Source organism: Solea solea, chromosome 2, assembly GCF_958295425.1.
Source record: "Solea solea chromosome 2, fSolSol10.1, whole genome shotgun sequence".
Taxonomy (NCBI): domain Eukaryota; kingdom Metazoa; phylum Chordata; class Actinopteri; order Pleuronectiformes; family Soleidae; genus Solea; species Solea solea.
Window position 1 is genome coordinate 16,152,254 of NC_081135.1, and position 236,269 is coordinate 16,388,522.

The following is a 236,269-nucleotide window of genomic DNA, read 5'->3' on the forward strand; positions in this document are numbered from 1 at the left end:
ACAGCCGCTATATCAGTTTAGATTTATCTTATAATGTAGTGGGATGTGTGTGTGTGCGTGATGCATGTCCAGGTATTACTAATGTTGTGGGGACCTAAACCTGTTTACACAGTCACATTATGGGGACTTGTCTTCCTTGTGGAGACAAAAATCAAGTCCCCATAATGTAAATGACTACATTTTAAGGTGAAGATATGTTTTAAGGTTAGGTTGAGGTTAGGGTTAGGGTAAGGTTAGGGTCAGGGTTAGGATTAGGCCAGCAGTAATTGTGGTTAAGGTTAGAGTAAGTCTCCAGGAAATGAATGTAAGTCAATGCAATGTCCCCTCAAGTCATGAATGTCTAACATGTGTGTGCATGTGTGTGTGTGTGTCTGTGTGTGTGCGTGCGCATATCAGTGTATATGTGCAGGGATTGTCGGAGGAGTGTGGACCCCACCCAGGGGAGGGAGCAGGTGACGATAAGACCATGGACAGAGGCCGAGTCATCCCACACCCAGGCAGATCACAGCACCCAGAGCCGACTATAGGGCCCCAGGGCGGGGCCAGCCCACCACCGGTGGAAGCACCTTCGGGGAGGTGCGTCATGATGGGCCGCAGCTATGCCACCAAAAACGAAAATTCACAGTCACCCACCTGCCCTAAGAAATATAATCAATTAATAGTGCCCAGGTCAAAGTCAGCCAATTGTTTTTTTTTATGGAAGCAGACAACCTCTCCATAGAGATGTGATCTAGAATTCTGTATTGGCTTAAACTTTTTCTTGTTTATCAAATTCAGGAGGATAGTTTTCTTGGTGATGCTTAGGCTAGTGATTAGTATATCTATATTTATTTGATTTAAATCTCCCAGTACGCATAGTGCGGGGGAAGGGTGCATCCGAGACATGCTGAAAGGTCCTCACATGCCCTACACCAGAATGTATACACAGGTGTGCATAGCCATATAGCATGCATGTAGCTATCTGCTGTGTTTTTGATTGTGAGAACCCCATTCTGAAGATCCTTTGTCCTGTGTACTATGTTCTGTGTAAGAATTTGTATTTTATTAGTTGTAGGTCTGGATTTTTTTAATCATTTTGAATGTATTAGATGATATGTGTAACCAATCTGTCTCCCAGTTTGTGGTTGGCAAAGAGATTGAACAATAATTTTCTGTTAATAGTGCATGAGTTTTAGACACCATTTTTGTCATGATCCCCCCTCACAGTTCTCATCACCTACCAGCCACTCCCTTCTCATCAGCTCAGCTCCACTCACCTGTACGTGTGCTGCATTTGGGTCCTCTGCCGACCCGTTACGATTTTAGGAGACATAAGTTTTAGAAATTGTTTGATCATTGGAGGTGAATGAATGAATATAGTTTTATTTCGGTTACAATATACATGCTTAAATTATGTGCAATCAATTGACAAATATTACCATACATACCTTCACTCAACATTTTCTCACAACAAAATTTTTAAGCAAACTCTGTAACCGAAAAAGGAATAGGCTGAAGCCAAGGCTTATTTTTGCCTATCCTGTGCAATCCATAAAATAACCCAAAATATCAGTTATACAAATCAGAAGAAAAAAAACAAAAAAACATACCAAAATGTATTATAAATTCTTTCTTCTTAATCATTTCACATTTCAGTCATTTTACATTGTAATCCTTGAGTATTTTACCTTTCAATGTTTTTTGAAACTCAGTGTTCTACACAATTTCAGTTCATCACTAAGTCCATTCCATAATTTAACTCCCAAAAATGAAACACAACTATATTTAACATTATTTCTCACTTTACATATTTCAAAGACACACAACCCTCTTAAATTATAGTTTTTTTCTCTCAGTTTTAAAAAAATGTTGAATACTGGTGGGAAGACTTTTATTCTTTGCTCGAAATAAAATTTCTAATGTTTTTATATGTACAATGTCTAAGAATTTTAAGATGCCAGACTTTATAAATAATTTATTAGTGGTTTCACGATAGGAAGCTTTGTTAATTATTCTGATAACTCTTTTCTGGAGTTTAATTATAGGGTCTATGTATGTCCTGCATGTCTTTCCCCAAACCTCAAAACAATATGACATATATGGCATTATAAGTGAAAAGCATACTATATGCAGACATTTATTGTTTAACAAATCCCCTACTTTATAAATAATACCAATAGATTTAGCTCATTTCTTTTTGATGTATTCTATATGTGGATTCCAACTTAATTTATGATCTAAAATGACTCCCAAGAATTTAGTCTCATATACTCTTTCAATTTTTACTCCATTCAGAAATAATTTAATTTCACAATTAACCCTAACACCACCAAACACCATACATTTTGTTTTGTTTTCATTTAAGGATAACTTATTAATATCAAACCATTCTTTTAACATAATCAACTCCTTTTCTACTGTTGTCAACAATTCTTTAATGTCTAGTCCTGAACAAAATGAAGTTGTATCATCCGCAAATGTAATGAATTTCAACTTATTAAATACTGTACAAATATCATTCAAATAAAGTATGAATAACTTAGGTCCCTATACTGAACCCTGTGGTAAACCACAAGTTACTTTTCCAAAATGTGACACTGTATTATTAATTTGTACATACTGAAACCTATTATTTAAATAACTTATTATCCAATTTAGTGTAACACCTCTTATTCCATAACACTCCAATTTCTGCAGTAGTATTAATAATCCACTAACTATTTTCACATCAGTTACGTTTGTAAAAATATTATCAATCAATGTTGCAGCATCTTTGGTTATTCTGCTAGGTTTTACAATTAACGGATGTAAACTCAAACTAAACATAATATTTACAAAGTCCTCGGTTTTCATATGATCATTAGATTTCAGCAAATCAATGTTGAAGTCACCACAAACCAGAATAGTCTTATCATTATGTTTTTCATATAATTCAGAAATATTCTCATTAAATTGATCAATATATGATCCCGGTGTTCTATAAATGCAACTAAGTAATATATTTTTAGATCTGTCAACCTCAATTTCAATAGCTATACATTCCATCATATTGTCAGTAACAATGGTCATATCCCCAATAACTTTGCATTTAAAGGCAGTCATCACAAACAGGGCAACACCCCCTCCCCTTTAATTACCCCTATTAATACATTTCATAACCCTCTAATCCATCCTGTAGATTTATTTCATCACTCAACCAAGTCTCTGAAATTGCTATTATACTAAACTTTTGTTGAAGCTGTTGAAGGTAATCCTTAATTTTGGAGAAGTTACTGTAGAGACTCCTACTATTAAAATGAATCACTGAAAACCCCTCCATCTTCATACTGGAATTAAACTCATCTTCAGAATAATAATCACAGTTCATGTCAATGTACTGGTAAAAGTGTATCTCTGGATCAGTGTCATTTTCCAACTCATAAAGCTTGTGATCTTCAAAATCATGTCACTCACAAACAGTATTTCACCATATATCTGTTTTCGAGGACACAAAATAAATGTTAAACATTTCCCCACTATGCCACCTCTTTACCTTGTAATTCAACAATACATTTGTATCGTTCCAGCTCATTAATGTCTCTGATGGCCATAACTTTAGCCTGTTCTGCCATTTAGTCATATCATTATTCTGCAGTTCCTTGTCCAAGTGTCCTGAATCTGCTTTTCCCTTTTCAATATTCTAGCTTGTCTTGCAATTTCACCATTTCTCTTTGTCAGATGCTCATTCACATATACCCCTGTGTCCTTCAAATGTTTAGCCTGCTTTAGCACCTAATTTTTGTATTTTCTACTCACAAATCGAATGATGACGTTGGGCCTGTTGGGCCTGTTGGGCCTTGTGTCCCGTCGTTGGGACAAGCAGCTATATTCTGACTGTCTATAGGAATGTCTTTGTTGTTTAAGAGGTTGATGACTTGCTGCTCAAGTGTGTGTAATTCACCTCTTGGTGCATCCTCACCCTCCTTGTCCCCTGCTGTAATCTGTGCGTAGGTACGGTGGGTTGTCTCAAGTCCAGTTATCACAAGGTCTTCCATCCTTGCGGACTACTGTCTTTTTCTTTGATCACTTCAGTTGTTTCACTTCTTCAATTAATTCCAGTAGTCCCATCTGTTGCTTTGCCACCTTACTTAGCTCCTCTGTCATGAAATTCAAGGATTTTTTAACTTCCTCCATTTCTTCTCCCAGTTTCTTTATAGCCATGTCTTTAGCTGATAAAAACAGTACTTAGGAAGGCAGAACAGATCCAGGTAAACCAATGTTGCTAGTATGTTAACAACACTGCGGCCTGCCACCAAACACTGCCTTCCACTAAAATATCCAAAAACCTCAAGAATGGCATGAAATAATCATACCAATTGAAAGGTCTCTTTCTTGCAGAACTGAGAATACAACTCAAACATGTGGATTTCAAGTTATTTTCCTGATTGTTGATGGATTGGATGCAGCATGCAGCAGCTCCTCCATGCAGCACCAGCCACCAACTTAGCAGGATACTACATACTGCTCTTTGTAGGGTTTTTAAGTAAATGTTTGTTTATTCCAGAGGAATTTAGTAGTGGCAGAGTCTAATGATTTAAACAAAATTGAAGGTTGTGTGGGGATCATTGAAAAAGGTAATAGATTTTTGCTAAAATCATTGTTATGGTGGCAACTCTTCCCATAATTGATATAGGTAAAGAATTCCATCGCAGGAGGTCATCCCCTATTGATTTAAGTAGTGGAGTATAGTTTAATTGTCCTAGATCTGACAGCCTGGAGGACAAATTTATACGCAGATATCTAATGTTTCCTGATTTCAGGAAGGGACTGAATCAGTGATGAAGTGAGCACAGGTCTCAGTGCATCACAGCTCCACAGTGCACACCGTCATCAGTGTTGCAATGTCTGGGACTGAACATAGTGATAAAGTGCAGCATGCCAGTCTCCACCAATGAATCCACACAGCAGCTCATAAGTTTGAAAACAAATGCTAATGAGCAACGAATAAATAACTAAAACTTGCTTTGTAATTATTTAAGAATATATTTTATATATATTTATAAATGAAAATTCTTATTTTAAACCCTTCATTTATTCACATTTCTCAAAGTGTTCACATCGTACAGTTCAATGACATAAGCACTGTTCACGAGATGCCACATGACTGCACTTTGGTGTGCTTGTGCACAGCTTTGACTCTGGGAAATTAGATTTTTCTAGGCTTTTTATGGCCTTTAGGAAGGTTTTACAATTATGAAACTCCATGAATTCAAAATAGAATATAAAGAACTATAGAAGCCTATGTCCATGTCCCGATGTATCCTGTGGACACTTTTACAAGCGTCTCTTTTACATGTGTAGTGCATGTAACAATGCAATGAAACATGTATATTGGCGATATAAAGAGAGGCAGCAATGGGCATGCGCCACCTGCCTGCTTCAGTCAGTGTGTGTGTGTGGCACAGAGTGGAGGCACAGTTCATCTCTGCCTCACCTCACAGTTGTCCCATGTATTTGAACATGAAATGTGTAAATTCAGTGATTTTGACCATAGAAATGTTTAAATCATACAACAAACTAATTTACACAACAGTCAAGCAAACAATTGATTTTCTTTTAATCATTGTTAGTATTTTACGTTTGAGCCTCCCCTGACCACACGTTACTGCTGTAACCCCTCAAAAACAGAAAAAGTAGTACATGGAAAATGAGTTTGGTACATAGTGGTATACAGTCTGAAATATATGAAGGAACATTCAGAGGAAGAAGCCGAAAGAAAAAGTTTGACTCTGAGAATGACCTTAAACCAGAGATAAATGAAATTAAAAATCCAAAAAAGCCATTTTAAAAGAGTAAGGGCAGTGAGAACTAGTTTTTATGTCAATTGAATAATGAAGAATGCCATTTAATGAAAATTGCATGCCCAATTTTTACTGTTGCCTTTGAGTCAAAACTTGACAAGTTTGTGCAATTGTGTTAGTGTGATAAGTCGTCCGATGGGTTCACAAGGCAAGGTAGTGGCCAGCACTTTTGCCTCACAGTAGTCACCATTTTGAATCCCTATTCACTCTTGCATCCTCCCACAGTCAAAGAAAAAAATGCAGGTTAATTGGATAATGTAAATCATGTGTTTCAAACTCAAACGACCCAGATGGCCAGTGAGCATCTAGTCTGGTCAGGAAGGGACCGGTCAAAAGAAACTATTCAGTTGGGGTGTGCGCTGTGAGCATAAAATGATGTCATGATATTCCTTTACGATATCAAAATAATAATGAAATTTCTGACGATATTTCACAGTTTCTTTTGATGTAAAATTATGTAAATTTCACAAAAAAAACATTCTCTAAATATCAGTATCAATAACAGACACTAAATCAGTATAACTCGAAGTGGCGGGCCAGTCATGGGGCTGTGAGATTGAAACTTCAACTGGTTCAACTGGTGAACTGTCCAGTATGTGCCCTGCATTTCACCCTCTGTCAGCTGGGATTGGCTCCTCTTCCCCTGTGACCCTCATGTGGAGCATAAAGCAGTAGACAATGAGTAATAGTCTGGGGAAGTTGGAGACCTGCTAATCTTTTGCCATTTTTTAGACTAAAACTGACTGACTAGTTTCCTACAATGTTGTTTGTGGTTGGGACACACAGGAATATACAGTACCTAGTTTGTATAATTAGTTGTTTGGGGGTTATGTCATGGCCCTCCACCCTCTCTTCCTGTGATAAACATTAAGTGAGATAAACAATCACACATTCACAAGGGGGAGAGTCAGACGGCTTGAGGAGCTACCGTGAACAAGTTTGCGGATACACAACAAAACATACAGTGATGAGGTGATGTCTCTGTTGAAGTTAATTCACGACAGCCGAGACGCGTTGAGTCGACAGCTTCACAATCTGTCTGCGTCTGTCAATATGCTGATGACCTGGCACACACACTACAGCAGGAGCAACAGAGGGATCTGGAGAAGAGGTTTGTGTGTGTGTGTGCACTGATGTTAACTGGGCATGTGTGATATGTGTGCTGCTTCTCTGTGACTGCCTCTTAAATCTCTGTGACAGGATGACAGGACATGGTTTGCTATCACAGCAGGATACTCCCTCTATTGTAATATAGTAAAAAAAACTCTGCAGTTACGTATTCACATGACTTTGACTTAGCCAGATAGTCACTCTGTGATATCTGAGAATGAAGTTGTCAGTTATCTAGTTTAAACTTAAGTTTAAAAGAGTTAAGGATATAACTGGGATGATATCCCTAAGTTATATCATCTACCAAAGGACCAATTCCTTTACCCAGATTCATCAAAAATGTATGTAAATCACTCATTGTGTGTTAAGTTTTTTTTAAAAAAAAAGGGTTTCTGCATGATTTTAAGCCCCAAAATATAAAAACCACAAACCATTAAAGGTCACATCTACATGACATTACATTACATGCCATTTAGCAGATGCTTTTATCCAAAGCAACTTACAATAAGTGCATTTCAACATTTGGGTACAAAGAAGAGCTAGAAGTAAGAAAGTGCTTCAAGTATGCCAAACTATAAAGTGCTACTCATAAGTGCGATGTACAAGGAAGTGCATTTTTTTAATTTTTTGACGTCTTTGTTGGAATGCAGCTGCTAAGACGCCCCCTTCAGAGGAAACTGCTGCCGTCCATGCATGACTTCTATGGACTTTAAGGCTGAACTACCCACTGGTCTTCGAGGTGAGATGGCAGGCATTTTTAAGACGGAATTAGAGTCGGCAATGACAAATAACTTTACTCAGATTAAGTCCGAACTGCAGAGTGTGAAGACGGAGCTACAAGCTAGCATGTCGGCTATCTGGTCGGAGGTGGATGTGCTAAAGGTAACTGTGAATCTCGACAAGACTGAGTTTCTTTTTCTCCCAGGAAAGGGCTCTCCCACCACAGACCTAACCATCACACTCGACAACTCTGTGGTAACTCCGTCTCATACCGCAAGGAACCTGGGTGTGACACTTGATGAGCATCTCTCCCTCACTGCCAACATTGCTGCAACAGCTCGATCTTGCAGATACATGTTGCACAACATCAGAAGGATACGGCCTCTTCTAACCCAGAAGGCAGCACAGGTTCTGGTCCAGGCTCTTGTCATCTCACGCTTGGATTACTGCAACTCCCTCCTGGCTGGTCTCCCTGCGTGTGCCATACGACCCCTGCAACTCATCCAGAATGCAGCAGCTCGACTGGTCTTCAACTTACCAAAATTCTCCCACACTACACCGCTCCTCCGCTCCCTTCACTGGCTTCCTGTAGCTGCTCGCATCCGCTTCAAGACTCTAGTGCTTGCGTTCCATGCTACAAACGGATCCGGTCCAGCCTATATCCAGGACATGATCAAAACCTACACCCCAGCCCGCCCACTTCGCTCTGCATTGGCAAACCGGCTCGCTGCCCCCTCACTGAGAGGATCGCAGAGGCATTTACAGAACTCGAGACTGTTCACTGTCCTCGCTCCCAAATGGTGGAACGAGCTCCCCATCGACATCCGGACAGCGGAAAGCCTCCACATCTTCCGCCGCCGACTAAAAACACATTTCTTCCGACTCTACCTCGACTAAGACGATGATGACGACGACAGAAAAAAAATAAAAAATAAAAAAAAATAAAATACATCGCACTTACGACTAGCACTTCATAGTTTGATTTACTTGAAGCTCTTACTTACTTCTAGCTCTTATTTGTACCCAAATGTTTAAATGCACTTATTGTAAGTCGCTTTGGATAAAAGCGTCTGCTAAATGACATGTAATGTAATGTAATGTAATGAATGACATGGAGCGCTCGCTGTCAACATGTACTGACGATGTGGTTTCACACAATAGTACTGTGGACAAACTTTCGGCCCAATTTCTTACTCTTGACAGTAGATGTGAGGATCTGGAGGCGAGGTCTCGCTGTAACAACATCAGGATAATTGGACTACCCGAGGAGCATGGCACGATCGATGCGACCATAGTTTCCACCTTGCTGAAAGACGCTCTTGGCTTAGGGAAAGAGCCAGTTGTGGACCGTGCGCATCGATCCCTACAGCCTAAGCCGAAACCCGATGAACGCCCTCGTCCCATGATAGCACATTTACACTATTTTGCAGACTGTGTTGATATCCTACAACATGCCAGAACCAACCAGCTGATCGAGGTGAAGGATTCAACAATCTCCATTTTCTCACGGATTTCACTCCACGGACGGCCAAAGCCCGCGCATCCTTCAATGACATCCGACAGCAGCTCAGGGACTTTCCTGACATAAGGTTTGGGCTGCTACACCCAGCGTGTCTTCGGCTCACCAGAGGGGATGTCTATGTAATAGTTTTGAATATTAGACCATTACTGCAGATATGTTCTGTTATTGTTGTTATAAATGGCACTTACTTTTCTAATAAGCATTTAAATACACTTATGTGTGCAGGTTTCTTAGATGGTTCTGAGTTTTGTGTTAATATTTCAGCCCTGTCTTTAGCTATACATTTTTATTTTCTTAATGTTTGCAGGATCTCCAGTGATGTTGGAGCGAGGTGAGTATTACAGTTTGTTCCAAACCAAAAGAATAGACTCGAGGCTATTCTTTTGGTTCATGACTTCTTGTGGAGTTAGCACTGGTATCCTATCTTTGGGGATGGATAGTGGAAGGTGCGAAGATTCTTACAAAGGCCCTGGCTCGCCGACTTGAAAAGGTTCTTCCATCAAGGAGCAGGAGCAGACTGGCTTTATAAAGGGGTGACAGCTCTATTGTAATGTTAGTTCTTTGTTAAATGCAATCCACTCGAAAGAAACAACAGCTATACCTGAAGTAGTGATATCGGTTGATGCCGAAAAGGCGTTTGATCGAGTAGAATGGAATTATCTATTTGCAGTCTTAGCTAAATTTGGATTTGGTGAGCGTTTTATATCATGGTTACACCTTCTTTATACACTCCCCTGTGCCAGTATTACTACTAATAACATTCAATCCGGATATTTCTTTTTAAATAGAAGTTGTAGACAGGGCTGCCCCCTGTCTCCTCTTTAGTTTGCACTTGGAATAGAGCCCTTGTCTATGTACTAGAGGACCTCTCATACAGAGTTGAAACTGTCGTTATATGCCGATGACCTGTTGCTTTATGACGCAAATCTACAAAAAAGTGAAACAATGGCGGAGCCTGCCCCACCATTGTTTCACTTTTTCGTAGATTTGGCCGGTTCTCAGGGTATAAGGTTAACTTCGCCAAGAGTGAATGTTATCCTGTCAATAAACTAGCGATGCAGCTCTACCAGTCGGACATTCCTTTCAAATTGAGCCCTTCGGGATTTAGATATCTTGGGGTTAACATTTAGATATCTTGGGGTTAACATCTCGTTCAGGAGGAAGTGCAGGCAGGCGTGGAGGAAGAACGGGCTAGCAGGATGGTGGAAATGGGGCAACAAGGAGCAAGGACTAAATGGGAGAATGCTCTGCAACGAAAGGTCACCTGGTCCAACATCTGGAAAGCATTAGGTTTTTAGTCCAACCTCTGCGTCTGGGGTAATACAGAAACAACATCCTCTTCCCAGTGTCCAGGACGGGGATCCCTGGAACACCTCCTCAGTAGCTGCCCAAAAGCCGTTTGAGATGGGTGTTATCGCTGGCGCCACGACAAGGTGCTTAGGGCAGTTGCTGACGGCATAGCCACAGCTATGAGCCGGAGAGAAGCCCATTACAGCAAAGTCTGTCCTCACCTCCACCACTGACTGGAAACTGGAAGTGGATCTTGTCAAACAGCTGAAGTTCCCAGCCAGGATAACATCCAAACAAAAAACGGAGTTTGCTGTCAGCATCAAAAAACGTAAAAAACTAAAAAAAACAAACTCAAATAACGCCCCAATTTTTTTTTTGCAAATTCCTTTTTCGTTTCTTAATGATCAATATAATGACGGACAGACCAGAGGTGGAATTGAAGTGTAAAAAATTCAAAATAAAAGTTCTCTTTATACACTGGTATGAATTACATTTATTTTTGCTAAGTGAAACTATAAACAGCTGGTTGTTTGGGAGAAGGAGATGTAGATTATGTCTATAATTATTGTGTGTGTGAATTTGAGTGTGTGAATGCATATTGTGGAGAACTTTTACCCTGCCTTAAAGGCGACATTGAATGCTCGTACCGCACATATATGTTAGTTATGGAGGTCTACTAACATAGATTAAAACTTGTTTTCATGGTTAAAATCCTCCTAATCGCTGCAAACGAGCCGATCGAAATATCTCCTCACTGACGCTCTCGTCAGCCGCGCTGTTTCAGACCAAAATCACACCCCCAGAATGTGGACTGTGTTGTGATTGGCCAGCCAACGAGAGCTTTCCCACTGTCCTGTGATTGGCCAGGTACCTGGAAGTGACGTAATTAGCACGTCAGCTCTCAGATACACAGCTCCCCCTCTGGCACGATATGCTCAGCAGCTACAACGAGAGTAGTTCTTCTTCTTCTGCGGTTGAATGTACGCAGCCGGATGTGCCCGCACCAGGAGGAGCTACGGTGGTGAGAGGAGTGGTGAGGTTTCCTGATGACATCATCAGCTAACGGAAGTGCCTTTCCGCTTTGCAGAGCCCAGGAAAACAATAAAACCCTATTTTCTCTGCAGTGGCTGAACTGTTTGTTCTGAAACGTTAGGGTTTCCTAAACGAGGTAATGACGCAGATACACACACAAAAGCAGTGTTAATTGGAGCTTCAGGTCTATGTCGCCTTTAATAAAGAGCATCTAACGTCACCAGCAAAGGTCCCCATCACCCACAGTCAAGACCAACACGGCTTCAAAATTCCAATAATAGTATAATCATTTGAAAATGAGAACCTATAATTAAGTTCAGTGTGATGTTTAGCCACAAGGTGGTGCAGTTGTTAGCTACATGAAGTAAACTTATCTGGTGTAATAAAGCCTTATTGAAATCCTACTTTGATATGCAGCTGTAGGTCAAAGGTTGTTTAGAAATAAAAAAAACTAGAAGAAACAATCTGCTGACATGGATTGAAGTGACAGGTAAGGGATTGATTAAAGATCAAACATGATGATCGATGATTGGAGCTGTGAGGGAGAGATGGTGAAGAGAGAGAGAGAAAGAGAGAGAAAGGAGCCCTGGGAATAGCAGGAAGGGAGAGGAAGGCAGCTGTCCGTAGGTTGGTGGAGGCAGCAGAAAGAACGTCTAGCTGGCTTTGGAATAGGAGGGAGGAGTTGAGCTGGGGGCCAGGAGGGGATGGGCAGTGACTGGCCACCACTGCCGTCCCGCCAACTGGTTCAGGGTCGATATGCCCCTTGAAAGTTGGACGCCACCTGATGACATCTTCTCCTGGCTGAAAGCTACAGTCATGCAGACGTGAATGAGATAGACCGCATGATTGTAGATGTATTTAAAAGTATCATCTCTAAAGGCTTTTTTATTATTATTGTGAAGGAATTTTTAAATCTGCACCGCATTTGAATTGTCATGTGTTTTATCTGATGCATACAAAATTTTGGTGTTAAATTAAATATTTAGCATGTGTGGGAGGTTTTGTAAATATGTGTGGCATATTTCCACAGCATGAGGGAGGGACTGTTGAGAGGTGTGGTATAATCACCTGAAACTTTGACAGAGGTGTGTGTGTGTTATTTTGTTTGTGTATGGTGCATGCACGCACCGGAGAGAGATAAGGATCAAGGAACATTCTGAAACAAACAAGTAGAGTGAGATGAGGCAGGCAGAATGCTTCTCTCTGCCTGTGAAGATGAAGACATTGAGGGAGAAAGAGGAAAGGCACAGGATGAAGAAACACACCGGAAAACAGAGATGTTGGGGAGAGAAGTTTGTCTCCATCTCACTGGAGGAGATGAGGAGCTTCTACAGATACACCCTGTGCTGTCAGCAGCTACATAGTGAGTTTTGAGTGTGTGCCTTGTTGACGTGTGTGGAAGGGCTGATGTTGAGGTTAATTTTAAGGCTAAACTTTAATAATTGCTTCTCATGAAGTTAAAAGAACTACTCGCAGCTGCAGAGACCACACGGACAGGGAATTACTTCGACAAACATAAACAATTCATGTTTCTTTTAACCAAACTTCTTTGCTGTCATGTCTCATCTCAGGAAGAAGTAAACATTGACTACAACTGTATGTGGCCAAATTGAGAGACTTGAATCACAAATGAATTTAATTAATCTAATCACAAATCATAATTGTTGGTTTTATTGCCCTAGGAATTAATGTTCTCAGTGAGGTACAGTATGTATTATCTTATTATGCTTACATTTGATTTAAAAATATTGTCTTGAAAGGTTTTTTCTTGGAGTTTGTGATGAGCCTGAGTAACGTGCACCGATTAATTTCCTGCTGTAAAGGTGCAAAGAACAACACAGTGCCTCTGATAAATGTTTGCTGTGGCCCTTTACAGGACAATATCATAAGGATAGAGCAATACAGTATATTGCTACATCCTTATTTACTCAAGGCGGTTCAATAAAATGTGGAATAATTACTGAGGAACTGTGTGTGCATGTGTGTACACTTGTATTTGTCACGTCTTCTGACCTTGTCAGGACCAGTAGTCCACATGGAGACCAAAACCCGGTTTAAATTTGAGTTGTGGTAAGGTTAAGGTTAGGTTAGGGTAAGGCACCTGTGTGTGTTCCAGAGAAAGAAGGAGAGTTGGGTGTATATTTTTACACCACTGATCTCTCTCACTCACACACACACACATATAACTGCATGTGAGATGTGAGCAGCATTTGATGAGTTTAAGATGAGGTGTCTCTTCCTGTGGGGTTTTGGACTGAATTTAGATACGATGTGTGTATTTATAGTACAATCTGTTCTAGTAATGCTTTGACACGTTTGACAGGTTGTTGTTGGTTTGATTTTTTTGCTATATCAACTCATATTTGTATCCCCCATGGCTGGACTGGGACCAAAAAATGGTCCGCGTCCCCCCTGGGTTTTTTGGCCATGACAGCCACACACACATTAGGGTGATCACCTCCAAACCAGCAAGGGCAAGGTTGTGTACAAAACTCTATAGGCTACTATTAGTATGCATGTTTTAAGTCTGACTGAATAAAATTAATCCTGTAATAATTTCCTATGTTGAGCATTTGCAAACGTTTAGCCTACAGTTTCCCTATTTAGTGAAGATCTACACACATCCCAAAACATTTTCACTGTTAATAACATGTGCTATCATCAATTCTGTGTCATTCCAGTGTCTTTCTGATTAGTGTGTGTACCTGCCTGTTTGCACAAAGAAATTGGATAGGTTTGCTTGTTGTATACTCGACCAATCATGACTGACTTCAGATCTCAAAGTTGAGCATGTTCTGAAGCCGACCACTCATTGATTTGTTGTGGATAACTTATTTAAGTTTTCTCCTCTCCTCTGCGACAATTGAATCAATGTAAAGCAATTTAAAAAGCAAGACAAACGCTCCAATGCAATGCATTCAACCCCCATACAAAGAGGTGATTCATGATTGTCACACCTTCAGTTCGGCCAACTTCAAGTCAAACTTTATTAGACACACTGATGTTTGAGGGCTTGATTAGGATGTTTTTTTTCATTGAGGACTAGCTGTCATTGTGGTCACCTTAATGTGTTAAACCATCTTGTAGGGTAATAAAAAGCTAAAATAAAATTCTGTTACAAGCATTTTAATACAGTCATTTTGAAATGGCTTTCAAATATGTAAGTATACGGGTTTGGGGATGTAATATGAAAATGAGAAGAAGAAGGAGTCAGTGCAGTTTAGTACTTCACCTAACGGAGTGGGAGTGATATATTGTTTTTAGTGACTCTGTGTGTCTGTCTGAACTAGTGGCCACTAGATGTGTGAATGGGGTGAAGTCTGCCATCTCTGATTGCCTTGTTTACACAAAAGTATGTTTTTTTCCACACACATTAATCATTAGAAAGTGGACAAAGCAACAGTTACAAATGTAGTTTTATTAATTACCTGAAACTATAATGTGTCATTTTTTTTTGGCATACGGCACTTTGTCAAAAAACAATACCCTTTTATCGCCAGGGCCCATAGGCGTCAGATACACCGGGGATATGTCCCCAGTACTATTTATGATCAACAATTTTGTCCCCACCACTTGTAAAAAGTTTCCTCTGGCTTCGCCCTGCCCAGGCATAGTTCACTATCATTCAGGTCCTATTGCACCTCATGTTCCACCTCCCCAAGTCTGTGGTACGAGACATGGTGATTAGAAGGTGACCGGGATCCCCCCTCGGCTGACGCGCACCTTCCCTCACTTTCATTGTGCCCTCTGACTCGCGGGCGCGTTAGACTCCTTGGTCCGTGTTTCAAGATGGGTCGGGTGGATTGGCGACATCACTGCAGACCCCTGGCGCCCGTTTCACAGTTGCGTCGGGGTACACATGTCTGTGGCCCCGGGAAGCGGCGAGCAAGTTGACACCGGAATAATATGGGGCGGTAAAAAAGTCAGGCACCAAAATTTTCGTTCTTATTCGGTCTTGTTACTACCGTTTACGTCAGAACCGGTGCCCTATTGGCACCGCGTTTCAATACCCAACCTTACTGCTCATACATATCGGTGCAAGCATTCAGTCTAAAATGTGAGTGCTCAGGCACTGTTGCAGCCCTGAAGCTCAGAGAGACAGGAAATGAACCATTATTTATAGACCTGCTGCCTTTTCCTGTCCCACAGCCAAAGTGCTCTATCTGTTAAATCGGACATAAGATAAACTGGGGCTGCTGGCTGCCGCTGCTTCTCTGCTGAACTGCTTTTCATTGAGTTTTAGACGCACTGCCCTCTCAGCCATATTAACAGTTGACTAACCCAATCCGCGGGCCCTTCACCCAAATGTATATGCCTGGTTTTAGTTGAAAATTCAACGTCTTTTGAGCAGTCGTCTTACATGTTCACCACTGGAAACCTGCCCGAAGTTTACCTGGTGCAATCTGTGTCTAATCTACCTGGTGCTAGCTGCAGTCAGTGTGTTATTGATTCCCTGTTGTCGCCCCTCAGGTCGGGTCGACGGATGTTGCGTATTTTGTGCAGTTTTGGACTGCAACAATACGTGGATCGTCTCACACAGGGCATATATCTTATCTGCTGCACTGGTGTAACCCCTTTTAATTGTACATCGTTTGATATTCCCTTTTCTGATCATAAACTTGATCCATTTGATGTTAATTTACCACTATACAAAACTAACATGGCCTATAGAAGAACATCAGCAATGAATTACCTCCCCACTACAATTTTAGACTAACCCCCTGGACTCACTGGCACCATTTAAAAGCTAAACTGTCACCTTCACTCACTCTGCCCCCTGGTACACACCTGAACTACATCAGCTCAAATCTGAAGCCTGCCATCTAGAGCGTCCCTCAAGGAAAACTGGACTCACTATTCATGAAGACATTTACCATAATCACACACTGCAATATAAAACAGCCATTTCTAATAATAAAAATGCCACTCTCATCCGTTCTGTGTAAGAAATACTCGCACTGACAATAAACAATATTTTACAGCTCCCTGACACCTTTCCTCCTCATATGTACTCTATTACCCTATGCAATAGAATTCTGACCTTTTTTTTACCTCTAAAATAGTAATACAAATCCACCTGCAACTACCTCCTCCATGCAAAAGAGGAGATTATAAATATTGCCCACCGCTTTCTCCACCTTCTTCATCTTCATTAACCAGTTTCAATCTCCCATCCATCAGTGAAATATCCTCCACCATCCCTTAAAACTGTAATTATTACAACAGTACACAAAAAGTCTGGCTCAGACCCTAATAATCTAAATAACTTCAGGCCAATCTCTAACCTCCCATTACTGTCCAGAATTCGAGAAAAAATAATTGCTCTCCAGGTCCACAATTATCTCACTGACAATAACCTCTATGAACAATTTCAGTCTGGCGTTGTCTACGTCACAGCACAGAAACAGCCCTGGTAAAAATCACAATAATCTTCTGATGGCAGCTGACTCTGGGTTACTGACCACACCCATACTCCTTGACTTAACTGCAGATTTTGACACAACCTCCCACCACATCCTCCTTAACCGTCTAGCCAGTGTGCGAACTATAGCACGGGTTTTGGGGGGGGGGCCAGGAGGGATGCTTGCACGTGCCTCACAGTGAGGACTTAGTCAAAACACATCCATTATTACAAGCCTGTAAGTCTACTTGCCTTATGTCAGCACATATAGCCACATATCGCATTCAACCTCTACACATGCATCAAATCTGAATCAAGTCAATACAAACAATACTTTGCCAATATTTTAGAGACCCGCCCAAAATCTCACAAATCATGTTTCCAGGGGAGCTCATGTCTCATTAAGGGGGGCCGAGACCCCCCTGGCTCCCCCGTAGTTCGTACCATGCGTCTAGCTTCTATTGGTATAAACAACATTGCTCTGTCCTGGTTTTCATCATACCTTTCCGTTTACACTCAGTTTCTACAGACAAAGACTTTCCAATCCCAACCCTCCCCTGTCAGCAGTGGTGTGCCCCAGGGCTTTGTACTGAGGCCCTTGCTTTTTATCATTTACCTTCTTCCTCTTGGCAATATCTTCAGAAAATATGGCATTAATTTCTAGTGGTACGCAGATGACACCTAGCTCTACCTCTCCTCTAAGCCCACTACAACTCTTCCCATCTCCTCTGTCCTTGACTGCTTGCAAGAAATTAAAAAAAAATTTTTCCCACAACTCAAAAGTTCAAAACATTTGTAAAATAATTATGTAGAGGAACGTGAAAAAGACACTGTCTTCTGTTTCTCTGCTGCTGCTGAGCCGCCACTTCTTCTCACTCAGAAAAGACAGTTTCCTTACTGTTGTGCCAAGCGGTAAACAGCGCCCCTATAAACTACTTGTGGTCAAAAATATATTACAGCTGTAGTGTTAAGCATTACCATAGAGAATGCATTGTAATAGTTAAGGAAGTTAAGGACTACTATCCGCAGTGCTTGTGCGGGACCCGGTTGGAACAAGGGCCTTTTCTGCATGGAGTTGGCATGTTTGCAGAGTATCAGTGTGGAGGACTCATCTAACGGCAGTATGCCAGTAACACACAACCCCTTATTAGTTATGGCTAGAATAACAAGCAGATCATTGGCTTGAACACAGCTGTAATCTTATAACATACTCTTAACATTGGTGTGATGGTGAAAGTTTTATTTGGTCACTTTTGGAATGTTTTGCTCTTGGATTTGCAAAATCGCTACAGCCGAGCATATTCAAGTTTTCCACTCTGGAGGGTGGTTTCAGATTTTTGTGTTTTTAAGCCCCAAAAACACCGTCACCGTCTAAACGAAAGGCGTCCTCGTGTGAACAGGGCCTGATGTTCACATCACAGACACTGAGTGAATTCTGGCTGGATGTAGAGAGGCAGTATCCACTCTTAGGACAGAGGGCTATGGGCATTCTTCTTCCTTTTGCCACATCGTATCTTTGTGAGATTGGCTTCTCTGCTGTTGCTGCACTGAAGACAATTGTACAGGTCCCAGCTAAATATTGAGAAGGAGCTGAGAGTTGCAGTATCATGCTTCAAACCTCGCTTTGAAAAGCTGTGCAGTGCAAAACATGCTCATTCTAGCCATTAATGCTGACCTTCTCATTTTGATTTTTGAAACAATCAGCACAAATTGTTTTATTCATTTTATATATTGTGCTCCTGAGTTAATGTTGCTGATCAATTAAAATGCATTTATTTATTTTATTTTATTTTATTTTTCAGAATCAAATGGTTCAATTTAGTTGGTCAAAAAATGTTTATAGTTTGAATGATTTATAGATTCATTTCATTGGAAGGATTTTTTATAATTATTTCAGGCTAAATTATGCACTTTAAATCTTTACTGTTACGGACCAAAAAACAATGTTCATAAAGTTATTCTTTGTTGTAAGTTGATCAATATTTTCTTTTCTTTAATGTTAATAAGCATTCAATGTTATGCAGAGGTGTACTTGTAACAATTGTATTTATAGCTGCGGGGGATAAGAGGGGCATAACAGAAAATAATTGATAAGCACTGCTTTACAACAAGATGAAAGTCTCCATGATTGATCCTCAGTATGGTTTTGAAGGCTAACGTTAAACTTCCAAGTGCAACACACGAAGAAGACAATAACTTCCGGTTCACACAAATCGGACAAATTAAATATCAAAATCAAAAAATCCGTTATTTCATTTCCTATTTTTGATCCGAGCAATAAATTGAAAGTACAAAAATGACCCATTATTTGTTTTTTGGTATCAGATTCATAAACAAATAAGGAAAAGGAAACAAACCGTTTTTTCATTTTTCGATTTTGGAAATCTCAATTGAGTATGAAAAGAATGAATGATACACAGATTGAGCAGTTTGGATTTGTGTTTCATTTTTGGATTGTAACACCATTCCAATTGTAGCACAAGTTTTTTTAATTGAAAAGGAATTACAAAGTATCCAATTTAGTTACTTGAATAATAAAAAAAAAATCAGCAGAGTAACCAATTATGAAAAATAATTGTTAGTTTTAGCTGTATTATATTATAATATTTAATATTTATAAAAATACAAAACATAGGAATGTATTGTGGAAAATAAGATTATATCATCTATTAGTTGATCTCTCTTAATGTGGTAATGAGCAGGTGGCAGTGGGAATTGTTTGGTTGTTTCAGTTCAAGGGCCTCCATGTTTCGTCTGTGAAAACAGTGAAATGTGAAACTGGAGGAGGAACGTTGAAACTCCACCTCCTGAATGGGGTTGGGGGGGGGGGGGGCTGTTTGCTGTGCTGTGCTCTGAGCACAATGACAGCTTGACTAAGTAGTTGAAGTCCCTCGCTGTGGCAGAATGGACTGGCTGAACTTGTATCGAGATGTGCTCTGACAGAATATGTGGCTGTTTGTGAGTGTGTTGTGTTGTAAATGTGTGTGTGTGTGTGTGTGTACACTTGAACCCAAGACACAATGGCTGTAAATCGAGTGTCTCAACTTTGCCATGATATCACTAGGCTATGGTTGCAGCTGAAGATGATGACAGGTACAGTCTCTCTCTCTCTCTCTCTCTCTCTCTCTGTGTGTGTGTGTGTATGTGTGTTAATCATTCACAGTCAAAACTATGTGAACCCTGCTGATGCTCTCCAGTGTGTGTTTTGTGCACATCATGTGATTCAGTCTAGTTAGATCATTTTAGTGTTGTCCACTTTGTTCTTCACATCCTGCAGCACAAAGGTGTGATAACATATAAACATAGTAGGTTAATAGGGTAGAGTTGGTGTGTTGAGTCTAAAATGTGATTATGTCATCAACCTGTGCTGCCACCATCTAACCATCTTGATAAAGAGCTTTCTGCTGAGTTAAGACAGCCATGCAAAAACAGTGCACCTGACCACACCACAAGACCAACGCAATCATAGTTCCATAGTTACCCATAGTTCCTTACATAACCATGGAAACTCCCAGTCACTAACATATCACTTTAGTTAAGTTAAAATCATTTATAAAAGACTGGTAAGCTACTAAATCAATGGTTCAAGTGAGTGAACATGACACGGCTTTGTGACGGCGCACAAAGATACTTTTTAAAGACATTTCTCTCAATCAGTTATGTAATCCAATCTAAAGTGAACTGTTCCGGACGTCCTGCCTGTTTATTCAAGAAAGTCCAGTCCACTCTGACAGTGCACGGTGACCGCATGCTAATTACATTTGTAGAGTGTGTTTTCTCCTGTCAGCTGCAGGCAACATTAGGACAAAGCCCTTTTAGCATTTGAATGTCAACATCTCCTCCCCTTTATCTTCACACTAAGTTCTGTTAATTGGTTTTAACTATTTTGTTGAGGGGGGTTGCACTCTGCTATGCACGACCGTCAAACCTGTGAACAACAGTGTGGATACAAATTTATAGAGATCTTCTGTTGTATTCTGTGTTTGCTTCTTTCAGGAGGGTGTGCAATACCAACCTTTGAGTGTGACTCATTTAAATCAGTTTAAATGGGTGGGATGAACCTAATCACTTTATCCTCCGGAGGCTGAAAGTGTCAATACAGCAACAAAATACATACCTACATTTTCATTCTTTTTTTGCTTGTGTTAACACAGACAGCTCACGGGTACATCTCACATTGCTGTATGGCTCAGAGGATATAAGCTGAAATATGTTTCTTGCTTTTATCACATAATTGTTTGCATCCGAATGCATTCCAAAATGAATAATGCATTAAACCTAAAATCCATTAAAAAAGTTGTTTTTTTAATTGGGGTATGTGCTTCAGTTTATTTCAGCATGTTGAAGAAGCTTTGAAAAGTGTGATGAGTTTCTGCTGAGGAGTGCTGACCTTTTAATTTTGACCTCCTCAACTTCAACCTTCAACTACAACAGTTAGTGATCAGTTAGAAACAGATATCTGTGAAAGCCTCACAGCACTGGAATTGTAGCAGTTGTGATCTACATGCATGAATTAGTGTTTGACGATAATTTGTTTGTCTAATAGGACAAAATCCACTAAACTAAATACAATTGTATCATTTTATTATGTTTTTTGCCTTTCGGAACAAAAAAGATAACTGGATCACAGACACATTTGGCCCCAAATTGGCCCCTTAAACAGCATTGGTCATTGTCTGTGTGTGTGATTGAGCACCAATAGTAAGAGCTGGTAGTGGCCATTTTGCAATCTATTCACTTTTAAAAGTGCACCTATAGGTGGGGGTTCCAATTTTTTTTTTACTGTCTTATCAACTGTCTCCTTCGCCCCCCTCTTCCACTGTGTTCTCTTCACTCTCCGCTCTGGCCTACTGTCTCGTCTCCCTGTCTCAACAACCTCCTCTTCACCCAGTTCCTGAAAAGTCTGTTAAAACAACAGGGAACCCGACTGTGTGTCTTTATGTTCTTGCTTTGTTAAGTGTAAACATCTTGAGCTGACTACATTAGCTCTTAGTGCTGGGGACACATGGAGATTCCCTCACTGAGTGAGTGAGTGAGTGGCTGACTGATTCGTTCAGTGTCTGCAGTGAGTGAATGAATCACTTCTGCTCCGCCTGCTGCCGCTGGCCACTGTCTCACTCGAGTTGTAGCAGAGCTCAGCTGAACTGTGAGGGGAACGCATCGTTTCAGTAAGTGATTCAATTCAGTTGGTTCACCCAAAAGATTAGTTCTTTTGAACAAACACTATCGTGCACATTTGTGCAACGGAAACTTATTTTCAGACCCGACAACAAGACATACTATTTTCTGATTGGTTGTTAGGTTGCTAATTTAAAACAGCTGAATACGTGAGACTTGAGAGCTCTCCCCTCTGTCACGCACAAAGGGACAAACAGCAAATATGTAAAAAAACAAAAGAAAAAAGAAAGAAAGCTTAATTTTATATATCAGCTCCTCTAAATTTTCTCTCATGTTTAACTTTTGCATAGCTGCTCCTCTTAATACCCACCATCTTGCACTTAAGTGTGAGTGACCTTGTCATTACTCATGAGTGACCTGTGGCACCAGTCTGTGTCAGGAGTTTTCTAACTAGCGTCATCTATTATCAAATCTATACTCAAAACCTCTTTGTCAAGCGTAAACAAATCTGTGCTATATCAAGTATGTAGATCACTGAAAGAGCAGGTGGCGGTGACACAAAGAGAGGGAGAAGCCAAAAAAATGAGTTGTTTAAGAAATGGCAGTTAATAAAGTCTGAATTTGGTCATGATGTTTTGCACAAAAAAAATTTAAAAAGTAGGTTCCAAAGAGTATTTTTTCCCATCATTGCAAGTTTCTTTTAGGGCATGTAAAAACAGTTCTTCTGCATTCTTTACTTACTTACACTGTCATTTTCCTTTTCCCATTACTGCTCCCTCTGTCTCAGTTTTCATGCTCTTTGTTCTGTGTCGACTATAGCCAGAGGCAGCTAAAAGGCCCGCAATTATATCTTCTCCTTTGACTTTTTTTTCTTCTTCTAATGGTGGAAAAGAGAGGAAGGAAGATTACAAGTACATGTTTTGGAGTGTGGAGAGTTGGTGAGTGCTGCAAATTGTCCAACAGCTTGTTGTGTGTCACTTGATGAATCATTCATCAAGTCGGTTACCTGTGATCATCCCTGTTGCTGGCCATGATGAGCTGTAGCTTCTCTTTTTTCCATAAATCTGATTCTGCATGAGAATATTGCACAATCTGTAGGTGAGAAACAAGACTTGGTGCCTAGAAGCCTTCTGGTTTAAAAGTTTAACGATTATGTCTAACATCCGATGTAACCAAAGTCACCTCATAATTTCGACTTACTTTGAGGATATTTTTATAATCTACGCTAAGTTTTACCTCTTTTTCCTTTTCTGGCGGAAATGGGCTTCCATACAATTCACCTTTTTTTAGGCAAGTCTAAAAACAGCGCTTTGTGACGCACAGGAGCCATAGTTACTGTACCTCAACTCCTGCTCACACACTTTAACTGCTGTCTTCCGCTCACTTGAGTCACTGCACGTGCTCCTACAATACTGCCTTTTCTTGCTAGCTAACTGAGATGTTGTTGTCACACAAATGTGTCTTACCTGAATGTAAAAACACACAGAAAAGGAAGAAGGAGAGAGAGGATTGGAGGACTGCTGCTGCTGCTAAACTAGCTCTGTTTAAGTGTTGTTGTAATATGTTGACTGCCTTTACATGCTCTCATGTCACACCTCTGATTCCTCATGCCAAAAAAAAATTAATCAGTTTATGTATCTGATCTTGGCTAATAATAATATACAAGACAGTGGTGAGACCAGCGATGATGTATGGTCTAGAGACAGTGGCACTGAGGAAAAGACAGGAAGCAGAGCTGGAGGTAGCAGAGATGAAGATGTTGAGGTTCTCTTTGGGAGTGACGAAGATGGATAGGATCAGGAATGAGTCAATCAGAGGAACAGCACATGTTAGATGTTTTGGAGATAAGGTCAGAGAGGCCAGAATGAGATGGTTTGGTCATGTACAGAGGAGGGATAGTGAGTATATTGGTAGAAGGATGCTGGGGTTGGAACTGCCAGGCAGGAGGTCTAGAGGAAGACCAAAGAGAAGGTTTATGGATGTAGTGAAAGAGGACATGAAGTTAGTTGGTGTGAGAGAGGGGGATACAGAGAACAGGGTGAGATGGAGGAGGTTGATACGCTGTGGCGACCCCTGAAGGGAGCAGCCGGAAGGAAAAGAAGATGTATCTGATCTTGGCGTTAAGCCCGACAAGTGATACTCTGTCCCCATGGTCCATACATAAACCTATGATGTTGTTCTTTTTTTTAATAGATATTTGATTTAAAATCTTTTAAAGGTTACATAACATTTCCATTGCAGTCTTGTCAGTTGGTCAATTTGCCTCATCGAGTTTTTTAGGACTGAGCTGGTCTGTTTGTCAAATGTTGTGTCACCGTCTATTTTTACTTCAAGATTGGTAACAGTAGATCTCACAGAAGGAGCCAAGAACTCAGTGGATGTGGTGTCAGAGAGCCACTTGGACAGAGCAATACAACTTCACTTTTTTTAACTTTGAAACATCGATGTTTAGCACAATCCATGCCTATATAATATATATATATATAATAATACATTTTATTATTAATAATAATAATAATAATAATAATAATAATAATAATAATAATAATAATAATAATAACATAATAAAACATTTTACCAGTAAGTGGATAGTGTGTGAATTTAACATTGACCCCATGTGAGAGGAGATACTGCTGTTGTTGAATTGGTCTGTTTCTGTGTGTCAAAGGTCATTGCACCTCTTGTCTCCAACCATGTCGTGTGTGTGTGTGTGCGTGTGTGTGTGTGTGTGTGTGTGTGTGTGTTTTTAACATCAGACAGTCCTCCAGCTGCCTTTGGCTTTGAACTTTGAGCAGCAGCCACCAGCGACGGCAGCTATTAACTAGCAGAGAACAGCTGGCTGCCAGCTTTGAACTATATAATGAATTGCAATGAAAACACACAGAGGAGGAGAAGGAGGAGGTGTGTGTGTGTATGTCTTTTTGAGACTAACACATATAAAACAGTCTCAAAATTGTCTGAAAACAGTGAGAAATGTTTCATATATCTTCGTGCAGCAACAGAAGCCCCCAAATGCTTTTCCTAAAACAAAAATGAATCAAAACATGTATTTATTCTAAACAATAAGCATAACCAGGTTTGTAAAAAAAAATAATTACAGATTAATTTCTCGTCAAGCAACTGATCATCATTATGCCAAAATAGCAAATAAAATGTCCCAGTGTTTCTTTCAAAAAAGCTTACACCCCCAGCAACAAACATTGCCGTCTCGGTCGACATTGGTACTTTTATCTTTGAGTGTGAAGAAGGCAAACTATTGTGACTTAAATACAAATATAAACTGACGAGAGCAAGATTGTGCATAATGTAGCAACTCATATACAATCATTTCTCTAACACCTAAAATCATTATAATAAATAAAAAAAACATTTCCAAGATAATTACCACTTAATTATGTACATGTCACTGCTTTATGTTTGAGTCTGGAAATAATGGTAATAATTACACTTAGTTACACTAGTTTTACACTAGTTATTGACGAAAAGTAGAAATCCTTGTAACCTGCATGATGACAGAAAAACACAGTTGAATAATTGAATTGAAACTTATTTTTCAATGTTACAAAACCATTGATGGATCATAATCAGAATGTTTGTTTGTATCATGCATCATCTGACCCCTTCACGAAAACACAGCCACAGTATCAACTAGCACCAGGCCAACACATTAAATATGTAGGCATGTGTAAAGAAACCCTGTAACTCACCCCCTTCCTCTCCTCATTCTCTCTAAATGTTCACCTCCTCTCTAAATCCAAACACACAAACAATATTTCAGGAGTGTGACGTTGCCTAATGTCCTCTCATACTGTGTACTGTATTTAAATCCTTGCATCAGATGCCATATTAATAATATAAGGATGTCTGATTTGAAAGTTAGTCAAAATAAATCCAGACAAATGTTGTCTTCAGTAGTTGAACTGAACCAAATCTAAAAAAAAAAAAGAGCTGAATTTTTAGGTTAAATTGAATACTGAATGGGTTGTATGCATCATTTAGCCCCTCAGCTAAGACCTTGGAAAAAAGAATGAATGAACTGCGTAAGGGGGTAGAGCGAGGCAGCGGACATTCTTTCTAGGCCCCCCATAATCACTGTTTGTGTTTTGCTGCAATGCCCTACTTCCACACTTGTGAGTGTGTGTGTGTGTGTGTGTGAGAGAGCCTCAGTTTGATTTCATTCACTCCACAGAGGACAAAGCAGAGAGTTTTAAGAGTTTCAGTGAAGACGCCTGAATGTCTAATAAGTCTCCATTGTTAAATTTTCCCATGTGTGAATGGAACAAAACATGTAAAATAAAAGAATAGATTGTTCAGAACATTTTATGTCTTTGATAAAAAGGTTAATTGCTTCTCTCAATAAATTTTAATAAAAATCCAGTTTCTCCCATAAAAAGATTTATGTGATTGACTTCAAAATAACATCAGGTGTTACAGATATGGCTGTGCATTAGTTACTATACATTTATGCATGGTACTGTAGATATTGTGATTTGGGTCACAATAGTTTGTCATCTTTAAAAGGTGGGCAATCACTGCATTATATTATATAAGTATACAACCCCAACTTGTTCTTCATGTCTTAATTCAACTCTGGAGGACTATAAATAATGGATCAAATACATTTTTTGTACTTTCATAACAATAATAATAATAAAAACAAAGACTTGACTGCATATAAAAATCAGCTATGTAAGATTTTTATAATGTGTGCACAACTGAACAGGCTTTTGTCCCAAAATCTGTTAGCGATTTGTTGGCCAGTCAATGAACGTGTTAAAATCCTCTTTGACCGATCATATCCCAAATAGTTACTTTCCCTGGTAACGAGTTACTTTTATTATAGAGTAATTCAGTTACTAACTCAGTTACTTTTTGGAACAAGTAGTGAGTAACGACTAATTACTTTTTTAAAGTAACATTCCCAACACTGTTCCTGAGTCACCACTCTGACATCCTAATGTAATCCTATGATATCTGGAGCCATGCCCACTGACTTACTGGCATTATTATCATCCATATGTGCAGCTGTGTGTTTGTGCCAGTCTGTGTTGTAAAAACCTCCTGCCTGACCACAGGTGCCTCTGTGAGTGCCTCCTCTTCCTAAAAACATCCTGTAGACAACTGCAGACCATCTTACTGTCTCAGTACCAAGTGTAGACTACTCATGAGACGAGTCTGTATCATGTGGTATGAGTCACTGCCCAGCAAATTGTACAAGTTCACCTGCTTTGACATAAAGTTTCTTGTAAATTGTATACATTTTGAATTTATTGAATGTGGAGTGGTACATTTATATATATGTATATGTATATATATATATATATATATATATATATATATATATATATATATATATATATATGTATATGCATATGCATATGTATATATATATGTACATGTACATATATATAAATGTACCACATATACACCCTGTATATCCTCTGGTGGAGGATAAAGCGGTAGATGGATGGATGGGTATTACAGTTTTTCCACAGTTTGGTATGCATCAAGGTTTTTGGGCCACGGTAACGGTACGTTTTCGATATATAAAACTACTCAGTCTAGCAAAGGCAATATTGCATTGTAAAAAATAATTAAAAGCACATATATTATCAACCCACAAACTTTATTTAAACAATCAGATCAAAGCACCTAAAGCCCTGGAGCCACAGCTCTCCACTACAGCTTTCACAATAGAGTCTTTGAACACTGCCCATTCAGGTTCAATGTCCCCAGCCTCCACAGGAATACAGGAAAAGCTCCACCGAAGGTGAGAGTTGAAGGCCTATTGGACAGGGGAATCCTCCGGATGTTCCCAGTTCCGCACTACACGTTTGGGTTTACCAGGTCTATCCAGAGTCCACCCCCATCCTCTGACCCAACTCACCACCAGATGGTGATCAGTTGACAGCTCTGCCCCTCTCTTCACCAGAACATGTGGCCTCAGATCCGATGAAACAATCACAAAATCGATCATCGACCTTCGGCCAAGGACACTCTGGTACCAAGTACACTTATGAGAGTTCTTATGTTCGAACATGGTGTTTGTTATGGATAGTCCATGACTTGCACAGAAATCCAACAACAAACGACCACTCTGATTTAGATCAGGTAGGCCATTCCTCCCAATCACGCCTAGGCAACGACGGTTTCCTCATCGTTCCTCATCGTTCCTCACGTGTGTGTTGAAATCTCGCAGCAGAACTATGGAGTCCCCCGACGGAGCCCCTTGCAGGACTCCATCTAGGGCCTCCAAGAAGGCCGGATACTCCAAGCTGCTGTTCGGTGCATAGGCACAAACAGCAGTCAGGGCTTTTCCCCCCGCAACCCTAAGGTGCAGGGAGGCGACCCTCTCGTCCACCGGGGTAAACTCCAACACAGCGGCGCTCAGCCGGGGGCTCGTGAGTATCCCCACATCCGACCGGCGCCTTACACCCTGGGCAACTCCGGAGAAGAAAAACTTCCAACCCCTATCCAGGAATGTGGTTCCAGAGCCAAGGCTGTGCGTGGAGGTAAGCCCCACCAGATCTAACTGGTAGGGCTCCATCTCCCGCACAAGCTCCGGCTCTTTCCCCCACAGCGAGGTGATGTTCCACGTCCCCAGAGCCAGCTTCTGCCGCCCAGGTCCAGTACGTTGAGACCCACGACCTTCACTGCCACCCATATGGCAGCACAACCGACCCCAGTCGGTCTCCCTGCAGGTGGTGGGTCCACAGGAGGACGATGAAGAGGCCACGAGACTTGTTCGGGCTGTGCCCGGCCAGGCCCCGTGGTAGCCCCGTCCACCAGGCGTTCGCTCACGGGCCCTCCGTCTGGGCCTGGCTCCAGGCGGGGGCCCCGGGCTTCCTCCGGGCAGGGTCACTCTCTTCCTCTGTCGTTGTTCCATGGGGTCTTTGAACCATTCTTTGTCAGGCCCCTCCCCTGAGACCAATTTGCCTTGGGAGACACTACCAGGAGCACTAGGCTCCAGACAACACAGCTCTCAGAATCACAGGGACACTCAAACCTCTCCACCACGATAAGGTGATGGTTCCCGGAGAGGATAACGTTTAGTATTATCCAATAAAAATGAACAAAATTTTAACCCACTCACACAAACTACTTAACATTACTCTGTTGTAAGATTTTTTTGGGTGGAATGTATGGGCTGAAATATGTGCCACCAGAAACTGTATTTGAATCATTTATATTTGAATTTGAATTGCTAAATTTTAATTTGTATTGTTTAATTTTAATCATTGCATTGGAAAAATTCTCTATATTTTCACATTCAGTTCTCACAATTCAATTTCAAATTACTGTGACAGACATCCGGGTACTAGTAAAGGAAGATCAATTAAGCACATACACAGGTCTCCTCTTCGGCCAATCAGCACCAACGTTTTTTGAGCACGTAACCTAGTGGTCATTTGTTTCCACCATGGATATAACTGGATAGAGCACCACCCCTTTGGCTCCGTTCATTCCTATAGAGTTGCTCACTCAGTACATATGCCAAAAAACTTTCTGTCGTCTGGGTTTATTTTCAGGTTGTGAGGCCCAGAGTATTTGTAAATAAATGGCAAAACCAATGATAGTGAATACAGTTTGCTGAAAAGTATAATGACGTAATTTAAGGTTAAAATTATCAATTTAATGGTTTATTTAATTGACCATGGCAACCATGTTGTAAAATACACAATTTTGCTGTCACAGAACTCTGGGATCTTATATATTATTGTCCAAGAAAATAATGAAAACATTAATTATTTTTATGATGACTAAAAAAAACTATTCCATTTAATGTGATTTTTGGTCTCATTGTTATGCTTTGAATTTTGGTTTAAATTTCAAAGTTCAAATTTGTAACTGTTTTTGTATAGGTGGTTTACAAATAAAGTTAACTTATTGTTATAATTACTGAAAGTAAAAAACCTGCGCTCTCCCGCCCTCTTTCTGCGACGGCACTCTGGCCAGTCAGTGGCCGGCAGTCTGAGCAATCATTGCAGGTACTATGCTAGTGGAAACGTTACTTAAACCGTCTCCTCTCCTCAATGAATCCACACAGCAGCTTGTTAATACATCAATAATAAGTTTGAAAATAAATGCTTATGAGCAACGAATAAATAACTAAACCCTGCTTTGTCGTAATAAAAAAAAAAAGAAACGAAAACCCCCTCATTGCCTTCATTTATACACATTTCTCATGAAGTTTTCACATCGTACGGTTCCCTGACAGTAGCACCGTTCACAAGATGCCACATGACCGCGCTTTGCTGTGCTCGTACACACCTGTGAAGTCACTCTGGGAAATAGGATTTTTCTGGGCTTTTTATGGTCTTTAGGAAGGTTTACAAATATGAAACTCCATGAATTAAAAATATAGAATATAAAGATCTATAAAAGCCTATGTCCATGTCTAGAGGTGTCCTGTGGACACTTTTCTTTGTCTCTTTTACTATTGTGGTCAATGGGAAAATTGCTTTTTGGGCCCCATGAGTATTTTTTGTTGCAGTACCACGATTGCCACCATGACAAAATTGTCTTCAAGGTAGAGGGGACGGTGCTCTATCCAGTTCTTATAATACAACAAATGACCACTATGTTTTATGCTCAGAAACGTAGGTGCTGAATGGCCGAAGAGGAGACCTGTGTATCTGTGCTCGATTGCTCTTCCTTTACTCGCACCCGGATGTCTGTCACAATAAATTGAAATTGAATTTTGAGAACTGAATATGAAAATATATATAATTTTTCCAATGCAATGATTACAATTAAACAATACGAATTCTAATCATGTGATTCCAATTCAGTTTTTTAATGCAACTATTCATTTACATTTAAATATAAATGATTAAAATTCAGTTTCTGGTGGCACATATTTCAGCCCATAGGAATGCCCCTTTCTGAAATGTGACCAGTTTGTTTTGGTTTGCAATGAGATGGTAATTGAAGCCTTTCACTGCCAGACCTGCCATCCCACTTGGAAATCCTCCCCACTCTTGGCTCACACCAGCCTTTGTCTAAATGCACACACACACACGCTCATCGTACTATGAAATTAGATGCAATCCTGCCGGTGCAACATTTGCCATACAAAATGATAAAAACTATAATGAAGAAACTACCGACATATGTATAATTAAAGGCGACATTGAATGCTTGTATCATACATATATGTTAGTTATGGAGGTCTACTTACATATATTAACTTGTTTTCATGGTTATAAACCTACTATTCACTGCAAACGAGCCGATCAAAATATCTCCTCACTGACGCTCTCGTCAGCCGCGCTGTTTCAGACCAAAATCACACCCCCAGAATGTGGACTGTGTTGTGATTGGCCAGCCAACGAGAGCTTTCCCACTGTCCTGTGATTGGCCAGGTACCTGGAAGTGACGTAATAGATAGGCCAGCTCTCAGATACACAGCTCCCCCTCTGTGCCAGAGGGTGGATGCTCTGCATCTCAGCAGCTACAACGAGAGTAGTTCTTCTTCTTCTTCTGCGGTTGAATGTACGCAACCGGATGTGCCTGGACTAGTGCCCGCACCAGGAGGCGCTACGGTGGTGAGAGGAGTGGTGAGGATTTCTGATGAAGACATCAGATTAAGGAAGTGCCGATCCACTTCGCAGAGCCCAGGAAAACAATAAAACCCTATTTTCTCAGCAGTGGCTGAACTGTTGTTCTGAAACTTTAGGGTTTCATAAACGCGGCAATGATGCAGATACACACACAAACGCAACGTTAATTGGAGCTTCCGGTCTATGTCGCCTTTAAATAAAGCTGAAACAATAAGCATTAGAAAAGAAAATGTTCTAAAAGGACAAATACACACACATAATGCAGCTACAGCTTCAGTTGCACGTTCCCTTAGGACCTGCAGCCTCTTGTACAGTGATGGCACTTAAGGTAAGCAGTGAGGACATAGTGGGCCGGATAAAACTGTTCTGCAGGCCGAATCTGGCCCCAGGGCCTTATGTTGCCCATGTGTGTTGTTTGTTGTTGTTCTTCTTCTTCTTTTCCTTTCGGCTGCTCCCTTTAGGGGTCACCACAGCGAATCAACCTCCTCCATCTCACCCTGTTCTCTGTATCCCCCTCTCTCACACCAACTAACTTCATGTCCTCTTTCACTACATCCATAAACCTTCTCTTTGGTCTTCCTCTGGACCTCCTGCCTGGCAGTTCCAACCCCAGCATCCTTCTACCAATATACTCACTATCCCTCCTCTGTACATGACCAAACCATCTCATTCTGGCCTCTCTGACCTTACCTCCAAAACATCTAAGATGTGCTGTTCCTCTGATTGACTCATTCCTGATCCTATCCATCTTCGTCACTCCCAAAGAGAACCTCAACATCTTCATCTCTGCTACCTCCAGCTCTGCTTCCTGTCTTTTCCTCAGTGCCACTGTCTCTAGACCAGGGGTCACCAACCTTTTTGAGACCGAGAGCTACCTGAAGGGTAGAGAATAATATGGAGGGCAACCATATTAAGATTTTATGCAATTTACCATTGAAATGATGAATATTATGCATTTAATTGCATACACATTAAATCCAGTGCTTACTCCTAATGATTATCACAGTTTTTATAAATAATATCAGGACATTTTACTCAGTGATCATTTGGATACATGCAAGTGAGGTGAAGTGAAATGAGCCCACGGGCACCTCGCTGGCTGCTCGCGGGCTACCAAGTGCCCGCGGGCACCACGTTGGTGACCACTGCTCTAGACCATATAGCATCGCTGGTCTCACCACTGTCTTGTATATCTTTCCTTTCATTCTGGCTGATACTCTTTTATCACACATTACCCCTGACACTTTTCTACACCCATTCCAACCAGCTTGAACATGTTTCTTCCCCTCTTTTCCACAATCTCCACTGCTCTGGACTGTTGACCCTAAATACTTAAAATCCTCCACCTTCTTTATCTCCACTCCCTGTAGCCTCATGGTTCCACTTGGGTTCCTCTCATTCACACACATATATTCTGTCTTGCTGCGACTAACCTTCATTCCTCTCCTTTCTAGAGCATATCTCCACCTCTCAAGCTTTTCCTCCACCTAGTCTCTGCTCTCACCACAGATCACAATGTCATCTGCAAACATCATAGTCCATGGAGATTCCTGTCTAACCTCATCTGTCAGTCTGTCCATCACCACCGCAAACAAGAAGGGACTCAGAGCCGAACCCTGATGTAGTCCCACCTCCACCTTGAACTTCTCTGTCACACCTACAGCACACCTCACCGCTGTCTCACAGTTGGCATACATGTCCTGCACCAGTCTAACATACTTCTCTGCCACTCCAGACTTCCTCATACAGTACCATAGTTCCTCTCTCGGCACCCTGTCATAGGCTTTTTCCAGATCTACAAAGGCACAATGCAGCTCCCTCTGACCTTCTCCATGTGTGTTGTTTGTTGATTGTAAACATTGGGCTTTTTTCCAACATACTGCAAAGTTATATGCATATGAAAAAGATCATATTTATGGTGACAGGTGAAAATGTGAGGCTGATCCAGATAACAATTAAGAGTTTAGTGTTGGTCATGTATGTGCTTGAAAAAGTTTTCACTCTGTTTTTTACAAAGTTTTACAAAGGGAGTGACTGATACAAGAGCAAGTCAGCAATTGTACAGTCTTTTTTTTTGAATGAGATGAATCAGCTGGATCAGCTGAAGACATAAACTAAGCCTCTGAATCACAAAAAAAACATCTTGTCCCCTCAGCTTTGGGTTCACAAGTGCTATCGGCTGCTCTTTATATAAAACAAGTTCCTCCTGTATGTATTGAGACTGACATTAACAAATCTGGCTTTAATCTGTCTCTCTCCAGATGGCATTGTGCAGAGGGAGGATGGCCCCCTTTTTGCAGCAGAAATCGGCTCTGAACTCCAGAAACAGTTTGCCGTTCTGCCAGGTTGGTTTTGTCTCTCACTCTCTCCTTCACTCTATGGCTGTGCACCAGTTGGCCAGGTTAAATATACATCCGCCATAATTTCAGTTGAAACTTATTAACTGCAAAAACACTGTTGACTTATTTGTCACTGTGTCACTTTATTAAAAGGAAAATCTTTGTAATAGCCAGTTAAATACTTACCTAAAGTGGTGAGGCTCGGGGTGAATTAGTGACCTCAGAGGGATGCTGGTTTGTTTCCAAATAGACAGCATTATGTAGATTAAACTGGAGAATTATGATGTTGGTGCAAAAACACATTCAGAAGAACTTAAGTGGTTTATTTCAGGACTAAGAAAATTGGTTATTTGCGCAATTCAATATAGAATGAATTGCACAAATACATCATCCATTTTATGACTTTAGTTTGACCTTTATCTCCAGGGTTCATACTGACAAGATGGTTCAGAGAGGACTCAGATGCAGAGGCCTTTTAATGGTCTTTATTGGCACTCGTTAACAAAACACAAGACAGATCCTCTTTACTGAGGGAAAACAAAAACGAGGCTATGAAAAACTATAGCAAATGGAGAACGCAACGCTCTTCAAAAGAAACGTTGCGGAACTAGGGACGAGAAACAAAAAATCACTCCGAAGAGGAGTCAGACTATGGTTATCACCTAAAACTCAAATTTCTCCAAACAGAGGAAAACAAAGCTCTAAGCACTTCAAAACGAAAACTAACTCAAAAGCACAATCCTATTGATTGGCGATCTTTAACTAACTAAGAACAAGGTCAAAAACAAAACGCAATCTAAATGATTGGATCTAATCAATCTAACTAATAACAGGTAAGTCACAATCCTAGTGATTGGAGTTCCTAAAAAGGCTGTGAAAATTTACAAACAGAAATCTCCCCCAAGGAGGAAAACAAAAGGGGCTATAAATCTTAACTAAGGTATCAGCTGAAAAGCTATGATAAGAAAACTTACAAAAGGAAGCGTCGCTCACTAAGAGGATCGAAAACTTGTGGAATCTGTGGCTGTGACGAGGAGCTCTGGTGATCAGGCATGGACGAAAACACACTGGCACAGAAACAAGGAAACAGAGCGTTTTTGGCCAAATTGTCAGCAGGTGTGTGTAATCAGGACCGGCAGGCCGGCGGAGGAGGGGGCGGGGCAAACTGCCAGAGTGACACATACAGGTGCTTGTAAATCTTGAAAATGCTAGAATTTAATGTTGTGTTTTCAAGATTTGAAAAATGCTTGAAATGCATTGACTTTGTTTCCTACGGTGTCCCAAAGGTTAAAACACAACATTTCACAAACATGTGTTTTCTGTAATGTCGTTGTGTTTTCTGAAATGTTGTGTTTTCTGAAATGTTGTTGTTTTTTCTGAAATGTTGTTGTGCTTTCTGAAAGGTTGTTGTGTTTTCTGTAATGTTGTTGTGCTTTCTGTAATGTCGTTGTGTTTTCTGAAATGTTGCTGTGTTTTCTGAAATGTTGTGTTTTCTGTAACGTCGTTGTGTTTTCTGAAATGTTGTTGTGTTTTCTGTAATGTTGGTGTTTTTTCTGAAATGTTGTTGTGCTTTCTGAAATGTTGCTGTGTTTTCTGTAATGTTGTTGTGCTTTCTGAAATGTTGCTGTGTTTTCAGTAATGTTGCTGTGTTTTCAGTAATATTGTTGTGTTTTCTGTAATGTTGTTGTGCTTTCTGAAATGTTGCTGTGTTTTCTGAAATGTTGTGTTTTCAGTAATGTTGCTGTATTTTCAGTAATATTGCTGTGTTTTCTATAATGTTGTGTTTTCTGAAATGTTGCTGTGTTTTCTGTTATGTTGTTGTGTTTTCTGTTATGTTGTTGTGTTTTCTGAAATGTTGTTGTGTTTTATGTTATGTTGTTGTGTTTTCTGTTATGTTGTTGTGTTTTCTGAAATGTTGTTGTGTTTTCTGTTATGTTGTTGTGTTTTCTGTTATGTTTTTGTGTTTTCTGTAATGTTGTGTTTTCTCAAATTTTGTTGTGTTTTCTGAAATGTTGTTGTATTTTCTGTTATGTTGTGTTTTCATTAATGTTGTTGTGTTTTCTGTTATGTTGTTGTGTTTTCTGAAAGGTTGTTGTGTTTTCAGTAATATTGTTGTGTTTTCTGTAATGTTTTTGTGTTTTCTGTAATGTTGTTGTGTTTTCTGTAATGTTGTGTTTTCTGAAATGTCGCTGTGTTTTCTGTAATGTTGTTGTGTTTTCTTTAATGTCGTGTTTTCTGAAATGTTGTTTTTTTCTGTAATGTTGTGTTTTCTGTAATGTCGATGTGTTTTCTGAAATGTTGTGTTTTGACCTTCAAGGCCACTGTAGTTTTCTTTTTGTGTTTCCTTTGCAACAAATAACTATTGGATAGATACTAAAATAATTTGGAGAGTTTAAATCTCAAAACTGCTCTACCTGGACCTTGCTAGCTTTTGTGACTGTGACTATTATAAATCTAATGTCATCTCTTTTAAAATGACTAAGAATTTGAAATCATTATTTTGAGTACCTACATATTTGTGTCATAAATATGTAATTTAGGACTGCAGTAAGATGATAGAAAAGTGAGACATTTTACCTTTTAAGCGGTTGAAAGGTGCTTTGACCTTGACCTTGGAAAAGGTGTATGGACCCTGTATCTCAGTTTAAGTTTTTTTAAATTAATTTGACCTCTTTCCTCTCAAAATTAATCTGCTGAAATCGTGAGATCTCTGTTCTTTGCATTTCCCTCTGATTTGTCAAACTACAACAGCAGAAACTTAAAGTACATGCAAACATCAAATTGTCATCCAGATTCTAGATTCTTGGCCTCTTGTATTTTCATCATATTTCATCAATTTCTTATTTGACTAAATGTCAAACTAAATGTTTGATTAGCTCATTTGTCCTCAACAACTCTGAGTTATATGAATTAATGTATGTGCTTCCTTTTTTGTTCCTTTATACTGATCCCCGTCCTGAGTTACACAAAGAGGGTCTTTGTGTTCTCTCAGCAGAAACATAATGCTTTTTAAAGGTGAAATGATGATCTAGTTCATTAGTATGTGTAAACGCGAAGGCGTAGAGCAATAAAAAAGAGAACTCTGCCACTCACAGTCAGGATTAGCCAAGTTTCTGTTTCCTCTGTTACTGATGACAGGTTGTCACGGATAGGACACACACACACACACACACACACACACACACACACACACGCACACACACACACACACCTACACACACATAAACCACATTTCACATAGAAATGCACACAAAGCTCAATGAAACAAACTAATGCACAGAGAAGTGCACACACACACAGTTGGGGACCCGAGTTGGGTTACCATGACGAAAATGGCCACCCAGTCACGGCATGTGAATAATTTATCAATGTTATAAGCTGTTTTGCAACTCGATCCATACTGTTAAAGAGAGTGGGCCAAGTGTGTGCGTGTGCGTGTGCGTATAAATAAGTAAGTAATATTACAGCTACAAATATACTTTAATATAAGTCACATAGGTAGTAGTCAAGTCAAGTAGTCAAGTAGTTTTATTAGTCAAATGTACTATATGTACAACATACAGCACAGATGAAATTGCAGTCCTCTCAGACCCACGGTGCATGACCAATGCATTTTTGTATTCTGCTGTTATATAAAATAAGGAAATCACAACCTGGATGTCATATTGACCTTGTCACCCTTCCTAATTTACCTCTCCAGGTGGGCGTGGACTGAATGGCTGCCCCGTCATTGTCTTCCCAGAATTCCCAGGGTTCAGCGAGCTGGAGGAGGAGGAGCTCCACAATGTCCTTACCTACCTCACCAGCATCCCCAGGTTAGCGTTACACGTGGAACTTCTATGACATCAGAATGTAAACAATGTGAAAGTAAAAAGCAATACCATGTGGATCCAGCAGGTGTCAGCACAGTACCAATGTGAATCCACAGGGAAAGCCCCAGAAACGACAAAGAGAAAGATAAGGTGAAGGAAATTATGTATTGAGATTATTATTTATCCCTGTGATGGACTGGCAAACTGTGCAGGGTGTGACCCCGCATAACGTCCTATGTCAGCTGACATTGGCACAGTTCCCCCTGCGACCCCCTGTGGAGGATAAAGTGGTAGAAAATGGATGGATTATTATAGATTTTTTCCAGAGGCTCTATAATCAGGACAGAATATTCTTTTATTTTTAATATTTATCAAAAAGAAATACCATGAAGACCATTGTCCTGAGAGATATCCCTCCCTCCTCTCCTCCCTCTCCTTTACCTTTAATGCTGCACTCCTGTGGTGCTCACATACTGTCACCGGACATGTTTTTGGTTTTTTTTAAAGGTAAGAGAAACTGTACATATGCAACTGTTTGTCAGTCCGTCTTTGTATGTATTTTTCTGTGCCTCATCACCTTTCACATCATCCCTCTCTCCAATACCAACCCGACCTCCCTCCATCCCTCCCTCTGAATCCCCCCTCCTTACGCCCCACAAGCAATTTTCACCCGGCTGCCAGGCAGCTGCACTCTGAGCTCTGATTGGTTGTGGAGGGATCAGCAAGATGCAGAGCTTGGCCTTAATTGGCTGTGTGAGAAGCTGGTGGTGGAGAATCAGAGAGAGAGAAAGACAAGGGGGAGGGAGCTGCTCTTCAAGGATGGGAACGCTCTACCCTCTCCATCTGCAAGCTGCAAACAGATGATTGTGGATACAGGACCGGAGGACTGACATCATGGGAATAAAGGAAGATTGGATTATTTTTGGATGATTACAATGGAATATTGAAATTTGTTTTTATCCCATTTTGTCCTGGAAAAGCACAGATTTCCAATTCAGCCATTTTATGTGCTTGAATATTTTTTTCCTTCGGAACGAGGATTTGCCGCCACAGCATCCACTGGGTAGCGCAGTGTGTCCATTTGCTTCTATGTGAGTGTGATGATGAAAACTGTCTTAGGTGGACCACATCAACAGCTGTTATCTTGCTCATGTTTCAGGACCTTCTCTAGCATAAACACTGACCTTGTCAGGACCGTGGAGACCAAAACCTGGTCCTAATGAGGAAGAAACTCTTTGCTGAAGAACTGGTTACATTTAGGGCTAAGATGTGAATTGAGGTGGTTAGAGTTAGGCAGGAACTGGTTGTGGTAAAGGTTAGGAATAACGCTTTGGTTAGGCTGTCCAAATGAATCAATGTGAGTCTTAAAAAGGAGCTGTGTGTGTGTGTTGTGCATCAGTCTTCATCCTTTTTACTCGTGTGTTTAGGTGACAGGGTGCATGCCATTTCATGGCATTGCTGCATTCTCTCTCTCTCTCTCTCTCTCTTTCTCTCTCTCTCACACGCACACACACACACACACACATTAGCTTAATGAAGCTGCTGCTACATATGGCACTGCCTGTGGAATGAATGACAGGATTTTGACATGCTCACATACAACACACACACAAACACAGAGCCAAGGTTGCCATGGTAATCTCAAGGGTCTCTCATTATCATCAGTGATGACAAATGATGACTACACCACATTCACACACACTCACACACATATGTAGAGGGAGAGTAAGAGAGAGAGAGAGAAAGAGAGAGAGACTGGTTTCCCTGGTGATAACAGTGTGTCTCTCTCCTCTGCAGTGTTGCAGCATCAAGAGTGGGTTTTATCCTGGTCATCGACAGACGACTGGACCGATGGGCCTCTGTCAGGGCTACCCTGCTCCGAATCGCAGTAAGAGAAGTACATCTGATACGTAAAAATAGCTATTTTGTTGACTTTATGTCTGTTAATGCTAATTTAAATGTGGGTGTACATGCTGCTGTCTGTAGTCTACGTGGTGTGTGTGTGTGTGTGTGTGCATGTGTGTGTGTGTGTCTGCTAGGGCTTGTTTTATTTGAAAATAATATCTATATCAATCAATAAAAATGTCTGATTTTTTCTTATTGGGGAAGTGAAAAGGTAGCTTCGCTTGTAACTGGAGAGTTGTCAGTTTGAGTCCCCACCAGGTCAAGGGCTGTAAGATACACAATCCCCACAGCTCATAGTTTATTGGACACTCTTTATCAATGTTCCTGAGCTGACCATTTGCATCAGGTGCGTTGTAGCAGGGCAGCATCTAACACATGCAGGGCAGTGGCCCCTGGTGACCAGGATTAGGAAACACTGCTCTAAACTGACCCCAGCCACAGGGGGCACATCCACTGTACTGCTTGTGCCGGACCCAAGCCCAGAGGGTTGTGTTAGGAAGTGTATCTGGTATAAAATCTCTGTCAAATCAAATATGCGCATCATCCACTGTGGCAACCCCTAGAGAGTGAGAAGCCATTAATACAGTGTGGTTTAAAATGGTAAATCCCCAGGTTAGGCTGGCATTTCAACTGAGGACAGGACCTTTACCTGCAGACGGGGTGTGGACTGTGTCGAGGTTCGGGGCACATGTGTAAAAAAATGTCCACACCAATGAAAAAGACGCATGTAGGGCAGTGACGGAGATAACGTTTGGAACAGACAGACGGATGTATAAATGAGTATAAATGGGCCTTAAGCCTTGCATTAGTAAGTGTTGTTTACGCTAACGGCAACACTTTCACAAACACAACACAAACGAGAGACATCACCCCAGTGTGACTGTTGACAGCATAAGGAAGAGAGGTAGACAGGTTAGTCTCTTTTTTAATGAAAAGAAAACCTATTCTTTTAAGATTAGGCAAAGAGTTGCAATCTCTTCCCTCTTGTTGTTAAAAAATACAATGAAATACAATGATGTGCCTAATAAAGCTGTAAAGCTATGTATTCAAAATAAAACTGAAACCGTGATACGTAGCAAACCGTTGATTTTGTACCCTTGTACCCGTGCTGTAGTGTCGCTTTGATGTGTCATGTGCACATGAGTTGAGCCAACACAAGCATCAAATTATAGTATGAAAGGAGCGTTCAAAGAACATCTATCTGTCTGTTATTTAAAAAACTCTTCAACGAGTAGTTTAAAAGGACTTGGTGACTTCAGTGTTGCTAAACGAGCTGCTTGTGCATGCCTAATGACAGTTGTACCAATAATCAGAGGATATGCAAGGCAATGTGGCATGCACGTGATGCTGAGTTAGGTGAGGCCAAAGATGCAGGCATTGCATATAACTATGAAATTGTAGCCTTTGCTGTGTGTGTTAGACAGACACAATAAAAGAAATGACACCAAAATGTGTTGAATTGTAAAATATTAAACAAATTTTAAATTCCCGCCCTTCATTCTTTCTTTTTTTCTGGCTTCTCCCTCTCTCGGGGTTGCCACAGCGGATGATTTGCATATTTGGTTTGGCAGTTGTGTTTTTTTTGCTTATTTTTATGCCAGATACCCTTCCTGACAACCCCCTAGCACTCTGAGTACACTGGATATGGCCTCCCCCATGGCTGGGGTCAATCAATTGCAACCATGGGAAGCAATGGGGACTGGGCACCTTGCTCAGGGGCACCCCAGCCCTTGACCTGTTGGGACTAAATATAATAAAATAATAATTAATAAAGATGATAGATCATGTAGAAGAATGAGAACCGAGAGAGGCAGAGCAGTAGAAAAGCTGAGGATTTACATTAGACTGGTTTAAGGATCACTGAACTCGGGGTTGCTCAGTATGATTAAAGCAGAAATAGAAACCATGCTTTCTGTATCAATGAGTGAGATTTCCAGAAACTTGCTTTGTAGTGTGGAGAGACAAGCAGCAGTCAAACGTGTGAAACGTGTTCCTGACAGCAACATCTAATTTAGTATTTAAGCTGACGGTTATTTTCGTTGATCATTTATCTCTTAAAATATCCTGTTAATGCACCTACTTTACTCCATTTCCCCCTGAAAAGTGACAAAAAGCATTGTCACCCTTTAGTCCATTTGTGAATCACCATCAACCACCTCTGTCAACATCTGGACTTCATCATATCTGCTGTTGAGATGCTCAGCCTATATTATGCTACATGCAGATTTATGCTAATATATGGTAATTGGTCACTGATTACAAAGAAGCTTAATGGTTTCCCTATGGTGTTTCGAAGAATGAGTGTCTACCGTGGCAGTAATTGAACTAGTGAAAACATCTGCCCAACCAGATTAATCTGTGTATCATTTGTTCTTTCCATATTCAATTGAAAATCTAAAATAGAAAAATAAAGAAAAGGTTTGATTCATTATTTGTTTTACAAACCTTTTTTTGCTAAATGTATTAAATTTACTTTTAAAAGAAAAAGAAAAACAACAAACAACAGGTAATGTGCGCGACACAACAGACAACAATGGCAGACATCCAGCAGCTCGGTTTGTGGCTGTTTGTCTCAACAAGACGACAAGCTTTGTATGAGTATAGACTGCAGGCTGTTGTGGGTGGAGCCAGTATTTTACTCTGGTACCCCAAGGGAAGGGTGCTGAAAAAAAGAACAGTGGGGGCAGGTTATTTTGGTACTATTCCTAATGGACACCCAATAAATATATACAACACTGTACCAAAATGAACTGTTGCACTTGATGGAAGCATCGCTATACATAGTACAAACTACAATGACAGCAATACATTTTGTTCCAGTTGAAGAATCCTGAGTCGGCATCAGCGTATGTATCCAAAAGAGAGCATAGCGTCATGGCTGTCATGTCACATACTGTAGACAATTAGGTCAGTAAAGCCTCTGTGGTCTTCCCTTCTCCCCCACCCGCCCCCCCCCCCCCCCCCCAAAAAAAAAAAAACTTCCCAGATCTTCTTAAAAGTAGAATATTTACCCTAGAGAATTTGACAATGTGGCTAACCAGGCTTGTAAACTTAGTCTGCTAACAGATTTCCAGGAACTGGCTATGTTGTGTTGTGCTTGTAACAAGCAGTAGACAAGTAATGACTAATTTACAGCCATATCTATATCACTTAATACAATTATGAATTGGTAAATTATTAGATGGGTCACAAATCTCCTGTGACCCATCTGTGGGTACCAACCCAGTCTTTGAGAACCACTGTTTTTATTAACAAGCATAAAATTAAGTTCTAATTCATTTGCCAAACAATTTACCAATTCCAAATTATATGACTGAAAATAGGTCACAACATTATGCACACATTTTCTCTTTCTCGCCATTTATATTGTGATTTGTGTCACAATATTTTGCCATGTAAAAAGTGGGTGGCCATTTTTGGAAGTTTGGGAAACACTGCATTAGAGTTACCTCATGTTACCTTTCAATTTGCAAAGTATACAGCAGAAGCCCTAAAGGAGAGAGGTGTTCAGCAGGAGGGAGGAGTAGAGATCCTGCAGAGCAACTTCTGCTAACATGCTGCTAAACTCTACTTTGACTACCTCTGGTTTATGCTGTGCAACATAGTATAGCACTTTGTTATCATTGCTTTTACACGTTTATCTTTCATTGTTGTCGATGTGGATCAAAGGAGCAATAGTAAGGAAAAGTCTGGTAATAGTGGGCAGGTTTGGACAAAGCCAGGCTAAGCTGAGCGAAGCTAGCTGGTTACTTGGGTTTCATATTTTTAAGAGAGTGTTTGGTATCCATCCATCATCTTCTACCGCTTTATCTTCCACATGAGGGTCGAGGGGGGTGCTGTGCCAATCTCAGCTGACATTGGCCGATAGGCGGGGTACATCCTGGGCAGCTCATTAGTCATCACAGGGCCACATATAGAGACAAACAACCATTCACTTTCACTGTCACACCTATGGTAAACTGCACACTTATGTGTCCAGTTTACCTAATCCCCAATATTGCATGTTTTTGGACTGTGGGAGGAAGCCGGAGAACCCAGAGAACCCCCCCCCCCCCCCCCACACACACACACGGGGAGAACATGCAAACTCCCTGCAAACTCCCTGCAGAAATACCCTGTGTTTGGTATGACTTTTTTTAAAATGAAAAATGGTTGGTTGGTTCACAAAGAAAAAAGGAAAATACTGTTATCAGTAAATCCCACTGTCCATCTATATCTATGTTATGAATGTGGACTAGAAAATGGCCAATCAATCATTCGTATTTGAGAACATTAAATATCCACATCACGTTTGGCCAATTTGATGTGAGCACAAAATCAAAAGTACAATAGTTACCTGGACAGAAGTTATATGCAGTAGAAGGTTTTAAAACACTAATGCATACACAGAAATCTTCAGGGAAAATTCAGCAAATTTGGGACCCAAAATAAATCTCCCAGCCGTGACCCAACTGTGGGTCTCGACCCAGACTTTCATCTCTTTACAGTTGGTAGGGGGGAGCATGTGTATAAGAAGATCAGTGAAAAATTCCAGCAGACTCTGGAAAAACAGCCCCCTTATTCCAAGGCAGAGAGTGTGAATTATAAGATAACCTAAAGCAATTCAAGCCGGTGGTGAGTTGTGTCCCTTCTGGTGGAGGTCCTTGTATCCTCCTTGCTTTGTCCATCAACCAAGGATGTGCGGTCTTACTGGTTGTTCTTCTTCCTGTGAGATCTCCCAGGCTGTTCAAGGTCGACTGCTGCCATTTGCTCATTACCCACCTAAAAGCAGAAGCGTGGACTGTATTGTCATGTAAATCTGTAAATCAGTGTATACAGCAGACACACTGATGCTCTCACACTGCCATGTCTGTTTTCTCATAGGCTGCATTGCACTGTAGTAGTAAATAAAATGAGGTCAAACTTTGACCTCTAGTTGGTGGTCACCATGAAATAAGCAACAATGATTGTGATTCTTGTGAACTGGTGCAATGATTACACTAAACCCCTAAACATGTCTACACTGGTTTATTAGCAGTCTTCATATGTCTCCTCCAAAATATCACTGTTGATCCATTAAAATACCAGAATTTAATTAGAGTAATACAATTTTTGTGATTTAGGGTAATACATATGCAGCCATTCAAGCATTCTACAGCAACATGGCTGCAGGGTGAAGACACATAAGGATACAAAAAAAGAAAAAATTAAATAATTATAACAGACCATCAGTTAAAAAAGCACTCAAAACAAGTCTTTTTCTTATAATTGGAGCATGTTTCATGTCTAAAAGCAAAAGCAGTGTGATACAAAGAAAAGGGGGTTTGGCCATGTGGAGGGAGGTGGTTTAATGTAGTGTCTGTCCAACTCCCAAGAGCACAGTGTGCATGTCATTAGAGGACATGACTGAAGAATTTTCTCTCTCTGCTTCCTCATCAAAAGCAGTGTGTGTGTGTGTAGGTGAGTGTGTGCGTGCGTGTGTGTGTGTCAGGGGGATACACTCTGCAGCATGTGTGTATTGTCATGTTAATGCAGAGGTACAAATAAGTCAAGACCTCTCAGGGTTTATTGAATTAAATGGATTCAAATTACAAGAATATATTTTTTACAGTTTTTCTTCATTAAAGTCTTAATGGTGGAAGAATCTTCTCAACTATGTATATAATACTTTATGCATTATATTATTATTGTATGTTGTATTTAATGCTGTTGATCTTGCTGTTGCTCTTGATAAATTGCAATTATACATCATGCATATTTACTTATTAATTATCTATTAATGCAATCCTCTATTGTTGAGTAACAAGCATCAAATATGTGCAAATAGGCGTGTTGTGTCATGTTATTTAAAATGTACAAGGAACCACGACTCGCATCTGAATAGCACAATAGTTGCACATGTACCTTTGTATCTCCCCCGTGTGTATGTGTGAGTTTGTGTGTGTGTGCGTGTGCGTGTGTGTGACACAAAGACTTTTAGCTCTGTTTTGCTTTCATTAAGTATATATACTATAGGTTATTTACACACACACATGCACACATTAGTCCCTTACCCTGACCTTCACCATAACCAGTCAATGTATAGCTCTAAACACACTATAAATCTTAGCCCTTAACGTAACCACTTCTGCATCATTAGGATCAGGGTTTTGGTCTCCATGAGGACTACTGGACTGTATTTATGTCAGAAAGGGTTTTAAAGAGGTAACAAATACAAGCACACACACACACACGCAAGAGTTCCATCATGCAGTGTCTCGTTCACTGTTTCCATGACAACAACATGTAGGCAATCCATGACAGGAGAAAAGCTGGGAACCTGCGCGTGTGTGTGTGTGCGTGCGTGCGTGCGTGTGTGTATGTATTTGGTACATTTTCAGGACTTTTTGACCAAACCCTGCAGAAAGAAGACAGAACCTCTGAACGACTGGTCAAGTTTAGAACTAACAGTTGAATTGTGGTTAATGTTAGGGTTGGACATTAACTGGTTATGGATAGGGTTTGAGGTAATATTGTTAAGGCTGCCCAAATTAATGGAAGTCAATGCAGCGTTCTAAAAAGAATACCTGCAAGAACCTGTGTGTATGTTTGTACTTATATCTTTGTGAGGACCAGTCACACTCGGAGCTAAAGACCTTACAGAGTGAGAACATTTATGCTTTTTTTGAAGATTTAGACGTTTAAATTGTGATGTTAAAAGGACTGCATCATGTCAATGATTGCCCGCACTAAGATAAAAGCACAAAATTGTGTGTATGGTGTAGGTCCCTTATTTTCTTAATGAGATGTTCTGACAGATTGTAATTAATATTGGCTTTGAGATGGTAGAGGGTGTTTGCAATGACACTGCAGAACATTTCATGACCTTCTCACACTCTAGAATGTTTGTCTGTGGCCCTGTGTGTATGTGCTCATGTTGATTTATGATGCTTAATAGGATGGCGCAATTTACCCACACTTTTAGAGGCAGCAATAACCAGTACAGGCTTTTAGCTGAGTGGCCTCCTGGGATGTTGTCTGTCTGTGTAAAGGCAATTGTTATGCTTATAGCCCGTTATTGTGGAGGTGGAGGAACAGAAACTATTTCAAAAGTCATGGGACTAATACAATCACCTTGCAGTCTGGGTGAAAGTGTGACAGAGGAACAACTGTGATGAACCGTGGGAGATTTAGTGGACATTACCCCGTGGGAAAATCTCTTCATGGATGTTCAGGGCTGTAGCTTCACTGTCAGTAGCTTTAATATTAAACCAAGACTTTCTCCTAATTGAATAAAAAAATAACTCCATCCATGTAACCCATTCTGTGACTCTATTATAGGATATTTCAATGATATTTTTAAGACAGTCCTTAAGATAAGGTGGGACATTTACATTGTCACTGTAGTAAACAGTAGTAAATGTAAAGATAAATCTTTAGTTCTAGATACTGATATTGCACCCTACCCGCTCATTGCTATTTTTGGAGTCCCCCTGATTTATCCTGAGTTCACTTTCTCTCTTTTACCCTTTGTTGTTTATTTGTGTATTGAAATTATGTCCTAATAAAAAAAGATAAAGATAATAAATAATAAACATACATTTCCAAAAAAGTACAATATAGAAAGATATTAACAATACGAATATAAAAAAAGAATGTACATTACAGACAGTTTCCATAATATATACAGTATGGGTTTGATAAAGTATTTACGTGTTGTCTAACAGCTGCAGGGAGGAATGACCTGCGATAACACTCCTTCAGACATTTTGGATGTTTCGGTGTGTTACTGAAGGAGCTGCACAGTGCTGTGAGGGTGTCCTGTAGGGGGTGGGAGAGATTGTCCATCAGAGATGATAGCTTGGCAGTCATTCTCCTCTGTTCTACCACCTCCACTGGGCCAAGGACATGGACCTGGCTTTTTTAATCAGTCTGTCCAGCCTCTTCCTGTCCACAGCTGCAGCTTGCATGTGGCATAGCCTGTTTGGTAGACTAATGACCCTTTTCCACTATGGTCCCAGTACAAAAATAGTACCTCCTCAACGTGGGCGGAGTTATCACTGCACGGCTGCATGAAACTGCCGTGACTTCATTTTACATGCAACACACACAAACAAGTGACTTGTGACTTTTAAAGCAATTGTTTTCAGTGTAACTGAATAATTGGAATCAGTACTTCCAATTAGGTCCAATTTCAGTTCTGCTGGTAGCTTGTTCCACTTGTGTGCAGCATAACAGCTGAAAGCTGCTTCACCATTTGAACTCTGGGCTTCACTATCTGACCTGAGTCAGTAGATCTCAGAGCCCTACTGGGTTTATATTCTACTAACATTGTCATTCATGTATTCTGGACCTAAACCATTCAGTGATTTGTAGACTAGTAGCAAATCTATTCTATAGCTGACTGGTAGCCAGTGTAAAGACTTTAGAACTGGAGTAATGTGCTCTGATCTCTTTGTTCTGGTTAAAACTTGAGCTACAGCGCTCTGAATGTGCTGGAGCTGTTTAATGCTTTTTTGTGGGAGTCCAGTCAAAAGACCGTTGCAGTAGTCAAGTCGCTTGAGATGAAAGCATGAATCAACTTCTCCTGGTCTGTTTGAGACATAAAACCCTTCACTCTGGATATGTTCTTAAGCTGAAGGTTAAATCTGAGTCTATCACCATGCCAAGGTTTCGGACTTGGTCCCTAGTTTTTAGAGAGACTGACTCAAGATGTTTACAATAGTCTTATTTTTGTCATAATTTCCAAGCAAGATTTGAGTTTGGTATCTCAAAAATTGCAATCGGAATAAAAATTGCAATTTATATTTAGTGTTGTTGAGTATGGACCCTTGAAGGGTAAAAAATGGGACTTTAGCATTAAGCAAGTTGATGTATAAATCATGACAGTGACTGCATTTTCATGAATAGCAATACAATCAACTCATGTAATCATCAAAATAGAATAAGGTCAATAGTCAGTTTATTGGTGTCAATGAGAATGTAGTCACCAACATATTAGGAATTATTACTATAACACACATCTCAAGACACTAACTGTCTTTGTTTGACCTCTGACCTCTGTGTGAGTTTGTTGGCAAAAATGTTTACAATATTACGTTAATGTACATACAAAAGCAAATATATGAGTGTGAAATGGCAGACTATTTCCACAACTGATGACGACCTCTCGTGCTTTTCTCTCAGGGCTCATTTCCAGGGAACTTGCAATTGGTTCTGGTTTTGCGCCCCACCACTTTGTTCCAGCGGACTCTGTCAGACTTCTTGTTCAAGTTCAACAAGGATGAGTTCAAAATGAAGGTGTCTGTTGATCAGTTTGCATGTGTCCGTCCTTAATCTGGCCGTATATATAAAGCATGTATTTCTGTCACTCACTGAATGAATCATCAAAGTGAATGTTATTCCCTGTAGAACTCCTGAACAGCTCATGCTAAAAACAAAGTAGAATCATCTTTTCATTTCAGTAAAATATATGATTTTTATTCTGTATGTAGTAAAAGGCGTTTCCTTTGTTCTCTGCTTGTTGCTCTGTTGCATATACCTTATATACAATATGTCTCTGTGTTTTTTTTTAATCAGGTTGTGATGCTGAGTTCGGTGACTGAGCTCCATGCTTATATCAACCCAGGACAACTGACCACAGAGTTGGGAGGAACAAGGGAATATTGCCATGACAGCTGGATCTCACACCGCACTGTATATACACCAATCACACATTTACACATTTTATCCTCTCTTTATCTATGTTTGTGTGTTTCTCTGGAGAGTGAACTTCCTCTCTTCTACTGTATTTTCCTTTGCAGGCAATCGAGGCCTTTGCCCTCATGGTGAAGACCACGGCTCAGACTCTGCAGGCGTTTGGCACCGAGCTCGCTGAAACAGAATTACCCAATGATGCTGAGGCCACTACCAACCTGCTGCACACACATACACTGAAGAAGGACAAAATGAAGGTCAGATGGGCTTTTCTGTTGCTTCTTATCTGCAAATGTCATGAGCTTTAGTGTTTAAAGTAAAACAATGTTTGAATTTGTCACCCCACAGAAAAATGTGTTACCAAATTTGAATGATTAAAAAGTTGATGTGTTAGGTTTCATTACATGTAACACTCAGCAACATTCTCTGCTCTGATATGCAGAGGGTGTGTCCACTGGAGTGGCTGCTGCACACTCTCACTCTGGTCTACATGCATTTGTGGGGACCTAAGTTTGCTAATGTCACTGTTCGTCAATGTTTGAACAGAATATAAATGTATAAAAAATGGTATTACACTTCCTGTTCAACAAAAATGTAGAGAAGCAATGTTAACCATGCTTTAGCCCTACTTACAGCAAGTATGTGAGTCTGTGTATGCTGGAGTTCTGTCCTCTCCTCCTAAGGCAATTTCACACACACATTCTGGTTTACTCACTCGTGTGAGTGGGGACCAGAGTCTGCAAACGTCACTGTTCATCAGTGTTTGCATAGAATATTCATTTTAATTGCAGTTTACCATTAGACTGTACACAAACACAGAGCTGGTTTAGCTACAGTCTTGCTCTCTGTCTCCCTCTTTCTCTATCAGTGGTACTGCAGCCTCACAGCACGAGCCTGCTCTTCTTTCTATTCTTCTTCTCTACTTCATTTTCTCATCTTTAGAAATGTCTGTCTAAGCTTGTATGTGTGTTTCTGCTTCGAGGGAAGACATGTTTCAGGACAGAGGCATCCCAGCTTGCTTGTAAAGCAAAGGCAGCAGTGTAGGAGCAGGTGCAGTTACTCACAAAGGAAAGGGTAAACTGTGGGTAAACTACTAAACTTCCTGTGCATCATCAAGCCATACTTTAGACAAACTTAAAATCCTGAACAGAAGACTGGAGAGACTGTTTGTATACCTTTCTCCACAGATGCCATTCTTTTCAGCCACTATTTTATGTCTATTTTAAATAATACTATATGTGTGAAGAGGAGAAACTCTACATTTGCAGGGTCATTACCACTATGATTTGTTTGAATTGCAGGAGGACCTACAGGTGGCACTGTCCCAAGGCAGACGACTGTTGGACTGCATCAATGAACCCCTCCAAACAGACGCTGAATACAGTATGACCCATGATGAGCTGGAGAATGTGGCTACAGTACAGAGGTAGATTAAGGGAATAAGGGATATGCCACAAATTAAATTTTGACTGAATGAATAGAGCTCCGGATGTCACGTGATTGATGTCACTCCTGAAAAATGAACGGCACCATTACCAGTTTCAAGCTTTAAGTGTTCACCGTGCACTTTAAATCCGCAGAGATCAAGCAATATATCACAGAAACAGACAGACTGATTATATCTGATCCGTACAATATTTTTTTACAAGTATGGAAACAGCCACAGCAAACATTATTTCAGACCTGCAGCATTACATCTTCAACTTCATCCTCAACTTCAGCAAAGTGCAAAATGCAACAATCCTTCCAAGTTATGCTTTCCCTAAGTTTACACTGAACTGCCAATTGAGAAGCTGTGAATCTGGATGCAAACATCACCGTTGTAATTAACAACACTAGGATCACTATACAAGAGGACTTCATTGTCTGTGGGTTCTCATCACTCCCTCTTCTACGATCATTTTGAATGTGCCCTCCTCAGGATGTTTTAATGATTCAGTAAAACCTCGTTTGTGTGATGTCACCTACCGGACGTCTATACATCCTCATCTACTCTATCACTCCATCGTTCCTCCTCTTTTCCTCTCAGACTCCTTGGTCAGCTGGACGAAACAGAGACAGCATTTGATGATTTCTGGGAGCGTCATAGAAGTAAGCTGGAACAGTGTTTGCAGCTGCGCCTTTTTGAACAGCACTTCCGTGAAGTGAGTACATGGGCAGTTTTGAGCAGCCACTCAGGCGCACCCACAGCTGAGCTACATGGTTAACAGCGTGTGTGTCCCCAGGTGCGCACCGAGCTTGATGTGACATCAGAGAGGCTGTCGGGTTTCTCAGAGGTCAGCGTAAACCCTGCCCATGCTGAACATGTCCTGCGAGAGCTCAGCAGCCATGAGGACAAGGCTTTTGTAAGTATACAATGCTGATTCATCCTGCCGCTCACATGGTTCAGGAAACACACACTTTCATCTTCCACTGTTAAAGTTGAAAATGTCTTGACCTGGTCTTCCACTCATTGTGGAAAGACGCAAAGAACCACACTTCATACAGTAGAGGTGGAGTAAAAAAAAAAAAAACAGTTTCACATATGATTTACGAAATGACATCTTTGATGTGTTTCATTAGGACATCCTGGACCATGCCCTGTCCCTGGCCTGTGACGGAGATAGGCTGATAGAGAACTCTCACTATGCTGAGGACTCCATCAGGCCAAAGTGCAGTGAGCTAAGGGGAGTGTGTGAAGAGATCAGCTCCACACTGAGGAGAAAGAAAAAACTGCTACTCAAAGCAATGGAGCTTCACCACGCTCTGGAGAAGGTAAGAGTGATAACAGAATATAATGCTGTGAGCTTTACTGTGACACAATTCCTCCATGTCATGAGAAATATTCATAGCGTGTGTCGGTATTCAATTTCTAACTAAGGCATCACAGTGGTGTGAGGAGGGCATCTTCCTGTTGGCCAGCCAGCCTGTAGATCGCTGCCAGTCTCAGGATGGAGCGGAAGCAGCTCTGCAGGAACTAGAAAGATACCTGGACACAGCAGCATTACACACCCTCACTGACCATGGCGCCATCTGTTGCCAGTACGAGGCAGTTCTCACCACACAGCTCAGGGTCAGTAGCAAGAGGCTTTAACAATCATGTTTCCTCCAGACAAAAGTTATCTTGGAATTAATCTGTGCTCTGTTTGGTCTCCATCAGGACCAGGTAGAAAGAGTTTTCCATAAGCAAACCTCTGTCCAGGAGATGTTCGAGAAGAGACGCATCAGCTTGAAGAAACTCGCCGCCAAACAGACTAGGCCAGTCCAGCCAGTCGCACCAAGACCTGAAGTGAAGTCTCCACATTCCTCTCCCAGTAAACCTCGATTCATGGATAATGATACAATGTCATAATTCTTGCTTAGTGATGTAAAGGGATGAAAACATTATTTTCTCTGGTCCATCAGATCTACAGAGAAAAGAGAGGAGAAACTCTGCAGATAATGCAATCTGCAAAAAGGTGAATGCATGATCAAAGTATTTGCTCACTGAATCGCTCACTCACACATTTGATTAGATGAACATGTGTGGTGATAAATACTGTATGTGTGTTCCCAGGTGGAGTCTTCGATACATAACGTTGGCACCAGACACACCTCTCTGTCAGGAGAAGAAGAAAACCTGGCAGTGCTTAGGCGGTAAGTGGCCAAAGGTCATCCTGAGAGTATTTAATGGTATTAAACTCAGCTTAGTTTTATATTTCTGTGTGTGTACTCCAGTCATGTGATGAATGAACTGCTGGAGACAGAGAGGGCATATGTGGAGGAGCTACTGTGTGTGCTGGAGGTGAGTGCCAATCAACAGCTAATCAATAACAAAATGAAAGTGTCTCTTTTCCACATTAGCCTCTCTCTGAATGTGATACTAAAGGTGTTGATGTGTTGATACTATGTGCACAATATGACATTGCAGGGCTATGCAGCAGAGATGGATAACCCTGCCATGGCTCACCTCATCCCCAGTACCTTACTCAGCAAGAAAGATGTCCTCTTTGGCAACATGTCTGAAATCTACCAATTTCATAAAAGGTTTGTTATATGTAACAAATACATATATATATATAAATATATGTGTATATATACATATATATAAATATATGTATGTATGTACTGTATATATATATACATAAACATATATATCTATATAGATATAGATATATATGAATAGAATAAAATAAGAGATTATTATAAAAACGAGAAAGAAATGAGAGACAATTGTAAAAGACATGAGAAAGTGAAACATTTATTTATACAACAAACCACTAAAACTGACAGACAGGGTTAAATTACATTAAAAACTGCTCTTTACTGCAGCTGTAGATTAAAAGCTTAGTGGTCACTTTGTGGAGTTAAGAATACCTGCACTTGGAATGAGGGAGTTTTTGTTGTATATACTGTATTTAGTTGCCAGAGGAGCTCTATAGCACTATACTCTATAGCACCTCCCACAGCTCAAAGGCTCCAACTGACTGTTTAGGATGCAGGAGCTATCCCTCAGGATACTCCTCACTTTTTTTCCATGTTCTTTCAGTAGAAAGTATTTACAAAGATTTTGGGGGTTTACCAATTATTTTGTTTGCTGTTGACACCATTTTAGAAAGCTTGATTTTATTCTTGCAGCTGATGTGGTCTTACTGGACAGGAAAGACTTTGTACACCTGTTCTAAAATGTCTTTTCCTACACCAAGCCCCCTGAGTTTTTTAGAAGATGTAGGCACCGAGAACATTTCTTAAGGATCATTTCTGTGTTATCAGTGAAGTTCAACTGGCAATCCAAGACTGTACCAACATTTTTAAAATGTTCTACACTTTCTACAAGTTGGCCATCAACCATGCCCATTTTTTTTTAGCTCCTGCTTACATAATATGGTATGGTACATAATATCAGCTCCTCAGTCTCATTTATTTGTAGCGACTGGTCTGGCGCCATGATTCTATGCCTTTAATTTGTGCAAAGTAGGCTGCATCATCTTGGTTATGTATAGCAATGGCTTACCTCAAATTTGAATTCATGTTCTAAGCATTTACCTTTGTCTCTAGGACTTTCCTGAAGGAACTGGAAGCGTACACTGACTGCCCTGAACTGGTGGGGCGCTGCTTTTTAGAACGTGTAAGTTCCTCTTCCATATATCTTTTAGTTTTCACAATTTTTAACAAACAGGCTTTGCCTTACAAACCCTGCAGAAATCGGAATAAAAAGTGTGTGCTGTCTCTGTGTAGATGAAGGACCTGCAGATCTATGAGGCGTACTGCCAGAACAAACCTCGCTCTGAGAGCCTGTGGAGACAGTGCTCCGATTGTGCCTTCTTCCAGGTCAGCCTCTCACCTTTTGACACTTTGCATGGCTCACAGGAACAATAAACCCTGTGTTATCTCAACTGATTTGTGTGTTGTGAATCAGGAGTGTCAGAAGAAGCTGGAACATAAACTTGGTTTGGACTCCTACCTCCTTAAACCTGTCCAGAGAATCACCAAGTACCAGCTACTACTGAAGGTGAGACGTCTTTGTATGTGTAAGAGTGTGAATCTGCGTGAGTGGGAAGACAGGGTTTACTTGTTCTACTTCCTCTCTGTCTTTGCAGGAGTTGTTGAAGTACAGTAAAGGCTGTGACAGCTGTCATGACCTTCAAGAAGCTCTCTCCTCGATTCTGGGGATCCTGAAAGCTGTAAATGACTCCATGCACCTCATCGCCATCACAGGATATGAGGTTGGACTGATAATGCTACTTAACTTATTCTGAGGAAGTAGAATAGGCAGTTTTGTATGATTGTATTTACCCTTCATGGTGCAAGTGACCCAATTCAGATTTTGTATGGCACAAAATTAAATTTGACCCATGAAAGTGTACGCAGATGTCACCAGATCGGTTTCAGGCGTCATTCATATGTGGAAATAAATCACATATGAATCAGATCTGTGAATTTGAGTTTGCCATCTAAGTGGACAGATATTATTTTATTACCTGTCAATGTGACTTGCGATTCCTTAAAAATACAAATTTTATTTTTAATGTGGGCTCAGGCCAGTGCACTCATGCTGAGGTTTCATGCTGTTTTAAGCCTTTCAGGTGAGGATTTCTAAACTTCATAAAACCACCACTTTCACTTTCACTGCCTGCTAACTATATTCAAGTCAGAAGCCATGTCCACTCTACATGGTTTCTCCCTGTTAAAGCAGAACTTTGCAGGTCTGGTTGCTTTGTGCCTTTTTCTCTACGGAGAGAAAAGCCATGTTTACTCGTGTCGTTTCCTTGTCCATGAATCCTCCAACAGTTTTCTCTGCTTCTTTTTCACTGTCTCTGCCATGAAGAACATCTAAAATAATGTTAATGCTGCCTTGATCTTATTGCCAGTACCTGGCTATAGGGTGTGTGTGTGTGTGTGTGTGTGTAGTGCAGTGAAGCAATCCGTGTTTCTCATGAGACCTGAGACTTTGTGAGACCTCTTGACCTCCAGCAGCAGCATCTGATCTTACAAGGCTGGTTTTCAAGGGGAGTGGAGACAATGCCCAATCTCCCAGGAACAAGCCATTTAACAATCACTATATGACACAAGCTTTTCAGTTTGGGTATAAATCCTGCATAGTTCTGCTTTAACCAGTGTAAATATGGGTCACTTTTGAAAGACAATGTAAGATAATCACCCTCAAAAACCCTTGTACAGGAAAAAAAAAGGCAATTAATAAAGGTAGCTGGCTGTGAATGAGATGCTTTACCATTAGGGGTGTAATAAAAACTAAATTAACAAGGCAATCAGAGATAACAGACCTCACCCCATTCATGCAAATAGCCTCTGTCGGCCAATATGTGTAACAGACTCTGTGGTGTGATGGTATAGTATCTGACTCTAGATCAGAAGGTTATGTGTTCAACTCCACATCACGGACAAAATTCTAAAGAAATTATTCAAATTATTATTAGGCCTCTGTTGCTCATATTTCAAGCAAGCGCTTGCTATTTAGTCTGTGTTTTACTGTCGTGTTAACATGATTTGGCTGAAACACTTGCAGTGATAAGTTTGATTTGTTTGATAAAATAATATAAAAATAAAAATAAAATAAATATTCTCTCTAAACAAAGAATTGTATTACATCAACTCATATTAATATCACATATGTTTAATCAAAATGCACAGAATTGTAAATCAGAGGGTGATATGTGAAGCTATGGAGTAAATGGTGTCTTGAAATTCTTTTGTTCAGGGTAACCTGTCAGAGCTTGGTCGTCTGCTGATGCAAGGATCCTTCAGCGTGTGGACCGAGCACAAAAAGGGTCATGCCAAGGTCAAGGACCTGGCCCGGTTCAAGCCCATGCAGAGACACCTTTTTCTGCATGAAAAGGCGTTGCTCTTCTGTAAAAAGAGAGAGGAGAATGGCGAGGGCTACGAGAAAGCTCCGTCTTACAGCTTTAAACACTCCCTCAGTGTAAGCTCAGATGAGAGGGCTCAATAATTGTCCAAAATCCTCTGCAGTTAATGATACTTGACATCTCTCCTCCTGCTTTTCTACTCTCAGATGAGTGCAGTGGGTATAACGGAGAATGCTAAAGGAGACAACAAGAAGTTTGAAATCTGGTGTAACTCCAGAGAAGAAGTTTTCATAGTCCAGGTGAAATTTCTCACACATAAGTTGCACACGTCTCCACTATATGAATGGAAATTAAATCAGAACTTTCCAGAGTTTCCTTAAAAATGTATCCCTGCTCTGTTTTCTGTTTGTGGTTTATATTTTGTTGTTATTTATGTAATCTAGGCTCCTAATCCAGAGATTAAAACAGCATGGGTGAACGAGATCCGCAAAGTTCTGACGCAGCAGCTCAAAGCCTACAGAGGTACACACACTCTTGTACAGCATTGTTAATCAGTGTTGGGGGTAAGTGATGGTAATATAGTAATATATCCTGTTACTAATAAATGTTTTTGTCATTTTACTTTCCCAATGTAACACGTAAAAAGATGTGAATTTACAGTAACATGTTCTGCATGGAGTTTGCATGTTCTCCCTGTGTGTGCAAGGTCAACTGAACACATTAAAAATTGGTATGACCAAGGGTATTTTCACCCTGTGTCAGCTGGGCTTGTTCTCCCCAAGAGTTAGGGTATCATTTCATGAATGAATGAAAAGTGCTCTATACTGTAAAAAAAGTCAAATTGAGTCTGAAGGTCAATCTGTTTTCTTTTACCGTTACAAACTGCAGTAAACTGTTGTGTGTTCTAGATGCCAGTCAACAGAAGAGCTTAGACTCCCCGAGTCCCTCCAGCAACATCACCTCCAACTCACTCAGGTTAGTTCAACACACAGAAGACAAACAAACAAACAAACAAACACACCCTTATTCATTGATTCATTTTCATGTTTCTTTTTATTTCTAGTCCTTTTCGTAGCAGCGGTCAGAAGAACCAGAAGAAACAAGACGAGAAGAAGGTGGAGCCAGGCCTAACCTTAGACGCAAACACCTCATCCTCACCAAAACACAAAGGTGAATGTTTTCATTAATGCTGAATTGTCTTGCAGGGAAAGACACAATCTAAGGCTGAAATGCTCACTGTAAACTAATCTGACTCCTTCTTTCACATCAACGTCCACATGTGCTGTTTCTTTATCTCTTTCTTCTATCAATTCTCTCATTACAACACTTTCCTTGCCCTTCTGCCTGCTTCCCTTTTTGAACCATCACTTTCAGAGGAACAAGTGACCAGTCCGACCACTGACAGATCCTCAGTGGCTAAAAAGCGTTTTACTTTGCAGGGCTTCAGCAATCTCAAGAGTCCAAAAGGTAAAACAGTAGCAACACATAAAGATTTTACAATAGCAACACAGGGCATAACGAAAAGTTTTATTTGTCTTGTTAACTGATAAAACCAGATTACAAAGAAGCGTACTGCATTCATCTGAAAGAAGGGAACAAATTAGTTTTTCTGAATGAATTATGTACATTTCCCTCCAAAAAAAGATAGTTTTTCCTTGCATTTCAGCTCAGTTTTTCCTAATTGACTAGATTAATCGAAACAAATTGTTTTCTTGAGAGGTCTTTTTAATAAAAGCAAACAATTCCTTCTTTTTTAGTTGAGCCCAGTTTTGCTTTGATTTGGGTTTAAGACACAGGTTTAAGACTTTTGGACATATTACAACCCTTTTTTTTAGGGTAAATATGTTTTTGTCAAATGTTGGTGTATTTCTGTAAGCATTTGTGGCTATTATATACAATAAGTTTCCTTACCTTAGTGTGGTGTTGGCAAATAGAAAGCCAATCAAAGCATTTAAAGATTCCCCAAAATAAACAGGGTTCCCATGGGTCCTTGAAATCCCTAAAGTTTGTGAAAAGAATTCAAGGCCCTTGAAAGTTTTTAAGAAGAAGTTACATTGAGTTGTTGTTACTAGCAGTGTTGTGGGCACTGTTGACGAGTGATTCCATGCAGAACAATGAGTGAGTAATGCTAAGCACGGAAGAGTAAAATACACGATGCCTGGAAATGCAAATTCCAAGACCTCTGGCTCACCAAAGAAAATGACAAAGACTGGCTTGCCCAAGATCCCAAGGACAATCACTTGGCCAGAGTTGCTGCAAATCAATAAAATTGGACACCATGTGCAAAGAGGCTCCCATCTTAAGCTGTGTCAGCACATTCGGTCCTTGATTATGAGGGAATTGATCCTGGAAAATTCCTGAAAAGTCCTTGAATTTGGTGGCAACCAAGGTGTGGGAACCCTGAATCAAGCAAAAACATATTTAACTACCTACAAACCATAGAACAACCAGTAGATTGATGTGTGAAATTAATTTGTGACACTACACTGCATAAGAGGTGAGCTATGAACCATAAAAGCCAATACAAGTTCACCAAATTATTCAGAAGTATGTCTACAAAATAAGACCTGCAGTAAATTTGCCATTAGATGTCTGTTATTTATTTATTAGTTATACTAATCCCCAGTTATACTGCTGTTTGTTTTGACAACTTTAACTCTAAAGATACTCATTGTGGAAGGTTGAATATCCAGTGTTAGAACTAAGCGAGTAACTTGCAGTGTCTCAAACTTAAAACTAAGTAAAACTGAATAAAACAAATCATGTTCACTCCATTAAATAAAACTCTTCAGAAGTAATAATAATTCTAATAATCAAATTCTAGTTTTTTTCTAGGTGGATAAGATGAACCTTCTAATTTGTATTGATTAAAGTGAAGTATTTCAGTAACCACCACACAAGATAAAGTGCATCAAATTCAATTATTTTATTTAAATCAATTAAGAACAAGTGTTTTCCTTACATCCAGTGTTTGCGTGACATTTATATTTTAGGGATGAACCAATATGATAGTCATACATATCATTCAAAATCACTGGATCAGTTATTGGACAGATAAAAATGTAAAATCCGATACAATCCAAAAATCCACTATAATGCATGCGTCACTATGAAACTATGGCACTATAAAAATGTAAGCAACAGCATTTTAGCTGAGTCATGTTGTGGGCTGTTTATTCTTATATTTGTTACACAGTTGGAGAATTAAGTCTTTGAAATAGCTTGAAATGAGACAAATGTGTTGTTAACATTGAGTCAGATACATACTCAAGTTTGTGATATCGGTAGCGGACACAAAAAAGTGGTATCGTACCATCCCTAATTTAAAAATTCTGGTTCTTTTCATGCTAAAAGGATGTCAACATCTCCTCAAGTTATTTATGCACTGGCACTGCTCTGGTTTAGTTCTCTGAGCTCACGCTCTTCCTCACCTTTCTCCTCCTCTTCCTCTTCACGTTTCTCTGCCCGTGTGGCCAGGCTCCGCCTTGTGCCCTGAACATGGCTCCAAACAGCACTTGGTCAAGAGTGATCCCACACCATTTGGGTTCAAAGGTATATTTCTGTCCTATTGTAGGAGATTTCTAGATGTCTACTCATAGAGGACCGTTATTCATCATCCCAACCATCATCGCAGTATCATTGTGAGATTGTTCTCCATCTTGTGTATTTTATTGTCTAATATACATCGGAGCTCTTCTTTAACCCATTGTCTTAAAGTCACCATCAGAGTGTAGAAAGAAAAATCTGCAAGTCAAATCAGTAGGTTGAAGGATAATCACTCAGAGATCACAGACCTCTGCCGAGGCTTAGACACTTTGTAACCTGCATTTTACACAACAGCACCAGAGGTTTTTAGATTTTAATCCATTGGATCCAGAAGACTTTCTGGATCTGTAAGGAACATAACCTGCTTGTAGCTATTACCGTCTTACATAAGTTTGACAGCCTTCTGTTAAGAGCCTGATTTGTTAAGATTGCTGAGATATACACATCTGAACTTGTTAAATGGGACTCAACCACGATAGATTGAATGTGTCGCCAATCCCTTTTTCTCTCAGAACACAATAGAACACATTTTATATTTCTAGCTTCATCCACAGGTCATAACATTGAACAGAAAGGTTGATGTACTTTGCTGATCCCATCTCTGTTGTGGAAGAAAAACCCTTCACCTCCTGATTAAAAATATTTTTCCCCAACTAACTAACTGGCTAACTAAGCCATTTCACCGATGACCTGCTGGCTCTTTTGTCAGTCTAAGCAGAGTCAAATGGATGAGTACGTCTGGTCTGTTACCGAGCAGGCGGCAAAGTACAGAGCCATTCTGATGGTCAGCCAGTTTGGCTGTTTACTGTGGTTGGTGGTCATGATTGTTTTTTTTTTATAATATATGCATCAAACACATCCACAATCCAGGTCATTTAGACTTGTATTGAGGCTTATTATTACATCAAAATAGAGGGTGATATTATATTTTAAATCATTGGAAAATATGATTTACGCCTCAGATTAAGACTAAAATACCTTTTTTATGAGGTCAACTTGATATTTTTCTCTTCTAACCATGGGTGTTGGGTTTATGGTTAGTTTAAGGTCAGAGCTCCCCCCACAGTTTCGGACTTCATATTTTTATGTCACCACCGTTCCATCCATTGTCTAACACTTTATCCTCACTGTTCAGTTCTTGAACATCTAAAATAACACTAGTACTGTGTTGATCTTTTATTATAGTGGTACTTGGTTGGGGGTATGCGTGTGTGTAGTGTTGGGAAGCGATTCATGTTTCTTGTGAGAACCAAGACTTTGCAAGACCTCCTGATTCTGAGGACTGATCTTCCACTAACAGACAGTTAGCCTGCCCCCAATTTCCCCTTTAGCATTTAATCGTAATGGTTACAGTTAGGGTAAGGGACTAGGGAATGCATGGTCGAAAGGAAAGGAATTAGGCTTGTAACTGGAGGGTCGCTCGTTCAAATCCCAAGATGGGTCAAATGCTGGGATGCCCCTGAGCAAGGCATCCATTGCCGCATTGCTCCCAGGTGCAGAAAGGTTCTGCCCACTGATTCTGCATCTGGCTTGTGTGTGTTCACTACTGGTGTGTAAAAAGGCTGGATTAAATGCAGAGGTCAAATTCACTATCACTAATTGACGTGTGTACAAAAATGAACAAATTCTAGTTCATATGTCTATGAACATCCTCAGTAAGAATGTGATACTATGTGAGAGAGTGTCCTTCCAAGTGGTATTCTGTTTTCTCCTTACAAACATGTTATTTTTTCATGAATGAAAATAATAACATTTTAGTTTCCATGAACATCCTGTAATAGCAGTCATTTTGTTTGCTCTACAACTTTTCCATTATCTAGTGTTGTGCAGATTTACCTTCATGCTTCCTCATGTCACTCACTCTGTTTGTTTGTTTTTTTCCCTCTGTGACGCGAATCCCACCTCTCTTTAACTCCACCAACCATGACAGGATGGAGCAAGGTGTCTCTCTCTGTTGATGCCTCAGAGGAGAATGATGGCTACTCCAGCGGCGAGGATCCCATGAACTCTGACCCTGAGGATGAAGTAGGAAAGAAGCTGGTGAGCATGAACAATCACTTTATTTTGACAGTCCATTGTTGACTCTCTACTACTAGGTGTTCAGTATCATGTCAACAGATAATCAGGTGACAGTTCTTTATTATCATCTGTTCTCAACTGTTTTTCACTTTAGTTTGATGATCCTGACACACAATTACAGATGAAAGTGTAGTTTCCGTTCTAGTCCATATCTGTCAACAGATCAATCAACTAATCTGTGATTTAATGTTTACTTGACAATAAACAAATTGTCAACAGATAATTAACTAAGAATTGATCATACTTGGTACCACTTCTGTAAAGGGTTCTAAGTCATCCAGGTCACAGTCATCTTCTGTGGTTAGCTGTAACGACTGGACTAACCACAGAAGACATGTGTTGACATGATCCTGTTAACTTTCAAGTGACACACAAATCAGAAGTAGATCTGACTCAATCTACAGAGAGCTAGTTACATGATGGTTAATAACACTGAACAAATAGTATTCATATGCAACAGGCACCTTTGTATAGGGTTAGAATCTGTAGAGCACAACCTCTCTTGACAGTTAGTTTATTGTATGTCACTTGTAGTTGAATACTGATTATCTGTTGACATGATACTGAAAACCCGTTGGTTACTAACAACTAACAATGAAAAACCAAAATAAAGTGTTATTTCAAAAGGTATAAACAAGACATGGTTTATGATTCACTAACTGACCTGGGTGACCTTTGATTTCTGTTAGGCGCTGGGAAAGTACACTGTGGTAGTAGACTGTGAGAAGGCGGGACCTCAGGAGCTGTGTGTCAAGAGTGGAGATGTGGTCCAGCTAATTAGAAAAGGAGAAGATGGGCAGTGGTAAACATCTACTTTTCTTTTTTATTCCAGAAAATAAGTATCATATTAACATATACCATGATAACAGCCAATTTGATTCCTGCTTTCAAATTGGAGCTACAGTATATAACGAATATTGAGAGCTAATATCTTTGTTTGTGTGTTAGGTTTGTGAGGAATCTTCGCAGCAGTAAGGAGGGTTGGGTTGCAGCGTCAAACCTCCTCAGCCTCATCTCAGGGTCCAAGTCAACACAGTCACTCAGCAGCTCAGGTAGTCAGGTTGTTTTTCATATGTTCTTCCTCTTGAGTCACTGCCAGCATCACTCCTGACTCTGACTGTCTGTATTGTTGTTTGTGTGTTTGTCCTCTAGATGGCAGCGTTTCTGGGAATCTTAGCACATCTTCCAGCTGCAGTGAGACCTACACCAGCTTTTCTGACATCAAACCCTGACCTGAGAGCAGCACTCGCTCTGTCCCTCAACACAGAATCAATTGCAGGTGGAGTCACAGAACCTGAAGCTGACAGGAGGACACACATACACCACTGCTCACAACCAAAAAGCAGAACATCATTGTGTCTGCAGATGTTAAAAAGGGTTATGAAAAGCCATATTATACTCTCATTTACACTCAAAAACAAGAATAGAATTGATCATTCCAGGGACAGAAGATTCAAATAATAAGTTCCTGAATGTGCAATCACCTCCTGTCAGGTTTTTAAACACCACACCCACCTATGTGATTATGTAGCATTGAAACGAATTCAAATATCTGCACTAAACATGAGGTGTCAAGATTATCAACAAGGAATTGTGTACACTGTGAAAACTGGCAGCTGGCTGCAACACACAAAAAGAAAAAAAAAACTTTCCTACTATCATTGAGCAGCGCAAAGGTTCAGGGCATGTAGTTAGAAGTATTTTTTTCTCTCTTTTTTATGTTTAATCACACCAATTGTTAAAGGTCCAGTGTGTAAGAATTACTGACATCCAACAAGAGGACCCCTCTGCTCACTCCACTTTTTTTCAAGCACATCAAGGAACTACGGTGGCCCTCACATACCAGTAAAGATGTCATTCTTCTTTGCTTGCATTGTAAGCTCCAGCTTTAAAATGCGAAATGTACACACTGGCTCACTTTGGATGTTGGGCTTCAGTTGAAACAGGGTTTGGCAAAATGTTGGCCTCCATAGAGCAAGGACAACATTTTATATAAAGCACACACAAAAGGCTTATTCTAAGGTTACAAATTTAAATGTTTATAAACATGTGCGTCCATTTACCATTAAACTCACTTAAATGTTACACACTGGCCCTTTAAATTCCTGAGGCCTGTGGTGTCAAAGCAGTGGGCTTTTGTTAAAGGTACAGTGTGTAAAATATATCAAATCAATAACTATCATCTCACTCTTCTCTTCCAAGTGTGTTGTTGAACCTATGTAGCCTTCACTTAGCATCAAGAGTGAAAAGAAGTTTAGTTTGTCCATTCTGGCCTACTTTAAAAACACGGAGATACAAAACCGCAGCCTCCATTGAGCTGACCTGCCTTCTGATTAGGGGTGTCACAATCTCGATAAAACGAGTATTGATTGAAATGACGTCACAATCACGATCTTTGCTCGAAAGCAAAGGGTGGAATCAAGGATTTAACCACGCCCCCAGTGTGTCTGGCCAGAGGGGAAAAACACAGTGTTGTGGTTGTAGCCATTGAAACACAACTTCACGTTATCTCATCCCACTAACCCGAAGCGGCTGCCAACTACTAGCAACCACAGCAAAAACACATCAAGCTAAACCCCCCCCCCCCCCCATCACTGTTGTGGAAATATTTTGTGTATCCCGTGAGCCCTTACATCGACAGTGCAAACGTTGTCAACCAGTAAACGCATGTTATGCTCATGTAGCAAAGCACATCTCTGCATGCATCATAAGGACGTAGACGTAACTATGAAAACAACTCTGTTAACAAAGGCAACTCTTCCGTCCTCATTTGAAGAAAAAATCCAAAAAAATTAAACTCAAAGCCATAACTAGGGCCATAGGTGTGTTTGTAGCATCAGACATGCAACCTTATTCAGCAGTGGAAAACCCTTAATTCCAGCATTTAATTAGCGTACAAAATACTAAGCAGGTCGCATCTTACTAGAAAAGGCGTTACCTTTCATGTATGATAGAAAGTTATTGCAGGACTGAGCAGTGGAGATTTAGTGGCCTTAACAACAGATTGCTGGACCTTCAGAGCAATACAGACCTACATGACTCCCCCTTTTTACAGTTAGTTTCCAGTTGACGTTCATATTTTTAATAAATTTGTCAATAAGGCCTTAGTGATTTACTAACAAATGCTTGACATTATATCACTCATGATACCATGTAATTAATCAAGATGGAATTATTAATAATTCATTGAGTTATCATGACATAAAACCAATGATCCTAGACAAAACTAGACAAGTCTAAAAATGGCTGCAGCATATAGCATCTGCACTAAAAGAGAAAAAATGGATCGAGAATTAAATTGAATCCTGAGATTTGGAGAATTGTGACACCCTTACTGCTGTTATAGATATATTTATGTAAAAGGCTCATTTTAGAATATTAAAAAACAACAGTTCATACAAACACTTGACTGCACACTTACAAAAAAATAAGTTTAATTTAATTTGAAATTCAATTTTTGACAAATGAAAATAATTTCACCCAAATTTTACACACTGGACACTTAAATGATGTATTCATGCAATTTTTTTTTAACGAGTGCTTCCCCTAACTCTTTTTTCGTGGTAATTTACTACAAAAAACAGGAACCAACACCACCACCTAGTGGTAAACTGTTTTGCACTTCTCCTGCTACACTTGCAAATCAGCTCCAAAGTGAGCAGCAGCTTGAAACAACTTATTTCTTGATGTAACTTGTCTCTGAACTACTCTGGATTTATTTCTCAGGAAGCCCAAGACGTTGTGTGGGAAAGCAGGTGTGACTGCATACCTGCTGATGTCGACTAAACCTCTTTGTTTGTGTTTGTGTTTGCATTCTTGCATTTTTATGTAGCTTGGTGCAAGGTGTATGTCACAAACCTCCCAGAAAGGCTGTTAAACCAAGACATATATTACATGTGGTCATTATTATTACTTGTGGTTACCAGTGGTTTAAAGCTCCAACCCAAGATTGACAAAACCTGGCCAGACCAGTCCAGTAGACACAACAATACATTTATATTCCGTTTTCGTGACTTGGCTGTTCAGCTCACCTACCTGGACTCTGCACTGCACCAACAAAAGCAGGCTTTGTCCTTATCCTCAGCTCCCAGCCCCGCTGAGGCATGTGACAGTAGCCACTCTCCTCCCTCTCTCTACAAGCAGGGCTGACCAAGATCGAGACCTGCTCAACATGTTTGTTCCACCATTCCAAGAGCAATATGTGCTTACTCAACACCGTACTGTAGCTGAGTAATCGTCATGGTAGAGCCAATTAAAACGTTAGACAAAAGTCTAACTTTGGGTGTGAATTACACACCAGTGTGGCCCTGATTGACCATGTTGGGCCTTGTAGTGGAAATGAGAATATTGGTGATAGGTTGATAGCGCTCTGTTGCCAACCTGCACCTTTTATCACATAATTTGTGCTGTTCTGAAAACTTAATTACATCCTTGTTTTTAATCATTGAAGCACGATCATGTTGCACCAAAAGCAGCTACACTCACCCACCACTAGGACTGCTGTATTTGTCAAAGCCATGCTGAACACGATTGTGGAATTGTTTAATCCCACTCTAGCTACGATTGGTGCTCATAATTGTTTTTGTCATTTTGAAATGCATGTCCACTCTAGGAAATGATCATTCAGTGTCAAACTGTGAGGTAATACACTGTGGCTGTTTTTATGTGCTCATGTAAGTCGTGAATTTTACACTTGTACAGATGTGTCCTCCCTTTACTTCACATTGTTTTCCTAAGGAGCATGTATACCATGGTGAGGATCATGTCTTTGTCTGTAAAGCATTGCTTTTCTTGGCATGTAATTCCTCAGTTCACGTCAGAGCTTTGAATCGGGCAGGTATTTTTTTTATTAGGCACTGTTGTATATTACAAGAGTATTTATTTTCTGCCTTCTTATGAAAGCTGACACGGGCACTAAACATGTCAGTGTTGTAATTTGTGATCACACAATAAAATGAATGCATTATTTGTATTTGTATTTGTGTGTGGACAGTGGAGAGATCAGAGGGGTTATATATATTTTCTTCATTTTTATGCAGCATATTGCAGCACAACCACTGCCCTTATTTCCTATTGTATATCTACTGAATATGGTGTTGATACTGACATTATAATGAGACATATCCGTGTATATTTGTAAATATGTAATTCTTAATTGTATGTAAATTGAAAAGCAACTTTAATAAAGTCTGACATGGTTTCCTCTATTAAATATTTTATTTTTACAGTAAAAAAATATGTTTATATTTATTTAATATTGAATTTTATTTGTGAACCTTTTTATTTATTGACATGGATAATACATTGGAAATGTTATTAATAACGTATTTCGATCCGGAAGTTTAATTTCATCCATGTGATGTACGTCCTCCAATGGGCTTCGACTGTCATGATTTAGCCTGGGCTTCGTTCCCATTCGCTTGTTTTGCAACCTTCAATATGTCATTTCTTTGTTAGTTCTCCTCTCAGTAAAATACAAACGTTATAGTGTATATTTACTGATATTTATTAATGTTAGTGTGGTGAATTATGTCACATTAATGCCTGTTTGTCCGTGAAAGTTGAGATACGGTGGTGCCAAGGATTCAATGTGAGAAGATGTGAACAAGACCCGGCAGAGACTAGAGAGCTACAGTTATGTCAAGCTAGCAGGCTAGAGCTGGAATACTACCGGAAATGTCACGCATTGCTCTTTAAAGACAATGTGTGTCTGTTTGTCAGCGCAACAGTGCGCAAATGAATAGTGTGTATGCAGGTGCAAAGAAAAAATATTCTGACACTTAATCGCCCTTCACTTCATTCCCTAGTTTATTTAAACGTGTGAGAGTCATTGTAGCTTGTATTTTGAAATTTTTAACCGGAAGCTTGTTCGTCGGCTGGAGAGCAACCGTGTGGAATTCTGCACTGCCTTCTCAACAGATTCCCTGCCTTTTAAATTGAACCGCACATACTCTACGGGACTTTCAGCTGTGAATACAGAGGCCTGTGCCGGAGTGCCGACTGTGCTGTGAAGCGGGACAGAAGCGGCGAAGACATTCGACATTCGAGCAAACGTGTTGCCTCTGTAAGTATCATTTCTCGCCCATTCTGCCGAAGAGCAGTAGCGTCCACTTCACTTATTGTTGATGTCCCTGCCCTTGACAGAGAGTGTACCTCTAGTATGGACTGAGGCTTTTAAATGTTGTTCTGAAACATGGAAGCTCAGTTAAGTCGTATTGTCGTGTTTTACTGTAGCGATGCACACCAGGGATTATCTGTGGGAATCTGTCAATCGAAAAGGGAATTCAGCCTTAGGCGGGAGAGGTGTGGCCTTTAAAATCACATTCTGAACTGTTTTGTGCGGCCTTATATGTTATTTACTGCCTGTTTACCGTACGATCTGTTATTCCTCTGCACACGGTCCTTCATTTTGTCTTTGGTGCTTCACCTGCAGCATAAACACACCGTCTCTCTCTCAGTCTCTCTCTCTCAGTCTCTCTCTGTTACGTTACTTTAGACGACCATCGCCAGACATCGTTACATCAACCCAAATAAACCAGTTACAATTATTTGCTTTGTAGTTATAATTTTTCCTTGAGTGTTCGAAATGTGGTTTGCGACAACTATAAGGCAAATCAAAAGACAATTAATTGGTAACAATTAGGGACGAGTTGATGCAATATTTAGTATCTGTAACCGTACAATTTAAAACCTCTACATGTCACGTGAACGGTGACATGGCTGTGATATTGAAATCGGACTTAAATACAATCAAGCTACCCATCTACTCTTAATGCTAACCTTTGTCAATAAAATAAGAAACTTTTTTCTTTCTGTCCGACTATGTGACCCAAACTTAATTTTTTTATGTTCCATGGAAAGTGCAATAGGCATCAAAATAAATAATTATTTCTAAATAATGATTTGCAGTTTATTAAATGTAATAAATGCGTTAAATGCTCCTTATTATTTTACATTGCACACGTTTATTTTGTGGGTTTATGGTTGTTGCCCCTGCTATGTCAGCTCCAACTCCTCTTTTACCAGATCCCAACAAAGTAAATGAGGGACAAGGAGAATTTCTATATGGGACAATGTGGGACGCCCCAGTGCAGAGATGTAGTGCAAACTGTTGATAGAATTTCTTTAACTTGAAAGATAAACACAGGATTTACTGTATGTATTGTGTATGAATGGTGCTTTATTAAAGCTATGGCTTATAACATATAGAACCAGTCCAGTGTTATTTTCCCCCACACTTTTGTTTGTTCACAAGTATAACTTAAAATAAATGAATAACATTAATTATATGTAACTATGGCTGCAGCTTTTTGCAGCTTTTTTTGCTATTTCTTCCATAGTCTCTTCCATCTCTATGCATTTCCTCCAATTGAAAGGGCATAAAAAACTCTGAAAATATCCTTCACCCAGTTGTGTTTTTTACAACAATTAGATGTATACGGCAGCCCGTGGCCAAGTGGAAAGGGAACTTGGCTTGTAACTGGAGGGTCACAGGTTCAAATCCCCACCCGCCCTTGCTCAGGGGTACCTTGCTGGGGTACCCCTGAACAAGGTACCCAACCCCCATTGCTCCCCCGGCGCTACTCAGTGTGGCAGCCCACTGCTCCTAATTCTAGGATGGGTCAATTGCAGAGGAATAATTTCCCTAAGGGGATTAATAAAATTTAAATTCTAAAAAAATTAAGTCTAGTGCCGATGAAAATGCAAGGGTTGCAAATGCTGTGCTGTCCCACACAAAATGGGACACACTACCCACGACCCTCATGTCTAGGATAACGCAGTAGAAAATGTAGAATGGAATGTTGCCGCTTCTTTATAGAAGACCTTGACAAGAAACTAATGGCTTTTCTACTATTGGCCCGGCCCGGCGGAGTCATCACTGCACGGCTGTAAAGCAGTTTTTGTGTTACTGAATCAAATCACTAGAATCAGTTAATAAAAAATATTTGTTCAGTACTTCCTCCATGACCAGAGCACAGACTCCGTCTGACACAGTCACTGGACTGAAATACAGCGGCAGGGTTTGTGATGCCGCCCGCGATCAGCAGTGCTATCCCTAAATACACCAGACTCCTCTGTTAAATATTGAGAGAGACATTTCCCTGATAATTGTTGGAGATCAACCCACGTTTTTACGATTGTTAAGTAGTTTTAACTGATCTACAGTTCGGCATTGTTTCGGCTTGATTTCTGTGTCAGACGTTTCTTCCTGTGACGGCACTCTGACCAATCAGTGGCCGGCAGTCTGCGAAGTCACACAGTACCTGCTTGGCGCACTTGGAACCTCGCCAGAGCAGGTACTAAGAATAGTACCCGTTACCAGGTACTGGAAATGCAACTTGACCGTGTCGGGTCTCTATTTCTATGATTGATTGTATACATTGTAATGTATTGCGCCATGCTGGAACTGTGTAGTGGAGAAGCGCCATACGGTCCACGTACAGGCCTGATCTACTGAGTCATTAATAATTGCAGTTACACACACTCAATTGCGCCACTCCCTCTCTCTCACTCAACCACGAGCAGATACGCATGCACACACACTCTCAATTGTGCCGCTCCCTCTCTCACTCGCTCAAAAAGAGCACACACACTCATACACTCAACTGTGCCTCTCCCTTGTTGGAGCACTCCTTCATGTTCATGCATAAAAAAATAATACTTAAAACTGCGAAACTGTTGAAATTTAAAAATAATATTTTTAGTTATACGGCCCAGCACTATGGAACACTTTTTTCAAAACAACAAAGAAAAAGATTGTATATGTGAAATGTTTCAGTGTGGATAATCCTTACCATCGAAGTGAGTCCGTATCGTATGTGCCAGTAAAAGCGTGAATTCTATGTGTTACCAAGGCTTTCAGAGGTTGTGTGCTATATTTGACAGGTATATATATGCATATGCATATACAATATGCATTTATTTTAAGTTGACCAAAAGTAATTTGACAACTTCCCATACTTCTCACTGCAGTTGCGAAGCACTCCCTCAATTTAGCTTCCTAGTGCCTTGCTTTGTTCTATTTAGAAGCTCTAACAATCAAATATGCAGCTTAAGGTGATAGCTGTGCCTGTGGATGTACAACAAGTGATGGCAAAGCCAAAAGCATTTAAGCCATCATTGACGTCATTATCAATCTCAGGGTTGGACTTGATGAGCTGATGATTGGCTTTTGAGGTAGGGATGGCACGATACCGCTTTTTCATTTAGAGTCTTATATAGCAAACTCGAGTATCTACCAAAATGATACTAGACCAATACAGTCATTGTGGAACTGTGTAACAAATATCCCATAAAGAAGAAGTTAACTGCCTACAACATGACAGTAAAATTATTTTATTGTTTTGATTTAAATGTTTACAGTCTGTTCAATTATATTTATATTATTTAAATGATTTTTGGATTGTGTCTAATTTTTCACTTGAATGGTTTCCCTGGACTTGAAAAGTGCTTTGGTTGCATCGATACATTACACATTATTACAAATAGGGATTTACTTATACTCACAGAGCAAATGAGTTAGTGTTTGAGGGTTAAATATCCTCCAGACTCCTCCTTAAAAATCTTATAATTCCAGTTTAATGTGTTACACGGCATCATAATTGGCTGCCTCTGCATTTCAGCTAATCAGGAAGAGGTGTTGTCAAACAAGAGGCAGCTGCCATTTCTTTCTTTCCTTCTTTCAAAGGGAGGTAAATTCACCACATTAAAACTTATCTGCTGCACATGTCTTCATGAATGTCGTTATCAGCCCTGTGTTAATGTACAGTTGTGAGTTTATGACGCCTGCTTTTACCATGAGGCAAGCCATGGAATGCTACGAGTGCTGGTTGAATGACATGTAGGTGTGACACATCATTGTCTTGCTATGTTCACTCTCAGGCTCCTGATGTGGATTGCCATCAGGACAGGCTAGAATGTTGATTTATTATCACATCCAGCCACCACCATGCAACTGTTCACATTACTGTTATTTGATGCTGCATAAAGCCTTTGTGTTATTTGATAGGGGCTGTGGGCCTGACCTATAAATAATTTGTCATTTATGAATGAAAGTAATGGTCTATATTTATATATTATATAGTGCTAGTCTTTGATGAACAGCCATTTTAAAATCATTATGCTCCAACATTGTTACAATTATTCTGCTTCCAAAATCAATGTGACACACTGACTATGCAAAAATACCTCATACACACCTACTTCAAAAAACCTGTGGCTGTGGAAATATTAGCTGTATGATTTCACCAGAAACAGGAAAGCTTGTGCAGGTTTGAAACTATTTACTGTTCACTTGTTTATCCTTTGATATATGTTGACCACACTGTGAGGTTTTAGAGTCATGCTGGAAAGCTGCAAAGGCCCCTTTACACCTGCCATAAAATGCATTTTCTATGATCGTATTGCAATCGCATAGTGTCTGACCTTGTTGTTATGGCAACGCATAGAGGGGGAGGTGACATAAGGGGTGGATGACCGTGATGGGATAGCTACATGGGATATCCTCTGAGAATATTTTTATTTTTTTTATTTTATTTTTTTATAACTTTTATTTATCAAATGCAAGTCCTATACATAAAGTGCATGAATGGATACAGCATATTTTTTCTTTTTTGAACTTAAACATAAATGAACAACCCCCCCCCCCCCCACACACACACACACACACCCATGGTCTTCTTAAACAATTAAAGTATATCATGAAAAGAATTACATACATGTGAAATAGGTAAAATAAAAAATAAACAAATACATAAAATAAAATAAACAAATACATAAAATAAAATAAACACAAATAAATAAAAATACATATACACATACCAGAGGTTGCGCTAGACTTTTTCGTTGTCTGTCATTTTGACATAAAAATCCCGTCATAATCCATTTTTACCGGTCACTTCAAATGATAATAATGACATATTCAATTGCATTGTTCATATTGCAGTGGAATATGAACAGTTAACCTGTGGCCTAAACGCACAGTCTCACACCTTCCTCCTGGTCCACATGGACTCAAATCGCGTGCCTGCTTGCGCGTAGTTGCGCGTGGTAGGAACCCCCGCAACATGCGCTCCTTCTGCACCAGTGGATCAGCTGCACCGGTCACAGACGCGCTCCAAAGCCTCCTGTCCATAGCTCTTTAACACGCTGTCAGCACTACAAGGATAGCGAGATGCATTGAGTACGGTGTCCAGGTCAGAAATTATGCTTAGATTCTCCGATGGGAATCTTTATTTTGTCGCACCACATTTTTCTATCCTCCCTCCTCAGCCAGGAGAACTCCCGCTCCAACTGAACTCGCCTAACCTCCTTACTGCCGCTTCCTCGCTCCGCTGAGGCCAAGGGCTGAGTTTGTCCTTCATCTGCATCTGCATCTATCCCTCTTTTTTCACCTCTTTTATCAACATAGTTATTGGGCTTTTTAAAGAAACTTCTGACACTCAACTGCCGTGACATTTTTCTTCTTTTTCTACTTTCATCTTACTGTAATATGCTCTTCACCACCAAGTGGTCAGGGGTGTGAATTGCAATCTGTCAAAATGACGGATGGCCCTCAGATTTTTCCGTCACCGTTTTAAAAAAACGGTCAATGACGGTTAACGCGACCCCTGACACATACAAACATTTACATACATATATAATAAAACAGTAGTAATTCAAGAATAAAATAAGAGTGTAAGATGCTAGTGCTGAAAATTAAATGTGCAAAGTATCAACGGCTGCCTACTCCTCAGTTAACAAAACAAGTTTGTTATGTTGAAGTGAGTGCGAACAAATCATGGGGGAACCCGCCGCAGGTAGACCGGAACAGAGGAAAGAGTACATATACACCCACACAGTGGGACATTACAAAGAAACCTAGAAGCAGGTAGCCCATCTAAATAATCCATCGGGAGAAGCGATATTGGCTGATAAGATGCACAGTTCAATGGGTCTTTACCCTTTTTATAAATCAGGGAGATGAAAGCTTGCATAAGAGTGGGTGGCAGGGTACCATGTTGAAATGAGTGGTTAAACATTCCGAGTAGAAGAGGAGCTAACTGATCTGAGAATTTTTTCGGTCCTGGGGATTTACCACTGTTCATTGATTGTATCGCCTCTTTGATTTCTGAGAGAGCGAGAGTGGCGTCAAGTCTTAGATTATCTTCGGTGATACTTTAGGTAATTCCAATTTTTCAAAGAAATTATTTAGTTGGTTTTTATCTGCGAGAGACTCAGAGGTATACAGCTGGGAAAAGAATGATCTAAAAGTGTTATTAATTATGTCCGGGTCAGAGGTTATTGAGCCTGAGTCGTCTGTTATCTGAGTAATTTGATTCGATGCTGTTCTTGCCTTCAGCTGATGAGCCAAGAGGCATCCAGCTTTGTCACCATGTTCGTACACCAACCCCCTAGAACGAAGGAGAAGCTGTTCAGCTTCAGAAGTGAGAAGAAGATCAAGTTCCATTTGGAGCCTTATTCTTTCTTTATATAAATCCGGTGTGTTTGTGGACGAGAGTGAACTATCTAAATCTGCAATGGCATCTTCCAGCTCCTTCTGCCGAGATCTGCGCAATTTATTTGCATGAGACGTGAAAGAGATAATTCTACCCCTTATGTAGGCTTTGAGAGTATCCCATAGTATGGACGGGGAGGTTTTTATCATTTTTCTTAGTTTCACAGAAAAAAGTGATCGCTTCAGAAATCTGTTTGCAAAAGTTAGTATCTGCCAGCAAGAGAGGATCCAGCCTCCAATATCTGTTTCCTTTGGCTTCATACTAAAGTGAAAATCTAAGATTACTGTGGCATGATCCGACACTGTTATGGGTAAATACCGGGTTGAGACAATAAGTTTTTTATCTATCAAGAAGTAGTCTATGCGCGAGAATGAACGATGTGCATGGGAGAAAAAAGAATATTGTCTTGCGGAACGGTATGAAAATCGCAATGGGTCCACCAATCAAAATTGATCCATAAATGTGGAAAGAGCCTGGGACATTTTCATGGGCATGGTTGACCGTAGGCTAGACCTGTCCAGTGCAGGGTCGATCACACAGTTCATGTCTCCCCCCATTATCAGAAGGTGAGAATCTAAATCTGGAATAGTAGACAATAATGAGCTCACAAAGTTATGGTCGTCCCAATTGGGAGCATAGACAGATGCCAGGATCACCTGTTTTTCATGAAACGTACCGGTAACAATGACATAGTGACTGTTTGAGTCTGTCATTACTTTATCTATGGTGAAATGAACATTTTTCCGAATTATTATGGCTGTGCCCCTTGTTTTTACATTGAATTGAGAGTGGAAAATTTGGCCAATCCAAGGTCTATTTCATTTTCTATGGTCAGAGTTACATAAATGTGTCTCCTGAAGAAACATTATGTCCGCATTCAGATTTTTGATGTGTGTCATAACTTTTGTACGTTTTGATTGCAGTGTTTAGCCCACCAGTGTTTAGTGATATAATCCTCACATCCCGTCCACCCACAGCATCCCCCCTGGTTACATTAGCCATAGTTCAGCATCCAACAGTGAGATTGTCAGGTCAGTCTCAAGTAGTAGGCAGCGAAAAGTGAGTGGAATCCTCTGTACAGAAACAACACAATGCAAAATAAATACACACATAGCACAGAACTCAAAACAAACAGAATCAGGTGAAGACATCCTTCCCCATCCCCTCTTCCCAGTCCCATTTACCAAAACTAAACCCAAATGAACATACTTCCCTTTCCGCGTTGTCCTTTCTCCTTTCCTTTATTGTCCCAGCACCCGAAGCTTTAAAAAGTCAGTTGGGACCCCTATAGTAATGAACATGAACCTTGTACATACTTCCCATAACGCTCATGTTGTAGTATGAGTATAAATCGTTCAACCTGAATATTAAAAGTGATTCAGATGAGACAAAGTGATTAAATAAAAATTGATAAGATAAAAAAAAAAGTAAATGCAGAGTAAAAATAAAATACAGGGTATTGACCATCTAGAATTAAACATTGAGTGCAGAATAACTGTAGAGTTAAACCCTTTTCCATCATAATAATAGTTTCAACCATGCATAAGTTTGACAATCTGTTAACTTAAATAAAATGAAACAAGACCAAATAATACAAGCTGTTATGTCCTCTAATTAACGTCAACTTCAAAATTAGAATCAGATTTAAATGGAGTCTAACACAAGCTCCTGAACTACGTGCTGTCGCCCGCAGGAGAGGTGTCCGCTTCACCCTTCTTAGACGCTTTTGTCGCTTTAGACATGCCTCTAGAGTATACAAGGTTCCAATGTTAGGTCTCCAACCGTCAGTTGGTTGGGGTCTTGAGAAAAAAGTAAGTTTTCAAAGTTATCGCTGCGGGAGCTTGAGACAGCGTTGCTTTCACATGCTTACCCAAACCGGAAGCCCTGCCGTCCCCTCTGAGAATATTGTTGATATGCTTATTCATTTGTCCCCTGGGGCCTCATTTATAAAACCCTGCGTAGGTATACCTGAAAAGTTGGAGTACGTATGAAATACAGAAAGTGCTTATGCAAATAAATATTCTTCGAAGTTATAAAACCATGTGCATGCAGGTCCCACGCCAGTTTCTCTTTATAAATCACAATCAACACACCAGGAAGTGACCAGAAAATCACAGAGAGAAGAAATTGAGGCACAAAAATGTTTTTATACACTGCCATCATCACCAATATCAGAAAAATGACAGAATGTGGCAAATGCTGTAAATGCAGAAGGTCAATGTTGCTGCTCCCCAACAGTTAACACTTAAGTCCCGCTCCTCTGAGCACTCATGGTTTAGAGGAAAATAGTGAGTAGGTTAGATATTCACCGTTTATATAGGTATCCATTTGTCTGATCCTCTATCAGAGACAAATCAACTATTTTGCATCATTGCGCATTGTGATGAAAATGTCTTTCTTATTCCCTCGAAACTGATCTATCCCACATAATCTGTCTTCCTGTTGAATTTATTATCACTGAGAAAGTGTCTCATACCACAAAGTACTTAATAATTACTTCATTTATTTCAAAATTTCAAATAATCTTGCAATAATAGATTTATATTTATTTGAATGTGGGAATGAAGGTGTGCATATCTGAGAGTATATCAGTCAAGCAGGTTTATTTGTTCAAAAGTATGTCTTGTGTAACAAATAATCATGTTGTGAGCAGTAATATTTTACACATTGATATTTTAAACAGTTTCTACTCCCTCCCGTGCGTACGCATGGGTCAAAGCTTCCGTAAAAGACCAAATGTTTCCCGTAAAGTTATTTTTTTATAAATCCCAAACTTTGTGTAGAAAGTGGTGTACACCTTCTTTTGTGCGTCCGGAAGCTTTATCAATGATATGGCCCCTGATATACAGCATGATAGTGGTCTGCATCAGTCCCACAGAGTCTCCAGCAGGTGTTGCCACTGCCTTGATGGCATTTCTGTGCAGGAGTTATTAAGAATCTCACTTTGCTCTTCTAGCAGAATTTTCTCTATGTATTTGAGCTTGTGGTCATGCATTGAAAGCGATTGATTCTTTCCCAGCATTCAACTGAAAGTTTCCCTCTTTTTCCCCTCTCCTTTTTTACATATTCTGTACCATCTTGTTTAGAGAGAAGAATACCATTAAAGTATTCTTTATCCAAAGCCGGAGTCCTCTGGAGGGTTTCAAAACTCTGAAATACCCGAGTAGTAGGTGGTTTTCCCTTTTGAAATCCATTATTGGTACTGTGATGGGAATTATGTACCTCATGTAATACATGAAGAGAATTGTTCAATGCAACCGTTTGATGTGACTTGTGACCAGTGACCCTTTGCATTACTTTAGGAACTGTTTGATGTGACTTGTGACAGAACATATAGTCACAAAACCACGTAATCGACCTGTGTCGATTACTGATCTAAGACCAAAAGAATTTGTTTAAATTTGTTACAATATTGAGTCATGGGATTACCCATGTCTCAACAGGAGGGATGGTATCCACAATAGACTACATGGATTTTAAAACCACTAAAAAACATTTTTAAAACCAGATCCAGCACTCACAGGAGGGCCAATAAATCCAGGAGATTGGGTGTTGGTGAATGGGTCAGCTTCATGCTGGGAAGGGCCCTATCAAGTCTAGTGTCTACACCCACAGCAGGACGCATAGTTGAAAGAAAGACATGGATCACACACTGCAAAAGAGCACAAATGCCTGTCAGATAAGTAGAAGCATTCACCATGCCGGAATTAAAACTGGGTTTAATAACTGTTTCATGTTTGACCACAATTGCATTCCTTATTTTAAATATAGTGACATAAGGCCAGGTACATGATAAAATGAAGAATAGATTAATAGGAAAACAATCTAGGTGGGACACTAGGAGAGGTGCATTGATAATACAGGTGCTATTGTCACAATTAAGTGAGATTAAGTTTAGTTTCCGGGGCAGCCTCGAGCTGTGGCCGTCACAGGGGGCCTTGTGAGATCCAAACCTTGGAAAATAAAGTTTTGGGGGGTTGAAAAAGACTGCCTCGTTTGGTATCAAGAGCGAGAATCCTCCCTGTGTCCTGAGGGAAACGAGGGATGCTTAAAACGTGTGAATACTCAAGGAGTATTATGAAGAGAAATGTACCAGCAGGATGGTTTGATCACTCCTGGCTTGGTGGGTAACTGTTAATAAAAATGTGGATTGGACAAAAATGTGTATTATAATCAACAGAGAATTTTGAATTTAACTAAGGAAGCAATTGGAGGCATACATCAAGAGTTAGATAAGACTAGTTTAATGGCATGGCAGAATAGGATGGCTTTAGACATGATGTTGGCTGAAAAAAGAGGAGTACTGTATAATGTAGAATGTTTGGAGATATGTGTTGTACATTTATTCCTAATAATACAGCACTTGGTGGCAGCATCACTAAGGCACTGGATGTATTAACCACCCTATCTGTAGAGTTAGCTGAAAATTCTGGTTGAAAATTCAGCTGAATGATCCTCTGATTGGATGGCTTCAAGACATTTTCTGAAAATGGGCAGGTTCTACAAAAACGATGATGTTAGCTGTGATGATTGCTATTCTAATCACTTGTGGATGTTGTTGTATTTCCTGTTTGAGAGGACTGTTACAGAGACTCATTGACACCGCTTTGACCAAAACAACTATGCTGTATGAAAAGTCCCCACCACCAATGACCACCGAAAGGACTATGAGAATGCAGCACCAGAAAATGTTACATCTGATTTGTCAAATGATGATCTATATGGTAACTTGTGTGATGAAGATAAGAACACCATGGTTTAAGGGATAATTGCTGTTTACTCTATTGATTATGATGGTACTACAGCAAATGTAGCTGAAGTTGTAGTGTTCTGAATTGGTCCCAGTTGAATTTGTTGTGGGGTAACAATACAATGAAAATGCTTTTAGATGTATGTTTTTGTGCCTTGTCAAATGGAGTACCTGCGTGTGGTTGCCAGGGCGGCGGGACCGTGAGAGTGTTTCCCTATCTAGAAGGAAAATGGATAATTAGAATGTTTTGAACTGCCCGATAGGGTTTTCGCTCTCACACTCCACAAAATTTGTTATAATTATGCTGGAAATCAGCATAAACAGGAGGGATATGTGATGGGAATTATGTACTACATGAAGAGAAATGTCCAATGCAACCTGTGACCATTGACCCTTTGTATTGTTAATGTAACTGTTCGATGTGACACTTTGTATTGTTAATGTAACTGTTTCGATGTGACTTGTGACCAGTGACCCTTTGCATTAAGAATTAAATTTTATTAATCCCCTTAGGGCAGTGGTCCCCAACCACCGGGCCGCGGACCGGTACCGGTCCGTGGATTAATTGGTACTGGGCCACACAAGAAATTATTAATAATTTCCGTTTTATTTATTATCCAAGTATGAGCAAGCTTTTATTTTTGAAAAACCTTTTATTTTGAAAAATGACCGGATTCTCTCGGTTACATCTGTGCGCCAAAATTTAACCCACAAGCTAGCAAAATGAGTAAGAAACAGACGTCTTTGGAAAGTATTTTGCGAAGGGGAAAAGGCCCAGTGGAGAGACAGAAGAAGAGCCTACGACTTCCAAGAAAAAGAAAGCTTTTAACAGACAATACCAGGAGAGCTACTTGAAATATTGATTTATTGCGGCAGGTGATTCCCACATACCAAGCCCGCTCTGCATAATATGCGGCGACCGGCTTGCTAATGAGGCAATGAAGCCTTCAAAATTGCTTCACCATTCCCATTGATTTGGCGTTATGGTGAGTTAAAATTTTCATGCACTTTATATTCGTTTTTGTGGCGTATCGGTATCTTATTTTGCAGGCATGTTTAAACGTTACCATAGCAACTAGAGTTAGAGAGCGTTAGAGCAGTGGTCGAGAAGAGGAGAGCTTGTGAGTCTTAGCGGGCACACAAACATGCAGAAGCGTGATCTGACGCTTCAAACTTTATTTCAGCTGTTTAATAATAAATAATAATAATATATTACAATATAACCAGCCCCCCCCCCCGGTAAAATTGTCAAGCGTTGACCGGTCCTTGGTGATAAAAAGGTTGGGGACCACTGCCTTAGGGAACGCATTTCTCTGCATTTGACCCATCCTAGAATTAGGAGCAGTGGGCTCACTGAGTAGCACCCAGGGAGCATTGGGTACCTTGCTCAGGGGTACCCTTGCCCTTTTTGCCCAGGTGCGGATTTGAACCGGCAACCCTCCGGTTATAAGCCTAGTTCCCTTTCGACTTGGCCCCAGGCTGCCCTTAGGAACTGTTTGATGTGACTTGTGAATAGAGACAATGGGTCTGCGAGTTAGGGCAAGGTGATAGCTGACCCATTGAGACAGATAAATACCATGCGTTTCCTCCAAGCCAGGGAGTCTTCACTTTGTAACTGGCCTGTGTGTTGCTTTGTGAATGCTCCTCTTGTACAAGATTAAACCCTTGTTTGGACACTGAGCTGACTCCGATCTCCTTCCTCTGGGTCTCATTTATTTTAACAGGTACTCTTTTATCCACTTGATGTTTAAATAATAAATGAAGGATTTAAGCAATCTTCACATGTGGAAGAATTGGAAATGTGAGAATCCGTGTCCCATTTGTTTTTTGTTGTTAAATGTAGATCAGCATTGGATGATGATGATGATGATGATGGAGTTTTCTTGTTCATTGTAGTCTTGTCTTCTCCTTTAGTAATTATTGATGCAGCGCCACCTCAGGCGAGGAGGGAAATACGTCAAAAGGTTTGGTTTGTTTCACTAAAGTGCAGTGTGAAAGCAAACTCGGACCGGCTGAATGTTGCAACCCCCAAATGAAACCAGTCCTCAATTGTACCGAGTCTAGCAGACAATTAGGTGTAAAAAAGACCTTTGGAGCCTTTTGCTCCAATTTACACACCACTCAATCCATTTAGCTGGGGTGTTGTCCTTGTCAGGTATACATTTGAGATAAAAGTTGTTTGCGGATATCTGAAGACCTTTTAAAATTAATTTAAAAAATGTGTTTGTGTAAAAAAAAAAATGTTTTTCCTTTAGATTTTCAGGTATTTCCTGGGTCTCAAAGAAACAGTAATTTAAATGTAACTGCTTCATTTATTTCCCCAGCTCTCTGCTCTCTGCTCCCTCCTATAACACCTTGTTGTTATTGTCTTGTTATGGTTACAGAAGAACCATACTTCAGGAAAATCCATGAAGTCTAAAGTTGACACATTTTGACAGCATTGTTGGGTCTATTAGACTTATGTAATTTAGTATCTAATATATTTAGTAACATCTCCTTTACCCTCAGTGTTAAAATTGTGATAAACACTTTTATGTGCTATGTTTTATCCTTTTCTTATGCCGCATTCCAAGTAGTGGATATGGATGGTGTCAGGCTGAAGGGGAGGAGTTAAAATGGCCTTTTTACATTCTCAGATGAGGATTAGTAGTCACAAGTTTTCTGCCTGCTCCTGACCTGGCCTAGTTTGTGAAGCTTCATGGGTTTCTGGGCTAGAAGTTCTCAACACACAAGCATGAACTGCCATCTTCAATCACACCGGTACAGTGACCCACTCATTACACCACTGTCAGAATCGGCAGCCTGATTGACAACTTCAATTTGTAAATCACAGATGACATTCTGAAGCGGATTACAGATCATGCAGACCTACAGACGATATGCTACATCCCAGACCTGCGCGCATCCATTGGGCTGCTGCTGCTGGCTGGATTTAAATGGTCATGCAATGAGTGAATGTGAATGTACACGAACACAGCGGCCGGGCCAATGTTGAGTCACGACCCAATCAGACTAATCAACGTCTGTCTGTGTTTCGATGACAGGCTGTATCGACTGCGGCTTCTGGACAAGTTGGCTGTCTAACCCTAACCCTAAAAAAAGTTTTTGTGCTGTGTTCTTGAACCTGCACAAAAAATAAAAATGCAAAAGTATCAGTGTTGCTGCTAGTTATTGACATACCCCAGGCTAACAAAAATGTTTTAATTTGCATGTAGTATTTTGAAAATAATTCACATTGTTGATTTTATCTAAAAACATGGTGGCATCGATGTCGGTATCGGTAGTTTCACTCTTTGGCTTATCCTTTTCTATAAGATTTTGGGCAAATGGTAGCAACTTTTGAAAGTTTTTTGTAGCAGAAGGATTAAAAAATGTCAAGTCATGAGTCATGCTCACTTTGATTTCAGTGTAGCCTGTAGAAGGACACCCTCCTTTTTTACATCAACTAATGTGTTTTGCTGCTTGTCTGAGTAACAGATTATGTGTCAGTGTCCAGTCCTCACTCACTCTCTGTAATTACCTAAGCCTTGTGTTAATGCAAAGTTTAGATCTTCATTTATTTATAATTACCAGATTTAATTTAATACAAGATTAAAAAAAAAAAACTTATGTAACAATAATACATGGACTAGTGACTTTGATTATCTGTGGTTGTTCGTGTAGACAAGAGAGGACACTGGACTGTGTCTCTGAGGTGATCCTGAATCCTGAAACACATTTTTGTTATTTATCTCTCAGCTACCTTTTGTTGAGTTGTCATACCAACTGCATGATGGTATGCAGTGGTTTGGAAGTCTTTCTTGTCCTTTTAGAAGGTTGAGTGTTGTTGTCTATTTTCTATTCTGATTATATTTCAACTGCAAAATGTCCTAGTCACCACATATCTTGATCATTTGTAGGGATCCTGATAATTTTTGTTCAAGGGAATATTTTTGTCTGATAAATTATGTCTGCATTAGTGTGAGTGCGGAGTTTGGTTTAATTACTTTTCATCTTTTCTACATACATACTAGGGATATGCACCATATTATCGACACTTTGTCAGTATCGGCTGATATTGGCAAACAAGTCAACCTCTCCAGCTTTGACTAATGACTAAAACAGCTCCTAAATGTTAGATGGCTCTGGAGAAAAGAAATGTAGATTTTACCCATTTGGAATAAACACAACATTTTATCCATCTTGTCATTGATTGCTCTTCATTTGTGTGTCTGTATAATTCCCAGGTCCCAAAACAAATTTGTTTCAATCATGCCGCTGTTTGGTAAATCTCACAAGGGTCCGGTGGACATCGTCAAAACTCTGAGGGAAAACCTGGCCATCCTGGTCAAACAGGAAAAGAAGACAGACAAGGTAGAAAGTGTGTCTGTCTGTGTTTGTGTGTGTCTCTGTGTGTGTGTCTGTGTGTGTGTGTGTCTCTGTGTGTCTGTGTGACAGCCCTCTGTGAAATTTGCACACAGAGCAGCCTGGTCCCGTCATCTCCTGACACTTAACTGTCATGACAGTTAACACACACACACACACACACACCAGAGACACAGAGAAAAACCCTCTCTCTGACTCTTAATCTAAAATGTTGGTTTCTGGCTCATATTTGTATTCCTAATCCCCCCTTTATAGATAATTTTTTATAGTAGAGATTTCTTAGTATTTATTTCCATAATAAATTAATTATGTTGTTAAATGAAGCAAAGAAACCTGTAAATATTCACATTTAAGATGCTGAAAAATCAGAAAACGGATCGATTATCAAAATAGTTAATGGTTAATTTGGTAAAAGATTAATATTCCACTTATGATTTCTTTGTTACATCAGAGAACTTGTAGTTATTAAAAAACACTACCAGACACAAATAGACTAGTTGATAATCAAAATGGTTGCCAATTAATTTAGTAACTATTTAATAATTGACTAATTGTTGTTCCTATATAACCCACTCTCGCCCCCATCTTCCCCTCCTGCTCTCTGTCATGCAGGCCTCTGAGGAGGTGTCAAAGTGCTTGGGGTCCATGAAGGAGATTCTGCACGGGAGCAACGATAAAGACCCTAACACAGAGACGGTGGCCCAGCTGGCTCAGGAGCTATACACCAGTGGCCTGCTGATATCACTGGTAGAACACCTGCAGGTCATAGATTTCGAGGTGAGGGCCACTCCCAAAGTCACTCCTCAACTGTAACGTGAAACTGCAACGGCAAGACATATAAGACATATAAGACATATAAGACAATATAGTGATTAGTGATAGTGTGAAGCTCATGATTAATTTCCGATTACTTCGTTCACAATTTGATAAAAATCGTGATTTCCGATTCAAAATAATTTTTTATACAAAATTGATTCAGATCATGGAGCTGCTAATTTGATGGTGTACTCTGCTGTTGTGTGCTAAGAAAAGTTCATCATGAAATCAGAAGTGTTTACAAGATTAGGTAAAAAAAAAAGTAAAACAAGCAAATCCAAGAAAAAAAAAACAATGAACAGACACGAACGTCACAGACGCAGAAGAGGAACAGACACATGCAGCATTTGTTTACTAGAGAAGCGGATGTGAAGCTTTTTTTCTGCTTCTACTTCAGTAGAATTCGACAACATTGCTCATCAATGCTTGATGCATGTGCACTCGCACCACAATCGGATCATTTTATTTTCGCTGAGGGTTGACTCCCCAAGTGTTAACCAGTGTAAATACAGATTTCAGATATCTGTCACTTTTGAAGACAATGTAAGCAAGCAGGGCTGGGCAATATATCAATATTATATCTATATTGTGACATTAGATAAGCTATCGTCTTAGATTTGTATATCATCGTATCGTGATAAGGTATCTGCTATGATTTGAATGATGAAATTTTGTTGTATTGAATGAAGAGATTTTCAATTTTTACTGATTGTTTCTTCAACGTCTTGCCACAGGTTGTCCAGTGACATAATGCACCTTATTTGCAAGGAAGTAATTGTGAAAGTTTGGAAGTTCCAAACCACAAGTTTTTGCCCTTTGACTGGTTTTGAACTAACACGTGGTGGTTTGTTTTTCCAGAGGAATTTTGTGGTGGCAGAGTCTAATGACTTAAACCAGATTGGTGATGGTTGGGTGGGCATCATTGAAAGAGGTACAGTAATTGAATTTGATCTAGTGGCAACTCTTCCCATGTGTAAAGAGGTCATCCTTTTGATTTAAGTAGAGGAGTATAGTTTAACTGGGTTAGATCTGATTGCTTAGAAGACAATTAATACCCAGATATCTGATGTTACCTGACTTGATTGGACTGGATGATGATAATTTGAAGTCAGAATTGATTGGTTGATAATTGATTTTGCCCAGTTTATTGAGTAATCTGAAATTGTTGAGACTTTATCAAGTGTAATCATTTCATAAAGAGAGCTTTGTGAGTTTTAAAGGAAAAGTAATACATCATCAGCATAGATACTTATTTTGTGATGCAGTTTTTGTGATGCTTTTTTAATATTTTTGTTTGCAAGTGGCTCAATGAGTGGCCCACCTTGTCCGGTGCCCCTCTGGAGGGTGAAAATTGGAGAAGTTTGATCATTTGTCCTGATAGAGGAACTGGGTGAACTGCATAAAATGTCGATCGAGGAAATTAATTTTGGATTCTCTGAATGTTATCAAGAAAACTCTTTAAACTTGAACTGCTAACTCTCCTGCCTTTAGCTCAGGGGGACAAAGGTGCTGCTGGTGTGCCTTATTTAGTAAATTTGTGTTTTAAATGTTTTTTAAATGTTGGTTTTAAATGTTTTAAACCAAGCATTTTAAATGCCAAAATGACACATTTGAAATTACTGATGGAGGCAGGGAGGATGAGGATGAGGATGAGGATGAGGATGCATGGATTAATTGTGAAGAGCAGTAAGGCTCAGCAGTGGTCTTATCAGTGTGTGTTTGTGTGTTTCCAGGGAAAAAAGGATGTGTGTCAGATTTTCAACAACATCCTGAGGAGGCAGATTGGAACGAGAAGCCCGACGGTCGAATACTTCTGTTCCCACAAAGAGGTTCTCTTCATACTGCAGAAAGGGTGAGATACTTCACACACGATGTAAGCAGTCATACCGCTTTATAAGATATAAGACACATACTCACATACATTGTTTCTGCTGGAAGGTATGATACGCCACAGGTAGCGTTGAATTGCGGAATCATGCTGAGGGAGTGTATCCGCCATGAGCCGCTCGCCAAGATCGTCCTTCACTCTGAGGAGTTCCACTGTTTCTTCACCTATGTGGAGTTGTCCACCTTCGACATTGCCTCTGACGCCTTTGCCACTTTCAAGGTAACTCTGGGTTCAAATGGACCAAGGTTTTGTGATGTTTGTGATCTCCAAAAAATTGATTCATGTCTTTATTCACTCCAGTCATATTGCTCCCAAGCAGAGATTCTGTAGTCGGGACATTGAACAATTTTTTATTTTTTTTTAAACACTTCCCAGAGTAGGAAAATCTCCAAACGCATGTAGAGAGCGAATACGCTACTTTAGGAAAACAATGATGTCATAGACCAGGGGTGTCCAGATTTGATAATGTGAAGATTTCCGGGGGTCAAACACACAAGGTTACATATAAATCCATTGTTTTTGGATGGACAAAAACATCCAAAAACAGCAGTCCTGTTTTATATAAGTGATCGCAGTAGCATGAAGCCTACACCATGTCAAAAAAAGCCTTATTTTAAAATGTGAGCCTTATTTTATGTTGTTTTTAGATCCTGTACACATAATCATAAGTAAATGCCATGTAAAATGATAATAATGGCGTTTAAATTTTCACTGATGCTGCAGTGTGTTTGATTGTTTTTGTGTTTGAGACTCTTTTTTTTTTTACAGAGACTGATCTTTTTACTATGAGACTTTCTCAGGTTTGAATATGTGCTACACTTAAAACTATTGTTTCTGAGACGAACGTAGGTAATACCTCCTTTCAAATATTTGATCTCAATTTGATCATTGTGAATTTTAATTTAAAGAGGAAGAATTACACTGGATTAAAAACAGCTTTTTGGAAGATTTTTGAAGTTGCAATGATATTCAGTGCATGCTTTAGTGACACTGATTGGCAGAGAGTGGATCTTATCAGGAGTCTGGTTTATTCCTCCTATACACCTGCTTTAGATGTTGAGTTATTTTTGCACCTCTCTTGTAGTTTGTGTTCTTAAAAGCTCTCTTTTTGTCCTTTACCTCCCTGGTAACCCAGGGTTTATTGGTCCTGACAGGGACCACAGTATCACATGTTATCACAGTATCACGCATGTTCAAATAGTGTGTCATACATTGCGCTGCCCCCTCCTATTAAAACAAAAAGTTGTTTGACTTTATTTGCAGGATCTCCTGACAAAACACAAAGTCCTTGTGGCGCAATTCCTTGAACAGAACTACGATGCTGTGAGTATACACACGCATACACCGGCATCAGCCAATGTGTGCTCTTTGGAAGCAGAAACATGATTTGGGCTCTGAGTAACTGTTTATTCCAGAAAGACCCCATGAGAGGAAACATTCATTGATGTATAGTGTTTAAGTATGTAACCAGGTCAGGTGTCAGTCACTACTCCACAAATCGATTCGATTCCGATTGAATTAGGAATATTACAATAGCACTTTTAGTTGGTTATGAAAACATTTTTACAGAATTAATACTGTTAATTATACAAAGGTTCCTCACAACTGGAGAATATTTATTACTGGAGAATATTTATTACTGGAGAATATATTTAACAATATAGAATCCAAAGCAGTTACATTCATGTACTGTTTTTTGACATACACTGCCTGGCCAAAAAAATAGTCGCCACCTAAAAAATAGCCTTTAGCTTTATGAATCGATATCATATTAAATAGCAGATAGATTTTAATCGATTAATTGATTTTTTTGGACCCAGCCTTGGTGTGTATATCTGCGTACACTCAGAGAAGGCCATTCAGAGTTGAGAGTGAGTTGACAAATCTCAGGGCACAGTTATAAACCGTGTTTGGTCCAAGCACCCATATACAACACATCACTTTAAGGCCAGAATTTCTGTGTCTTGAGAGATTTTGATTTTACCAACTATTGTATTTACTAACTATCTAATTACTTTTTCTGAAAATGTAAGAGAAAGTTGTGATACATGGCAGAGGCTGCAATCGAAACTAATATTACTTTATTTTGTACTGGAATTTATGCTGCGGCTAGAGTGAATAATGCTGTTACACTATAAAAAAATGACATTGGCAATAATGTTTTAATATGAATAATTTAACCATTTGTTCAGAGTCGTGCAGCAAAATATAAACAGAAGAACAACATAAAGTAAAATACCCATTATTTTCATATTTTTATACTAGTTTGAATATCCACATCCAAGATGAATTAAAACTTCTTTTTCCCAAATGCTGTTCAACAAGCCACATGCTAATATTTGCTAATAATGTGTGATAAATAATGTAATTGCAGGTGTTTACAGATTATGAGAAGCTTCTTCACTCTGAGAACTACGTCACCAAGAGGCAGTCTCTAAAGGTCTGTCATTATTATCTATTATCTGTCATTATAGTAGTTATTCTTACTAAATAAAATACATGTGTTTGTTGTCTTGCATCTTATTAATAATACTTAAGAAATAAAAACAAACATTTTTAAAATTTTCTTTAAATGTTATTTATTTAAAATCAAATACAAATATTTATTTTATCTTTTGTTTTAGTAGTTATTCCTACAAAATAAAACACATTTTAGTGTTATCTTTCCTTTTAGTAGTTATTACATGTATATAAAAATACATGTTTTTATGTTATTGTTCATTTTATTTGTTATTATTACAAAATAAAATACATTTTGTTATTGTTTTGTTTTATCAGACAAATCCACATTTTTATGTTTGTTTTGATTTTGTAGTGTTAATGTTCACTGATACAGACAAGTACAGAGGCTCATTACATGAACCAGCCGACTGAAATAAGAGCAACTGACTTGAGCTTTTTACTACTTCCTGTGTTAAGCGTTTGTCATAAAGGTAGACTATAAAAAAAATAGCTCACAGTACTTATTCTTATAAAATAAAATGTTATTTTTTGTTCTAATAGTCAAACCACTTGTCTTCATACATTGGCAGTAACAGGAAGTAGTCAGACTTCGCACAAGTGCAGAACTAGTTGGGTTTTCAGTAATCTCATGGAGTGAGACACAGGAGAGTGAGGAAAAGGCCAGTGTACTCCTTCCTCAGGCCAACAGTGTGTCTCCTCTCTTTGGACGGAGATAATGTCACTGTCTTATTATAGTTTTTAATGGTTTTTAAACTATAACAACACAGTACATAGATGTAGCACGGCTTGGCACGACTCAACTCTACATTGTTTGGGTCATTTTCCATTACTATAGTACCGCCTCAACGTGGGCGGAGTCATCATACCACAGCTGTGACCTTGTTTTATCCGTGACACAAACTAGTAACGGGGCCACACGGTGGATGTAGTGGTTAGCACTCTCGCCTTGCAGCGAGAAGACCCGGGTTCGAGCCCCGGTTGGAACAAGGGCCTTTCTGCATGGAGTTTGCATGTTCTCCCCGTGTGTGCGTGGGTTCTCTCCGGGTTCTCCGGCTTCCTCCCACAGTCCAAAAACATGCAATGTGGGGATAGGTGATTTGGACACTCTAAATTGACCGTAGGAGTGAGTGTGAGAGTGAATGGTTGTTTGTCTCTATCTGTGATTGGCCCTGCGATGGACTGGCGAACTGTCCAGGGTGTACCCCGCCTATCGCCCGATGTAGCTGAGATTGGCACAGCACCCCCCGCGACCCTCTGGCAGAGGATAAAGCGGTAGATGATGACTGACTGACAAACTAGTAACGAGCAAAGCAGTCCCTTTTTTGTATGACGTATGGTGTATGTGTATTTTGTTGTGTTGTCATGTAGTTGCTTTTTTTTTTTTTCATTATTTATTTTACATACAAAAAAAGCCCAGCTAGGGACTGGAGTTGCAAATTAGCAATTGCTATTAACTGTTTGTGCTGCACATCAGCTTCATGCCCTGTCTTGAAACTACTGTATGTAAAACGGTATTGTCCCTAATAAATAAATCAATACAGTGATTTGTTTTTGTCTCTTTTTTCTCTCCAGCTTCTCGGGGAGCTGTTGTTGGACAGACATAACTTCAAGGTGATGACGCGCTACATCAGCAAGCCTGAGAATCTCAAGCTGATGATGAATCTGCTCAGAGACAAGAGTGCCAACATCCAGTTTGAGGCCTTTCATGTCTTTAAGGTAAAGGCAGTGACAGTTTGACTTCTAGACAGGTGCAGTTTTATTTATATATGTGTGTATATATGTGTGTGTATATATGTGTGTGTATATATATATATATATATATATATATATATATATGTGTGTGTATATATATGTATATATATATATATGTATGTATGTATGTATGTATATATATATATTTATATATATATGTGTATATATGTATATATGTGTATATATATATATATTTATATATGTGTATATATGTGTATATATGTATATATATATTTATATATACATATATATGTGTATATATGTATATATATATATATATATATATATATTTATATATACATATATGTGTATATATGTATGTATATATATATATATATATATATTTATATATATATATGTGTGTATGTATATATATATATATATATATATATATATATATATTTATATATATATATGTGTGTATGTGTATATATATATATATATATATATATATATATATATATATATATATATATATATATATGTACTCCCATACAATGAACTCATAGTTAAGGGATGTCGATTATTTTCTCGATTAATGACGTAATCTTTTGGTCCACAAAATGTCAGGAATTATTGAAAAATACAATATTTTCATTATCTCTTTGATATGAAGCAAAGAAACCAGAAGATGTTCACATGTAAGTAGCTGAAGGGAAATCTAAGAACTGGTTTTAATGACAAAAAAAGGAATTCAAACCAATTCATCGATTATAAACAGAATAGTGTGTCTTTATTGTCATTGCCACATGTACAATGACATTAAGTACATTCCTTATTAGTGCAAAATATATAGAAGATTAGAGAAGTATATGTTGCTAAATATAAAAATAGATGGTAAACGGTAGAAATAAAACACAGAAAGACAGACATCTACATTCAGTAATATTTTTATATATATATATACATATATACATATTTTTATATATATATATATATATATATATATACATACATATATATATACACATACATATATACTAATATGTTCTTAAGTCACAAGGAGTCAATTATGCTTAAGTAATCCTTAACAGAGTTAAGTTATTATGTACTGCTATTATCCATAATTGAAGTGACACTTAAGGTAAACACTTTACTTAGAAACCTTTAATAGATGTTAACTTAAAGATATTTACTGTTACCTAAAACGTTTACTGCCATCATTTAACAGTCAGTTAACAATTATTACTGCCATTAACCGTAGCTTTATAGACTCTTGAATAATATATGACTTATAACTTCATTTACCTGAATAACATTAATAAATGGTTTGTTAGGCATTACTGTTAACAGCATTAATGTTAGTTCATGTACCTTTATTGTAAATTGTTGCCCAAAATATATTGACTGATGTTCAAAGGCTCAATTTAAAGCCAATATAAGAAATGCGAACAGTTACAAATAATACAACTCTTAAAACGACATATGTTTATTACCACCTGCTGCTCCTCAGGTGTTTGTAGCCAATCCCAACAAGACGCAGCCCATCATCGACATTCTGCTCAAGAACCAGACCAAACTAATCGACTTCCTGAGCAACTTCCAGAAGGACCGAGCCGATGACGAGCAGTTCAACGACGAGAAGACATACCTAATCAAACAGATCAGAGATCTGAAGAAAACGGCCTCGTAGAGAAGACTCCCCCTCCCTCTCTCTACCCAAAACTTTTTATTAATAGGTAGACAGAATATTAACACATTAACAACAATGGCTATTCTATTTTTAAGAAGAAAAAGAACATCCACAAACCATTATTTGTATTTTTTTTCCTTTGTTCCTTTAAAACTTCACCTTTTTTTATATATACATCTTTTATTCAAGATGGGGTTTCTTTCATCTGTTGCGTGCAGTGCCACAACTTCTGCTGTTATTCTTTGAACCAGCTTTTTGCCAAAATGGTCAAACAAACAGACAAAACTGTTTTTGTTAATGTCTTACTGTTAAAAATGCTGCAAAAAAGTTGCTGTAAATTGGAAAGTGTATTTTATTTATTTTTTAAAGCTTAATTTGGGGGAACATCCTAATTGTGAAACACAATCTCTTTCCTTGTGAAGCGATGGCGATGTGCAGTCTCTTTGTTAATCCAATGACGCATCATTTGTTAGAAAAACAATCCTAAATGCCGGTGGATTCCCACTGTTTACGTCTTCCAAAAGGTTTAGCTAATCAGTGATGACGCTGTCTGACAGCAGTATGATCTTATTGATCCTAATTGTGCAGTTGATCTGGACCCAGTCTAACGCTGTTTCTCAAACACCGGGTCAGGACCCAGGGATGGGTCACGTGAGATTTTTTTGCGGGGGTCCCCAAACCAATTTTCAGAATTTTCCCAAAGCTGTAAAAAATCAGTATATCATATATTACAGACAGGTCTGTAAATAAGTCACTTTATTATTGTCATGATTGAATCAAGTCACACACGTTCTTTTAAAAGTGGATCCCTATTAAATTGATTGGGATCGGTCTATCGTACAACAGCTACATGGAAAAAATGCGCTTCATTGAAAGGTGACTTTGATCTGCAATTGGTACATTTAGTTCCAATCCCATTGATCACTAGGCCTCTTTACTAGTGGCTGGTAGCACTTTCTGTATGATAGAAAAAACTAATATAATTCTTTTCGTTTTTTTGGGGGGGGGGGTGATTTTAAGCTCATCAGTTTTTCACACTGCTCAGTGGTATTTTCTTTCACACATATCTATATTTTTTATTTCTTGTCTTTCTTGATATGTACAGTTGTGCTGTTAGCATTTTTGTTTACAGTTGAGATGTTTTGCACATGTGAAGTGAGTGCCATTGCAAGTGTGAATATGAACAGGAGGCACTTTGCTGTGTGGAGGAGCTGGTTGTTGTGGTTGGTTCTGTTTTGTCTTGGTGTTTCAGATCTGATGTCGGTGATAAACAGTTGAGAAATTCTGAGGTGCCTTCCCCCCCCTTCTTTTCTGTGTTTTTGTATTTTCACTTCATCTTTCCGGGGAGAGCGTCATAAATGTTGTGATTAAGCCGTGAACCTCTGAAGTCACTATATTTGAGTTGTGCTGTTAAAAGAAACATTTGAAAACTTTGTTTTGCACCAGATGTGAATTAAAAGCTGTTCGCTTCAACCTTGTCACAAGAGTGAAGCTCAAGTTGATCTGTAAAACTCCAGGTTCATTACAATCAGTGAGGATAACATGCCACTTTCATTTGAGTTTTTCCAAAAGAAGTCAAAATATATTTTTTCTTAATCTGGATTTGATATGCTTTATGTTACTTGTGGCTTCCATGATGGACGTGAGATTCCACTGTCAGCTGTTTCTGAGTACATCAGAGGTTTAAAGGCTAAAGTGGATTTGAGTGTCAAACAATGAAAAGCCTGTGAAGTGCTTTTGATTTTTGTTCTGCATAAATGTTTTATAAAAGCTTTGCTCGCTTTTCTGAGTGAAAAATTAAAACACTACCAGCCATTCTGGATGTTGTGAGAGGATTTACACTATAATGGTTAAATGGTCTGTATTTATATAGGTCTTGATGATCACTCAAAGCTGCTTTACACTACAGTTTTGCCATTCACCCACTTACAGCGCATCTATGTGCAGTGCATTTTCTATCACTCACCTTTCATAGACATTTACACGCTGCCGCACAGCCGCCGGGACCAACGTGGGTCCTTGCCCAAGGATACATGGGCACGCAGACAAGCAGAGCCGGGAATCGAACCCACAACCTAGAGTTGAAAGACGACTCCCTCTACCGTCGCCCCTGATATAACCAAAATATAATGAGAAGCAGATATTAATGGCCAATTTCTGTTGAGCCTTCTTTACAACTCATACAGTATAAAAACATCTGCCAAACACTGATGTTACTGTAACCACATCACAGTGAATAAAAAGAGGAATACACATATCGTGTGTGATCATTTGTCACTTGTTTACACTTTATTCTTCATAATAAACCTCTTATACATTACATTTTTAATTTCACTTATTCTTTAAATAGCAGTGGTTCCAACTGTGTGCCTATGGATCATGCTATATTCTCTACAGCTGACACTCGCTCTGAATTTAGTTTTACTTTCTCCTTTTCAAATGATTTCTCCTTTTCAATTTCAATTTTCAATGAAGTTATAGAACAGCGTGTTTATTAGTACTAGACATTTTAAACAAAAAAATAAATTACCAAGAGTGGACACTAAAAGAAAATAAATCTCTGTCTGTTGCCAGTGATAACGTTCATTCTGATACTTCCTAGTATCAATATCTAGAAACAGAGTTGATGTATTTGAAGCCTTTCTTCAAATCATATATTAAAACAATATCACAGACTACAGTTTGAAAACATTTTCAAACTTCAGTTGAATCTAGTTAAAAGGATCCATCGCAACCTGTGCAAACACACACAATGTACTGATGTCTTTGCATCTAACGCAGTAACAAGTTTCACCACCTTTTAAAAACAATTAAATGACCAATCTCGGCATCACAGTTTCCTATTTTAGTGGCAAATTTTCCTCTTAAATGACGCGACATTCTCACCTCCCACTGAGGTCACTTCGTTGTACACTTTGTTGTACACTTCGTTGTTTACTTTTACCTCTCACTGCCAAACACAGTGAGTTTCATGCCATGGGGGACCCACTTTTTGAAGATGGCAAACTATCATGACCCAAATGCCCAGTACCCAGAGCTAGAATTCCAAACACTGCTACTTTACCATTAATGTTGTATTTGTTTCACAGTTGTACACATAGTACTGTTTTATCCGTAGACATGTTGCTGCCCTAGCCTGGCATCCATAGTTTTTCCATTTTTCAAACTTCTCTCTGTAATGTCATGAACTCGGAGGCGACATCATTCCCAAATCCGATATTTAAAACACATACACATAAATTACATTACATGTCATTTACCAGACGCTTTTACCCAAAGCGACTTACAATGGAATTGAGTACAATCAGCCAGGGGTGGAGTTGAACTTGCAACCATTGCGACTGTTAGAGCCATACCTAATGGAAGGCCACAGTAGGTGGCGCTCTGCACTGGGCAGGAAGGTGTTAAATAAGAGCAAGAGGTAATTACTCGGCAGGTGTGCTGCTGACTGGGGAAGCACAAAGTTTTTTGACCGTCAACGTCGTCGCCGCGTCCGGCTCAGTCCGTTTGTTTAGACAAATAAATGTTGTTGATTGCATACTACGCTGATGTGTGTAATTCATTCATTGGACCCGGAAGACAACGCATCAACTACTACAAGTACCAGTACAGCAGCCCCCTCAAGTGGCTTAGGTTCGTTTTGTTGTTTTTTTATTTTAAGAACAAGTCACTACAGCGACCATGATGTCTTTCACACACAGGGTACCGGTCTTAACCACTCAAATCTTAACAACCGTTTTTGGGCCCAGAAACATATCTCCCACGACCCAACCGTGGGTCCTGACCCAGTGTTTGGAAAAGGACTTTGTGCATAGTCCTCCAATCACACACCACTAACACTAACCCCTATTTTAAGCAGCCTCTGGTCATTAAATAAATGTAGAATTTCAGGGGAAAATTGAACACTACACAATGTGTAGTGTTCAATTTTAGTTTCTGTACAACATTAATAAGAATAGGAAAAGACTACAATCATATTATATCAATTTAACCAGAAATGATCTAGTCTATGGCACGTATTAAAATAAACTATGATCATGTGGGTTTTGGTGATGCTCAGCTGACAGAAGTTGAGTCATGGACTCTATTGATACACAGTCTCTTGTTGGTGTAGCTCGACTGCTCAGTCTGTCGACTGTGCTTCCCAGCACCACCGTCTGGAAAAGCAAACAAAAACATGGTCTTTTACAATACTAGGTCAGCTCAGAGTTTCTGAATGCAGTCAACATGGCCGTTATATTGAAGGCAACTTACTGGCAATATGAGAGGGAGATGAGCTGATTGAAGGGTTCCTCTGCCACTGTGAAGACAGAGAAACATTCATCTTCAGCACAGTGAAAGCTGAGGAAGAGCCTCATCTACTTTGTCCAGCAACAAATCTAAAACCTGCCTAGTCAAACACAAACAATTATACTATATTGTGTATTCTTACACTGACTTTTTTTCTGCAGTACACTCAATATATTTTCAGAAATCAGCATTTAGTAAATACAGAGCCTGGGGGGTAGAAAAAACAAAAATACATAACTTAATAGTGCATGGGAACAGGGTGCATAACTCATGGCTATGTGATACTAATATAAAAAAATATATTAGGATAGATGAACAACCATCTCTGAATAAAATATAACAGTCTACAAGAAATAAGCCTCAAGTGCAAAATGTGCATGACATTGCTGAAGCTGAATGCAGTTAGTGTCAGATAAAATGTTTCCTTGCATAGCCTTATGTCCCACATTGTAAACAAAAACAAAGTGAAAACATTTCAGAATGAATGAAAACACAACCTTTCAAAATAAATACACTTCATACGAACCCAAAAGTCTTATATATGAAATAAATTTACTCAGATGAAAACTAAGCACATTTTCACTACAATTTTAGTTTTTAAACTCTAGTTTTTATTTTTATGTCAGTTTTTGTTATTTTGTTAGTTTTCGTTAACTATAATAACCTTGACAGGAACGAGACACTTAACTCGTTGTAATGAGTTAATGGCACATGGCAACGATATGTAACTTGTGGCCATGAGTTATAGAGCATGAGAATGAGATGCCATCCTTTAATAGCACTTGGTTACAAGATATGTAAATCCCCATGGGTTAATAACACGTGTTATTGTCTTTGTTTGTTATATGTTGGATCTACGTTAGCTCAGTGTCAGTGGCTACACACACATACACACATTTTCACACTGTTCTGAAAATGGAGGCCTGCTTGTGGTTCCCAGAGTCTCTTTTGAGTAGAATGGAAGTTTTAACTGCAGTATTGCAGTTAAAACAGCAATACTGCTCCAAACGAGTACTCACCAGGAAGAAGAAAACCTAAGTCTAAGGACAGATGGTGCCACTTGCTGTACAGACTGTAAAGCCCTTCATTGCAAATTGTGTTTGTGATGTTGGGCTATATGAATAAAAATGAATCATTCATCTCCTGTAGTTTATACTACAACACCTATTTGGAAAAAACTTTTTCATTCCCAAAACAATTTCCCAGAAAGTATGTTTGTTTGGATTTTTCCACACAGGTGATGATATTAACTAATATTCTGGATCAAATAAAGGATGTTAACACATTTTATTATATGTTATACAGAAGCTAAATATCTTGTTTTTACCTCCCAGGCTCTGTAAATGAACGCAAAAAAGTGAATGCACTCACTGTCAACTTGCTGATGTCGTTCAGGCTGCTGAACCTCAGGTAGGAAATGTCTCCCTTATTTTTGTTCCGGTCCTGGTCAGTGGTGTATATGTGCGTGATACCGGCTCCTCTGATCAGTGGTACACATTCATCACATGGACATTTAGTCACAAACAACATGGTGGGCTCTCCTGCTTTGATGTCTCTGGCCCTGAAAGTGTCATGAAGAAGTGTTTTAAATGTTTTGTCTCTGTTCTTCACATCAACATTTTCTTCTGCATACATGGACATGGTCGAACCTGAAGGTGAGGGCGTTCTGCTCCGCATGGACAATGAATCTGTATTTACGTCTATGTCGGTCTTCTTGTTTGGTGTCCATCTGTGGATACTCTGCATACTGTGATCCTACTGGGTAAGCGTTGTACCCACAACCCACTAGGGACAGACTCCCCATTCCAGCACTGCCAGCCTGGGACAAAACGGAGGAGAAACAGCAACATTAGATTGTTCAAACAAATATATAAATCTCATGTACTGAAGCTGCTAAGTTCACTCAACAACGATGGGTTTAGCCCACAGGTCATGAACATGGCATCATAGTCACAACATGAGGGAACTTTTTTTTCGAAATTTAAAGGTGACATATTATGCATAAATCAACTTTTTAACCATTTCAATACTTATATTTGGGACTCTGGAGGCCCTACCAGTCGCCAAAGTGTGGAAAAAGAATACTCCGTCATGTTTTCGTGGTCCCCCTTAGTGTAAGTATAGGTGATAAAACACGCAATGTTGAATTCCCTGCGCTTATGACGGCAGCATGCGCATTTCACCGCGAATGTTACCGCCCCACCAGTAAGTTTACCTCGAGAGCTCCACCTTAGCTCCACCTTAGCTCCACCTTGTCCCTATAAAATGTGAGAGTGCAGGCGAGGGAGGAAGAGCGGTATTATGTCAACGTGGAGGGACAAGTGTGCTGTTGGTGGCTGCACAGTGGAGCACAGTGTTTTACACAAACTTCCAGCCTCAGAGGATTTTATATATGAAGCTAATGTGCCGGATAAAGTCAGCAAACGTGTGTTCGTGTGTTCGCACCAGTTCGCATCAGACTGCGGCCAGCGGTCGCCGTATTTAGTCAGCGACCATATTTCACCGACGTACAAACACACACATTTTTAAGAAAAGGTCAAATAGAGCTCATAACTGACCATTCTGACACGTCCTAATTAAAAATATTTGCTCAGTACGTCCTCCATGACCGGAGCACAGACTCAGTCTGATACAGTCACATCAGCGATCAGCGGTGCTGTCCCTAAGTGTTTTTAACTGATTTACAGTTCGGCAGTGTTCAGCTTGATCCTTGTGTAGGACGTCTCTTCCTGTGACGCCACTCTCACTGTTTTCCGTGCACGCTGCCATGTTGATATTGTCAGAGAACTAGTGGAGGGAGGGGGAGAGGAATGGAGCACAGGGAACAGGAGCTGAGCGAGTGAGCGTTGTAAAAAGGACAAATCAGAAACCCCCTGGAAGAAGTGGGTGTGTGTTTGCCTGTGTCTCATTTGCATATAAAGGGACCATGCACAAAACCGAGCGTTCTGAAAGGGGCGGGTTTAGCAGGGTTATTGAACTGCTATGGTGCTTCATCCTTATGGTATTTTGACCAAAGCATGTCACAGACATGTTCATTAGGACACCAGGGAACTATTTTAACTTGGGGAAATAGGGTATAATATGTCTCCCTTAATTAAAACAATTAAAGATAGACTGATTAGCTTTCGGTGACCAAAGGTTACTGTGAAATGTCTTTATTTAAATAATGACCTTTTCAATATTGCATTAACATATTCACACATATTCAAACGGAATGAACATTCTCACAAAAAGAGAGGTGCATATTAACTCTGATGACTAACTGATGTGTTCATCGCTGAATTCCTGAAACAGATTTACAAAATGCAAAGTGAGGTAATGGGAGAAAAATGTACATCAAATCAATATTTGGTGTGACTATAGAGTACCTTGCCTTTAAGGTACTCTTGCACAAAGTCAGGGATTTTGTAGGATTATAATCAGGACTATTATTAACCAATTATCAAATGGAAGTTGAAACACAGTCATTAACTGAAACAGACACAGCTGTATGTGAGGTTTAAAACTGGGTGAGGAAGAGTCAGTTTTCATGTCACAGGTTACACACCATGATAAGACACAAGGTCGCTCTACTACATCAGCAACAGACTGGGGTTTCATTCAAGATGTGCTTTTCCAGCTCTTTTGAAGAAGCAAAAAAAAAAAAAAACAATGTTGAGGATCATATTCAGCCAAGGAAACTATACTTGGAAAATAAAAGAAATATCATCTTTACTCTGTTGGAGTCATAATGTAGTTGGAGTATACGCACACCAAATATTGATACAGATTTTTCTTCTGTTAGCTCACTCTGCATTAAGAATTATTATTACTATATTGGTAAAAGCATTCTTACTTTACAGCACACATGCCTAAAACCTTTGCACATATAGTCAACTACAAAGAAGGGGAAGAAAGGGGAGCTCACCGTGAGTCCTCTGGCCCAAATAACAGCACCCACACCTACTTTGGGATCCTCTGGAATGAAAATGACAGCTCAAGACATGAACTAGTGACTTTTAAACCTGTTATTCTGGATAATGAAAATAATAAAAAGAATGTCAGGCATGTTACATAACTTGACTAAACAGACACGTCATGAAGGTGTCATCATTTTCCTTAATTGCTTTGAATCCGAACTGAAGCAGGATATACTGTCTGACAGCTTATTGGTTTCTCGAGTACTGACAACTGCGCTACAGAACAACCCACCTGTTCTATAGGCCAGCAGTCGGGCTTGGATGATGCAATGACGAGCCACTTCTTGTGATACTCCTTCACCGTGAGGAGGCAGGAAGGACCTGGAGAGTGATGGCTCAGGTGTCAAACACCGTTCTCTGCATCAAAGAAATAACACAATGGATGGGTGAAAAATGCAAGAATAATTTCAAGTGTAATTAAACTCCCTCTTCTGCAGCTAAACTGTCACAGGAGTTTCCAGGTCATAATCTTCTTCAGTAGTTAGCTGTGGGCGACTGGACTTGCTTGAGTTGAGCTGAATACATTTCACCACTCATCCAAGAGGCTTCTTCAGTTCTGACTAACCAGTGGGAAGAAGCAGGTATTTAACGTCTGAGGCTGATACCGGTCTAGAGAGTTGTTAAGTTGAACAAGGTTTCAAGTCAATCTCGCAAAAAGATACCTCACACTGAAACTCAGTCCCCCCCCAACAAAAAGAGTTTTCTTTTACCTTTTGTTTCCCCTTAGTCAGTCAGTCAGTCAGTTGGAAATACCGTCCAGTACAATAGCTAAGAGGAGTTTATTTCAAGATGATCTAGGGGTTAAACAGAGATAGCATCACGGTGGATGGTTGGCTTTCCGACGGATTAACTACCTCTTACCTTTACCACTTCAACAATAACCGAAAAACAACATATTGTCTCTCTTTCTCTACATCAGTGACTGAATGCCGGACAAATCAGGTCACAGTAGGTGTGTTTATCAGAGGTTCAACTTCAGATTGTTTGACCGAATACCTGAGTTTGGGACAGAGTGGAGAAGTGAGGGGGCATATCACTTATTGTATCATGGAGTGGATAACTATCACTGTGACCCTTGTGTATTTTCTCAAAATCTTTATTTTATATTTTGTATTATCTATTTTTCTGTCTGTCAATTATTTCAGCAGGGTTGTGTTTATGTTGTTTACACTTAGATTTCAGAGTGGATATCCTTGTCATTTTGTGTATAGGCTAGTTAGGTTTGAATAATACAATGTTTGCAATGTACTGTTCTGAAAATAAATAAGGAGTTAAAAAAAGGTCACATCCTTCACATCCTAGATCTAATTTATTGTTCTGGTCTCACCCCCTCCAACCGTGCAACTGATGAATTAGCTAATGCTGATCACCTTCTCCTCTCATTTGATGTCAAACTCACCCTCTCCTTACCTAAGCTTCCTCGGACAATGGGCAGCTGGACAAGGACTGTATTTCACAAAGTCACAAAGTCTCTGTACACACTGATTAACATCACTCTCAGGTTGCCAGACTCTCTCTCCCTACTTAAGTTTAGTTTCACTTAATTCAACTTAATTAAAACAAGTTTCAAACCTGTAGAATCCATGGTGTTGCAGTGGCACTCCAGCAGTCACTGTAGCTAGAACCCCCACCAGCTCCCTCATGTTGTGTCTCAGGTTTGAGAAGTATGGCTCCACACAGTAATTATCAAGACCCATGTGCATCAAGATCTCCTGATGCTGCTGAGGCGCCTCGACAAGGAACTGTCTGGAAAAATCCTTCAGGTGCCTCAGTCGTTCTCTGGAAAACAGAAACAATTTCTTGAACCTATGGTATGTATTTATATAGCACTATTCAAGTCTTGGTGACCACTCAAAGCTGCTTTGAGCAGTTAAATAACGAGATCAGCTCATCTGATGCATGTGGCAGACGTTATTCCCTTAATTGTGTCTTCTACACAAAGAGGTTGAGACGGACTATTGAGTGAAAACAATGAAAAGTGCACTCTTAAGAGTCTGTCAACATGTTTTACTAAGATCTACTCGGATCCCCTGCACTTGTCATAAAGATCATCACTTGGATGTGGGGATAACGCAGCACTTTCGAGAAATGATCCAGGCTGCGTTGGATACGGAGAGCCCGCTTGGAGATGGAGAAGCACACAGTGCAGGAGCGGCGCACAGAAACCGGATAAGGGACATGTACACTCGTTGTCTGATATGTTCGATAAGATCCGTCTAAATATTTTCATAGTTTCTTAATTGATTTATTATTTGAAGCTTGAATATTAATCTATACAATTGCAATGCCTTGACTTTAGTGAGGTAAGTACACACAGTCCCAGCCATAACAACGAAGTTAGATTACACAAAACAATTTAACATATTTGGCATAATAATTTCGTTCTGTGTTTCAGTTTCAGTTTTTGGCCAAGTGTTTCAGCCAACAATTTTCATTTCAGTGCATCCCTCGTGTTAGCTTAGACAAAAACTATGAGGGAAAATGTTTGATTTTCTGACGAAAACAAGACATTGGGGGGGGGGAGTTGACAGACAAGGGGAAGGGAAGACGCAGGAATGAGTGGGAAAATGAGACAGACAGACAGACAGACAGACAGACAGACAGAGAGAGAGAAAGAGAGGCAAGAACAATACCAGAGACAGTACAGGTACAGGTTAACAACACAACAGTAATGACACTGACATTCATTTCAATAACAAGTACAATAGCTACAGTAATTGCCACATGAAGAAAAGGTAACTGAGCCTACAACTGTACCAGTTTGAATGTTTGGTATGACGAAATCTAAGACCATAACATGTCTCATGACACAATATAGACATGATAACCTTGTATGAATGTAATATACAGTACCTGTTAAAGAGTTCCTCTGTGTTCAGGCCTGGCTCATCATCGGCCACTTTATCCATGAAATCACAGTCTCTGGATGTCTCTTCAATAAACTGACCTAGTGCAGGTGCCAGTGGCTGCAGCAGCACACAGATGTGAGGACGACTGTTGGACTTCAACGTCTCGGTTGCAACGGCGTCTAGTACGGCCTCCTCTGTGATGCAAACAAGCTGACTGTGGGAGTGAGTGTGCAAATGGTCTCTGGACGTGGATTTGAGCACGCTGACCTCAGGGTCTCCGGGCCAGAAGGAGATCTGCCTGACTCCAGCTGAAGAAGAGCATGGATCATGGTAAGCAAATTCAGCATTTCTTATCTTCACACATTATTTATGTGATGGCTTAATAACGCACAGGAGTTATAGTTAGTTCAACCATGTTTGAGGAGGGCTTTAACTCTGGTCTTCCATTCACTCGTGGGTTACTGCACATTACTCCTACACTACTGCCTTTTTTGCTAGCTAGCTGAGATTTCTTTGTTCCACAAATGTGTCTTACCTGGATGTAAAAACACACAGAAAAGCTCTGACACTTTATCTAAAAAGATAAGGAAATAAAGTAGAGAAGAGAAGGAGGAGCAGACTTGTGCAGTGACGCTGCAGGAGCTGCTGATAAAGAGGAACAAGCTCTGCTTATGTGCAATATGTTGTTAAACTACCACCAAAACAGTGAAAACGTCACTTCTCTACATGTTACTGGAGAGTTTACATTAATATTCTGTACAAACAGTGATGAACCGTGACGTTGACAAACTCTGAGCCCCACTTAACTGCTCGAGTGTAAACCAGAGTAGTGTATGAATGAGAATGAGCGTGTGCAACGGCTATAGCAACCACGCCCCCACAGTCTCAGAGCAAAGAATAAAGCTGAATTTGACATTTTTAAACACTTGGCAACTTTAATCATTCACATTTGGCAAGGTGGTTACTGGCACCTTTTCCTAAAGTCAGAAGAGATAATTCTATTTTCAGGGACCTTAAATTGGTTATTTTTTGTAGGGACAATTATTGCACCAGAGTTAGCTTGCCGCTAATTTGCACCTGTTGCCCCTCGGCAGGTAGACAAAAGAGTGCAAAATGAAACACATTATATATGCTTATATCTAGAAGCAACAATAAATATTACTTAGCATGAATTAATGTATATATTTGTTATTATATTTCACATTGTGTTTTGTGAAATGTTAATTTTTTGTCCTGAATGTATATTTGTCTTAAGCTTTGTAAAAGCTTCTGAACCATAATGACCGAACCTTCGAAATCAATTCACAAAGAGTAGGTGCAACCAAATGCTGCTTTCAAATCACTGAATACACAAAGTAGGAATGAGCTAATCCAATATCCAGTACCTGTTAATATTAGTCAAAATCAATGAATCATTTTTCAGAAAAGGAGAAAATCAAAAGTACAGGCTGCAAAGCATGAGCTGAGTGAGGGCTGTACATATCTTGCTTTGCTGAAGGAGCATCATGTATTTTAAAGCGCTGGTTAAAGCTAGGTGTTAACAAATCAGCTTAGTTATAAAAAGTGGAAAAGACAATTGGATCAGTATAAGTAGAAATTCAAAGTTGTAATATTGGTATTGAACTAGACACAAAGAAGTGGTTTTGGGACATCCCTAATATAAAGAAGTACTGATAAAATCTCTTTCTTTCCTTCCACTCATCTCTCACCATTGATGATCATCTTAAGGCAGGTGGCACAGGGTCTCCTCGAGAAGTATAGCTGACAGTCAGCCAAGCATGAGCCATGTTGGATAATGGCTGCCTGTCCTGCATGGAGCTCCACTCCTGAAAAGTGGAATCCCACCACCTTACTGTCCTGCACCACCACCAGACCCATCCCACGAACCTGGAAAACAGCACATTCAAAACCATACTGGTAACCGATACTGGTTGTATGTCTTTGAAATAGCTTGAAATGGCTAGCACAAATGTGTTGTTAACAGATTCAGAGCTTAAAAGGTCGAAAATGACTGTAACAGACTGATATCGGTATCAGTTATCGGTATACCGGTTTCATACAGACTTGTAGAATTTCGCTTTTCTGTGCATATTTTTACAAACCTGACTGGTTTCATCCTCTTCCTGTTGTTCCCGAGGGAACAACTCCATCCATAAACTCAGTAAGGTAAACAAATTAACCCGGGATAACCTGGGACCATGGCCTGGAGGAAAGACAATTGAAAAAAGAAAATAAGTGAACAAAGAGTCATATTCTCTATTGTTTGACACCAAAGCGGTAATTACACTCACTGGTATGAGAGAGTACACTGCTGAGTATGTGAGGGAAAAATCAGTGTTGGAACATTGCGCCCGAGTTGAGGCTATTTATTCCAGACATTTCAGAAACAGAGGACAAATCTTTTCTTCCAATCACATTGTTCTGAACTTGAGAAAGCATAGGGCAAACCTATGTCAACGCTGTTCTGTTTCCCACAAAGTTAAAGCACTTCCCTAGTGGGGAAAGTGGTCAGTTCTGGTTTGTTATAGAGAGAGAAACCTTGAAATGTACAAACTATTGTTTAATGCATTGAATTGGAGGAATATGGAAACCTTGGTATTAGAAATTGCATCCAAATCTCAAAATATTAAAATATATATGAAAAATAAATACTAATAATAATGCAGGCCTTGTCTTCTCAGACAGAGAACGCTATTGATTTAAGGAAGGGTCAGCAAGTAAATTTAGCCTTGTGGTAATATTTTTCCAAACAACTGAATACCAGGCCAGGTCATCATATCAGGAAAAACCTGTTTTTTCCTACTAACCTTTTTTCTTCTAATCTAAACTATTCAATATTGTACAAAAATGGCAACGAGATGAAAAGTGTGTTGGCTTGAATTTGCAACAGAATGTTACTAGTTACTACTACTACCACCAGTTAGCATGTTTCTGTAGGTCATTGAATGGAAATGTATGTCAATACTGACATCTTATTGTTACAAATAATAGTAATAATAGTATCTACAGAAAATCATTATACATACATTTGAACTGGAGACAGCTGTGAAGGTTATTATGCAATGTCAAAGTAGCTGCGACATTAGGTTTTATTTATGTGGGCCAAATCGACTTTGTACAACAAAAGACTATATGTCACAGTATAAACTAGTTTCCCCGAATAGCTCACCTTGTATTCTGCTCTCAGTCTGGGTGCTGCTATCTCTCGTCTCTCGACCTGGCTTGGCCGTTTCGGCTCGGTGACCTATCTCACCCCCCTCCATCCACGCTGCCCCTTCAAGTGGAATAATAACTTCCACCCCCGGGCTTAGAAAATTAACAACGACCGACAAGACAACAGAGTTCAAATAATACACGCATCCACTTGTATTTACATTTTCCTGGTTGGGTGTATACAGTGTGAAGCTGTAATGGACAAATCCAACTTCCGTTCAGTGATTTCACAATAAAAGCATTACAGGCGTTGCGAAACAGCAAAGGGAACATGCAATAAAGGTGCTTTGAGTTAAAGTGATATTAATAAAATAAAATTAAAACCAAAACATGGCTGTGTTTTAATTACATGTACGTGTTATTTCTCAATGACTTCAAAATATCATGATATAGCCAGCATTGTGCTGCTTAATGCGAGCACTTTAAACTACATGTCATGTCATTTAGCAGATGCTTTTATCCAAAGCGACTTGCAATGGAATTAAGTACACTCAGCCAGGGGTGGAGTCGAACTTGCGACCATTGCGACCATGATGTCTTTCGCACACATGGTACCGGTATAACCACTAAGCCACTCCACCCCTGGACTATTAAAACTATTAAATAAACTAAAACTATTAAATAAACACCTAACGAAACGAAACTAGAACACAATAAAGTGTAGTTAAATTTAGTAACTTACTGATATTTGTGTTCACTTTGTGGAGTTGTTTAAATGCATTGTACATGGTTCATATGCGAAATATGACCTCTCATTTCAAGGTTATCTATTTATATCCGGCTAATGATCGGTAACTTCACCAAGTACTGGATTATTTGCGCCTCTTGACGTACACGCGAGGGCGGGGCAAAGAGAAGTCTATTTACTAAGAAGTCTGCAGTAACCGAGAGATAGTAGTTACAGGCGGCCATAGTTTTAGGCGGCTTTTCTTAACAGCACCATCAGTTGAACACAGAATACAGCGCTTGAATTCATGTGGTTCCAGCAGTTTATACCAGATGATGTAGCACTGAATGTGAAATTAATTTTATTTTTGACGTTATTTTGAATGCTTGAATTACACAGGAGAGTGTATGCTCTATTCTAAGTGTGTTTAAACCATTTTTTCCATCGTATTAATTAAAAAACAAAACACCATGACACACTTGACGCTAAAACCATCTAACCCCATAATTTAGGCATCATTAATTTAGTGAATTAAGTGTTTATTTTGACCAAACCAGAGCTGATGATTTGTGGAAACAGTGATTTGCCAGCAGGGATATTTTGGAGCCAATATAATTTGTGTTGGTCTGAAATTATATTGTTATTTGAGATGATTTAATTAATGCTTTTTTACAGAGTTTGGTGGCCCTTTCTGTTTAAAACGGGGGAGAAAACAAGGTTACTAATTTACAAATCATGAAATGCTGTGGCAACATCTCTCCCAATGTTTAGAGAACTTTGTTACATTTATGTTCATTTGTTTCAGTTCTGTTCAGTTGTATTGCCATACCCAAGGTCTATTACATGTTTGTTTCTGTGTATGACTGTGAAAAAGACCAAACAAACAGAAAGAAATGTGTTTTTCCTCTCTCTCCAGCTGTTGAAATATCTAGCTGAGATTTTGTAAAAATTGCACATTTCATAGCCTATAATTCCATCTACATTTTACCTGATAATGAACGAATTGTTCTAATTACAAAGATTTCCCCACATGCAACTCTTATATTTATTATTGGTATTTGGCTGGAATAAACCTTTAGAACTAAGTAGTTAGCTAAAGGTGTTAATTAGTAGCAATAACCCTTACTTGTTAATGCACTTCCAGAAATGAACTAAATGTTACTAAATGCAGTAAGAAACTGCAAACCCTTTTGATTTCATATACATTTATTTAATTTATTATTTTTTATAATTTGGGTCATTTTGGAATATATATATATATATATAGTTTTCTTCATCTTGTTTCAATGTTTTTAGTTTATCTAACTGTTTGCATGTTAAAGAAAATGTCTTACTTAAGTTTCTTATATTGTACTGAACATAAGAAATTAAATAAAAGTTAGAAATTGCAGTCTGTGATCATCCAAGTCGTTAGGTGGCGCTGTTAAGGAAACACCTGGCCGCCTGAGACTGCAGCCGCCTGAAACCACTGTCTCCGGATTGCAGAGACGTACTATTGTATTTACTTGTTGAAAAGTATCAATTTGTTTCACCAGGGGGCGACAAACGACTGGCTAACATGTAACCTGTGCTTTTCATATCCTGTAAAACAAGTAGTCACTTAAATACAAAATAAGGAAGGGAACAAATACTGAAGATATTAGATTTTTAAATATCTATATAACATTTAAATAGTTGTCTTCAACATGTTTATTTAAAAAAAGAAAAATTAGGATTATGATCGCTGATTCCCTACACGACACTGCGTGTGTTGAAGAGGCCACAGACTTGAGGAGTAGTTTGTCATATAAGCACTTTTCTTCAGTGAACCAGAAGCCATTATGCCTTACGTTCCAATGACATTTTGCACTTGTCTGCTCCACGCGTTCGGACCGAAATGGGAAAAAAAGCTTTCAGTTTCTCTGCCCCCTCAGCTTTGAATACCCTCCAAACTGAACCTAAATTGCAAGCTTTTATTTCACTGGGAGCTTTCTGCTCCATCTTAAAAGACAGACAACAGAAATCCATTGAACAGTGCCTGTGTTCTTAAATTGTTACTGCGACCACAACTCTTGCACGTTATGTTTGTCTAGTTGTACTCTTGTATTTCCATGTTTGTATTGTAGTTGCTGCCTTCCTGTTTTTTTATTTAACTATGATGTGTGCTGCTGCCTTTCTTGGCCAGGTCACCCCTGTGAAAGAGATCTTGATCTCAATGGGTCTTTTATCTGGTTAAATAAAGGTTAGATAAAATAAAAAATAAATATGATGCAATGAAAATTTCTCTGCTGCTACTTTCTGTATATTTGCAAAGCTTCCGGTGTGCAAAGACCTTTAAGCTTAACTGATGGTTGCAGGTAGCACTTGCTTTACTATGATGTGATGATGCAAGACTTACTCCAATAGCATCAGTGTAGCTCTCACTTGGGTCCCCATAACTCACTATGCTCCAACCTAGATCAGTTTTCTGTGCAAATGGTTGGTCTTCCTCTCTGCATACAACTTCTCTGGGCAATGATTCTAGTGGGAAATTGTACCCAATCAGAAGACCAAATTTGCATTCCTTTAATGGAGCAATGTGTTCAGTGAGATGTTCCAAATGAGGTTGGATTGAGGTTGAGATCAGAACCACCTTAAGCAGAGTCAACTCCAGAAAGGCAGCAGGGCCTGATGGGGTTTCTGGATGCATCCTTAAGGCCTGTGCAGACCAGCTGGCAGGTGTGTTTCACCACCATATTCAACCTCTCGCTGCTACAGTGTGTCATTCCCACATGCCTTAAGGCTGCCACCATCATTTCAGTACCCAAGAAAAACACAGTGAGTTGTTTGAATGACTGCCCAGTTGTTCTCACACCCATTATCACCAAATGTTTTGAGAGATTAATTATCCCGCACATTAAAGCTGCAAACCCTCGGGACTTCGATCAACACCAGTTTGCATATCGGACTAACAGATCAACAGACGATGCAGTTATCACAGCTCTGCACACAGCACTCACTCACATAGACCACAGCAACACGTGTTAGAATGCTGTTTGTGGATTTTAGTTCGGAATTTAACACCATAATCCCACATAAACTGACTGTGAAACTGAGCAACCTGGGGCTGGGCAGCTCTCTCTGGGTACATGGGTACTGGATTTCCTCACAAGCAGGACTCAGGGTCAGGATGGGAACTCAGCCACCCTGACCCTAAGCCCCGGAACACGTCAGGGGTGTATCTTAAGTCCTCTCCTCTACTCTCTCTTCACCCACGACAGCACCATTGTAAAGTTTGCTGAGCTGTCATAGGTCATTTTTCAACACCATTATCTCTCATCTTATTTCATACATTTTTTAATTCATCATTGTTATGTGTGGCTGCTTGCAGCTTCTCTCTTTCCTCTCCACTCACCTGTGTTTCATTCCAGTAACTGCAATCCCTGCACTGTGAGTGGAGAGGGAGAACGCGTCATTGCAGGGAGGGAAGTTTAAAGAAGGAGGAAAGAGAGAATGTGCAGCCAGCTGGAGGACTTTTTGGTTTTCCATCCTCCCGCCATAGATGATTTTGCAACTAAAGAAATGCCTTTGATTTTTCTCCTCAGTTGCCTTTTCACATTTCAGTTGGTTGGAGGATACCGGCAGTTCTGTTATTAAGTTTAGTTTATTTAATCAATTTTTTATTTTTTCGGTCTCCTATTGAGCCATGCTTTATTTATTTTATTAGTCTATTGTGATTACACATGCGCTGCTGAGAGGATGTGTCACAAACCAACTGGTTACTGCAGCTCTTAGACTGATCGCCAGGACTTAAACATCCAAAGCAACTTGTCTTTCAATAAACCTGTGACATTTGAGTAAACTGTGTCCTATTTTCTTGTAAAACACACGTGACTATGTTTTTCTCAGTGGTGTTGGTTGAGAAGGTTTTTGCACCTATGATTTAGTTCCTTGAGGCTTAATTCTTCTATTCTTGGATCTTAAGCTTCGCCTTTTCAAGCTCACTTTGTCTTAATGCTTGTTAGTGGTTATAGGGTTTCAAGCAATACTAGCTTCCATTAACAGAAATGTTGTAAAATAATTTAAGCTCAGAAACTTTCTGTATTCTATTTGGTACTGTGTGGCTTCAAGTCCTATCATACTGTAACAACTTGGCACCACCAAGAGCTTAACCAGTCAGGTAGTTTGGCAGCAAGTCCATACATTTCCTCAACACTGTTTCATGTTGGCTGATATGAACCTACTGAACCAAGCACAAAGTAACCTTCTAAAGCAGTGGTTCTTAACCTGGGTCAGTCAGTCTCATATGATTTGTGATGACACGCCCCGCTTCGCCATCATTGGCTGCAGGTGATCACGCTACATCGCTTGGCCTATCTTTGCCGCAGGGAATTTGGAACCCAGTAGTCGAATTGTGACTATAGTGATGGTACGTCGTATGATTTCTTTCTTAATATTTTAATCCCTTCATACTAACTATGTCGAGCAAAAAAAAAAAGTGGTCGGACGAATATGTACAATATGGATTTACATGTATAACGGAATGTATCTTTGCCAGCAATCCTTTTCGAGGATGGTGGACATAAAAACGAAGAAAAGGAACAGACTTTGTTGCCAAAATGACATGAGAGTGGCACTTGCCAAGGTGACACCGCGCATTTCTGAACTGGTCTCAGTTCAGACCACTTTAGAACCACTGTTCTAAAGCCTCTTTAGCTGCTCCTCCCACATATTTCTGAAGAAAGATCTCTGAGGTTGGGGTCTCAATCAGTGTCTGAAAGAAAGATTTCCAATGATTGAACTTGAGTGAATCCTCACTGAAAATGGCAGGCTCTGGGATGGATGGATGGTGGATGGATTTTGTATCTTCTTTTGGTGGCACTCTTGCTGAGCCATAATGTTCAGTACAGCTTGTGTAGCTGCATACTGTCTAGCTGCGTGTTGTTGTTTTTTCAAATTCATTTGAGCACATAGAATCAGCCTTAGAAAACCTTGAGGCTGAGGGTGAAACACTGGAAATAGAAGAGACAAAGTTGTACCTTGAATTTGAGTTTAAGCATTATCTATATAAATCTCAGTGACTGATCATAAGGTGGGCTGTCAATGTGCCTATATTCATAAAATGCAGTATTCAGATCAGATAGTTCCTTCTGAATAGTGGTCTTGTAGGATACCTTTGGGATTCTGTTTCAATACAGACTTTTTTTTTGCCACCTAAGGCTTTCCAGCGTTCATAAATGCCTCTACGTGGCTCTTCAGTGTGTAATGCTTGCACCAAACAAGACTTGCTCTATGGCAGTTGCCCTAGTCTATTTACTTGTCTGTGGCATCTTTAATTATTTAGAAATTACCTTCCCAGTAAACTTGCCTCACATAAGCAATGTGGTTTAGAACAATATGATACAAAAAATATCTGTACTTATGTATGAACACACTAAACCTTAAAATCAGGACTTTATATCAACAGTGCAAGAGTAAATAGAAACTAAAGAGAATCGAGTAGAGACAATAAACTACAAGGGTCAAAATTCTTGGGCAACGTGTGTCTATCACAAATTCTAACAAGCCTCTGTCATATTGCAAGCAAGTGTGGAAGCACACACACACACACACACACACACACACACACACACACAGAGCCACCAAAAACAATACTTCACTCACACTCCGTGGGGTAAAGTAAGGAAAGTAATACATTAATTACCTTCTCTTCTCATTTTTCTTATTTTCACATTAACAATGAATTATCAACTTAAACCAAGAATCAATAAAACCTATATTTATGTATACACATATATATATATGTATATATATATACATATATATATATAAGCCAACACTTATGCAGAGTTGAAATACTTGAAAAAAGACGATACAGTCACTTTTAATAAGATCAGAGAAAAAGTGGCTGAACTGTGGACCAACTGAATGCATAAGTAGCCCAATATAAATACTTCCAGAGCTTATTTTAGCAAAATAACTGTTTTTATACTGTTCTATACTTTAAACTGAGGTTGAATACATCAGGATTTCATGTAAAAAAAAAGCAGAGGTATAAAAACCTTTTTTGTTATTAATCTTTGCAAATTGGCTCCTCCACTTCCTACCGCTACTATATTTTCATTTTACATAGTTACCTCGCCTTGCAGTTTGATTAAAAAAAGTAAAGCATTGTAAAATGTCCTTCATGTTTCCTGGAGGACGTTTGATATGGATCTGTGTTCAGTCCAGTGACCAATCACACAACAGCAAGCAATAGGGTTTCATTTTGAGCTGCTTCCAAGTCCTCCTTTCTCCTGTTGGATTGCACCTAAATGAAAAACTCTTACTTACTACTCTTACTTACCTACTTATATTCATAACTATAGGCTATGCTACGATTTTACGGTTAAATGTTATGTCAATGGAATAGTACATTACAACTTACGCGTTGACTCGGGCAGCAATTTTCTCTCCTTCGCTGGTGCAGCTGTGTTGCATTTGCGGCGAAATATGTGCTCATATTCTCCGTAGGCCAGCATAAGGATTTCCAACTCCTTCGCACTGAAATAAGTTGATCTTTTTTTTTTCTCGGTTGTCATGGTGACTGGTGGTATCGGGGCTCCATTGATGATGGCTTTTTATAGTGGTTGTGCACGCGCGTACCTCGAGGTTAACATACTCAGAGTTGATTGAACTAACTCAGATCAGCTGTTTTGGAACCGGATATTCAGAGTTTCCCGACTCAGAGTAAGTCAACTCAGAGTTCAGGGATATACTCAGAGTTTGTTGAACCTGCTTTCTGGAATACCCCCCTGGTCTGTAGTCTGCCCTGGTCTGTAAGGTGGTGCTGGGCGTCCGGCGACATCTCTTGACAAGGGCTTGAGCAGAGGGAACGGAAACGGAAACCTCGTTCTCGGAGCTGGGAAACAGAGGAGGTTGATAACCATAACAACATTCAAGCGGTGACAGACCAGTCAGACCAGTGGGGGTGGTATCCGGACATCAGGCTGACGCAGGCCCCCAGCAAGGAGCAGTACTCCCCCCAGAAGCGGGAGGCAAACTGAGGACCCCGATCCAACAGCACATCTTTTGGGATGCCGTGGATGCGGACCGCCTGTTGGAGAAGGACGATCGCCGTTTCCTTTTCTGAGGGACCATCATGGAAAACCGGTCTACCACCGTCAGGATGGTGGTGTTCCCTTTGAGGCTGGTAGACCGGTGACAAAGTCCAAGGCTATGTCTGACCAGGGTTGACTGGGTTGACCATCTGACTCATACTGATCAGAAGAAGTGTCTCGTAGTGTTTCGAAATTCCTTGTGACAGAGTGTAAATTCTATACTTATTCAGTAAAGTGAGTAATGCCGATGTGGAGGAGAAGTTCCAACTTGTCTGTGCAAGTTACAGCCAGGCCCTGGGACCAAATGCTGCATCTTTGCTGGAGGACTGGCCCCAAGAGATACCTGAGTGCCATAAAGAACTGGATGAGAGCTAAGATGACAGTGACTTTGAGGCAGTGTAAATCTGTGCTTCTTGGTGGGTCGGTTTTATGCCAATTTTGATTGGACTGCAAAAAATAAGTATTAATTGATGTATCTATAAAATAATGGATTGATTTATCGAGTTGGAACACTGTTGTTAGTTGCAGTCATGTATTATTGTGGCATCTATTGTATCATTTTTATTTTAATGCAATCTTTTGAAGTGTAGTATTTTTAAAGTGTGTTATTAATGCTTTTCTTTATACAAAGGAACTTTATACTCTGCCACTGGATGTAATATATGTCATACTGTGTGCTCCAGTATGATGTCATTCATGGTGATAGTGTGACTACTCTTTGGAATGAGCCACTTGATGAGCCATGTAAATGTCATTACATAAAATACTTTCCAACTGTACCAACTAAAGGAAGTAATTTGTTATAGCATTACATCAGGTATGTATAAAAACGTGTTGCAGTTCTTGTAAACTTGTTCATGCTGAAGTGTTGTTTATGTCTATGAAAATAAAATGTGTGAACATTTATTTTTTCTATTTGTGACACTGTATTCCAGTGATTTCATTTATTTATTTTGGGTAGATTATAGACACAAATAAACAATAGTTACCATTGGCATTATTATCATCATTAGTAGTAGTAGTAGTAGGCTATTTGCTGTCATTTGTATATAAAATGTGTCTTGTATCCCTAAGCAGCGCCTTACTTTATATGAAGCACTGTTCCTGTTGACAAAACTATTCAATAAGACTATTAAGTCAAAAAGCTTATGAAAAAATAACGATGTGATTGATTGGTTACATTTACATTATTTTAAGAGGCTGTTCTCCTCTTAAAAAAACAACCCTATATGTTGTTTGTACATGCAGCTTAAAAGTCTTCCTCAATAGAGAGACACACTCCATGCATGTGCATTAAATCTCTATGTCTTTGCACTTGTCACTTTAACATATTTAATCAAACTGGGCTTTCCATTTGGCATTACATCCAACCCCTACTGTTGCATAATCATACAATATATACATATATCCAGGATTGTGTGAATAGCTTATGTATGATTGAGAATGGGTCAAACCCTAAATCAAGAACTTCAGGCCTTCTTCAAAACCTCTAGTACTGTCCTAGATAGTCATCAGTATTACAATCTCCTAAAGTGACTAATTGTGGTCCCTAATTCCACTAATAAATGACAAACAAATAAACAAGAGCTTCATTTTATGAACTGGTCCTTCAAAGTGCTCTTCGGAACTAAGCCTGGGATGGTTTGTGTCCATGAAATGTGAAAGTTATAACTTTGTCATAGAGTGAAAACAAATACATCATTGGAAAGGTCTCACTGCCATTCATAAACATAACTGTAATTCATAAACATAACATAACACAATAAACTGATAGCTGCCAACAATGTCTGTAAATTGCATGTAATCATGCATAAAAGCTATTCAAATTGTAATTTTTAAAACATAAATGTGGATAAACGAAAATTAGTGATGCTTGTTAGTGCCACTAGCATGCATAAACCTACCTATCTTGTATACAATACTGAACTATTAACATAACTGATTCATGTTATAATTTTAAATGTACACGTACAAATTGCAGTAAGAGAAACTGTGCTATAGTGGTAAAGAGGTTTATTTTCATGGACAAGCATCACCTCGCTTCCATTTTCTGGTATTCAACACTCAGCAGCTCAGCTCCTGGTCTGGACTGTTCAGCAGTTTTCTCCACATTACATTACATTACATGTCATTTAGCAGACGCTTTTATCCAAAGCGACTTACAATAAGTGCATTTAAACATTTGGGTACAAATAAGATCTAGAAGTAAGTAAGAGCTTCAAGTAAGCCAAACTATGAAGTGCTAGTCATAAGTGCGATATGTAAGTTTTTTTTTTTTTTTTTGTCGTCGTCGTCTTAGTCAAGGTAGAGTCGGAAGAAATGTGTTTTTAGTCGGCGGCGGAAGATGTGGAGGCTTTCCGCTGTCCGGATGTTGATGGGGAGCTTGTTCCACCATTTGGGAGCGAGGACAGTGAACAGTCTTGAGTTCTGCCTGCACCAGGAGTCGGCCTCAGAAAAGTACCAGAAAAGTACTAAATTGACAATGGAGCGCCTCCAAGTGCGCAAAAATCGTGTGTGTAACGGGAGGCGAGAGCACAGCAGAATCTCCCAGCTCATCCACTGATGGAAACATGGAAAATATTCCCTCCTCGACACGCTCCTTCCATTTTCGCATCTTTTTGACAAAGCCTTCCATCCTGTAAAGCTGAAAGTTATGTGTGTTGCGACCTTGCATACAACTGTTAAGTTTGTTCAGCTCAGCGAAAATGTCAGCAAGATATGCAAGTTTGGTGACCTAGGCATTGTTGCTGAAAAGTGAAAAGTAAAAACTCCCAAATGGACGTGTGTAATTCTAACACACGTGCCAACACTGTTTTCCGCGTGAAAGCCAGCGCACCTCAGAATGGTACAGTAGTTCAGTGTGCTCTTCTCCTTCAGCAGCACAGAGATTAGAGAAGAGTCGTGTTTGCAAAGCACTCTTCTTGACTAGATTCACAACTTTCACGACCAAGTCCATGACATCAGACAGTTTAGCGCTCATGTCCTTGGCAACAAGTGACTCTCTGTGCAACATGCAGTGCGTCCAAATCACCTCTGGAGCTACATCCCTGACGAGCACGATTAGGCCACTTTTTAATCCAGCCATGGCTCTTGCGCCGTCGGTGCACAGTGCAATACATTTTGCCCATGAAATGTCATTTCCTCTGAAGAAAGCGTCAATCACTTTGAAGATTTCAGCACTTGTTGTGCGTTCAGGAAGGCGCTTACAAAACAAAAATTCCTCCTGCATTTCATCTTGATCCACAAAGCGCACAAACGCCAGAAGCTGCGCGTCCTTTGGCACATCCGTTGATTCATCCAGCTGTAATGCAAATGCATCTGCCAATCTCAGTTTCTCTATCGTTGCACCCTCACGTCTGATGCCATCTCATCAATACGGCGAGCAATGGTTGTGTCCGACAATGGGACAGTTTTCAGTTTATTAATGTCAATATCATTCCCATACATTGTTTTACACATGTCAGTTGCTGAAGGCAATATTAAATCCTCTCCAAGTGTGTATGGCTGTTTCTTTTGGGCAATCCGAAGAGCAACTTGATAAGAGCATTTCAAAGCTAGCTCACCAACTTTGGCTGATTTTTTCATCAATGTCTGTTGGCCTTGGAGGGATTTGAGACAAGTTTGGAAATATTCGTGGGGTTTGTCTTTTAAGTGGCTGTGGGTTGTCTCCAAGTGACGGTGCAGCTTTGATGGCTTCATAGACTCGTTTGACAGCACAGTAGAACAAATGACACACATCGGAAATTCAATGTCATCTGTCTCCTTGAAGGTAAATCCAAACTTCAGATAATTGTCTGTATATCTTTGGGTCTTCTCTCTTTTATGCTTACCCGTTACAGCTGCGGGGCCTACAGCAGGTACATCATTAGTTTCATTTTCACCTGCGGTTTCTGAGGTGGAGGGAAGGCCTATCTCTTTTGTACTTTTTTGTCGTGTTACAAAACAATCCATTTTTTAATTTTTTTGATCCAGACATAAGCACTAGCTGTTAGCATAATAACAATGGGCTCTCGGCCAATCAGAGAACATGACAAAACCAGCGTGTCACATACGGCCTCGTAATTGGCACAGCAGCGATAGGGGCGGGAAAACTGCGTGCTGCCTGTTACGTTACTCCAGCCTTTCAGTTTGCTTTTTTAACTTCTTAACATTTATTCTCTTTTTGTTGGTTCTTATTTTTTCACTGTAACTCTCTGAAGTTAGGGAATGACTCCTTGCCCCAGGTGAAGGAGTTCAAGTATCTCGGGGTCTTGTTCATGAGTGAGGGGACGAGGGAGCGGGAGATGGGCCGGAGAATCGGAGCGGTACTGCGGTACTGCGGTACTGCATTCACTTTACCACACGGTTGTGACGAAAAGAGAGCTGAGCCGGAAGGCAAAAATAGGGTTGTAAAATGATGTATTTGTTGAACATATCAAATATCTATTACAGCCAAATTAATAATTGCATTGCATCTAGATTATCTTTGATAAGAAAAAGTAAAGATGTTGCTTTATTCCAGATATTACAGCCAAAAGAGGAGTCGCACATTACTGGCCATACCGGGTTGAGTCCTTAGCAACCACCATAGCAACGTACTGAGACGTGAAACAGTCAGTAGGGACTTATTATAATATCATACCGGCTCCATGCTGTGAAAGGTCAGAATAGTCACTGTCTGGTGAATATCTCACCACCTATAGTGAGGCCGGCTAAGCTTTACTCAGTAAAATATAAAAAGTGGGAGGGGGCGCAGGGGGTTCCCTTCTGAGAGCTCATGACGTCACTGGGAATGCCCACTGGCACCCACTCCAAAGGCCAGTCGTTTCCACTGTAACACAAAAACGAAAGCAACTGATGTTTGGTTATGCAAATGAATAGTCAAGACTTATTAAGACTCACATTAGACCCCTGTGACTGTTTTCCCAATAGTTGTATCGTAGTGAATTTAATGAAATGACAGTAAATTAATAGTCAAGAAATGGTTGTAGAAGAACACATTGTGGATGCACAATATCATATAAAGTCATCCTTGTATCCATTCTCTTCCAATTATCCCTGTTGGGGTCACAGTGGGACTGGAGCATATCCCATCATCTTTCGGGCCAGATTAACCTATCACCAAAATGCAGTGGGATGGAGCCAGAGTATCCACACATACACAGGGAGAACATGCAAGCTCCACACAGAAAGATCCCAGGAGAATCTAATCTCCATCTTGCTGTAAGACAACAGTGGTAACCACTAAACCACCATGTTGGTGTTTTATGCCATATGGCCAAAATCACTAATTACATTTGTTTCGTGGGGCTTTACAATCTGTACAGTATGTGACACCCTCTGTCCTTAGACCCTCGATTCAAGTAAGGAACCAAAGTGTCATTTTCGGTGGGAATTTCTGCAAACTTAACTTTTCAATGAATATCATATACAAACATGTATCATATACAATCATGTTAGCATGTACACTAATCATCCACTAATAAAGTGAGTAAAGTGAGAGTAAGGCAGTGATGGACAATTTTAGCATTTTTAAACAAGCCTCTTTCTGACTTCTGTACAATGGTGCTGGTAGCAGAGAAGCATGATAGATGTTTTAGATGAATTTCTGACTGAGACAACTGCAGCCTCTTTATATTCTATGACACTACATTCACAGGGAAGATAATCATGGACTAAACCTACGTGACTTTTTATTTTTCACAATTCTCCTAGAAGATTTTACATAATGTAGGCTATTTCAGCATTGAATGTTTAGTGTGGGGATAATAAATTTGTCAATATTGGCCATGACTAGATTATTGGTGTGCATGTGAATGTTCTCAGTGTTGGTATCAAATAAGATATGCTGTGATCAGAAGTCATACATACCAGTGTTTGCACGGCACCCACTCCACCAGCTGCAATTTTTGTCCCTAAAAAAAAAGAAAGAGAATTTTTCAGCTCAAATCTTTGGCTATACCACTGTCTCTGAATAGTCTTTCAGGATTATTACACAGATTACAGAAAGACTATCAGCACTTTATGACTGGAAGATTCTCTAACATGAGATTTCTAGAAAACCTCAAGTTCAGAGAACCAACAATGACAGACAGGAAGTAACCCATAAAGAAATATTATCATTTTAAAATCCTTATGATTACGGAAGCAGGTGAATGACTTAGTGTGGGATTATTGAACCTTTATAACTTTGCATTTGGCAACCCTCTTCACAGGGTAGAAATCTTGGCTCCCTGACACTGTATATGGGCATTCTGAAAGGGAAAATATGTGGTTATTCTGGTACAGAGCTTGCATGTGTGGCATGAGCGAGGAGGTGTTGCGACAACGCCACCTGCGGTAGTTTCACCCGCAGGAAATTCTTAACTTCTAACACTTAATCTTCATTAATAAGGCACACAGGTTCAACAATACCACAGGGGCAAGAGATGGTCTCAAATTAAGGAAATACTTAATACTTAAACAAAACAAGTCAGTCAGTCATCATCTACCGCTTTATCCTCTGCCAGAGGGTCACGGGGGGTGCTGTGCCAATCTCAGCTACATCGGGCGATAGGCGGGGTACACCCTGGACAGTTCGCCAGTCCATCGCAGGGCCACACACAGATAGAGACAAACAACCATTCACTCTCACACTCACTCCTATGGTCAATTTACCTGATCCCCACATTGCATGTTTTTGGACTGTGGGAGGAAGCCGGAGAACCCGGAGAGAACCCACGCACACACGAGGAGAACATGCAAACTCCATACAGAAAGGCCCTTGTTCCAACCGGGGCTCGAACCCGGGTCTTCTCGCTGCAAGGCGAGAGTGCTAACCACTACATCCACCGTGTGGCCCCTAAACAAAATAAGTAATTAACAAAATTTCCCACACACCAGTTACCACAATAATAATAATAATAATCACATAAAATAAGCACCACCAAGAGTAAAAATCAAGGGAAAGGGCAGGGGCAAATCTAAAGTGGAAGTGTCTGTTTCTCAAAACGCCTGTGACACTGCACTCACACATCAAAAGAAAAAGGGAATCGTGAAGGGGACCACCACCAAGGACAGGACTGTCATCTCTGGGCCACAGCACCTATCCAAAACAACAACAATAGATGCTCCCAGCGAAAGGAGCAGGCAAGCGCATCCAGGAAATGCTTCTGGCAGAGCGATGTGTCCCCCATGGCCCCAGCAGCCGGTTGTGCTGAACGGCGAGGATTGTGCACCCACAACGGCCTCGCCAACGCCAACACCCACACAGGTCACGCCGAACAGGCCACAGTCACCAGAGAGAAACGGAAGAAAGAGAGGGGGGGCAGGTGTGTCTGCATCTCTATATATAAGGATGCATTGCATCGTCCCTGAATCAGTATGCTGTTTGTGTTGGCATAGTGCTGTATAGTGGCAAGGATGGAGACTTTATTTACACACGCGTGTCTATTTTTCACAGACACTTGTTGACAGAGACTTTTATACTTTTATCCCGGTGTGCGACAGGAATAGAGAAGAATAAACACTCGTGTTGACTTTTATGAACACAGAAATAATTAATGTCACTTTGTAAACTATGAAATGTTATAGCCAAACTGCTAAAATATATAAATGCCAATTGGAAACAGGCACACAGTTCTTTCAACATTTAGTTATCAAGTTTATACAATATAGTATCATAAATTCCACTGTGAACACACTTTTGTACAATGTAACGTTTTTAATAATTTCATTTGTTTTTGCAAACTTCCAACATCATGGCAACCTGTATGTTACAATAAGGTGTGTTATTGAATTTATTTATTGAATGTCTTATTAGTCTGTAGTTTGACATGTTGTTCAACTGGACAGAACTAATAAAAGTCTACTTGATCATGTTTTTAACCTGAAAAAAACCCTCCTAAAATTCTGTGCTGGTGTGGTCCAGCTGGTGACAGACAGATGTTAAGTAGACGAGATCTGCTGAGTACGTCATTAAGGAGATTAATGACACTCACATACATTATGGGATATAAACTGTTGTGAAAATTGGATTAACAGTTTCCTAAATGATCAGATTACCTGGAGTCAAACTGAGTTCAACATGTGTCCATGTCTTAGATAGATAGATAGATACTTTATTGATCCCGAAGGTAATTCAAGAAATGCAGTCTTTGTCTTTGTCCAGGGAGATGGAGAGTACAGCTGCAGGGACATCAGTCAATGATTAAGATTTCAGATTGTGTTGGACAGTGAGCGTGTGTTAAAAGGAGACATATGCAGTCATATAAAACATCTAGTCTACAAATCAGTGTCAGTGTCTGATATCTCACCTCTGTATGATTAAAGCCACAGGATCTGCAGACTTCTTATCTGTCTGTGGACTTTCAACCACTCCAGACAAGAAGTGCATCACATGGTCCACTTGGTCATCATCTTCAAAAAGAATGAAGCCCAGGGAGACACAATGTTGCCTCTGATGATTTTCTATAAATATATTATAGGTGTTTAGCTTGGGTATTCATATATAAATACATAAACACCACACACAAAATGCCCTTGTCAATCACCTTAAGGTATTGCAGCATGCCTTCATCCTGAGTAATGACATTAATTAACAGACAACTGGACTCACATCGTTGCTGTTTGGCTTGTTGCATAAATATTTAACAGTGAATACATGTGATGAAGTACTTTGAATAAGACATTTTCTTTCCATGATGATTTGCACTTCCTCTCTTTGAAGACGTGTCCTCTTTGTCTGGCCACAGTAACATCACTGCTCTGAATGGACACACACATAAGCCTGACTGAGAGAGTCAGGATCTGTGTGGTTGATGATGAGTGAAAGAAATGCTGAGACTCACCAAGTCTTTGCTGTAGGGATGGTCTTCAGTGTGTCTGTTTAAGATAGATTAACATAACACATAGATGTGTAATAATGTGTAAATAATTAACACAGGCATGCGTTTACATGAAATAATGTGCAGATATTAACACAGATGTGTTGTGAAAATTACAGTAATCAGAAATGTCATCTATAATACAATTAATAAATATGACACCATATTTATTTAAAGAAATTTATTTTTCTTAACATCTTGACATTTAGTCAACATTTCATTTTGAATTCATAACACACAAAACATCAGGACTACAGAAGTTCAAGGTCATTCTACAAAATACAAAAACAAATCACACTTCACAAGTGGATTATGTCGGCTAGAGTCTGCTAGTGTAGACATGTTGTTTATGGAAATCTCTCAAAATGGCCACCTTTTTTTTTTCAACAGGTGGAGCTTGAAACTCCACAAACTCCAACTGGACCACTGTGGAGATCTTTATTTGGAAGTTGTCATAGTCATTAACAATTTTACTTGTGTCACAGTCAACTTGAATGTATTTCAAGTCATTGTTATTCTTGAGAAACACTACTAATTGCACCGAATGTGACAGCTCTGAGTAACAGGCCTGCAAAAGCTGTGAGGCATTGGTAACAGTAAAAAGTTTCTTGCGTGTTTCAGTGCCATCTTTATAGATGGCTACAAGCACTCTCTAGAGTTTTGTTAATGTTGGTTTTCTTTTCTCGTTGTTGTTTTCTCTTTTGTTAATGTCGTTCCTCTTTCGTGTGATTTGCACTTCAGGGCCACAGTTGCAGCCACAACGGCCATGTTTGTCGTTTGTGGCAAACGGGCAAACATCACAAAAAGTTACAACAGTTTAAGTTCAGTTGTACCTGCTTATGTCTTCTGGCTTCAGAGTAACCTACTTACTTTCATTGAAAAGCACAAAAATGGAAATTTTGGTTGTCGTGTTTTCATTGTCCCACAAGTAAAGCTTCCCTTCTTGTTCACAGGTCTTCTTCTTCACTTCCAGAAATGGGATTAAACGGGAAATGCTTGTTATGTTTTTTACATTTTTCCATTTCAGCACAAAATCTGAAATTGGATAAACAAGTCATTATCCATTCTTTCATTTTTTTTTGTCAACGACTATTGAGAAAACAAGTCGTTTTTTTATTTTTGGTTTTATTGTGAAAAACGATTGAACGAATGATACACAGATTTGCATGGATTGTGTTTTCTCTGTGTTGTGGAATTTGTGTGTTTTTGGTTTTGAATCGTTTTGTTTTTGCAGTGTGTTTCTCACCCTTTCAATAGGTTGATTAGTCCCCTCATACTGTATAAAAGTGAGTATCGGGTCTTTTATTTTGAAGGTGCAAACCGGATTTTGTGTTTGTTTTGCTGCTAGTTGGGGTATACACATCATCAGCACACATCTGCGCGCACCAGCGGTCGTTGGTCGTTTTGAGCGCAGCTGATGAAGACGCAGAAGCACCATAGAGGCGCGAGAGGACCACTACCGGTCTTCACCTCCTCCCGCTACAGTTCCCCTCTTCCCCGTTTAGTTAGAGGAGTGGAGGCAAGGAAGTCAAAGTCCAGCTGTTTCTTTTTTAACGTCAAGCTGAGGAGAAGTAGAGAGGAGGGAGGAGAGGAAGCGGCAGACGGACAGACTGACAGACAGCAGTATTTTTGGCGCACTGGAGTTTATGTATTATTAAGTGGAGGCCGAACACAGGGATTGAACATTCAGAAGGACTTTTTTACCACAGGGGAGCAGAGTGGAGCAGAGTGGAGCAGAGCATAGAATCCTTGCAGTGATTCACCTGACCAGTGACTGACAACAGACACCAGAATCTGAAGTGTGTATATAAGAGTATTTTTTGGGGAGTCCCCCCCCGCCCCCCTCTCCCCGCCACCTCCTACTCCTGCTGCAGTAACGCTACTTGTTTGCCGCGTGGGTACAGGGAATGCCAGCTTCTTCCTCCTGACGGGCATCCGCACCCCCTCCTCCTCCTTCCGGACGCACCGACCCCTGCGATTCCTACTACTACGCAATGTTTTTTAATGCAAAAGCCTAAAGTTGTTGCCGTGTGCCGCCGACTTCACGCTATCACCGCTGCATGCCTGGCAGCCACAGCCGCTCCTCTCTCTGCGCCGCACGGCAGACGACGCCATTTGAAGAGGAACACTCGCGGGGTGTTCACGCCGCGGCGGCCGGGCGGCAGCGTCAACAGCAGCGACCGCTCTTCTGCCGCTGAGGTCCACCGGCTGGGGCAGCCGGAGGCTGAGACAGCGGAGAAAAGCACCGCAGCGGATCCTCTTTCCCTGCCGCACGGAGACGACGTCGAGGCGGAATACGTGCAGCTGCCGCTGCTCTCTGGACTTGTGGAGGCTCCGGGTGAGAAACCGGGCGACGGACCGGGATTCCCGCATTTGTTCTTGTCTATGGTGCAAATTGGGGCGGCGAAGAATCGCCGAACTCATACCAACAGCTGGCAACTGCTGGCATGCAAACAGGGGGGCGGATCATCCCCCATGCGGTGGGTGAAATTTAGGCTGCCGCATCCGGAGCTCCCCTCGTCCCCTGCCACCTCTTCCTCCTCCGTCTCGGCCAAATCCATGCGGTTTATTTGGAGCAGAATTTTCGGCAAAGGATCGCATATGCTGCAGTGTCTTTGTGGCAGGAGCCTGAAGAAAAATAAGAACCCAACTGGTGAGTTTGCTCTTAGTGTGTGCGTGTGTATGTGTGTATTTCCTCACGAGGCGGCACTGTTAACATTGCTTGCGGCGTTTTTCTGCAATCGCAGTTGTGCAGCAAATGAGTGCACTACAGGGGGGCAACAGCACATGGCTTTATTTAGACTTGTACATTGTAGGAGAACAAAGTGCGGAAAGAGTTTTTGTTGTTCTGGCTGCAGACATTTCAGCAGACACAAACTAAAGTATTTGTATTTTATTTTATTACACTGATGTCATTGAGTTTTCTTATCTCTGAACTTCACAAAGTCCCATCTCATTGCAGCTTTTTCTAAATGTAGTTTTGTATTACTTCTTCATTCAATCCACTGTCTGCTCGGTCTAAAAGTGTTGAGCAGTAAGTCTTTATAACTTCATTGAATTTATGTAAACATGAAACGAACAAACAATTGACTTTGTCAGTTGAGACAAAGCCAATCTTCAAGTTTGCTCCTTGTTCTTGTGAAACCACCTCATTAATGTGTTCAAACATTATGTTTTGAGTGTTTGGCATTTACACTTCACGATATATATATGTGTGTATATACATGTACACTCACATACATACTGTATATACATATACATGTATATGTATGTATAGCTATACATACAGTATATGTATATACATATACATGTATATGTATGTATAGCTATACATACAGTATATGTATATATATATAAATATTAGTGCTGTCAACGGTAACGCATCAATTTTGGTGATTCATTTAAAATAATAATAAAAAAAAAATAAAGCAGTTAACATTGTTTGTTTACTTCTGGTGGCGACTGACCCAGTAGAGGATGAAGGGCTGAAAGTAGTCATTGCCGTTGCGTTGGGAGATACCGCTTATAATCTTCCCTCGAGAGGAACCATCGTGTCAAGAATACACACTTTTTATGAGGATGAGAGAGCATGACGGAGGAACATGCTCAAGCAAGCAAAGGACATCTCTGTCACAGGAGACCACTGGATTTCTGTCAACAACCCTGCAACTACTTGGGCGTCACAGCGCATTTCATTGATAAAGACTGGACTCTGCAGTCGTTTGCACCAACTGTGAGTAAAACATCGGAGCGACACTATGCCGAGGCATGTGCGAACCATTTTCTGGATGTTGCAAACAAATGGAAAATCAAGGAAAAACAAACCACACTCATGGTAACATGGTTGCAGCCGCAAAGCTACTTCTACTTGTTTATATAAAAAAAGAATTGGCATTTCAGCGGATGTCTAATGTTATTGGCCTAGGTGGTTTTGATATTCAAATTGTACTATTATTTCTATTCGAAAATAAAAGAAAGATGCCTTTTTTGTGCTAAAATTGTACTTCACAGAAAAGAAACTGTGTTTAAAGTTTAAAAAAGCTATTAAAACTTCTTCATTCATTCCATGATTTTATATAAATACATATCTGTTATAATATAATATTGTGGATGGTCTTGGAGGATGTTGAATTAGATTCTGAATGTAACAGGGAATCAGCGTGCAGCTGAATTCTGGAACAGCTGAAGTTTATGGAGGGATTTGTGAGGGAGACCAAAGAGGAGAGTATTGCAGTAATATGGAAGGTGACAAGGCTGTAAACAAGGATAGGGTGGTATAGGGTGGAAGTGGTATGGGGGTAAGGGAAGGGCGGAGGCGTTTAATATTGCATATGGATGGAAATATGCAGACTGAGTAATGTTACTGATGTAGGGTTGGAATGATAGTGACCTGTCAAGGATGACACCCAGACTCTTAACCTGGAGGGAGGGGAAACTGAGCTGTCACCGAACTGTCGATGGTAAATAATATTTACCATTGACATAAATATATATATGTGTGTATATATACGTATATATATATGAATATTTGAAAACGTAAGTTTCTTACATGCTGATGGAGAATACACTCAATGACTCTTCGTGAAGTCTTAACTAGAAGGAAATTGCACAGCGAACACATTAAGTTTGGTTGTGGTTCAGTGGTCTGTATACTTTTTGTTTCTTGGACAAAAAGATTTTAAGAAGACGAGAGGTTAAGGTTTTACAAAAAATGTTTTAACGAAGAGCTTCACTTTTTAATCAGTTTTGCTACCGACCTCTGTTATTAAGTCATTCACTACATTGACACAGTTACAGCTGTTTGCCACACATTATCATCCATTTGTGGTGGCTCAGGGTGAATCTTGAAGTCACAAACGAGTAATGGAATGTTAGACATCAGATGCTGTTAAGGCTGTTTCAACTCATTGTCTGTTGAATGCCAAGGCATTTTTTTTTTCTTACTAGTCGCAACAGACTGGCCCTCGTTTTACAGCCATTTCAGCACCATGGACAGTGCACACCACACACAGACACTGCTGCAGTTTTGATGGCTGTAATTTAGGTCTTCAGGCTTCAAGTCCCATCATACTGTAAACATTTAGAAATCATACAGACCAAACAAAGCACTCTTTCTGTCTTCCCCATGCCCTCACTAAATAGTGAAATTCAGGAAAGGAAAAATGCCATGAAATGCTGAGTCATGCAGAAAGGCCCTTGTTCCAACAGGGGCTCGAACCCAGGTCTTCTTGCTGCAAAGGCAAAAGTGCTAACCACCCACCTAAAAAATGTTTAATGGTAAATGGTCTGTATTTGTAGCGCTTTTCTAGTCTTGATGACCACTCAAAGCTGCTTTACACTAGTTTTGCCATTCACCCATTCACTCACATTCATACTGACTTACGAACTGGCAAGAACATACATTTTTAAGTAATTTTCATTACACACTGCATGGCCAAAAAAAAAGTCGCCACCTAAAAAAAAGGGTCACATCACCTTTAGCTTTGATTACGGCACTCATTCATTCATACAGCATTATTTCCATAAGCTACTCCACAAGATTTATTTCCGTCCAGTGTTGCATTCATTTTTCACCAAGATCTTGTATTGATGATGGGAGAGTCGGGCCACTGAGCAAAGCCTTCTCCAGCACATCCCAAAGATTCTCAATGGGGTTAAGGTGAAAATGATGTCTCATGCTCCCTGAACTACTCTTTCACAATTTGAGCCTGATGAATCCTGGCATTGTCTTCTTGGAATATGTCCATGTCATCAGGAAAGAAAAAAATGCATTGATGGAATAATCTGGTCATTCATTATATTCAGGTAGTCAGCTGACCTCATTCTTTGGGCACATGATGTTGCTGAACCTAGACCTGACCAACTGCAGCAACCCCTTACCTATTTGCTTAGTTAAAGGCGACATCGAATGCTTGTATCACACATATATGTTAGTTATGGAGGTCTACTTACATATATTAACTTGTTTTCATGGTTAAAAACCTCCTAATCGCTGCAAACGAGCCAAACAAAATATCTCCTCACTGACGCTCTTGTCAGCCGCGCTGTTTCAGACCAAAACCACACCCCCAGAAACAGGACTGTGTTGTGATTGGCCAGCCAACGAGAGCTTTCCTACTGTCCTGTGATTGGCCAGGTACCTGGAAGTGACGTAATAGATAGGCCAGCTCTCAGATACACAGCTCCCCCTCTGGCACGGTGGATGCTCTGCATCTCAGCAGCTACAACGAGAGTAGTTCTTCTTCTTCTGCGGTTGAATGTACGCAACCGGATGTGCCCGGACTAGTGCCCGCACCAGGAGGCGCTACGGTGGTGAGAGGAGTGGTCAGGATTTTTGATGACATCAAATTAAGGAAGTGCCGATCCGCTTCGCAGAGCCCAGGAAAACAATACAACACTATTTTCTCAGCAGTGGCTGAACTGTTTGTCCTGAAACTTTAGGGTTTCATAAACGAGGTAATGACGCAGATACACACACACAAACGCAGCGTTAATTTTTTTTTTGGCCAGGCAGTGTATCATCTTTCATTGATAAATAAATATAATTTTAATTAGGAGTTGACCAATATTGTTTTATTCAGGGCCGATGGCAATACAGATTATTATAAATTTGTAAAGCAGATTACTGAAATTTAGAATCGATATGCATTACACTAAAAAAAGAATATCTGTCAAAATTTTGAATTTACAAACACCAACGCAAACTTTGCTCTGCGTGTTGGATGCATGTAGAGCCCACATGATCACAACAGGCGCTGCTGGATAGAAGTGCTGGAGCAGAACAGACTATTGTATCTGAGTGCTTATATCGGTGATTTTAGAGGCACTCCCATATAATTCGATATGCGTTTTTTGGCTGATCGGACCGATATCAATATCAGATCGGGACATCCCTACCATCAATAAATAAATAAATAAAAATAAAAAACCCGGCAGGTGCTCAGTCAGTGTCAGTGTGTTCGATATGTATGAATCTTCCAGGTCGTGAATGTTCAAGAACACATATAAAAACATCGGCATGTATGGCCGGTGTCTTCAATTTCCTCCTTCCATCCCTGTCAAATGAGCAATTTAAGTTTCAGTGCTTGTACTTTGGTGGAAAGTTTGGTCAATTCCAGGTCCATCAGGATCTTCTGGTATGCTTCGAATGTATACTTGAAGCTTTTAGGATAGCTTAGATTAAGTGCGTAGATCAAGCCATAAAGCATCATGCATGCATGGTTGACTTGGAACGCCTTCCAGGACCACACCAACATCTGCAGAGCGTCCACTAGGACCATCACCCTCAGCTCGAACGGTCGTCCCTGTGACGTCTGCCTCGGCCTCACTGCATTCAATGTCCTAGAGATGGAGGGAACAGAACAATGTTGCCAGTGTTTTTGCCACGCCACGCCACGGTTTGATTGGTTTTCCACTACAAAAATAGTACCTACTCAACGTGGGCGGAGTTATCACTGCACGGCTGCATGAAATTGCGGTGACTTTGTTTTACACACAACACACATGAGTGGCTAGTGACTAGTGACAGTATAAGAATCTTTAGAATCAGTTAATTAAAACTATTTGTTCAGTACTTCCTCCATGACCGGAGCACAGACTCTGTCTGACACAGTCACTGGACTGAAATACAGAGCAGGGTTTGTGATGCCAGTCGCGATCAGCAGACTCCTGGTAATTGTTGGAGATTAACCCACATTTTTAGGATTGTTAAGTCTTGTTTATTGTATTGGTATTGTTTGGCTTGATTCTTGCGTCGGACGTCTCTTCCTGTGAGGGCGCTCTGACCAATCAGTGGCCGTCAGCCAGACAACATCACGCATATACCTACTCAGCTCACTTAGAACCGCGCCAAAACAGGTATTAAAAAAGTACAAGGTAGTACTAGGTACTATGCTAGTAGAAACGCAACTTAACTGTGGAAACCCGCCATAAGTCTGTCCTCTGGAATTTGGGACAACCCTAAACTCTTAATCGGCAAGTCTCCAGTTATATGGTAGGAGTGGGTAAATAAAGGGATTAATTTTCAGGAGGCAGGACATGCAGCCTCCAACTATTATTCTATGCTTATAAACAACCATGGTCATGATGCTATCACAGCCCTACAAACAGCATGGGGAAAAAGACCTGAGTATTTCCTTTAAAGAACAATAATGGAATAGAATAATTGGTATCACTAAATATGTCTCTAGAGATATTAGTATAATTATTATATAATTATACCCTGAACTATACATACTAGGTTATCCTAAACCCATCAACCACATGATAAGCTGTAAATTGACATTTTTATTAACAATACACCAAAAACTTATCAATGATTCAAAACCTGCAAAAAAACAAACTGAGTCCTGGCTCATCATTGAATGAACAAAAGAGAGTACCCCACTTACAGTAAGTCAAGTGTGAGAGGATTCAGTGCCTTTTTGCATGGAGCCTATAGAAACTAGGGCTGTTGTAACTAATTTTGGGAGTTGAATATAATTAGAATATTAAAAAAATCAATGCTGTAGTTGCTATTCGAATGTGTGTGTTTTTTAATTCACGTTTTAAAACATATCTATCGTATCTAAGTATCTATTGACAGAGACGTCTGAGCCAGCAGGTCATTTCAACAGGACAGGCCGAGGTAACGCTGCTCTGTTACTGTGAGCACCGAGCGTCCACAGAGGCGGAGCTGATCGCCTCCGACAACGCCGCTGCCAAACTATAAATATGTCATATCTTAATGCACTAACCACATTTTTGAATTCTAAATGACTAATGTCTTGCCTCAAATGATCTTAAAACTGCGTTCAGGACACAGAAAAAATATTTATTTCAGGTTTCACTGTCTTTGATGGGCGAGCTTGACAGATAAAATAAATTAATGATGCACTGGAACACAGGAACATGAAACATTTAATTAAATAGTGAAGTAATTATATATGTTTTTTACATAAAATTAATTGGAATTTTATTTAATGACACATTTAATAACACCTTTATGTATTTAATTCCAATTATAATGAATTAATGACACATTTAAGTAATTATTTAATGGTTTATCTATTCATTTAATTTTGGCACTTTCTGTCCTCCATAGTGGGCAGCCAGGATTTCAAATGGGCTTAAATTACTCCACACCTTCCTCATTGCATGTATGTGAACTCGATAAGCAGCAGGGTGGATGTGCTGCTTGTGACATCTGTGTGTTTCTACCTGAAGTGCATGGAGCACAAATCATGCATGATTGACAGTGCATATGCAGAGAAACCATTTGTAAACAAATGTTAGAAAATATACCATCCCCCCTTTTCAATTTAGCAAAATGAGAGAGAAAAAGTTTTGGCACATCATCAGAGAAGTTGGCACAACAAGAGCGCCAATGTTTTTCCTGGGGTAGAAAATGACTGTAAGGCATTTAGGGAGGACAAAACAGACACGGACTGAAACAACAAGTCAGGGAATGGGAGACGGACAGCAGACTTTGCTGCAGCATCTGCCCTGGCATTTCCCTGTAAGACAAAACATGTGGTGTTAGTGTGAGCAGCACACTTACAAACACCAATAGCTTTTGGCAATATGTTGTCACACCATCACTTGCCCTTCCTCACCTGTCTGTCATCCCTGATCACCTATTGCTTCCACCTGTTCCCAATTACCCTCATGAGTTAAATAGGCTTTGTCTCCCTTGTCTTTTGCCAGAGTGTTTCGTCTTGTTCGTTCACCCCAGCCTGCATTCAAGCCTCGTCATAGCCACAGCATTGCTCGATCACGTAAGCCTGTTTGTTCCTCGCGAAGAGTGATTTTTTGTTGTCAATTTTTGAAGACTTTAGTTTAGAAAGCTTCAGTTAATTCTATAGCCGTTTGTTTTCCTCCTCAGGAGTGATTTTCATTTTGTTAAAATTTCATAGTTTCTCATAGAGCCTCCGTTTTTCAAGAGTGTGTTTTTGTTTTGCTTAGTTTTTCCATGTGACTTTATAATGAGGTTGTACATTTTTGACATGTATGAGTGCACTGAGTGGTGTTTCCAGTATTGCATAATTTGGAATAACGTTTCTGCAGTATGAGCATGTGCCCAAGAATGACATCAACTGTTTTTATTGATACATTTGGGATTACATTTACCCAAAAATATCACAATTTTTCAGCAAACCTCAGTTTGGAGAGGCTGGCTTTATATCCCTCTTTGGCCAAGTGTTGCAGTAGTGCTACTGTGTCTTTTTCGCATGTGAAGGGCTGCATATTATTAAATCATCAATGTACTGCAACAATGCAATTTCTTCAGTGAGCACAAGGGGCTTTAAGCTGTGACAGAATGCCTGGTGGGTTAGTGGGAGACTCAAAACATCCCTGACAGAGTCTGGTGAATGTCTGCCATTGAAGTTAAATGCAAACCAAAACTGAGAATTTGGGTCTACGGGGACAGAAAAGAATGCATTATCCAGGTCAACAACCCACATTTGGAGCACAACTGCATTTACAACTGATCATCACAGTGTCTTGTAAAAGAAAACACTGCATGCATGAGGCTCTGATCGCTGGGCGGTAACATATTGTGTCACTTCCTGTTTCCACTGGTGTTACGCTGTGCATGCGCAGTAGTGTTACTCCCATAATGCGTTCACATGAGGACGCTTGCGGGTAAAAACGACAATATATTTTTAAGTGCCTTTCGTTTAGACGGTGACGGCGTTTTTGGGGCTTAAAAACGCAAACATCTGAAACCACCCTCCAGAGTGGAAAACTTGAATACGCTCCGCCGTATCGTCTCTGTCTACACTGCCAAGATGCAAAACTCTGCTCAGATCTGCTCCCGTCGGGTACGCGTTTACGTCACATAAAGGGTTTACCCCAGTACGGGGAAATAAACAAACATGTCGGATTATTTCTATGGGACGGACCTTCAAGCTGCTCTGGTTAAACTTACAGGAGTCTTTCCATGAAATGTACTGGATATGTACAGATAATATTACTGAACAGAGAAGGATCTGTAATCTGTTTTGCTGTTCACGGAGAGGAAGGAAGATACTGCACATTTGCTCATACATAGCGGTGTTGTGTGATAGTGTATCACAGCGCCACCTAGCCGCCTGGCATGCATACTCAATCGAATTCCACACACCTTTGTGTCACCGTATGCACGCAGATTTCCTCCCGAAAACACTTGTCTAAACAATGAATAAAAAGTGAAGACCCGATGCCACTTTCACAGCTCCACAGTGCACACCGTCATCTTCCCCATGTTCACGATGTCAGTATGAATCCACACAGCAGCTCGTTAATACATCGATAATAAGTTTGAAAATAAATCCTCAGTTAGGATTTAGATTACACCATAGCACAGAAACAAAACGAGTTAAAGTTAGTAACAACCTTCTCTTGGCCTCAGACAATGGTCTAGTCTCTTTACTTGTCCTGACACCATTGATCATAATATTCTACTGCAGAGACTGGAGCAGACTCTGCAATAATAAAAGTTAGCTTATAACTTATATACTTATAAGTTATATAAGTACACCTCTGCATTACATTGTATGCTTATTAACATTAAAGAAAACACAATATAGAACAAAGAACAAAGCATAACTTTATTAACATGTTGTTTTAGTATGTAACAGAAAAGATTTAAAGTGCATCAATTTGCCTGAAATAATAATAAAAAATCCTTCAAATAAACTCAATCTATAAATCATTCAAACTATAAACATGTTTTGACCAACTAAATTGAACCATTTGATTTTGAAAAATAAAATAAAATAAAAAAATGCATTTTAACTGATCAGCAACATTAACTCAGGAGCACAATATATAAAATGAATAAAACAATTTGTGCTGATTGTTTCAAAAATCAGAATGAGAAGGTCAGCATTAATGGCTAGAATGAGCTTTTCAAAGCGAGATTTGAAGCATGATACTGCAACTCTCAGCTCCTACTCAAGAAGGACTGAACTAGAAGAGAGACCATATCACTCCAAATTATCTACACTGGCTCCCCATACATTGTAGAATTCAATATAAAATCCTCCTCCTCATATACAAAGCACTTAATGGTCAGGACCCTTCATACCTGAAAGACCTAGTTTTACCTTATCACCCTAACAGACCACTTCAGCCCCAAAATACAGGTTTACGTCCCAGAGTCTGTAAGAGCAGAATGGGTAATTAGTTACCAGGCTCCTCATGTGGAACCAGCTCCCTGTGTTAGATCAGGAGGCGGACACTCTGTATTTAATTAAATAATTACATTTTTGATAAAGCTTATAGTTAGAGCTGGCTCAGGGAAAACTGAACCATCTCTTAGCTATGCTGCAATAGACCTAGACTGCTGGGGGAATTCCTGTGGTGTACGCACATTCACTCTCTCACACTCAGGGTATGAATATGACTTTATACATTATGTCAATAACCTTGTTCTTTCTCTCCCTAGTTTGTGTCTTTCCTTCCTGTCCACTCCCTCTCTCTCTCTCTCTCTCTCTCTCTGTGTGTCCTCATCTTGCAGGTTGCAGGATCCAGATCCAGTTTCAAGGCTATTATTATTATTATTATTATTATTATTACTATTATTAACATTCATATCATATCATCACCATTATTGTTATGCTATAATTAAAGTTGATACTAGTATAATTCTTTATCAACAATTTCTGCTGCTTACATTGTAGTTCTATAAACATGTCATCACTGTCCTGTCTGAACTTATAACTTGACACAATTGTTGTGTATCTGCTCCTGGTCTCTTTCTTCTGTCTCTACCTCACCTCCCCCCTTTCTGTTTCTTTCCCCCATTTTTCCAGAGCCAGATGGCTCCACATCTTCTGGTCTGGTTCTGTCAGAGATTTCTTCTTCTGTTAAAAGGGAGTTTTGACTCTCTAGTGCTTGCTCATTGTGTGAATTGTTGGGTTTCTCTGCTCTGGATGATCTTGTCTGTGTACATTGCTTTGAGATAACGTATGTTGTCATTTGGTGCTATGCAAATAAAACTGAATTGAATTCAATTGAATTGAAATGTAAGGGGAGACACTGATAATGTCATAAAGTTCAAACTGTATAGGAGTAAGTGAGACAGCCATTGCATATTTATGCTGACCAGAGACTGCAGTGCAGTGTATCTCAGCAAGTGATATGAAGTCAGTGTTGTATAGAGAAATTACAGATCGAGCTTCATTCAAAAGATTAGTAGAAACAGTGGAGGCTGCATAGTGGAAGCATATGACAACTGGGCTGTACTGAAATGGTGTGTGTCTTTAGTTTGGAATTCATGCATTTTCCCACACCATTAGGTGTAGAGACAAGACGTACACCTAATCTGACAATCCGATCGCACCCCAATAAATATATTGTGCACTGGTGAGATAAGCGAAAGATATGTTCATACATTGTGTCTGGTTTAGCTTCACATTTTAGGGGTACAGTTACTCTTTCTTTCTCTTTCGACCCGAAGAACATATGGAGTACACATACTGGCCACTCATTTTTGGAGGGTCAGTAAACTCTGCAGCTTTGATTACAGATTTAGTACCTCCACCGTCTACAACAAATGTAATCTTTTTTTTGACCAAATATTTGTATTTGAAGTTGCAACAGTCTTCTGGTTTATGGTCAGTCTTGTAGCAGAATGGGCCTCTTCTCCTTTCGCCCAGTGCCCTTTTCCCCACTGGTCACAGTCGACAGCCCTTCCTCTGCTTCGACCTCTGACCTTACCTCTGCCAAGCCCTTGTTCTCTGCTGCATCCTTGTTCAGTCTGTCATGTGAAGCACTTTTTGTATCTTTTCATCTTTCAATGTCTTCTTCCATTGAAGTTGATCTTGATCTTCACGTGGTTAACATGTCTATGTAATAATTGCAGGTGTGATTCAAACTCAGGGAGGTTCACTACTAAAACTGAACTGTAGTGAACTGAAATTGAAATCAAAACCCTGGTGACCTCTGCACCCCTCCCCCCCTCGCACCCCCTGAACATTGTATTGTAGTTTATTCTATATTGCACTATACTGTAAACTTCACAAACTTACTTATCATTACTGTTGCCAGCTGGCAAGAGGGCGGCCTGTAGGTTGCCTGTGTTGGTGCAGCAGGCTCTGTTCAGCTCCACATCAACCTTGGGGGCATGGGATGACCTCTTCCATACTGCAGCACAGTACTCAGCAGTGGAGTAGCATAAAGCCAATGCAGTCTGCTTGAGAGTGTTGGGATCCACTCCCCAGCTGGAGTTGGCAAGGTTGGAAAGAAGGTTGTTGCGAGTGGACACCTTCTTCCGAAGCTTGGTGACATGCACCTTGAAGGACAGGGTCCTGTCAAGGGTGATGCAGAGGTGCACTGGGTGGGGGGTGTTTTCAAGTTCATTCCCTTCCCACGTGATTTTTGAATCGGTTTTGTTGTTGCAGTGTGGTTGTTCAGATGGGTTCTGGCGTTTAGGAACCAAGATCAGCTTAACATCAACAAGTCTAACGTTAGACAGAAAATATAATGTAATATAATATAATAATATAATTATCCTCCTGGACAAAATTATTACCAACTCACATTTCCTTTCTTTCTTTTCTTTCCCCCTTGAGAAAGAAATCACTTAAAGTGAGCTGCTGCTGTCTTATCATCTTAACCTCTGCCCTGTCGCCAGCTGCAGCTGTCTGTGTCCAGACACCCGCTTCCCACACAGTCTGAGCTGTTAAGGGAGACGGTGACAAGATGCTGTGTTGCGCTTTCAAAATAAAAGCAAGTGAGTTAAAGATTTCAAAAATCAAATATTTTTCTCCTCCATGGTATAATGTTTGGGGGGGACAGTTCCCCCTGGTTCCTATGCCCTTGCTTGGTACTTACTGGAGCCCTGTCCACACAGTCCGCTGTAGATAGCCTCTAAATTAGTAACGTTCAGTTATCTACACTAGGAATCGTTTTTGGGGAAAGATCTGGAGAACTTTTGTAACAGGAGCATTAATTATTACATGTCATTTAGCAGACGCTTTTATCACAAGGAACTTACAATGGAATTGAGTACAATCAGCCAGGGGTGGAGTCAAACTTGCGCCCATTGTGACCATGATGTCTTTCGCACACAGGGTACCGGTCTTAACCACCGAGCCACTCCACCCCCAATTAAGTTAAAATTAAGTTAATCCACCACTAAAATGATGTGAATGTGAGTGTAACTGAAATCCCACTTCCCTGTATGTTATCTGTGTAACCTAATCAATGAAGACACTCACGAAAGCCAGTATCTGAGGTCGTCAAAATGCAGAAAACATTTATTATTGTGCCCAGTAATATTGACCACTATTAAATATAATGAATAGATAAACAATTCAGTTTTAAATGAGATATTGACTAATATTAAATATAATAAATAGATAACAACATCCAGTGAACCTACTCTAAATATTTGCTTAAATAAGTATTACAGCAGTATACCCATTAAATATTGGTGGCCTAATGCCCAATCACTCTCACTCACGCTTACTATAAACAATAGAATCACATTCTATTTCATAGTTCTTGGTTTCTTTCCAGGATAGATGTTAGTCGGTTCAAAGGTCAAAGTTCCGAACATGTATGATGACGTTATTGTTCCGCAAAAGTTCGATGCCGTTCCGGCAAGCGGCTGTGTGTGTGTGCGGTATGAATGTGTAATGTGTAATGTACAGTCCGGAAGGAGCTCCTTATTAATGTGTGCGTGTGTCAAGATGGCAATGCAATAAAACTGGAACCCAGTACCTGGATAGTCCGGAGGGATGGGTCACCGTTGATGGCAGGGCGAAGAACGTCAATCTGCAGGTAGAGTGAACCCAGGGCCGACTGCCAGCTAACCGTCTGTCTGTTGCCATGGAAACCGCAAGTTGGAGCTTCTCGCTAAGTAGATGTGGCTTCACCAAGAGATATTTACTTTGAATGAACGTCCACGACTAATCACGGCTAACGTCAGAACTTTGTTCATATTACTCTATAGCCACAGCTTCGGTCAGGTGGAGTTTGTGTCTTAACTCAGCAACAGTGACACACAGTTTAACTTAGTTCTAGACTTAGCAGCGCTAACCGTTGCTAACAACCATGGATGACTCAAACCGATGTATGTCTACTACCCAATATACCAACTTGTTAAAGCTTGATATCCCCAAGGGCAACATTATGTTTTCTTTCAATCTGTGTCGTACTCTTTCGTCTCCTCTCCTACGCTTCAGTTCACTGACTCTCCACGCTCCCTCATGCACCACCGTTGCCCCTAGTTCTGTCCACTAGACCAGGAAGCGTACCCCCGTTACATTCTGTAACCGTGACCTCTGAAATCTTTTTTTCTTCTAGGGGTCACCACAGCAGAACACACACAAACTGGGTGTAGGAGCAGTGGGTCGCACTTATCTGTGCCTGGGAAGCAGTGGGGGATGTGTACCTAGCTCACTGGCACTCCAGCCCTTGACCTGTCCCAGCATTTGAACAATTCCCTTCTGCGTGGCCATGGGCTGCTATAATAGTAGAATGCTTAAGTCCTGGACTGTATGGTGTCTACGAAAACTAAACCGTGTCTTTGTGTTATTCAATGATTTCACTTCTCTGTCTCTTTGATATAGCATACCAATGAATGGCTGTCAGTGTACTGGGTCCTGGGTCACATGGTTGAGTAGTGGCAAGCACTGTTGCCTCCCAGTGACAGAGTTGCAGGTTTGAATTCCAGTTTGACTGAGGGAGTTGTGCCTGTTTTCCCCGTGTGGAGAGAGGTTAATTGGACACTCTAAACTGACTGTAGGTGTGAGTGGATTAACAACAACTCCCAGAATACACTACACTTGTTGCCCTGCAAGGCCAGACATGACATGAGGGGAAAAAAACTCACCAGTACTAATAAATATTTTGTGGCCACAAAATAGATAAGGTGTGCACAAAATAATAATTAAATAGTGTTGTGCAAAGAGGAGCACAAGAGGGCTGATGCTGCATGATGGACAGGTTCACGATTGTTTTCACTTGTTTTTAATGTTATTCATGTTTGTTCAAGAAGAAGTCAAAGAAAATGTTTTCACACAACAGCCATTTTCAGTGTGTACTTACCTCTAACATTCTTCATAGCCTATATAGACAGGTGTCGATCATGTGCCAGGCCAGGTTTCAGTGCAAAATACTGCCACTACACCTTTATGGTAGATGACACAAAGAAGATACACCACACAGAACTGGTGCAGGGAAGAAAATATAAAAAGCAGCAGAATAATAATGGAAGATTACAATTGCTATTTTGAAAATTGTGATAACATAAGTAATTATCAAACTTGACTCTTTAGGCTAGAGAGGCCACAAGCTCTGTAACCATAGAACCACTGGCTTTCAGAAGGGGAATGACTAAGATTATGGACCAGGGCCTTGACGTGGAGGTGGTGGCCAAGGTGGAGATGTCACCTTGCCATCCTGGAGCACAATGCCAATATTGTAAAGAGGAAGCAAGCCACAACCAAGACAGGTGTGTTACCACGTGTTCTCAGAGAAGCATGATTACCAAAATTAGAATGTTCACAGCTTACTCAGTTAGTATATTTTGCTGAAAGGTTTATATATTCCCGGAAAAAAATCTAGCATAGTCAAATCTTTGTTCAGATTTGATGTGTAATTGTATTCCCTGTCCTTTACAGGAGAAGCAGGGTTTAATCAAGTCTTGAAGATCTTCATGCCTCACACCACCCAGAAACTCTCTTCCGACTCCTCCAGCTGGGCCAGATCAGATTCTGCCATCACTGTATCTGTTTCATTTTTTATTTTGTATATTGTGCAGGGCTTTTTCAGATTTATCGCCTTGTTTATTTTAATTTGTACCCTTGAATATGATGACAAAATATTTTCCTTTGTGAATAATAAAATAATTTTCTTCACCTTACCCTGCACTCCTGTGTACACCGTAGTTCAACAGTATAGTCCTGTAGGAGGCTGAATAGTTATTGACTTTGCTGTCATATTTCTTAGTTTACTACACAAGTGAGTTTTAAAACATAGTCATGTCTTATGGACTAACTTATTATAACTCATCCTATTAGGATAGAATCGGTGAAGTATTCCTTTATGAGCCTCATTTTATCAAGTGTTTAATTATTTGCTTATTACTGTACTGTGTCTTATTCAGGATATGCAGATTTATTTCATGGTTAAATTTCTTTAAACATCACCTTATATGTATCTCATGTTCATACACATGGTGCTAGAGAGCCCCAACAAGATGGCAGCATAGTGTCAAAGCTCCCCAAAACTTCACACACAAAACCTGAGCCACTACATGAAACATACTATGGCGAGTGCGATATCTTCACAAAAGCTGGCAAGTCAAGCTCACTAAGTGTGACGATAACAACATGGCTATTGTAGCCAAAGTGCCAACGGAGCTAAAAGTGCTTCACTCTGTGTTTGGGTCAAAGCTGGATGGAATAAATAATCAATTGCGCAAACTAACACACTCTTGGTGCTAGAGAATAACTTGTGTGAAATCAAACGAGAGGTAGCGGCCAATGAAAAACGCATTGGGAGGCTGAAGCCCGTATAGCTGCTACGGAGGAAGCGCTGGGCAGGATGGAGATGGCGCTGGCTGTAGCTGCAAAGCGGCTCACCCCCTAGAGGAAAAGAAAGGATTTGGAAACTGCGTGAGGAGGAAGAATATTCGGCCGTTCGTTCTCAAGAAGGGAGCTAAGGGTAACTGTCCTGTTTTGGATTTTGTAAACCTTCTGACAAAATCAACATGGGGACCTTCCAAGCATTTCAACTCCAACCATGCAAGCTGAGGGTGTTACACAGAGAGAAATGTTCATCCCCACCAGAAGCTCAGGAAATTCTACCACAATATCACGGACAGAAATAACCCATACATGGTCAGGTCTGAACTGTTTTTCATACAGAGAGTGTGGGGTGAGTGAACCAGCCTCTGTGCACATACAATCTTACCATTCCTAACTTCTCTGGGTTTAGCTACCACTTACACTAAGTTGCTCTCCAGCAGGGCGAAATGTAAACAATAACTAATAGGTACATGTTGTGGCAAAAGTTGTTGTAAGGTGTCTGATGAGGAGAAATAAAGCTAGAGAACCAAAATTGATTGTTGAAGTGTGGTTTATTCTTTGCAAAGAGTGAGTCAAGATGAACAACAGCTCAGAGGCAGGTCAACGATCGCTCTGTGGCACATGAGGAAGTATAAAGTATAGCTTTATAGTTGGTGCTTGTGTCCGAAGCTTATCTGCGCAGCTGGGAAAGATGACCTTGGTTCCAGGGAAAAGGCAGGGATGGTAATCATGTGTGAGCATTGCTTAGACTACAAGTGTTTGAAGATAATTGGGCACATAGGTACAAGAAGTGTGCAAGTGTGTGTGTGTTATAAACCAAGCAATATATGAGAGAAGTGTTCATTTCCATGACAGTACATAATGGTTACCAATGCTTGAAACCATTCCAGTGTAACCTTTTTGTGCTGCTGTTTTTTTAAAGAACACTTGCACTCTTTGTATTCGACTGTCACTTTGTTTTGGATTTGTATTTATTTATTCTTTAATGGTATTTTGTTGGGATGTGAACAGCTGATGCCTGGGCCACACAAATTGTGTTATTAATCAAATGATAGGCTGTTGTAATTTGTGTTTTAAATAATACAAATGGCTAGGCACTTTATTTTCATGGAGCCAATCAGTACATCTGTTTTATAGTGGACTGATTAAACCAGGAACAGCCCTACTTTGCTATCTCAAAATCTATTTTTCTTTCTTGTCCTGACTTTCTACTCAGTTAAATCATACTCCCAATTAGACTTTGTTTTTCTTTCGTCTGTAATCTCTTGTGATATGGGGCCTATCCTTATATCAGAAGGTAGACTGGTCGGTGAATACCAGTCTACCCTCGGCTATCCCTCCCCCGACAGACACACCAAACCAAACATTGGAGATTTAACTCTTCACTCCTCACAGATATTGAAACCTTTAATAATATCAGACAATGGCTGGAACAGTATAGACAGGACAATGCAGCCTCCCCTGTTACTCCTGCAATGATGTGGCATTGATAGGGTTGAGTGATCATAATCTGTTTGCCGTTTTGGAGAAATTTAACCTGAGAAAAATGTATCAGATGGATCAGAGTATAGCGACCCAAAAGCTCATTATGTATAAATGGCACCCTTATTTAAAATGTTGTTCTGTCCAGAGGTCGTCATCAAGAATGACGACTTTGTCTGTTTTTATGTAACCTGGCGATTGAACCACTTGCAGAAGCCATACAGGCTAATGAAGAGATTACCGGTATTGATATTGGGAAAATAAAAAACAATATTTCATTGTATGCTGTTGATATAATCATATAATTAACCAGCCCTGAGAGATCAATTCCAGTAGCGTTAGACCTCATCACCCAATTTGGAACAATACTGGATTACAAAATTAATCTGACAACATCAATTGCCTTACAAATGAACTCACCAGTCTCTAATAAGCTCAAGACCATCTCACCCTTCATCTGGGCTCAAAATACTTCGAGGTGAATGCAACTACAAGACCAGATCTGTATCACATAAATGATGTCTCATTACCCGTCTCATTTCTCAGACAGATTAATGTCATTAAAATGAACACACTGCCATGTTTTAGTTTAGGGGTGTCCACATTTTTTCAGCTTGGGAGCTACTTTTAAAATGACCGAGTCAAAATGATCTACAAAAGGAATGCTAAACATATACATATATGTGTATATATATACACACACACACACACACACATATATGATATATAATCATTTCCAACATTTGTTTACATGCAAACACACCCAAAGCCTTTGCAGACTCAAGATCAGAATTGAAATTCCAAAACATGACTTTTACAAATATCTAATTCACCATCTAATTAATACCTTTGAAAGGGAAGACTGATGACTGACGACTGACTATGGGGCTGACAAATCTAGAGGAGATTTTGGTGAAATCCACATCAGACTAAAAGGATGGATCTCTGTAATTTATAGTGTTTTGTTAGACCACCAACTCCTCCCTGACCTCACTTAAGAATATATGGCAGAGGGATTTGGGTTGTGTTTTTAATGAGGACCAGTGGGATACTATATGTATAAATAAAATAAATAAAATATATATATATGTTTTCTTATTTATCCTCTAGACGTCACCGTTGTTTTTTCTTTTTACTTTCTGTTTATTGTTTTTGATTTTGTCTGGTTGTTTTCTTTTTATTCTACCCTTGATTGCCCTCTGTATGTTTATAAAATGTTGTAAACTAATAAAGATAATTGAAAAAAAAAGAAAGAAAAGAACACATTCTTACTTAAAAGTTTAATTCAGAGTAGACCATAACTTATACTAAATTGGACTTCTTTTTTTACCAACCCCTGCTGGGTGTGCAAACTTGGTGTAGGAGCCATAAATGTAAGTTCTGCATATTCATTAAGTGCTGATAAATTGCTGGAATTGGTGCACACTTGAAATTGGCACATGGGTGATGGGTGTGTCACTATCTGGAGAGATGGAATAAAAAAAAGAGATAATGAATAATTTAGTCTCTCTATTCCCTTTCTTCTCTCCTCTGCTGAGAGGGTATTTTATAGAGACAGAATCAAGATGAGATGAATTGGAAAAATAAGGAAAATGGAAAATGAAAGAGTGGAATAGGGGAGGAGAGGTATGATTAGATGTTATTGTTCATTATTCTACACACAGGTACATTATAATAATAGGTACATTATTTTCTTAGGCAACCAACGATACAAGAAGTGCAAACTTTAAGTCTACAGAGCACATTCTTAAACCAACATTCTGTACAAATTCATCGAACCTATCAAAGTCACTGAGTACTATGACCTCTTTAGCTCATGACTCTCTGCTACATTGGATGTCATCATGTACACTAGGATAACGTGTCGTAACATAGTAATTTCTAAATAAAAGCGATCCGGATTAATGGGATGTCAGGGTGAAAAGAAAAAATGAGGACCCAAACGCAGGTTAGGAAAATAAAACAAGCTAACAAAAAAGCAAAAAGAAAAACTCAACCAGCAAAATACCTTCAAAACACAGGGAGAAGAAACATGGGAAACAGGACCGGCAGCACGTGAAAAACACAGCAACAGACTGGACTAAATCAAAGTGACCTCAAACAAACAAATGAACTGAGAAAGACACTAGCTATCTCTACATCGACACAAGTAATCAAAATAAAAGCCTGATTGGAATAAAAATAAGTCATGTAAACATGCCAATTTAAAATCTCTGATCCGATACAGCCCGTTCCAACATATAATTCATCCCAAGAGGGCTATATACTGTATGCTGAGCGTCATTTGGATTGGTGTTCATATAAAAAGTTGATCCAATCATGACTTTCTGGTTTGGTGCTTTTACATGTTTGATCCACATGAAAGGAAAAGGATAAAGAACATGGTATATATTCATTCCTAAAAAAGAATAATGAACTGAGACGAAAGCCACAGACATGGAAGAGGAGGAAATTGAGACAGATAGTGGACAGCGAGGGGATGAGCAGACATATGCAGCAACCTTAGTTATTAACTATATAAGTGTATGCACATCATATCCATTTGTATTCAATGGTAAAGGTGCCAGAACCTCACAAAACCATGTGTTGCACCTGAAGGTATTGATCTATGGACACAGCTGTTTACCTTTAAATGCTCTCAGAAAAGAGAGCTACTATCTAATAATGAATGAAAGAAAATAAGTTGAAGATCCCGGAAAGCAAATTCAGCATTTCTTGATTCACACACTGAATGTGTTAGAAAATAGTGGCTGAGAACATGTGAAAAAATGTCACATACTGTATAGTAGACTTATATTTCAAGACTGCCTAGACCAAGACAAGAGCAAGACCAGAGGGTATCGAGACCAAGACTGGTCTCGAGACATACAACTCTACTGTATAGAGTAAAAATGATGCAGTAAACATTGAAAATAGTTTCCCTCCAGTAGTCTTTTCAAAGAATTTTAGGCAGATATGGTTTACTGACACGGAGGAGCCAGCGTTAGCTCAACTCCTCCTCATAGACAGCAACTTTAACTGTGGTCTCCCATTCACTCATGAGTCACTGCACCTGCTCCTACACTACTGCCTCTGTTTTGCCAGCTAGCTGACAAAACGCACTGCAATGGCCCAAAAAACATTCAGGAGGAAAAACACGCGGCAAAAACAAAACAACGCAAAACCGTAAACACACACAAACCCCAAAACAGCGAAAACACCAGCATATTCCAAAAAGGAAGTGGGTTTGTGGGAGCGCTAGTTGTCGTGCAGCTCTACGACCAGCCGTTACGATACTCTGGGACTACTTAATTCTTACTTTATTAAAAGACCTTTATTAAGAGGTTATCCTCCTGTAACAATGCAGTTCTTATGATCAGTGTTTCAATTCGGCAGTAGTTTGCGCTGGGTGTAGAAAAGTATGCTTTTATTACATCTCAAAGTTGATAATAATTTCCTATTAAAACAGCGAATCTGGACTTTGAATTTGAATTAGTTTCAAACATTGTACAGTACAACTGGTTTACAATACACTCTCAGATATGTCTGCAGATCATTTTTCTTTTGCAGCGCTTTTCTCACGTTGCATTTGTTTTGGTTTTCGTTTGTGTTTTTGAATCTGCAGCATATAAAAGCCTCTCATAACATTTAAATAAAAGATGAACAAAATATATACAATTGTAAATATAAACTTATGCTTCCACATGTGTCTCTCTTCAACCCGACAGGGTGGAGTGACTGAGCCACCAAACGTTCGCCAGGTGACTTTTTAACACACAAAGTTAAAGTCAAATACAATTTGTAATGAATGGAATGTATGCTAAAGGGAATGGACGGTCACAGTTCAATATGTCCATTAATAGCTTGCCAAAAGTGACTTGCATGTGATTTGTTGGAGCATATTTTCCTATCAAGTTATTTTTGTAAACATGAGAGACGTTTATGAACAATTTAGAAATAATAAAAAAAAAGATTTTCCAGAACATTACATCCTTACTGTCAAACTGAGAAAATAACAAATACAGTAAGAACTAGTAGAAGTAGTCTCTGCTAAAAGAGATGGCTCATATCAGTCCTGTAATGTAATTTAAAAACTTTAATTTTTCATTTAACTGGGTTAACTTGGTTGTTTTGGGGTTTTTTTTCAAAAGGAAAATGATAAAATAAATAGTTTTTGTGGATGCTTTGTTGACTCAATTTACATAACAGGAATGTTGTCCAATGCCACCGTGCCTAGACCCCTTGCCACTCTTTTTCCACTCCATATAACATTTTCTAGATCCACCACTGCTGCTGATAAAGAGGAAGAAGGAACAGAGAGTGTGGAGGACTGCTGCTAAACTGTGCAATATTTTAGATTTGATTAGATTCATTATTGTCAAATGTACACATGGACATGGTGCAACAAACTTTTTGGAGAGCTTTCATTTAAGGTGCATACATTCATTCATGCATGTGAATGCACCTTAAATGAAAATAAACATCTGGACAAACTCATAAGGAGGTAAAAACAAGCCTATGGTTGTGTCCTTAGGCATGCTGTGTGTTCCTGGTGATCCTGAGAGCTGTGTTGTCTGGAGCCTAGTGCTCCTGATAGGGTCTCCCAAGGCAAATTGGTCTCAGGGGAGGAGCCTGATGAAGAATGGTTCACATAGACCCCATGAAACAACGACAGAGGAAGAGAGTGACCCTGCCCAGAGGAAGACCGGGGCCCCCGTCTGGAGCCAGGCCCAGAGCTTGTGCTCCCGGAGCTTGTGTGGGAGATGGAGCGCTACCAGTTAGATCTGGTGGGACTTACCTCCACGCACAGCCTTGGCTCTGGAACCACACTCCTGGATAGGGGTTGGAAGTTGTTCTCTTCCGGACTTGCCAAGGGTGTAAGGCACCGGGCGGGTGTGGGGATACTCACAAGCCCCCAGCTGAGCACCGCTGTGTTGGAGTTTACCCCGGTGGACGAGAGGGTTACCTCCCTGTGCCTTAGGGTTGCAGGGGGCGAAGCCCTGACTGCTGTTTGTGCCTATGCGCCGAACAGCAGTGGGCAACGATGGGGAAACCTGGAGAGGCGTGATTGGGAGGAACGGCCTATCTGATCTGAATCAGAGTGGTCATTTGTTGTTGGATTTCTGTGCAAGTCATGGACTATCCATAACAAACACCATGTTCGAACATAAGGACACTCATAAGTGTAATTGGTACCAGAGTGTCCTTGGCCGAAGGTCGATGATCAATTTTGTGATCGTTTCATCGGACCTTAGGCCGCATGTTCTGGACACTCGGGTGAAGAGAGGGGCAGAGCTGTCAACTGATCACCACCTGGTGGTGAGTTGGGTCAGAGGATGGGGGAGGACTCTGTAGAGATCTGGTAAACCCAAACGTGTAGTGGGGATGACTGGGAATGTCTGGAGGATGCCCCTGTCTAAGAGGCCTTCAACTCTCACCTCCGGTGGAGCTTTTCCTGTATCCCTGTGGAGGCTGGGGACATTGAACCTGAATGGGCAGTGTTCAAAGCCTCTATTGTGAAAGCTGTAACGGAGAGCTGTGGCTTCAGGGCCTTTGGTGCCTCAAGGGGCGGTAACCCTCGAACATCGTGGTGGACACCGGTGGTCAGGGAAACTATTCGACTGAAGAAGGAGTATTTCCAGGATATGTTATCCCGGATGCCTCGGGATCCCTCAGTCAGAGGTGGTCAATGTGGCTCGGGAAAGGGAAGTTTGGGGTCCACTTGCTGAAACTGCTACCCCCGCAACCCAGCCCCGGATAAGCGGAGGATGATGATGATGACATTCATTCATCCATACATTCATACACACATTTAAAAGAAGGAATAAAAATGAGACCAGGTGAAGTCAGCAGAGATGATGGTTTCAAGGAATTTGAAAGTTCTGACTCTTTCTACGCAGTCTCTGTTGGTGAAAAGGGGAGGGAGTCTTCCTTGTGCTTTCCGAAGTCCACGATGATTTCCATTGTTTTGGAGGTGTTGAGTGACAGCTTTTTAGCAGGATTCTGATGGGTTTATTTTAACAAAATGATCAGTAAAAACAATAATCATACAATACTTTATATAAGACAGTATGGCCTCAGTGTGTGCAGACATCAATCTTTATGAGCCATCTTGCCAATCTTGCATTGATGAGGAACAGGGTTGGTAGTGAGTGGCCACCCATGAAGCCTCGCTTTTGTCTCTGTCTGCGTCACTTGCCGGAACCAACAACAATCCATTCAGAGCCGGGAGGGCTTAGCGATGTCCTTTGGGATACTGTGTGTGTAATGAAAAGTAGTCAAGATTGTTCCTGCTTGTTGTTAAACTACATGTTACAGTGGTAGCAATTCAAAAATTCCCAATCCAGCTGAAAGCCAGCTAAAAAGCCAGCTAAAAAGCCAGCTGAAAGCCAGCTAAAAAGCCAGTTGAAGGCCAGCTAAAAGCCAGTTAAAAAGCAAGTTGAAGGCCAGCTAAAAGCCAGTTAAAAAGCCAGTTGAAGGCCAGCTGAATAGTGATGGGAATTGGAAAGAGCTGGCTCTTTCGGCTCCCAAGTGACTCCTCAGATTGTTTGTTACTTAAAATTATTTATTACCAAATTATGTGTAAAATGAATAACTAAGGTAAAAAAACATAAAATATAACATATATATGGTATTTATATGGCTTTATTTATAAACTTAACATAACTTATCATATACATAAATACATACATTTTAAATAAAAAATACCTATTTTAATTTGTGAAAAAACACAAAATCAACTAAACATCACTCAACAAAATATAACTTAAAATGTGCAACCATGTACAGTGAAAAACAAAACACAAAATCAACTAAACATTACTCAACAAAAAACCAATGGCCTCAGCTTTGAGGGGCTTACCCTGTTTCTCCTTTCTGTTATGTTGTGCCCTGTTTTGGAGAGGATTCTTTCTGAGGAGACAGATGTTGCTACTATGCACAGTCTACGTGCCATCACATGTGAAAGACGTGAGTAGACTGAACACTTGGTCTCCCACCAGCTCAGTGGGTCTGCAGTTCTCTGGAAAAGGGGCTCCTCGAGATATGTTCTCACTTCCACCATTGCATCTGCTGTTGGATTCCTCGTTCTTCCAACGGTTGCACGTTCCTCAAAGAATCTCCAAACAGCAGATGCTTGTGGTTCCTCTTGTTCTTGTTCTGCTGCCCCTTCTCCCTCTTGGCCCCTTGGCAGTGGACTTGACTGGCTGGATCTTGCTGCTGCTGCAGTAATTCTCTGAAGAACTTCATCAACCGCTCTATTTTCAGTGAAGGCCAGCTTTTTGAATCTTTGGTCAAGAATGGCGGTTTCTGACAGAACAGTTTTGTATTCCATTCTGTGGAATTTTCTTTCCATGGATGCACAGAGAGCTTCCACTAACTGCTAACTACTTTCCCCATGGTTATTCTGGTCTGGTGCTCAGCTGTCACTCTCTGCAGACCCCTGCACAGGATCAACATTTTAGATGCTGTAACAAAGCTGAAAAAGTGTAATAACAATAAGTGAATTATGCTTTGTATTATTAAGCAGTATGTATTATTATCCGGTCATGTCAAATCTGCTTTTGATACTAATAAAGTGTTGGGATTAGGGGCGTGATTGGTTATGAATTTAGAATATTAATAATTGATAAATTATGGAATAATTATTTCTTATAAAAAGTTGAGTCAAACTCAAATCGGGGCACCACTCCTCTCAAACAGAGGAGAACAATCGGTTCTGAATGAACCATTAATTCATAACCTCCAAAAACAGTCTCATAAATTAAGCCGACTACCAATTTGGATTATGATTAATAATTAACTTAATAATTGATAAATCACAATACTACATCAATAGTTAGGTGAATTGAAGGATTGGAGTTCTACAGGGAAGAGGTTGGCAATATACACACTTGTGCAATACTAATCAGACCAGACTGTATATTTTATAAAACATTTATTAGAAAGACATCAAAGATATAAACAAGAATATCTACTAAATGTAACTATATACAGTGTATGTGTGTGAAAGAGAGAGAAAGAGGGAGTCTGTGTCTGTGCAGGTCAAATGGTCAAGTCAGATAGAGGTAGACTACAAATCAAGATGGCGGTTGACAAAGAAACTACAAGATGGCGGAATCAAAGATGGCTCCATCTTGAATGAGCTGATCCCCAACAAAAGCAACAACAAAACCTAATAAACATAACTGAAAAATTATAATAATAAAAATAATAACATGATAACATTTGTACACTGCACCTGTCTGCACTGATCTCTACAGTGACCTGATCAAATGGCTCCAGAAAGAGTGCAGGCCTCCTGCAGTTCCTCCCATTCCTCTTGGCTCAGAGGGTTGACCAGTGCATTGATAACAGCCAGGGTGGAGATGACTGCATCCTTGGAGTCCAGAATCTGTTTGAGCATGTGGAAGGTGGAGTTCCACCTTGTAACACACTCCTGTTTCAGCTTCAGCTCAGGCATGCCCATCTGTCGCTGGGTTGATTTGAGCTTCTCTGTGGCTGTTGTGCTCCTGTGGAAGAATTCCTCTATCACCTTTACTTTGTCCAAAGTGGGCTTCAGTAGCTTCAGAGCATCTCTTACACACAAGTTAATTGTGTGTGCAAGACATGGGTGATGGGTCCATTTCAGGGTTTTTATTGCTTTTGTTATGTTAGCAGCATTGTCACTAACACAGCACACAACTTTGTTTTCCACGTCCCACTCTTTTGCCACTGAGCAGCTGCTCTGCTAAGTTGTCAGAGGTGTGTCTGTCACTGAACTCAAAACAGTCCAGTCGACATGACACCATGTTGTACTTTTCAGTAAAGTGGCATTTAACTGACATGTAGGATGTGGTGGTTCGGGATGTCCAGCAGTCAGTTGTCAAACAAACACCTGTGGCTTTTTTGACCCTTTCTAGGAGTAAAGCATGTTCTTTGTCATATAGGCCTGGGCTGATTTTTTGGGAAAGCGTTTTCCTGCTTGGAAGTGTATATATTGGATTGAGAGCATAATTATAACTTCAAAATCCTTTGTCTTCCACGATGAAAAATGGCTGAAAATCTTGTGCTATCATTTTAGCCAGTTTCTCATCAATTGAGTCTTGTTTTGCTGGGATCATAGCCTTTTGCAAAAACTGGCTCATAGAGCTCTGGGATGTAGGGCTACTAGGTGGCTGTGGTGGTGATGCTACAGACATACAGTAGGAGCAGCAACAGTTGCAGGAGTTGACCAGGGGTCGCGTTAACCGAATATTTTCCGTCATTGACCGTTTTTTTAAAACGGTGACGGAAAAATCTGAGGGCCATCCGTCATTTTGACAGATTGCAATTCACACCCCTGACCACTTGGTGGTGAAGAGCATATTACAGTAAGTAGAAAGTAGAAAAGAAGAGAAATGTCACGGCAGTTGAGTGTCAGAAGTTTCTTTAAAAAGCCCAATAACTATGTTGATAAAAGAGGTGAAAAAAGAGGGATAGATGCAGATGAAGATGAAGGACAAACTCAGCCCTTGGCCTCAGCGGAGCGAGGAAGCGGCAGTAAGGAGGTTAGGCGAGTTCAGTGGGAGCGGGAGTTCTCCTGGCTGAGGAGGGCGGATAGAAAAATGTTGTGCGACAAAATAAAGATTCCCATCGGAGAATCTGAGCATAATTTCTGACCTGGACACTGTACTCAATGCATCTCGCTATCCTTGTAGTGCTGACATCATGTTAAAGAGCTATGGACAGGAGGCTTTGGAGCGCATCTGTGACCGGTGCAGCTGATCCACTGGTGCAGAAGGAGCGCATGTTGCAGGATTTCCTACCACGAGCAACTACGCGCAAGCAGGCATGTAATTTAAGTCCATGTGGACCAGGAGGAAGGTGTGAGACTGTGCGTTTAGGCCACAGGTGAACTGTTCATATTCCACTGCAATATGAACAATGCAATTGAATATGTCATTATTATCATTTAAAGTGACCGGTAAAAATTGATTATGACGGGATTTTTATGACCCTGTCAGTCAAAATGACAGACAACGAAAAAGTCTAGCGCAACCTCTGGACACCTTCATTAGCAGAGTCCCTTGCTGGTCTTTTCTCCAATTCCATTAATTGCTCTGTTGGATGATTAGTTTGCATATGCCTGTGCAGGTTGTTTGTGGAGCCTGCTCGATATGAAATTTTTGATGACAAAGGGAAACAGCAGTCCTATTTTATCAAAGTAGCATGAAGCCAATAGAGCAAAACGAGAGTGAAGCCAGCACAAGTAATTAAAAAGTACTTCTCTACATGCTACTACAGTGTTGAGACTTTAATATTCTGTACAAACACTGACGAGCCATGAGGTTCACGGACTCTGGTCCCCACTTGAGCGGGCAGACCAGAATAGCTTGTGTGACTTAGTGACTTTTTTAATCACTCAAGTTTGGTAAGGTGGTTACTAGCTAATTTTCCCGTGGGTTGACAAAGTTAGAAGTGATATTTTTTTATCACTTTACACTGACCTTAAAGAAGCTCTCCTTCTGCATGTATGGGCAGAGTTCCAAACATTAAAGTAACTGTATAATATAATAAAGAAGGTTAGATTTGGGACATTTTAGGCAAAAGAATAAAAATGGGGGCTATTCATAACATAGACTTAGATTGTTGTTTTCATACACAAGAAGAAATGAGACTAAGAAAGGGAAAGAAAAGAAAAGAAGGAGACAGAAAAAGGCTTCTGACAATAATTTTTAAACAGTTCAATTGCTCATTTGTATGCTTGTGTGTGGTTGGATGTGTGTGATTGTCTTCTCAGAATTCAGAAGGTGTTCTCTCTCTCCTTTTGGAGACCCACCTGCGTTACTAATCATTGGTTACCTAGGTAACAATGGACTTCCCGTGTCTGTGCCTCTGTGTGTGTAAGTGAGTGTGGGAAAGGGCTTGTCTCAGTGCAGAATTATGACTCATCCTGCTCAGTTGAGGGTGGCTATCCTCACACTCTTGTCTGGGAAACACCCACCCACATCTGTTACCTCTCAATCTCTCTCTCCTGTGTTTCTCGTCTCCCTCCATTTTCCCCGTCTTTCCCAGTCCTCTGACGTTTTTTTAAACAGAAGATATTTCCTGTTTCTACATGTAGGAAAATGCATAAATGCATGAATTATCCAGACTGGCCTGGAGAGTGCTGCCTGCACAGCTGCTGTTTGATTGACAACAAATTGTCTCATTTACTCTGGTGACAAAAACTGATCAACTATTTATATAACACATGGCTGACAGCATGACTCTTGAGACATTGTCATGTTCAAAAGATGATAATTCATTCATTGTCTCCCACTTTATCTTCCACGAGGGTCATGGGGCCACTGGAGCCAATCCCAGCTGACACAGGGCTAAAGGCAGGTACACCCCGGACAGGTCGCCATTCCATCGCAGAGCCAACAAATAGAGATGAACAACCATTCACTCTCACATTCAGACCTCATTCATTTAACCTCTGCATGCTTTTGTACTGTGGGAGGAAACCAGAGAACCTAGTGAAAACCCACGGCCAGACTATTGACACTGGCCATGAAACTCAAACGAATACTGTCCCGAAATGTCAAAAAGTAGAGAGCACTTTTCAAAAAGCTTCTTCTTCTTCTTTTAGATTCTCCCTTTAGGGGGCGCCACAGCTGATTATCCCTTCTCTCCTCTCCTGTTACACCAACTGTCCTCATGTCCTTCTGAGCTTTCTCTTTACAGAAAGTAAACAACATTAGAACAACCACTCTTTTGTAGGTATGTGTAGAAATGTCTTTTTAGCAGTTTAGCAGTAGATTGAGGTTACATTTTGTGTTACATGTGGCTCTCTGACTCTCTCTCTCCTCTCCGCCTTTCCGCTCCACTCATTTGTTCTTCATTTCTGTGATTCCCTGTTCGGATACTACCCACCTTTTTGTTACTTTCTGCCGAGATCTCCAACCCTTTTCCTTTTTGAGTCTTTTCTGATTTATCTCAGGGAGGCTGTAACTCTGTGTACACTCACTCCTTTCTTTTATATAAATAAATATAGGATTTCAACCTTCAAATAATATCTCCAGGTTATTTTGAGCCTTTTTAAATGATGTTAAATAATTATATTTTTTCAGATAGTCAGGGAGTTGATTCCAGGGACGGGGACCTTGATAACGTGTTACAAATTGCCCAAGAGTGGTTCTAAAGAAGGCAGTGTGGAGATTGGAAGAATTTCGAGTCGAGTAGCTGTGAACTTGGTTGTTAGATACAAATATATGACAGAAACTTGAAGGTAAAAGATTCATTCTTTGCTGGAACACAAATAAACAGATCTGTTACACATTTATATCATAAACTTTCAAAATGGCAAGTTTTTGAAACAGAGGACCTAAGCTCCCATGTGGTTCAGAGTATGTAATCATTCTAACAATGATGGTTCATCAACTTACAACAGGGTGAATGTCACCTGAGAAGGTCTGAATAGGCTACATGCACATCTCTGTGCATTACTAATCCAAACAACGTGGCACTGAACTCACCCGTGCCCGTAGCAAGACACCTGTCAAGTCTGGAATCAATCAGACCATCGGTTTTAAGAGATATGCAAATAACACACACACATATTTATTTAATTTAAAATTTTACTATTTCACTTTTATGTTTTTATTGTTTTTATGTTTTATACCTTGTTCCTGGGTACACACGGTGGTGTAGTGGTTAGCACTCTTGCCTTGCAGCGAGAAGACCCGGGTTCGAGCCCCGGTTGGAACAAGGGCCTTTCTGCATGGAGTTTGCATGTTCTCCCCGTGTGTGCGTGGGTTCTCTCCGGGTTCTCCGGCTTCCTCCCACAGTCCAAAAACATGCAATGTGGGGATAGGTAAATTGGACACTCCAAATTGACCATAGGAGTGAGTGTGAGAGTGAATGGTTGTTTGTCTCTATCTGTGTGTGGCCCTGCGATGGACTGGCGAACTGTCCAGGGTGTACCCCGCCTATCGCCCGATGTAGCTGAGATTGGCACAGCGACCCCCCGCGACCCTCTGGTAGAGGATAAAGCGGTAGATGATGACTGACTGACTGACCTTGTTCCAGTGTCTTCTTGCTCTAGAAATAAAGTTGACTTGACTTGGCTTTATGGAACTTGTCGTTTCTGGTCCTTTCCACAAAATGCGGCCTGTGGGTTGCAGGTTTGACTCCACATCCTTGGTATAAACCCATGCACTGTCACTTTTGCCAGCATGTGGTCTATCTATCACAGGTTAAACACAATCATCCTCACCACCAAGTCAGTGACAACAAAATGAAACCATGAAGATGTTGACAACAAATTAATTAATCAATAATCAAGAATTTTTATTGTCATTATGAGGATATAACAAAATTTTGCAGCGACTCCCGGCTTAAAGGCACACAATAAAAACGAAATAATAATACGAAAGACTTAACAAAACACTTCAATAAGACACAACAAAATGTAAAATATTATTAGGTTACTATTATTACTACTGAGAATGTTAATGTACCTGTAACTTATTATTAATGGTCACATTGCAAACTGGTTTCTATTTCCATTTAAACTAAGTGAAAATACATTTAACCTTTGCGGGAACTTACATATTTTAATAACATTTCATTTTCTATATATCTGTAAAATGTGTCATATTGTTTGGAATGACATAATTAAGTAGTTACTTAGTTACTGTGTGTGGAATTTCAAAGTGAAGAAAGGCTGAGAAAAGTGGAGGAAAGGTTTGAGAAACACAGGAGCAGAAATGTGTAGTTTTCTTGGTCTGCCTGTAGAGGACAGTGCTGCCTTTGTACAGACCCACAAGAAAACTGTAGACACACAGACAAAGGGAAGCTTCACATGTAAAAGAGCAGAAAATGAGTGTGTATCTGACTGGAGGGTTTCCCTTTTCCTTCATGCACCATTTTGCATTCTTTATATTCTCATATGAGTGTGCAGATCATTTATCTATCTATCAAGATTTTAGGTGGCGCCCCTATTGCATTGCAGCAAATTACATGCACTCACACAAGAACCAGACTAGGTTTGTCGCCCAATCTAAACAGTTAACAAGAAGTAGAATAAATTAGAAATAAATTAATACAAAAATGTTAATAGAATATTAACAGCTTACACAAAATATAAGATTTAACTACCCACAAAATAAAACTGTAAACAAGTGACATAAAATAAATTATAAGTACAATATAAAATAAATTAGAGACTGCTCAAAATAAGACATTAAAAAACCACTATTGACACAAGGAGGATTTAAATATAATTGCACACAATAACTACATTACAAAAAAAGGGATTTTACAGAGTGGTGTCTCGTGTATGGTGGGAGTAGTAACATACATTACTATTTTCCATAACAACTTAGGCCCCTCCATGATGCTCACCTGCTGTACCACTGACTGACGTCAAAACTAACTATTTATTGATTAGCAAGCTATGTTAAAGGCTACTATCATTCAAAAGCAAGTTAAGTTTTGAAAATTATTATTATTATTATTATTATCATGGTGGCGCTTGCAGTAGCAGCAGCGGTTTGGCTCTCTCTCAGTTTTTTATTGTTTGTGTACTTTTTAGCTTTTGTAAGCAAGACAGCGGCCGATATCAGCTATGATCATTCACGTTCATGTTGTACATCCGTGAACATCATATTGTCCCTGAAGTTGACAACTTCGCTACTGCCAGAGATTCTTCGTTCCCCAGAGAATCTCGGACTAGTCGCTATAACAACGAGGCATCGGTGGCGGAGAGAAAGGAAGCAGAAGCGGGGGAAGCGTGCAGGCTAGGCTAAAGGCTAACCAGTATAAAGCACTAACAATAGCACTACCTTCCTCGCGAACTCCAGGTCAGTCGTCAACAAGATGGACGGGATCAGAGTGAGAATCATGCCCTACACACTGTACGACCATCATCATGGAGACCCGGCTCAATGACAACTTACCGGACACCGTTACTCAACTAACAGGTCTCTCTGTTTATAGAGCGGACCGCACAAGTGACAACGATAAGAGCCACAGGGGAGAGTGTGTATCTTCGTGAACAACAAATGGTGCACAGCTGTGAACATGGAGGAGAGACATTGCTGCCCTGACCTGGAGCTCCTGGTGGTAAAGTGCAGACTTTTTTTTCACAAACATAACAATCATGGTCGTTTACATCCCTCTGAAAAAACTAAGGCTAAGCTTGCTCTGGAAAAGCTACATGATAGCTCTAGCAAATATCTCATAGCACACCCGGACAGTGTGGTCATTGCAGCTCGGGATTTTAATCATGTGGATTTTAAATTGGTCATGCCGAAATTTTACAAAAATGTGACCTTTGCAACTCGAGAGAACAATATACTCGATCAAGTTTACACCAATATCCCAGGACCATTCAAAGCAACTCCATCTGCACACCTAGGCCAGTGAGATCCCATCTCTCTTAGCCTGACCCCAGCATACAGACCACAGATCTGCAGAGAAAAAAACACCATCAAAACAGTGCAGGTATGGACTAAGGTAGCCACCTCAATGTTTCAGGACTGTTTTGAAGACACAGATTGGGGTGTGTTTGCAGAGGGGGCGGATCTACAGCGTTACACGAATTCGGTCCTGGGTTATATCAATTTCTGCACAGGAAATGACACAACACAGAAGACAATAACAGTGTCTCCTAACCAGAAACCATGGTTCAATACAAATGTGAGAGTGCTGCAGGAGCGAGATGCAGCCTTCAGGTAAGGGGACAAGCCGGCCTGCACTGTAGCACGAGGGAATCTCCACAGAGGCATCAGAGAGGCAAAGCGTGTGGAATGGCATCAAGGCACTGACAGACTACAAATCCACTAACCTGCTGATTGAGGATGACGTCACACTGCCTGATGCCCTAAATCAGTTCTTTGCTTGCTTTGACACCCAGAGGGAGAAAGCAGCTCCACTCTTCACCCTGGCTGATGAGGAACTAGCGCTGGCCCTCGAACAACATCAGGGGAGGGCCGTCCTGAGGGGAGTCAATGTGAATAAGGAAGCAGGCCCGGATGGAGTATCTGGGCGGGTTCTGAAAGCATGTGCCGACCAGCTCACAAGTGGGCTAACAAATACACTTCAACAAGCTGCTGTCCCAACATGCCGCAAAAGCTCCATGATCGTCCTGGTGCCCAAAAAAATCCCCTGTGAAGTGCCTAAATGACTACTGCCCAGTAAGTGCTTTGAGAAGCTGGTGCTCTCCCACCTGAAGGCTGCGCTCCCACCTGACCTGGACAAGCACCAATTTGCATACAGGACCAACAACTACACAGAGGAGTCCATAGTAACAGCCCTCCATCCCGCCTTGACACACCTGGAGACACCAAACAACTATGTGAGGATGTTATTTGTGGACTTTAGTTCTACATATAATACAGTCATCCCCCACAAGCTGGTCTCCAAACAGGTCTCAGCTCCTCCCTCTGTGAATGGGTCAGAGTGGGTAAAAATATCTCCTTACCCTCACCCTCAGGACTGGAACCCTTCAGGGCTGTGCGTTGAGCCCAATGCTTGTCACACTATTCACATATGACTGCACTTCCATCTACCCCTCAAACACCGTCATTAAATTTGCTGTTGACAACACTGTAGTGGGCTTGATCTCAGAGGATGAGACAGCTTACAGGCTGGATCATCTCATAGAGTGAGCAACAACCTAGTCCTCAACATCTCCAAAACCAAGGAGATTATCATTGACTTCCGTAGGACTAAGGTGGAACCGCACGCCACCCTCCACATACATGGGGAGGGACAGTGGAGGAGGTAGAAAAGCTGAAGTTCCTGGGAGTCATATTGTCGAACTGACTGGCATAACAAACAACACCATGCAGAGACTCTTTTTTCTGAGGAAACTAAAGCTGGCTAAACTACTACCTACAGAAGCACCATCAAGTCCATCCTGATCAACAGCGCCACAGTGAGGTACGCTGGCCCTCCTGTGTGGTACCGGTGCCAAAAACACCGCACCCCAAAGATCTCAACAGTTACAGGCCAGTGGCATTAAAATCCCACCTGATGAAGATCCTGGAGTGACTGGTGCTGTCTAATCTTCGCTCTGTGGTGAGATCAGCAATGGACCCACTGTCATCTACCTGCAGGACAGAGCTCTTTCTCACCTGGAGAAGTCTGGGAGCACTGTGAGGATCATGTTCTCTGATGCAGAATTTATCTGATGACTCTGCAATTGTCGGACTCATCACACATGAGGACGACAAGGAGTACAGGGAACTTGTCCAGAACTTTGTGGATTGGTCCCTGCAGAACCACCTCCAGATCAACGTGGGGAAAGCTAAGGAACTGGTGGTGGTTTTCTGCAGGAGACGACACTCTCCTCCAACACCGGTGAACATCCAGGACATGGACATTGAGATGGTAACATCTTACAAATACCTGGGTGTTCACATAAACAATAAACTGGACTGGTCTGATCATGCTGCTGCGCTCTACAGGAAGGGTCAGAGCAGACTCTGCCTGTTGAGGAGACTATGGTCTTTTGGAGTGCAGGGAGAACTCCTTAAGACCTTCTATGACTCAGTAGTGGCATCAGCCATTTTTTATGGAGTGGTCTGCTGGGGCAGTAGTATCACAGCTGCGGACAGGAAGAGGCTGGACAGACTGATTAAAAAAGCCAGCTCTGTCCTTGGATGTCCCCTTGACCCAGTGGAGGTGGTGGGAGAGAGGAGAATGGCTACCAAGCTATCATCTCTGATGGACAATCTCTCCCACCCCCTGCAGGACACCATCACATCACTAGGCAGCTCCTTCAGTAACAGACTGAAACATCCTAAATGTCTGAAGGAGCGGTATCACAGGTCGTTCCTTCCTGCAGCTGTTAGACTGTACAACAAACACTGCCCGCAGTAGATCACACATAACCAGGCTCCTCATTCCTCCCTTCCATGTGCAATATACTGTAAATTTTCACAAGTGCAATATACCTATACATATTCATACTGTAAATATCTAGTCCATACTGTGTATATTCTGCTGTCTATAAAGTACATTCTACATTCTATTTTTAACAAAGTGTTAATAACTTCATACATTGTAATTTTTATTTTTTGGTAATGTTTATTACTTATTATCTCAAAACTGATCAAGATGGCACGGGTGAGTCCAGACGCCGTCGCGACTGCTCCCCTGAGACTGTGCTTTTTATATGTTATTTATGCGACTTTCATCTTTTCTCTTGTGTTAACGTCTCCCACAACGATAGTCTATGACCGCAGTTTACGTCTGAGTGTTTTAGGGACATCTCCACTCACTATTTTAGGGTTTAAACACTCCTGCTCTACCTGGCCGAAGGAGATCCTACGGGACGCGGCCCCAAACAATGGACCCTCACCTCCGCGGAAACGCAGGAAAAAACATCGGGGGAAAAGGGCCGGAATCCGCAACAGACTGCGAGCGAGTGCACACCGTCCACCGCTGCCCAGTATCCTGCTGGCTAATGTCCAGTCCCTGGACAACAAGCTGGACGAGATCAGGGCCCGTGTACGCTACCAAAGGGACATAAGGGGCTGCAATGTTCTTTGTTTCACAGAGTCATGGCTGACCCCCGCTGTACCAGACCACGCCATTGTTCCTGCAGATACTTTCGCATGGACAGGACCAAGGAATCTGGTAAAAGCAAGGGGGGAGGCGTGTGCATCATGACAAATAACAACTGGTGTGATCCGAGGAATATCTCAGTTCTTTCACGTTCCTGCTCGCCACATCTGAAACATCTAGCGATTCTTTGCCGACCCTTTTACCTGCCCAGGGAACTCACGTCGGTCACCATTGTTGCTGTTTACATCCCACCACATGCGGATACGGACACTGCTTTGGCTTCACTTCACGACACAATAAACAAAGACCACAACAAGCACCCGGACACTGCCCTCATCGTGACAGGTGATTTCATCAAAGCCAATCTCACAAAAGTTATGCCGAACCTTTTCCAGCATGTGACATTCCCGACCAGAGGATGTAACACGCTGGACCACTGCTATACCCTTCTCAAGGACAGCTACAAACCCACACATTGCTGGCTTTCGGTAAGGCAGACCATGCTGCCATCTTCCTCATGCCGGAGTATAAACAGAAGCTAAGGGCGGTTGCCCCGGCAACGAGGCAGGTCAGACGATGGTCTGCCCAATCCGAGGCCACGCTGTAGGACGCACTGTGCGACGTGGACTGGGACATGTTCCAGGAGTCCTCCGGCGATGACGTCAGTCTGTTTACGGAAGTGGCGACGGACTTCACTGCTAAGCTTATAAATGATATCATCCCCGTGGTGACTGTGAAGGTTTTCCCAAACCAGAAACCGTGGATCGATGGAACTATTTGCGAGGCTCTGAAGGCCCGAACAACGTCCTACAACGACGGACTAATCTCCAGTGACATGGTCCCTTACAGAGCGGCATCCTATGAGCTCTGGAGGAAGGTGAGGGCTGCCAAACAGCGGTACAAAGACAAACTGGAGGCATCGCTGGGCGATCGGGACACCAGGCGTATGTTGCAGGGACTGCGGAATATCACGGACTATAGAGGACGTAAAGAATCATCGGTTGCTGTGAATCCTTCGCTAGCAGAGGAATTGAACTCCTTTTTCGCACACTTCGAGACCTCTAGCGTCGCAGCTAGCACTAACGCGGAGGAGCCCAGCTTAAACACCGGTGATTACCACGCACTGTCCGTCTCAGAGCACGACGTGAGGAGAGCTCTGAGGCGTGTGAACAGCAGGACGGCATCCCCGGCCGGGTGCTGAAATCATGTGCTGGGCAGCTATCCCGTCTTCACCTCTATTTTCAACCTGTCCCTGGCTCACTCCGTTGTCCCTGCCTGCTTCAAGAGGTCCACCATCATCCCTCTTCCAAAGAAGCCCAGCCCTGCCTGCAACAATGATTACCGCCCAGTAGCACTCACCTCCGTGGTGATGAAGTGCTTTGAAAGACTGATCAAGGACTTCATCTGCGCTTCACTGCCCAGCTCACTTGACCCTCTGAGGAAATTCAAGATCTCCTCAGTGCTGCAGAAAACCTTTTACACTGCAGCAGTGGAGTCTGTGCTCACCGGCAGCATCACTGCGTGGTATGGCAGTTGCACTGCCAGGGACAGGACAGCTCTCCAAAGAATGATCCGCTGTGCTGAACGCTCCACCAGGACAGCACTGCCCACTCTGCAGGAGATCTACACGAGGCGCTGCACCAGCAGAGCCAGGAGGATCATAAAGGACTCTCACCACCCATTTCACACACTGTTCCAGTGGCTGCCGTCTGGCAAACGTCTCCGCTCCTGCATGGCCAAAACAGAGAGGCTGAGGACGAGCTTCTTACCTCAGGCCATCAGGATGCTGAACTTTCAACCACCCACATGAATACTCAGCCCTTCACACACACACAAATATACATTCAACCCATTCACACCGCCCACACCCCACACACACACACACACTCAACCCACAGTTGCACAGTGGGGCTTGTTGTAAAGTCATTTCACTGGGGGTGTACTTGTACATCCACATGTGAAAAATAAAAACTTGATTCTTGATTCTTGATTCTTGAATCTTGAATCTTTATCTTTACTGTCTTGCTACTGTAACAATGCAAATTTCCCCACTGCGGGACAAATAAAGGACTATCTTATCTTATCTTTTACCCCAGAGCTGTTGCCTCCATCACCCCACCTCCATCATAACAGACATTGTCATATACATGTATGTTATACATGCTGCTTACTATACCTCATTATTATTATTAGCATCATTATTTGAAGTTGCATTGACACCTTTCTATTGCACAGACACTTTCTTTTTATATACTGCTGCTATTTATTGTGCCAACTGCAACAACTATGAACATTTCAACAAAATTTCAACAAAAGAGAACACAACAGAACACATTTGAAACAGAAATATTCAGGCTTCGAATATGACAATGACAATGATGGTGTCGGCTGCTGCTACCGACTCCACCAGAAGGAGAGGTGTGTGTTGGTTGTGTAACAGGTGCATTTGTAGAGAGGGCCAGGTTACATAGTGCAGAGCACACACGCACATTTTATTATTAGGGCCAGAGCACTAACACAGTAGTGCGAGGATCCCCAAAGGATCACATTTGCTAGTTACTAAATGTTGAAGAATGACGGAAATTGGCACGCAAATCAGAACTGGTGAAAATATTTGATAAAATAAGGGAGTTCCGCAAAATGGCTAGTAGGACAAAGCTGAAACTTGGTGGAAACATGTTACAGTCCAAGATGAATAAAAACTGCAATTATAGTATATTATATTATAGATATACAGATTAATATTCATTCTTTAAAGAATAAATCAATTAAGAAACTATGAAAATATTTAGGAGGACCTCATCGAACATATCAGTCAACGAGGATGCATGCCCCTCATCTGGTGCAGACAGACAAGCCTTTTTTTTCAGCGCACCGCTCCTGTGCTGTGCGTTGTCCCTCTCCTAGTGGGCTCTCCATATCAAACGCAGCCTGGATCAAGCGCTGCTTTATCCCCACATCAAAGTAATGATCTTTATAACGAGGATCAAGTACAGTTGCGATGAAGTGCAGGGGATCTGTATAGATTTTTGTAAAACATGTTGACAGACTCTTAAGAGTGCACTTTTCTTTGTTTTCACTCTGTGTTGTGTTTCAATCTTGTGTAGAGAGAATGTTCTCTGGTGTGAAGTGAATGTCGCAGGGAGTTCATAATCTGCACTGTATGCAGCCAAGTTTCGCTTTTGCGCAAAGAGACTTTCCAGCATTTAATAGGTGTTGTTCCACTGTGTACTCACATCTTGTTGGAACAGTATTATTGGTGTTCCAAACGCTAAGACTAAGCGGGAATAGACAGGCGCGTGCTGGCCCCAGTGTTTTTATGCGTCATCACAACATCCTGTTTTGGTCGTTTTGTTTCAGTGATAAAAGTCTTTCAGCCAAAAACCTCTGCCCGCCCCACCTCCTGCCCCCTTGAACCCATCCCTTTTCACTTTGTTCAGTCAATTGCTTCTGATCTTCTTCCTTTCCTCACCCATCTGGTTAACACATCTCTATCATCTGGTTGCTTTCGTGACTCTCTTAAAGAGGCCAGAGTGACCCCCCTCCTTAAAAAAACCACCCTTGACCCGTCTGAAGTAAATAACTACAGACATGTCTGGGTTCTTCCTTTTCTTTCCAAAACTCTAGAGCGTGCTATCTTTAAAGAATTTTAAAGAATTTTAATTTTATTAAAGAATTTTAATTTTATTAATCCCCTTAGGGAAATTATTCCTCTGCATTTGACCCATCCTAGAATTAGGAGCAGTGGGCTGCCACACTGAGTAGTGCCCGGGGAAATTTAATTAACTCTCTTCCGGAAACAACCTTCTCGATCCTCTTCGGTCTGGTTTTAAAGCAGGTCACTCGACCGAAACTGCACTTCTTGCTGTCACTGAGCAACTCCACACTGCCAGGGCTGCCTCTCTCTCCTCTGTGCTCATCCTCTTGGAATTTCTGCAGCGTATGACACAGTTAACCACCAGATCCTTACTTCCTCCCTTCAAGAACTAGGTGTCTCAGGCTCTGCACTTACCCTACTCTCAACCAACTCTCTTGGTTCTGTCTTGGGCCCTCTCCTCTTCTCTCTGTACACCAACTCTCTTGGTTCTGTCATTCACTCTCATGTGAGTTGGGTGAGTCAGGTGAGTTCTCTCTTTTCCCAGCTCTGACACACATGTAGCAGAACGGATTGTCTGACCGACATCTCTCAGTGGATGTCTGACCATCACCTGAAACTCAATCTCGACATGACTGAGTTTCTTTTTCTCCCAGGAAAGGGCTCTCCCACCACAGACCTAACCATCACCCTCGACAACTCTGTGGTAACTCCTTCTCATACCGCAGGAACCTGGGTGTGACACTTGATGACCATCTCTCCCTCACTGCCAACATTGCTGCAACAGCTCGATCTTGCAGATACATGTTGCACAACATCAGAAGGATACGGCCTCTTCTAACCCAGAAGGCGGCACAGGTTCTGGTCCAGGCTCTTGTCATCTCACGCTTGGACTACTGCAACTCCCTCCTGGCTAGTCTCCCTGCATGTGCCATACGACCTCTGCAACTCATCCAGAAGGCAGCAGCTCGACTGGTCTTCAACTTACCAAAATTCTTCCACACTACACCGCTCCCTTCACTGGCTCCCTATAGCTGCTCGAATCCGCTTCAATACTCTAGTGCTTGCGTTCCATGCTACAAACGGATCTGGTCCAGCCTACATCCAGGACATGCTCAAAACCTACACACCAGCCCGCCCACATTCACAGAACCTAGCTCCCAAATGGTGGAACAAGCTCCCCATTGACATCCGGACAGCAGAAAGCCTCCACATATTCTGCTGCCAAATAAAAACACATCTCTTTCGACTCTACCTCGACTAAGACGACGACAACGACACACAAAAAAGAACCACTTACTTATAAATCGCACTTATGACTAGCACTTTATAGTTTGGCTTACTTGAAGCACTCACTTACGTCTAGCTCTTGTTTGTACCTAAATGTTAAAATGCACTTGTAGTTGTAGTTACACTGTAAGTTGCTTTGGATAAAAGCGTCTGATAAATGACATGTAATGTAAAAACCGAAAATGCCCACATTCAGTGCAGTGGAGAACACAACAGGCTAATGTGAATATTCTGCGTCTTGGGTTGGGGAGTGAAAGCACTGAGTTCTGCGGTGATGAAATATCACCAAGTGTCACGTTTGAGTTTTTACTTTGAATTTCCCTGATGTCATTGTGTAAATCCACCACTCTGCTTGTGTGAGGAATACTAATGTGATGATTGTTCACAAACTGAGTCTGAATCACACTGACTCAGAGTTTCTTACACTGAAGCACGTAAGAAACTCAAAGAAGCTTTTTGTTTTATTTTATTTTTTAGATCAGATCAATAACTGGAGTTATTGTAATTTTAGTGAATTCCACCGTTCGCCACAAAACATGAAGTGACCTGTAACTTTGCTGTACATTGACTGATCTGCTCAAACTTCTCACATGAGACAAGAGACTGACCCTGAACGCATCCACAAACATGAACATGACAGGAAGTCAGCCATTTTGAATTTAGCCACTGTTTAGCCACAAAACAGGAAGTGCCCCTATAACTTTGCTGTAAAATACCGATCTGCTTGAAAATTCACACGTGAGACAAGAGACCCAGCCAGAAAACATCAGCACATAAAACCTGAGCAAAGGGCATAATGCCACCTGGCAAGGCAGTCATTTTTGAGGGTGTAAACATGCATAAAAAGGCTGGCATATCTGAGCACATATATCGGACCAACATAGGGCTGGGCGATATATCGAATATACTCCATATATCGTGGCTTGTTGTCGGTGCGATGTAGAAAATTACTATATCGTGAAACTCGAGTATACGTTGTCACACATTTGCTTTTAGCCACGGACATTTAACTCCAGGCTTCTCACACTGTTTTTCGGCTCTCCCTCTCACAGAGAGACAAAACAAGCGCACCTAGTTACATACGTCAGTCGTGCAACGTCACACGCCCTCGCCCAGCAGAAAGGTAGCGGTAGCAGGGGCTAACGGTAACGTAACATGGAGGAGGACAAATTAATTCCAAAGAAAAACAGCACAGGATCCATCGTCTGCCGGTGGTTTGGTTTCAAGAAGGAAGATGTTGAACAAACAACGGTGATATGCAAAATATGTCGCAAAAGCGTCGCTTCAAAATGTAGCAGTACATCAAATTTATATCATCATTTGAGAAACCACCCGCTAGAAAATGAAGAGTGCTGGCACTCACTGTTCAATAAATACAGTTTTGTTAACTTTGACTTAGATGTGATTTCGCCTTTTTTGCATGAAAGTTTAAAATTAGCATATATTAATTCAGTATGAACAAGAATGTTTTAATGTAGACATATAGTATCATCATACCGGTGTGATTGTATGCATCAAAGTGTTAATTCAAGGCTAAGGCAAAATATCGAGATATATATTGTGTATCATGACATGGCCTAAAAATATTGCGGTATTAATAAAAGGCCTAGACCAACATAAAAAACACCTCCACCTTCAACTTCTCCATCTCCATTTGCAACAAAAACAGTTCTCTCCACTGCTCAAACGCAGACTTCCATCATTACAGCCAGACACGCTCATCACCAGGAATCCGCTTGTTACCGCTTTAAAAATGCCTAAATCGACCAAATTAGCCTTAACATTATATTTAATGTTTTCCTTCCCCTCGCTTATCACCGACTTCCAACTGAAAATGCAACAGTTGCTCATGTGAGCAGCAATCCAGCAGCTCCTCTGACGGTACTTTCAGAAACTTTTCTGCATTCGCCACTCTCAGCCTCTCAACACAACACAGACACAAAATCCACTACTTCCATACACAAGAACAGCACTACGACCTCAATCATCTCCCCTGCAGCCCTGTCCCTCTGACTTGGCTAACCAAACACTAACTAAGCTCCCATCTTCAGGTGGTAGTTGTGGTGGGTATTTATGCACGTAACTACCGCTGACTCTGCAATGCAACCAGTATCTGGCACCTTCGCCAGACCACACCACAACCAAAGGAGTCTGCACATAAGCCTGACAGGGACGAAAACATCAGAGACTTACAGCGCTGCACCGGACTGCTGAACTCTCCGCCACATGCACCTTAAACCTGGCAGCACACTACAAGAAAGCTCCAAGCAGCTGCTTAGTTGGCTCTCAGGGAATCACTGCATGCAGAGGCTCTTCACTGTCCATGGTGATGAAATATATCTGAGCATTTTGCCCTGCTACTGGCATCTCAAAGCCTTAAAATGACAACATATGTATATAGAATGACAACATATGTATATAGAATGACAATGGTTAAATCATTTAGGGGCATAAATGCAACACTCTGATTCCACATACATTTACTATGTTATATATATTTTGTGAATATTTAAACCTGGTGTCAGTCAGTACCATGTGCCATGCTGCACCTGATACTGCCTCCTGCATGGTGTTACATCATGGAGGAAATGTGAGTGTACTATATTCAGTTCTGTAGTGTAGGTTTACATGCAAAAAGAAACATGTGAGACATGTGAGACATGTGGGACAAGTAGACCTCCAGTTCATTAGCTCAACCATCTGCCCATCTCTTAAATTTTTTAAAACCATCAATTCAGACTTGTCATGAGCTGAATAAAGACAGAAATGTGTGGAGTGGAGAGGAAACAGTATCTGTAATTATTTTCATGTGTCACATTGAAAATGACATACTATGGACAACCTGATATTTATTTATTTGTCTGTATAAACCACTGTATGAGTTTTCCCGCCCTGCCTCTCATGCCCCACACCTCACCGCCCCACTATTTGAGAATATATTTATTTATATATACATATATATATGTATATATATATATATGTATACATATATAGTAAGTCCATGCACCTAATCCTCCAAGAATACTGTATGTCCGTGACTCAAGTTGTTTTGGGCGCTGGTTTTGAAAACGTAGACATCTCCGTTTTCCGGTGCGGTATTTTTCAACTCAAATATGCACATGTGTTACTGAGGTTAGGGTTAGAGCAAAGACTTTAAAATTGGTATAGGGAGTCGAACCCTTGTCGACCACACTCCGGTGCAATGCTCTCATCACGGAGCCAACTGCCGGTGGTGACTTTAGCGAAGCTACTAAATACCATTTCCAAGGTACTACCAGGTTGCTGTCATGTATACAACTGCTAGGGGCGCTGGCTTTGAAAACGTAGACATAGGTCGTAATTCCTACTATATATATATAGTAGGAATGACTATATATGTAGTATATATACTACATATATACTACATATATCGTCTCCAATGTTCTTTGTCTAATGGCCTCCTAATGGAAATGATCTCACAGAGGATAATTCAACTAAACAGACCCTGAATTTTAATTAACTATGTAGTTTTGACTTCAAATCGGCGTTACGCACGCACTTATGCAGACAAACTGTCACCATATTGGCTTTCGATAGATTTCACTAGAGCGGCGGCACACGCGCCTCTTCGCTCCTGTCAGTGGAATACAGAGGAGAGAGAGAGAGAGAGAGAGGTGGGGGAAGTGGGCAGACCTGTCGTTTCTCCCCGTGTCCAGATTCATCCTGTAGTCTGTCTCGCGCCTGTTGACCATGGGGACAGAGACACGAGCTCTTGGAGGAGTCGCTCAGTGACAGCTGCTGCTCTCTGCACTCACAGACGTGACGGACAGGTAGAAACCGTGAACGGCAGCACAGACATGCAGTGAGGTGAAGTGTCGCGTTTATTGTGGACTTAGTGGCTGAGGATGGGGCTGCTGTAGCCGCTGGAGCGGAGACCGGACCCGAAGGTTTGTGTCTGGCTTTTGTCTGCGCTCCGTCCTTCCGGTGGACACATCTGACAGGACCGGAGAAAAGGACGGAGACAGCACTATTGTTTCGGCGGAGACATGGCAGCGGCCATCGCCAGCGGTTTGATCCGGCAGAAACGACAGGCGAGGGAGCAACACGCCCACCGACCGACTGCTCACCGGCGGCGGAAAAGCCCCGGTAAAAAGCAGGGGCTGTGCAACGGCAACCTGGTCGACATCTTCTCTAAAGTCCGGATATTTGGACTAAAGAAGAGGAGACTTCGAAAGCAAGGTGTGCGGATAGGCTGCACGCACGCACGCACACACACACACACACGCGCGCGCACACATGTTCTCGCGCAGCATTAGGGCACTCATAGACGTAATTAATTCCCAAGCCCCCAACACTAACTTAAACCATCACAACTTAATGCCCAAATATAACCCTTAACCTAATATAACACTTAATCCCCCGAAAAAGCCATTTAAAGTTGTGAGGACCGGACAAAATGTCCTCACTTTTCCAAAATGTCCTCACTTTTCCAAAATGTCCTCACTCCCTATGGTTCATATGTTCATAGATGCACATACAAGAACACACAGGTTTGTGCAGCTATTCTTCTTAGGAATCTGCGTTGATGTCCATTCAACAATAACAGTTAATACCTAACCTTAACCTAACCACAATTCAAATCACACAGAGACAGGTGTTTGCACAGCTATTCTTCTTAGGACGCTGCATTGGCTTCCATTCATTTGGACATTCTAAATAAAGTGTTATCCCAAACCTTAACCATAACCAGACAATGACTAACACAAACCTTAATTTAACCACAATATAAAAACTTAACCCTAAAACTGACCAGCTCCTGCAAATGAGCGTCTGTCTCATTAGGACCAGATTTTGGTCTTCATGAGAACTATTGGTCCTGACAAGGTCAGTGTTTATGCCAGAAAACGTCCTAAAGAAGTAACAAATACAAATATGCACACACACAAACACACACAGTCATGTCTTTACGGTTCAGTTATTTTCAGGTATTTCCATTATTGAAGCCATAGACTTATCTCTGTGTGCATCTCAACCATGCTCATCAATAAGGTCATTTTCATGTCCTCATTCAAAGTTACAAGTCACAAACATCTGACTTTGCCTCAAGAAACATAATAACAGTCGGGAAAATCACATTGACATTGCATGAAACGTTGTTCTTTATGTGGAGGTCAAATGGAGTGTAAATATCAAATCCAGTTCAAATCAAGTGTGTGATATCATGGGATGGATCTTTGTGATGTATCGTGAGCATCAAAGCTGAAAGTGAATGCAAACTGATGAGTTTGTTGTGATTGTGGGCTTCGGTGTAAGTGATGGAAAGCAGAGGCTTTGAGTACTGTTGTAATCAGTTGATTGTGTGAGGAAAGCAGCAAGTGACGGCAAACAGAGCCAGGGAGGAGAGATGGATTCAGGAAATTAGGGAGCGATTGGAGGGGAGGCTGAGTACAGACGACGAGATAGAGAGGAGGCAGACATGAGGAGTCACGTTGATGGGAATAGGATTTCACCAGTTCGGTCTGGTGAGGGAAGGATATTAAGGAGTCAGAATTCCACATCATAGTGGGAAATCCTTTCTCTCCTCCACCTCCTCCCTTTTCATTTAGTTTCCTTGTTGCTTCGCTTTCTCCAGTTTTCTCTCTCCTCTCTTCCAATGCTTTTGGCCTGACACCCTCTTTACAGTCCCTTTTCCCTTTTTGTCCTTCCAGCTATCAACAACCGCCTTCTCCCCTCCCTTTTTCCTCTTGTCTCATCCTATTTGTCACCTCTCTTCAACTGATGTCTTTAATTTGAATTTCACTTCCTTTACATTACTACAGAATTCAATTCAATTCAATTCAATTTTATTTATATAGTGCCAAATCATAACATACATTATCTCAAGGCACTGTACATCATGGAGAGCAGAGAAAACCAACAATTCACACAATGAGCAAACACTAGGCATCAGTGGAGACAGGAAGAAATCTGTGACAGAACAAAGATGTGCAGTCATCTGCCTCAACCGGTTGGGGTAATAATAGTTGCCTCGAAACTGGATCTGGATCCTGCAACCTGCAAGATGAGGACACACACAGATAGAGAGAGAGAGGGAAGGAAGGATAGACACAAACTAGGGAGAGAAAGAGACAAGGTTAATGACATATAATAAAGTCATATTCATACCCTGAGTGTGAGAGAGTGAATGTGTGTGCACCACAGGAAAATCCCCCAGCAGTCTAGGTCTATAGCAGCATAACTAAGAGATGGTCCAGGTTTCCCTGAACCAGCTCTAACTATAAGCTTTATCAAAAAGGAAAGTTTTAAGTCTAACTTTAAATACAGAGAGAGGCTCCGCCTCCCAAATTGTCATTGGAAGCTGGTTCCACAGGAGAGGAGCCTGGTAACTGAAGGCTCTGCCTCTCATTCTGCTCTTACAGACTCTGGGAACCACAAGTAAACCTGTATTTTGTGACCTAAGTGGTCTGTTAGGGTGATAAGGTAAGACTAGGTCTTTCAGGTATGAAGGGGCCTGACCATTAAGTGCTTTGTACGTGAGGAGGAGTATTTTAAATTTAATTCTAAACTGTACGAGGAGCCAGTGTAGAGAAGCTAACACTGGAGTTATGTGGTCTCTCTTTCTAGTTCCTGTCAGAACTCGTGCTACAGCATTTTTAATTAATTGAAGGGTTCTAACAGACTTGTTGGAACATCCTGATAATAAGGAGTTACAGTAATCTAATCTAGATGTAACAAAAGCATGAACTAGTTGAACTAGGACAGAATGTTTCTAATTTTCATAATGTTCCGCAGGTGGAAGAAGGCTGTTCTGGAAATTAGTTTTATGTGTGAATCAAATGACATTTCCTGGTCTTAAGTAACTCCAAGGTTCCTCACAGTGGAACTGGAAGCCATGGTGATGTCATCTAAAGTGACAATGTGATCAGAAAGTTTTTCTCTGAGGTGTTTAGGGCCGAGTATAAAGACCTTCACAATTAACTTTTGTTTGTAGTGAGGTTTTATCATTAACATGAACAAACTGTAATCTATCAGATAAGTATGATTTAAAGCAGCAGAGGGCAGCACCTGTGATCCCAAGAGTCTGCTCCAATCTCTGCAGTAGAATATTATGATCAATGGTGTCAAATGCAGCACAAAGATCTAAAAGGACAAGTAAAGAAACTAGACCATTATCTGAAGCCAAGAGAAGATCGTTACTAACTTTAACCCAGTGGTTCTCAATTATTTTCTGTCATGCACCCCCTAAAGGACAGACATTTTTGAAATACTATTGAGAACCTGATGATATTTATTTATTTATCTGTATAAACCACTGTATGAGTTGTCCCGCCCTACCTCTCATGCCCCCCTGACACCTCATTGCACCCCCCACCCCACTATTTGAAAAGTACTGCTTTAACTAGTGCTGTTTCATATGATGTAATCTAAAACCTGACTGAAAATCTTCAAACAGGCCATTAATGCACAAATATTCACATAATTGATTGAGACAAAGGGAAGATTACATATAGGTCGGTAATTAGCTAAAATATCTGGGTCAAGGGTCGCTTTTTTGAGAAGGGGTTTAATAACTGCTATTTTAAATGTATGGGGCACATATCCAGTTTATAAGGATAGATTAATTTGAGTCAATATAGAGCTGTTCATTAAAGGAAACACATCTTTAAACAGTTTGGTGGGGATAGGATCTAACTGACAGGTTGATGGCTTAGATAATGAAACTAATGATGTTAACTCAGGGAGATCTATAGGGGAGAAACTGTCTAACTGTGCACTTGGTGCTTCTAAAGCTCTTGTGCTAAAAGATGAGTCAGTCCCAATATGAGGGTGGAGATGATCTTTTTTTTTCAAATTGATGTTATTTTATTCACAAAAAAGTTCATAAAGTCATCACTGCTCAGTGTTAAAGGAATAGATGGTTCAGTGGAGCTGTGGGTCTGTGTCAGCCTGGCTACAGTGCTGAAAAGAAACCTATGATTATTCTTATTTTCTTCAATTAAAGAAGAAGAATAAGCAGCTCCAGCTTTATGTAGGGCTTTTTTGTAAGCTACAAAACCATCTTTTCAGTCTACTTAAAATTCCTCTAGATTACTGGAACGCCATTTTATTTCTAATCTACGTACTGCCTAGAACTACTCGGTGCCAGACCCACCCAGCCTGTTCCACGGTCATGACAGCCCATGTACATAAAGCATAAAAACATCATGGAGGTACCAGAAGCATATTGCTGCCACCCCAGCAAAATACAAAAAGATCATTATCATGAGTTTATTGTTAAAACCAATAGACATTCCACATTTTAACATGATAGTTAATTGTTTTGAGAATATATGTATATTGTTCTTACGGTATAAAATAGTTTATTGTTCTTAAAATATAAATATAGTGTTCTTACAATATATGTATATTGTCAGAACTATTTAACAGGATATTGTTTTCACAATAACGTTACAACGTGATACTGGTCTGTTTTTATTTCATTTCATCTCATGTTTAGGCCTTTTTTTTGTTTTTAGTTTCACCGTTGTTTTCCATCTCCTGCTTCTGTGTTTCCAGCTGTGAGATGTTTGGCAACATCCACTATCTCTGCTTTGTGTGTGTGTGTGTGTGTGTGTGAGAGAGAAAGGTTTTATGTGGGACACAGACCTGACTCAAACTGATCTGTGGTGAGAAAGTATGACCAGCATGTCTGCAGCTTGTCTCATTTGTGAAGTTGAAACATCGGTGGCATTCTTGTGGGAGCAATTGTACTCAATAAATTACTAAATTACTGTTAACCCACCAGGCTGACTTAGAGCGGAAGATTTGATGGATGGGATTCAGGCTCTAATAAAAAAGAAATCCTATCCTGGACTGAGTCACAACACAGTCCAGTGATCATAGGGGAACACTGGACAACTGTTTGAACACTGATGACAGGAAATACCACAGCTGTCAGCTGGAACAATATTTACTGAAATATAGCCTTTGTTTACTCATAGGTACAAGGAACTTGCAGGAATGTGCTTGTGTGGGGGATGCTGACTGTTTTCATTATTGGTTAATATGCTCATTTATTAGCATATGATTGTTTATCCAGTATGAGTCAACATGTTCATTAAGCAGCTATTTTACTGATTTCATTGTGGGTAGGATCTAAAGACTTGATGCAATTATTATGACAACTGCAAGTCGCACTTTTTCATGCACAACAATTCTGATTCAATAAAACCAAAAATTAGGGGGAAAAAAAGACACAGGAATATGTTATTTAAAACATACACATAAATCTTAAATAAACGGTTGTGAAAATTCTTCAAATTTCTTTGCGACCACAAAAGAATCTCCCGTGACCCATCTGTGACATTTGGAACCTTTTCATTTCAATTGAGTTTAGTTTAATATTTTTCAGGTATCACATTGCAATGCTCCATCTTGTTTTAAATCTGTAACACAGTAAATACTGAACCCAAACCAAATATTTGTCGAAAAACATCGCGATTAGCTATTTTAATGATTTAATTGTCTGACCCTATAGCAGCAAAAGTGAACGGGAAGGTTTTCAAGATGATTGTGAGACCAGCTGTGATGTATGGCTTGGAGACAGTGGCACTGTCTGAAAGACAGGAGGTGAAGCTGGAGGGTAGCAGAGCTAAAGATGCTGAAATTTGGTGTCCCCACCAGACTTTGTAACCAAACCTACGCCCTTGATGTTGAAGGGAAGACCACAGAGAAGGTTCATGGATGTTGTGAAGGAGGACATAAGGACAGGAGGTGTAACTGAAGAGGACACAAGTGATAGGGCAAGCTGGAAGACGTACATGTAAATGAGGGTGACTTCAGTTGCATGATGATATTTTATTTGTCAGACTGGGGCGGATTAATAGACAATATGACATGAATATGACATGTCAAATCAGCACAGCCGCCTGACGAGGTGACTGATTGAATCAGATCACATTGTTGTGGTGTGTGTGTGGATTGGGGGATACCCTTGCACTGGAACAGTCTGGAAGGGCTGTTGCTGTGGCAACACAAGAACGGGAATTTCCCTAGTAACAGACAAGGGAGGATGTGGCGATACTAGTGAAAGTGGGAATATCACCCTCGTAACATGTTGGAATGCTGCTGTGGCAGTGGCTCTCCAGAGCAGGTCAGATTATCAGTCATGAAATGGAGAGACACATAAATAGAAGACAAGTTAAAGCAGCAGGACAGTTCCCTGTGGACAAGTATTGATTTGTCATATCCATTAGAGAAGGGAGTTATGTAAATATCATTTCAGACTGTAATATTATTCATAATAGGGCTAATGGACGTGATTACAAATCTATATCATGATAAATGGTATTAACAGTACTAGTTTGATATATTTAAATATATATTTTGAATAAGTTGAATAAATTAGGGCTGCAACAATTTTATCATTAAAACAAATTCTCAGATCTATTTTTGATTGGTTTTAATCCAATACAGGGAGGCAGATATTTCGCATTATATTTTTGTAAATGGAGGCAGATGAAACGTAGATGAGGTGTCCAATATTCTAGAGGAAGACGAGAGACAAGAAACATCTCCAGCCACTTCTCAAACGGTGTGTCACACAAAGGATGGAGACATACAAAGTCTAAGTCTTGATGTGTGTTGCTGTAGAGAGAGATGGGTGTGGTTACATGTAAATGTGTGTGTTGTATTATTATGATGTCATAATATTAAATAATTACGTATGTGTGTACACTGACAAAGATCCTTGACTTATGATATCAATCCATCACCTGAAGTCAGCCTTTGTACCTCAGCACCGTTGTCTCATTTGAGCAGCTGTAGTTTTATTCATTTTCTTTTATTTTACTCATTTCTGGTTTGATCACAAGAATCAAAGGGCTAGAAAAGTGATGGCCGCCGTGTTGTTTATGCACTATGAAATTGCCAAGAGCACCAGCACTGCAGTAATCTATTTCAAAATAGTTAAAAAAAAAAAAAAAAAAAGCCACATTTCTGGGGAAAAAATACATCTAACCAAGGAACAAGATTTTCTTTTCTTGTTTTAAGGGTAAGAACAACTGCGTATCTCCTGTTGGAATCAATACTCCAACTACACTGTGTTTGAGATAGGATGCACTAATCCAATATTGATATCAAAGTCAAAGTCAAATTTATTGTCAATTTTCTCCACATATACTAGACATACAGAGGAATTGAAAGTACGTTTCACACTATCCCACAACAAATAAGACATGTCTACTAAAGTGCCTACTAAATAATGACATGTTATAGACTAAATAAAATAAGATAAAATAGCAGCAACTTCAGAGACCAGAGTTTTTGGGGGGCAGATTGGGGTGGATGGGAGAGAGGGGAGAGAGTTCAGCTTCCTGATGGCCTGAAGAATGAAGCTGTTTGCAAATCTGGTGGAGTGGGCACAGATGCTTCTGTATCCTCCCAGAGGGCAGGAGGCAGAAGAGATTGTGTGCAGGATGGCTGACGTTGCGCACAATCATGGTTGCATTTCGGGTGAGGCGGGTGTTGTCCGTGTCTTGCAGGGAGGGGAGTGGGGCAGCTGTGTTTACTATGCGCTGCAGTGTTTTCCTGTTGTGGTCAGTGCAGATCCTGCCCCACACAGTGATGTAGCTGGTGAGGATGCTCATTGGACCCGATGTTGACTAAATAGCTGAATCAGATATCGGATAATGAGGCTGAGCTACGATGCTGATTTAGTCCCTTCAATTCTACGTTTGCGACGCATGCTACATCACGCTGCATAAGGGTTTAGGGTTGCAACACCTGTGTTCGTCCGGGTCAAAAGAGGAAACGACTGAAACGTTTAACAATAATAATAATAATAATGAATTTTATTTGTAATGCACTTTATATTGAACAAACAATCTTAAAGTGCTACATACATAAAAATAAAAAATAATAAAATAAAAATAAAATAATTGGAGAACGTCTCCAATAAAACTTAAGAAGCTTTCTTAAAAAGGTGGGTTTTTAGGCCTTTTTAAAAGTGTCAAGGGTCAGTGGTGCTCTCAGGTCGTCAGGGAGAGCGTTCCAAAGACTGGGAGCGGCGTGGCAGAAGGCTCTGTCTCCCATCGTTCGGAGCTTGGTCCTTGGGATTTGCAGGACGTTTGCCTGGCCGGAGCGGAGGCGTCGTGGAGTCGGTTGAGGGGTGATTAGCTCCTTCAAGTAGGTTGGAGCATTACCATAGAGGCACTGGTGGGTTAGTAGTGAGATTTTGTATTCAATCCAGTGTGAGACTGGGAGCCAATGAAGGGATTTGAGAATTGGTGTGATATGGTCATATTTTCCAGTCTTCGAGAAAATTTTCCCTCATCCACGCCTTTATCTCCCCCAGGCAGGTCGTGAGTGTGGAGGGTGGCAGGAATTCAGAGGATGCTGGGTTAATTTTGAGGTAGAGTTGAGTGTCATCAGCATAGCAATGGAAAGATATTCCATGCCGGCTGATGACACGGCCAAGGGGAAGCATGTACACAGTGAAAAGGGTGGGGCCAAGGACTGACCCTTGGGGGACACCACAGGAGACAGGTAGCGTGTCAGACTTGGCTTCTCCCAGGGAGACGTATTCCGTTCTGTTGGTGAGGTAGGAGGTGAACCAGTTAAGAGTTGAGTCAGAGAGTCCGATGATGGAGTGTAGGCGATGAAGAATGTGGTGGTCAACCGTATCAAAAGCTGCAGTGAGATCGAGGAGAATGAGCAGGGATGGTGAGCCAGCATCAGCTGACATCATCAGATCATTAGTGACTCTGGCCAGGGCAGTCTCCGTGCTATGGCCGGGGCGGAAGCCGGACTGAAACTTTTCAAACATGTTGTTTGATTTAAGGTGGTCGTGCAGTTGGGCAGCAACTACCTTTTCCAGCACTTTTGAGAGGAATGGAAGATTTGAGATGGGTCTGTAGTTGGCAAGTACTTCCGGGTCAAGGCTGGGTTTTTTAAGGAGTGGCTTGATGACAGCAATTTTCAGGGCAGATGGGATGTGGCCAGTCTGAAGGGAGATTTTGGTAATCATAGGACTTATGGCAGAGGAGTGAGTTTTTATCAAAGCTGAGGGAAAAGGGTCCAGGGCACAGGTAGAGGGTTTCATTTTCCTCATGGTTTCCTCAACCTCATGCTGTGTGATGTCCATGAAACAGCAGAGAGGCTGGACCATCCCAGGCTGAGGGCTGACAGTTGGGATTGGGGGGGGAGAGGGGGTGGAGAGGATGTCACGGATGTTATCTACCTTTGTCCTGAAGAAATAGATGAAGTTGTTGCACTGCTCCTGTGTGGTGTCCAATTTCAGGGGGGTTTGAGGTTTGAGAAGGTTATTGACAGTGGAAAAAAGTATTTTTGAGTTTCCAGGGCTATTGTTGATGAGACCAGAGAAGAAACAAGACCGCGTATCACTGAGGGATTTTGAGTAGGTCTTCTGATGTTCCCGAGTTTGTGCACTGTGAGACCTGAAACCTTGAAACGCCTTTTGAGGACACGTCCTGCTTTCTTTATTTCCCGCAGCTCGCTGGTGTACCAGGGGGCTGAATGGGTGAATGTAACTGTTCTGGTTTTGACAGGGGCGTGGAGGTCCAGGAGGCTTCTCAGTGATGCATTATAGAAATTTTCAGAGTCAGTGACGGTTTGAAAATTAACAGAAGAGAGATGCTGTAGGTCGAAGGTTAGGGAGTTTGGGTTGATATTTTTTAAATTCCTGAAGCTGATCTGGCATTTGAGTTTTTCAGGGGGATAGAGGTTTGGCAGCTCCATTGAAATGGCCTTGTGGTCAGACACGCCCAGATCAAACACCAAAAGGTTGCTGATGAGAGGGGAGTTGGTGATGACTAGGTCAAGAGTGTGCCCCCTGGTGTGTGTTGGGACAGCAACATTTTGTGTCAGGTTGAGGCAGTCAAGGAGATGCAAAAACTCAGCAGCAAGGTGGCAGGAGGGAGTGTCAACATGGATGTTCGCATGGAAATCGCCAAGTTTTATAATATTAGCTGAGGTTGTGCAGAGAGTGGTGAGGAGGTCATGTATCTCTGGCATGAAGGCTGAGTTAGGTTTGGGGGGCCTGTAGACCAAGAGTATTGTAAATGAGTAAGGGGGGTTTGCATTTAAATGCAAGGCATTCAAATGACGAAGATGCAGGCAGAGGTAGGGGAGACAAATTAAAATTGCTTCGGTATACCACAGCTAAGCCACCACCACGGCCAGTGCAGCGGGCTTTTTCCAGGTAGCTATAGCCAGGAGGACAGGCTTCATTCAAGGCAGAATAGATGTTTGTCAGCAATGTGGTCCTGAATGAAGGAGGATTTATTGTTCAGGGAGCACAGGTGAGGAAGGCAGGTACCTGCTCAGAGGGAGACGAAAAGGGGGGGCAACAGAAGAACTGGCACATAACAGCAAGAGAAAAAATGGGGTGTTTGTAAGTATTTTACACTTGCTACGTCAACAACCTCGGCAGGCACTTGCAATATCTGCAAGATAAATATTAGGAGAGGTTCGGGAAAAAGATCATCATCACGACTATTTGGGACAAAATTGAATTTACGATTATTTCAACTGATTATTTCAACTGATTATTTCAAACGCTTACTCCTCAGCAAGCAAAAGTATCTAATGGCTGTCCTAAAAAGTTGTCAGAAGTCGCAAAATAATGTCATTACCTAATTTGCATAGTTGACCATATGTATGTAATTGTAATGGATGCTGTCATGGAATCAACAAAAACTGAGTGTTGTTGATGACATAGTTGACCGATTCACTTCTAACCAATCAGAAGTGTTGTTGATGATGTACAGTCAAATCATTACACACAGCAGTGGATCACTTGATTGTGTTTGTTTAAAAAGAAAGCTTTTTAAGTTTAATTGGAGACGTTCTCCAATTATTTTTATTTTTATTTTTTTAAATAAATAAGAAAAAACTATAAAACAATGACAATACTTGTAGAGGGGGGTTGTTATGAAGCGTCACTGGGATGGTGTGTTTAAATCATGCTGTCTTCACAGCAGCAGCAACTGTGTGTGTGTGTGTGTAAACCCTGCTCTGATCACAGATGCAATCTTTTTCCCCCCATCTCATAAATTATTAGTTGCTTCGCATCACGCTTGATGTGCATGGGAGGGTTAGAACAATAACACCATTAGTTGCTTTTTTGAATACTCTCTGAGTCTCTAAGTTGGCAACACTGTTTGCTGGATGACGAGCAGGACAGAAAGACACAATTACAATTACAATTAAAAGTGTTTTGGTTTTTCTGTAATAATTTATTTATTTTGATTGTTTTTGGGTTTTTTTTTATCATTTGGGGCCATAATTGTAATTGAAACACAACTTTCAATTAATTGCAACACAAGTTTCAATTAACTAGCACAGAGGTGGTTGTAACTCCACAAAATACAACACACAAACTTAATCAAGCTTTGCAAATAAAGCGTGTGTTGGCAGACCTGTGTCCCCTCAGGTTCCTCTTTGTGGAGTGATATTTCATTTTGATGTTGCTTATTCTGCAGATTACAATATCTTTATTTGTTTGTTGATAGAAAGCCAAAAACTTTCCACACAGTTTTTAGATGGTCAGGAGAGGTGACGTCCGTGGGTGTATTATCGTGAGATTGTTGTGATTCAGAAAACTTGATTGTCCTGTGAGGGTCATACGTGACCAAAGCATTTTGTTTTTCACACGTGGATAGGCAGAGGAAAGAGGGCAGGGCTTGCGTTTTTAATACATAACTGGTCATTTAAAGAGGCCATAGCATAGTCCTATCTCACTTATATGTGAGATATGGAGGTGTACTTACAAACATGAAGTCATTTTTATGGTCAAAAACCTCCTAGTCGCTAGAAACGAGCCGATGTAAATGTCTCATCACTGACGCTCTCGTCAGCCGTGCTGTTTCAGACCAAAACTACACCCACAGAACACGGACTGTCTTGTGATTGGCCAGTTACCTGGAAGTGACGTAATTGGCACGTCAGCTCTCAGACCCGCAGCTCCCCCTCTGGAAAGGCGGATGCACCGCTAGCAATTATCAAAACATTGAGTAATGCCATCGTCACGACCCCTCGCTGTAATCCCTTACACATTTGAGCCGGAATCTGACCCAGAGTCAGAAGTCACTGCAAAGACTGCTGCAGGAAGCCTGTAGCTTGGATAACATTGTGGTTACTGAGATGATACACACACATGCAAATGAAACACAAGCTTAGCGTGTAGCTTAGCGTGTAACGACAGAACAAGCACACATAGACAGTTTTACGGTTTGTAAAAATTGTAATATACGTATTGTTGGCACTGCTCCTTCCTTTAGGTGAAGTTTGGTGCTGTGTCCTGCTTTATATTGCTACTTTCAACCATAGAAGAAGAAGAAGAACTACTCTTGTTGTAGCTGCTGAGTGATGAATCGATTGTACGGAGCTCAGCAGCTACAACAAGAGTAGTTCTTCTTCTTCTACAGTTGAAAGTACGTCACCGGGTGTGCCCGGACTCTAGTGCCCGGACTAGGAGGCGCTGCTGTTTAGAGGAGTGGTGAAATTCGCCAGTGACATAACTAGTCAACGGAAGTGCCGTTCCGCTTCGTAGAGCTCAGGAAAACAATCAAAATCTGCGATCTCAGCAGTGGCTGAACTCATTGTTATGGACTTTTAGGGCTTCATAAACGGGTAATGACAGAGATACACACACAAAAAAAAGCTTTATTGGCACTTCCGGGCTATGTTTTCTTTAAATGAGAGGAAGAGGTGGTCAGGTCACACGGGAGATGCTTCTGCTAACAATTTTTTTTGTAATAAAGCTGCATTTTTTAATACACATGTGATTGTGGGATGTGATGAGAAAATGCCCATTTTCAAGAGAAACAACCTACCATTGATGCTTAAAGTTTACAAATAAGTTTGATTTCTGTTTGAATGTATTGTTTGACTTATGTATTTTTATCAATTTTGTATTTATTTTTATCAATTTTGCACTAAACATTTCTAAAAAAAAGTTTTCTGTTTGTGTGTTTGACTTAGTTAAGCTATAATAAAGTTAGCTTAACTAAGTCAAACACACAAACAGAAAAAAAAATGTTTCCTTTTTTTTTATTATCGGTTTCAGCTGCAAAATTGTTCATATATTGTTGTATTTTGATAGCCTGGGGCCTATTGCATGAAAATAGAATAAAGATATCCAGGAGAATCTGAAACAGTGAGTCTTGCCCTACAGGATGCTACTAAGTTCATCCTGGCTTAGTCCATTGCACGAACATCAAACTACACTGAAAAACCTGATAAGTTAATTCTACTCAAAAAAAAATTTTAAACTGATGACCTTATTTTAGTAAGAATAATAGTAACTTTAACCAGTAATTTTAAGTAAAAGTAACTTAATTTTGTAAGTGAGAGAAACATACCTGTTTAATTACATTTTACTAGTATAAGAAACTTAACCATTCTTATTACCTCCAAAATGAAATACTTAATTTCTCAGTAAGAAATTATTCATGCTATGTTTACTTAGCATTTTAAGTTCAATTAAGTTGTTCAAACTCCTCTATCGTTAAAAACTTTGCTTGATTTCAACTCAAAAACCTTTTTTTGAAACTGATTACATAAATATATTTAAGTTTCTTTAACTCAAAATCCCAAAATTCAAATATTCTGAGGAAACACTAAAAAAAACACATGAACACAGACAAAATGCAAGTCCCTGTTTTATTAACAGTAAGTAAAAAAATTACTTAGAAACACTCAGCAATTTTAGTAAGCCATAAATAACAAATCTATGGCAAGAAGTTTTACACATCTTCAACTTTTGCAGACCAGACGGAACCTGGTCATTAAATTACAAAACATTTATATTAAATATGCTGTTTTTCATTACAGATCAGATGGATGAATTCATTATGATAAAACCAGGATTTTTCCTCAGATCTATGCATCCCTGCCGTAAACACATTCTAACTTTAAGATGAACAGTACTAACAACAGCAATATTCCAAAACAAGCCCATATTAAGCTTAATGTATAGGATGAGAAGGTGAGGCTTGGTCAAGCCAGGTGTAATTTATCCTGGTAAGTGTGCGTTCACGTCTCTTTGAAGCAGACTGTGAAGTCAATCACAGATTTACTGATGCAGAAATGCATCAGCAGAAGATGTGTGTCACCAAGTGAACAACAGCTTAAAATGGAAACTTATGAAGAGCACTTGAACACTTGATATGTAAAAAAGATGATACAGTCGCTTTTAATAAGATCAGAGAAAAAATCTGGCTGAAGTAGCCCAATATACACTTACAGAGCTTATTTGAGCAAAGAAACCGTTTTTATACTGTTCTGTACTGTAAATTGAGGTTGGATATCGTGGAATTTCATGTAAAAAAGCAGAGGCGTCCTACAAATAAAACTTTATAAATAAAGAAAAAAGTGCCTTGAAATAATGTATGCTATGATTTGGCTCTATACAAATAAAAGTAAATTGAATTGAAAAAATCCAATGACATTGTCATATTAGAAATTTAGGGAGTTTCCTCGCCTCACAGTTTAATTAAAGAAAGAAGAAAAAAAAGTTTTAAAAAAGGTTTACTTTGTATTGTAAAATGTCCTTTATGTTTGTCCTGGAGGACGGTTGCTGGGGATCTGTGTTCAGTCACGTGACCAATAACACGTCAGAAAACAACCCTACTGTGACTGTAAGAGAATTGTGAAATTAACGATTAATATTCTTATAGAGTTACATTTGTGTTATAGCAGTTTATGGCCAAAAGGGAGGTGCTATAGGGTGTTCTGCATACAGTTACCTGCATTAAAACCATCTATTGTTTTGCCTAAAAAGAAAAATAACCTTTGTTTAGTTTTGCCACTGAAAAAAGAATAACATTTTAACAAAAATATTTGTAATATCTAAAATCCTAATAAGATATTACAGCTTAATTTAAAATTGAATTACCAGTAACAATTTTAAACGATAGTTTTGGTTTGTGTATTAAGTTTGTGTTAAATACAGAAGAGAAATTCATAATCACAGATTGTTGTGTATGAAAATATTAGAAATGATATGCACATTACAGTCTTAAAGCGGCTGCAGATTTACTATCTAGTTTCAAGTATTCTCGCCAAGCAAAACATTATTTCAGTAAACATCTGTAATTACATACATATCTGCATTTCAGTTAGTACGGATTTATCAATTATTTTTGATACATTATCATTTTATATGAGACCTAAAAATGGAAGATTAACTACTGGGATCCATGCATTGATAAATGAACTCATACTTAAAAACTTGAAGAGGAAACTTGAAAACAACACATTGGTTTTGTTAAATAAAAATAAATATATAAATATATATATATATATATATATATATATATATATATATATATATATTATTGTGGCTACAGACCCACTAGATTGCTGTTCTTTACAATCAAATGTTCAGAAATAATTAATCAGCTTTATTCAAGTGGAACAATGAGCAAGAAGGAAAGCTTACTCCAAGAATCCTGTAATGGATTGGATGTGCTTGACTAGTCTCTCCGTCCCTCAGGATGCAGCAGGTTACATGTGCCTGCATTGCACTGTCATCATGGATGTGTGCAGAAATGGAATTTAGGCCGAAATCTGTACATAAATCTACAGCTGCAACTAACGATTATTTTCATAATCGATTAATCTGTCGATTATTTTCTCAATTAATCGATGAATCTTTTGGTCCATAAAATATCAGAAAACCATAAAAAATGTTGATCGGTGTTCGTCAAACCTGTAAATGATGATGTTCTCAAATGTCTTGTTTTGTCCACTAACCAAAATGATTGACTTTTAATGATTTATTTGTTATCCAGAGCAAAGAAATGAAGAAAATATTAATATTTAAGAAGCTTAAACAATCAGAAATCTTGTTTTAATCATAAAAACAGCTTCAAACCGATGAATCAAAATAGTTGTCGATTAATTTAGTAATCGATTAATAATCGATTAATCGTTTCAGCCTTACATAAATTAAATCATAATTAATTCTAATCAAGCTGACAACTTAAATTTAAAATTTTGGCTCACTATATGATGTGTGTGAACCATGAAGCTCCCTCTGGACATGGCATGCAGGAAGCCTTTTGCCGGCACTTATGCACAATATGTAGTGTTTAACTTATCTAGTTCATCTCGCTCACTGTCATCGACCACCATTGGCCATACATTAATCACGCTGTGCTTGTAGTGTGCTGGGAAAGGCCTACCGACATTGAAACTTCATTGAAACAGAAACTTCATCTAGCGTCAAGAAATGCAATAGTCACACAGCTGTTTAAGAAACATTTTCACTTATTGATTAAAACTGCATTAACAATTCCGTATTCCATGTACTCACCACCATTCAAGCTGTGCCCTCTTCCTGGTTTTGCAAACCGATGGACTACTCAACTGGGTTTCCTGGGTCCTTGGTAGAGTAGCCCATTATGACGGGGGTGTTATGTTAATGTTATTACCTTTGGGGCATTAATATGGGCACCAAAACATCTTTTTTTACAAGCCAATTATATCAGAGCTCTCAAGTCTCACGTATTCAGCGTGAGACACACACGTCAATGAGTCCATACACCACACATGACATATCTCTCGCTGATAAGTGATAAAACTCACCGCACATAAATTAGTAATCTATGAATTGATGATGTGTAGTTCATTCATACAGCTGTCTCGAATGAGTAACCAACATCCAATCAGAAAATAGTATTTCTTGTTGCCCGGGTAAATACACTGGTTACAGAATGGACGTGCTGCGCTGTCATTCGCACCAATTCACACTGCTTGCGTCTCACGTCTGCCCGCTACCACACGGCTGGACAGCCTAAGTTTTTCTGTGGTACTGGTAAATGTTGTAAACACATCAAAAGGAGCAGTATTACCGACTGAATAAACAGGAGCACACTGAGCTTGCAAGGATTATTAGTTAAGTGAAAATACGATGTGTTTTCAACATGGGTTTATTAACATTTATTTAACATGTTTTATTCTGTAAACCAGATGTTTTATTTTGCTACTTTTTTTGCTCTGCTGCGGCATCCGCCAGTAAATACAAGTGCTGCCTATCTACTCTGACCTTCCTCTACTGAGCCGTCCCGACATAGCAGACACGCAGACGCTTGTAACCAGTGAACTTTTTCCGCAGGCAGTTGTTCCAAAAAACAAGTCTGCCAATTTAGGGACAAAATGTTTCTTTGATCCATTTGCCCTTTTGTTCTGAAAGGCAAAAATAAAACTATTTATTTGGTGTAGTGGAATTTGTCCAGTAGGTTGTCAAGTTTAGAACGTGTTGTATATGTTTGTGTATTATGTGTTTCCTTGGTGGAGGAGCTGTGATGATATTAAGTTGATTGATTATTCTTGATAGTGAGGCTATGGTCTGTATTAGGCCCCACAGCCTCAGTATAAGGGTGTTGGTGGTTGGCGAATCTTAGCTGCCAACCTCTCATCTGTCATTGTCTGTGTCTCGGCAGAACCACAGCTGAAGGGCATAGTGACCAGGTTGTTCTGCAGACACGGCTTCTATCTCCAGATGGGCCAGGATGGAAGTCTGGACGGGACCAAAGATGACAGCACCAACTCCTGCAAGTAGACACACCACACAAACACACTGATATACACTGCCTGGCAAAAAAAAAAAAAAAAGTTGCCACCTGGATTTAACTAAGCACTTTCCATGTCATAAGTGTATTACATTGAGTTTGCAACAAGATTGTCTATTTAAAAAGACCTGGCATAGGTGAAAGAGCATAGCATCTGTCAATATCTGCAATTTTGTCAACCAGCTCTTTAAATTGTCTGGCACACTCCTTGTTCTTATGTGCCACATAAGAGATAACTTGTCCCCTAATGTAGGTTTTCATAGACACCCACAAAGTAACCCTAGACACATCCTGAGTGTCATTCATTTCCAAAAAGAAGTCAATCTGATTATTAAGGAATGTTCTTCAATGTTTACATGAAAGTATTAGGGAATCTAAACACCAAGTTCTTTGGGGTGGCCTGGGATCGCAGAGCACTATACTGTGATATTTACTGCTGGAAATGAAGAGAAGAAGCTGATTGTCCACAATAAATGAATTGATCCAGGAGTAACGATGATGAGTGGGTGAGAATTGCTTCATGGTAGGGTTTTTTGTCCGCCAAGGGTCTGATAGGCCGTAAGAGTGTAGGACTCACTGCACATGACAAAAAAGTGTTATTTGACCTTAGGTTTGATCAGTCTAGCTAAGCATGAAGGACACAATTAAAGTCCTCGCCTAGTATCAGTTTGTAGGAATTGAGGTGAAGAATTGTGCGTGGTGGTGTATTAAATAGCTTGCCCCCTACAACAATATATCTGCCATTATCGTCAGATATTACTTCAAAAACTCAAATGGAATCCCCCTCCTGACCAGAATTGCTTTGTGGTTAAAACGTGAATGATATATTTGTCCAATCCACTTACAACTTAGTCTCTTTTGGGAATGAATATTTAAATGTGCCTCCTGTAGCAATTCTACATCCAGTTTTAATGATTTCAGGTGACTAAATATTTTGCTTCGTTTAACCAAATTATTCAGCCCTTTGGTGTTCTAGCTAATAAATGAAATTGCTTCTTGCTGTTTATTTACATTATCCAGAATCATAATGAAATTATTTGTAATAGGTTGTTCCTGTATGTTGTTTATATCTAGTACTTAAATGTTTGAATCAAACCATAAACCATAATTAAACCAAAAAGATAATAGAGAAAACATACAGACATATAAAAACCCTTTACCATCCTGGGGTCCTTGGCTGGTCTTCTTTAAACATGAGACTGCCCTAACAACTCTCCTTTCTCTCCTAGGCTTTAAACACATCTACACTAACTTGAACTCTTATGTGAACTGTGCAAGGGCAGAACAAAATGTAACAGGTCTTTCCTCTCAATATTACTGTTGCTGCTTTTGTGCTGGCAATTATTTGGCCACAAACTGAACAATCTAAAAATCTAAAATAAAGTCAGTAATATTGATGGTGATGGGCTAATTACTATAAACAAATCTTTAACAAAATAAATAGACAAAGGTACTATTAGGGTTATAATGACAAATTATAACTAAAACATTTCATCATAGTAACATGGCCCGGAGAAAGAAAAGCAAAGTATATATATTTATTTATTTTATTATTTTTTTTTTTTTTTTATTATATTCAATAGACAGCCTGTGGCCAAGTGGAAAGGGAACTTGGCTTGTAACCGGAAGGTCACCAGTTCAAGTCCCCACCAGGTCGAAAGGGCTGGGGTACCCCTGAGCAAGGTACCCAACCCCCATTGCTCCCCGGCGCTACTCAGTGTGGCAGCCCACTGCTCCTAATTCTAGGATGGGTCAAAATGCAGAGAATAATTTCCCTAAGGGGATTAATAAAGTATCTAAAATTAAAAAAATAATAATAATAATCCCCAGGCCATGCTAGGGTATTAACATAAATCCTTAATATCAGCAATTTATGATGATTTGTCCCCCACTATCAGTCACATATTGTTGTACATGCATAATCGTCCATCACGGATCCTCATTTATATTCCTGACATTGCTGAAAAATGTCACTTAGCTTTGTCCATAGTCCAAACATAAAGTGCATTCAGCTGCAGTGTAGCAACATTTAAGTCAGTTTACGACAACTACAGCAATAGTAACCCGCAACATGTTACGGCCCCGTACTTGTGTATCGGACTGTCAATCAATTTTGAGCCGTACAAAGGACGGTGGGAGGTTTCTTACATCTTGTTTCTTAAATATGTGAGGCAATAAAGGGAAAAACCTTATCGCAATATATACCTTTCTATATCATTCAACATGGATGTATATATGATGTTATGAATCAAATCAGTATGTCTGTAAGGCTGGGCGATATGGCTTATGATTAATACGTGGATATTTTTTGGCTATATCCCGATAAATGAGATATATCGGGATATCCAACTGCACTCAGGTTGTTTCTCATGAAAAGTTTTGTTTTGAGACGTTTGTTCAAAAATACTGCAAAAACACTATACAATAAAATATCTACTGTTTATGATCCATATTACATGCTTAAAACACAGTTATTATTATAATAATAATAATAATAATATGATAATACCTGGTTTATTTCTTTGACCTTTTAATGTAAAAAGTAAGGATATTAGTTAGCTAGAACTAATAAATTGCCTATAAATAGGGTAAAATTCCGCTTAAACACAAATAACTTGGCTTTCAATGAAAGAAGTGCTATTAAGTGACTACAGATTCCATGTATTTTCTAATCAATATATAATATTTAATTTATAATATATAATGTGTTTCACTAATATATTCAATATAATAAATATGATGATTATCAATGAAACATCCTTTAAAACCAGGAAGTCATCACAGATGACCATATCTTGTCTCATGTCATGATATAGATATAAAATCTTTATGTATCCCAACCCTATGTGGGTCATTAAATAATAGAAATCAGGAAATCAAGGTGGAACTATTTGTAAGCTCATACCAATCTGATCTTAAAAATGAGATGAATGAGGATGCAACAAGGCAGGCAATAAGAATGTGCTTTGACGTTTCCGTGGTAACAGCTTGACTGTGTGCTCTCATCAGGCTGATCGATAGCTCTGATTATAAGAGGCCTACTGGATAAAGAGGAGTCATTTCAATTGATATCAACAGATGATGGCTGATAAACAACAGAATTATGTTTACATTGTCACATCAGAGTAAGAATCCAATAATACTGTTGATCAATATGGTGTTTTTGTAATAAATTCCAATTTTTGTATATTATTATTGTTTTCAGCTTGTTTATGTGCAGACTATTATTTGTAAGTCACTTCTATGAAACAGCTTGTTCACGCACCCTCAATTCCAACTGCCACCAAAAGCCAGAAGCAATTATCCACAACTATTAACTCTCAGTCCTACTGCTGTTATTGAGCCATAAATTGTATTTTACCTTTTGAAATATTTATTTTCTGATTGTCACTCGAGGTAAGACAATCAGAAAATGCCGCTTAATGTCATTGAAGGGAAAAGTCACAGTCTCACTGAAATCAATCTGAAAAGATAGATGACTGGAATGGAACAAAAGCCACAGTTTAATTTTTCTATTTTTGAATGTTCGATCGTCTATAGAAACTGAAAAAAATAAAACTGTATGTCTGTTTTTGGTCCCTTAGCTCTGTTTAACTTAATTCCTGTGGGTCTGAGAGTTGTCGCCATCCAGTCAGTCAAGACTGGCCTCTACATTGCCATGAACGGAGAGGGTCACCTCTACTCCTCGGTAAGCATGTTCGTGTTTCTGCAAACACACACACACACCACTGATTTCTGGCAGTGTGTGACATTTTCAGGGACATTTTAAAGTTCTCCGTTTCTGTCAATGGTAAAAAAAAAATTAGGAGGAGAAAAAAACCTCTCAGAGGCATTAAACTGATGCTGCTGTCAGGTGGACTTGTGCGACTGCAAGTCTTGTGTAGCTATGTTTTTTAATCTCTGCGCTACTTGAACAGCTATCCACTCGTAATCTATGTTTATTCTTGCTTTCTGTAACAAAACTGAGATGCTTTTGTTACCTCCACCATTTCCTTGTTCCGAATCATAGTTGGGGCCCTCTGATAGTGTGCCAATACACGTCGACTTACCCCTAACTCGTAGCCAGTAACTGACCATCAATGATTCCGGACCATATTTCTGATTTCTGATATAGTTATTTTGGCCAGTATGGGAACAGATAATCAGTATGAAATCGGCTTATATATCCAGAGGATTTTACGACTTTGTTTTATCTATAAACAAAGACTAATATTTTGTAGTGATCCCGTAGAAAATAGGTTAATTATGATGAAAGAGGCAAAAGTAACAATTAAAGTGAATATTTGAACAGATTCATGCTCCTGTTTTCTTGACACTGGGTGATTGTGGCCACTGCACAAAATGCTCCCACTTCTGTGTCTAGGGACACGTGTCTGTCTGCAAAGTGTCTCCTGTTGACACAACTTCAATCAAAGAAAAGGGGAAATGGAGCAATTTAAAAGAGGATTTCAATCTCTAGTTAGTATTTCTACAAAGTGGTCTCAAAGCCACACCTGATATCGGAACTTATATTTAATATTTAATATTTAATTCTCTTCAAATTAAAATGATATGATTTAACATTTCTCTCTCTTGAAAAGCTGGAGAAGAACGCAGAGTTAGAGCAATTGGTACATGAAGAAGGAGGAAGAGGAGGAGGAGAGAGAAGTGAGGTGAGGAGAGGAGGAGATCCACTGAAGCAGATTATGAATAATTTCCATGCTGACTCTTCAGAGAGAGTACACTCTCTCCTCGCTGACATGTCCCTCCTCTTCCTTACCTCCTCTTCATTCCTCTGAGGTGACAGGAGACAGAGAGGAAGAGGAGGTGATGGGAAGAGAGGACGGAACAGGAGAGGTGACAGTGAGAGGAAGTGAAAGTTAGACAGAGATGGAAAATCTTTATTGTCCCAGAGAGACAGTTTTGTTTGCTAGGAGTCTCACCACACAAATGCACAAAAACACAATGCTTGGGATATAAATACAATGGATGTCATCATCATTATGTACAATGAGCCATGTGACCTAATGGCAACCACAGCTTGTGCAGCCCACAGATAATGGGACAAATACCTTTAAATATCTACATTTACTTGATTTGGGTCTCCTGTCCACCGTGTGGTCCTGCAGCAGGCTAACGATAACTGAATCATCACCAACTTTATTGATAACATTTTTTATCAGGGTACTTTTTAAAAATGTCTATGTTTTCATAGTATACAACGACATTTTGAGGTGTAGTTCAGTGTGTGTGCACTGTATTGTGCTAGTCGAGAGGTAGCGGCACATCTGACTGTGTATGTGCTCAAGCGACGCAGCTGACTGTGAACCAGTATGCCGCCCAGTACTAAGAGAGAGTATCATTAACCTGGGTTAATGATACTCTAGCAGCCGGTAACTGGGTCCTCCGTTACCGGCTGCTGCGCAATTCACAGGCGGGACTTCACATGTTGTACATGTGTCCTTGGGTCAGCGGGCAGCATCCGCAACTGGTTGATGGACTTGGCCATTTTTTCCCCCCATTGACTCACGGCTGCGCGCTATGCAGTATCGCTGGCGTTATTTTTCGAGGACGCTGCTAATAAATTTGCATATACCTAAAGGCCAGTCCGTGAAAATATTGTGGGTCAGTTATCCTTTGTCACATGTTTACCAAACTTCTTTTGACAATTTGTTCAAAACCCTTCATCACTAAAGATGTAAGCATTACAGGGCAATAATCATTCAAAGCTTTAGGGCATTTAACTTTAGCTCCTGGTACCACGATGGATCCCTTCCATAAAACAGGAACATTTTGCTGTGATAAAGAAAGCTGGAAAATTACTGTAAAAATGAACCCGGTGGAGACTCTGCCTCCACTGTCTACTGAGCCTCTGTCCTATCAACATCGTTGGACTGCACAGAATCAGGAATTGCATTGCATACTCCGCCCAGCTCTTCCTGGGGAATCATGAGTCATTCCCAGGCCAGCCGAGAGACATGGGCCATTCTCAATATCCTTATATTGAGAAATAATTCTTGTCCGTACTTGCGTACTCCTGTACTTGCGTACTCCTGTACTTGCGTACTCCTGTACTTGCGTACTCCTGTACTTGCGTACTCCTGTACTTGCGTACTCCTGTACTTGTGAAACGGCATCAGCCTCAGTCCAAATTCTGCTCCAATTCTCAAGTACGTGAGCAGCGAGTATGGTTCTCATACCCGGGAGTGTTCTCGCTCCATCCGTTTTAAGTATGCACTGGGTGGTGAGCGTACTTGGGCCATGTATCCCAGAATGCATTTTGCCAGAACATACACTCCTGATCAAAATTTTAAGACCAGTTGAAAAATTGCAAGAATTTACATTTTGCACTGTTGGATCTTAACAAGGTTCGAAGTAGTGCTTCAAAATGCAAAAAGAAGAAAAAATTTGAGTAAGCAATTTATTGCAAACAACCATTAAACTGAACATCAGCTGATCAAAAGTTTAAGACCACAGCCTTTAAAAGCCTAAATCTTCACAAAAATGTGGATTCAGTGCCATTTTCTGTCAGGTATCCACACTGTCATGACCTCCTGATGGCAAAGGCAAAAAAGTGTTCTCTCTTTGAACGTGGTCGGATTGTTGAGCTGCATCAGCAAGGCCTCTCGCAGCGTGCCATTGCTGCTGAGGTTGGACGCAGTAATTTTAAACTTCTTCAAAGATCCTGAGGGTTATGGAACAAAAAAGTCACATCACTGCGGACGTTGCACCGATCCGTCTGCCGACTTCCTGCTCCATTCTTCAGGGCAGGATCTCACTCCCAACCCAGAGAGGGCACTTCACCCTTTTATGGCTTAGGACCATGGCTTCGGATTTGGAGGTGCTGATTCTCATCCTGGCTGTGAACCACTCCAGTGAGTGTTGAAGATCACGGCCCGATGAAGCAAACAGGACCACATCATCTGCAAAAAGCAGAGACCCAATCCTGAGTCCAACAAACCGGACTCCCTCAACACCCTGGCTGCGTCTAGAAATTCTGTCCATAAAAGTTATGAACAGAATCAATGACAAGGTGTAGCCCTGGCAGAGTCCAACACTGGAAATGGATCAGACACTGTGGATAAATGTGGATCAAGCTCTGACACCGGTTGTACAGGGATCGAATCCTTAGTCCTTATCAAGGGGTCCAATACCCCATATTCCTGGAGCACTCTCCACAGGACTTCCGAGACATAGGCCATGTCTTATTGAGACATGGCCCGGACTCAATGTCTGCCCCAATTTTGCGCACAGACTAGGTGCCTACAGTAGTACAGTGCATTTTTGCAGTATTCGCTATTCAAGTTGAAAAATGTCAATGACCCCAGAACCCTTCAGCCTTGAGATTCTAAGACTAATTGCCTAAGACTAATGTTCGTGTGTGGCCAGCCTGACTCTGTTGGTTCGTGGTGGAGGAAAAGCATATCTCCTTGTGTTCACACCTGCAGCTCTGCAACACTTGAAATGTCTTTTTTCAAACAAAAAGTTTTAAATAAAGCCAGAGAGGAAGTTGGTCTCCGTGGTAGAGGCAAATGCAAACAAGAAAAGCAGAATCTTCTATCTTGCGGTGCAAGAATACACATTGAGTGGGACTGCAGCATAAGAAAAATGTGTGAGTGGAGGAAGGACTAAAGAAGGGAAGGAAATAAGTAAGGCAGGGGGAATACATTGTGTGAAGGAAATGGAAAAAAGATAGGGTGTACGAAAGAAGATGGTTGGAGAGAGTGATAAGATGAAGACAAAGGAGTAAACAGGGAGAGGAAGAAAGGAGATGTGTGCTGCTGTAACAGTCTGTCGCTGTCAGACTGTTGGGGCCTGACTGTAAATAAATGAACTGGAGGAGTTCCCCCTACACACACACACTCACACACACTAGAAATCCCCTGTACAAAATGAAAATGTTTGATCGTGTTCCAGTTCAGTGACTGACAATAACAAATACATAAATTGCATATAGCAGCTTTAATTCATCATAACATCAGCACTGCCTGCTGTTTAATTGGCTGCTGCTGCAAAGGACTTTGTCAAGTGTAGTGTGTTGTACTGTGTGACTGTGGTGAGGGAGGATGGTGCCACTAACATCACACTTTGTTTTATCTGACATTCACTGCTGTGTGTTTATGTAATTCATCAGCTCAGGTTCACACACACTGAGCAACAGCAGCTTCTTTATTTCTGTCATCCTCCCTGGTTATTATTGTGGAGGTGAAAGGAAGTCGATACTAATCAGATTCTGGTTCCTGTAACTCCACAAAACATGGTGCCATTGTCACCAGTTTTTGCTATGGCATATAGTTTGTGTTATTATTATATATTCAGTTCATTTTGGCCACAGGAATGATTTTTATTTTTTAATATGCTAAGTAACATGTTAACACTCATTTCACAGTCCCCCTTGCCAACTCTGCTTTTTACACAGAAAATAGGGATGTAGGATATTCCACTTTTGCTGACATTCGATATATTGGGAGTGCCTGGGCCGATAACTGATACTGATACATGTGTTTTTCCCTGTGCCAAACTGCAGAGGTCAATTTGTAAATGGTCTGTATTTATGAACATATATATGAGTTTTCTTCACGAGCAAACTACACATTAAAACAAATGGTGTACAGGGCGCTAGCATAAAAGTCAAGGAGATAGCAGCCTATTCAGCCTACTGTTTTAGTCATTAGTAATATTGGGGGATCTTTTTGCCAAAGCAAATATCAACTGATACCAATATTGTGCTGATACTAAAATTTGAAAAGGAAAAAAAATTGGTTCTGAAATTTGAATAAAAAATCAATAGTTCTGGAACTGCCCTCTTTAGGGCTAACTGCAAGAAATAATGTCACATTTATTCTCTTTGCTTTTGTCATTCATGTAGACATTTGGTAACAGACTCTAATTAGGGATGAATCGGTGCAGTACTCAGTATCAGTATCACTTCTGGTCAAAATCACTGGCTTGGATATTGGACAGATAAAAATGTAAACTACTGTTGAACTGTTGAAGTGATTATTAAAAAAGAAACACAAAGCTTGACCCTTGTGTATTTATTATTTAGTTAGTGCACTGTCATAATGAGGGCTGCAATGATTATTTGCATAACCAGTTAATCTGTTGATTATTTTCTCAATTTATTGAGTTATCATTTAGTCCATGAAATGTCAGGAAATTAAAAAAATAAAATAAAATCTGCCTAAGTGGTTCACCTGACTTGTGTTCAGACTCACAGATGGACACATTTTTCTCTACCTTTTATGTTAAGGTTTATTTGTATTTTTTTTTCTTTTTAAATAACACACATATAACAAAGATTAAATATCTCTTGTAAATCATTTAAAACAATTTAAAATCATATCAGCTATTGCAGACATGGTTGTAAATGAGTTGCTATGTCATGCAAAAATGTGCTCTTGTCACAGTTTTTATTGTGATTTGGGTCACGATATTCTATCTTTAAAAAGTGGGACCCTGTAGAGAAGGGTTGTGAAACATTGCTTCATAAAAAGCTTCAAATCCTTATCCAGAATCCTAAAAATATTTATTTATTATTTAATATATATTATTTCTGAAGGTAGACACGTCAATGGTTCATTTTTGTACTCCAAAGATATTCAGTTAATGCTCCAGATGTGATATTCATTTTATTTGAATCCAGTGTTGTGTGTTACTGTCTATGTGCAGCTCCCAAATATATCTGCTCTGCATGGAATGAGATTCTCTCCTTGCATCCTCTAATTGCAAATTGTTAATGATATGCTGCAAACTTAGTTATACATGGTTGGACTGTCTTATTACTGTCTTGTGGTTGTGTGTGCATGTGTGGTTTTAGAACATGTGTGTGTTTGGATGCGCGCATGTGTGCGACTAACAGATGGCACCATGTGCAATGAGCTGCAATGTGATAATTATGGAGCATGCAGGGGAAAGTGGGAAGAGGAGAAAAAATATGGTGATGAGTTTGAGATGAGGAGCAACATTGGTTTGTGCATATGATTGTGTTTCTGTGTGTGGACGGTTGTGGGTCGGGGTATCACGGTTGGTCTGCAGGCGTAGGCATGTGACAATGTCACCTCAGAGGTGAAATAAGAATTTGCTGCATATTTCCTGTGACAGAACACAATCATTGCACTTCCTGCCACTGCTCTAAGAGGAGACAAAATAAAAATAATATGGTTCGGATAAAGATGTACTAAAAATCCCAGCGGAACAAGCTAAAACTAGTCTGGCAATTAAAATGTCTTTCTCTTAATAATGCTCTTTATAATTTTTTTTCTATTTTAATTATCTGACTATTTTTACAGAAGCATAGAACTGCCACAGAGGAGAAAAAAAATTCCCATCATAATGTGAGCAGTTTCTCGTTATAACAAAATATCAATTTTTACCTTAGAGTCGAGAAACGAGAGAATTATCTTATTATAATGAGAAACTTTTGCGTTATCACAAGAAACTATCTCTTTATAGTTTTCTTGTTTTAACGGCATTGGTTTGTACTCCTTCCTTTTTAGTCTGAGTTTTTCATTCACAGTATTTTAATCTCTTTGGATGTTTTAAGCTACTTTAGTAGCGGCTTTTTTCTTTATTCTTATTTTACTCTTACTCTTATTTACAATTATTGTTTTAATTTTAGGGCCACACGGTGGTGTAGTGGTTAGCACTCTCGCCTTGCAGCGAGAAGGCTCGGGTTCGAGCCCCGGTTGGAACAAGGGCCTTTCTGCATGGAGTTTGCATGTTCTCCCCGTGTGTGCGTGGGTTCTCTCCGGGTTCTCCGGCTTCCTCCCACAGTCCAAAAACATGCAATGTGGGGATCAGGTAAATTGACCATAGGAGTGAGTGTGAGAGTGAATGGTTGTTTGTCTCTATCTGTGTGTGGCCCTGCGATGGACTGGCAAACTGTCCAGGGTGTACCCCGCCTATCGCCCGATGTAGCTGAGATTGGCACAGCACCCCCCGCGACCCTCTGGCAGAGGATAAAGCGGTAGATGATGACTGACTGACTGTTTTAATTTTAGTTACTATTATCTGACCTCAGTGTTTTCACGTTGATGACGGTGTAACCTGACAACTTTTAAATGTCTTTTTTGTTGGCCCGCATTTTGTCACCCTAGCATTATGTTGCTTTTTTCCTGGTCTGTTAGTGTGTAAAGCAATTTGTGCTAGATTTGATATCTGTATGAAAAATACTATATCATAAAGGTCTGACTGATTGATTCAGCCTTTATGAAGTGAATATAATGAGTGAAAGTTCTCATGGCATGTCATGAGATGTATCTAGATCATGATTATGGAGCGTGTTCAGCAGTGGCTTCCTTTCAAAATATTAATCGTGCTGAATGCTCACCAGCCAAGATAAGAAATGGAAATGTATTCCTTCATGCCAACTCCTCTGAGTCAGACTATTAGAGCCCCAGTCTGTCTACTGAAGAGACCCAGGGAGCCCAAACACCATCAATGCAAGTCCACCCTCTGTCCATGTCATCCCCATGTTACTCCCTGTTTATTATCTCCTGTTTTGCCTCCTTCCCTTTAAATCCAGGTGTCTTCAGGGCACAGGAACGTCTTAAAGATATAGTCTGCAGTAAAAACTCCTCACTAAAACTACATTTTCTCACAGACATTTTTGTCTAACAAATATTGCAGTCCAGACACTGGTGGTGATGATGGTTGTTGGTGACCTCATCAAACACGGCTGGTATATGCACTGCAGCAGTTATCGTAAATGGTCTCTGTTTATATTTTCTAGTCTTGATGACCACTCTTTACCAGCTGCTTTGCCCCACAGCTTGGCCATTTACCAATTCATTCCCATTCATTCCCATTCATTCTAGTCTTGACCAAGAAAAAACTAGCGGAGCAGTGAATCAGACGACTCATTCACAGAAAACCTTTTTAAAATGACAAAGTACAGGTAATATACATCTATATATATATGCATCATATAAGTAAGTTCTGTTTCTGTGTGAAGACCTAAGGCAGAAAGAGACAACAAATAAAAAAGACAACAAGTAGATGACTGGCTAATGAGGCAGCTGTACGGACGTATTGGGACGGATAACATCAGTCGATTGACAGCCTGGGAATCAGAGCAAGGAATGGAGTTTGCATGTTTGAGAGGCAGGCAATAAAAACAGTAAGTATGAAATTGACACAATGATCACATGTATGAAACAGAGTATCTTGAGCAAGATACTAGAATTAGTCAGGGGCAAGGCACCCAATCCCCCACTGCTCCCCGGGCGCATATATATGAGGGGCCGTATAGGCCATAATTCCTTTTTTACCTCACACATACACAATTTTACTTCTTACATTCACTTTTTTAGCTCTCACATACACAAAACACCTCTCACATACAATCTTTTAGCTCTTACATTCACTTTTTTTTAGCTCTCATATTCACTACTTTTGGCTCTCACATACACTTTTTTTTAGCTCTTACATTCACTTTTTTTAACTCTCATATTCACTACTTTTGGCTCTCACGTACACTTTTTTTAGCTCTTACATTCACTTTTTTTAGCTCTCATATTCACTACTTTTGGCTCTCACATACAATTTTTTTAGCTCTCATATTCACTCTTTTTGGCTCTCACATACACTTTGTGTGTGTGTGTGAAACGTTTTTGTGTGAATGCAAGGTACAAAAAAAGTCTGTGTGAGAGCGGAAGGCCTTCCAGTCATGTGACGAAAAGCAGGAACTGTGAACAGGTAACGCATCATGACGGCTGGGAGAGAACGAGAGCGCCTCGCCCCCGCTGCCGCTTTATTGAAAAAAAAAGTGTATGTGAGAGCCAAAAATAATGAATGTGAGACCAAAAGAAAGTGTATGTGAGAGCCAAAAATAGTGAATGTGAGAGCTAAAGAAAGTGTATGTGAGAGCCAAAAATAGTGAATGTGAGAGCTAAAGAAAGTGTATGTGAGAGCCAAAAATAGTGAATGTGAGAGCTAAAGAAAGTGTATGTGAGAGCCAAAAATAGTGAATATGAGAGCTAAAAAAAGTGAATGTAAGAGCTAAAAAAAGTGTATGTGAGAGCCAAAAATAATGAATGTGAGAGCTAAAGAAAATGTATGTGAGAGCCAAAAAATAGTGAATGTGAGAGCTTAAAAGAGTGTATGTGAGAGGTAAAATTGTGTATGTGTGAGGTAAAAAAGGAATTATGGCCTATACGGCCCCTCATACAGATAAGTGCTATCCACTGCTCCTGTGCCAGACTTGTGCATGTTCACTACTGGTGTGTAATAAGGATGGGTAAAATGCAGAGAACACATTCACTATCACTAATTGGTGTGTGTGTAAAAATGACTCCTTCTAATTCTGTGCTAGGGCTTATTTTCTTATCCAGTCGTTGAAGTGTTTGTTGTTGCTCCTGCTGTAACACACAGTTTCATCACAGTGTAATTAAATAAAGAGCAGTGGTCTGAAGTGTTTGAGGAACATTGAGGACATCGTTCCTCATCATGTCTCTCACTACTCTTTTGTTGTTGAGCTTGAGCACTTTTTTCCCCTTCCACCCCTCTTTCTCATTCTCTGTGGGTTTGTTTCCTTTAGAATGATTTGTTTACCCACAATTCCCATGGGTAATAAGTGCTGTGATAATAACTGGTGTTGGAAATAAACACACCCACTCACAAAGCAGTGCACACAAACACACATGCCTGTGAATACACGCGCGCACGCACACACACACGCATGTGTACATGAAAAACAACATCCTTGAGCTTAGTTGCATTAAGTAATGTTTAGGAAAAGCAGCTTTTCTTTAAATGAGGGGGAATCAATTACAAGGAAAACAACTGTTTTAATTATTCAATTTGATGTAGTTTCCAAGCAATTTGTGTAGTCAAAATAAAAAAGGTGAAATATCAATTTCTATATTCACATGGCTGTATTGTTTTAGGCCAGTGATTCCCAAACTGGGGTACTTGTACACCCATGGGTACATGAAGTGATGTAGGTGGTACACAAAGACAAACAGAGACAAGTGTGCAGGAATAGGGGGTACATGGTTAGAGGTGAAATGTCTGAACGGGTACGGGACTGTGAAAAGTTTGGGAACCACTTCTTTAGGCTGCACAGTTGGTGTAGTGGTTAGCATTCTTGCCTTTGCAGCAAGAACACCTGGGTTCAAGCCCCAGCTGGAACAAGGTTCTGTCTGTCCTCCTAAGTCCAAAAACATGCAATATGGGAATTAGGAAAATTGGTCCCTCTAAAATGACTGTGTGAGAGTGAATGGTTGTTTATCTCTATGTGTGGCCCTGCGATGGACTGGCAAACTGTCCAGGGTGTGACCCTGCCTATCGCCCTCTGTCAACTGAGATTGGCACAGCACCCCCTGTGACCCTGGATGGATGTTTTGTTTTAAACCATACCACCAAACCTTATAAGAAATTTGAGATCCAATCATAAACTCTGAATGCCGAATTCCTTCTTTGTCACTTGGCTACATTTACATTTAGAGTTCGAAATGTGATGAACAAAAATGTAGACCTGGTAATAAACAAGAAAACTGCCATTTGTGGTTTGGAAAATGCAACAGCAAATGATATGTTTTCTCATTAATGGTGGGTATTTATTTAGATTATAACCATATCTCATTACACTGGGAGAATCCTTTGCAGTCCGGCATTATTGTCTTTTAATCATAAACCTTAAAAAAATACTTTTACTTAAATTGTTGTAAAAGGAACTTCCTGTGAATGCTACTAATGAATGTACTGTGGCTGGAAAAGTGGAAGTGGCTTTGTTAGATGAGTAACTAGGTAATGACAGTTTCACTCCTCATTAACAATAATCTCCAAGGACAAGAGAAACCTGAAGGGAAAGCCCAGGCAGTACAGGATGACCTTGTAGTTTCCATAGGCCTCTTGCAGCATGTATCACTCTATCTCCAGCCACTCAGTCAGAGTACAAAAGATGATTAGGGTCAAATGTGAAAAACAACTTACATGATTTAATTCTCTCTGGACTTTTTAAGATTAAATTCAGAATTCTGACCTTTTCCCTCAGAGTTCTGACTAAAATCTCAGAATTCCGACTAACATTTTAATATTCTGACTAATAATTTTTTTGTTTTCAAAATAATATTCAGCATATTTTGTTCATAGCACAAGAAAGCACACAAATGGATGCATATCAGCTCCGACACTGGATCAGAGACGCACCGCATCGATCCGCAACCAGTGTGTTACGGAAACAAGTTCGATTTTTCTCTAGAGCGAAGGTCACAGTTATGTTGTTTAGTTGTTTAGTTTAGTTGTGCCTTTAAACTTTCTTATGGACAGAAAATGATGAACACTTGGCAAAGAGGAAGGCATTGCATAAATGTGTGGTAAAACATTCACTGCAATAATGTGTTTGTTCATTTACTGCACACTCAAGTATGTTTGAATAAACATTATATTAGTATAAACTGAATTATTGAATATTGATATTGAAGAAAATTAGATACACATAACATATATAATATAATATATATACACTATATTGTTATTGTTATGATTGCACAGCTCATTTTAGATGTTAGTACTTGGTGGTATGACCAAAAATCTTTAACGGTTTCACGATATGCAACAGTATTTCTTTTTTACGCATGAGCATGAAGTGAGTGCTCCGGAGAGATAGAGGTGCAGTTGAATGGATGTGCTCGTATTTAGTGCGTGGTCAAGCAAAGAGAAGGAGCAGTGTGTGTGTGTGTGTGTGTGTGTGTGTGTGTGTGTGTGTGTGTGAGTGAACTGCATATATGTTATGTAGATACTAACATGTGTTTTCTGCTAAGATGGTGGAGTAAATTTCTCATTGCTGCAATTATTTATTACTTATTACTTCCTCTTGTTACTTCTTCAGGTAAGGCCTTAGCATATGTGGTGTAGCAATAAGAGGGGTCACTGTTTTGCTACGCTGCATTCTGTTTTTCATATACTGGTCTTGCAGTATACAAATAATTCATATCATTCAAAAAATAAACACCAGTTTTCAGTATGAACCAGGACTACTTTGATGTCATTATTTTGTCTTTACACTCACAAAAAATTTGAATTATTGTTTTGTGAGTCCTTTATCTGAAAATGGGCTCTGTCAAGCAATACTATCATCAGCGTTTGTGTGTGTACAGCAGCAGCGAGTACAAGAAGAATCTAAATGTTGAAAAATAAGTTGTGCAGTAGTATTCACTTCTGAAGCTCCTTTGTGATACAGTCATACTGCAATTGCGTCCGTCTTGACAAATTGCTTCCTGTCACTAGGCAACACGAGCTCAAACCACTGCTCTACTGACAAACACAGACTCTTGTGGAGCTCATAGGCTTAATCAGATTTTGGCAGCAGTTTGAGTGTAACTGACATGTCACACACTACAGTTTCGGGTCTTAAAATATCTCCATAGCTGCAGTTCACCTTGTTCATGGGGCAATGGTGGGTCAGTGGCAGAGTGAGTTGACTTCCAACTGGAAGGTTGTAGCTTTGATTCCTGGTTCCTGTAGTTGATGTGTCCTTGGGCAAGACACCCAAGATGGGTGATAGAAAAAAAGCACTGCACATACAGTACATGTGCTTAATGAATGTGTGAGTGAGTGGGTGAATGGCAAAAACTGTAGTGTAAAGCATACTTGAGTGGTCAAGACTGAAAAGTGCTATAAATACAGACTTTCATTCACTTCTCTTTCATAAGCTCAGGAGTTGTGACATGTTCACTGATCTCAGAAATGTTGGAGACATTTACCTCAAAATGCGTTTGAGGAAAAGTATGACATTCACTAACCACATCCTTTTTCCCCCTCTTAGTTAAGCCTTTTCATTTCCTGCATCACGTCACCATTGATTAGTGCCTGTCGCTCTAACATTAAAATCTGCATCCTTGACTTGTTATTGTTGAGCAGCGGCATTCTCACAATGTAACCACAATTATTAGCCCACCATCACGGAAAACACACTTTCACAGGTTTTGTGTGTACTTGTTGGGGTCATGAAGAAAGAATTACACACACTTGGAAAAGGAAATGGCTAGTAGTGGTCAACTGTAAGGCTGCTGCTAGTTGCATCTTCACAGTTTTATAGTTTGTCAAAGACAATTAGATTAATAATTAAGATTGATTTTGGATCCAGAAGCAGTGTGATCTCGAATGTCGAAAGAGAGCTAACACTTTTCATCGCATATTGATTCTTATGATAAACTCAGGCCATATGGCATGGCAGTTAATTGCAGCATAGAGAGTATTAGCCGTGACATAATGTGGATGAAGGCATGATATAATATTATATTATATATGTATATAATATTACAACTTTTTTCCCCCATTATATTATGACTTTTCTCAAAAGCTTCTTTTTCTTCAGTGTGGCCCACATGTGAAGGTGTGCGTGCCTGGGTTGGGGCAACATATTGAACATGGGCTCTGGGGTATTATATGAAGAAAGAACAGAATCTATCTATCTCAGTCTTGCATGCATATGTGCACATGTGCACGAGTGTGTTCACCTTCACTATACATCAACAGAATTCCACAAAATGACAATGAGCGAGGAGAGTGATGAGAAAAACAAAAGATAAGGGATGGCAGAGAGAGAGCATCTCCTGCTGTTTTTCCAATCAGAAGGCGTCATCCTCCTCGCTGGTTGATTTATTCTCTCCTCTCTCCTTCATGTCCACCAACATGGATGCTGAGGTGGGGGGATTGGCTCATTCTTCCTGTCTCCTTCCTGTGGGCAGATTGTTAACATGGCCATTTAGAAATGATGACAGAAACACATTCAAGCAGCTGCTGTTGTTAAAATGACTCACATGTGAAAGGTAGATGTTTTTGTATCTGTAATTCTCTCTGTTTTGTCTTTGTACTTGAATTCAGTTCGGGAAGTTTTTGATGCTTAACAAAAAAGCAACATAATTAAGTGTCTCGCACAGATGAAAATCATCCTCCTTTGCAGATCATGACTATGTTTATACGTTATAGTTTAATCCAGGTTGTGGAATGGGAATGTTGTTAATATGAATCAATAGCGCATTCATTCATTATCACCTGTCTTGGTTCGTTGCCAGCCAATCGTATAATCACATTTCAAAACCCAGCAAGCAATCCAGCACCTCCATTCATCCCCTTGAGCCACAAGTGTGTGCTTGTATTTGTTACAACAGGACCTTTTCCTGTTAAGGTTTCCTTTGCTTTATTATTTATTTGGGTTTAATATTTAAATGATGGATAGGTTAAAGCTAGGGTTAGGTATTGACTGGTTAAGGTTTGGGAAATGCTTTGTTTAGGCTGTTTATGTGAATGGAAGCCAGAGAGAGAGAGAGAGTGTGTGTGTGTGTGTGTGTGTGTGTGCGTGTGTGTGTGCACGCACCCACACAATGACCCCTACCTCTCAGTGCTGGTTGGTTGCCACGGCTACAGTGTCGCCTCTCTTCCTCATGTTGCTATGAGACTCGGACCGACAGACCTGGGCTGAATGACAATGTGTCAGTAGCAAGAGACCCACAACAACCGATAAAAGACGGTCTAGACAGACACGGGTTGGCACGAGTCTCTTCAGCCATAGGAGGAGGAGTTTTTAAAAACCTGTTCTGTTTGTTATGAGTTGTATGAAACCTGGTGAAGCTCAGTCTTGTTTTTTTTTTGTTTTTTTCCTAAAACTACGGTAAATTGGATTTGTCCATCCCTGTTTTTTCATGTCAACTTCTGTAAAGTGACGTAGTTCTCAAACTATGGCAAAAAAAACTCAGAGGAAGAGAAGTTGGTGGTGGCAAGTAGAGCATGGATACCCAACCTTGTTTTTTATTATTTTTTTTATTTTGTCATTGTAATTGTGGTGTACACATTTAATAAGTGGATTTATAACAAGTAAAAATAAGTGAAATTAAAAGTAGAAACTGATAAATTATTGACCTATGTTGTGTTTCCATCATGGTTCGGTTCGGTTTGGTTTAGTACAGTACAGTACGGCTTAGAATGGTAAAGCCCTGGGTCAGGTTTGCATTTTGACTGAGAACATGGAGGACATCCAGCAGCTCTATTTGACATTTACAAAGAAGGGAAATTAGGAGACTTCAGTTCCAGGTGAAGTCGATCAATAAATGTGACTATTTGTAATTTAATTTGAAAAGATACAACATTGAGAAGAACTGAGCTGAGAGCTGATTGAGGTAGAGGAGGAGGTAGGGTTCAGTTACACTTGTTATCAGCCATATTACCAGTGAGATTGAGCGTCTGAATCGAGTTCCGGTTTTACAGAAACTCTGGCATTCGTTCAGTAAAGAGTAGACAATACTTCATACAACCACACTTATGAAAACCTGAACCTGAATCCCTTTGAATTAAGACATTAATTATTTCGAGACAAATATTATTAAACACTATTAAGTAGCATAAGAGTGTAGTGACTAAGAAAAATATATCTTTGTCTTATGACTAAAAAGTAAGATCTATTAATTAATTGTTAACAGTCAATCAAATATTAAAATACGTAGTGTTTGACAAATTGTCAAGGGACCGACAGAATCTCAGTAAGAATAACATCTTGTTTTGATGCTGCAACATGTTTTTCTGGAGGTGCCAGCACTAATGCAGGAGATCTTCGACATATAACAGCAGAGCATGTGGGAGGGTGAGATCCTTTGCTTATTAATATATTTATTGGTTTATTTATTGGTTGTTATATTCAAGAAACCTCGGCATTCTGTGTGATATGAGTTCTTTCAATAGGTTTAATGGTTGAACTTGATTTTATAATGCCAACTACAGGGGTCCACTGTTTCTGTGGACCTCTTTCTGTCCTAACTTATATGAGTGAGATATGAACAAACTGGCTGATTTTAACTGCAGGGATGGGCAAGAATTCTGCAAAATATATTTTGATAAAATGCACTTCAATCTGAGATTAAAGTCAGAATTTAGAGTTTGTTTCTTAGAATTTTGAGACTTCAGGTCATACAGGGCGACTCACTGCCCCTGCAGAGTGTAATTACCACTTAGACACCACAACATGCCTCCTTCACTTCTCCTCAGATCAACACAACTTTGCATAAAACAACATCATTCTACAAGCTACAGTAATTGTACATGTTTATTTCAGGAATTGAAATGATCTCACACAGTTGGAGTAGCACTCCTGAATTCCTTTTCCACTCTGCAGCCTCACAGAAACAGTGGACCTCTGTAGTTCTGGATGTAGCTGGACGTTTTCTTCTCCTTCACCTCTGTGACACAATGACTGTCAGATCTCCTGTTAAAGTAACTTTGGTATCTGGAACAGAAATATGTATTTTTTATTAGAGTAATATTCACTGACATTTGAACAACTTGTTCAAGAAATACAGTGAAGAAATACAGTATTTGTTTAGTGCAGTCAATACTATTACAGCAAAGGTATATCTGATGATGATAACATTAGCATCCCCTTGCTAACTAAAACCAGCACCTAATGTACAGTAACATAGTCATGAAATTAATAATACTAACAAAAAACTCAAATTCCTTACCAAAAGCAGCAACGGCAAGATTATATATAATTATATAATTATTAATCACAAGAGTAAAAAACAATCTTGTGCTATTCATTTGGAGCCTTGAATAGCACAGGAAGCAGCCGCACTTCTCTGCCAGTGTTAACAAAAACCAAAGTTGAATTTTCTTACCTAAACCAAACCAAAGCACTGTATCAACCAGGCGGAATTCTGATGGACAGCTCTGATGCAACACGGCTAGTACAGTTAGCATGTAGAAGGAAGAAGCCAAACTCAGTGACGGTCTCCATCAACTGAAAACCTTCCCGAAGTTAACTGTTGTTTTGTCACTTCCACTGAAAGTATACACTTTGGTTTTGTTGGCTCTGCTATGATCTCAGGTATCCTTGTGTACATACTGTGTGCCGTAAAGCGGTGTTCTGAGAGTCTGAGTCTTTTTCTCAGAATTCCAACTTTAATCACAGATTCTTAATTAAATGTCAGAATTTTTTGTTTCCAAAAGTTATTCACATGTGGCCCTAATCCTCTTCTTCACTAACCACTTTGAATGTTTTACCTCAGACGTGTAAAATATCTCTGAGTATGTTAAAGGTATGTTGGAGTAAATCTGTGTATATTTAATTAATTTAAATCATCTTAAATTATTAAAAAAAAAAAAAAAAACTAAGAAACAAATAAATTGTAAATATGAAATGATGTATTTGTGCATACATACAAAATAAGAATGATTTATTTTCATGAAATTCATAATTGATTAATCTGTTGATTAATTTTTGATTAATTGATTACTTATTTGTTCCGGTAAATGTGGGTTGATCATTGTTTCCCAAGCCTTCCTGGCTGATGATGTTCTGAAATCAAACAAAAATTGTTCAGTTTTAATGATTTCTTTGTTATGTCTGTGAAGGTTCTCAGTTATTTTACTCCTAGATGGTCCTATAAGTTCTAAAAACAAAGACACAGAACAACAGAGGTCCAACACAGGATGAAACCATGGTGTCTTTCGATGTCTTTTAATATATTGTCACCTGCATATGAAGCAGTAGAGAGGGAAAGGACACAGTTAAAACAAGACAGCTCCTTATACATCAGGACCAATTTCACATCAAACCAGATTTGTACCCTGCCAGAAAAACACAAAACACAGACTAATCAATCATTAAAATAGTTGCTTATTCATTTACTAATGATTTTGAGTTTGTGTTTGTCAGTTGTATGTTTTCATACTTTATCAACAACACAACCAATAAATGTAATAGCTGGTGGTTTCCAAAACACAAATGAACACATTCACTTGTGTTTTTATATCTGTGTGTGTCTCTCCACAGGAACTGTTCACAGCAGAGTGTAAGTTTAAGGAGTCAGTGTTCGAGAACTACTATGTGATCTACAGCTCTATGCTCTACAGACAGAAGGAGTCGGGCCGAGCTTGGTTTCTAGGCCTCAATAAAGAGGGACAGGCCATGAAGGGCAACAGGGTCAAAAAGACCAAACCAGCTGCACACTTCCTGCCTAAACCTATAGAGGGTAACGATCTGCACCTCTGAAGCATGCACAAATGTTTGATTTATATATTCAAGTTAAGGTTTTTGTTTTTTACTCTTTTCTTCCTCTAGTTGCAATGTACCGAGAGCCTTCGTTGCATGACGTAGGGGAGGCGGTGCCTAAACTCGCTGGGGGGGCGCCTTCCAAAAGCACAACCAGCGAACCAGTGGTCATGAATGGCGGCAAACCAGTTAGCAAAGCTGACAAGGAGGAGACATAACCCCACCCCACCTTCCTTCCTTCTCCTTCTTTTCACCGTCCTCTGGCCAATCAGAGGCCAGCACACCGCCAGAAACTTGGACAAAAAGGTAACAAAAAACAAACCACAGCTCAATTTCTGGGCAGCAGTGGGGCCGCATGTCCCCACCACATATCTGTCCTCATTGGATAGATCACACCTTGTGGGGGCGGGGCCAGATGGCGAGAGTGCTGCAGCTGGTGCAAAGAGGAAGAAGAAGATATTTTTGGACTGGGACAGTGGCATGTCCTCATATGAGAGACAGAATTACTACTTCAAAAACAAGCTGAAAAAAAATGTGTCTTCACCAGTATTTTTCTGTGACAATCTGTGAGAATGACAGCACTGTTTTCTGTTTCCAGGTTTGCCTGCTAAGTAGACACACACCATGTACTGGATTCACTATTTGAGTAAATAAAAAAGCAGATTAAAAACATCAGCAAACCCCTGGTGGAGAGAACACACAAAAACAGATGATTCGGAGGATGCTTCATCATCGATCAATTAAGATTTGTCACAGGACCTTTGGTGCAAAGCTTGAAATATTCTTAAAAGTGGTCCTGTGCATTACATAGAAGGTAAACAAATGCTTAAAGCATGTTTATCTTTTATCTCTCTTTTTTGGTGATTTATTACCCAGCACTAGTGACTACAATTTTGTACAGACATAAGACATCTTAGTTTCTACCTCTCTTTTTATTTATTTCTCTTCATGATTTCCACATCTCTGACACAAGTGTAGCTAAGGGGATCAGTCGCTGTTTTAGCATCGTTAGAGTGTCCAGAGTCCCTGTAGCAACAATGTATAGGAGGCATGCTGGTGTCTGAGCAGCATGGTAGCAGTCAGTGTTTACATGGAGTAGCAGATATTGTCGGCAAAGATTTATCATAGCAAAGAAGGAAGTCAAACCTCAAAGAGGGTCAGAGCGCTCTGGGACTTTCTGTTCCCTTTCCAAGTACTTGAAATGAAAGGTAGGAACGAGGGTGATTATAGTTTACAGGGTAAATGGTGAAAGCCACTATGTGTAGAATTCACTACACAGTGGAACATTCAAAAAAGGCTCTGTGGTAGGAGTATACATCTGATGATAGACCTTTGATTGTCCACGTAACCTACTTCCACAACAATAGGTTTTCATTTTAGAAATAGTTTATAAGAGACACCAAGAGCATGATTGAGCGGGGTGAGGTTGCATAGTATGGCCGCATTATAGACCTTATTTTCAGCAGAAGCATCATTCATGTGCGAGACTTCCTGTTTGGCATTTCCGGTTAGTAGTTGTGTAGCATTAAGGACAATAACTGACCAGCCCCTTCTTATTCCAAGAGTGTCATATACTGCAGCTCTGTCACGTCCCTGTGCGTCCCAGGGTATCCTTCCATGTCTGAACGAGATGCACCAAGTGGTGCATTTAGACTCCCAGAGCAGCTGCCCTGATTATCCATCCACACTTTAATGATGTGGATGAGCGATGGCACCCACCGTGGCAGATGGCTCTCTGTCTCTCTCCTGATCGCCATGATTTTTTTTGTACTTTTGTATTGTGTTTTGTTATTTGTGACAATAGCACAGGCTCTAATTACAACAGACAGACACTACTGCACATCTGCAGGTTGAACTTTGAATAGCCAGAACGTGTTTTAATTCCACCTTTTATCATCCGGACTGAACACCTCACTTCACCCCGGCAGAGAAGAGCTGCAAGGCAAGACAGCGCAGACGGGGCAAGTGGTGGCAGGTGGCTTGCATGAAGACTGAAATCCAGGGCTTCTTGACCACCTCTGGTCTCTCACTGGAAAACAAGTTGGATAAACTAGGGGCTGTTGTGCTATACTGTTCACGGAACTTTGTTGACATCTGTCATTCCCAACTCCGTGCTCCAGCTGCAGACACACTCCATCTACAGACCGCACAGCTGACTTAGATAAGACGGATTTTGAAGTGCCGGCCTTTTTATTAACCACTTGAGTTCAGCTCTGTTTTCCTGGTGTGTGTTTACATCCCCTGTGTGCCAACTCAGCTGCAGTCCTGACTTTCAGACCACATCTCCTTAAGTATCCAGCCTACAGGCAGCGTCTTAAACGTGAAGCCCCTGTTAAGATATGGTCCTCTGATACTGATCTCCTACTGCAAGATTGTTTTGCTAGCACTGACTGGGAGATGTTTAATGCTGTATCTACATATGATGGTTCTGGGACAAACATATGCTGGATCCAATGTGTTTAAATCAGTTTGAGGACTACACAACTGCAAAATATAGAATCATGAAGACCATCAGACAGTACAGGCAACTGGAAGGTTTCTACTCTGCAGCAGACTCCAGGCAAGACACACCACTGACTTCAGCAGCCCAAAAATAAAAAAAAAATCACAAACAGTAAAACCTCTCTACTGGATGACCTCAACACATTATACGCACACTTTGATCAACCAAATAGCACACAGACCCCTCCCACCTCAACGCATGGATCACATGACCCACCATCCATCATGTGAAAATCAACCCACGTAAGGCTGCAGGACGTGATGACTCTCCTGGATGGGCCCTCATGATGTGTGCTGCAGAACTCGCTGACCTCCATCTTCAACCTGTCCCTCACTCGAGCAACAGTCCCAACCTGCTTCAAAACCACTACCATCATTCTAGTGCCCAAGAAAAACCCAGTATCCTGCTTGAATGACTACAGAGCATGGCACGTTTTGAGAGTTTCATACTGGGACACATTAAAGCTACATATTTATATATGCGTGTGTATACATATATTAGGGCCGTTAATCGCACAGATTTCTGCACACAGGCAGACCGTAGAGTCATAAAAACAGCACAGCGCATCACAGGAGTGGCCCTCCCCACTCTGCAGGACATTGATCAGAGTTCTGAGAAGGGCCCCCAATACCGTCAAAGACCCCACACACCCCCAGCACCACGTCACGCTCCTCACACTTCACACTCCTACCATCAGGCAGAAGATACAGAAGTGTGAAATGTAGGACATCGAGGCTGAAAGACTGCTGAACAGCCACAAATCACTGCCCCTACCCCCTTCCACCCCCACATAATCAACAAAGGACTTAATATCACTCAATGGACTTTACAAAAATTGCACTTATATATGTGTATATATATATATATATATATATATGTGTGTATGTATTATACATACAAGTATGTGTATGTGTACCATAATACATCTATACTATACAGTATATGTATGTATGGTACACATAGTATTATTTAGTATATTTCTTTTTACTTAATTTTCTTTTGCATTCTTTCCCTTTTCTTTTTAAACACAAGTGATCAGGCCGTGGCATGGAGAAAAGGTGAATTGCAGTGCAGAGATATATGTTATTTTTGACAATAAAGTTTTTGAATGTTTTGAATAATTTACCTTATCATCAGCATTACGTTGGTATTAACCAGTCAGTGACAAGGGAAAAGTATTGATGATTTATCATTGGTCATGGAAATGCTGATGACATTGATACAATTAAAGTCTGTCTGAATGTGAGCCAACATTGAATATCCACCAAGCCTAACCTGGATATTTATCCAAACCTCAGTCCTATCCCAGTCCCTAACCCAAACGTCCTGTACGCTGCCAGTGGGTTTACACTGCGGTCAATTGAAACTACGGTGTTTCTCTTTCAGACATGGAGGGATATGTATGTCAGGCAACACTGTGGGACGTGACAGAGTGGCACTACATGACTCTCCGGATGAGAACGGGTAGCTTTGACAGATAATATTGCTTTGTGAAAAAACTGGTACCGTGTGTGCAGTTAGGGGTGAATTTAGTGGTTGAAGCAAAAGGCTTTAAACAGTCACACTTAAGATGGGAATGTGGATACAATTTGGTTTTACTGCTGCAGGTAAAACCCCAGTTTATTATGATTAGGTGTTGTTAGTGCCTGAGATGTTACCCCAAGTAACATTTGATCTAGTTGTGTCTAAAAACCACTATTTCATTTCAATAATTCATCCACACTTAGCAACAGCACAAAATCATTTAAAAGATCTTTATACGTTGGAAGTTTTACCGGCATTTTCATCGTCACTTGTCCTAGCACTCTTTCGATAGTTATGAGTGACGATATTGTGAAGAAAGAAAACTCCCTCCATTCACACATAAGTGAAGGCAGCAAATACCGGAAGTGCCTCAGAAAAGTCATACCTCTGTATTCAAAAATAAGGTCTATAGTAGTTGTATTCAGATCCTTTGCTTAATTAATAGTATAAAGAAACCAGATGAAAATGTGGCATATTATGGATCTTGCTCACTTTGGTGCAAGTTATAATAGTTTGTCATAAATCATCATAAAGTTGCAAAAACAAACAGTTGTTGTGTTTTTCCCTCATCTTCCTCTGAAATTGTAAATGTCAAGATAAATACAGTGACATAAAAATAACAATTCCCTCTGAAATATAGAAGACAGTGTAAAATAGCAGAAAAATATACAGTATACAGTGTATATATATATAAAAAAAGGAAAGAAAAGTGCCTCAAAATGTCAACATGGAAATGTGAGTGGTTATTCTCCACCTCCAGTCTTGCGTCTCTGTGTTATAATGTCTTTAGACTTGTGTGGATCCAAGCAAACATGTCCTCAGCTGTGATCATTGTTTTGCTATTGTGAAGTGTTTTAAGAGTTTTCAAGGGTAGCGTGTTTGGGCCGTCATGCTGTGTTTTCTCTCTCTCCTGCTCTGGTTGGGTATAATTATAAAGGTCTTAATGGACCAGATCTGACTGTACCTTGCAGATTTGTTTGACTTGTATTTCATTTTTTTTTTTTGTTGGGCTCAGACAGTTTTTCTGCTGGAGAATGATTTGAATAATGCTGTGATTACATAAAAGGTTCACATAGTAGCTTTAAATTAGTCTGTGCAACTATTCAGTTTACATAAAAAGAAAAAAAACGTTTTCTCTCGAGTAGGGCTGCCTGCACACGTGACCACGTTGCCACCGGAAGTAAACAAACAACGTTAACTGTGTTATTTTTTTATAACATGTTACATTATTTAAATTAATCTCCAAAATTAACACGTTAACGCTGACAGCACTAATATATACATATCGTGTTCGACACCCACACTTTCCTGCATCTAGATGGCAATTGACTCTTGGTTAAATCTCTGAGGAGTTATTAAATCCCACTGATCCCACACTTCATATTAGTATTAGTGATAATGAGGCAGTCGGATGCTAATGAGTATGTTCACTGTAAAACACAGCTCTGTTGCTTTGGATAGTCAGTGATGTTACACAGAAAAGACAACAAACAGCCACTACTGTTCAAACATGAAACAAGCCCCAGTTCAGATAAGCAGCATCCTGTTGTGTGTGTGTTGTTGTTGCAACGTGTTGTTCAATGTTGTTGAGCTGCAGATACACTCCGTAACTGAAGAGACTGGGAAAATACTCCACAGCTCACAATGTTTTCTAATTGGTTTTCATAACTAGGGTTGCAAAATTTCAATGGAAATTAACAGGAATAAACTGGACATTTTCAAAATTGAAGGTTTGGAACTTTCATGTTTTTCTTGTTGAAGGAATTGATTGTTCAATGAAAGAATTAATCATGGATACAGTTCTGCTGACAAATGAATCTGCATCATTCATCCATTCTTAAAAATTCCCACAGAAAGTTTCCAATTAGGGATATTTCCCAAACTTAAACTCTCTTGGAACGTTTTCCTCTCTCATAAGCTGGTACTGGCCTCTTCAAATAATGTGTAGCTTACATGGACATGGTCAGTGTCTAACAGTGATTAGAGGGTGTTGAGCTCCTCTTTTAGCATTTTTAAATAGCATTTGTTATTTTACCAACCAAAAGGTTAAAAAAAAGAAATTTAGCCAAATATAGGTGGGAGAGATCATCTATTTTCCGATGTATTGTGATTCTCTCTTAAATTATGATTATGGCAAGTTCATAATTGATTATGAAATAGCCATAACCATAATCATAATCAGAAGAATATAAAAAAATAATAGCATTATTATGTTGTGTCCCTGCATCTTTACAATCAATTAGCTAAAGTGTAAAATATGAAAAGATTGACATGTGGAACAATTTTAGCTTCTATGAAATACAGGGACAAAACGAGCTCGACAAAAGCCACACAATATGTACACTGTGTGCTTGTCTGTGTGCATAGACTTCGATGTTGAGGCTTGTCATGGCACAGTCCAGGTAAAGTAACTGTCTGTCCTTGTGGTGTCCTATTTAATGAGGTATATTTAAATACACTTTAAAAAAAAAAAGAATCGTTTAGAATCATTTAAACAGTGTTTCCCTAACTTTCTACATGGGGACCGAAACTATTGTGACCCAAATCATGTGTCAACAACGCATTCATGTAGAGACTAATTTACAGCCATAGAGTATTAGGGCCTCATGTGAAAATGTTTCTAGAAAGTTCTGAACGATTTCTTCGATTTCTGTAATTATAGTCAGAATCCTAAAATGAAAGTGAAAATTCTGACTTTAATCTCAGATTCTGAATGCTGAGAAAACTCTGAAAAGAAAAACCGAAATATGAGTATGATCTTGACACTTGAATTTAGTCTGAGAATTCTGGCTTTTTTGAAAACAATAAATATATTTTTACACATTGTTATTGAGTATGTGGTACATGCTTGATAATGAATTATGGCTGAGGGTAGAGGGAAAATGGCCTGGTTTCCTGGCTACTTACCAAAGGCACATGCCACAATAGTGTTTGCAGGCTCGTAATCACATTTCCGGATGCAAACAACAAAGGTGCAATTACTGCAGCATGTCTCCTGAGAGATTTCTCTCCACTGCTGGTTCACCAGGTGTCAAGACTACAATTATGAGATGTCTAACAGCAGGGCATGTATGAGTAGAGAGCAGCTGATTTAATTAGAAGTGAGCAATCACGACAACATGGATCCCTTTGGATCCCTTTTCATTTCCACATACAAGTACCACTCATGTTTCCATGGCAGGTACACGTGTAGCCATCTTAGTTTGTGGCACTGAAAGCTGAAAAGGCACAAAATGCACACAAAAAATGGACAGAAAAGGATGAGATTGGACCACGGCTGTGCAGGTGCACTTTAGAGACACAAGATTTACTTTATTCCTCTCACAAAAGCATGCCTTACATCAGAATCTAAAGGGAGACAGTAAACATGCTCTCTTTTCCTGCTGTTCCTTTCATTGAACACTCAAACACACATACTCTTATTCCTATTTTACTTTTCAATTCAAGAAGTTATGGTGCGTTCCACTTACATCGGAAGTCACAGGTTGGAAGTGGGAGTGATGCCAACGTCAACGAGTATCAACACCATGGACGCAAGCGTATCTCGGGCTAGTCATTGTTAGCCTTTATTAGCAGTATCATTAGAAAACAATACAATTTTGCGCACAATATGATAAATTAAAAGGTCTATATTTATTGGCATTTTCCAGCCTTGGTGACTACTAAAGCCGCTTTACACTACAGTTGTTGCCATTCATTGATTTATACAGTGCATCTATGTGCAGCACACACATCTTTTATACCCGTTCACACACTGCCTTGGCTCAGCTATCAAGAGCCTAGTTTGTAGACGAGTGGAGCTGTGAATCAAACCCACAACCTTCCAGTTGAAAGACGACTTGCTCTACCACAGAGCCACCGTCGGATTGGAAAAATTTGCAAACATGTCTACAGTTAAAAATGACAGAAGAAGTAGACAATAAAGTGCTATTAACAGTTAAATAATACATCTTGCCATCTTGGAATCCTAACTCGAGTTGGAAATTCCAGGTTCCTATTACAAATGGAACGCACCATTATTCCCACCATTATTCCCACCTTCTCTTTTCTCTTCTACAAACTTCTCCTGCTCTCTGTTGGAAGTGTTTCACACAGGAAAGATAACTTTGGGCTTTGGGTTAATGAAATGCATGTAGGAAAAATGTCTTATCAGAACAAAAACATTTACAACGTAGCATCAGTGAAACTTTGCCTCTGGTCATTTCTGTCACTGGTTTGCACTGATTAAGATGCAGCAGAGATTAAGGTCTGGAGTCATTACAAAGACGTATTCTTTTTCAAAACATAATTGGGTTACAGTGAAGAAAGCATCAGTACTTAACTCAAGTGGCAGAGGGTGGGGAAAAAAGTAGAAAATGAAAACAATGAATTGCTTCATATTCTTTGCAATGATGGATTAGAGATGATAGATGTTTTTATGGCTGCAGTACATGGATAAATACCAGCATTATATACTATATGTATAGGGCTATCCTAAAATTAGGACCTGATGGGTGGCCATATTCTTTGTGATTTTGGATAAGTTAGACATAATGTGTCAGAATGTTTTAAACTTTACGAAAAGGAAAACATTAAAATCAAATCATCTTTGATATTGCAAGGTTTGTTTCAAATTTCAAATGATTGAAATATTGGTGACACACATATTCACTATTAAATAGCTACTTATAAGCATGTATATTAATGGAATTATGACCCTTGATTAGTCATTACAAAGCAGTTATTAACCTTGTTGTGCACCATATTCTACCATTAATTAAGACTTACATAACACTGATGATAGTGAGTAAGGACATTAATGAACACTCACTATGATCTAAATATGCTTTGCTTAGTAGTGCCACAAAATTATTATTCTTCCTAATTAATATTCGATTAATACAACATATTCCTGTTGAACAAAACATTGCATGTGTTACTACTGACCAAATAACCATATATTGACCTTTTAATTCAGAATATGTTCCCCATTCTAAAGTTATGGCAGTGATTCCTAAAGACAGGATCAGGACCCACAGAACACATGGGCTGTGGTGAGATTTTGTTATCCCTAAACAAATTTGCTGAATTTCAGTTAAGATTTCTGTCCAGAGATTTTTTTCTGGCTCTTTTCCTCGCGAGGGGTTGCAACAGTGGATCACCTGCTCATTGAGCCACATATTTGATTTGGCAGAGATTTTACGCTCTGCCAAATCGACTTCCATCCACATCCAGGAGAACACTTCCCGTAGCTGGTGTCAATTTAGAAATTCCAATTAACCCAATCATTTGGAAGCAATAGGGATTGGGTTGTTCTTGTTCAGAAGTACCCCAGCCCTTGATCTGTTGGGATTTAAGCCGGCAACCCTTTAGTTATAAGCCAAGTTCCCTTTCCTCTAGGCCATAGGCCAAATTTGTGCATATGTTTTTGAATAAGGTATAAAAGGTGGTTGTAATTAATTTACCAAGCATCCCTTGCAAATTCTGAAATTAGTTAGATGTGACTGTAAATGAGTTGCTACAAAGCAACAAAGCAAATTGGTCTAGGCTGGGTAAACCTTTCATTTATGGCCTATTTATAGTAGAATATGGTCATGCACAATAAGGTGTTAATAAGTAATATTCCACTAATATACATGCTAATTAGTAACTCGTTAATGGTGAATATGTGTAGTCTATAATAAACTGTTACCTAAATTATAATTGTTTTGATCAGATTAATACTCATTTGATCCAATTATTTTTGTGTAGATATGTACAAAGATAATTGGATGCCATCCAGTGTATTCTGTATTTTCAACTTTCTTCCCCTGTGAGACAAATGCTGTGTGATGTTCTTGGAAATGGAGAAAGAATACAAGTAACATGTCGGAATTTAAAAAAAAAACTTGCAGGTAAAAATGAGCATAATCAAAAATAGAAATAAATGCATCACCTGTTGTATCTTGCAAGTGCAAGTCATGCTAGCTATGAACAAAAAAGCAATGAGAGCAATGCTAAATTTAAACAAACTATACAGTTTACATAAAGTTACCTTTATGTTCATATTATGCACACAGTTTGCACTGTACAATTTGTGTCCAATCCCTTGTATACACAGAAAACGATGTTGAATAAAGGATTTATAGAAAGAAAACACACTGGACTCAAATCATCTTTACTCAGGATCACTGTGTATATGCATCTGCTGAACATTTACATTCTTGAGGAGGGCTAAGCAACTGCTGGTACTACAGTTGCTTAATCAGCCTCACACATGTATTTAAAGAAATTAAATAAAATTAATCAGCTAGTAAGAAATGTGGGTAACACTTTACAGTAATGGGTACATTAATTAATGTTTTAACTCAACCAGGGTTGAGGTTTTAATTCATACATTATTCAAGGATTTATAAAGCTACTGGTAACTAGTGTTGTTTTTGGCAGCTTTAGTCCAGTCTTTGTTTCAAGCTGTCATTTTTGTTTTTATTAGTTTTAGTCACATTCATACTCTTTTGTTGTCTAGTCAAGTTTTAGTCAACTAAAAGTCTGAGCAATTTAGTCTTATTTTAGTCAGAATAACCCATGATTTTCATTTAGTTTTAATCGACGAAAACTGATGACGTTTAAGTCTAGTTTTAGTCAATGAAAATTAAAAATGTTACTCTCTTTTTAGTAATGTAATTCTATTTAACCCAATCAATATAGTATAATTACCTAGTATAGACAAAACTAAAGTTTTCTTTTAGTCAAACCCATTTCACAAATCAAACAAGGTTATCTTAATATTATTATAATGTAATAATAATAATATTATTTTTACCTTATAAACTCAAGAATACACCCATTCCAAACATGGAAGATGCTCTGCTCAACATATTTATTTTACCAACCAAGCATGTAGGTACACACACATGAGTTTCAATAAAAATTCATGTGTGAATAAATAAAATAGCATTTTAAGTCGCAAGTCGCAATTCACAACAATAACATAATGTGTGTGTGTGTGTGTGTGTGTGTGTGTGTTGTGCTTATAATCTGAAACTGAAAAGAACAACAACACAACAGATGGCACTGACAGCAGCAACTATATAAACTGTAACCTCCTGGATGTCTTATTTTAACACTGGTTGTTACACATACCAAAATAACCACTATTTAGGCTTGTTTATTTTGAGGAAAGCGCTTCTTTCCAAAATAGTCCTAGCCCTGTTCCTGCAACCACAAGAGAGGTCAGTTACACTGAAGACCCTCTCTGTAAATGCCTGAGAGGCTTGCATCGCCAGGAGGTCAAAGACCAGAGGTTTCAGTGTTGGAAAAGCAGTGGAACAACACTGAGCTAACCAATACTGTTGAATGAAAATTATAGGATAGTTTCATACACAGACTGTACTGTCATCATTGGCATCAACGTCTGCATGTGTGTGGAAAGAAGCCCTCATATTGCTGCCATTGTCAGTAATCGTTGTGAGGACCTTCTCTCTGGTGATCCCCCATTCTTCCATTGACTCCTCCACAAGTGTACTAATCGCCTGTCCTTCAGGTTCAGCAGTTTGTGTTCAGCCTTGTTGTCCTCAGGGTTGAAGTAACAGGCGCTGACTCCCAGGAAGGATGCTGTAAGCCCCTTTTTAGTCCAAATATGCAACCCTGTAGTAATTCTGCTGTGGCCAGATTTTGTGTGATCTTTTCTTTCTCTTCTTTGTACATTTTTTAATCAAGTTTAAAATGTTATGCCTTTTTGGCACTCTTTGTCCATGTTTTGCCATCATGGCGATGAATTCCTCATCATCAACAATGTGTGCTGGGAGTCCTGTGTGGCCTATCCACTGAGCTACCCCCTCCTCCTTGGTATGTTGTTCTGGGGTGTTGTCGTTGTCGCACTAGTTGGCTTGTCCATCTTCTTGGGCGGGACTTGCTTCACTGATGCTCTGTCTTGAATCTAGCACAGGAAAGAATTCATGTCAGGACAGATGCAGCCTCTACAACTGTTGTAAATATTAAGTAGCATTAATCCTTCCCATGATTTATACCTTAGTAAATCAACCTGAGTGAGTGATTTGACTGTCCGTAAAAGAAAAAAAGACAACAGAAGTAGTCAAAAGCGAAGCAGGGAGGCATGTTAATGCAAATACCATTTGTTTAAATGGTATCATAGTATCAATGAGGTATCATGTTGTTGATGCCAAATTCAGTTCAGTGAATGCTATGTGAATGACACAACGTATTGACTAAATTAGCTGCCAGATAAAGCTAATAAATATATGTGTGTTGTTGTGGATACACAAAAATATAACAATTCCCACACACTATATTTAGCAGATATTGTGGAGAAACCTCTCTCTCACGCACACAAACAAATACACATTAAACAAATACACATTAATCACACACACGCACGCACAGCCTCAGACACTCAACATTAGAGCGTTATTTCATCTCTTCTCTTTTTGGTCAACGAAAATGAAGAGACATTTTAGCAGAGTTTTTATTTTGTAAAACACATTTTATCTTGTTTTTATTCGTCAAACAATATTGCATTATACTGTATATTTTATTATAGTTATCGTCACCATTTACGCTTCGTCTCATCTCGTTTTCGTCACACGAAAAAGGTTCGTTGACGACGATATTTCTTCATTATTTTTGTTGATGAAAGCAACACTACTGGTAACATCAGTCAACACAGTAATACGTATTAACTGTTTATGGGAGTATGAATAAGCATTATTTAACTATAATTAAGCCTTTATTAACCATTTTTAACCTTTATTAATACCCTAAACCTCTTGACACTTATTGTAAAGTGGGTCATGTATCGCTTAACAAAGACTTCACAAAAACAGAAGCATGTTAAATAAGTCTTGTATTAGTACAACTTACAATGTACTAACCACTGTTAACCTGCATTACAACAGGCGCGTCAAACTCATTGTAAGTCATGGGCTGGACAAGTAAAACTAATAGCATAATAACCTATAAACAACAAGAACCCTGATGTTTTCCCTTTCTTACACATTTAATGAATGGTTTGACAAAACATTATGAAAAACCTGAAAATGTTATGCTTAAGTTTATCATTCACACATGTGCATTGCAACTTACAGATAACAGTGGATCAACAAAGGTACAAAGTCACAGGTACCTGGAACTTCTTCTTTCTTGAAAAAGAAAGAATGTATGACATCCTTTTGTGTGTATGTACAGTTTATACATGAGGCCTTTCTTCGATCTGGAAGATGCTGAATCTGAGCGTGCAAAGATGTCATGTGGGGTCCCTCAAGACTCCGTTCTTGGGCCACTTTTATTCAACATCTATATGCTCCCACTGGCCCAAATCATGGAGTATCATAACATCTCCTACCACTCGTTCGCTGATGACACACAACTCTATATTACAGTGTCACCACATGACTACAGTCCATTACAGTCGCTGAGTGAGTATATCCAACAAGTCAATCAGTGGATGGTCCAGAATTTTCTCCAGCTAAATGCAGAAAAGACAGAAGTCATTGTTTTTGGTCCCTAAAACGCGAGGCTTGAGGTCAGTGGCCAACTTGACTCAATGACACAAAAAATCCACAGACCAAGTCAGAAATATTTGTGTAGTTATGGACTCAGACCTGAATTTTAACAGCCACATAAAGACCATCACTAAATCAGCCTATTATCATCTAAACAAGACCTGGAAAAGCTTGTTCATGCATTTATTCTTAGTAGGTTCGATTATTGAAATGGTGTCTTTACAGGTCTCAGTAAAAAATCAATCAAGCAGCTGCAGCTCATCCAGAATGTTGCCAGAGTCCTGACCAACAGCAAGAAAATGGACCATATCACACCTGTCCTTGAATCTGGCTCCCTGTGTGTCAAAGGCTCGAGTTTAAAATCCTGTTACTGGTCTACAAGTCACTGAATGGTCTTGGGCCTAAATACATTTCAGAGCTGCTCGTTGGGTGTGAAGCATCCAGACCCCTCAGATCATCAGGGACAGGTTTACTCAGCGTCCCCAGGGTCAGAACCCAGCAGGGCGAAGTCGCATTTAGCTTCTATGGTCCTCACCTGTGGAACAAGCTCCCTGAACACCTGAGCTGTGCACAAACTGTCAGCTTGTTTAAATCAGGGTTGAAAACATTATTGTTTACTGCAGCTTTCTGATATTGCTATTAATTAATTTTAAGTTGACGGATGCTTTATCTGTTCGGTGTTTCTCTGAGTTAAAGGGGGACTGATTAGATGAAATGGGAAGAACAGGTAAGAGAGCACTTGTCGAGTCTTCAAATGTAACTAAAATTGTAATCATGGAAATTTCCAAAAGCAACTGTAATTGCTTTTTACACATTTTCTCCCAGTAATGTAACGGATTACAATTACGTAACGTCGTTACATGTAATTCGTTACTCCCCAACACTGCTGACGAGACAGAGGACAGCCACAGCGTGTGCTCGTGCAGCCATGTCATACTTATAAAGAAACGTACTTAAATCTTTTAGTGTAATTTTTTACTGTCAGTTAACATTTATTACTGACATTAGCAGTAGCTTTAGAGTCCCTGAATAATATATGAATGAACCCTATTAACATTAATAAATGTTTATACCCTGTTAGTAAATGCTTATAACAACATTAAGTATTGTTAATTAATGTACCCATATTGTAAAGTGTTACTAAAATTTTAACCAAAAACAGAAAGTACCATCATGAAAAAACACATTACCACCATATTCTATATAATTATTTCATATCATAATAGTCTAATGCCACATCCATGTTATACTACTATGTCATGTATAAAAGGACAATTGTGAAATGGTGCCATGAATTTTGTTTGTTTATCGAAGGCTGTTATTACTGTGAACGACCGCAACTAATTTGGTCATTGGTTGACTTGATTCATCAAAGTGAATAGTTCAGGCGTGGGGGACGTAGGCAGTTGTGGTGGCGATTACTCGTGATTCACATAATCAGGTGTGCACCGGGTGGAGTAAGGAAATGATGCCATGCTGATACTGCCTCACTTTTTACATGAAGGTTTCATCCTCAGTATAAAAATGCTCTTTCCTGACAAAAACATGTCACAATACACTTCACTACATCAAATTTACAATGAATCAAATAACCATGAAAGTAATGGCCTCACAATAAACCAAGGGTCTTTGAATTCACCAGTGCGAGGCTGACACGTATGGAAAGATCAGCAGACACGTGCAGAGAAGGTTGACGAGCAGAAAAACATTTCATCACACACACACACACACACACCTCCTTCAGGTGGCAGATGAACCAGCAAATACTGTAATTAGGTGAATGCAATTAAAATTTGCATATGCAAATGTAATGTAAATGTGGTGTACTTTAAAGGGAAACGTGGTGTTAAATTACCAGGACGGGTTTTAGAGAGTGTAACTGTAATTGTATTCATTGACTGACATGATGCACCTCTCACCTGTCTGTCACAGTAAGTCTTTAACAAGTTTGTTTTTCTTGATCTCATATCAGTCCTGGTTGTGTTCTAACATTTGTTTCAAGCAAACTGATGCCTCAATTATGCGGCATTTAGATAAAGGCAAACTGATTTTAATTCTAGGAAGGTTCCTCATAAAGGATGGGTTATATGCAGAGAGGGGAAAAAACTGTGTGTGTTAAAATCTATTTATATTTATGCAATTATGGAGAATGAAACACAACAATACATGCAGAAGTTACAATCACCATATAAACAATTCAAAAAACAAACCTACAAAATCAAAATCTACAGAAAATATAATAAATTCATGTTTGAAGTTTATTTATTTATTTATTTATTTATTTATTTATTTATTTAAAACGGACATGGTATATAAATGTAATTCTTCCCTGGGCACAAATAAGTGCTGCTTACTACCAACTATCACTAATTGATGTGTGTTTGTGTGTGTACAAATAAAACAAAATCTAATTCTAATTAATTTGAAGTTAAAATTTTATTTAATCATTCTGGGTGTATAAACTATATAATGATGTATATACAAGAATCACATCATCCATGTTGGGCTCTGTGAAATGTTGCTTTGATCCCAGCTAAAATAAACTATATAAGCAAAATGGTCGAACAGTAACATTACGTTTTGTTGTCACATAGAACAAAATGTTTCAATTTCCCCTTCTTTCCCCCGTCTTTTCAAAACAAAACTGAGTTGTGATTTAGTTATTTATTTAACTAAAACATTTAACTTTTTTTTGGTTTCTGATCTTCTGATCTACACGTACAAGTACACACACTCACTCATTACTGAAACAATGTTGGGGAACATTTAGAGCTTACTGTTTCTATTTAGCAAATAGAAATAATTTTGGTAATCCTAAAGCACCTAAATCAGGAAAAGTGATTGTCTGATTTCATGTCAGACAGTGAGAATAAAAAGCATATGTGTCTTTTTATATAGTGTATGTAAACTTCTGGTTTCAACTGTATATTATATTCCATTCATTCCTATGGATTTGCTCAGCGCATATGCCAAAAACGTTTCTGACTTCCGTGTTTATTTCCGGGTAGTGCGGCCCATAGGGCATGCGTAGTTGTGTTACCCCCATAATGCCTTTCAGCTATGTGAACGAGCCGCCCGCGTTCTCGACTTGCTCGGCGCGTCCATAAACAGCGAAAGGCATGATGGGAGTACGTTACTGACGTGAATTTTTTATGAATACCGATTGCATGTTTGCTTGATTTTCCATTCACTGATATACTGTATGCCAATCATCAAAAATGTTGTAAAATCAGGGATTTTATATTTTATTGTCCAAGAAAATAATGACAACATTAAGTAGTTTTATGATGCTTAAAAAAAAACAATTCCATTGGATATTAACCATGAATAGGATTTTTGGTCTCATTGCTATGCTTTGTATTTTGGTTTAAATTTCGAAGTTCACATTTCTAACTGTTTTTGTAGGTGGTTTACAAATAAAGCTAACTTATCATTATAATTACAATGTATGGTAAATATAATAATCATAAAATATTAAAATAAAGTCAGGCCAGAAAACCTGCAGATTCACGATCATATTATTAGGGACAATAACAACGTGTTAAATGTAGTTTTATAACTCCAGATTCTTTCACTCTAATCCATCATTTATCAGTAACTTTATGAACCGATAGTGACGATAAGACAAGCAGCCTCCCCGGGAATCAGTGGTGAAGTGACCGCAGGTCTCAGTGCATCGCACGGTCACAGCTCCACAGTCCACACCTTCATCTGAACGTGTCAGTATGAATCCACACAGCAGCTCGTTAATACATCGATAATAGGTTTGAAAATAAATGCTAATAAGCGACGAATAAATCACTAAAACCTGCTTTGCCGTTAATTTTTTTTCTAAAAAATGTAAAAGAAAACCCATCATTGCCTTCATTTATTCACATTTCTCGTAAAGTTTTCACATCCTTCGGTTCCCTGACAGTAGCGCCGTTTCCCGAGACGCCACATGCTCAGGGACAGGTTTACTCTGCTTTGCTGTGAGCGGGCATTTGCTCGTACACACCTGTGACGTCACTCTGGGAAATAAGATTTTTCTGGGCTTTTTATGGCCTTTAAGAAGGTTTTATAAATGTGAAACTCCATGGATTAAAAATATAGAATATAAAGATCTATACATGCCTATGTCCATGTCTGCTGGAGGTGTCCTGTGGACAGTTTTATTGGCGTCTCTTTTACTATTGCGGTCAATGGGAAAATTGCTTTTTGGGCCGCATGAGGATTTTTTGTTGCAGTACCACGAGTGACCACCATGACAAAATTGTCTTCAAGGCAAAGGGGGCGGTGCTCTATCCAGTTCTTATAATACATCCGTGAGTGAGACACGCAAGACACCCTCGCAGTGCAAAAGATAAGGAAACTCTGGGGTGCTGAATCTCACGCCCGAAGACCTCCCATGGCCGTGTGGACATGACATGACGCTGGTGGAAATGGATATGGCTCCACTCGCTTAAGTTGAGCTATCTTTACAAGCGCTTAATTGCCGGTTTCGTCATGAAAAAAGAAGCTCAAACACTTTTCTCTCGCTGCAAAATAAGCCGTTTGAGAACTTGGACCCGACCAGCTGAACGCCAGGAGCTGGTATGAGAAGAAGGACTGGCTAACATGTTGTGCAGTAACTGCATTTCACTATTGGGTTATATTAGCACATTATGATTATATACCACAATGAAGGCAGGAGCTGGTATTGATCAAAGAGGACATGAGAGTGGTCTGTGGAGATCTTTTTGGCCAGTCACAATTAAAAAGAGATTTGTCTCGCTGCTTTTGGAGATATTGCTCTCAACTGTCATGCAAATGAGGCTCAGTGGCCTGAGAAATGCAGAGAGAGACAGAGACAAGCGTAAGATGTCAACTGAAACTTTGATCTGACATTACCATACAACATATATACTAGAAATTCCACATTTTCTTTACATTAAGTTTTATCACTTGTATTTTGCACATTTTCAGGAAACAACAGCAGTGTTTCCCAAACTTTCTATATGGGAATCCATCCCTCCATCCCTCCATCCCTCCACTTTTTTTGTAGTGGAGAAGCAACCTAAACCCAAACCTGTTTCCCTCACCATGTCCCCCATCTGTCTTCTTCTATCTGCCAATAGAAGAGAGGGTGGCCTTTCCGGCCTGCAGAGAGCTGATCCCATCAGGTCTCATTGACTGACAGTTGAACTCTTAGTATACAGGTGCACAAATAAACCATCCTTAAATGTGTCTCTAGCACACCATGGGCTTGTGATTGGCTTAAGGAGATTCTGAAGTTGGCCAACACGCCACCCTTTGGGAGATGTGAAATCAAATTTATTTTACTTTCTTGAATTTTTTTGCAGTGTAGGAATTCTAGCCAAGCAAAATTTGCTTACCCAATTGGCAGGACATGGTCTGTTTTTGCAGTATAATGTAAAACATGAGAATGGTGCTGTTTTTTTGTTTCATTTTGTTAACTCAGCATATTTTGGGTGGCCAGAGCAAGAATGAGGTGAGGTTTCACTGCTGCTCCCAAGTGACAAAAGTGGCAGACAAAGAAGATGGGAGTAACAGTGGAGTGTACCGTTGTGAGGCTTGATTAAATTCAAAATAGGGAACCCTGTCAAGACAGAGATGCTTGTTGTCAGGTAATGCAGAGGAAAGGAGCGGAGAATTAAGTGAGAGAAGGCTGCTGCAATATCAACAAATAAGACTGAGCTGAAGCCGGCTCAGCTGCTCAAGGATTTGAAGGTTGAAAGCATCTGAGACACCAAGATTTAGACATAAAAGTGAAGGACTTGTTTAACATCTGACCCTCACATTGCAACACGCTGCTTAAAGCAACTCCAATCAGTGTCATGTTCCCCGAAATAGCAGCGCAGCATCAAAGGACTGCTAGGACATTTATTATGGACATATATTTATTTATTTAGTTCAGTTAAGTTCCTCGACAGGCAAATGATGCCACAGTCATCATGATGGCGTCTTGTGGCAGGAGAGAACACGCTCGCTGGAGAAAGCTAGAGAATGGCTTTTACGCAAAGACAACTGGATGTCGGACACAATCGGAATTTAAATTCTTGAGATGTTTGCTCATGCCATAGAGCGAGAGATCATCTCTGAAACCCAACACTGCTCTTTCTGTGTACTCACAGCAGATGGAACAACAGATAGAAGTGAATGTGAGCAGTTTTCATGATGTTTGCATTCTTTTCATTTTGTTTATGTTTCAAAAATTAAGAAAATGTTTATGAAGAAAGGTTAAAAATGTTTGAATGTGCAATGCAACATGTCATTTATATTAATAATGGCCTGTATTATTTTTTCTTTTAATATTATATTTTTGTGAGAACTGTTTTAAAGCCAAAGAAGAAGAAGAAGGAGGACGCTTGATCTTTATTCCATCACATGGTTATTATCTTTGTCTAGACTCTAGGCTGTAAGACGGGATTTGAACTGATTAAAGTTGTCGGACATCGGTGCTGTGTTGTTTGGACGTAAAGAGACTCTTCACCAACGTGAGTAGCCTTCCTGCTACGTTAGCACAGAGTTCACGGGCGAGGTGGCATTTCATTGTTCTTCACACACCGAGTCGCTGGAACAGAAGCAAGTTTGCCGTTCGTTTGGATAAAGCAGATTGACAGAGAGGATTAACATCTGTAGGAGTCAAGGTGTGTGACTCCACGTAGGCATTCGCAGATGGAGCTCCGTTCACTCTCATCTCTTCCTTTCGGTCTTCCAACTCTTCAGGTAAACGCTGCGCCATTTTATGCATGCATACTATCGCCTCAGCTCGCTTGGAGCAGGTACTAAGAAAAGTACCTTGTACCAGGTACTATGCTAGTGGAAACACAAAACTGTGTCGAGTCGAGCCGCTGGAAACACGTCATAATCGAGTAATCTGACTTGAAGTTGCAAGGTGCTGCTCACAACATGAGCATCAAATGGTGAAGAGATAAAGGCAACAGAGCAACAGCTCCTGTGTTCAAAAAAGAGAGAGGGAGTCTGGGACAATGAGCCTTGCACTGATTGGACAAGAGAGTGATGTAAGAGTGAACCATTTATACACATTTCAGATATAATCGCAGAAACTGAGACGTGAGAAGTGAACCAAGCCAGGGGAAAGAAAGGGAAATAAAGCCTAAAGCAAACAGACCAAACAACAGTGTTGAAAACTTGGTCGCTATATTTAGCGACTTTACAGACTTCACAGAGTATGATGATGACCTTCAAACATCAGTGAAGATAGTGATAGTGAATGCCAGTGCAAGAGAGAGGTGGGACTGTGACTGTTTCCATGTGGATGAAATGTCAATAAGATAAAAAAAAAAAAAAAGCATATTCACCTAATACTCGCTTCCGTGTGGACAGATTTTGGACCTTATATTAGAATTATATAAGATATTTATTTCCAGCCAAAAAAAAACAGGTTCCCAGAAACTGGGCTTATTTTACTTTCTTGAAAATCTAATTTTGTAGTGCACTTTGTGACTCATCTCTTTTAAACTTTAACTATTGCATCTTTGTTTCACTGTTTTCTCTTGAGTCGACCTTTCTTATTTGGTTTTTCAATCTCCCTGCATTCTCTAATAATTCAAATCATTTCACCTATATACTGATCTGGAATGACTCAGATGCTGGCTTCTGTTCCTGTGCTGTCTGCCACCATTTACACAGAAGAGGGATTCTGATAAAAGAAAATCATATTTCTGATTTATATCTCAGAATTCTGACTTTTTCCTGATATTCCAGATTGAAGCCAGAAATTGGACTTCTAGCTTTAATCTCAGTATCCTAGAGAATAAAAAAATCAGAAACCATGTAGAATTCTAACCTCCAAATAAGGTCTCCACACTATGTAATTTTCAGTCTCAGGTCTCTCCATGTAGAGCGCAACACAATTCTACTCAATGGCATTTATTGGTAACAGTTGTATTAAACAGAAAATGCCATATTTCTCTTTAAAAGCAATATATGGATACACATCTCTGTTACTCTGTAATAGCTGTTTTACAAAAAGAATATTGTTATTGAACCACTGCTCAAAGAACAAGGACTTCCTTCTATATGTGATATTATTCCATATAAAACATCTATGAGTGAATAGTTGTTGTGTTTGTACAAAAGAGACCAACATAACAGGGCTTTCTTAGGAAAACTGGAGAGTTTCACATGGCGTTTACCAAGGACATAGCAGTAGAAAATGAACAAAATAAAGACATGACTTCTTTTTTAATCTTGTGCGTTTTTCCAAATAAAGTTATAGAGAATCCTGTCTAAACTGGCAATTTTGTGTTTGGTGAGGTTTTACAGGCCTTCTCCTTTGCTTGGTAATCCTCTGCCACATAGAAAGAGATCTCTTGCTAATCACAAGGGGATTTTTTTCCAGATTTAAGTTATTACTGGGTTCAAATTGACATTAATTAATGTTTTCTCATCTTTTGTAATTATTATTCCCAAATATTTTTACTGTATTTTTTTACTGGGACGTTACACATTTGTTTGTCTGAAATGTCCTTTAGTGCAAGAAATTTGCATTTAGTTAAATTAATAGTTTAATCGTACTTTAGAGAATTTATCAATGGCCAACAAGGCATGGGAAACTTCCACTTTACTGTTTCAAAACAAAGTGGTATCATCATCAGCCAGTTGCGAGATTTGAATTTCTGTGCCATAAAAATGAATACCCTTAAAAGGATTAAAAGGGTTATTTATAAATAGAGAACTTATCCAATGAGTAAGAAGAGGTAGGGGGAGATGGGGCAGCCCTGTCAAATACCCCTTTTTATACTGAACCTGGGCGATGTACTATAGGGCAATTTGACAGCGCTGCCACTGTAAGTTTTTATTGCTTCTATAAAGAAGGTATTCAATTTCAATCCAAACACGTGACAGCATGGCTGTAGACGCATGTGTTCGACGCCCATGAGGGAGCTCTCATTCACAAATGAAAGAGTGAGTGAGTGAGAGAGAGTACAGGATTGAGTAGCGGGCAGATACAGCATGTTCTGTGAATGAAACAAAAGGATCAGGCAGAGCCAGGCCAGTCTGGCCAGGGCGAAGGGATGGAAGCTGCCGGCTGCAGAGTTTCCATCTCAGGTCCAGAGAGGTGTGGGACGCAAAACCAGTTTCACACTCGGACAGCAAGTGTGAAACTGGTGCGGCTTCTTCAAAAAGGGCGTCGTTCGTGCAGTATTGGATGAGAGCTGCACGGCTGGAGCTCTGGGGCCCCGGGTCACTCGCTCTTCTGTCTCCTCTCCTCTCATTACTTTATGTGCATCTAAGTCTGTTAAGATAATGGAGACAGGGGTGTGTGTGTGTTTGTTTTCATGTTTCAAGCATATCCCCGCAAGGAGGAAACAGTTAGAATTAGTGTCATTACGTGTATCACGTCCTCAGTGACAGTTCTCTGTGCAGGCGAGTGAGTGACAGTCTCTGCCCACACGCTGTTTGTGTCCAACCGGCACGCTCACTGCTGAACTGAGAAAGGAACAAATCGGTTCATGAAGTGATTCCATTCAGTTCGTTCACTCAAAAGAGCCGTTCGTTCTAATGACACGTTTGTGAACGACACAACACGACTGCTAGTTTCATTCCTCTAAAATCATTGGATAAGTGTAGATGTGGACCAGTGTCAGCTGTTTGAACTGATGGAGCTCTTCATTCAGTTCAAACATCGGCCAAAACAAAATCTTACAATCAGCTCACTTGCTGAATAAATATCTCGTATTAACTAACTAAATATCTTGTATAACTACAAAAACGATCTCCACGGGAAAAATTCGGGACTTATGACCAAAGTCCCGAATTCTGTTGTCCTCAGAAAACACGGAATCCTATATTCCAACTGAGGTCATAAATACACAACAATGATATCTTCTACGTTTGCTACTTTCTACAAGCTACAGTCATTGTAAGCTTCCATTGTTCACAAGTCAAAACCAAATCTGACTTGTAAATTTGGGAAACTTCCAGAAGCACATCCAGTCTATCACACCCAGACTCTTTGGAGAATTCAGAATTCCAACTGAATTCTCAGCATCCAGGAGAGAAAAAAAAAGATTTCTGAGACTGAAGCCAGAAATCTGACTTAAAAAAACAACAACTGAAATCTGAGTTTATTCAGAAGATTATTTTTTTCCTGAAAATCCGTCTTAAAATTCACTTGTGTTCCTAATCTGGTCTCCACATATAGCTCTGTTTGCTAGGTTTGCTCTGGTCTAATTCTGAAACAAAATACAAAAAACTAGACAATCAGTGTAATAAGATTAACGACAACAACTGTTCCCAGTGTCTCAGTTCAATTTGTTTCACAGTTAATTAGACAGTCACAGGGAAACCATGTGTAGGTTTTCTCACTCTACTCACAGCTCAGAATAGTTTTCACACGTTGCGCTGTATCAGGGCAAAACTATTAGACCTAGACATGAACCCAATCTGGTGGCCTCATTAACCTCATTAAAATCTAGAAATGCAAATGTAAAATGAATCATGACATTTCTTCTCATGTTTTTTTCATAGCACAGCCTTCAGGAGGCACATGCACCAGTTATTTTATGTTGTGTGAGGTGGTTCTCAGCTGGTCTTCTCTGCATCATGTGGAAAACTGTGGGTGTAGCTGGAACAAAAACAGAGAGACAAGAAGGATGGAAAGAAGTAACCAAAATGTATCTATTTGACGAGACCCCCTCAAAACACAAGTGCTGCCAGGAAATGTCGGTAAATGTCAGCTGTCTGTTTCTGGCAGGGTTTTTTCTGTTTCACCTTAACACATCATTGGGAGGTGGAACAAAAGGAGTCGAGGGCTTGAGTCACAGAAAGTGCAGTTTTTTTCTTTAATGACATTTACAGAGAATATAATAGAAGGATCCTCAGCTCACGTTCATGAGGTGCAACACAGGCAGGATGTGATGGGAAATGATAGTTGGTCTTGTTTTGTTTAATTAAGTCTGTGGAAATTAAGCTCTGAGGCTCCTTATTAGTCTTAACTCTTGATGCGATAGTTTGACACTGTGTGCTACTTTTGACAAGACTAAAACCAATATGTGCAGTAAATATGAAGCTACAGCTTGCCCTTGTTGGCTGTGGTTGTGTTGGGTAAATACAGAGCTTTATAGAACATACAAGGTTTGGCTGAAAAGTTGATAGGCTAACCATGATGCAATGGTTGAATTTGACCCAATGTGGTTTATTTTTCAACATAGTGTCCCCTGCAGTCTATACTTTTCCCTTCAGTGTTGCAGAGCTTGGAAGGTCAAAAAAAGTCAACATCAGACATTTCCACTGCATGGACTACCTTTTTGTCTCTGTGGTGGACCTAACACTCAGCCTGGGTCAGGAGATGGTCAAGAAGACCAGCTGGATCTGCTTCAAAACATGTCACGTTCTCCTGTCACATGACCAGCCAAGTGTGCTTTTGATCAGGGGTCAAAAGCTGTGGCACCCACCAAGTGGTTTTTGACCTGACCTTTGGCCTTTGGCGACAGCAAACCACAGTTGTGAGAATATCTCTGGTATATGGAGGAAAGGAGTAGAACATAAGGTGCTTCTATACGCAGACGACTTGTTAAGTTTTATCTCACGTCCAGATATCTCTCTACCCGCCATGTTGTCCCTACTGAACGATTTAAGACAGTTTTCAGGATACGTTTCCCTGTCAGTGAGGGGACGCCAGCATCAGACTACTCCAACTTCCCTTAGGATTGTGAAAAACAAATTTACTCACTTGGTATTACAGTATTACAGTTACGAAAAGTGTTTTTTTCAAAGAAAACCTACCTTACCTTGCTAAACCACACAAGTTGCAGTGGTCACCCCTTTCTACATCCTTGGTCGGCCAAATTAATTCCACCAAAATAAAAAAAATTTTTGTATGTTTTCCAATCAGTACCGACCTTCAGTCCTAAATCATTTTTTGATACATTAGATTCTGTTATATCATCCTGTTTATGGAAAGGAAGGCGTCCTCAGCTAAATAAGGTCCATCTCCAAAGACCTAAGAGAGAGGGGGGTATGGCGCTGCCTAATTTTCATTTTTATTATCGGGTAGCCAACATTCACTGTCTTACTTACTGGTCATATTTTCGCAATCGATCTGAATGGAGTTGGGTTCTGCTAAAAACTCTTCAGTTCCAGCACTTCTTGGATCTGAACTTCCTCTCCCATCAAATAAACTCATAGATAATCCAGTAGTCTGACACACGTTGAGGTTGTGGGCTCAGTTCAGGAGACACTTTGGCTTCTTCGATTGTTGCCTCTCAAGTCCCATTTCTGCCAATCATCCTTTTCACAACTTCCTTATTGGACCCAACATTCCAGGAATGAGACTGGGTATTTAGCGTTTCAGGGATCATTTCAGAGATAATAGTTTTGTATTATTTGAGCAATTAACTGAAAAGTTTAATCTCCCAAAGTCTCACTTTTCCAGGTATCTAAAAATAAGACACTTTCTTTGCTGTCAGATGCTAAGCTTCCCTCAGACACCTGACGTGAACGTTGCTGATGCACTTCTCAATTTACAGTCATCACGCAGGGGTTTGATCTCCATTGTCTATAATAAACTGTGGGCATAAGGCAGGCCCCACTCGACAACATTAAAATAACATGGGAGCAAGATCTGAATCTATCTTTGTCTGAGGAAATGTGGGACACAATTATCTAAATTGATTACCTCA

General features: G+C 40.0%; 4 protein-coding genes across 9 annotated transcripts; 3 read left to right on the top strand and 1 right to left on the bottom strand.

Moving 5' to 3' along the window:
- Nucleotides 1-12,708: 12,708 nt before the first annotated feature.
- Nucleotides 12,709-67,399, top strand: mcf2la (mcf.2 cell line derived transforming sequence-like a). Of its 5 annotated transcripts, XM_058621227.1 has the most exons (34): nucleotides 12,737-12,856; nucleotides 33,837-33,920; nucleotides 37,615-37,729; nucleotides 39,524-39,614; nucleotides 48,776-48,889; nucleotides 49,169-49,285; nucleotides 49,393-49,542; nucleotides 50,587-50,711; nucleotides 51,315-51,429; nucleotides 51,511-51,630; nucleotides 51,848-52,039; nucleotides 52,146-52,337; nucleotides 52,425-52,578; nucleotides 52,670-52,722; nucleotides 52,821-52,900; nucleotides 52,982-53,048; nucleotides 53,175-53,290; nucleotides 54,302-54,371; nucleotides 54,482-54,574; nucleotides 54,663-54,755; nucleotides 54,844-54,969; nucleotides 56,463-56,684; nucleotides 56,775-56,867; nucleotides 57,012-57,090; nucleotides 57,477-57,543; nucleotides 57,632-57,738; nucleotides 57,943-58,035; nucleotides 60,046-60,120; nucleotides 60,526-60,531; nucleotides 60,805-60,879; nucleotides 62,045-62,154; nucleotides 62,883-62,995; nucleotides 63,142-63,245; nucleotides 63,346-67,399. In XM_058621227.1, exons 1-34 carry the CDS (start codon nucleotides 12,745-12,747, stop codon nucleotides 63,423-63,425), a joined length of 3,603 nt encoding a protein of 1,200 aa, XP_058477210.1. In that variant the 5' UTR covers nucleotides 12,737-12,744; the 3' UTR covers nucleotides 63,426-67,399. The 5 variants fall into 5 exon arrangements, with proteins under 5 accessions (XP_058477180.1, XP_058477210.1, XP_058477197.1 ...); XM_058621197.1 differs by lacking the exons at nucleotides 60,526-60,531; nucleotides 60,805-60,879 and having other exon boundaries at nucleotides 12,709-12,856; XM_058621205.1 differs by lacking the exons at nucleotides 12,737-12,856; nucleotides 60,526-60,531; nucleotides 60,805-60,879 and adding an exon at nucleotides 19,767-19,987.
- Nucleotides 67,400-67,708: 309 nt separating this feature from the next.
- cab39l (calcium binding protein 39-like) lies at nucleotides 67,709-94,214 on the top strand. The gene is made up of 9 exons (XM_058619807.1): nucleotides 67,709-68,257; nucleotides 83,667-83,793; nucleotides 84,418-84,582; nucleotides 86,355-86,473; nucleotides 86,560-86,728; nucleotides 87,773-87,832; nucleotides 88,884-88,949; nucleotides 90,545-90,688; nucleotides 92,178-94,214. The coding sequence occupies exons 2-9, from the start codon at nucleotides 83,692-83,694 to the stop codon at nucleotides 92,355-92,357; spliced, it is 1,005 nt and encodes a 334-aa protein (XP_058475790.1). The 5' UTR covers nucleotides 67,709-68,257; nucleotides 83,667-83,691; the 3' UTR covers nucleotides 92,358-94,214.
- A 410-nt stretch (nucleotides 94,215-94,624) lies between these two features.
- Nucleotides 94,625-106,855, bottom strand: cdadc1 (cytidine and dCMP deaminase domain containing 1). The gene is made up of 11 exons (XM_058619795.1): nucleotides 106,625-106,855; nucleotides 105,558-105,658; nucleotides 105,165-105,342; nucleotides 103,460-103,763; nucleotides 102,179-102,385; nucleotides 100,839-100,963; nucleotides 100,555-100,604; nucleotides 98,297-98,466; nucleotides 98,019-98,208; nucleotides 96,612-96,657; nucleotides 94,625-96,514 (listed from the first exon to the last, which is right to left on the bottom strand). The coding sequence occupies exons 1-11, from the start codon at nucleotides 106,716-106,718 to the stop codon at nucleotides 96,414-96,416; spliced, it is 1,566 nt and encodes a 521-aa protein (XP_058475778.1). The 5' UTR covers nucleotides 106,719-106,855; the 3' UTR covers nucleotides 94,625-96,413.
- A 17,186-nt stretch (nucleotides 106,856-124,041) lies between these two features.
- Nucleotides 124,042-210,701, top strand: LOC131446212 (fibroblast growth factor 14-like). 2 transcript variants are annotated; one of them, XM_058617323.1, is made up of 5 exons: nucleotides 124,042-125,889; nucleotides 188,033-188,143; nucleotides 191,746-191,849; nucleotides 209,913-210,111; nucleotides 210,201-210,701. In XM_058617323.1, the coding sequence occupies exons 1-5, from the start codon at nucleotides 125,241-125,243 to the stop codon at nucleotides 210,347-210,349; spliced, it is 1,212 nt and encodes a 403-aa protein (XP_058473306.1). In that variant the 5' UTR covers nucleotides 124,042-125,240; the 3' UTR covers nucleotides 210,350-210,701. The 2 variants fall into 2 exon arrangements, with proteins under 2 accessions (XP_058473306.1, XP_058473314.1); XM_058617331.1 differs by lacking the exon at nucleotides 124,042-125,889 and adding an exon at nucleotides 170,232-170,822.
- The last annotated feature ends 25,568 nt before the right edge of the window (nucleotides 210,702-236,269 follow it).

Bases quoted from the DNA above. Each gene is read 5' to 3' on its own strand.
- mcf2la (XM_058621227.1), top strand. From the start codon at position 12,745: ATGAAGAAACACACCGGAAAACAGAGATGTTGGGGAGAGAAGTTTGTC. The intron at 53,291-54,301 runs GTTTGTTATATG...CTTTGTCTCTAG, and splicing joins ATCTACCAATTTCATAAAAG to GACTTTCCTGAAGGAACTGG. The intron at 54,575-54,662 runs GTCAGCCTCTCA...GTTGTGAATCAG, and splicing joins CCGATTGTGCCTTCTTCCAG to GAGTGTCAGAAGAAGCTGGA.
- cab39l (XM_058619807.1), top strand. From the start codon at position 83,692: ATGCCGCTGTTTGGTAAATCTCACAAGGGTCCGGTGGACATCGTCAAA. The intron at 84,583-86,354 runs GTGAGGGCCACT...GTGTGTTTCCAG, and splicing joins TGCAGGTCATAGATTTCGAG to GGAAAAAAGGATGTGTGTCA. The intron at 87,833-88,883 runs GTGAGTATACAC...ATGTAATTGCAG, and splicing joins TTGAACAGAACTACGATGCT to GTGTTTACAGATTATGAGAA.
- cdadc1 (XM_058619795.1), bottom strand. From the start codon at position 106,718: ATGGAGGGGGGTGAGATAGGTCACCGAGCCGAAACGGCCAAGCCAGGT. The intron at 102,386-103,459 runs GTACTGTATATT...TCTGTTTTCCAG, and splicing joins ACAGAGGAACTCTTTAACAG to AGAACGACTGAGGCACCTGA. The intron at 98,209-98,296 runs GTTCGACCATGT...TGACACTTTCAG, and splicing joins CAGAACGCCCTCACCTTCAG to GGCCAGAGACATCAAAGCAG.
- LOC131446212 (XM_058617323.1), top strand. From the start codon at position 125,241: ATGCAAAAGCCTAAAGTTGTTGCCGTGTGCCGCCGACTTCACGCTATC. The intron at 188,144-191,745 runs GCAAGTAGACAC...TTGGTCCCTTAG, and splicing joins AGATGACAGCACCAACTCCT to CTCTGTTTAACTTAATTCCT. The intron at 210,112-210,200 runs GTAACGATCTGC...TTCTTCCTCTAG, and splicing joins CCTGCCTAAACCTATAGAGG to TTGCAATGTACCGAGAGCCT.